Genomic DNA, 277,229 nt, shown 5'->3' on the forward strand with positions numbered 1-277,229 from the left:
GCCTCCCGTTGCTTGCAGTTACTCAAACTAGGACTAAAGTGCGACTACAGTACACAAGTATACAGGAATAAAGCCTCTGGATCACCTGAATCGCCCATAAATTTTCTCAGCGGGAATATTATGGCAGCCGTGGAACCCAGCAACGCTGGCCGAAGAAACAGTGGCACGGTCGAGCGGTGCGTCTGCAGCGATTCAGATCTCGGAGACAGTAGCGAAGGGTTCAAACTTAGCGGAACGCAGGAGCTTCTACTCCAGCCCCGAGCGGAAACGCTGGAGCGTTTGCGGCCACAGCAAAGGCCACCGCTGAAGGTGTTGGGGAGCCTCCGCTACCCTCCTCCCACCGACATCGTTTACGAATACGCCACAACCTACGTGTACGATGACTTCATCCCCACGGCGCTCGACGACGGTGAGCCGCAGAAAGCAGCTCCGCCACAGAAACTGGCCCAGGAGCCGTCCTATCAGCAGTCTCAGCCAGTGTTTCAGCGGAGCCTAGGCTCGATGTCGCGCCCAGAGGCCACAAGGTACGAGCCGCGCGCAGCCACAGCGGGACCCTTTGCTTTCGAGCACAAGGCACGGCGTCTCAAGGCAAGAAACGGAGCGCGAATCACTTCGGGCCCTCGGAGAAGGTTTGCACGAGACCTGCGGGCCGTACAGGAGCCGGCAATGTGGTGCCCATGCAGCAGCACTCGAAGGCCACCTTGCACGAAGACGCGGAAGAAGTGCGTCAAGAAGAAGCACGCGTGTCGCAAGAAGGCGAACAGCAAGAAACCTTGTCCCAAGAAGATTCAAGAACCAAATGTGCTAGCTTACCCTGTGGAGGTTTGATCGGCATTTATTATTATTGTTCGCGAAGGTATATCGCACTTGTATCGCACTCGAACCAGCTCGCTAATTCAAGTGTCGCTGAAATCGTAGCGTCAGTGCTCATTTTACCGCCTCAGTGTCCCTGCAAATCACAATTCATTGTCATTGCTTTGACTGCGGAAGAAATAACGCGCGTATTTCTTTTTTTTTTGTTTTTCTTTAGTGCTACAGCGCGTTGAGAAACCTCGAGTCGTATTTTGCGTGTTCAGTATTTGCTTCATTTTCTATCAAGAGAAACAAGCTCAAGAGAAACAAGCGATTGGCCGGCATTTTTTTTTTTTTCACAACGTATGTGGACATCCTTTCAGATTCGTCAACGAGAGCTACAGTAACGCCACCGATTAAAAAAAACCCGTACTGCACCGCGGCAGTTCTCTGTAGCTTACATGCGCGATACACTATTAGCGTGTCACTGTCGATGAATTTCACATGCTTTACGTGAAAACATCAATTACCGCCTCTATACCAGCAATTATATATATGCAGGGTGTCCCAGGTAACTTTAGCCAGCACACGCGATTACGACGCGACCAAACGTTCCTCACCATTGCCTGGAGTTAGACTATTTTTTGTGTTCTGAAACATTGTTTACTTAGATCTTTAATTAACTAACTTTTGAAAGAACGAAGATAGATGAAAAATTTCAATGAGAAAGTTGTAGATCGGTTAACAAAACGTCCGATTAGACAGCTTTGAACTTTATATCTCTTAGGTTTAGTGTTTTTCTGCTAATTACAAATACCCGCTAAATACAAAAATACCACGTGACAAACCCGATCGTGCGCCAGTGCGCACAATGATTCTAGTGCTCTCTAACGTTCCGCGTACTAACGACCATAGGTAGCATTTGACCCATTGTGCTGTCTCGGCAGGGCTGCAACGATGGCGGTGGCTTCACGATGAACACGTTTCGCTATCGGCCACAAAAACGACAACCGCTGTGACTGCTTATCACTGTCATGAACCGGTGCGAAGGAGGCGTGTCGTTCTTACGCGGAACGTAAAAACCAAACCAGTTGGATACTTTTTTGCGCATCACGAAAGTTATAAAATATATTTAACACTCAAAGAATATTTGCGGTTACAAAGGTCTTTCGTCGCCGTGACGCGCGCTTCGCCATTGCAAGCTTGGGTTTCAGAGAGAACATTGGAAAAGTAAACACGCAAGCGATATAAATAAAACGGACAAGAATATATATGTAGTGGCAAAAGTAAGGTGATACTGCCGTGAAGGGCCGTGTGTGGGGCAGTGGATTCATGGTCTTTTTTTTTTTCCTTTATCGAAAGATCGATTTAATAGATGTACACGAGACACTGAACCAATTTATAAAAGTGTTTTTTTTTTCTTTAGCTTGGTGGTGCGCAGGTCACCACCGCGTTGTGCATATGAGATGCTAATAGCAATTATCCATCTGTTGTTGAGCCGGAGCTTGGTTAATGCCTCCTCGCAAACAGCAAGCGAGTCAGATATATATGTGTCACTTTCAAATGTGGTTAAAATGTTGACCTTCTCTGAAGCGATCATAGAGAAATATCAACTGTGAAAAAAGCGTTGGAAAAAGAAATCTGTACACCGTGCAGACATGTCAATGTGCATTATAAATGCGTAAATCCCCCGAAACAAATATATCTTTTAGAAATTGCGTGATGCAGCGTAACTCTAGTATGTATGCTGCGGAGAATGCAGCTCAACGAGGCAGTTGCGAAATTGCGGGCCAGCCGTACAGGGAAAGTCAGCGAAGGCGATACGTTTGCTTGCGGAGCCATCGGCTACCATGCACACAAAGGAACCACCAAACGCGCGATAGAGAAGCCCCCTGCGAAAGTGCGTGACTCACTCGTTACAGGCGTTCGAGCATCTGCCAGTGCAAGTCCCAGACATATCAGCGAGCCCATGTGTAGAGGATGTTGTCACTCGCATTCAGTGAGGACAGGCGTAGCATAGTGGTGTTCTCATGTGAGAATCCAGAGGAATGAGCCACCAGACACACTGACGAAAGAAGTGCATCACTCCACCGTCACCTAAAACTATTAGAGGTTCACATTGCGGCGAACCGGGCTGCGTGACAGGTGCACCTCCAGAAGGGAGCAGTCTCTTCTACTGCATTTACGCATCACCTGCATTATGCACCTGCATTACGCATTCTGGCCTGCGGCCATTGTCATCGGCTTTGCAGAGCCCCGTCCCTTGCGTGCACTGCTTGCGGGCCGGACGGAAACTATTGAGCGCTTGTGTCTACTGCGCACAAGTGCATTGGAAAGCTGGTGCGCTTCAGATAAAATCAATGCACATCCGTTTTATATTCACACTTGAGGGATAGGAGACTAGAGGAGGAAAGTAGCGAATGCACTGGGATAGCAAAAGCGAGAACGCAGAGGCACAAACAAGTGGTAGAAGTGGAGGGAGTAACGAGCAGCTGTTGGAGAGAGGGAAGGAGAGTTGCGCATGCGTAGTGTAAGAACAGACGCCGACGCTGCGGGACATAGACCCCTGCAAGAGATGCTGCACATGTAAAAAAGGCGACCATTTTAGCCGCGTGGGGCCAGCATGTGCTAGTCGTGGAACGAGATGCCATAGGGGAGGACGCTCTTCATTCCCTAAATTCATGGCACCCAGGCAAGGCCGTGGGCAGAAATTTTTCAACGATGGGGCGTGCAGCAGTCTTTAATGCGTATGTTCATGCGTGTTTTTATTTACAGTCAATATCCCATTTTGCAGACAACCTTTAGAAATCGTGAAATTGTACGAACAAATGGGTTCACGCATGTTTATACTGCTTAGGCGATTAAATTGCCACAGCTACGTCCAAAACAAATTTAATGTATGCCAGTATATGCTTACCAAGCATTTGATGAGTGCCCAAGTTCCCACGAATATACATTCGGTACCTGCCGCGAATTCCGCTTAACTTTGCGTTTCGTGATGAGCGCCGCCATTACCATAAAAAAGCAGGAAAGATTACGGCCATCAACCGCGCGTTTGAAAATGATGACGCGCAACACAAAGGCAATGGTGGAAGAAAGGTGTGTGGGTCGTGTGACGATGCCACGAAGGCGCCCAAATTTTCAAGCATGTCCAAAAACATTATGAACCATCTTCCCGAAGGGAACCATGATGGGATGCGAAGCAGCAGCGTTGTGCACGCAGTTTACCCGGCTGAAATGGGCGTTGACGCGGGTGCTGGAAGAACGGTTTGAAGCGAATCTCAATTTAGCCTTTACTCGAGTAAATGTTCCTTTAAAACGGAAAGACACGAGAGGAGGAATGCATTTCGTTTAAGTTTTATCGCAGATAAATGAGCCGAAAAAGTGTTTTTGCTCGACGTGCGGCTGAGTGTTGCGGGTGGTGGAGAGGGTGAAGCGAGACAGCAAGCGGGCGGAGAGGGAAAACGACCTACGTGTGTTGAAAGGAGCCTGCAGCTGCTCCAAGTGAGGGAGAGGGTGACGTCAATGCGCAGCTAGGACTTGACCTATTTGGCATCGTTCTAACAACTGCGGCGGAGAAACGTGGTGCAGCGCGTTGGCACGGAGACACGGACAGACAGCGTTACACAGAGTAGTCAAAGAGCTGCTTTGCATCTAAAAATCAGTAGCTGACTGTACCTATACAAACACTAAATCCGGTCTGTATAATCTGTATTTACATATACAAGCAGAATCTGACCAGGAAAAACGGCAAGTCATCGGAAATACATGTAGACTGCTTGTGCTCTGCATGCGATGTGTGGTGATTATGCATTCCTTTTCGAAACTATAAACGGGCACATAGCACTCTTTTGCCAGTTGCACTGTCTGCAAAAAGTGTCACGGTGGCTGTCACCCAGTTTACAAGCTGTATAACGGGGAAAAAAAAAGGTACAAAATAGTGTTTTTTTTGTGCATGGTGCCAAAGAAACATGCAACGTCATAAACAAAAGTATTGTGATCCAATGGCGCAAATAAGATGACAGCACTTTCCACGACATGATACTGCTGTGTCATGCCTTCATACTTGCACACAATACAGTACCATATAGGTACAAGCCCTTGTATCCATACAGGCAGGGGCATAGCCAGGGGGTGGCACACGAGGCGCATTACCCCTTCCTGCATTTTTTTCCGGCATGGCATAGAAATGAAAAAAATGACCATTTTAACAAGGTGCCCCCCCCCCCAAAAAAAAAAAAAATTCTGGATACGCACATGCATAAAGCTCAAGTGCAGCTGTGTACATATCATTTGCAAACCGCTGCTCAAAATACAGCAAACAGTTAAGCTAAGTGGAACAGCAGAGGCATTTAGAGCTACCTCGTGCCTTACTAAAAAGACGCTACTGTAAGCATGCCCTGTCTTTGTTGGTACACAGCCTGCAACATCATTGAAATAAAAGAAGTAAATGTTTTGCTGAAGTGATTTATTAGAAACATCTCCCCATTATCATCATCAAAAACTTCCTTTCTCATAATCTGCAAATAACAGCGAACATAGGACACAGAAACAAAGGTGGAAGGTTCGAACAAGTACATCAGCAAACAAACACATTTATTTTCTGTGTTGCAACACAGAAAAAGCTATGTATATTTTATGTTCACATATTTATATATCTTTATGTATAATATGTATATAGTACCACTCACACACAATTTAAGCATAACATCTACGTACATGATACACAAGAAAAAAAAAATTAACCACCACTCTGAAACATGTCATTCCTCAGCAGGCATATGCACATACACATACGTGCAATATTTACAAAGTTCTCACACTCAAAAAGAACAGCCTTTGTACAATGCAAGAAAAAAATGCAATGTAGATACTATCAACACACATGTGCACAGATGATTCGTAATCACTTGAAAAAACTTTGCTGCTTATCAATAGCAGGCAGGAAGCATATCCCTTCGAGATGGTTGTGTTCCCACAACTATGTTACTCAGCCAAAGAAGAAACAATCATAATGAGCCTCTCACACACTCCTCGCACAAATGTTGCTCAGTGACTCCCCCCAAAAACAGTAGAGAGAAATATAAAGCAATCTGAGCAATTGTGCTTCGCTCTGTACTATCAAGGTCCCATGATCAACACAGCCTTACTCTGATTCCTGTGTGGTCTCTGCTGAGTAGAAGGCAGCCTAGGCTCTGTGAATGATGTCCCTTTCTGTGTTGAAACAATGTTTCTTGGCACTTTCTGCAACAAACAGTTGCTTGAGACACACCCTTACATCTAAGTGCCTAAACGAATAGCGGCAGTGCCCCATCAAAACAGTGTTAACTACGTATTTGCCAAGAAGCACTATATAAAAAAAGTTGGTACTTCAGCCAAGTAGTGCTGCCCTCTGCTCAGTGGAGTCAAGGCAGCAGTCAGATTCTAGCTGTGCATAACAGAGGGCGAGAAGCAGAGATGTGACCAGATACTTTACAGACCAGCAGCACCTCCAAACTACAAAGCAAAGTCTTTGAGGCTACTCCCTTTAAATGCCTTTTCGTGGTTGGCAGAATGGTCATTGTAGCGCCACTTTAGAAACATCGCAGCTTTTAAGGACAATATAACATTACTGCAGAGCTGCAATTAGTTATAATTCTGTGCATGCGATAGAATATGACAGAAGCTCGTGCTCTGCACATGTGGAAAGTATGATTAGTTCAAACAGGTGCCAATTGAATCGGCTTTATGCTCCTGTACTCAAAGATACTTCCAACCACATCTCTAATCTCACTGCTGCGTGTGCTCTGCTCCAAATATGGCAAGATGAATTGTGACTTCATCATACCTGAGCTGCCCAGACATTCAGTAGATACTACAGCCATGTAAATTGCACACTTCAGTGGGCTTTTGTCAGAAGCCCAGAACACTAGATACAGACACTGCAAGGTCAGATGGTCAGATGAAGTCACATTCCAGTCCTATTGCAGCAGAGTAGAACTATGAGCCCTGACAGGCATATTTATCTGTACAAGTTTCAGGGAACTGAGACCATGACGTGAACTACACAACATTCTATCAGTTATGAGTCATCACTGGACTGGAGACATCATACAAAGGTGTTTTTGTTCGTGGTTTGTAAGTGCATAAAAATTCTGTACAACACAAGGCTTTGAAATGCTTTCAAGGCAAATTTTCTACACTCCGAACACCCACAAGAATTCAGTAGTGTTTGTTATATACCGCATTTACCCAATTCCAACCTTTTTCTGGAAAAATAAACCTCGAGCTCACATGCATGTTAGATTCTGGTACAGATATTTAAACTTCACCATAGCTGTACTTTTGTTTTTGGGTCATGTGAGCCAGGTGCATTATGCAATTGAGGGCACGTTGGAAATGGGTAAATACAGTATATCCAAAGTTTGAAAACTCAAGAAGAATTAAAGAGAGTTAGGGCATACAAAAGTATGTCAAAACTTTCAATGAAGCATGTCAATGAAGCATAACTAGAAATGTATATTTCAGATAAGCTGTGACAAAAGCTTCCCAGAACATGGCAAATGTCACGAAAACATAGACTTGCTGTTACAATCATTGGCAGCACATGCTATTCCACACGCTGCACGAACAAGCATCAATTATCTAACGGCACCAAGCTCTCCTGGAAGCTGACAACACTTTCACCATACGTATGCATTCAATCCCAAAACACTGTACGTTAAAAGGAAGAAAGGGAGAATTACATTAAAACATCTAAAAGGACACTTGCGGCTTCACATGTGTGAGGTGTGTTTCATTGTATGTGCGCGTTTCCACGAGAGAAAATGCACACCAGTCTCCCGTAGATGGCTTACATACATGGTCCATATCACACTGCTAGGACCTCCTCTGCGCTGCTTTTGAAAGCGTCCCACAGAGAGGTGCTCTAAAGTGGCAGAGATTACAGACTGAAGAGCCTCACACAAGACTCCCTTAATGTATGCTGACTAGCTTGTCTGAGCTCTGCTTAGTATACCTATTTTTTTACTTCACTGCTGCTGCTGTTGCTGTGTGGTTACTCAGTTTTGCCTGCAGCTGTGCCCATTGCAAAATGTGCTCAATGACTGTCTCACCAAAGCCACCATGAAAAGTGTGCTTAGGGACCAGCCAATTTTCAAGAATCATTCAAAGGAGCACCGAAAATTTGCACAAACTAATTTTAACTATTAGGGTGGTAAGATGCAGAATCAAAACATTGCTTTAACTAATTTTTTTTTTGAACAAAAATATGATACCCACAGGGAAAATTAAGGTTAAACTTTCCTGCCTTGTATTTCCAGCCTAATGATTTTATGCTTATATGTATTTCGGTATTTTTTTTAACACACCAGGCTCTAGGATACCTCCCAACAGTGGCTATATTGAGACCTTGGGTAATTTTACAATGTGATTGAGTTAACCTTTACAAAAATAACTGGCTAGTTCTAAGCAGGCACTCAAACTTACTGACATTATCGTTAGTTGGAGCAGAAACTTTCAGGCACTGTTGCAACCCATCATTCATTAGTCTGACTTCTAAAGCCTCTACTCTCAACAAGACTGATGTTTTTGGTATTACAAACATAATTTATCAATCAAGTTTAACTTCTCATTAATGTCACCCAAGCTTGGAAAGCACTAACTATTCAGCAAGGCAGTGACAAAAAAAAAATAAAACAACAGACATCAGCTGTTACGTTGTGTACGATCAAAATGACAAAAAAATGTTACCATGTCATTTGATTTTCATTGCTGCTTGAATAAATTTGAAAGCGACCACAGCACAGCACATTACAATAAAACAAGAACACAACCGTGTCTCAAAAATAAGACCAAGGGTGCCACAGATGTACGCTAGCAGCAGAAGCACACCGTGGCTTTCTTTAGTTTTGACATGTGATGAGCCATGAAAAGGTTAAAAATTGAATTTATCACATAACTCGAGCAACAATAAATGACAGTAAAAAAGCATTACACAAGCAAACATTCACATTTTTTTCTTTACTACTTCCCAAATCTGCCAAAATTATTCATTCCCACCAAGCATAGAGACAAAAACAAAGCAGCACTATAAGCACATAAAATCTTGTATATAAAACAATAAATTATGTAAACTGCAAGTTGGAAATACTTGTAAAGCTATTTTTCCAAGCATTCAACATGAGCTAGGTTGCAGATGTAGGGCATAAATTACTAAATCATAAATATTAGCAATTCAAAACCATCAACTACTAGTACTGTTGGGAAAGCTTTACTAGTCGTAAAGGGTAGCTTGAGCCTGAAGCATTTAATCTTTACACTCACTGCGAACAACTCTACCGGAGCTCATGTTTGGGCAGTGGACGTAGTCTTAGCAACCATCTTCAATGTGAGTGTTCGTAAACTGCACCTTTTTTCCCCCCAGCATTTCACAAGCAATGATAATGGGAAGCACGCACCATAACAAAACCAAAATAACACTTTGACAAGCGCAGAGGTAATGCTGATTGAAACACCTACACAATCAAAAGGAAATGACTGCTACTACTAGTGTGAATTCCAAAGAGCCTTTAGGCAAAACTGTGCTGGCATATGTCAGGCCTAGCTCTCTGAAACAGGGGGGACCTTTATGACCAGTCTACACACCTTGCCAGTTGCATGTACACTCGTACCTCGATATAACGAATCCGTATATAACGAAATATTGGTTATAACGAAGTAAATGAGAAATAGTCACGCATTAGATTTAGTGTTAGGAACAAACATTTATAACAAATTTTTGGATATAACAAACTTATTATCATGTATGATGCAAGTTTGTTATAATGAGGCGCGAGTGTAAATGATGACAGTCAAGCTAAAAAAGCAGAGTACTATGTGCCGACCACAAGCTCAGCTACAACGTATAATATACAAAGCCGAAGTTTGCGTACTGAAAAAACAAACCAGACGTTTCACCGATTACTAATAGCAACAAGGCCCTTACACTTTCTTGTTCTATGGCCATAAAAGATGTGACATAATACTACAAGAGTAAATCTAGAAAGAACATGAGCCAGTTGGTTTCTCAGCTGAGATGCATACAAAAGTTGATCTTGAGCTCCCATATCTTGCGCGTGCTACCCTCGGCCCATTTTTCCAGCAATTTCGCTAAGGTAAAACAGCAAACAATACCAGAGGGTAAGTGTTCACTTGTTTTGACATTCAGTGATGCTATATCCCACCAATAAAACGGGTTTGCTCGTCTCCTCCAGTCAGCATGTCTTAACTTGTGCAATGTTATATTAACCACATAAATTAAACACCCAACCATTAAAAAAATGTTTGAAATATAGTAGAAAAAATACAGCAACTAGAGGTAGAAGGCCATGTAACATATACAGAGGACCGAATATAACCTCATCTTGAAGGCCTTTAGGAAAGACATTCAACGAAGGCCTTCAAGAATCTTCCCATGGGCTGATGAGACCAAAGGGGTGCAGTACACTGCTGATAATTTGGCAGGCCTCGGCTAATTCAGCTATTTTTTTTTTTTCATGCAGCACAGTATATGCTGATATCAGTCAGTCAGTGCACTGTCCTGCTGGTTGTGTCGACTGTCCCATTCATGCTGTTTCATCATAATGCAGTTTAGTGTTTCCGGTCTTTAATGTTTCACTTGAACCACCAGAAAAAAGATGCTGACTGAATTCTATGCTGCTAACAGAAAATTATTCTCTCTCAAACAACTAGCAGCAAGAAACAAATATTACTCTATAAAAAAAAAAGCATCTATTTCATTTATCGCTGCCACCTTTGAGAAGGACAGGATGCCTAGAAATCAGAGCGTTCTGGGCAAGTCTATTGCACTTAGGCAAGCAGCAGCATTGCACAATGTTAAACTATCAAGGCATCTAGATATAGTTTTTTTCCTATATCCTGAGAAGTAATTTGACATACGACTATTTTGAGTTGGCACTGGGTCGAGCCATTTTGTAAGGTTTATGAGGTTGTATTGTCAGGAAATAAGCACTTACTGGCACTCGTTGCCGAGGCATACGCATCTTTGAATGTGGGAAACATGAGGGCGGGAAACTAACACCCAAGCCTTAATAAAAAGAAATAAAAACAAACGCTGGGACTATTAAGTAAATACATCACCGAAATTGGTTATACACTCGATAACTGCATGTGTTGTATACATTCCAAAAAGGCCCATTTACTTAACGTCCAGCCCCCTGCCCCCCTGTGCCTTGGAATTCTTCAGAAAACTTCAGCAAAATACCAGGCAGGAATGCTCTTTTCCAAGTACCCATAATACTTTCGATGCAATGCAGCGTCACCAACACATCCCCTTGGCATACTTAATAATTGCTGCTATCTTCTACATTTACACTTGATAACATAGAAAGTAGTGCATATCGCAACTCAGGCTAAAGTTTTCCCTTGATAAATCTTTACCTGCCTCATTCAATAAATATCAATATTCTGTAATATTGTATTCACAAAAAAAATTTTGCATGCCCTTATGTAAGATTAATATAATTTAAATTGACATATTTCAACACACAGATCCATTCAGATGTACACAGAATGCATTAGATGAAACTCGGGCATCGAGACTCAGCTGAACGAAAAACTTTTTTTGTAGATTTTAAATCTATATTTTACTTATTTATTGGATTCAAAAGTTTGGTATTAGCACTAATAACTTAAAAACCTATGCATTAGTGCCTCATTAACCACAAAAAAAAACCAATTTCCTCAAAGTTTTCTTTTAAACCTTTAACAACCAACAAGCAAGCACGCTGAAACATTAGCATACAACTTACGAAGGCGCCTGGTAGCACGAAGAATTAATGATGGAATGTCAAGATAACTCAAACTTAGTAAACAAGAAAAATTGCTAAAGAAGCTATCATTGGACAATACAGCACCGAAGCTTATACTAACTTTGTACGAAGTCCAAAACCACTATCTCTTTAACGTTAAGAAAGAAAGGTGATCAGTATTAATGAAATGCATCATCATAAATTATGTCTTAGAAAAAACGGTCCCTGCAGTTTTTTTCTTCTTTCAAGCAAATACTTGAAACGAGACAAACTCAGTCATTATCCACATAATTTGCTGCTGAGTATTCAACCGACTGCCTATTTCTGTAACTGAAAACCGCATAGACAAAATGAAAAGAAATGTGCCAAATTTAGACTAGCCACTGATTAATAGGCATTTCACTAGCAAGCAGAATAGCATCACTAGCCAAGGGTCATGTTTTTTTTTTTTTTTCACTTGTACTCCTTTTAGCAATTTTTCATTTTAGACTAAAAAGCACGCCTAAGTAAACAGTTATGCAAGTAGGCGAAAAGGCAGTGTTGCAGGGCATTTCGACGAGCGTTCTACTCCGATAAACTCCATTTATGCTAAAATGTTAAAGAAAATAAACATGCATTATTGAAACTGGTGATACACTGTTGGTGTCATTTCTCGTAGCTCACAGCAATGTATATTTGTGAAACAAAAAAAAGTCCAGCTGATAATTACGTTTGGCAAAGAAAATACTGTGGAAAAGGCATCCAGACTCATTTGTAAGTCATCGAGAAATAAAAGGCATTTCTATAGACCACATAAAATGCTCTTCTACCTTTGTATGAGTTAAAATCACTATGTGCATTGCACTCCAACGTAGTAGGCAGTGATAACTGGCATTTGTTCGTTGACTGGCTGTTAAAAGAGGCCGTAAAAAAGAAAGCGCTGGCCGTAAACACATCTCAATGACGCAATGGCTAGTGGCCTTAAACAATTGAGGAAGTTGGAATTTGATGCCCTATGAAAACAATCTACCTTTTCCAGTCGATGTCTTAGCAAAATAGAAGAAAGCATGTTGCTAAACACAACTAGTGAACACTGTTACATACTGTCTAAAGGTGCAGTTGCTTAAGCGAATGTGCGAAGCTCGCTTTTAGCTCTTCATGCTTCTAATTGCAGATGCTGCAACTGTTAACGTGCGGTGCAATGAGAGATTAAAATTAAATAATTTATCCCGAGAATGCTTCGAAATATGTTCACTCAGTTGTACAAGGCGACATTTCCCTGCTAAATATCCAGGCTACCGCTACTTGCCTTGGACAACAGCTTTGGCATAGGATATTGTGCTGGCACTACCACCAGAAGTTGGGAAACAACCTCTACAACCGATTACCCTTCCTTTGGGATCGAATAATTCAATGGCACTTTGATCCCAGAACCCGATGTCCACTTACACTCGTCCACAGCCAAATTCGAGACAAAAAAACAAGCAGTGCTAGGTCTGCCACACCGAGTGCAAATAGATCAATGGTTTTGAGCCCGCCCTTTCCGACATCCACCAACTTCACAGAGAATCGTGCTATGCCAATCTTGAACTGTCTTTCCCAATAACAATATCCAGCAATGCGCAATTTCGAGCTATGTTTTCCCTCTGCAGTGTTCAGAAGGACCACAATGTCGTTGCTGGCACTGCTATTACTTGACCACAACACCAAATATGTGCTTCTAAACTGCAACTATCCTCTCAGTGACACAGTAAAAGAAGTGGCATTGCGCTGAAAGCACCCACAGTGGGCAAACCAAAGGCCCTGCAGTCTAGAGCTTGGTTTTTTCACTCCACAATGTGGAAGCAACAGCAGCACTTGCAGTGGTGTTGGCGATGGGGCGAGGCACAGCCAGCCACACTGGCACACTGTCTTTTGGCAGGTAGGAAGGCATCAGCAGGCAGGCAGGCCCTTCCATCTCCTATGCGGTCAGCGGTGTCTCCGCCGGTGGTGTCAAAGGTGTCGCTTGCCGGCTGGTCGCAGCTCAACCGCCTCAGGTGGAACAGCTCCCCGTGACCCCTGATGGTGTCGAGAGGAACCGGAAGATGATGCTACACCGTGCGTAGCGGGGACACGGCTGTTGTAGTGGCCTCTGCCATGGCCGTAGCCGTGGGACGGGCCTGCCGGAGGCGCGCTCGGTCGTGGACCACCAGGATACGGGGGTGGTGGACCGCCAGGCAGAGCGGAAGGGTCGGGCACTCGTCGCTGCGAGAGTTGCATTGCAGCAGAATTAGGCAATGCAATCTACAGCTGTTCTCACATACCAGTTGTGCTTAAAGCAAAAGGGCCACACACTTTACCAAGTGCAGTTAGCCATGTGAAAGAATATATATGATATGCACATTCATTGTGCTGGTTCATTTCACTAAGAAAAGCAATTCAAGGGGCCCTCCAACACTTTTGAAGCACCAATATTTTATATGTGGTTTGCATACGACCGATAGATAGGATGATTTTAGCAGAGGTCTAAGCACCAATATGAAATTATTTTATATTTTAATCCCGCAATGATGTCACTAGATCACTGCCAACTGCATCAGCACATAGTGGCACTCCCCAAAACTGTTGCAGGTGGAAATAGCGACGAATAGTGCAAGCCCTTGATTGGATAAATGTCCCATTACAAGCGATCGTGGCAAGGTGTCAGCACATATTACTACTATAATTACTCAAATCTAATGCACACCTTTTTTCCGATTAAGCGAGTTCATAAATTGCATACGCGTTAGAATCGAGTACGAAAAAAATGAATACAGTCATTCTATTGCCATCGGCATTTCCAAAATGGCCGCCCCCTACGTGCGTCGGCATGACGCGTCGGCCATTTCTGCCTATGTGTTTCCCATGTGCAGCACTTCGTACGTGTGCTGAGGAGTTCGTCATCTTGTAGTGCATTAGCATCGACGGCATGGATAGGCAGACTCCAAAAACTCGACGAGTGCACCACGATGCCGCTTTTATAAGAAAAGTCGTCGCGTGTGCAGAAACGGACGGAAATCGGGCCGCATCACGGTCGTTCGGAGTTCCCAAAACGTGCGTGCGGGACTGGCGGAAACAAAAGCAGAAGATTGTCGACAGCGAAGCTTCACACAAAGGCTTCAGTGGACCACAGCAGGGTCAGTTTCCGCAAATTGAAGAGCTGCTTGCCGAGTATGTTGCTTGAGCAGCGAGCGGCACAGCGACCCGTGACGACAGAACTGCTCAAGTGCGGACTATGCAGTTAGCCTTAGAAAAAGGGCTAATGCCGAGCCAGTTTAAAGCGAGCAGGTGCTGGCTAACTAACTTTATGAAGAGGAAAGGCTTTTCTCTTTGAAGGCGAACGGGCATATGCGAAAAGTTTCCGGAGGAGTACGATGAAAAGCTTCACAGTTTTCAGAGGTTCGTCCTAAACTTGCGGCACAACAACGGCTACCTGCTTGGGCAAATCGGGAATGCCGATCAGACGTTTCTTCGACATGCCTGGCACCACAACCGTCGAGAAGAAGGGGGCGAAGCAAGTTCACGTGCTGACATCGGGCCACGGTAAAACTAGAGTGACGGCAATGCTCAGTTACACGTCAGAGGGGCACAAGCTTCCCCGTACCTGATATTTAAACGGAAGACGCTCCCGAAAGAAGTCGTTTTCCTGAGTGGTGTGATCATGCGGGCCAACGAGAAAAATGGGTGCGCGTTGCAATCGATGTCTTAGTTTTTTTTTTTTGTCGTGGAAGCCGTGTGCGCGTTACAATCGAGGGCGCGGTAGAATCGAGTAAATACGGTATTGTGTTTTTTTTTCTTTGCTGTGCTTTTTCACTAAACCCCGAACAGACACCGTTGCAACAACAACAAAAAAAAATCCCTACGACTACAAAGCACGCCAGAGACGCCTGCTACCATTTCACCTCCTGATTTTTTGCTTGCACAGTCGTATATCCATACAAAAGACTTCTCTCACTTCTCTTTTCTTGCCTCTATGTGTTTGCGAGCTGCCTTTTTCTGCATGCGAGGTAGGTTAATGATTGTTGCTGAGGTGGCGCAAGTTCAACTGGTGCCCCTACACCCTTGTAGTTCATCGGCTAGCCCACCGAACAACTCACGAAGGGCAACAGTACACCACCCCGGAAATACCCTTCTCGGAATGAAAGGAGGAAGCGAAATGCAATGTGGCTGTCAGGTTTCAGGTGCCACGTTTGTTACCATGGGAACACTTACAATACGTTGGAAAAGACAAGCAACAATGGTGTGGAGCTTTCTCTACATGGGAGCTTCCAGTTTATTTCATTGCGGGAGCTCTTCGACATCACCGGGCAGAGTCAGGGGCGAGTGAAATGTGGCACGAAAATCAAATTGAGGGAAGGCATAGTTTCTTTCTTTTGTTTTTCAGCATTTGTGTGTGTTGAATGCCCTGAAAAGAAAAAACTTCAGACTGCGTGCCGCTATTACCGCCATTCTTGCTGCACTAATCTGTCCATGCTTCAGTCTATGCGAGTAATAAATGGGGGGTTGAACAGCGTTGGAGGACCCCTTTCAGATTCATTAAGCAGAAAGCCTCATAGCAGAATATTCATTTGTTTCTCTCCGGTTACTCAGTCCCGTGGCCCTACTCCCATTCACATGTCTGAATTTTCCTGACTGCTTGCAGCCATCCTGTTATTCCTGTAAACAATTGGTTACCAATTATTCCATCAGAAAGTTTGCTCAACCTCCACTTCTTAAAGGTAAACCCACCACACATGCATGCCCCACGAATTGATATTTCATCACTCACTAAGCTGACATCTGGGAAACAGTGGACAGACCTTTCTGCGGAAGGTGTCACCAGGCCTGCGCAACGTGTCACTGATGCGCAATGCAGGAGCCTTTCGTGGGTTGCTGCTGGGCGTATGCACGGCACAGCAGCGGATGAACACTGCCATCACCACTATAAGTGCCACCAGCATCAGCAGGACAGCCCACCAGTTAAGCTGTATGACAAATGAAAATAAACAAAGCTCAGTGAAATACAGGTGATGGCATTGAGAATCCATAAAAACTTATCTGTAGCATCGTTAGAGGTTTTAAAGTAGCAGTGCAAGAAAACGAAGAACACGCAGAGATAAACGAGCACTGGCTGTGTTTGCCCGTCGTTTTTTTCTTTTTTTTCACTGTTATTCTACAATCATGAACAACCAACAAGCCTGATTCACAGCCACTGTGAAGCGTTAAAGGCCTTGTTTTTTTTACAAAATTAAATATCGCCAATGCGAGATCAGTTAGAGCCCTATTCAATGATGTCGATACAACACTGATAATCATTGAGCAGCACACCTTTAAAGAAATTGCGCCAGCATTCTTACTCAAGAGCAAAAGGTAAATTGCACCTCCATATTCATTGATTGCAGTAAGCAAAAAAATTGGGCAGATGTTACCGTATATACTCGTGTAAGGGCCGCACTTTTTTTTCGAAAATTTTGCTAGGTGCGGCCCTTACACGAATCAGGCCGATTTAGTACAGGCAGTACAGGCCAAAGGTCTGTACTGTTTATGCAACAGTAGCAGAGTGCAAGAGTCACAAATGACATGCCAGAAATGTTTTTATTCGGATTCCATTTCGCTGTCCTCGTTCTCGGAGGAGCTCGCCTCGGCGTCCGCGTCTTCACAGAGACGGTCATCTTCGGTGCCGTTCATGGAGTTCGAAATTCCCGTTACCTTGAAGCTTTTAGCAACTACTTCTACTGACATGGCACGCCACGCATTCAAAATCCATTCACACACCTGTTGGAGCGACGCCCGCTTCAGCCGTCCTGTAGGGGTCTTCTCGTGGACGCCTCCAGCCATCCATTCAGAGTAACATCGGCGAAATTCCACTTTGAATGGTCTGTTGACGCATACGTCGAGCGGCTGCAGCACACTCGTCAGGCCACCGGGAATGACGGCCAAGTCCGTACGAGTTGCGGCAACTCGGTTCTTGACGCGGTCGGTCAAGTGGCCCCTAAAGCTGTCCAAAACAAGGAGGGCTTTCCGTTGTAACAGCCCTCCAGGTCTGTTTGCCCAGACGGTCTTAATCCAGTCAACGACCAGTTCCTCGGACATCCAGCCCTTCTCTTGCGCACGTACGACGATTCCCTGAGGGAACTTCTCTTTTGGGAGAGTCTTCCTTTTAAATACGACGTACGGCGGAAGCCTCCTGCCGTCTGCCGTGATGCACAACATCACAGTGCACCTTTGGCGTTCTGCACCAGTCGTGCGCACAGACACACTTTTCGCACCTTTTAAATCCACTGTGGTGCTTTCCGGTGCATCGAACCACACAGGTGTCTGGTCCGCATTCCCAATTTGGGACAGGTCGTATTCATGCTCCCTCCTGAGAGCATTCACGAAGCGATGAAACTTAATGACGTGGTCTTCGTACTCGCGCGGCAGTTTTTGGCAAATCGTCGTTCGGCGCCGAATAGAAAGCTGGTTACGGTTCATAAACCGCGTAGCCCAGCCCCGACTTGCCTTGAATTGTGCCGGGGGTATTTCCATGTGGCGAGCGATGCTGAGGGCTTTGACGCGTATCATGTCAGTCGATACGGCGTAGCCGTCCCTTCGTGTGTCGACGACGTAGTTGACGAGCTCGCTTTCGAGTTGCGGGTACTTGCACTTTTTCCCGCGAAACGCCTTTCGGCTCCTGTTAGTAGCGGCGAGGGCATCTTTCTGATTCATCCAGTAACGCACGCGCTTCTCATCGACGTCGTACTTTCGTCCAGCTTCCCGCTTCCCGTGCTCCTCGGCATAGTCAATCACTTGCAGCTTAAATGCTGCAGTGAATGATCTCAGATGCCGGCCCATCGTCCGTCACGTGCGCTGGCTTCTGCAGGGTTCACTACAACCAACAAAGTGACACCGACGACACCGATCTGAAGTCGCGCTGCCAACGTATCGACACGATGCTAGGAACGATGCCAACAAAGAGGCCGCACAAGGCAAATATGGCGGCGCGCTGTCAACAGCGTGGTCGGCGCGTCGGCGGAAGTAGAATAAAAGCGGAAAAGCGTGCAGCGCCATCTGGCTGTAAATGAACTAACTACACTTTTCTGGCGGGACATTTTGAACTTTTGTTTTTTTTTTTTTTTCGAAATATCCGCTTTCAAAGTTGGGGTGCGGCCCTTACACGAGGGCGGCCCTTACACGAGTATATACGGTATTGTCTTTCAAGAGAACTGTGGAAAAGTCAATGGCATTCATCACCAGCACACAGCATAGGCCAAACATATTTTAGTAGACATTTGTACACTCTGGGCAAAAAGTGAAATTTTAGTTTCAAAGCGAATAGTGATTTTGGCTGAATAACTTCGAATCGAATTTGAAAAGTGTATTTATCACGTATTTATATAAAGAAACGGGGGCATATTTGTCATGACCAAACTAACCTGCACAATATTTTTGAAAATTCAAACAAGACCTGTGCAAATTCCATTTTTTTTTTTTTGCATCAAAGAAAGCCAAAACAACTTTGAATGGTAATAAAATTTCACTTTCCATAAAATGCAAGTGATAGCCTGTAAAATATGTTACATTTTAAAATTTGCGATACTTAGAGCATATAGGTCGGTGTAACAAGCATTCCAATTGAAAAAAATTATTGAAGCGGTGCGGTGCTTCACGGCAGTGCGGATTTCTCCCAATCACAAGTGTTTTCACGGCTCAGCACCACTTCACAACAGCGAAGCCACTTTTACAAAAGAATGTGCAGCACTGTCACAGCGAAAGCTCAAGAAGCGGCCTTTACCCACTAGTATGCCGTAAACAATCATAATTTTTGTGTAGTAGGCTGGCATTCGCTATGCCAGCAGTTCTCAAATCGGGCTCCGCGAAGCCATTTTGTATGATCCGCGAAACCCTCATCCACATTTTTCTTTAAGCGTGACTGTGCCATGTATTGATGAACTGTCCAAAATGAAGTGATGTGGCACGTTTGTTTGATGTTGTTGGTAGCAATAAAAGGCACTTGTTTCACGCTCCAATTGTATTAATTTACCTACGTATCCCTTCCCCCCTCCGCTGCAAGGGTTCCCCCATCACTTCCACCAGTGCACAAGGAGTCCCCCCGACACATCCATGCCTGAGAACCACTGCACTATGCTATCATTCGTCCTTCTTTGGAGAAGCGCTACACATTTGCTAGGAATATTGTGCAATATTTTTATGCAGTGGCTGCCTACAATGAAGAATTATGCCTGAAGTGGGTATGTGTCACAGTTAATAGGTGAACAATAACAAGCTTCTGTAATGAATTGGATCATTAGATGACCCACCCTTTACGCAATTCGCATTGTGTGGTGCCTGGTTGTTCCTTTTTAAAACGCTTTTTTACTCATATTAGCACAATTCCTTTCCCGACATCAAGTCTGTCTAAGGCCAGTTTTGAAAGTAGTTTCAATCACCGACATGGCTCAGTGGTAGAATATTGTGTTGGCAAGCAGTGGACCCGGGTTTGATTGATGTGTGGCGCTTTATGGTGCAAGGGCCAATTGATGGCCAAAGAGCGCCATTTCAATGAGTAGAGATGTGGCTGTATAGAGGCCTTAAAATTCCTCGCGATAATGTGGGTAAAAACATAAGTATTAAAATTATGACAGTGGCGTGATATGCATAGTAAAAAAGAGTGACAAAGGTTTTGATAATAAAAACGTGTAAAAATATTTTGCACTATCACAAGTGCCTCATCGGCACCCTTGTGTACAAAGGCTGCGAGGCAAGTGCTTTTAAATGTAGTCACTGCAGCAGCAATCTCTATTAAGAGGTCGCGCTACGCATTGCCTGGGTATATGACATGATAAAAGCGAACATCTCTTAAAAAAGCTAGCACCGATTTATGAGTGAACAGTGGTTCCCTACCGATAAACATTGCAGGGTGTAAAGGTATATGTTGTCGGTAGGGTAATGAAAAGTGTTGTTTTCTTGGAGTGTCTAGTTGTTTGCACTGGATTAAAATGTGAAGAACTGTTAGTGCTTCACCACATCTGTCACACAATGGTGGATCGCCACCGGACAAAAGATGTGAGTGTGTCGTGTATGTGTGTCCTATCCTGAGCCTCGTTAGTGTTACCTCTGTGTGACGCGATTTTGATACTGGAGGCCAATGTCCAAGGTGTGGCTCAATAACGTGTAGTTTGTTTTGTGTGTCTATCCCACTTGCTCTGCCAGTAGACCCTGAGCTTTCGTTTGAGAAACGGCTTAAGATCAAGGGCTGGGATTGATAAGGATGTAGTGGCAGTGCTTTCGTGGACGGATGCAGCAAGCTGATCCGCCATCACATTGCCTTGGATGTCACGGTGCCCTGGCACTCAGTACACTACAACATGTTGTTTGAGTGTGTAGAGTATGCATAAAGTGGAGTAAAGTGAGACGAGGACAGGGTTTTTTTGTTTTTGTTTTTAGATTGTGCAGAGCCATTACCACACTGAGGAAGTCCGTATATATTACTGCTTTTTGTATTTGTAGTTGTTTGATGTGTTTAGCAGCCACAAGTATCGCGTAAGCTTTCGCTGTGAAGATACTTGTGCCTGGATGTAGAGGGCCAGCATCCGAAAAGGATGGGCCGACAGCAGCGTAGAACACAGAGGAGTTAGACTTAGAAGCATCTTTAAAGAACTCAGGACGTGTGTATTTGTGTTGAAGTTCCAGGAAGTATGTTCGGATATGGGCAATAGGCGCATGTTTTTTAACTTCTAGGAAAGACACATTGCAGTCTATAGTCTGCCACTGCCAGGCGGGTATGCTACAGGAGCCATTAAACTGTGTTCAAGTGACACTCCAGTTTCTTCAGCTAGACCCTTCAGGCGAACTGAGAAGGGCTGCCTCATCGAAGGCCTGTTTTGAAACAGAATGGAGCTCGACAAATCAGGGTCGCTTCTTTTCTGCTTTCACCTTAAGAGAATATACAAAGGACATGTAAGTTCTTTGTAGATGAAGCGACCATTCATTTGACTCAACGTAAAGGCTTTCTACAAGGCTGGTGCGAAAAGCACCAGTAGAAAGGCGGATGCCCAAATGGTGCACGAGATCCAGCATCTTCAAAGCACTTTGAGTTGCAGACTGATAAACAACAGCCCCATAATCTAAGCGGGTGGGAATGAGGCTTCTATACATGTTCATGAGACATTAATTGTCATTACCCCACGTAGTACGTGACAACACTTTTAGAACATTCATGGCTTTTAAACATTTTGTTTTTAAATACTTGATGTGCGGTACGAAGGTCAACTTGTTGTCCAAGATTAAACCTAAGCATTTATGCTCGGCTTTGACAGACAGACGTTGCCCGTTCAGTCGAATGTCAGGTTCCGAGTGCATGCCTCTCTTTTGAGAGAACAAGACACACGTGCTTTTTTGTGGGTTAAGTCGAAATCCGTTTTCATCTGCCCAATTGGAGACCTTGTTTAAACCCAGCTGAACCTGCCGCTCACATATTGCCAAGTTGCATGAGTTGAAGCCAAGCTGAACGTCGTCGACATATGTACAATAGAACATATTGCGGGGGATGGACAGGTGCAAGGAATTCATTTTTATGATAAAAAGTGTACAACTAAGTACACCACCTTGCGGTACTCTCCTCTCCTGGACAAATGCTTGGGAGAGAACACTGCCTACACGGACACTGAATGTTCGATTGGACAAGTAACTCTCGATTATGGAAAACATTCTATTGCGCACACCCAGGTGAGACAAGTCTCTTAATATGCCAAAACACCATGCTGTGTCGTAAGCCTTCTCGATATCGAGAAACACAGAGAGAAAGTATTGTTTGAGGGCGAAAGCGTCTCGGATCTGTGCCTCGATACGCACCAGATGGTCGGTGATAGATCTACCCTCTCGAAATCCACACTGGAATCGGTTGAGCAGACTGTGCGTTTCAAGGAGATGTAAAAGTCGGCGATTTATGATCTTTTCAAAAAGTTTACAAAGGCAGCTTGTAAGTGCAATGGGCCTATAACTAGAAACTGAGGAAGGGTCCTTGCCTCTTTTAAAATGGGAATAATTATAGCCTCTTTCCAGGAAGCAGGGATGACGCCAGAAAACCAGATAGCATTGTATAGGGAGAGGTAATATTTTTCGAGTTTCAAGCGGCAAGTTTTTCAACAATTCATACACGACACAATCGTAGACTGGGGCAGAATTACTGCAGGAGTTTAGTGACGTTTGTAGCTCAGCTAAGTTAAAGGTTAGTTGTATGCCTCGTAGTTTGTACACTTGTGTTCTAGTTTCTGCTTTTCTATCCTTGCTTTATATCTTTGAAAAGCTTGAGTATAGTGTGATGAGCTAGACACCTGCTCGTAGTGTGCACCAAGGAAGTTCACCTGATCTTCCAGGCTGTCACCCTGTGTGTTTACGAGTGGGAGTGAGTGTACTTGTCTTCCTGCTACCCTACAAACCATGTTCCAGACTTTAGACTCTTTTGTATATGAATTGATCCCTGATAAGAATTTGTGCCAGCTTTCTCTTCTGGCCTGCCTGCGCGTTCTTTTGCCTTGAGATTTTATTTTCTTAATGCTGTCAAGATTTTCGGCTGTCGGTGATATCCGAAACAGCCTCCATGTCTTGTTCTGCTCCTTTTGCGCATTACGACACTCGGTGTTCCACCATGGAATGCGTCGCTTGCCAGGCAGTCCAGATGTTTGCGGGATGCACTTGGCTGCTGCGTCAATAAGGAAAGCTGTGAAGTACTCCACAGCTTCATCTATGCTTAACCCACATATGTCTGTCCAACTTAAATGAGTAGTGTTATGAAACTGTTCCCAGTCGGCTTTGTATGTCAGCCATTTGGGAACTTGTGAAGGACATTGGTATGATGTTGGTGCATTCAGAATGACAGGAAAATGGTCACTTCCGTAGGGATGATTTATAATTTCCCATTGAGTAGGGGGTAGAAGTGAAGGAGATGCAATACTGAGGTCTATGGAAGAGTAAGTTTTGTTTGCAAGGTTATAATATGTTGCCTCTTTCCATTTCAACAGACAAGCACCTGATGAAGAGGAACTGTTCGATGAGACGACCTCGTGCATCACATCGACAGTCACCCCATAAACCGCTGTGCACATTCAGGTCCCCTAGAACCAGATAAGGTTTTGGTAACTCATCTATTAAAGACTGGAAATCATGTTTTTCCATGCGGTGTTGCGGCGGTATGTATAGAGAGCAGATGGTGACGAGCTTATTCAATAGAACTGCTCGAACAGCCACTGCCTCTAGGGATGTTAGTAGTGGTACATGCCTACATGCTACTCCTCGATCAACAATAATGGCTACACCACTAGATGACGCCACAGCATCATCTCTGTCATTTCGAAAGACAACATATTGACGCAAAAAATTTGTATTCTTGGATTTTAGGTGTGTTTCCTGTACACACAGCCCTTTTGGAGAATGTTTGTGTAGACGTTCTTGGACATCGTCGAGGTTTTGAAGTAGTCCTCTGACGTTCCATTGTATAATTTGTGTCTCCATTATGGGAGTAAATAAGTGCTGTGTGTACGAAATGAGTGTGGCTGGTGTCTAAAGAGAAAAGCGACTTATCTTACAAAGCCTTTAGAAGGCCCTGTAATTACCGTTTTGTCTTTTTTAGATCGGTCGAGGGAACTCCGCCGCTCCTTTGGCGCAGTCTGCGCCGGTACAGTTGATGTGTCCATCGCTTCAGGAGAGACGACAGACGATGTTTTCGTTGTAGGCTTCGTCGTGACAGACGGAGCCTTCGACCCCACTGGGCTCGAGGTCGAGGGGACCTCTTTTGTTTGTGTGGTGCCCTGGCTGTTACCAAGGTTCACAGGGGCCTTTGGTGGGGCTGTATTCAAGGAGGGTGGGACAGCCGAGGCTGCTCCCACCATGGGGGCTAGTGGCGTTTGCCTCGGCACGCTGGGCGTGGTCCAAGGCATTGCCGAAAACCGAAGTGGTGCTGACCCCCCTCGCACACTTCGGTATACGATCTGTTTCCAGCAAAATGCGGGAAAACGCGCTGCCGCGCTTCACGGAACCTTATGTTCAATTTAAACTTTGTAATTATAATTTCTTTTTCCCTTTTCCAGGCCACGCATGACCTGGAATATGCAGGATGGTCACCCTCACAGTTTGCGCAGTGGACTTGTAGCTGACAGTCATCGTCAGCGGTATGACCTTTGGTGCCGCATTTCGCGCAGTTAAGCTGTCCTCGGCAGCTCTGGGAGCCGTGCCCGAACCTCTGACACTTAAAGCAGCGCCGCAAGTTGGGTATGTATGGTCTGACTGGCAGTTTAAGATATCCTGTTGCTATTTCAGTGGGGAGAGTGCTAGATGCGAAAGTGAGTATGATGTGTTTCGTTGGGGTTTCTTTATTTTCTCTTGTTATTTTGATACGCTGCACCTGAATGACATTTTCTTCTTTCCAGCCTGTTAGAAGCTCATCATCAGAGAGGTCCATCAGGTCTCCATCTGATACAACACCCTTCACGGTGTTCATGGTTCGATGCGGTGTGATTGTGATAGGCTGATCCCCAAATTATGTAAGTTTATGCAGTCTCTCGTACTGTGCGTGGTCTTTTATTTCGAGTAGCAGGTCACCACTGGCGGTCTTTGTGGCTTTGTAGCCTGCGCCTAGCATTTCTATAAGACATCTGGACACAAGGAAAGGTGAAATGCTTCCAGCTTTCTTTTCTGTACTTTCACAGTGGATGATGTGGTATTTCGGGAAGTTATCTTTCTCGTTTGGAAGAAATTCGAAAATTGCATCGATGCGCCACCTCTTGGAGGGGCGATTGGTTGTAAGAGGGCTAGAAGTTCCCATAAATTTGGTAGCTTATTCGGCGGCCATGCCAGCCACCCACCACCAAGCCCAACAAGGGGACGCTGCGAGACACGAAGGAGATGCAAGCGCCAGCCGTACATGGCCGCTATAACCTAATATATCTACCCAAGGTTGGATATCTACACCATGTTAACCCTTGCCGCCGAGAATTGTGGAAGTAAAAAGAAGTGAGGAGAGGACAGGAAAGATCAAAAGTAGTAGAAAAGACGAAGATGGAGAGAGAGAAGGAAACAGGAAGAGGTGACTGCCGATTTTCCCTGGGTGGGTCAGCCCAGGGGTGCCGTCTACGTGAAGCCGGGGCCAAAGGGCCTCTTTAAGGGGGGCCTTAAAGGTCCAACCACCCAGCGTCAGCTCAACCCCCAAGATCCCCTTTTCCCCGGACACGGCAAAGCCACGCACGGCTAGGCATGGGAGGAAGTCAAAACTCCCTTGTTAGCTCGGGTCCGTGGTGTCGCCACACCAAACGCCTGTTTGCGCAGGCGCCCCTGCGGGAAGTGGACCCGAGTTTGAATCCCACTATGTCACGACACGTGTTTAATGTATTTATCAGTTTTTTTTCTTATTTCATGTGATAGTGGTAGCAGACACCAGCGTCGGACAACGCCCCGGTAATGGGCTCTTTGTCAAAAAATATTTTCTCCGTGTTCTTAGTCAAAACAACGGAATAAAGTTTATTTCTCAACAACACATAGGAAACCAGCTACCTGATGCTAATAAAATTAAGAACGTTATAAACAAAACAGTTACAGACAACACATCTTGCTTCACTTGTGTAGGCTAAGCACCCATGGGGTATTTCACTCTGGAAGCTTCAAGGCAGTGTGGAAAATTTCAAAACGCTACGCGAAGTGGCTTCACTGGCGGGTACTCGCACTGTTCACATCCAAGCTGTCTTCGTCATAATCAGAGGAGCTACTTATTCACCGACATTGTTGTCTTCACTTCCAGACACAAGAAAGATAAATATCTGTACATGAATCATCATCACCCGAAGAAGATGACGAGAACAAATAGCTTGTTTTTGGTGTTCATGGGCCAGCTATGCATGGGTCGCCGCCGCCACCACACGCTGTGTTTCCATACAAATACCGCGCTCTTGCTGCAGGTGAGTACTAAATCCTAACGCTGCCCTCTCGTGGATGACACCCAATGTAACCCATAAATGCGCGCTTTTCCACCTGAACGCTAGAGGAGAGCACCGACTCCGCTAGGACAAGTGCTACGCGTCCAAAGCAGTTTGGTGACAGTTTGGGCAGGGCAAGCACTGCTCGTCCAAAGCAGTTAAGGGGTTAATTGCATTTCGGGCAACACTGATGAGTCAATGTAAAACAAATCAGCAGTAAGATAACGATTAAGCAACACTGATGAGTCAATGTAAAACCAATCAGCAATAAGATAACGTTTCCTGGGATTTAATGTCCCAAGACCACAATATCTCTATGAGGAATGCCATAGTGAAAGGCTCCACAAATTTTGGGCTCTGTGACATGCACTCAAGTCTAAGTACACAGGCCTTGAGCAATTAACCTCCATCGCAATGTGGCCATGACGGCCGGAATTCAATCTTGGGACCTTTGGGCCAGCGTGAGCGCACCACAACCACTAGAATGTTGTGAAGGGCAATCACCAACAGTGAGAGGCCACAACAGTTACAGAAGGCAGGACTGACCGTGACCCATTGCTTGACAGTATGCAGTGACTGCTTGTCAAAGAGGAGTCGCTTGAGCCGTGCCAGTGGACCCTCAGCATCTACATTGCGGCATTTCTGGAAGACGTCGCAATAACCATGGAAGTTGTTGCATGGGGAACCGGGCCGCAGCTTGATGCCCCGGATCTCCTTCATGCGCTCAATCTCGTATGTGCTCTTGCAGGACTCTGGCTTGTCTGTGGACAATAAGCGTGGTAAAACATAAACATACTATAACAATGCAAGCACTGTAAAAAAAAAAAGCTGTTTTCATTTCCTAACAAGCTAATGCTCGAAACAGCAAGAACAATCACTTAAACATTGTTTGCATTGCAAGTCTTTTGTGATTGGGCATATTGAATGTTCATAGGGCAGCTGTATATTAAAGAGACCAGGAACCAATTTTTACAGTACTCATTTACTTTAGAGCGATGGAAAGCTTACCATTTAGAGTGTCTAATCTAAAATGGCAAGTGAGAAATGCTGTGAAATATCTATAATCGAAATTTGTTATCTGTGGCAATTATAATGTCAAATACAAACAACACATACTGCAAACAGCACAAGAATGGCTCGTGCTTCTGCGTGGCGGTTCTCTGCAGATGTGAGGACCCTGCATGCATGCCCCGTGGTTTGACTTATTTCATTAGTTGCTGCCAAGGCAGTGCCGCTTCTCAGTGAGCAACTTTTTTTAGCTCATTAGGCACAGAATAGGACGGAGATGAATAATAATAAGCGTACCCTAATTTTGAGCGCAAAATGTAGTGTGCACGAAACCATCACACTATGCACAGCAAAGTTAGAAAAGTTAATGACTCCATAATCCAGATTTGAGACTCTACGAGGCTGCGCGACGTACGTTCCTCGTAACTTTCAAATGCAACTTACAGATGGAAATCCTACACGGATCACAAAAATGATGCTCGAACCTGTTAATTCCCAGTCTTTTATTTCCTTCAAGATCATTTCCTACATTTTGGCCAGTTCTTGATACCTTCAAATCTTTTTCATTCTTTATTTGTTGATTCTTGTTGCTAATAGAAAGTATAGTAGGCATTTCATACAGACTTCACTTTCTTATAGAGTACAAACATTGGGTATGGGTGTGGTAAACGTTGGAAACTTCAGATAGACTGTTTAACATTACAATAAATCACAACATACTTTCACTATTTAAAATGTTCAAACACCACAAAGCTTCATCAAAAGTACTGAAATGAGTGCAAAGCACAACGAGCTTATGAAAACCAGAATTCGTCAGAGACTCGACGGCTCTTAAAGGGCTCCTGAACCACCCAGAGGTAGAAATTTAGTTGTGGTGTGGCAGTTCTTCACAAGTTTACAACAAACACGTAGTCATGAGAATTTTTGAAGGTGGTGCCATAACAGCAGAGTTACATGTGTTTGAATGATGATCAAAACGTTCCGATCACTCATTTCACTTTTTTCTTTTGCTACCCTCTTTTTCCAAAGCTGCTTTTCCTCCTCGCTAAGTTCTCTCTTGGGAGCCTCCTCTCAATCAGGCAATGCCCTTTTAATCTCAAATGACCCAAGTCATCATCAAGACGCTTCTCAAAACAGCATACACTTTCAGTCGCCGCGACTAGGTCAACTCTGTGTTCTCGGATAATTTCTGCTCTTGCTGTGTTGCCGTGCCAGCCCATGCTCCTACGATTCATGCCTGATGATAACGGTGTCATAACGGCGTGAACCTATGATTCATGCTATTATAAACCTTGAGTTACACACGTTTTCGAAGGACCACCAACATGACTGACCCGTACGGCAACACGCCATGCTAGAGCCCCTCCGGTCGAGCGTGGACAGCTGCTTGCAAGCTAACCGGAAGTCATAGGTACTTGTTCGACAAATTGCAGCATCGACTGTCAAAAGCATCGCAGATGCAACATGTTGATGCTACACACATCGGAAGCCAGAAAGGTTCACAAAGGGGAAGAGATTTTTTTTCTTGGAACTTGTGGCATACCCAAAGCTCTAGCACTACCACGTGTGGCATTGTTGATCACGACATCATTCTGAACACCACGAGCATGTTTACTTGAAATGTTTTTAAATATATCAGAGTTGGTGTGGGACCCTCTCACAACAGAAAAAACTTGAAAAGAACAGTACATCACATGACCACATACTGACCTTTCTCCTGGCAGGCCACCTCGCACATCTTGTCGGGCGATGGATTGGTATCGGCAGTGAGAGAGCACTCGTCCATGCCATACTTCTCACAGATGGAGCCACTGCACTCCCCGTTCCAGCACACCTGGGTGCCATTGTTGCACTCTGTCTTGTTGCGCTTGTGGACTGGGTTGGGACAGCTAGCCTGCTTACCAGTGCTAGGCATCAAGGTCAAGGCTTCAATGTGCCACTCTGCAATCTAACTCAACTCTACAGCAGGTTGCTTGCATTCAGCCGCCTTTTTACAAGCTAGTTCCATATCATTACAGCATTTAAGCGATTGTAAATTGAGGTAGGTCGACCCACCTTAAAATCGTGCAGGGGAAAAAAAGCACGATCGCATTTCGTGAAGGAAATTTATTATGATAATTACGATGAAAAAACAAATTCTGGTGTGCAAAGATGGCTTCATGGCAGTGCTTCAAAGCTATGCAAAAAACAGCTGAACCCTTCGTAAGAAGCACTCATATAGAAGACATTTAGGTATGAGACACCTGTGGGCCAACAGTAAAATCGTGGTTAATAAGAAAAGAAGATGCAGTACCCTTGTCATTAAAACACACTGTGGTGTCTGCTTGAAGGGGCAGACTGGTCTTTGGGACCAAAAAGTGACAAAAAAATTCATTTTTTAAAATTGACATATTTAGTTTCTGCAAGCATTTTTCTATCTGTCTGCAAATTTTCACACACCAGGAAGTGGTAATTCTTTTGTAATGTCATTCTAACTGTCCAGATTCTTGGTGCTATTAACATGCAGAACCTGCAAAAAAATCGGCAACCGACTTTGAGGCTTCCTTAGAGTTTGCCAGCACCTGTGTCGGAAGCTCTGCTACGAATTTATGAGCACCTTTATCAGGATTGCAAAACATGAGCACCATGATTCTTGCTTTTTGAAGAAGCTGTGTTTTCAGTTTTTTCCATTTTTTTCAAAAAAGTTAATTTACGACTGTTCAATTTTGAGGCCTCAATACCTCTGCAGCTAGGGCAGGTACAACAACAATTCTTTTCGCAATGTAAACCTGCATGTGTATAGAGTGCAAGTATGGGAGCAGAATTTAGAGCACAAGCCTTTTTAATTAATTACTCCTCAAAATTTTAAACAATCCCAACTGCTTTTGAAAATGGATAGTTTATTTTGCTGTAAAATAACCAAGAAAGGCCTAAAAACAAAAAACTTTTGCATACTTTCAATCTATAGTCATTAGACTATGTTGGCATGTCTTAAATATCACCTTTAATTAAGCACTTTTTTTTCTATGGCAGTATTAAACAATAGGGGGTGAACTTAAGTTATCTCAGGAACAAGACAAGTTACAGGAAATCTAATTTAAATATTTGAAATCGGCAGAAAAAAACTACATACTCCTGTGAAGTTTGATCAAGATCACAGAAGAAATAAACAAAAAAATGTCTAAGACTAGTCTGCCCCCTTAGGTTAAATGCCCCAACGACTTGGCCATAAGTTGTACAGCTTAGCTCTGCTGAGCCTAATCTTGCACATGTGCGCAAGTATACAAGAGAGTGAATAAGAGGATGGTGCTTCGTTGAATTAAACCACAATGCACAGTATTGAAAAAGTCTCCACATCCGCAGGCTTACTTTCTCCATCAAATTTCATTCCTCTTTACCCAGTCAGTTCTACAGTCCAATCAAGCATAGCAATTAATTTTGCCTATGCTTTCTCGGCCTCCATAGTTTCTTCAGACGTGTGTATTGAATAGGTAGTAATGGTGGCATACGAGTGCACACATGTTTCCAGAATAACAGCAAGCTGCCATTCAAGACTTCAAAGCACCAGCACCATCCTCCTTTGTTGGCAGATTTCCTTATCTTAACCTTGCTCCCTTATGACTGCTTGGACCACATGAACACACCCTCGCATACCGTTACACCTATACTGATTTAATTACCAGCTAGGTCCTACCTGTTAAGTAAACCGTATTGTCTATGCAAAGATTTATAAGGCACTAGCCAAATTCTTTGAGCACGACACCAGATTTAGAGCTTACATACAACGCACTTTATGGGCCACTGTTTGTAGCATGCGTAGTACTCAGCACTGGGTGAAAGGCAGGTAGCGTTCGAGATGAAAGGATATTCGCAATATGACAGTTCCGTGCAATCAGACTCCAGCTTGCACAGCTTCTCCTTGCTCTCGTAATCACACTTGTTGGTGCAGCAAGGACCTTGGCTGGGACTGCACACAGGCAAGAAACAATTCCAATTACATTGCACATGCCGAAGGCTGCAACAGTTACACATCCTGAATTTCGGAAAACACTGAGGTACACTAAAAATAGCAAAATTATTTCAGCTTAATAAGTGAAATATAACTTAATAATCAAAAAGAGTGACGACAATCCATAAAGACAGAACAAAACAGGTTCAAATATGAACATAAAGAACACACATGTGGTACACATGAAGGTGACTAACATATTGAAGCCATTTTAACAGTACACATGAAGTTCAAGTCTTCGGTAATGAATGAGCGAATTGAGTGAATTAATTATTACTATTGTATAAGATATGTGCAGTTAAACATTGTTACAGGAAGATGGGTTATAACGAAATAATCAATATAACAAGCAAAGCGCGATTCCCCTTGAAAGTCCCCATAGAAACCAATGTATTCAAGATTTCGTTTTAACAAGGTAAAGTTTGCCAGTCATGAAATATAACGAACAAATCTTGTTAGGAAATAAAATTCTAAGCTGACGTCACGACAGTGCAAAACGTGAATTTGAGATGGTGCCTAACACGACAACTGCAGCAGTTCAAAACTCCCGCCACGCATCCTCCAGCAACGCGCACAAAGCTGAGGCACGCCAAGCACATGCTGTTTCTGGAGGAGAGGGTGTTGCACGGGCATTGAGCGTGCGCCGCTTGGCTACCGCCGACAGCCGAAGACTCCACAACTCCGCGAACGTCTCGCCCTTTTCGCTTCTTTATTTTGTGTCTTCTTTATATTGTTCCTCTTCCCTACTTCACGGCGCTGCATTGCGCTCCCTAACAGGCTGCAGTGAAGAGCACCCTTTCCACTCTAGTGTGTCTCTCTCTCTTTCTCTCTCTCTGCGCCCGCGAGCCCACTCGCAACTTCCACACTTCCCCTCAGTAAGCATGGCTGCGGTACGCCTGCCAGCAACCACTGCAGGTGTTGTCACGAAATCGTTGGAAGAGCGGTCTGCAGTGAATCACAATCTGTTGACGAAACAGAGGCTACGAAGCGGGTGAAGGATAACATCGCGCGGTTGCTGGAAAAATACAACGCAGAGGACATCTTTAACACGGACGAAACTGCTCTCTTTTTCAAGATGTTGCCGCACAAGACTTCAGCCCTCATAGGTGAGCCGTGCCATGTCAGCAAACAAAGTAAGCTGCGGATCACCAAGCTACTTTGTGCCAACATGACTGGTTCTAAGAAGCTGCCAATTTTCATAAATCGCAAAAGTACATCCCTTCGCTGCTTTAAGGGGAAAAAGCAGCTCAAAGTCAAGAACATGGCCAATGGCAAAGCCTGGTTTCGCAAAATGGCTTTTGGAATGGGACGAGAAGCTGGCAAAGGCGAACCGCAAGGTGTGCTTTGTTTTATATAACTGCACCACCCACCACGCTTCTGCTGCGCTTCATAGCAGCATTGAGCTGCTGATCCTCCCTGCCAACTGAACAGCAAAAATGCAGCTGTTTGATCAAAGAGTGATTATGTCGATGAAGGCAAGTTACTGGAAGCTCACTTCGGCGCTCACGAGGTCGGAGAAGATGGCTTGAATATTGTGGCCGCAGCTGAGCGAGCAATCATTCGCATTAGAAAGATGCACCAGCATCTGATTGCGGACTTCTTTGCAGCTAAGTCTGTTTGAAGTGCAATTAAATAAGTGCATGACTTTTCCTTTTCATTTGCAGAATGCAGTTATTTTGTTGTGTACCACTGAGAGGCGACATGCTATTTTGCCCGTTATTTGTTTTGGGTAAGTACAGCGCATATTATTTGCAGTAAATTCCCCCTGTGGCTATAAAGAAATATTGGTTATAACGAGCGAATCGTGGCGGCCCTCAAATTTTATTATAACGAGGTTTAACTGTAGTTCATCAAATCACAAACAAATAATAAGTATTTACATTCCATGTAAGGGGTTGATCTCCAACTATGGACCGAGCTATGCTACAATTACAGCACACTCTCAAGTAAAAGGAAATCTGTTTAATGGAACTGCTGCTTAAATGGAACAAATGCTTCTGACAAGATTGGTTTCGTTCCTGCATTGTGCACCTCTGTTTATACCTCAGTAAACGGAACTCTTGTTAAATGGAACACATTTTACTGGTCCCTTCCGGTTCCGTTTAATGAGAGTCTGCTGTAACGTTATAAGAACTTCCGAATTTCGATTTCACAGAAAAATTCACGGCCAAAACACCCCAAATGAGCACTTGCACAGCAGCTTGAGTGGTTTTACATCTTGTTACTGGACTTTTGATAACAAGAACAATGGCTATAACTGCTGCACTAACAGACATTTTTACCTGAACGCAAAAAATTTCTGCCGATTAGAAATGCCTTTCCACAGCACATTTCTTCCAACTAAGACATTAGGCCAACACTTGCAGCCGTTTCAAAGACGTTTCAAATTGTGCGTATTTTTTATTGTGTTCCTTTGTATCCTGCCGTGACATGTTTTCCCATAAGCTTTCTCCCTTTATCAATATTTAACATATCAGAATAATTATCTGTACTCTTTTCTTGAAATGTCTAGGAAATGCCTGAAAGTATCAGAAAAAGAAAATAAACGAGATGGTGCTCCACAGGAAATTATTATAATGAGAAATTTTTAGAGTGTTAGAAGTGTACGATCTACAATGGAATCCCAATTTTACGACTTTCTCAGGACTGCACAAAACCGTCATAAAATGCGGACATCGTAAAATCCATACATGAAAATTTACGTCCACAAAAAAAATAACGTTTGGTTCGAGGATTAGCGAAAAACTTTTAACGCAAACTACCAACTAACTCTACAGGGCTCTAAAACAAAGCGAGTACGAACACTGCTGCGCAGGTATTAATTATGATTCATTGAAACGAACATTGAGTGCGTCGCGATCCACTCGCGCAATTCCCAACAGCCGTAGCGAGACCTGACACACACTTAAAAAAAATCCGTAAGCTTCTTCTTAACTTTCTTTGAGCTCATCTGCAAAAGCTTCCCCTCAAGCTTGGAAATGTCCGAAAAGCACGTCCTCCGTGGCGTCGCCTGTACACACGTAGCTCCTGATGCCATTTATGTGCCGTAGAATATCGGCAAATGACGTAGGAACGGCAGAATCTGCCGCAGCAACGTCGTCCTCGTTCGACGTCTCTGTAGCGTCGCCACTGAGTTCTTCCGCGACTGCTTCGTCCAGCGACAGTTCACCGCCGGTAGCAACATTGTTGCCAGCCTCCATGAACTTAGCGAACGTTGTAGCCGGGTTTAAATGCTCGAAGTTGTCGTCGTCGATGGCGCTTGAATCCTCATCCATCGAGGATGCGGAGTTCCTAGCAGTAGAGGCAGCCTCTCGCACAAAGCCACAATGCTTAAGTGAGTTAGCAACTGTGATTTGTGACACTGCGCTCCACGAACTGGCGATCATGTGCATAACGTCAAGCAAGGAAATCTTTTCCTCCTTGCAGCCCTCAATTGCCGCTAGCCGATGCTGCACAAGCCCCTTTCTGTAGCCCTGCTTCACGCACTTGATGATTCTGGCATCCAGCGGCTGCAGATGGCTTGTGCAGTTTGGCGGGAGAACCACAACCTTGATGTTTCGCAGGCAGGTCGTGTCGGGTGGGTGGCATGGTGCGTTATCCACAAAGAGAAGATTTTTTCTTGCCTTCGCACCCATTTTGTTGTCCAACTGCTGTAGAAACTTGGTGAATATAGCGGATGTCATCCACGCCTTTTTGTTGAAATTGTACCTGCAAGGCAGCGTCCACAAATTCCTGAAGCACCCTGGCTTGCCGAATTTCCCTATTACGAGCACCGGCAGCTTTTCAGAACCGTCCTCGTTGACACAGAACAGGGCCATCAAGCACTCTTTACTGCACTTCCTTCCGTGACAACTGTCACCCTTTAAAGTAAGGGTCTGCTCGGGTTGCATGTGGTAAAATATGCCACTTTCATCCCCGTTAAAAAAATCGCAAGGCTTGTATTCTGCAATCAAGTCCGGCAGTGACCCTTTCCACTCCTGCACTGCGGAAACGTCTACGGAGGAGCTTTCTCCACAGGAGCGGATGAAGACGATATTGTTGCGCTTTTTAAAGCGATCCAGCTACCCGTTTGATGCTTTGAAATTGTTGATGCCCAGGCGCAATGCCACAAGGTCGGCTTCTCTCCGAGGATGGCGCCGTCAATATTGATGGCAGAGCTCCGCGCTTGAAGCAGCCATTTCACCAGCACTTTCTCCAAATTTTCGTGTTCACCTTCTTTCGCTTTCTTTCGCTTCAGTCTGAACTTGATTGCATTCTGAAGAATCGAAGCCTTGTTAGCCAAAATTGTCTTCAATGAAGACTCCGCCAACTTTAGCTCCTAGGCAATATTTGCTCTTGTGGCTCCATGCCGCTACTCGACTTCGATAATTTTCAGCTTTTCGCCGAGCGATAAAGCTCTGCGCTTTCGTGACATCTCACGTAGCCGTGTGATAGGATCGCAGACAACACGTGCACTCCAGGAAAAAAGAGTGAAAAGAGGGCCCCGGCACCCTAGCTGACACTTCTGAGGTATTAAACTGACCCCTTTCGAAAGCTAGGAGCAGAAGAAAAGATCACATTTCAGAGGCATGTCATTGGACTCTTGTGAAGCGCTTTATGATTGGCTTTCGTGGTGAAGCCGCCGTATTACATCGCACATACCATGTGGCTGGCGGTCTGCGCCAACACCCTCTCGGCGCCCGACGCCGTCGTTCGTATGTGTTCCTTGGTGTCGCGCACGGAGGAGGAAGGAAGGCGCTACAAGTAGTCGTCGGCGCCGTCGGGCCGGCACCTCCTCCTTCTTCAGTCTCCGCTGCCTCTCGAAGTGCGTTGTGTGTCCAATGGTTTTGTGTTCGAGAAAGCGCGTGCATCTTCGATAGCGGGTACGCCATATTGTACGCGGAGGTAACGTGCTTGAGAAGACGCTCATGGAGCTGCGTCAGCGGGTTGTGGATGCACAACTGTGAGTTCAGACAGTTATGCGCATTGTTGTACAAGCTCCGGTAACGGGAGCGATGCATTCATTTATCAAGGGTGATTAATGATGGCAGACGGCAGCTGCGCTACTGAAGGTACGAGGCATTGTTTTGAGATGCCCTTTCGTGCAAGTCCTAATAATGAAGCATTAAATCAGATTACATTACATTACATCCTGATGCCCCCCTCCCTAAACTAAAATACAGTTAAACCTCGTTATAACGAGACGGGCTATAACGAAATAATGGATATAACGAGCAAATCCTAATTCCCCTTGAAAGTCCCCATACAAACCAATGTATTCAAAACCTCATTTTAACGAGGCAAAATTTGCCTGTTATGGGATATAACGAACAAGTTTTGTTAGGAAGTAAAATTTTGAGCCGATGTCACGACAGTGCACAACGCGAATTTGAGACGGCGCGCAACACGAGAACTGTATTTAGCAGTTCAAAACTCCCGCCACGCGCCCTCCAGCAACGCGCGCAAAGCAGACGGCAGGCGCTGTTTCCGGAGGAGAGCTCGATGCACGTACGCCGCTTGGCTACCACCGACAGCGGAGCGCTCCGCGAATGTCTCGCCCTTTTCTTTTCTTTTGTGTCTTCTTTATATTCTCCCTCTCCCCTTTCTCATGGCGCTGAGGCGCGCTTCCTAATCTTACATACCCTCTTCCCCTTGAGTAACCGGTTCCTAGAGGGCAGCGCAAAAGAGCGCCCCTTCCTCTTCACAGTCACTTTCTCTGCAAGTGTTGTCGCTCGCCGACGTGAGCCGCGTTGCTTTTGCGTGCGTGTTTCTTCTCTTTTTCGACCGCTTCCGCCTTTTCTTTTATCGTGCTGCGCTCGTGATTCCAGCAACATGAATGCGCCAGGCGGGAAGCGAAAGCGCATAACTCTAGACCAGAAGGCGGCTATGATAAGAGCCGTCGAATCGGGGACCAAGAAAGGCAACGTGGCAAGAGACTTTGGCGTATCGACGAGCACACTGTCAACCATCTTGAGCAAGCAGGAGTCCATCATCGACGCCGTTGCACGTGGCATGAAAGGAAGCGCTAAGAGGATGAGGGCACCTGCCTTTGAAGCGGTCGAAAGGGCCGTTTTTAAATGGTTCTTGGACACGTGGGCCGTGAATCTGCCGGTGAGCGGCGCCTTGCTGCAAGGAAAAGCGAGGGACTTCGCCTGCATCATGGGCTATGACAACTTCGTAGCAAGTTCGGGTTGGCTCCAACGCTTCAAGGAACGCCACGTCATTGTCGGGAGAGCGGTCTGCGGCGAATCGCAATCTGTCGACGAAGCAGAGGCTACCAAGTGGGCGAAAGAAAACATCGTGCGGCTGCCAGAAAAATACAGCGCGGAGGATATTTTTAACGCGGACGAAACCGCTCTCTTTTTTCAAGATGTTGCCGCACAAGACGTTAGCCCTCAAAGACGAGCCGTGCCATGGCGGCAAACAAAGTAAGCTGCGGATCACTGCGCTACTTTGTGCAAACATGACCGGCTCTGAGAAGCTGCCATTTTTCGTAATTGGCAAAAGTGCATCCCCTCGCTGCTTTAAGGGGAAGAGGCAGCTCCCAGTCAAGTACGTAGCCAATCGCAAAGCCTGGATGACCAGGGAGATTTTTTCAAAATGGCTTTGCGAATGGGATGAGAAGCTGGCAAAGGCGAACCGCAAGGTGTGCCTTGTTTTAGATAACTGCACCGCCCACCATACCGCTGCCGTGCTTCAAAACATCGAGCTGCTGTTCCTTCCTGCCAACTGCACAGCAAAAATACAGCCGCTTGACCAAGGTGTGATTATGTCGCTGAAGGCAGGTTACCGCAAGCGTGTGATAGACAAGCTCCTGCTCAACATGAGGATGAAGCGAGACACCGATGTTGACTTGTACGCTGCGCTCGAAATGCTTCAGGCGGCGTGGATGAGTGTGACGGTGACCACGATCGCAAACTGCTTTCGACACGCCTCATTTGCCGCCGCACCAGACGCCAGCGATAAGCCATCAGACGAGCCCACTGTGCCGGACGGTTTGGCCACATCAAACGAAGTCGCTGCATCATGGACGGCACTTCGTGACGCCGGTGTCGTGCCTGACAGCGAGTCGTTTTGCAACTATGTGAGTGCGGACTCTGAAGTGGTGGCAACGGAGCAGCTCCTGGATGACGATATTGTCACGGCTAAAGGCCGGGCAAGAAGACAGAGGACGACGAAGTGATGAGCGTGGACAGCACCCACGATTCCTCTGAGAAAGAAGAAGTCGAAGTGGCTGCTCTTTTGTTCTGTTGATACAGACCTCGTTTTTCTGGTCGCACCGTCGTCCTGTACTCTGTTATTTTCACCTAGCGACATTGGTGGAGGTGCTGGACTTCTCCAACTGATGCTTGGGACACCTCCGCGCCCTAGCACATCGAATCCACCACCGCAATCCGTTCCTGCAGTGGATACTCCTGTCCACCGCTACAGTCGCCGACAGCGAGGCCTTAGTCCCGAGGTGATCCCGCTCGAACTTCTCCAGCAACACACCGTACCGGGAGAAATGGCTACCGGAGGGCCTTCACAGCTTACTGTCGATCAGCCTCTAATTCCTGAGACCTTCTACGGTGAGGTTTATCAAGACGTCGAGGACTGGTTAGCCCAGTATGAGCGAGTCGCCAAAGCCAACCGCTGGCCAACTGAACAAAAGCTATCGCGCGTCTACTTTGCTTTGGCAGACAGCGCTCGTACGTGGTACGAGAACCGCGAGTCAACGCTGTCTTCGTGGGAAGAATTTCGGCAGCAAATTCTCGGGACATTCGCAAACACCGACCGCTGTGATTCTGCTTTGCAGCTCATCGAGGCACGCACACAGAAACCAAATGAGAGCGTCGCCATGTTTGCGGAAGACATGACCCGCCTATTTCAGCGGGCCGACCCCGAGATGCGTGAAGGTAAAAAACTCAGACATTTGATGAGAGGCGTCAAGGAAGAGCTGTTTGCCGGTCTCCTACGCAACCCACCAACAAGCGTAGCCGAATTTGTCAAAGAGGCTACAACAATCGAGCGAGCACTGCAGCAACGGCGCCGATACCATGACCAACCAATCAAAACATCCTCCAGTCTCTCTCCTTTGAGTGCCGGCAGTGAGTGTTCTCTGCGCGAACTCATTCGTGAGGTCATTCGGGAGGAGATCCGAAACCTCCTTGTGACTCCGCAAGAAAATACCATGGCTTGCGTTGCAGAAGTTGTGCGGCAAGAACTCCGCCAGGCATTTTCGTTGCCCGAATCGCCCTCAGACCAGCGGTCTGTGAGCTACGCATCAGCTGTCCGTCGACACACTCCAGTGTCCTACAACTCGTCACCACTGGCTTATCGTGACGTGAGCCAAGGGCTTTACAACAAGCCGTGGGCCCCAGCTCCCAATCCGCCGCAGCCGTATCCACAGTCCAACGTGCCTATGCAAACGGCGCCGCCAATGTACACTCCGCCGACATCTGCATCTTGGTCGCAAGGTATGCCCACCAGTCGACCATTCATCCGTAAGACGGACTTGTGGCGCACCGTCGACCGTCGACCACTTTGCTTTCATTGCGGAGAAGCCGGCCATATTTTCCGCCATTGCCCGTACCGTGACCGTAGACATCAAAACTTTCTACAAACCTCCCCTCGTGCCTATTTCGATAACCGCCGTGACAGCAGTGCAGGCCCGCAAGCACAGCAACCCGAAGTGCCGTATCGTCGACCCCGCTCTCCTTGATTTGAATGATATGTGGGGTTTAACGTCCCAAAACCACTATATGATTATGAGAGACGCCGTAGTGGAGGGCTCCGGAAATTTCGACCACCTGGGGTTCTTTAACGTGCACCCAAATCTGAGCACACGGGCCTACAACATTTCCGCCTCCATCGGAAATGCAGCCGCCGCAGCCGGGATTCGAACCCGCGCCTTGCGGGTCAGCAGCCGAGTACCTTAGCCACTAGACCACCGCGGCGGGGCCCCCGCTCTCCTTCACCTGCACCGAACTCGCCGCCGCAGCGCAGGTACTCCGAGGTGGTCCGGGGCAGATCTCCTAGCCCTCGTCGGGGAAACTAACAGCTGCGAACTTTGGGGGGAAGGTTGCCGCCCGTCGAGATGCTAACACACCCCCAACATCTTCTCTACGACGTGATATGACGAATGATACCACGGATCGTACGACGCACGATACCAAGGACGATACGACGTCACCGACATCAACGGAAATCGTAAGCGCCAATCTAGACATTTGTATAGACGGACGCCCAATAACAGCACTGGTAGATACTGGTGCGGACTTCTCTATTATCAGCCGTAAACTCGCCGACTGCCTAAAGAAAGTAAGAACAATATGGACGGGACCAAACATTAGAACCGCAGGGGGTCAATTGGTGACGCCGACAGGCAAATGTACAGCTCGAATTAATATCGGCAGTTCAGATTTCGTCGCTACTTTCGTAATTTTACCGGAGTGCTGCAAAGACCTGATCTTGGGCATGGACTTCTTGCGGGAATACGGTGCCATTATCAACATTCCTGAGAGATCGGTTACCTTTTGGACGGCCCCAGATCAAGTTTCGGATGTGCCCTGTACAGACCAGCGACGTCAGCCTTTGCGTGTCTTCGAAGACGACGTGACCATCCCACCGCGGTCGAGTGCACTCGTGGCTGTGACATGTGACACGTCGAGCGATTCTGAAAACATCGCCGAGCAAATTCCAACACTGCTATTCAGCCATGGTTTATCTATCGCAAGAGGCGTCGTAAGCATAAAATGCGGACACACGCACGTCCTCATTACGAACTTCAGCTCTGAACGCCGACATCTAACGAGGGGCATGGCAGTCGCGTACGTGGAAGAGCTCGCCGAGATGACAGACTGCCTAACTCTTGAAAAAGATAATTCAACTGATCTCACCCCTGCACCTCTATCTGTTGATATTGGCCCAAGTTTGCTGCCGGCGCAGAAGCAAAGTATCATGCAGCTTATTAACAAGTTTGAAGATTGTTTCTCTTCGATTTCCAGGGTCCGTCAAACGCCGCTGACGAAACATCGAATTATAACGGACGACATGACCAGACCCATCAGGCAAAACCCGTACCGGGTAGCTCCGCGAGAACGTGAAGCCATCGAAAAGCAGGTGCGACAGATGCTTGAAGACGACGTTATTCAGCCGTCGAAAAGCCCTTGGGCTTCGCCGGTTGTATTAGTGAAGAAAAAAGACGGCACCTTACGTTTCTGCGTGGATTACCGCAAGCTGAGTCAGGTGACAAAAAAAGACGTCTACCCACTTCCACGTATCGACGATTCACTCGATCGACTACGGCACGCGCGTTATTTCTCGTCGATGGATCTAAGGAGTGGGTATTGGCAGATAGAAGTCGATGAAAGAGACCGGGAGAAAACAGCTTTCGTGACACCTGATGGCCTTTTTGAATTTAAGGTACTTCCATTTGGCTTGTGCTCAGCACCGGCAACGTTTCAGCGGCTAATGGACACCGTACTATCAGGCCTCAAGTGGCAGACGTGCTTAGTGTATTTAGATGACATCATCATATTTTCTGCCACATTCGACGAACACGTCAGGCGACTGCACTCAGTATTTCAAGCTATCCGTTCTGCCGGACTAACACTTAAGCCGGAAAAATGCCATTTCGGCTTCGAAGAGCTTCTGTTCCTGGGGCATCTTGTCAGCAGTGAAGGTGTGCGGCCTGACCCTGAAAAAATAGCTGCCGTTACGAATTTTCCAGCGCCAACTGACAAAAAGGCCGTCAGACGGTTTTTAGGACTGTGTGCTTACTACCGACGCTTCATTGAGAACTTCTCGCGCATTGCCTCGCCGTTGACTCGCCTTACCAGAGAAGACGTCGCATTCGTATGGAATGAAGAGCAGCAAAAATCATTCGACGAGCTGCGGCAACGCCTTCAGAAGCCACCAGTCCTCGCACACTTTGATGATGACGCACCGACAACAGTGCACACCGACGCTAGCAATGTCGGCTTAGGAGCTGTACTCGTGCAGTGGCAGGATGGCGCCGAACGAGTAATTGCTTACGCGAGCAGAACTCTTTCACGTGCGGAAGAAAATTATTCCACTACGGAAAAAGAGTGCCTTGCGGTGGTGTGGGCGGTTATAAAATTCCGCCCATACCTGTATGGTCGTCCTTTTAATGTTGTCAGCGACCATCACTCCCTCTGCTGGCTGACGAATTTAAGAGACCCTTTAGGACGGTTGGCGCGCTGGAGCCTGAAGCTTCAAGAATTTGACATGACGGTGGTCTACAGATCGGGGAAGCGACATTCAGACGCTGATTGCCTTTCTCGTGCGCCATACGAACCTGCGACGGCAGATGACGACGATACAGCCTTTGTCGGAGTTGTAAACACGGCAACGGTCGCACAGCTGCAACGAGACGACCCCGAACTAGAACCCATAATACGTTTTTTAGAGGGTCGCACTTCAGCTGTACCTAGACTGTTTGCGAGAGGGCTTTCGTCATTTTGCTTGCGCAACGACGTCCTGTATAAGATGAACTTCACGCCACACGGAAACGACTACTTACTCGTCGTCCCAACATCTATCTCTAAGGAGCGAAGTATTACAGGCATGCCACGATGAACCAACATCCGGCCACCTGGGTTACACGTGTACGTTGTGCAGAGTGAGGCAGAAATACTACTGGCCACGACTGACGGCAACCGTTCAACACTATGTTCGGACGTGCCTTGATTGCCAGCGCAGAAAAGTTCCACCCGTCAAACCAGCAGGCCTCCTCCATCCTATTGACGTGCCTGCTACTCCATTCGCTCAAGTCGGAATGGATCTTTTGGGCCCATTTCCAACCTCATCAGCAGGTCGCAGATGGATTATAGTAGCCACCGACTACCTCACTCGTTACGCCGAAACCAAGGCTTTGGAGAGGGGCACGGCAAGTGAAGCAGCCCGATTTTTCGTAGAGAATGTGGTGCTGAGGCATGGTGCTCCATCAGTGGTAATAACTGACAGGGGAACTGCATTCACAGCCGAACTATTACAGACAGTTTTAAGACTTAGTGGCACAACCCACCGGCGAACAACGGCGTATCATCCGCAAGCGAATGGTCTTACGGAACGTCTCAACAAGACACTAGCGGATATGCTCTGCATGTACGTCGATGTGGAGCATAAAAACTGGGATGAGATCTTGCCGTATGTCACGTTCGCCTATAACACGGCTTATCAAGAAACAACAAGAACAACGCCATTCCGCCTTCTTCATGGTCGTGAAGTCACCACTATGCTGGATGCTATGCTGCCGCACGAGTGCGAAGACGCTGAAACGGATGCTGATTATATCACTCAGCTGGCCGAAGAAGCCCGACAACTTGCACGCCTACGTATTAGTCGCCAGCAGGACTACGATTCAAGACGGTACAACCTTCGTCACCGACCAGTCTCCTACGAGCCAGGAGAGAAAGTTTGGATATGGACACCTATTTGGCGCCGTGGCCTCTCAGAAAAACTGTTAAGACGGTACTTCGGTCCCTATAAAGTTCTGCGACGTCTCAGTGACATTAATTATGAGGTTGTTCCTGATACTGCGCACTCTTCAAGGCGTCGAAGGTATGCTCCAGAAGTTGTGCACGTGGTACGCATGAAGCCTTATTTCGCGGAATGAACTCATGCGTTTCCAACGAGTACAAACCACTTTGATTATAAAGCATCAGGACGATGCTTTCTTGAATGGGAGGCTAATGTCACGGCTAAAGGCCGGGCAAGAAGACAGAGGACGACGAAGTGATGAGCGTGGACAGCACCCACGATTCCTCTGAGAAAGAAGAAGTCGAAGTGGCTGCTCTTTTGTTCTGTTGATACAGACCTCGTTTTTCTGGTCGCACCGTCGTCCTGTACTCTGTTATTTTCACCTAGCGACAATATTGTGCGCGCTGTCAGTGATCGTAATGAAACCAGTGACGATGACTCTGTCGACGAACAGGAAACAAACGTGCCGACGGCGTCGGAGGCATTAGACGCGGTGGACGTACTGCGCCGCTACTTCGGCGCTCACGAGGGCGGCGAAGATGGCTTGAACATTGCGGCCGCAGCTGAGAGAGCCATCGTTTGCATCAGGAAGATGCATCAACGTCCAATTACGGACTTGTTTGCAGCTAAGTCTGTCTGAAATGCAAGCTGTGTATTTTGAAGTGCATTAAAACAGGTGCATGACTTTTTTCCTTTTCATTCGGGAATGCGGTTATTTTGCTGCATACCACCGTGCGGCAGGATGCTATTTCGCCCGCTATTTTTTTGGGGTAAGTACAGTGCATAATATTTGCGGTAAATGCCCGCTACGGCTATAACGAAATATTGGTTATAACGAGCAAACAGCGGCGGCCCTCCAATTTCGTTATAACGAGGTTTAACTGTACTACTAAGGGCTGCAGCGCGAGCACGAAGGTGCTAGAAGAAATAGACGAAAGGCGAGGCAAAGAAAATACTACACAGGTTAGCCTTCCCTAGACAAAATCCTTCAGACGCCATTGCGTGACGAAAGCAGAAGAGAGATCGTTGTTTAGAAAGGGTAAAAGGAATGGGGAAAACCACAACCGCGCCCCTTTACGCAGCTTTCACAGCTACTAATAGGGTGAAAGGAAGACGCCGGAACGGCAGGTGAAAGTCAAAATGCACTGTTTTTCCGAGCGCTCGGCATGCGAAGGGTTGCTCCTGCTGGTGCGGCAAAAGACACCCGCGGCATTTCCCTTTTGTTCCCCATTTGGTCATCTCGCTTTGCGTGAAACGCGGGTTCGGCGTAAAATGACGTCAGATAATTGAGGTTTTTAATGCATTGCGTCTAAGGGGATTTCGCCGGAACGGGACAAATCTGTCGTAAAATGCGGGTCGTCGTGAAACCGGGAGACATAAAACCGGGATTCCACTGTATAATGCAATGACAACTGTTAATACACTCAGTGTATGCTTAAGGTATAAATGTCCCGAAGTTAAGTGACTGGATATAGTGTTCACTATAATCGGGAGCACCATGGGAAGCACCGTAAACAGACAGGTGACATTCATTAAATGGTGAAAGTGCTAAGTACTGGCCCACATGTTTAGCATAAATGGGGTCATGCATTAAGGGCCCCCTTTCGTATGTGGCACACAGTACCTGCAGATGGCTCTGGGCTTTCGAGTGCAGCCTTTGCCCTGGTGCTCACGAGGGTAGCAGCAGTCCTCCATGCACTCCTGCTCCTCGTAGCCACAGTCGCACTCCTCGTCCCCTTCCACAATTTTATTGCCACAGAACGGGCCCTCGTCCTCTGCAGGTGGAGAAGAAAGTCAGCGAATGTGCAACGGTCCACTTCATTATCTCATTGGCTGGCCCAAAAGTAATGGTATTGTCACATTGTCACAACTGTTAAGAAAGCACAGCAACTTGAGGAACAAGCTAAGTGGCGACTGGGACAGTAAATTTGGTCAAAATTATTGATTTCTGGGTTATTTCTTTTTCGCAATGCTCATATATTCTTTAACCTCGTGGTGAAACATTAGAACGAGCTACGCAGTAGTAATTAAGAAAATAGCACTTTGTCAGTGTGTTGTCATCCAAAACTGCGAAAAAATTGGTCTTCAGAAGGAGCCGCCGCGCCGCAAATCGCGCGGCTCTCGCTCGACAAAGCGCCACCATATTTGTATCATTGTGAAGAGGAGATATTGGAGTTGAAGACTGCCGCAGGGCCGTATTCCTCCAACAAAAGATAAAACCAGAAAAAGCAAGCAAAAAAAAGCGAAAGTGGCATGACGATTGGTTGAAATAGTCACAGGGGGGTTCATGGCACACTGCTATTGGTTGTCGAAGATTTTAACGGCTTTTGCACATTTGTGCAGGAGGGAGCCACTCCTGGTTGCTGCACATTTTGTTCATTCCTGTGTTGATCGCCACAACTACATGAGTGTTCAGCGATGATCCCCAAAGGCGCGAAGTACTGAAAGGTCCACGCAAACAAGATACGGCGAACGCCATAGAATAAAAGAAAAAAACTGGACAGGGAAGCAAAGGTCGCTGACCTCGCCGACCAGAAAAAGCCGACACACGTGGGAGATAGGGACAGCTCCCCGCGTGCGACTGTGACAGTGCATCCGTATGCGCAGATTACGACCTGACCCCGTGCAGTGCTGAAGACACGTGCTGCATTATTGATGCGACCAGCGCTTGCCCCCATGTAGTGTCGACAACTCCACGTGCGATGTTGAGTCTGTGTGCAGTGCTGATGAGTCCGCTTATCAAGGTCACGGGTCCACGTGTGGTGTTGACGCGTCCACAAGCAATGGTGACCATGCTTCTGCGAGCAAAGACAACCTGGCATCGGCAACCGTAGACCTCTGCGCGTCAAGTATTCAGCAGCGGATTTCGGCTCCAACTCTCACTGATGAAGAAAGAGATGGTACGACGAGAAGAAACGCGAGCGTAAGCTTTGAATGCATTGTCTGCTACCACGGCCACAAAAAGGAAATTTGAACTTCTAAATGACGGCAAAAGTGACGATGATATTGCTTCCGAGGCATCATTTTTTGTAGAACACAAAGTGATGATGAATAAGCTGCTGCCCAGATTTTGCTGCCACCAGTGTGGAAGGACCCCAGTACATTTTGAAACTGGACTTTCTTTTGGGTTCATAACTAAAGTGGAAGTGCTATGCATACCTGTGAAGTTCAAAGATTCCAAATCAGACATGACCGAAATTAAGGACATGTCTGGCTTCCCAAACTAATCTTTGGCACCGTCAAGTTCCCCATAGAGTCAATGTAATAAAAAGTACGAAATTTTGGACAGTTTTAGCTTTCGCCATCTAATTTTTTGGACATTTTACCACCAGCCGCAGACTCAAAGTCACCATCTACGCTGCTATTTTGGTGGTTTTGGTACCCTTGAATTCATTGCGCCACAGTTGCCGTACAGTTGAAACCGCAAATGACACATTCTAGTGCACTCCAATCCACTGCCAGCCGTAGCTAAGTCAAACCTTTGGCCACAGCCGCATCGTGCTGTGCCTGTGGCCTGGGCTGCGACACGCTGTGCAACTATGGTCTGCCGTCGCCATGCTTGCAGACTCGTGGAAGGCGGTTGTGCAACAGACCCGTCGGAACTGTTTTCCCCACGCGAGCTTCACACTACACGCCGAGACGGTCGTTTCACGTAGAGTGGAGAGCGTGTGCGACGAACTTCCACCCACAGACATTACATGCCTTCGACGATCTGCATGCTGCCGTTGTTTCGATTCCACCCGGGATAACCTTTGTGGATTTCGCCAAGTTGACGAAGACCCCGAGCTATGTGCGAAATTGACCGATGACAAAATCATTCGTCAAGTTATGGAGGATTCTGACGACTCCGACACTGTGATCGAAGAGGCAGCACTTACACAACCAACGAGCTCAGAGTTGATGCAAGCAGTGAGACTGTCATCGGTGTACAGCAACAGCATGACGTTAGCTGAAATTGAGGCAGACACCATCACGGGCAAGTGGAACGTTGTGCCAACGAAAATAAGCTACTATGAAACAACCTGGATATGCACACAATCAAGGCATACCCAGAAGCAATCTTGAAGCCAGCAAAACTAGATGACATAAACTACCACGACAATAAATATTCCATTCTAAGAAGGCATACTGTCTCATCCTCTCCACATTTCTAATTGTGAAATTAGGGAAACACAAGTTCTTATTATTCACTCGTGAATATTCCTATGGCATTCAAATGAAATAAAGAAGGTAATCTTTTCTTTCGATTGAAATCTGAAAGTTGCTATAAGATGCGGGGTCGGCGTAAAATTGTGTCGTATAGCCAAGGTTTTTAATGCATTATTTCTGAGGGAACCTTTCTAAGACCAAGCTAGTTCATCATAAAAGAGGGTCGTTGCAAAACCGGGAAACAAATAATCGAGATTGTACTGTATGGTCACGATACTGGTTAAACCATCTACATGTTAGGAAGTAAAGTACCCAAATCACTGGGAATAGACACCAATTTCGCACACGCTCTTGTGGTCCCTATACTTTTGCTCACGGGTGTACATGTACATAAAGGAAGCTCACCTTGGAAGCAGTTCTCCTTCTGCTCTCCGCGCAAGATTGCCGACAGCACGGCGGAGATATTTCGTATACTGCATGGTGAGAAGCGCTGGTTGTTGGGCTGGTGGCCTTGGGTCGCACTAGCATACATGATGTAGTTGCCCAATGTTCCCCCTGGAACACACTCTGGCGGGTAGTCGTGCTGCAGTGCAAAAAGGCAAGACGGTCGTGGGTTAACAAGCAACCGTTCTCCAACATAATGGAGCAGAAGTGAACAGAGCCAACCTTTGTGCTTAACTGCATCCAACTGTTCACTTCATGTTACAGCACCACTGTTATTCGTGACAACTGCATCAAATGCAATATGCAAAGCTAGAAGGGGGAGGTGACAGTTCAATAGCTTCAAACCAGCCCCCCTCCTCCACCACACAATTTTTTTTTTACTTTTTGTATGTATACAGGGTTTTTTTACTAAAACCAAATACTTATAAAACCATAACTATTCAGTTATAGTAACTATAACTGAATCAAAGAGACATACAGTTTGCTGTTATGTGGCACTTATTTGGGTATTATTTATAATGTACTTAATTAGTTGGTCAGCTAAAATCAATTCTACAAAAATTTTAGAGCCAATTATGTTTTGTTATGCAGTAAAGGGCATTTAAAACAATTAACAATTTTTTGTGGTAACATACATGCTGCATAAAAATTTTTTCACCGTCTCGAAAAGAGCTCGCGAAATTTGAAATAAAACCATGTGACTGTGCATGAGCACTACTGTTTCATTATTATGTACTTAATTAGTTGATCAGCTAAAATCAATTCTACAAAAATTTTGGAGCCAATTATGTTTTGTTATGCAGTAAAGGGCATTTAAAACAACTAACAATTTTTTGTGGTAACATACATGCTGCATAAAAATTTTTTCACCGTCTCAAAAAGAGCTCGCGAAATTTGAAATAAAATTATGTGACTGTGCATGTGCACTACTGTACTGCAGCATTCTCAACTAGAGCTGTTTATCGCTGCCACCGCCAGTTTTGCTCTCACAGCTCTGCACCACAGAAGTCCCAAGAGTGCTCACGACGCCGAAGCTGCCACACAATAATGGCAGTGTGCCACTGTTTGTATTTTCTTTTAATTCGAATGCGCAATTTGAACATAAAATGATAAAATAAATAATTTAATCTTGAAGTTGCTCTGCCTTTCTCTCCTCCACAAGTCTCATAAACATTGCTTGACCTCAACAAAGTGACATCCTCCAGCATTAAAGGGCAATGTCCAACTCCCTGGGTGCTATAATTCTTGAACCTGCTACAGTATGCATAGATAAAAAAAATAGATAAATATAAATATTAGCAAGGTGAAGGTGCAGCAGGGCGCCTAGATGGGACAAAGGATTACAAATAAGCACACATACACAGCGCTGTGTATGTGTGCTTATTTGTAATCCTTCGTCCCGTTTAAAATGCCGACACATTGGAAAGCCAATGCCAAGCACTGTGACAGTTTGTTTTGCCATGGTCCAGGCACCAGTTGCCTAGCTCAAAGCATGTTTGAAAAACGAGTGCCATTGTGTGGACTGAAGACGACAGAAAGAAACAAGGAGGAGCACTAACTTCCAACTGAGTTTATAGAGCACCAACGAAAATCTATATATGCCAAAAGCACAAAGAACAACAGTTGAAAGTTAGTGCTCGTCCACGTTTTCCCCGTGTTCTCATCTTCAGTTCGCACTATAGCACTCGTCATGGCATACCAACTAGCCCAAGCTCCTACCCTTCTATGCTTGAAAGCACTTATCAGCACAATGCTATAGCCACTAAACAGTCAAGACAGGTGTTGAAAAGCAAGCCTATTTTTGAATGTTGCTAATTAAAACAAGGTTTATTACTTTAAAAATTGCAAAACACTTACAGGTGAGCCAAAGTTGTGGCCTATCTCATGGGCAAAGGTGATCTCGGATACCTTCAGTGGGATCTTGGCATTGTGATTGAGGAATGTTATGATGCCAGTGTTGAGACTGCGCTTGACATTCTCAGACTTTCCGTTGATGTTCTCAGAGTATGTCTTGTACTTCTCACAGATGCCACCAGACGCACCTGCCAACAGAGCAAAAGTGATGCGTATTAACTAAATCAACACAAAGGGTTCCAACGCTAACTCTCACGTTAGTCTTGAAGAAGTGGTAATAGTGAGACTATTTCATTTTAACGCAGAAAGGTGTTGCTGGGCCCCTTTAACGTAAATATCAGAGCAAGTGCACAGACATTACAATGCTGGTCTCTATTTTAAACAATAAGTCTTTTTTTTTTTTTTTAGAGTTTCACAAGTTCCCAGGGAACCTGCTCCATTACATTGGTCATACAAGTCGGCCTTTGCATGTTTAGCAAAACCTCATTCAGCAGTTTTTTCTTCATCGGTTCCACTTTGCAACAAAGTTCGCCTCTGTCCCTAAAAATCAAGTTGCATGCATAAAAGTGCTAGAACTGTGAAGTCTTAGATGCATTTGAGAATGAGTGAATGAACACGTCAGCGAGTCTTACCATTAACCGATGCCACCCAGGCCAGACCCAAGGTGCCATGTTGGAAATCCCTGAAGGTCCACACATAGGCCAGGCAGAAGTCATCATGGTTGGATAGAGAGTTGAGGTTCAGAAAGTTGGACGCATCCAGGTTGCCCGCACAGAACGGATTTGACCGACGATGTCTATCATCGTAGCAAGCTGAGCTGTCATTGATCTGCAATAAATGGTCCACATAAACACAGAGAGTCCATTGTGGCTAACAAGCTGTCATGAATAAGTGATAAACCTCGAGAATGTGCAATAATACAGCTTTACAAACACCAAACCTTAAGCAACTGAATAAAAAAAGTGGCACAAGCTAGCCATAAAGGGCAATTAATTCTCCCATGCCCAGGTTTGCGAGCTTGCTAGCCTTGGGAATCTAGAGTGATGTGGAACCCCTAGCTTTTCTCTTTAAAATGATGCACTTTTACCATAAAAAAAAGGAAAGAAAGGAATATTTATGCCATCAGTTGAGGATGGGAAACAGCTCAAGAAATAAGCATCTACACAGAAGAAACAATCGATCGGGCGCAATCAGCAGAGTCACTGTTTCCTCGCTGGCCAACACGGAAATGGTGAATCACTGTGCCCAGTGGCGCAGAAAAGAGCCTGGTTGCTACTATTCATGGGTGGATGCCTTCATGAGTCGGTGATAGGAACACTGTGGTCTTGCGTGTGCTAAAAGTGGAACGATGTTGTTCGTAAGCCCACTTATCACAGTACCACTTAACGTTTTTTTCAAGCATTTGAATCGTGATGTATAAAAGTTGAAATTACTGTACGCTTTCATTGCCCTACAAAAGGAGCCGAACAGTCATGGTAATTGCGACGTCACCTTGAGGTTGAGACCGTTGACTTGGTAGTTCGCGATATTGTACAGCAATATCTGTGACTGTAGTGGTTTCCATTGGCTTTGCATGGCTTACAGTGAAAAGAAATTGAAAGATTGCAAACACGCTTGTACCGATTTCCTAGCACATGTTTGCCAGAGATAATTATAAAAACACATATTCATTACAGATGCTATTTAAACATGATAATGGGTTTCAGCTATACCAGATATATTGTATACCGTAATTACTTGAATCAAACGCGCACCTTTTTTCCGGTTAAGCGAGTTCATAAATCGCATGCGAGTTAGAATCGAGTACGAAAAAAAAAATGAATACGGTCATTCTATTGCCATCGGCATTCCGAAATGGCCGCCCCCTACGTGCGTCGGCATGGCGCGTCGGCCATTTCTGCCTATGTGTTTCCCATGTGCGGCACTTCGTACGTGTGCTGAGGAGTTCGTCATCTTGGTGCGCATTAGCATCGACGGCATGGAAGGGCCGACTCCAAAAACTCGACGAGTACACCACCGTGTCGCTTTTAAAAGAAAAGTCATCGCGTGTGCCGAAACGGACGTAAAGCGGGCTGCATCGCGGTCGTTTGGAGTTCCGAAACGTGCGTGCGGGACTGGCGGAAACAAAAGCAGAAGATTGTCGACAGCAAAGCTTCACGCAAAGGCTTCAGTGGACCACAGCAAGGTCGGTTTCCGCAAATTAAAGAGCTGCTCAGCGAGTATGTGCTTGGGCAGCGAGCGGCACGGCGGCCCGCGACGACAGAACTGCTCCAAGTGCGGGCTATGCAGTTAGCCTTAGAATAGAAAAAGGGCTAATGCGGAGCCAGTTTAAAGCGAGCAGGTGCTGGCTAACTAACCTTATGAAGAGGAAAAGCTTTTTCCTTCGAAGGCGACCAGGCATATGCGAAAAGTTTTGCGGAGGAGTACGATGAAAAGCTTCACAGTTTTCAGAGGTTCGTCCTAAACTTGCGGCACAACAACGGCCACCTGCTTGGGCAAATCGGGAATGCTGATCAGACGCCTCTTTACTTCGACATGCCTGGCACCACAACTGTCGAGAAAAAGGGGGCGAAGCAAGTTCGCGTGCTGACATCGGTCCACGGTAAAACTAGTGACGGCAATGCTCTGTTACACGTCAGATGGGGACAAGCTTCGCCGTACCTCATATTTAAATGGAAGACGCTCTTGAAAGGAGTCGTTTTTTCGAGTGGTGTGGTCGTGCGGGCCAGCGAGAAAAATTGGTGCGCGTTGCAATCGATGTCTTACGTTGTTTTTGTTTTTTTTTCGTCGTGGAAATCGGGTGCGCGTTACAATCGAGGGCGCGGTAGAATCGAGTAAATCCGGTAGGTTCAGCTTTTTTGTATATTACGGAAAAAATAGTGGGTATGAAAACAACAACAAATAGAAGCATGGCCATCAGTGATGCTACTAGCAATATTTTGAGACGCTTTGTTGAAGAACAATCCATGAAAACATTTATGTTTTCTGCATGTATGCTATCTGGAACAACACAAAGCGAAAAGAAGTGCATGTTAATAGAAACTTAGCTGGGCAGTATGTTGTATGTTTGCTATTCATTCAGTTTTTGCCCTCAATCAATTAGCCAGACGCAAACAGTTCGATGAGCTGGCTTCTGGCCAAGTGCTTAGGCGAAAACAGTTTGAAAATAGAGCAAAGATTGTATGTAGACAGGATTCCATTCTTAATGCCTTACACTGGCACATAAGTTGAATATGACTCATTAGAGCTATAATAGTTCATTCCTTTATTTGAAGGGGAGCTTTGGCATTCTTTTAACTACACTACATTTATGTTTTCAAATGGTTTTGGCAGCGCCATATCAGGTAGGTCAGTTCTATTGCTTACAAACTCATCCACAATTTTAAGTAATAAAAAAAAACAGCGTGCCAAAACCTAAAAAACAAACAGGCTACGGCTTCAAGTAACGTCTACATTGACCATAATGTAACCACAGAGCACAGAGTGCTGATGCCCGAAACTAGGAAGCTGCAATGCAATCTGACAATACATCAAGCTGTTCGAGCTTTTTCAAAGTTGTTGGCAGTGTTATCACTCACAATTTTAGCTCTGAATCATCACTGTTCACTTTTGACTGCCTGCTTGGTGAGGTAGTGATATAGACTTCATCACAAATGCAGGGTGGCCAGCATTCAAAGGATTCATGAAGTCGCTATTTATTTGAAAAATTGATTTTCATAAAAATTAAATGACTTGCAGTAAGTTTAGTTTGGCACAGATTATTGGAGTACCAAAAAAAATTTAATTGAGATCAGTGGACACCAACAAATAAGAGATGCCCTTTTAAGCTGAGCCACAAGATGGTGCCAGCAACGTGGCTTCACACACTTGTCTCTCCTGTGACCAAACATACGCACTTTGTCATCAAAAACTCCCTGGGTGCCTGCCAGAAGCCTTTTGGGATGTTGCTAATATGCTTGGCCTCCCAAAAATACACTGCCAAGGCTGTGACATCAGCCTTTGTACTCCTGTGCAACAGTTTAGGAAGGAGGTAACACTTTTCTCTGTTGCAAAGGTCTGTACCAATAATTGAGAACTCTTTACAATTCAAACCTATTTAACACATACCCGTATCCTTTGCACGGCAAACTTGATATCCCGAATTCCATTGAAGTTGGTGCTCCGATAGATGCGGCTGGCAGCATCGACGTGTTGGGCTATGAGAGAGGAGATCTCCTCACGCGCCTTGACAGGGTCCCTGCCCGTGCTTGTGATGTGGTCCCAGAGGAAGGTGTCTGTCTGCACGAACAGGTTGCAGACGCGCCTCTTTGGCAGGTAGCTGGTCCCTCCAGTGCCCAAATGCAAACCGCCTGCTGACCGCAGGTACTTAGCTTGAGGTGCCTCCGAAAAATGGTGGTGCCCCTCCTCGCTTGGAGAGCGCACGGCACGCCTTGGCTTGCTCCAGCCACTCTCCTGTAATAAGGTCACAAGGCCAGTCACTCTGAATGTTTTCGAGGTACAGTTGAACCCCTTTATATAAGACATGCTCCAAGCAGCAATTCTTCTCTTTTATATGTCTCTTATAAACAGAGTACCACGCATGCATTTTTTCTTATCAGCCTGTACTTTACTGTAAGCATTCTGATGTCTCATACCCATTTGTCTCTTATATCAGTGTCTCTTATAAGGGGTTTGACTGTACTAGCTGCAAATATATCAGCAACGCTTTTACAGCATGTACTTGAACACATGTACATACACACAGCACATTCGAATGCTGTTAGCAAACAACACGTATGTGCAGCTGTTCCTGCTCGCAAAGTGTGCAAGCTGCAAAGAGGAGGGCATGATAAATTCAACAACATGGTACTCTTTTGCGGGTGTCATTATTTTGTCTTACCAACGTCTTTTCTATTTTGACCTCCCATGATAGCTTTTCGTTCAAAAATGAAGTGCTCAAGAAATGAACTGGGCAGTTTCACATGAATAATGAAGCACTTAAAGCAAGGATCAGCCTCTCGTGCGAAGACCTGCAGTCTATGCTAAGCATACTACACAGAAGTGCCATATTACATTCTCAACCAATAGTAATAAAATGTGGCACAAACAAGAGGCAAGAGTCCGCTGCGGTGCATCAGTGGCTACGGCACTCTGCCGCTGAACCAAAGGTCGCGGGTTCGATCCCAGCTGCAGTGGTCGCATTTCGGTGGAAACCAGTGTGCTGTGCGATGTCAGCGCATATTAAATAAAGAACACCAGATGGCCAAAATTTTCGAAGTCCTCCACTACGGCGTCTCTCATTATCATATCATGGTTTTGGGACGTAAAACCCCTGATATTGTTAGTATTATAAGCAAGAGGCAAGAAAATTATGTGGCATTCAAGTAGAAACTGACCTCAAAACAAGATACCTGAACATTGTGGGCGAGCACGTGCACCCAGCTACCCTTTCCCTTTTACGGCAGCGCGGCAGGCTAGTTGCGGGGACATGACTGCCCCTTCGAGACACAAGTCAATAAAGCCTCTTGCGAAGTGACTGAACACCCCCGCGTCCGGCACTCGGGATCCCCCTTTCCCTGCGCATGGAGCAGGCTTCCCCTCTTTCAGCGAGGGAACGTATGCTCGTCAGTGAGGGGAAACCGGGATGGTGAAGAAAACCGGGATGGTGTCAGATGCTCTCTCTGACACCGACCAAGGAAAAAGGTCGAACCCGGAACCCCCTGCGGGACAGGGACGACAACGACCAAGGTGTAAGTGTCTACCCTTGTTTTCTGTAGTGTCTCTATGTGACATTTACGCGTTATTACTGACGTATAGCAATAAAGTGTTGTTGTTTACCTAGCCTGTTGCCTTATTCGCCCGAAACCGTGAAGCTGCAATGAGACAAGCTACGGATAGGGGACGTTAATCGTGCACGGTACGACTGTGTGCGGCTGGAACATTAGTTATACCCTTTTGCGTCAGCCGTACATAGGATGGAATCCTTACAACATCGAACTAATTTTTTTGTACAAAGCCCAACACACGCCAGTACACTATATTTACACATCTCATTGTAAAATGCCACAGTTAATGTATGGAGCAAATAAATGTGACTACTTGCGCCCAGTCAGCATACCGTGGTACCTTTCACAAAGTAGCTGCCCAAGGTCATGAAAATTGTTATGAAACACCGATATTATTCCATTGACATGACTTCCTGTCATCAAGACTAAACATTTGCTCTGTAAATTAAAACAGGGTATTGTAATTGAAGGCTGGGTTGAAAACAGAGCCCAACGTTTTATATCTCAGGATGTTGCATCTATGCCTAACTGTTGATTGAGGTGGATCAGGCAACTCACAGCCGTATCTGGCACAGCACTGTTGGCAACTCTGTCCATCCATTGCCGCACGTCCTCCGTGATGCCACAGCCAGGCTGAGCAGTTTCATTCTCGTGGTCTGGAAGCTCGACATCACTGGCAGCATACATGATAGAGTGGTATGGACGTTCATCGGAAAAGTATTTGTTGGCCCGCTCAGCGTAATAGTGACCCTTTGTTGTCTCGATGCGCCCTTCAAACACACCATCGTGCAGAGCCCCAAATACATGACTCGTTGGCTCCCCTGAAAGAAGAGCAAAGCTAGTTAAACAAAGTGATAAAGGATTTTGCAAGGTACCGGAATATTCAACAAGCTGGTACGCAGGCCCAGAATAGGCTGAGCATGCTACGAGAATGCTTGCACTCACCTACTAAATGCCCAGAGTAAATGTGTGACAGGTCTACGTCCAGCGGCCTCCTGTCATGTGCCTCTATCACAAGGTCATTGCTGAATACTGATGCATCGCGTTTTAGCCTTAAATGAAAATGTCTGCAAAAATAAGAAGTGCCCACCATGTTAATCAACAAGCAGTACAGCTCCGCAGGTGTAAAGTGCAACAGACTATAAGTACTAACAAGCATCGCTCAAGCTTTCTTGAACTACATGCTAATTAATGGGGCAACTCTGAACATGAAGAGGCATAGCAACCATCAACAAGCCCAACCCATCAATTTTTTTTTTTTTGAAGAATTGCTTACCTTCTGCACATGCCTACTTATGCTGTAAATATACAATGCAACGCCTGAACATCAATCCTAGCTAAGCAGTATAGTTGTGCTTCTAAGCAAGGTCTGAGCACAAAATGATTTGGATGGTTGCTGTGGAAGAATGATATGCAAATACTTCGGTTCTCTAAAAATGTGAATTTCACAAATAGCTCAACATTTCTTTTTATATGGACACAACAGGCACCAACAGCATGCACAACATATGTTGCATAGATTCTATTCAGTGCAAGTGCCCAACGACCGAGCAACGTGGATTACGTCAGTATGTTGCACTGAATGTATACAGTCGTTGCAATGGCTCTTGAAGACCCTTTCTTAAATCAATTGATAATGTATGAAGCAGTTAGATCAGAGCAAGTAGACTGCAATGTGGTGGTCAATAACTAAAACACTGAATGCATGCAAGTACACATTTCATTTTCACATATATATATATATATCATCTTAAAGGCACCCCTTAAAGAGAAGGTTATATCCTCTTTATGCATGAAGAATGATGCACTTTCTACAAATGAGTAACATCCACATACAATAATGGCATTCAATACAAATACAACATTCTAAGAAAGAAAATGAAATAGTGTTTCTATATGCAAGTTTCAGTAGTTAGTAGTGCTAATTATGTTGTTTATTACTTCATTATTCTGCCAGTCAATCAGGTTCTATTTTAACATACAAAGAACACCATACGCCCCAAATGCGTATGCACTATGTTATTGGTTTCACTTCGAACGGGCAGTCTAACATCGTACTGCCTTCACCAAAGTGATCAGCAGCAATCGTATGCAGCACACTGAGACTAACTCGAGACATACTGACCATGCAGATGTTTCCCTTCCGTCTGATAACCAATGTGGTATACTGAGCTCTTTTGGCCAGATGTTTACACAGCAAGCACAAACAAGCTGTTTACACAAATGCAGCCACCGGTACTTAAGGAGTTTTAATTGGTGCATACACATATAGTGAAAAATATATATATATTGTAGACATTCATGAAATGGTGTCTGTTCAATAGCTACCTGCAAAATACTATTAGTGGGCTTCCAAAAAAAATAGTGAAAGGGGAAGATGGAAGCTTGCGATGAAAAATTCGTAAACAGGCATTTCGAATTAGTGTGATCCGTAATTATTGCTACGCATGATCTTTTAGCAAAGAATCCCTACTGATGTAAAGTGCTGCCAACAGGTATATTAGGAAAACAGCATACAGAGGATACAGGGCTTCCCAAGCTGGTCGTACCTGTTATGTGCATAAAACTTGAGGTGAAGTGCTGCGTCTTGGTCTTGTGGAGACCTCTTGATGCGCATGTGTCGCTCATGGATATCATCATGATTGTACATCAAAGGCTCATAGTGTCGTACAAACCTATTAAGTCTCCTTGCTGCAAAGAGAACACGAACATTATGTCGGCTTTCATTATAAGGCAATGAGCCTGTAGCAAAGCTAAGCTGGCAAAATGAAAACTGGAATATAAACAACACACTGCCTTCAGTAAAGTACGTCTTCCTGCTGTGAAGAGAACAGAAAGGTTATGACATCCATGTTTAATATTTCAGGACAATGCCAGTCTGCCAGTATTACCTTTATTTTGTATTTAGTTTGATGACCTGAAAACTCTGTTCTACTACAAACTGTTGCTTGTCTAAGAAAATTTAATATGGTTCCTCAAACAATATTTAATAGCACATAGTAAGAACTGTTATAGACCTGCTTTACATTTTATCAATATCAATGTGAAAGCCTTCCTTATGCATGGACGAGTTTGTTGGAGCTGGCTTTTAAGGATATGATAACTGACTGTTAGTGTTCAGGTTCATACAGTCTCTACAGTAAGAATAAATTCTGCGTTATGCCAGCACTGATTGAAACAGCTAGGTATGTCTGGACATTCTATAGACGTTCTGACAGGTGTTATAAGTATTCAAGAACTGGCATTGCAACAAGACAGCGAAAAGAAAGGCACATTCACGACCTTCAATAGACCTCACCTGATGTGTAACAAATGTCCTGTGAACATCATCTTCTCTGCCTTGTTTTCACTTGTGAAATGTATTTATTGTATGGCAACTTTACGTGCAAGCAACTGCCCCGTTCAAGGTCCCGGAGAACCAAAACTTGTGCATTAGCAAAGGCTTTATATAATGGGCTCAGAACACAAACAATTCTGAAGGCCAAGTATAACAACACGTGAAGTAGGTATTAGCCAGGCTGATACATGCTTTCTGTAGGCTATTGAAACATGTTCGAGGAGGGCTCAGAAGATACAGTAAAGAGCACATTACACTCTGCGATATTTGTACATACTCTTTGCAATAATTTCCACAAGTGTGGCAGGCATTTTATTTCAAGGGACGAGAGTTGAGACTTATACATGTACACTGGTGTGTATATTTCTGTCTTTCTATTGTACTACATGCAAACTAAAAATTGAGGAAAGAGAATTATTTTCCCCGACCCACCCACAGCTGTGCCACCTATGATTCCTTATATGTATATACCCACACCTCTAAGCCTAGTTTAATAATTCCAAAAACCTCAAAAAGCAATTGTTTGCACTGGAGGCTGATCTAATGCAAAAGAACTTTACTAGTCACCGCTTTTTAAAATTAAATCCATGTAATGGTATACACGTGTGGCTGGTCGTTCCAGCAGTGCGAGAGAAACGGAGGAGAACCAGTCTGTTTGCGAGCAAGAGCAATTAAAAATACATGAGCGCAACGCGAGCACCACCTGTGAACGGAACCCGTTCTGCGGTCAACCAGGACGACCCGTTCGTTGGGGCACCCAAACCTCGGCGGAAGCTGGCTCGCCAAAAGGGTCCGTGCGCCCAACTAGTTCACACAGCTGCTGTTCGCAGCGATGCACACCACCAACCGGCTCCGTTCGAAAAAACACCCTCTCTCAAAAATGATGCCTGTGGTAGCGGTCGCGTCAGCGGCACGACGACGGGAGGAGTGGCGGTTCACCTCAGGAAGTCGTCAACCGACCGCCTAGCCCCTCGCCCTCGCCATTGTTCGAGGCGCGATCGGGCAGACCGTGCCCACTACCGCCGAGCAACTATGCAACGACAAAAAGAGACAAAAAAAAAAAGGGAGCATGCCGCGCGCTTCGCGTCCCAACCTCGCTGTACGCCCACGCAAAAGTGGGATAGGATGCACGGATCACGTGCCTCGCCTCGCTCTGCGCCTGCCCCGACCAACGCGCGCGAGGAAATCGCCCGCACCTCAACGGACGCGCCGACGATGTCCTGCCCGGGAAATTTGCAGCCTTTGTTTACCAGCTCAGGCAAGACGTCAGTGAGACAAGACGCCCATCGACGAGGCGGCCGGTGAAACGGATGCACTGCGCTTTGCTATCTCGAAAAGATTGATTGATTCATTGATTGATTGATTGATTGATATATGTGGGGTTTAACGTCCCAGAACCGCCACATGATTATGAGAGCCGCCATATAGTGGAGGGCTCCGCAAATTTCGACAACCTGGGGGTTCTTTAACGTGCACCCAAATATGGGGGGCACACTGGCCTACAGCATTTTCGCCTCCATAGAAAATGCAACCGCCAGGATTCGATCCCGCTACCGGTGAGTCAGCAGCCCTTAGCCACTGAACCACCGCGGCTGGGCAATATCTCGAGGAGATTACACGCGATAATGAAATGAGAGGTAGGATATGAGAAGGTTTCCGGTTCTTCGGCCGGCTGTGCGACACGTTCCAAGAACGTGCGCTTAAAGCGTAGGGACAAAATCGCGGTGAACAAAATGAATGCTCGTGGACTATTCGGAACCACACAGTCGCATTGCACCATGGTTCAGGCGATATGAACATCGGTCACAAACGTTCACATTAAAGCAAGCCGATCCGAAAACGACCAGATAAAACATCTTTTTTACAAGATCTGAAAAAAAAAAAAACAAGTCGAGAAATGTCTTGGAGAGATCGCTAGGTGGTAATCGAGCCCGCGATAACAGTGGTTTTATTTCTCGTTCACCAGTTACTTTTACAACGGAGCTGGTGTTCGCATATACTATCATCATGAGTGGTTTCTACATTCCCCCGGGACGTTAAACCCCACAAATCAATCAATTAGATTCCTAGCGCGTGCGACCTCAATAATTGGGACGGCGCAGACTGGGGTATTTCTGCGGGGTATCACACGCCAAGCGGTGGGTGGCCACAGAACAGCGGGGAGACCGGTGATGTTGCACTGCGACTGTCAGCCGAGCAATCACAGCAGATAATTGCACGGTGACAATAAAGAGCCAGAAATGGGAGGATCGTTCACCTTTTGAGGATAAAAGCGCCCCCACCCCACCCCTCCTTATCGGACGTCACATTATCAGACCAGACATTCAGGATGTGTGCAAGCGTTGGTTGCTCACTTAACGAGCACTCCCCGATTTACGATCGCGCAGCTTTTTCTGGCGTAAAGAGGTGGGAAAGGGAGTCATGCATCGAATTTCAGAATAGATAATTTGCGTGCACAGTTGACTTACGACGCAGGCACAAAACGCTTCTGTACGCGCTACAGGGGCACCGAAAGATATCGATGGTTGGTTGGTATGTGGGGTTTAACGTCCCAAAACCGCCATATGATTATGAGAGGCACCGTAGTGGAGGGCTTTGGAAATTTTGACCACCTGGGGTTTTCCGACGTGCACCCAAGTCTGAGCACACGGGCCTACAACATTTCCGCCTCCATCGGAAATGCAGCCGCCGCAGCCGGGATTCGAACCCGCGACCTTGCGGGTCAGCAGCCGAGTACCTTAGCCACTAGACCACCGCGGCGGGGCTCCGAAAGATATCGAGCTGCATTTACTAAAGCATCCTCAAACAAACCATCGAAGGGAAAAGCCACTCTTGCCGAGATCGATTCGGCAATCACGAACAAGGGGGAAATGTGAAAACAGTGGTGATGACACCGTGCACCTTGAAGCTATCGTGCACCTTAGCCACGATAGAACAGATGACGCCCATTTAATTTAAACTCCAAAGCGTTGAGAAATTTCACTGTCGGCGTCGTTGGCTGTCAGCGAAAAATTTATCATGTCCTTGAGCGAAAAGATCGAGAAAGATGCAAATAAAAAGTACATGAGCAGGCGATGCACGCGAGACCGATTACGTTATCGCGTTCCGTATCACGCGACAGCGTAATCGGTCCCGCATAACATCGCGTGCTCATATATTTTATCCGTTTCAAGATGAGCTTTCTAAGGCAAAACTCAAGCGTCTTCAAAGTTTGTTTGTTTGCTTTGTAATTAAGTATGGCCTACACCATCACAATTTAACCAAAAGTGCTGCCAATTCCAAAAACTTGAGGCACACGGCCGTAAAACGACAAAATAATTCTAAATTTGTAACGTAACGCCAACGAAGTGACACAGTGTGTACGCGTGAAATTTCGAAAATGACGTAACACTTCATTAGTCGCAACCGCCTCAGTGTTTCCTCTTTAAAGTGTCTTCAAAAAGCGGATAAATTATAGCACCAAGCTCAGTCGAACTGCTCACTGTGTCGGGTATACAGTTCATTCTCCCCCTTTACATCGGAAAGTCAACAATTGGTACGATTGCACGAGTAAGCATGGAGTCAGGAAAACAAACTTCGTGCCACATCCTTGCCCACCACAGCTACCGATAAGCACCAAATGTGTGCCATTTGCGATAGCGTATCACTGTATTGTCCCGGCAACTAGTCATATATGGCGCCACGCTCGTCAAACACAATCACCGCTTTATTTTAAGCTGCAATGACCCGTGTCCCCCCCCCCCAAAAAAAAAGCGCTGAATTGCCTAACTCGCTCTCTGCCCAGCAAAGGCCATCTCACGGACGACTCGATCACTTTCCCAGTAATTAAGGGCAGCCGAAAAATAAAATAAAAATTGGCACGGCCTCCAGCATTAAAAGCCACACAACGCTTGAAAGAGCGAAGTTGGACGAAATCAGAAGACTAATCTGGTTTTTAATGGGTTCATTCAAGGACTTAGCTGGCGATGCAGGTTGGTTCTAGGTCGTTGATGGGCTTTTGCTAGATCGATTCTCAGTGCATTGATTTTTCGAATTAAACCACAAGTAAACACGATACGGACGTCCAAGCACGAGATACAGAATATCGCTCTGAAAGCAAACGTTCGCATATTTCAACGGGTTGCTTATTGTAGCTTTAGCTAGCCAGAACTTTGTTGTAGCTAGGTGGAAGTTCTTAGCTATATCGAGATTAAGCATTGACTGACTGATTTGTGGGGTTTACCGTCCCAAAACCAGCATATGATTATGCGAGATGACGTAGTGGAGGGCTCCGGAAATTTCGACCACCTGGGGTTCTTAAACGTGCACCCAAATCTGAGCACACGGGCCTACGATATTTCCACCTCTATAGGAAACACAGCCACCGCCGCCGGGATTCGATCCCGCGACTTGCGGGTCAGCAGCCGAGTACCTTAGCCACTAGATCACCACGGCGGGGCCGAGATTAAGCATGATGTGGCTAGGTTGGGCTTGGTTATATCGAGGTTAAACTTGCACAGTGTGTGTGTGTGGGGGGGGGGGGGGGGGGGGGGGCACGTACCGGTTTACGATGATAATTGTGTGACAGGCAGCACGATGACACATACCCATCTGCTTACATTAGCTTTCTTCATACTTAGTGGACCAGTGGTGAGTACTGGGACTTATCCGATTTATGCGGGCACATAGCCATTTGTAATCCCCGTTTTTTTTTTTTTTAATAAGGGGCGTACAAGGAACAACTAGCTAAACAATTCCGCTGTTACGAAGACTCGCGCGGGCCCCGACAGTTAATCCTCCCGCGTGCCACGTTGACAAATACGCCAGCAATAGCGAGTTGCGTTTACTCAATTCCATGCCAGTGTTGTTGCGGACAGACACGATATTGCGACACACAGAGCAACCAAATCAATTACAAATCAGAGCGCTCTACATTACGTACGTGAATCACGCGCACGCTGCAACCGTTTTTACACCACCCTTCAACAATCTTATCTCTTAATGTATTGCAAAACGAACCAGCCACGAAGGCATCATCTCCTAAACTTATATAGGCGCCATAGCTTGATAGCTATGCTATACAGCATAGGTCACACGGAATAAAGTACAGCGCCTTTGCTAAATGGTATTCGCATTATTTGCTCCCATATTGCGATTCATATTTTTTTTTGGTAAGCTGATGATACGGGACTCAGCCATCTCTTTCATGAGGTTCCCAAGCGGTCTCGCTATACGGATTGAAACATAACCGTGCAACAAAACCAATCTTTTTTTTCATAATCGGTGCAAACGGTGTTCAGAATGGCCGACCACTGGGTCAGTTGGTTCACTATCCACAGTCTTACACAGAAACTGCAGGGACTAGAGCAAGACACACACACACATGTGGTCTGGCTGTCGTAGCTCTGTCCTACGTGGTGGCGTAGCCAGGGGGTGACACAAGCCCGTGTGCCCCCCCCCCCCCGAAATGTTTTTAGTCATGCATAGACAGCGCAAAATGATAATTCATCTACCCGGCCTCCACTTTATATCAAGGTGGTGCCCCCTCCTCCCCCCAGAAAAATATTTCTGCACAGAACCCTGCCGTCCTGTCTGCGCAATTCAACACTGCGGCGTCCAGGTTTTAGTGATTCTGGAGATATGTATCGATACGTTTCTAGCTAGAATACTGACGTCAATCCCCCTTCACAAATGGCCCATACACGAAGCACAGGAAAGGCGTTTTTTCTATAGTGGCACCACAAAGTGACATTTTGTTCGAACGCTCCCCTAACCCACGCACGCTCCAACATCCCTTCACTGTCGCGTGGATTCAATCTCGCACGCTCCAACATCCTCCACTGTCCTGAACTCATTTCGTATCTGCAGTCCACTTAGAAGTGTGGCAGCTTGGGCTAGTTGATATGGCATGACGATAGTTATAGTGCGAGAACAAAACGACGACACAGAGACAAGAAGGACGTGTCTTTCGTGTCCTTCTTGTCTATGTGTCGTCGTTTTGTTCTCGCGCTATAACTATCGTCATGCAGTCCACTGGATGAGGTGAGCTTGAGGACGCAGTCAGTCATGTGAGCTCCTTCCGATCGCGATCTAAAAACGTCACGTGTTACTGGAGTGTTATACCAGTCGTACGTCACTTCCAATAGCGAGTACAGCGATTATGAAAGTCGAGATCACACCAAGTGACACCGACATTTGATCCTACGCACAGCCCTGCCGCGGCGATCTAGTGGCTAAGATACTCGGCTGCTGACCCGCAGGTCGCGGGATCGAATCCCGGCTGCATCTCCGATGGAGGCGGAAATGCTGTAGGCCCGTGTGCTCAGATTTGGGTGCACGTTAGAACCCCAGGTGGTCGAAATTTCCGGAGCCCTCCACTACGGCGTCTCTCATAATCATATGGTGGTTTTGGGACGCTAAACCCCACATCAATCATCCTACGCGGAATACATTACAGTGTCAAAATTACAGTGTCTGCCTGTATTTTGGCCATACATTCACACACTGCTGCCCCTTTCATAGGTGAACAAGCCAAATGGCCCAAATAACCTAACACACCCCACTTCGCAACTACTGTTAGATGCAAATAACAGTATCGCAGAAGTGTACTCACATTATTTTAATATGAAGCATACCATGAGAAAAGAAGTATTTATTTCGCGGGAACTGATTGATCAGTAGAAGCAAAAGTAAATACCAAAGCTTTTGTTTGTATTTCGCGCCAAACAACGATGACGGTCATTGTGACGCCACTGGCACCAAATGCATGGTTCGTGCTATTTAGAAGTTCTAAATATATGCTAGGTCACTCACTTTGAGGATATTTTGGAATGCAGTCTTCTGCCGATACAAGTTCATTGTCCTTCGTTCTTTTGTTGTTGGTAATTCACCAACACAACAAAAAAAGTTTGAGAAGACGACTCAACCCAGAGTGAAGACATCGTTCGCTAGCTTGAACTAGGCAACATTTACCGATCCTAACAGGCAAAATTAGCAATAATTTAGTAAAATCAGTTAGAGCTAACCACATGCGTGTAAGGTCATTGCCCCGGTCACTGAATACGCTCTCTTTAGCGCGTACTTCTAGACAGGCTGCAAACCACTTCACGTACTACCGACGTAATTATTGCTACACGCAACTGAGGCACAAGAACCACGTGCGAGCTTGCACTAGGCAACATTTCGCGATCCTAACAAGCAAAATTGGCAATAATTTAGTAAAATTAGTTAGAGCTAACCAGATGCGTGTAAGGTCATTGCCCCGGTCACTGAATACACTCTTTAGCGCGTACTTCTAGACAGGCTGCAAACCACTTCACGTACTACCGACGTAATTAATGCTACACGCAACTGAGGCCCAAGGACCACGTGCGAGAACCAAAAATGGAGGGAAAATATCCCCGTCCACACAGCACGAGGCTCGCTCAGCAGTTTCCCGGCCTTTCTACGTCTGCGAGTGCGCCGTCCATTTAAAAATAGTGTGGATCTGGCCGAGACGCTTGGAGCGTGTAATTGCCCACGTCCTAAAGAGACCAGTGTTCGCCCACTCGTCACCGCCTTTTCCGTGCGCTGTGTACAGACGGGCTCCGAGAAAATGGGATCCGCGCGCTGCGCATCAAAGCAGACGGCAGCCGCAAGGCAATCGCGTCAAACCGAGTTTCCGGTCCTCTCGCCAAGTTTCCACAGAATTGTGAGATCCGATCGAAACAAGCTGCTTGGAGTATTCTTCGTTTCCCCTCCTACGTTTAATCCCAAGATCCCTGACAGAACGATTAAGACCGTATGAAGCTGCGCGAGAAACTTTACGTCTCCTGGCCAGTCGCCCGCGGTGGATTGGGTTCCGCATCTTTATCAGACACACAAGTGCAGCCCCAAAGTGGCGCAAATTCAGTTTCGAATGTTATAAGAAAACGCGATTTATTAATGACGCTAGCACAATGTGTTTTCGAGATCGCATTTTAGGGTCCTCGTGAACAATCCCGACATTTTTTTTTTTCGGTAGTATTGCTAACATCCCAAATATTGTGAAAGCACGATGGGGGCACAAACGAAACCATTTGAGCTCTCACAGGCAGGGAAGCCGTAAAGGAGCATAGGGAAGAGACCGGCGTCTCAAGGACTGATCGATGCGAAGTAACGCGCTCTTGACTACCAAGCACTTTCACAAAGACGCGGCTTCCAACTTGTGAAAGTGCCAGAAAGCGACACGACTCTTGGCAAGGCGACAACTTCCTTGTTTATAAAACTTTCGATCCGACAGGAATGAGAAACGGAAGTGAAAGAAGGGCGAGTCAATTTTCTTAGGGAAACGACGCGGCGTTGATTTCCGAAGCCGCACTGCGAGTCCGATGAAGGGCTTCCAAAAAGTCCAGCTAATGTCATCCGCTGGTAATAATGCCCGCACAAACGACCCTAAATAGAGGTCGTGTGTTGGCCAATGTGGCCTTCGACACTACCGGTTACATTATGCGTCGAATATGACACCACTAAGAAATATTTACTTGTTTAATCCACGTCATTTAAATAAGCGCATCATATAGTAGTACGTGTGGAACATCGTCGGCTGTTTACAAACACAGGGTAACTGATTCGTTCTGAAGTTCGCTCAGTTCACTTAACGTGACGGAAACGTGTATGACTCACGCCTACGTGAACGTTACCTAGGCACAGAGGGGCGAGCACCGTCCGGAAAGCCAACGCAAGTCGCACTCTTGACAGCACCCCTGCGAACTCGCGATGCAAGGTATTGCGCTGGCCACTATCCCGAGCGTGCCGAATTGTCTACGGGGACTCGCTCTTTCGTTCCATTTGGGACGGGACAGAGATGAGCGCGGCTGCGTTTGATTAAGGCAAACAAACCGCGCATCACAATGCCAGCATGCTCCCGTAATTTCGGTGAATTTCCGGCGGTTGCTAAGCGAGCACAATGGACCGCCTTGCTCGCGAAAGCGCGCGCTAGCAAGGCCGCTGGAGTCATACGCAGAAACGCATCGATTCAATCTAGCATATTCAGCCGAAATGCCCCGTGTTGTGCACTCCCGAACAATTAGGAAAGGAGCTGATCAAGTACGCTACGTGTTATATATCGTTTTAAAATGGCCATCGGCAGTCGCGACTCGGATGTCGAATGGGAAGACGCTCTTGCTTTAAAGCTCAGCGTGAGAATGCCAGCATCGACAGCACAAGACGCCCCGACAAAAAGCTGTAGCATCGAAAAGCCTAAAAGGCGAGAAAGCGAATGAAGCGAAGGGCTTGGGGACACGGGCAGAGGAGCGTGAGAGCGTTCTAGCCCTGACTCGGATATCCGAAACAGACATTGTCCGAACTCCACTTACCGCAATCAGCTGTTGTTGCATATAGTGCTATAATAAAAAACAGCAGTTCAGAACGCATCCTACTGTCATCTGGTTCCGTGTGTTGCACTCCGGCCCCGACAACAGAGGAAGGCCGTGTCAAAACAACGCACACAGACACTGCACTCACGCTCAGACACAAAAGTGAACTGTGGTTTGATACTTTGTTGTTTTTTGTCAAGATTTCCGAAGTTGCCCCGCGCTGCGCATGCGTGCGCGCGCTGCAAAGTTTTAATGGAGTCGAGAGTAAATTTTTGACGTACCCTCAACGCCAGCGGCGCTGCAGTCGACGTGCGCTTGGAAAATGGCGATCGAGATCGAATCAGCGGAGTAAGTTTCTGATACATTCATCTGTTTTATCCATCGACGCTGTTGCGTGGAACGAAGAATGCCACGTTAATATTTGTTGCACTCAGTTGCATCTTTGCTGCTTGAAGGTTGAATAACCGTGCTTTCTCGACGTTATTCAATTTGAAATCTTCACTTCACGCGCGTTGTTGGCCAACTTTAGTGATGCGAACATTCACTGCATCGTGTTTTGTTGTAGTTATGAACTGTTACACATAACGTAGAATGTTACGTTAATAGTTGCTTCACGCACTGTTCATTTTCTTGCATCCAAAATGAAAAATCGTCTCTTTCTAACGCTTTCTAACTTCACATCAACAAAACGAAGAATGTTACGTTAATAGTTGCTTCACGCACTGTTCATTTTCTTGCATCCAAAATGAAAAATCGTCTCTTTCTAACGCTTTCTAACTTCACATCAACAAAACGCACGTAGCGAACACTTGTTCCTGTGATCTGAACATTCACATTGTGTTTAATCGCTCAGTTCAAATTTTACTACATTTCTGATCCGAGCTTTACAGCTCAGAAAGCTTGTTAGTGATTTTATTAGGCATTTGAACCGAGTGCTTAAGATGACTTCATCGAATTGAATTTGGTTGCAGCGTCGTTCGTCTCATACAGCAGTACCTGAAGGAGAGCAACCTCTTTCGGACCCTTCAAGTCTTACAGGTAACCGCCAGCTCACAAGCAGCGCCATTCTTATGTTACATAAGTGCTTCCTGCTAAGGAACATTGCACTGTGCCATGTTACAGGAAGAGACGTCCATATCCCTGAATACAGTAGACAGTGTCGACAGCTTTGTCCAAGATATCCACAGCGGTCACTGGGACACCGTTCTCAAGGTTGTCCAATCGCTAAAGTTGCCGGACAAGAAGCTCATCGATTTATATGAGCAGGTATGTCTTTATTTTATCTCATGCTTAACGTTGCGAGGAGGTCACACGGCGCCTTCAATTTGGCACGAAGTCTGCGTGCAGCGTAAATGTACCTAACTCATTTGAGCGCATTTTTTGTGTGCTTCTTGTCACATAATTTCCTGTAAGTGCCAATGGTCAATCTTTACTTACATTTCTGACATTGTATTAGACCAATAAGGTGTACAATGCGACCCGATCGTCATGCTTAATAAGCTGTTGGTTGCACACATGGAATGACATTTCTATTTTCTTGGTCATGTTATTTAATTGATTGATTGATTGACTGCCCCTCTTTTCTTGACACAACCCACCATGGGGAATCGGCCATGAAACGAGCGGTGCCTCGCTATATAAAAACATTTGTTCATAATTTAAAAATGTTAGACAATAGGTAATTATGAAATCATTTGCTAGATTATGTTCGATTTGTTAGAAAAAGAAAAAAAATATTTATTTATTTATTTATTCAGTTACCCTCAAGGCCCGAGGGCATTACAGAGAGGAGTGGGTACATACATACATGTACAGCATACAAAGCAAAATACAACAACAGAAAAATTGCAATCATCGCTTGCTACAGGGCTGAACTGAGGCTACGTACAAATAAATGCCTTTAATAAATGTGCTCGATTAACAAATAAAAAAGGATGACCAATTTTTTGTAAATATGTTTTATTTCGATGAAGTTGCAGCCATATCTTGTTATTCTTCTTTCTTTTTTCCTCCAGGTGGTGTTAGAACTGATCGAGCTGCGTGAACTTGGCGCAGCTCGATCTCTCTTGAGGCAGACGGATCCCATGATCAAGTTGAAACAAGAAGAGCCAGAAAGATACATTCACCTGGAAAACCAGCTGGCACGCTCCTATTTCGACCCGCAAGAGGTAAACATAATGTTTGCAGCTTGCATTCTGAGCAGCGAGTGTTGTTACATATGTGCTAGAGTAATGCAACCGTCCAAATTTTTGTGTGCTACAGGCTAGCAGGTTGCCCCATCTGTGTACATCATAAATTTACAACCATGGCTACATTACTGCTTGGTTGCACAAGATCAACTGGGGCATTTGGATGAGGTTGCTTTCACAAGTGTTGGTTACAGCTTGCAGAGCGTGTCCTGAGGTAACAGCTTTATCTTTTCTGCACATCATCACCGCTGCTCACAGGGTTGCATTTGAACGTGGAGGAGCCGCATCAGAGCGTGCATGAAAGACTTGTCTTTTAAAAAATGATAAGGATATAGGACCATGAGGCTTTACTTACAACAGCGATTGAAATGTGCTCAAGATGCCCAAGGGTTACATGGGATTCTGTTTATACATGTATTCACGTCACCACCTCACAAAGCGAAAGGAAAATAAGTAAGTGACGTATAGCATTCCACTGTGTTGTCAATCAGAAAACAGAAAAGAAACCACAATTCACCATAATAGAATGGTATGTTATTCAGGCTTTATCAGGAAAAAAAATGTGCACGTTTCGTTCGAGTAAATGTGGTGACTGATTGTCCAGGCGTACCCCAGCGGGAGCAGCAAAGAACGGCGGCGGACAGCGATAGCGCAGGCCCTGTCGGGAGAGGTGAGCGTGGTGCCCCCCTCACGTCTCCTGGCATTGCTTGGCCAGGCGCTAAAGTGGCAGCAACACCAGGGTCTTCTGCCTCCTGGGACAACCCTCGACTTGTTCCGTGGCAGAGCCGCCCACAGAGGAGGCCAGCAAGAGGAGGAGCGTTTCCCCACACAGCTGTCGCGCATGATGCGCTTTGGGCCCAAGGCACACGTCGAGTGTACCCGTTTCTCGCCCGATGGGCAGTTTCTGGTCACGGGCTCTGTGGACGGGTTCATAGAGGTCTGGAACTTCACCACAGGCAAAATCCGCCGGGATCTCAAGTACCAGGCACAGGTAGGAACGCCTGCAACAGTGACTGTGTTTTCTGCTCGGGACAAGTTGTGGGTTTGGTAGCCAGCTGCTTTGCATAATAATTGACTCTTACCAGCCTGTCGCTATCAGTGAGCCCTTGTGGTGGAACTGTGTAGAAACATATCTGTGAATAGAGGGCAATGGGTTCTTCAATGCTTTGGATAAGCTGCAAGGGTTTTCCAAAGGCAGGAAGCTTGAACACTCCTGCTTTGATGCACATTGAAGAAGCTGTGTGCATGGAGTACATTTGAGATTTTCATATGCACTCTTGATCAAGTATATTAAAGTACATACTTATATGTACACTTTATCTTTGCATTGCAAGTTTTTTTTTTTCTTTTTCATGATTGTGTGCAATAGTGCACTAGGTCTGTAAAAGGACCGTTATTTAGGTTGTAGATGTTGCATCCAGTTTTACCACTTGCCCTCAGTGTGTTGCAATACTGAAAGCAACAGTTTCATGCAAGGAAGAAGTTGCAAGATATGGAAAGCAAGTGACGCCACAAATCTTGCTTTAAGGGGGGGCGCGGCAAGTAAAGTGCCGATTTTGGTCAAAATATGCGATTTTCTGATTTATTTTTTTTCGTAATCTTCAGACCTTCAACTTCCTTGTTCTAAAATATTACAGCGAAACGTGCGCTACAAATACCGCAAATAGTGTTTTTGCCGAGGCTAGTCGCCGAAAAGTGCGAAAAAAAAGCCCCTGAAACGGTGTTGTTCACGCCACACAAACGCGCCAAGTTGTTGACCGTGGGCCGCCATTTTGGTAGCTTTGGAAAGAGGAGAAAGCCGGCTTCCCGATGGTCGCGGTCTCGTATTTCGCCGAGTGAAAATAAAAGCGCGAGGAGCAAGTAAAAAAAACGAAAACGAAGAACGGCAATTGGCTGCGCGGGTCACGTGGTAGCAGGCGCGACCTCTTACTGGTCAAAGCTGCGCCGCGCACCTTGGCAACCTTGGAAGCGCGAGCGCATCTGCGGCCGCCGTGTCGAGAATCATCTGGCGTGCGCTTCGTTTTTTGCCAGTTTGCTGTTTTTGTGATAGTTCGCGTGCTTTTTTTACCAAGCTTTGTTTACATCGGTGGTCTTTTCTGAGTGCTTGCTCATACTGCGGTGCTATGTTGCCGCAAAAAAAGTTCCGGAGCGTCCACAAGTACGGCAAGCGTCGGAAAGCTTGGAACAAAGGGCAGACGACTGCGGCTGCCGTCCCAGTCGCAGTTCCGGACGGAGCATGCTCTTCACGCGTCACGGAGCCTCTACTCAGACCCTTCGCTGATTGTTGTGAGGCCGAGAGTGTGGAAGGTGCCACATCGTCGTATGTCAGACCGCCGGATGCCGTCGACCGTGATGGACGCTCTCGCGAACCCGATTGCGGTGGCACCGCGTCGGCAGCCGTTGCAACTCCGGGCGTGCGCGCGTCGAACATTCTATCGCGAGTTTCGGCCCAGATTCCGAGCAGTGAAGAAATCGCGCAGCGGGCGCAGACAAGGCGGGATGTTTTGGATGCCGTAGCATCGAAGTCCGCTTCAAAGCGGAAGCTCGAGCTTCTGAACGAAGGCTGCGACGAAAATGACGGCGGTAAGGACTCCACATTTTTCATTGTAAATAAGAAGATGCTGAACGGTCTGCTTTCGTCAGTAAAGTGCAACAAGTGCAACGAAGGGTCGATACGCCTCGAGACTACGCACTGCCTTGGACTCGCGGCGAGGATGGAACTTTTTTGTGACAATTGTGGCATAGTGAACAGTGCGTGGTCGTCCCCGAGGTGCTCCGGGCAACAAAAAACGAACCCCTTTGAGGTAAACGTGCGTGCTTTGAGGGCTGTGCAGTCAGTTGGCAGAAAACAATCTGCCATAAATGACATTTTTTCTGCGATGGACATTTCGCATCGAGCACTGCACCACAAGTCCTACCAGAGACTGCAAAGGAAGTACAGCCACCCTGCCACCACATCAGCTGCCACCCGCATTGAAGCAGAAAGTGCACAGAAGGTGCATGACATTTACAAGGACCTAGGAGGAGTGCCAGGCAACATTGACGTCATTTACGACGGCACGTGGATGACGAGGGGGCACAGAAGTCATATTGGCGTGGGCTGTGTAATCGAGCTGTACACAGGCTTGGTCTTGGACCACTGTGTCCTGTCCAACTACTGCCAAGGCTGTGCGGTTGGCCCCAAGCCTGGTGAGGACAACTATGAGGAGTGGCTTGAGAAACACAAGCCACAGTGCCAAAAGAACACCGATGCTAATGCAGGCCAAATGGAAGTAGAAGCAGCTAGGATCATGTTTGAAAGATCGTTTATCAAGTACAAGCTTCGATACATCAATGTGCTCTGCGACGGTGACAGCCGTACGTACCTTGCCCTCACGCAAGACAAGGTGTATGGCTACATGGTAATTAAGAAACAGGAGTGTGTGAACCATGTGAAAAAAAGAATGGGCACTTCCTTGCGCAACCTTCTTGATGAGCACAAATCCAAAGGCCGAGGACTGAGCATGGGTGGCAAAGGCCGGCTGACGCAGGGCCTGATAAAGAAGTTGACGAATTATTATGGCTGGGCCATTAAGAGCCACCCCAACGATGTTCCTGGCATGGAGAGGGCCATCATGGCCACTTATTACCATGTAACATCCACAGACCAGGATCCACACCACGACCTGTGCCCAAGTGGGACTGACTCCTGGTGCCCGCACAATCAGGCATTGGCCAAGGGAGAGCCGCTGCCGCCTCACAAACATAAACTGCCCCCTCACGTGCGAGTGGCACTGCTGCCAATCTACAAGCGCCTCTCGAACAAAGAGCTCCTTGAAAGGTGTGCGCAGGGAAAAACCCAGAACGCTGTGGAGAGTATGAACAGCCTCATTTGGTCACTCCAGTCCAAGAGCCAGTTCGCCTCCCTTCGAAGTGTGGAAAGTGCAGTTGCAGATGCAGTCTGCCGTTTCAATGGTGGCTGCAAGAGTGCGCTGCAAGAGATCACTGCTCAACTGGGCTTCAATCCAGGAGACTGCTCTTTGCGGCGAGCAGCCGAAAAGGATGCCAAAAGGGTAAAGAGGGCTCAAAAGGCGCATTGTTCCACGACAAAGAAGCGCAAAACTGGGTTGCGCTCTACAGAGGCCAAGGCCACAGCATCTCAGGATTACTGCCCAGGAGAATTCTGAGTGTTTTAGGCATTTTGTGAACTTCCAAACAAGAGTGAACTTTCAAAGTCAGTTTTCTCAACTCTTGATTTTCGCCTATGTGCCTTTGCTAGAACATCTGTCATTTTCTAACAAAGACTGATAGAGTCGTTCCGTTTTTTGCACTAGGCTCAGGAAGCCTTTAGCAGTGCAATAAAGCTTTATCTCTCTTCTTACTCATCATTTAAAATTTTTAGAACACATTTTATAATTACTGCGATGTGTGCGCAAAACAACATCCATGTTTTGGAAATTTTATTTATGGTTACAAGAACTAGAAAAATCAACTAATAGCTTCTTTGCACAAGTTGATGCTTTGGGAACATAATAATATGAAAAAATAATTTAATTTAGCAATAATTATCTCTTTGAGTGTGAAGAGCATTAATTAGTATAATTATGCTTGTAACTCAAAAAGTACAAGAGGTATTTGAAAACGGTTTTCATATGTGGAATCCTCACAATCATCCACATACACATACCAAATTTCATCACAAACAGTACATTAATAAAAAATTTAGTTTTACTTGCCACGTCCCCCCTTAAGTCCTGTTAGGAGTGCATGCTGATATGTTTTTTATTGTTGTTCTTTCTTTTATTCTTTTCAGGACAACTTCATGATGATGGATGACGCGGTTATTTGCATTTGCTTCAGCAGGGATTCTGAAATGCTGGCATCTGGTGCACAGGATGGAAAAATAAAGGCAAGTCTGCTAATAGTGTCATGCTTGTGTGCTTACTCGCACCTATAGACTTGTCTTGTGGTGTGTAATACCATCACATAAGCATGTTGCACATACATGCACACTCTGGTTGGGGAGTAAAAACGTGTTAATTATTAGCATACTGCACTTGAACAATGTTTATCATTTTAACCTGCGTGACTTGAATTTGAGGCCCAAGCCATATTTAGCAACCACGTCATTCGCAGTTGAAATAATGCTCTAGAAGGTTTTTTATTATTATTTCTTTTCCTCGCTCTGTATTTTTATCCTCAAAGTGTATTATGCATTGTTATGTCTTTTTAACTTGGTCGTGACAACATGGAATGGATGGGCTGTAGGTTGGGATCATAAAAATTGTGGCGCAGCAGCTAGGAGAATGCAGCAAGAAACATTTCATTTGGTTTACCATGCTTTCTACTTCCTGTTAATACTTGAGGATGTCGGCAGAAGCTGATGCAGAAATTACAAATAGACTTGGCGCGGTCGACGTCCATGACTCTTGCTTTGAGGGAACTGATGAAATCATTTCAGTTACCTGGTGGCTTTAGTACAGCTGCATGTGTTGTCGTGCAGGTGTGGAAGATCCAGACAGGCCAGTGTCTGCGGCGGTTTGAGCGTGCCCACTCCAAGGGTGTCACGTGCCTCAGCTTCTCTCGGGACAGCAGTCAGCTTCTGAGTGCTTCTTTTGATCAAACCATCAGGTGAGCACAGCACGACGTGCTCATTAAAAAGCCTTCACATTGACAATCGCAGTGTAGAGCAAGGGTCAGCAACCTTCTGAGGCAAAGGGCCAACTTGCATGAAGCCGACATGGCGGGGGCTGCACGGGAGCATGCTGAGAGTGTGGGGGGGAGAAAGGCTTTGCTGACCAAGAGAAAAAAATTTTTGACTGGTTGACAATAATCGTCCATAATCAATAGGTATTGGTAGCTATCAATAGATAAAATAACAGCTGCCTATAATCAATACAATCATCATGAATAATCATCAATAGAATTATGAACAATCATCAGGGATTCTGACATCACTGTTCAGCCAAATGTAATGCTTCAGGTAGTAACAAACCTTTTACTCATAATATGCATGGCATTCGTATTAGCCAAAAAAAAAAAAGCAGTTGTCGTTCAAGCAGGAACGATCATGCACGACTAACTTTCACACATGGAGAGCAGGTGCGTCTTGCTGCGATAGACTGAGCTTACATTCTTGTTTGTGATGTTTTATCAATAAATAAGCTGATCAATCTTCAGGTTAGTTTTTGTGTTTGCATGCTCGCAGGATCCACGGCCTAAAGTCTGGGAAGCTGCTAAAGGAGTTCCGTGGCCACACCTCGTTTGTGAACGACGTCATCTTCACGCCCGAGAGCCACCACTTACTCAGTGCTAGCTCCGATGGCACGGTCAAACTGTGGAGTGTCAAGAGCACCGAGTGCCTGAGCACCTTCAAGTCTCTCGGTGCAGCCGGGGGCACGGCCAGCGGCATGGGCACTGACATCACTGTCAACTCAATCCACGCACTGCCCAAAAACCCCGAACATTTTGTTGTCTGCAACCGTTCAAACACAGTCTCCATCATGAACATGCAAGGACAGGCGAGTCCCTGTTGTACATTTGTCGGCATGCAAGTTGTGATAATGTATGGTTTCGCACTGTGGAGGCGTAAATAGGGTGCTGCAACAGCTTTGGGCTGGCATTTCTTCGGACATATATTTCAGATTTACCAGTTCAGCATAGTTGGCTAGTGTCTTCTGCTCCCCCCCCCCCCTTTTTTTTTTTTCCTACAGCTACAATGCAAACCACTCAAGAAAGGCTTAGATGTACAATGAGAATGACAGTGAGCCATGGGACTCGTTGATTTTTCTGTTCAGCTATTGGCAGTACGAATGAGTGATATTTTAGTCCAAATTAGCAGTTTCTTGTCAGTTCCTCCAGAATTGGGGACATCTGAAACGATCTCCTTGTGTGATCCTCAACCTGTCGTCTTTTTTACCAGTGCGCATTCAAACAAGTGTGATGACTCTCTAGACCATTACAAGTTTTCTGGCATACAGGACAGCACACTCAAATGCCGCAGCTCGGCCTTTAGGCATCTTATATCTGCACATTGGTTCTGTGCAGATTGTGCGCAGCTTCTCCAGCGGTAAAAGGGAAGGTGGCGACTTCGTCTGCTGCACACTGTCTCCAAGGGGAGAGTGGATTTACTGCGTGGGCGAGGACCACGTCTTGTACTGTTTCTCCACCGTCTCTGGCACGCTTGACCGGACGCTTACGGTGAGTAGACAGCCTGGTGTTCTTCACACTTTTAGGCAGTGACTGTGCAGGCCTTGCTAATGTTTTAGTGAATCTCTGAATTGTTGTGAGCATTTTTAAGCACTATGCTCTGCTGTTGATTCTTATTCTGGGGTAGGTACTGTTTTCTCATTGTGTTTTTACTAGGAGTGTTCGAAAAATTTTCCCCATAGTGTTTACCATTCAACTCTATTTACACTGGAATTCGACTATTCAAGGTATTTATACTTCTGGAAAATAAATATAGCACTTCCACGTGCCAAAAAATGAGATCACAGCACTTCTGTATGATGGGTGTAAACCTTCTCCTAATGAACTGCTGGCCTATCAAAAGGTTAATGGCCGTCGCCGCAGATTCACGCTATGTGACTGAGCAGCTAAATCGTTTCACACTGGCTAGAAAGAGTGCAGCGTAAAAGCAGCAGAAGTGCATATCGTACTTCAATGAACACAATGCACACTCGATTTTCAAGAGCTTTAAAAATAAATATGCATCTACACATAATGTTACAGGATTTTTTTGAGCTGTGGCGTGGACCCGTGGAATGATCCTGGGTTGACTATCGAAATGAATCCTCACAAAAAGTGAAATTTATTCCGCTGACAGTTACTTTCCTTCAGTGATGTAGTATTACTATCTTTAGGGTTACTTCTGGATACACCTTGAACATTTGCCTATCAACCTTTCGAGGGTCGAATTTGTCACCCAGTGCAGCCCACCTGAGTAGATTTTCTTTATTGCCGATTTAAATTTTTCAGGCAAATGATGTAATAACTTTTTTCACCATAAATAGCCAAAAAGTGCATTGTTACATACACATGGTTTATTCGCAATTAACAGCAAGATAAATTCTAGAAAAAGCTTATGCAACTGCGCGAAAAAAATAATGTGTTGGAATAGACGTCCGTGTAGTTCACACGTACAAAAATAAGTGCACGAACTGGAGTCAAGTGAAAACCCGGATGGAGAAAAGTCACCTTTGATCTAGTCAGCATCGTGTTTCCAAGCACGTTTTTGAGATGTTGCTCGCTCATCAATATCTGCATCATAACTTGTAACTAACTCTTCAAACGATAGGCTGACATCCAATAAATCGGATTTCGATCTGACGATTGAGTGGCAATTTGAAGGAATCGCCCCTATACTCACTTGCAGCAGACAAATCAGAGCACACTTTCATTGCACAAGCGGGCTGTGCAATATAAAACTGTATAGTTGCGTGCGCATACAGTAAGCAAGAACAAGTCATTAAGCTATAATAATTCATTATCGCCAACTAGACGGAAGCAGTTTTTACGAGTCTCCAAAACAAAAAATGCAACACCAGTGGCATTTGTTTGTTTCAGTCAGCGCCTGCATGGAAACGGGCGTAATGCCATTTCAGGAAGCAATAAACGAGAGAATAGTAAAACGGACACCCTTTGACCATCAGTTATTGTGGGCTCAAAAAGCAGAAATCGCCTGAAAAATGCTTCCACATGCCTAAACATGGCTGGATGTGTAAGCAATAGCCAGAGTGGTGCTGTAGTAAAGCATAAGAAAAAACTGGAGAGACATCAGCACAAGAAAAAGTTTCCTTGTATCCCCGCAAAGTGGCCGATATGCTAAACAAAAAAATCAAAAATGATGTAGTTTTTGAGCATACAAGCGATGACGTATATGTATGCCATTGACCATTTCGGAGTCATTTACGAAGGACATACATCGACGTGATGAACTCTGGTAGGGTTAAAGGCATGTTACCGTGAAACGCTCTGTCTACACAGAACTGCTCAAGAATGCCTGAAAGTTTTTTTATCGAGAGGTGGATACTTCATTTTTGGGCTGTAGAAACCTTTACTGGTCAACATGCAGCTGAAGATTTCTTTGCTAGCACCACTCATGGACACAGGTTTCGAGCATGCAAAATAAATGTGACATAGTTATCTTCAGCATGCGAAATAACTGTCCTTCGATAAGGACTTTCGATTTACATTTTACTGGGAACAAATTTGAAGCAAACAGACTCTAGTTAAGCATGAAATTAGCATTTGTGGACTACCTTTTGAATGTGCTTTGTCACCATTTGGCATGGCGATGTCGCTACGTCTGCAATAACTGGCGGTCCGGTGTTGCTAATGCTGCTGATGTGTTTTGGTTTCGTACTTTGATCAAAACGTGCTTTCAGCCTGAGATATAAAATTTGTATCACCCCAATACCGCAAAATATTGAGTTATTCTGGCTCGTGACAATACCACACATCACTTCACCAGCGTGACTATGCTAGCAGAACTGTTTCATGTTCATGCAGCAAACAGTGCCGTGCCACTATATCCATGAGTCACGGTGCAGAAGAAATGGTCATGTTTTTCAGTACATTTTAGTGCAGAAGCATTGCTTTGCCAAATTTGCAAAAGCGCGTTTCCCTTTCGCGTTTGCAAAAATGGTGTGTGAAAAACATGTGATCTCCCTCCACATGCAGCAACCAATCGCAACCGTGAAGTAGGAGAGTGAAATCTATGTAGGTAGTAGATGAAGAACTTGTGACTTCAGCTCATCAGTTGGGCCTCCACAGAAGTGGAAGGAGGAAGAGGGGGAGTTAAGGGGAGAGTGTCTTCTCCTCACGTGTTGAAGGGGCCCTGAAACACTTTTTCAAGTAACCATGGAATGAATTCACTGGAAGAGCTTATTACCTCACAAATTGAATGCCGCAAAAATTTTAAGAATCCGTGCAGTACAAGCGGACTTACAAAGATTTGTCACGAGCTGCAATTATATTCTTTCTTCTCTTGTGCCGACGAAAGCGCTGGAAGTTGAGCAGGGAGGGATGGCAGGGCCACAGAAAAACGTCATGCGCGCTTCGCAACCTTGAGCACTTTTTTTCTTCAAATGCGCTGCTTTTTCAGCATGATCGCGCGAGCGTAGACATGTAGTGACCTTTCGCGGCGATCTCTGTAACGAGCGAGCACACCATGTTCAAATCAGCCAATGGCTGATAGATGGGTCGTTGACGTGTGATTTTTGGGCATATAACGTGATTTGTCGAGAGAAGAGAAAGCATTTTTTAGCTGACTTTGATAATTTATTGTGAATTCGAGGCCGCGTGCTGTGTTATAATAATATTTGTCTTGCGAGTTTGCGGGAGCCTATACTACCGATCGGCACCGTTTTCTGACCATGCTCAAAAAAATCGCCCGCAGCTTCCCTCGGGGGAACACTGAGGAGGATGCGGAGCATATAATTGGTTAACGGGGTGTTAAAGTGCGACTTACTTGGGTCGATGGCTAAATTGGTTAACGTGGTTGTGAAATGGGGTGTTAAATTGCGACTTACTTGGGTCGATGGCTAAATTGGTTAACGTGGTTGTAGGAGGGGGTGTTAAATGAGTGAACACGTACACACGTATGCGAAAGGGCGGCGCTGGTCGAAGGGACGTCGATCATTGTGTTTGTGGATTCGTTGGAATTCATTTCACCGCGACCTTGGACGTCGACGCGCCGTACAAACCAACCGACGAGCGGCAACTGAGCGAGCGAGCGCCGACCTTGAGTATATATACAGCACGACGGCGCATGCACTGTCAGCTGTTGAATGTTCTCGAAGCGCGACGCCACATGCGCGTCCACTGGAGAATCAGGAGAATTGTAGATGTCGAACGCGGTGTGTAGAGGAAGAAGGGTGCACAGATGGTGGAGGAGTGAAGCGCGCGCGGTGTGTAGAGGAGGAAGGGATGCACAGATGGTGGAAGAGTGGGCGACGGCGCGACGGCGCATGCGCGCGCGTCTGCTGTCGAATGTTCGAGAAGCGGTGTGGACGGCGCGGACGGCGCACTACAAGGCGCGAGTATAAGATGCTCCGCATCTAAAAGTGTTGCAGGGCCCCTTAAAGTGTCATGGCCACTGCTTTAGTTGTACAAAATCATGTGAAAGACACGATTCATCTCCTGCAATATTCATTGTTTACATGACAACTAGGGAACATCATTTAGCAGTGCCCCTACAGCGCTTCGCCAAATTAGCCATTAGAAACACTTTATTATTCCCGTTTCTTGTAAATATTCTTGGGTATTCTCTGCAATTGCACTTAAAATCATTCTAAAAAATATTTTATTCAAACTTTAATATTCAAGTTCACTTCGCACCCGAAATTTTGATATTCACGCAGCTCTAGTTTTTACAGGTGCCGTCATTCGATGTTGGAAAGTGCTGCATTACAGTGAACTAGAACACTGCATGAGCTGACTGAAGTGTGTCATGCCTCATCAGCGCTTAGGATGCAAGACTAGATACATTTGTTTCGATTTTTCAAGGTGAAAGGTGCGGGGTTGACACATAAGAGACAAATACAAGGTGCATATACAAGCACACTTATTGCATAAATGTGTTAGAGGTCATGTCTTCTATGTGTGGGTCATCTTGTTTCCTTTCACTTCAGATCATTATTGTATGTCACGGAGCATTGAACCCAACCAGCAAACAGTAGCTCTAGCTTTGTATAGTGGGAAGTGACTGCCTGGTCAGACACCAGACTTGCCTCAAGTGTGTGTGTGGCAGAATTTGGCGAACTGAACTGGATTTCAGCGCGTCATATGAGAAGTTTGGAAGTGTACACACATTGCATGCATTGTTTCAATAAGTCATTGCTTCAGCAAGTTGTGCAGGTGTTCACTGTCAGCTTGAGCTTCTACAGCCAGACAGGAGGTGTGGCATTTTGATTTAATAAAAGTGCACCCTATTTACCTTTGTTCTAAAATTTCTTGTCAACGCCACAGCATAAGATAGCTCTTATCTTCATACAGCAATACTGGCTATAGAAAGAAGGATAAGTAGCTCTAAAGGCAAGCACATTGTCATGTTATTGCTTAAAGGGGCACTAAAAAGAAACAATGACTTGGTTTAGATTTGAGAACTCTAATGCCATATGTTTCACTATCATAGATTCATTATTAGTGGAGAAAATTAAGGCTGAAGTTTTATTTTTAACTTTCGCACCAAAAGTTTCTGGTGCGACATCATCATTTTGAAAATGCATTTTCATATTTTCGTGACATTGGCTTGATGAAATCTTCTGAAACTTCGTATGCTAGGTCTATGGCATCCACAGATGACAACGTACGGGGGGTGGGGGGTCAAAAGTTTCTAGGCCACGCTGCCATATAAATACATGGAATAGTAGCCGGTAAACGTCTGACCAGCCCCGTACTTCATTTTTATTGATTAGAAGTTTATGTAGTACCCAGTACACGCCTTCAAAATCTATGAAATCATTGTGTTTGGCGCGGGAATCTCAAGGTGCCATCTCCACTTATAGTTACCTTTTGCAAGATTTTTGGCTTACCTAGTGTCGTATTTTTCAGATTTTGAAATTGTACTTTAATAATACGTGAAAAAGCATTTTGCTCATTAATGACCTTAAGATAAACTGTGCTCAACTGTGAGCAAGTCATTTAGATTGTAGCATACATGTGGGACAAATATGTACGATGCCCTGCAACACAATGTTAATGAATGACTGCAAAGAAGCTAGGCTATCTCATTATCATTGCCCATTACCTCATTTCTGCTTAGTTGCTGCTTCAGCATCTTTAATTTCTTGTTTTTACTTTCAGGTTCACGAAAAAGATGTCATTGGTGTCTGTCATCATCCTCACCAGAACCTCATTGCTACATACAGTGAAGATGGCCTTCTCAAGTTATGGAAACCATAAAACGGCATTGTAAATAAATACTACGCAGTGTAAAAGTAAAAAGACATGTTTGTTTTGCGTAATGCTCTGCTCGTTAAATAGAACCAAACATTTGACATTTTGTCTCAAAGGTAGGCACTGTTGCATTCTCGAAATGTCACATTTTCCCATTTCAAAACAACTGCTTAGGATGCCCAAGGGAGGGCATGTTTATTTAATAATTGAAAAGTTAGTACGTATAGATGTCATATGCTCTCGCTGTTCAGTAAAGAACTGCTTTGTTTCTGAAACAACCATAGTGCCCCTGCAGCAACGATTTGGAAGAGTCACTGCTCGCAAATATGTTGGTTTCTGCAGATGGCAGCAGCTGTTTTGCAGCAGCATGCAAACGAAACATGTACTGTAGGCAACTTCAAATAGTAAATTATCAAACTGAAGAGCAAATATAATTTGACCCATATTTGAAACCTAGAATATTTGAAGGCCCCTAGTCAGCAGCGGCATTCCTTTTTGTGTTTAATCTACTTTGTTACCAATGCATGCGACAATGAAATTCACTCACCGCAGTTCAAAATTGCAAAATATACTTTGTTCTTAAATGTGAAACAACCTTAAACATTTGCATGCATGCGACAACAATAAAAATATAACTTTTTCACAGACCAAATGATTTCACTGGGCAGGCACAACATTCTTCCCCTGTGGTGGATGGTCAGTAAATGTCGTCTGTGCAGCTCGTTTCTTCACTGAAAGTTTTAACAAAAACATTCAGCATGCGTTAAGTGATATTGGAGGATCATTGTAATTTCAATACATCTCTTCAACAATTTGGAAATCTCTGAAGTGGTAACAGGCTTAGGATTTTCACTAAGCAGACGTCACTTTGACTCGGCCACAGTTTCACAGTTAGATAACGCTCTTAAAGGGTAACAATAAAAATGGGATTCGTAAATGCATTCATTAAGCCAACTAGACATGTTAATTAATGTAACATCATTATTTTCAAGTATTTCACATGAATAGGCCGAGTAGCATCATATGCTTCATCCAATTTAACAGAGCAATGAATTGGGCTACGTGATATTAGTTCACCGTCTTAGATAGTACAGCACGTATGAACTGGAACAGAGAGGACATATGCTTGAAAGGAAAACTCAGATTGGCATGAAGTGCGAATCTGAGTCACTGTTGATATGTGTTGTACATAGAACAATGTGAATAAGCAAACAGCATGCAATACTTTTAAATTATGCTCCGGAATAAGAAAAGAAACCAACCGCTCCATCGGCTCTGAGCTCATTTACTGTTTCATCATAGTGAGCATCAAAAAACAACAGTGTGACCAATCGGTTTCTTGTGATAACTTACACACAAATGCATTAATTTGTGCATTTCAAAACAATCATTCTGACATTGGTTATTGGCTCATTGCACTAATATCTAGTGTGTTAATAGGACTATTTCAATAAAAGACTAAAGCAAGATTTAACGAAGGCGCACTTTTTTTTTTCATTAAATGACTGTCTGAACCATAGCGAAACTAGCATTATGGTAGCCCTAATAATTTTAAATATTCTCATTACTGTAGAAGTAAACACACACATTAATAAACAATTGCAAAGCCAAAATAACAAAATTGCCAGGCTAATTTGTTACTGCACCTGCTTTATTGCTTTTGTTCATGTAAGAATTGAAATACTGTTCTTAGAAGCTAAAAACTAGCTAACAATAATACCTATCTCGTTCGCACTCTTTAGTAAAATACCAGCACGTTAACTACACAAATTTTTTTTCTGCATCTGTGTTAAATAGGGGGCTATAAACTTAAAAAACTAGCATTGTGGAATATTAAACTAATTTCATGTACTGTTGAATTAGCTCAACAGATTAAATGCAGATGTTCAACCTGTTCTATGCTGACGTCCATGTGATAAATGCACCTTTTAATTAATAATATGCAAACTATGGCAGCTTCATGTTGTATGGTGTTTAATTTGCAGTGTTCGTCTATATCTTTGAAAGAGTTTTGGATATCGAGGATGCTGACTATTTATGACATCATAATACAATCCCTCTCTTAAAAGAGCTTTACAAACTTTCTTCCACGTAATCCTTGAATGGATTCATTAAAGGAGTTCATTGCCTCATGAGTCGTCGGCCACAAAATTTTCTTATAATCCACTAAATACAACTGTAGTCGCTGCACCTGCAAGCTCACTAAAGCTACACATGAGAGGGGGAATGGCAAGAAGATGCTTCCCTTTGTAAAAGCACTTCACGACCTTGAGCTTTTCTTCTTCTTTGAAAGTGAGGCTCACTGTCATTGTGATGGCAAACGTGCATGCGGGCAAAATAGAGGCATGCTGCAGTATATGCAGCAGCTGTACGGCTCGCGATGTTCATATCAGCCCGTTGACTTCAGGTTTATGGCATTATTTATTGAAAGAAGCGGGAGCAATGTTTAGAGGACTTTGAGAATTAAGTGTAAATTCCAGGCCGTGTGCGGCATTGTAATGTTCAGCTATGTTCTTAGGAGCCTCGACTATCAATGAGCAGTTTTACGACCATACTGGAAAGGTGTTGCAGGATTTCTAAAATATTGGCAATGAATGTGGCAGCCACACACTGAAAATCTCTAATGTCATCATACTTGTTTAATGCTACACAATTTCTACAATTTCTATACCATGGCATTAGAATAATGTAATTGATGCTAGGTACTTTTTATACCAACTTTAGCATTTAAAAAGAGAGTGCAGACTTTTACAGTTGTCGGCTTAATTTTTAATTTTTATTGCACACAAGTGATGTTGCAGACCTTCCGCAATTTAATATGTGTCTCTACTCAATGCATACTAAAACTTCATAAATCCATCTCTGAGAGCCCCAATGGAACACCTTAACCTATGTGTGGCATGTGCCATACCGTTAACCCACCTTCTCATTGCATGTAACTTTTTCGTTACGAAGAACTTCTTGCCAGTGCAAGTTTTGGGGATCTTGAGCCTTTCTTAAGTACCTGGGCACATATTCAAGTCCGTGGTCTCCCTTGGACGAATAGTTGGCTATGTAAGGCCTTTGCAACAGCTCTTCTCGGTAGTCCTTCAAGAAGTAAATCCACGCCCTGAGTCTTTTCTTGGTCTTTTCGTCATTTGATTTGCTTGTAAGTTCGATATCTTCTTCAGTGCGAAGGTAGTACTTGGGATGAGACTCAAAGTCATCCAACATTGACAGCATTTTGTCGTCGACGCTGTAGAGCTCCCCCGATATAGTCTAGTAAGGAAACAGAACAAAACTGTTGAGTTTTGTGGCACGTTTTCGGCAGTGTACATTGACAGCATAGTGAGAGCAGACAAGTAAAAAAAAAAAGTTGTTTTAACATTAAAATGAGGGCAGTGTGGATCAATTGTCATATGTGTGATCACATAATCATTGAGAGAGGTTGACCAGGTCTGCTTAATTACTGCACAGTTCATGTAAACTAATAGGGTATTATAATAATAGAACAAGAACCAAACAGAGGAGAACGTAGTTAATAATGGCAGGTGTACATGAAGAACTATGTTAGAAGCATTTCTGTAGTTGTGCATATTAGGCTAACAATGGTGACACCACTGTGAGCTCTTCAACTGTGCTTCTCATCTAATAAATCACAAGAGAAACATGCTTAAATACTGCACAGTTCATGTAAACTAATAGGATATTATAATAATAGAACAAGGACCAAACAGAGGAGAACGTAGTTAATAATGGCAGGTGTACACGAAGAACTATGTTAGAAGCATTTCTGTAGTTGTGCATATTAGGCTAACAATGGTGACACCACTGTGAGCTCTTCAACTGTGCTTCTCATCTAATAAATCACAAGAGAAACATAACTTTAGCTACTATAAAAGTGTAAAAAAAATCTGCACTACTTTATAGGCCAAAACAGTCTGCAAGTGTAATTGTGAATGAGAGTGTCAAATTCATGGTATTGGCAAAAAATATACATTTATCCATGCACATGTGTTTAACCTTCAATTGCCTCAGTGGACCACAGTGATCAGACAGGCCCAAGTAAACTGTAGCCCTTGATGTCTGTTTGTACAGACTGCTACAAAAGAGAAATATTGGCATTGTAGTTTTTCTACTGCTATTACTCATAACAGTAACAGAGTGTGGTCACACATGTAATTAATTAAGGATTTCTTATTTCATCTTAGTAGGAAGCGCAGCCACTATTACACACAAGACACAACACAAGCGCTTAACTTCAACTAAAGGTTTATTGCAAATGTCAGAGTTTATAAAGGGGTGAAAAAGAGAAAAATAATAATAAAAGGCAGACCAACAAAAAGCACATGTGCCAGTCCCGTACATTACTTATCCGTTATTATCTATCACCCCATCCAAAAAAGGTTCTTTCTGCGTGAGCGAGATAGAGGGTGCACTAACACTCAAAATCATCACGTGTCTTTTCCGCAGCTTCTACTATGATTTTGAGTGTGTTAGTGCACCCTCTATATCGCTCAGCTGGAAAGAACTTTGTTTTTCGGATGGGGTGATAGATAATAACGGATAAGTAATGTACGGGACTGGCACGTGTGCTTTTTGTTGGTCTGCCTTTTATTATTATTTTTCTCTTTTTCACCCCCTTTATAAACTCTGAGGTTTGCAATAAACGTTTAGTTGAAGTTAAGTGTAATAGTGGCCGTGCTTCCTACCAAGATGGATTCATACCAACTGGTCCGGTACAATTGTTTTTTGAGTTGCATATTTCAGCTGTGTGCTAAGTATATCTTTTATCTCCTGTGTAAAAGAACTGCACTGAAGTAAATCTCAAGGTTTATTGCTTTCAGCATTGCCAAAGTTGACAGTAATATGCTGACATAAACCCATCTCAACTTGAGAATATAACTGAGATTGCAGAGTTATATTTGCAATTTAGTTTATTTAAATATTATTTAAATTTTGTGTATGTGTATATGTTAAGTATTACCCGATATGAGCTACTGACCTATCATCGCCAACCTGACCTACCTCCACAACAGAGAAAGGCCTTTTCAAACAATCTATAATATAGACCAAATAATCTGAACCTGTATTCGTGAACCAAACTAGTAAATAGACCAACTTAACACAGTTCCTTTGTATCATCAGGCAATTGTTACACATGACTTCTCCAATGCATTAGCTTCTCGTGCACAATACACGAGCTACCTCAATTGTGTTTGCTGAAACATATACACGCCAAAAAATAAAAACTAAAGAATGGCACTAATTAACTGAGAACTGGATACACCTTATGAAATCAACTGGCGATGATATTAAATGGTTGAGCTTACAGTAAATAAAAGTGCACTATGTGTTTTCTTACTCTATATTCAAATCAAATTTTCTCCTTATGTACTAGTGCGGTCAACGTACGGGGGTAGTCTTTATTTGTGTTTTACCTATTTTTGAGTTAATGCGGTACCGTATTGTAGTGTACTGCTGTGGCCTACGTTTTATTTGTGCTATAATGGGCGCAGTTGTACCATAATGGGCGCAGTGTACCTTAAAACAACTGTGTGGGCTAATTTCATTTTGGGGGGCTGTTAAGTCTATGAACATGCATTAAAACAATAATGATAAAAAGGTGTTTTTGTGAGCGTCATCATCGTCAACATACGGCATCGTGTGCGATATTGACCCGTAAAAATATAATCAGAAAGGAGAAAATTCGTAAATCATTTGACCAACTTCAATCTAGCTGTGCCGATTGAAGTGCTGTGTAATGTAAGCATTGAATTGTGCTCTGCCCTACTCCACGAATAGACAGCACAGGCAAAACAGCAGCATTTTTCTATGTTGCAACTTCATGGGGAGCATGAACAAGCAAGGGCTTTGGAGGCACAGAAGCTAAGTTGCAAAAGCTACACAGTTCTGCATTACTATGCTGCCTTTTATTTGTCTTTGAATTGAAGTTCACTAACGAGTAGCAAATGAAGAATAAATGCTGCTGACAACACCTGATTTGCAAGATGCAGCATTGGGACCAAGGTGTATGCACACTAATCCCCCACAGCCACAGTAAACAACCCAAGCTGCCATAAATTTCACACGTTGAAAAAAAGTAAAGCTTCATTAGCATTCAGTGTTTTAGTCTCAAACTTTGTACCACTACTGGTCGGTATGACCAGTGAAAAAATTGTTACTTCACACACCAAAGTGGTATATTAAAGGTCGAATTGCAACTTGTGAACTAACTCTATGAATTGAAAACTTTCTATGCACTTCTCTACAGCATGTCTATGGTGAATTGGAGCAAGATCGGAGACAGGTACACAAACTTCTGCGCACTAATTTAGAGAATGCAACTTGATGCACCTGCAATATAGTCAGTGCAGAATTGGAGCGTGATGGCAATGTACGTAATTTAAAGGAACAAATCATTGCAGCACTCCAGTGCTAGCATGCATCTAGTGTCTCGAGCTAGTCTTGCGATCCACATTTGCAGCGGCACAGTTAGTAGTAAGACGTCAAAACGCAAACAGGTATACCTAGTGGCTAAAAGTGATTTAAAGTTTAAAAGCACAAATAATTTCACTGTTGCTTATTCGGTATTCAGCGATGTCATGACTAGCGTAGAGAAGCAGTAACACATACTGGTCCTGCTAAATTAGAATTATATCCACTCTCAGGGGCGGTGGATGGTGAGATATAATAAGGCATTGTAAATATAACAAATTTGGTTTAGACAAAAGGAGGATCTGTAGTCACTGTTGGTGTGCCTACCAGGCACCACACATACTAATTTTATTACAGTGCCTTGACACTACATACAAAAATTGCTATCCATTCGAAGACTGTGAGAGGCCTGCTTGCTTCCATCGTGCTCTGTAACATTACGCCCCTGAGTGCAGACATTCTGTACCTAATTAACCGTGTTTAACCCAGTTACATATGAAAGCTTACATACACAGACATTTGCTTATACTGAAAAGTTTCCTATGCACTATTCACTGCCTAAATAAACAATCACACAAATTTACATGACGAAAACAACACAAACAGTGCCAGTTGAACAAAATGAAGGCAGATACATGACAGTTTCTGCCAGCACATATTCTCTTACATGTGGCTTCATAATGCCAGCAAGAGTCAAAACTGGCAATTAGCTTGAGTATGCTGGCAAACAGGCACACATTTACTTAGCGCTGTGCCACTGAATGCTAAACCTGCGAACCAACAGCAGATACACTGAGCCATGGCTTGTCTGGGGGAGCAGGTTACACAGCAATAATGCTGTGTGACAGCTTTGCAAGCTAGCTTCAAGCAAACATGGCCTGCAATGTGACAAGGTCGAGCAACTTGTCTACGGTTTCAACAAAACAGCACGCCTTGCAAGTAAAGTGCAGCGGAATGTTTCAAAACTATTAACCTTGCTGCCGCGCAATGTGCACCTCTGCCGATCTGACAATGAACCTACTTCCCCTGAATTACACAACACCTGGGCACACCAAAATGGCTGCACATCATGATGCACTCTAACCACATGACCATGACCCTCGTGCACTGATCCATGCCCAAGAGATGACTAGAGCGTCATGTGGTGGCCTTCTTTAGACTTACCTGCTTTCGTGCTGAATCATCCATCAGCTAGTGCCAAACAACCCAATGATGAATTACTCAGTGTATGGAGATTCAAATAGGAATACACTTTGTTTGCATCGTTACTCAGTTTTAATTACGCACCTAAGCAAACAACCCTTTAAATTTTGTGACTTTGTGCTCAGCGTTTTAAGCAAACTGCTGCTACTGATGCTGTTGCAAATTAAGCTTTACCCCAGTCACTAAAATGAGTGAACTCATTTATGCTCAGTAATGATAGCACTCAAATCCAAGCTGTCAACCATAAATGCTAAAGTATACCTCAAAACACAGATTTTTTTCATCCTAGTGACCATGAAGCTTTTCGCACAATGTTTCCTGGTATGTTAGGCAATTGCGTCACATGATAAAACGCTAGTTAAGGACATGGCTAGGTGTGTAGAACAGTGTTAGATAAAAGCTGCTGGCCATATACAAAAGTTTTCCGGAAAAGGCCTAACAAAGGTAACAAAACAGTGCAAGTTGAGCCTCTTGTTCTGAAGCTCATTCTCCTAAAATTACAGTGTTGGCAACCACAACTAGGCTATCTTGGTGCTAAGATATGCCACCACAACCACTACCAGTAGTATGCCGCATATCACAAGGTGGCACTTACAACAGATATCATCACTACATGTGCACCCTATTGGCCGTGAAATGCTTAAAGACCGACAGACCACCCGCAGCCAGAAACACAAGAAAAGAGTAGCAAAATGCATGAGCGACCACAATGTCTGGAAAATTGATCTCCGCTTAGGCTAAAGGACACTTCTGGCCGTTGCACAATCCTGGTGTACTCCTTCAAAACCCATGCAAACAAATTACAAGTGGGTGGAAACAAGCGCAATTTGGTAGTTTTGACAGCTGTGGAAAGTGACCTGCACTGCTGTGGCAGCACTCAGGTTACCAGCACTCAACATTTGCATAGTGGAAGCAGGGCTGGACAGCACACGCATATCAGGCAGTCTGCAAGCTATGGCCAGACATAACGTGCTGATGCATGGGGTACTCCTTGGCAGTGACAAAGAAACCAAGGGCAGTTTCGTAGGTAGTCAATGATTCAGAAAAGTGGAAGCTGCGAGATATTTGCAACTGAGGCATGCAAGGACAGAAGAGATCCATATCATGACAGCAGGGGCTCTTCATGCCCGTACAGAAGATAAAACTCACAACAGAAGAGTTCCCGTATATGCACGCAACACAACATAACATTATTGAAAATACTAGTACTCAAGAGAAAGCTGCTCCAGCTAGTTGTGTGTAAACTGTGCCTGAATATACTCACGCAAAGTCTACAGTAGAGTGTGAACCACTAATAAAACCAAGTGTCACATCGAATAAAAGAGTTCCTCGCTGGCTCTTCTGAAGAGAACATGTGTACATGTGGCCATAGTTCACAGCGTGTCCATCTGCTCCAGGCTAGGGTCCCAGGATGCATGGTGGCTCGCAGTGGCATGGTCGCCTGCACCATACAGATGACTAGATGGGTTTGCAGCGCGGCCACTTGCCTCCCAGGCACGGCCTGCCCACGGGCATGGCACATCGCCCAGCGAACCACCACCGCAGGCAGCCAGTGGTGGCCGGGGTGGTGTGGGCCGCCAAGGCCGTGCCCAACGGGGCCGCCGCTGCAAGGGCTTGCTCTGGCTCCAGAGCGTCAGTGGAAGCACCTCGGGAGGGGCTGGTGGCAGCCGTCGGTCACTGCCGAAGAGCTCGTCACGGTGTCCACTGCCCATTAGCGTCGTGGTGGCGGCGACGGATGCCACGGGAGCCGCCGGCAGTGTCACCAGGCCGTCCGAAGCACGGCGGCCTTCGCGGAAGTCGCCCGCTGATCGATGTGGCCCTTCAGTGCCACAACACGGTTCGAGGCAAGCTGGCAAGGGAGGTGCGCCTGGAGGGGCATCGGATAGGCTTAACATCTGAGTAAGGCTGCATAGTGGTGGGCTGTCCCTGTGCTCAGGTCGAGGTGGGGTGCCCGGTGGGTCTAGGTCTTCCTCAACACCTTCGTCTATGGAGCCTGTGGCTGGTGGTGCTGCGGCGTGCCAGCCCTTGAGCAGTGCCGTGGCTGGTACACGGCACGTAGCGAGGTTGCCGTCCGTCGTCTGGCAGAAGGCATGCCCGCGCACGCTGTCAATGGTCGGGTGAGCAGCCAGTGCTGCCTGCATGTGCAACACAGCAGCCGCAGGCTCGTGGCGTAGCGTCTGCTCGGCCACCGTGCTGGGTCGTCGGCTAGCGTCGGCAGCAGCTGTGGCAGCGCCTGCAAGCCGTCGTGCCCTCTCCAAGAGCAAGAAGTAGATGGCCGAGTGGTGGTCAAAACGCTCCTGCACTAGCGACTGCATACACACATGCCCACTCTGTATGAACACTATTGCCAGAAAATGCATTCTGAAATGAGCGAATCAAGTGAGCATCGCTTCCTATGCTATGCCATCATCATAAGTTACAATTATCTTTCCTCCCAACTGTACTAATATTGATTGTACGTGATGAAGCATAACACATTGTCAGATAATATCAAGAAAATGTAAAACAATGTCAGCTGAAACATCACAACTCGCATGCTTAGGTGTGCAAGCTAATACTATTAATGAATGCCATGCACCAATGTCAAGCCTCATAAGGCAGCATGTTGACAGCGTCACAAGTGAACAAGTATGTTGCCTTGCCACACCCTGCAATTAATAAATACATGAATGATTGTGGTTGTATCATTTCAAGGCTTCCGATTGCTGCTGTCAAAACAGTGAAAGAAGAAGGATATATAAAGTGAGTGAGTAAGGAATATACAGGAGCAAGATGTTTCTGCACACAATGCAGCCACCTAACCTGTTGAGTGCGGGCTGGATCGATACCAAGACTCTGCATGAGGCGAAGGACTCCATCATCGAGGATGCCTCGACGAGCAGCCTCACGATCGGAAGGAGCTGCAGGTGTGGCTGGGGTGTGCATGCCTGCTGGCTGTAGCCACCGGTGTCGCTTCACCTGCTCTACTGTCATCCGTCGAGTTGGGTCCAGCACCAGCATCTTGCGGATTAGATGCTCACATTCTGCACCAGGAATTCAAAATAGTCCACATCACTGATGGAAAATGTCGGAGGTACCTACGACACATTTGGAAAGCATTAGGTGCAGTTTGTTGACACGGTGGCTGTGATAAGGCTGAGCCATGTGTAATAGGTTGAAAGCATCCACTCCTTACAGAATTCCCATTCTCTGACACCTGGTTGTTGTTTTATTCTTCTACTATGCCACATTACACATGTTAAGGTCCTTCCTTTCTGACGTGGAGCCCATATAGTCATTTTACAAAGGAGTTTCAAGCACAAGAATGGCTTTGTAGGAGAATACTAAGCTGCCACGGAGAGGGCCCAGATTTGATCCCTGTTCTATCCTAGAAGTTTTCTCTCATTACACATTCCTTCTTACTTTACAAGATACACCAATGATCGCAGACAACCCCAGTGCCAAAAACGACCGTCGATATGATCTGATAACTTTTCTAACAAAATATTAATTAATGCTTGCCACCCATGAATTCCCTTCTGCATACTGAATGGACCGTTGGTGAGTAGTGAGATCTGCCCAATCTTTATGGCCCGCATTTTTTTGCTCACAGATGCCTTTTTCATTTTTAATAGACCAGTGGTAGATAATTAAAGCTTGTTCACATACGTGTTAGTTTTAATACACATAGGTCACATGATTTTGAATTTTGCCTAGCCATAATACAGTGGACTCTCTTTAAATGGAACCTGAAGGGGCCTGGAAAATATGTTTTGTTTAACAATGGTTCTGTTTACTGAGAGATGAAGAGGGGTTCAAAATACAAGTATGAAACCAATCATATCACAGGCAGTTGTTCCATATAATCCCATTTACTGAGAGTCTACTGCATACGCTTTACCTGGCGTAAAGTGAGGCAGGTTGAAGGGACACTGAAAAGCAGAACGCTATTTAGCATATTGGTAAAGCACTATTTCACAACCCCAAAAACACCAATCTTACTGCAACACGGCACTTGGTAAGCAAGAAAACGCACGAAACAAACGTGCGGGTGAAGGCGGCCGCCTTGAGATTCTCGCACCAAAAACTGAGACGTCATCAAATTTGAATTGAAGCACATTGTAATCTGTGGGTGCCATAGACTTAGCCTACGAAGTCTCAGAAGATTTCATAGAGCCAATGTCGCGAAAATACGAAAAATACATTGTGGAATTTTTAACGTCATGCGCGGAAATTACAGCGCGAAATCAAAAAATGAAACTTCAACCTTGATTTTCTTTGCTAATAATGAACTTATGACAGCGAAACTTATGATACTACAGTTGTCAGAGTGCAGTTTATCATTCTAAAACAACTGATTGTTCAACTTTAGTGACCCTTTAATGATGTTTGCTAATTGCAAAAGTATCACTCACCGGTAGACATAAAGAAAGGTATGCGGAAGCGCCCGGAGAGCACGCGACTGCGCAGCACCTGCAGACTGCTACCATCGAAGGGGAGTGCCCCGCACACCAGCACGTACAACACCACACCCAGGCTCTGCACAACATCACAAGCAATTAGACACAAATGTCCTCTTATCTGCGTCTTTTATGTGCTTTTTCTGCTGCAGCACTTACTCGAATGATTTCACAGGTTGACAGGCTTTTTTAGCACAAAAAAAAAAGTAGTACTATGTTAATTGTATTAGAGTGCTCTGGATAAATTGCAACCAAGGGCAATTTTGAAATCTACATTTAGAACAATGAGCATGTGCATTTCTTCCTTACTAAGATGCTGCCAAAATGCCTGTGAATGAACGGTTCCTGAAGATTCATAATCAGTAGGAAGACCAATGCTACTCAGCCACCACAGATAACAGAAAAGTAAATAACAATGATAACAATAATATATAGTAAGAAGAAATAAAAGAAGAAATAAAAAGTAACAAGAAAGAAGAAATAAGAAGAAATAAAAAGTACTTTTTTTTTTCATCAAGAAGATGAGGGAGCCTGGTAGAAAAGCTGACAAGCAGCTTGCCCTCCAAACGTACACTTGGGCACATTTACAACACTGTGCTAAACATAACGAACAGTAAAAACAGTCATCATGAGCCGTCAGAACTTTACGCTGTAATGATTAAGCTCAGGAAACAGCTGATTAATCGAAGGGATATGTTCTTCGGTGTCAAGGCTAATCTGGGACTTGAAATCCTTCCTGGTGGACAAGCTGCAAAGCTGGACTTTGTGAATGTCTATGATAGGGCCCTTGCATACTTCGAAAAGTGGTTTGACTTTGAAAACTCCCCGTCTCTCGCCCAATTGGATCTGCGCAAAGGTGCACCCACTTTATTGATGGTAATTAATGCGGGCAACCTTTTTGGCATTGACTTTCAAGAGGAAGGGGATGAACTCTACTCAGAGCATTGTCTTTTGAAGGATGCTCTGCCTGGACTTGTAAAATGTGATGAGAAATCAATCTCGATGTGGCTGAAGTGTTTAGAAGAGGTAAAGTGACCCTTCTTGCAGAACGTAATGGAGCATGTCTACTCCATTCCCTGCAGCAATGCATTTGTGTAACGCGTCTTCAGTGTGATGGGAAACTTATGGAAGGATGAAAGAAACCAGCTAAGCGTCCCAATGGTTAAAGCGGAACTTTGTGTGCGGTATAATTTGATGTACAGCTGTGAAGAATTTATAAAGATGGCGAGAGAAAATGAGATGCTCATCTGCCACTAAGTTGAATTCCAAGTACATATTCTAGTTCCGCGGATAGGAGAAGGCGAGCACATAGGATTTCTCTATTTCTTTTTATGCGTTGTGAGTGTACTGCACATTATTTCATGAGTAGGTATACATGCATTGTATACTTTCTAAAGGAGCACTCAACAGCTCAGAAAAGATGATGAGAACATTGAAATTCTACTTGGAAGACACGACTATTCCGATAAACAGACTTCATTACACACGTTTTTGAACAGTTGGCCGTATTTTAGTTTGCGCGTGAAGGCTGTACGCCAGCGCGAGCACCGTGGATGAAAGATGCAGGTGTTCGTTACCTTCCTTTCTCTACCTCTCCTTTATATCCTACTCACTCTCCCCCACAAAGACGCTGAGATGTTACGCCTTCTTTAGGGGCTTTATCCCACCTGGGAACATTGTTTGCTGCAGGTGCCGCTCGTAGTGGTTTTAGGAATTGTAGTGGGGGCTGAGCAGACGGAATGGCATTGTTGGCTCACCTGTTCCAGGCATGGCCGTTCGAGGAAGTTGAAGGCACGCTAGTTCAAGGTGCAGCGGTTTGTGAAAAACGCATTATATTCATCATTTTCTGCAAGTTTCTGTCTGAAAGAAGGTTGTGTCTACGGATTTCAGTACCCAATTTTTTTAGTTGGGCTGAAAACTTGGGCGGCAAATATTTTGTTCAGTATATGTAATAATTTAACGCTTGTTTTGAGTGCAAAAGTTGTAAGACTCATGCTATTTGTGCGCTTGCCACCAGAGACTAATTGATTCGCTCAAGGCTGTGTTTGTATGTACGTCGACATATTATGATGATGTTGAAGGCGGGTACAATAAATGTTGAAGATTTAACATGGACTGTTTATTTTCCACACAACCTCAACTTCGTGACCCCCCACTGACGGGCCGTTTTTTCTTTTTTTTTTTCTGGGAAAGGTGCCAACCCTAATAATATAAAGTTAAGGACATAACATAGTGTGTCAAAACGGGCATTAGAACATGAGTCAAGGTGAATTGCAAACCTAATAAAACAAAGACAAATGTCAAATTTTGAAGAAAAAGTACAGTAAACTTGTGATAATTCAAACTCTGATAATTCATACTTTCAGTTAATTCAAACAAAATTAAATTTTTTTGTTGGCCTTCTATTCTTTCAATGTATTTAAAAGCCTCTTAATTCAAACTCCATCATTTCATTAATTCATGCTTCTTGCAGTTCCATACCAGAAAATATCTGCTGCTTTCCTAATACTATTTAAAAATTTACATGCTTATATAATCCTAACAGTCTAAAAATGAAAAATAAGCACCTCAGACCTTCAAGGAAGAAGGCTTTGCTTGTAAACAAATGTTTGAAACAAGGCACATGCATGGTGAATCGTTACACTTCTCAACTAAAATAGAGAGCTTTGTGCTGAAGCCACATACCTATATCAACGAAGCAGTTGGCAAATGGTGATTGCTTTAAAAGGTATGATCAGCAGTAAATGGCCAATAAACTTATGGACCTTACTCCTCTGCTTTCGGTTCATGGCATGCAGTTAGGGTTTAAAAACACTTGAAAAATTTTTAAATGTGATAAAATCAATGCCTATTCATAATGTGTGGTGTCCTCTCACCCAGAGTCATAGCATCTATGTGACAACTTCTGATAATTCAAACTTCTTGATAACTCAAACAAAAATCATAGGTCCCTTCCAGTTTGAATTAATGATTGATATGTGGGGTGTAACGTCCCAAAACCACCATATGATTATAGAGACGCCGTAGTGGAGGGCTCTGGAAATTTCCAGTTTGAATTAACGAGAGTCAACTGTACGCAGTTGTTTTGTGGACGATCTATCCGGTGCAATGTTGTTGCTACAACACAAGTTTAATAACTCCAGAAGCTTGTGTCTGAATGTGTAATCACTAACACAAAATTAGTTGATCAGGGCAAACATTACTGATGCATTCTGGGCATCAAAGTTCTCCACACTTTTTACCATTCCAGCATTCAACAAACACAGTATAAAATTCATTCCTTAATAGTATTTAAAAAGGCAATATTATTGCAACATTGCACAGCGTACTAATATACCCGTAAATACTACATTCAACAAAGACAAAAAAAAAGTACCGCGATGCTACCACTGCCAAAATATGAGAGATGGCCTGTATCAGCAGTCATAAAAACACCCATCCCAAATAGCTGGTCAAAAATTCTGGCTTGCTCTTTTATTGCTCATAGCACACTCATAAGCATTAAACAACTGGCTCAATGAGCAGCTTGAAGACGTCATGAACACTACCATCTACTCTGCATTCCTGTCAAGCTAAGGCAGCAAAAATAAAGCAGAGAAATGTTCAAGCCACCGCAACATGAACAAGCTCGAAGTTTGCTTAGAAACATTGTACAAATGAAGAGTCCTCACCCAGACATCAACCTCGGGACCAATGTATCGTTTCCCCTCAAAGACCTCGGGAGCTGCGTATGGTGGGCTGCCACACCACGTTGTAAGGTAGCCCGTCGGTGAGTAGAAGTTGCTGAAGCCGAAATCTGCGCAGAGACATGCATTGAAGGGCCAGTCAACAGGCTCCCACCTTCTTCTTTTTTTTTTTACACCCCCCAAGAAAAGCTCGGCAGTTCGTAGAGTAGACCATGGCGATCACATTTTCTGATTACAGCGGTGCGCGCGCGCCGGGCAGAGCCTCCATTTTGAAAAACAATACCCACGCTCCTTTCCTACACCTGACCAACCCTCCTTTCATGTGCAGTGACACAATGTCGCTGATCGGCGACTTGACGTAGCACGGAGCTCGTCAATTCGTCGAAACCAGCCACGACAGTGGGTTACACCTTTCCCTCCCTGTAAGGAAGAAGAATCGCGAGGCCGCGCCAAAATTTGAAACCAGCTGAAACTGATGTTCTAACCCCTGTACCTTTCTCAATATAGCACGCATTCTCAAAATTCTTGTGGCAGCATGTTCACAAAGCAAAAGTGCATATATTTCTTTTTATAACAATTTTTGAACCTCAGGGTTGTTTACTGGCCCTTTAAGTGTCATGACTGTAGAGTGCTTGGCGACTGAAATGTGACAGTTGGCCTGCATGGTGGCCGGCACTTTTTTGCCCTACAGATAAATGCTGGGGTTTCTCTCAGGATCAAGTGCCGTCATAGTGTGGATCGATCGATCGATTTGTGGGGTTTAACGTCCCAAAACCACCATATGATTATGAGAGACGCCGTAGTGGAGGGCTCCGGAAATTTCGACCACCTGGGGTTCTTTAACGTGCGCCCAAATCTGAGCACACGGGCCTACGACATTTCTGCCTCCATCGGAAATGCAGCCGTCATAGTGTGGAACCAAGGCTATCCATATCATGAGATACTGTAACGATCTAGCCCGGTATCACTGGCATTCATTGCCACCGAAAAAAGCACCGCCTTCCTGCCTTGGGGGTTAATTATCATGTTTTTATTGCTCGGCACTGCACCTGCACACTTTACACAGTAGTGAGAATGTCAGGAGGGATAACTTCAATTTTCAGTATTAAAGACCTCTACTTTTGCAAGTATTTTGCGAAACGTCTACTCGTACATTAAATGCACATTTTCGCACGGCTGCCGATTTGTCTGCATCAAAGTGCTCATCACAGTGGGCAACAGTCACTATGCCACCTACGGCTTCGCTTCACAGCCCACCCCAGTGGCCGCACTAGAACACAGGTGCTCTTGCAACCGTTATGTGCATCACAGATGCCAGAAATGAATATAGGTCTGAATTTAAAAACTTGAATTTATTAAGCTTAACATCTCACACATCCCGTATATCCCGCTTTCAAGATGTTCAGCGCATCCCAGCCCTCCCCCCCCCCCCCCTCCCTGGCCTAAAAAATGTGTAAGCTATCCGAAACTATTCTTTACAGTGTAAAACATTGCCGCTGTTTGCCTATTGTCTGCAGTGCTCATATGAAATATGACATGAGTGCTTAGAGCATACTCCAACAGAGCAAGGAGACAGAAGTTTGGCCATTGCCATGTCTTACCGGCTAGCTTGACATTCATGTGGGAGTCGAGCAAAAGGTTTTCCGCCTGCAAAAAGATGCAACCTTTAAGCACAAGAACGCCACACTGTAAATGAATGAGTTACTTCTTTCAAATAAGGTGCACTTGGCTTAAAATATGTGCAGGTTCAAGTAGCACTTCTTTTGCTCTCCTACAAAAGTTTTCTGGACATAGAAACAATGCCAAAGCTGTGTACCATTGAGCTGCAATACTAATGGAATGCAGGTGCGAAATATGGCACAGGGTTGCGAGCGCTTGATTACTGGATTCTCGCATCGGTGTGCTAGCTGCAACAACATTCACTGCTTTTTTTATTTTGCTTCAGTGACTCACATCCTTTAAAAAGTTTTGCAGGTGAGAGTACACAGTGAGTAACATGCTGGCAGTGCCTATCTGATCACTCTTGAAGGAGTGCTACATTTTCAAACATGACGAGCGATTTCCAAACTAACGTCCACCAATTCCAAATATAGTTCCTTCCACTGGCAGATCTTATTTCCACTGGCAATTTCCACTGGCAGATCATAATTTCACTAGAGAGGCATCTTTTCCCGACTTGAACTGGCCACCATCTGACTGCAGACTAAAACACCTCCATCACTTTTTTTTTTTAATTGCGACCAAGACTTGCCTTCAAGGCATAACATTTTTGTTGAATGTGTGCTATTAGGCCGGTGTTGTGTATGAAGTGAAGTAGTGTCTTGCGGAATCTGTTTTCATGTATCCAGTGGTTGTAACTGGCTGTGTCGCTGTAGCGAAGGCCGGCTTGAGCGAGGTGACGGGAGCGTTCTAGCTGCAACCCTTTGCATCTCTATAAAAGGTGGTATGTATCTGCTTGCATCGCTGGAGTGGGAAAACACGGACACGTATCGCCAACTCGTAAATGTGACGTGTTCCATGACGATATAACAGCCGGTGTAAGAGCCACCCCTTCCCGAAGCCTCCTGAGCACTACTTCCTCCACTCTAGTAAGGTGAGGGGGGAGAGAGCAGACACACGGTGGAATGAGAGCACGTGTAACCTGCCGGAGAACATTTTAAGTGTATGAAGTAAGTTTAGGGGCTGAGGTGGAAGGGGAATGGCTGGAAGGTCTATGTCTGGAGGGCAGTGCGCCTGCTGGTCAGCAGCAATGTTGTGTGGGTTCGCAGCATGGCCTTGAATCCAATGTACTTTTACGCAAGTAGATGTATTTTTATTATGGTTCAGATTTTGAATCGCCTCGCAGATCTCCATCACCTTGTGTACTTTCTTGAGCTCCTTAACAGCTCCTAAGGAATCAGTGTATACGTCAATCTGCTTAATTGTGGGCAGATTAGAGGTAGCATCCTGGATTGCGTCGTGGATGGCTTGAAATTCTATCACAAGAAGAGTGGATTCCGTAGTTACAAAACGCTGGTGGCCCCTGACAAAATTATGCGTAGTACTCAGGAATGATGTCCTTCCGCCGTCTTGTAGGATAGCAGCATCTGTATATAGTTTGCAGGTATTAGCGCATGGGGCCTCGATGATGGAGTGTTCGTCATTTGTAGATGATGTATCGAAGCAACGTAACTGTTGTTTTGTTAGATGTGATGGTGGTGAATTCCCAGGGAGGCATAGACTCGGGCTGGTTGTCAATGAGAGAGCCACGCTGAAAGTGAGCATGCAACACAGCAACTGGCGCAAGTTGCCTTTTGATTTCACGAGCTTTTTCTCTTCGCAAAATCAGCGCTGCAATTGTGTTAAGCTGGGCGTGCTCCTGTAAAGTTGGTATGGCAGTGATGCAAGGTAACGCTGTTATTGTGCGCATAGCATCACAGTTAATAGTCTCCAACTGTGCCAAAGTTAACTGTTGAAATTGCACCTGGTATAAAATTCTTGGCTGCAGAACTGTGCGGATGAGCTGTTGAGCTACATGTGTACGAGCTCCAGCTGCTTTCGATGCAATGCGGCAAATCAGATTAAGTGTTTTTGTGGAACTCTGTCTGACTTTGCGAAGCCAGTGCACTCCACTGCCGGACTGGTGAATATCAAGACCTAGTATGCGGACCTCCGAAGCCTCAGGAATGGTCACTGCACCTAGTGTAAATGTAAAGGGGCACTGCTTGATTTTTCTGCGTCCTGCTTTGTTAGCTACCTGAACATAGCTTGATTTTTGGGCGGACATATCTAACCCTGCGTTCCGAGTGTAGCTCTGGAGAACATCAAGGGCTTTCTGAAGCTGTTGTGCTTGTCTTGAAATGTCTTTATGCACAAACCATAAAGTTACATCATCAGCGTATATCAGAAATCTCACATCTGGAATTCGGTGTAGTTGCCATGCTAGAGGTATTAGAGCAATGTTGAACAGGAGAGGAGTCAAAACGGATCCTTGCGGGGCACCTCTGTTGGACATGAAGCAACCTTTAGGCTTTCCATCTACTCTTATCGCAAATGTGCGGTTGTGAAGAAAAGAGTAAATAAATCTTACTACCCGCAGTAGAAATCCGAGCTCGATGAGGTTGGATAAAATGACATCACAGTTTATGTTGTCGTAAGCTTTCGTTACATCCGTAGCTATTACAGTGCGTACTGAGTGGCTGTGTGGAGAAACTTGTAAAATGTCATCTGACAAGATAGAAAGACTGTCTTCAGTTCCCAAATGAGAACGGAACCCGATTTGAGCCGGATGGAACTTCTTGTGTCGTTTAAGCCACCAGGAAACACGTGTGGCCAGCACCTTTCGGCAACCTTGCAGACACATCACTTTTCTTCCCTCGTAAAAGTAGCCAGTTACTCTAGTGCATGAAGTTACAATACACTTTTGCCCAGTTCCTTAGTGAACACAAGGAAATCGAGCAGCAGAACACATTTACTTCCATACCAGCCATATTATTGTACTTATCTTTACTGCTACACAAAATCAGCACATTTTTTTGGATATCATGAAGTCACAATGACGTTAAAAGTGCCCCATCCAGACATTAGCAGTATCAAGTTTAAATATTTACAGATATTTTCACACATACATGCATGTTAAATGTGATCCTTGCTTGCATGAAAAATGCATGTTGTAGTGATTTCACAACTCTGAAACCATAGGTGTGACCAGTCGACAGGCTCCGAAGGCGCTGGAAAAGCTCTCGCTTTTTTCTTGCGCGTGATCAATCTCCTTATACGCGCAGTGACGTCGACTCAGTGATCGGCGACGTGATGCAGCACGCAGCTCGTCGATTGGTCTCAACAAACAGTAATGAAGTCAACGTCGCCGATCGCCAAGTTGACGTCACTGCGCATATGAGGTTGATCACGTGCAAGAAAAATGTGAGAGCTTTTCCAGCGCATTTTGGAGCCTGTTCACAGGCCCTTTAAAACATACCCTTTTCATACCACAGGGCCCTGTGTGGCACTTTTTCTATGGCTGCACTCCACACAGATGCAAAACCTTTAGCAACATTTTATAAAAAAAAAGCAAGAATTTCTCGAACGTACTAATTCTGGCACAAAGCTTACAACATGAAAAAGAAATAAGGGGTGGGCACTCTTTTGCTTTTTTCATGTTTTTAGCTTAGCGCTGGAATTCATATGCTCAGCAAACTCAGGCACCAACTCTTCAAAGAACATGTTCTTCTGAGCAAGAGTTAACTCCCATTCAGGCATTCCAGACTAATAGCAGAATAATATGAAACACTGATGTTTTCGATTTGAAACCCACCTTAAGATCCCGGTGGACGATGTGCTGGCTGTGGCAATACTCAACTGCCAACAAAACCTGCCAAAATTTTCGCCGTGCCATCGGTTCTGGCATACGACCATGCCGCGAGATGAACTCTGCGTAGAACATCAACAGCAACTCTGGTCTACCCTACATGAAAAATTATCAACATCATGCAAACACAAGCACAGAGCCTTCCCCTTCTTTCTCGCAATAACGTAATTGACGTTCAGCATTTCTTGCCTCCCAATTATTAAACGACTGAAGGTGATAACTGTGACTGTTTTTTAAAGAGCGAAACATAACATGCAATCACTTGCATATTGAACTCAAAGCCAGTCTATGCGAGTATGAGGCCTTAAAAAAGCTTACCAAACACCTCGCCTTGGCTGGCATACTCCGATACCAGATAGAGCATGTTTTTGGTCTCCATCACCTGAAAAACGCCACATTTGTCTGCTATAGATTCATGACATTAACCAGCAAGTTTTTTGCGAGGATCCAGAAAACCACTCCAAAACTGGTAACCTACAAAAGAGCTAGTATAGGGGCAAGTTGAAACGTGGGGGGAAAACAAAGGCAGCGTTGCAAAGTTCACAAAGACAGCAGAAAGGAACAACACCAATGAAGCACATCTTACATGCGACTGAATGAAACAAAACAAATAAATGAAGTGGTCGAAGAGGAGCAGCCCTGTGGGCAAAACACTCATGTGCAAACATGAATGCAAACAATGCTAAAAACACATGCATTAATGCCTCAAAAATTCAGAAAATTCCACATTAGAATCCAAAATGAAATGTGCAGAGACATGGGCCACATGTACTGAAATAAAGTCACGTCATTGAGTGCCCCAGGCAGGTGGAAGTTTGGGTGTTCAACTACTGCCCCTCCCCTCATTCGAAGTTGTTCAATTTTGCATGTGGATATATACAAACACATGGGCAAACACATGCATGATCATGTGTAAAGGATAGTTGAACCCCACCCTGTGGGTGCACTACCATTGGCCAAACATGTTGAGGGAGATTTTATTCTTGTGCCACCTTTAGTCAAGAAAACGAGCTATTAAATGGCTTCAACACAATTAAGCACAAAAGTTTTGGATGATGGACAAGATAGACATGAATGTGTGCTATATTTAGTCGTTAATCCAGAAGTTCTACAATTATTATACTAATTGAGAATTATCCAGCTTGAACCTATAATTTTTTCAAAAATGGCATTACTGTAAATTTTAGATAGCACAGAACTGCAATTAGTGCCTTAGTGATGAAATAGACAGTGCGTTAGCATATGCGGCTTACATTTCACAGATGATCCTGCAACCATAGGACTTTCCCAACATTTTTTGAAAGCACTTATGCTAACTCTCACTGCAATAATTCACACAATGACCTGAGGAATGCAGTGACACTAGGGACCGCAGCAATGGCGGTGTTTCTTTTTTTTTTTTAACTCCCAAGTGATGCGTTGATTTAGTACCTTACGCAAACATGTCCATGGAGATGTTTGGGTTTTGGCATGGAGTTTCGAAATGTGGTACAAAAAAAAAGTTAGGGCAGCTTGCATCAAGTGGTGCAAGGCTGATTCACAGCAGAGCTGAGGGGAACCAGACTAGTCTTGATTTGGCTAGGCTTTCACTTTTTCACCTGTATCTTTCCCACCCCTAGCTATATTATACTATAATGGCTGCGCTTGCTCTCTTCTTTATCTTTTTTTTTCGTGAGCCTGTGTCTTCCTATATGTTTCTCTCCATGTCTGTTTGTTTCTGTGTCTTTCTATCTTTTTCAACCTATTTATCTCTTGTTTTCTTTTGTCTTTCTTTCAATGTCTTTGCTTTTCTTTCTCACTCTCTGTAGATGATCCTTTGCCTTTCATATTTTTTAGCCTATCTTCCGTCTCTGTTTTTCTCTCTCTTTCACTGTGTGAAACACACAAACCTTGGCCATAACAGCGCTGCCGTACAACTACTACAGAGCATATGTGCACATTCTAGCTTCTCCTGTTAACCATCTCTAACAAGTGCTTGGGCAGTGATTGAGTGCTGGCAAGTTCGTGATGATAATTTTCTATCTACGACACGCAGCAAATTTCATCCACGCCAGCTTTGCTGTAAAACTTCAAGCTATGCACTGTTATAACACTGACATTGCATTCCTTCAATCAAAATTCAATGATTGAGTTATGTACCATGAAACATGCAAGTGTCACAAGAGATACATATGCCCTTGTCTCTGCCGCTGTGCTTGTCCCCATCGGCATGTTGTCCTTGGTTTCTTCCGTGCAGTATACCTAGATTATGGAACCGCCGAATGGCCCGATTGCCCACATAGGCACCTGGCAATACAGTTTGCTTGTACACGTCGCGTGGCCTAGTAGTGGCGATGAGAACCCACGAGGCGGCCCTTCGTGGCATTTCACCGTTGTGCCCATTGCGAACAGGCAGAACAAGATAGCAGCGCGTCGTTTTTCAATGGATTTACCGCAGCCTGTTGACAACTCCGTTGTCAGAGGTGAAAAAAAAAGAACAAATGCAAATACCACAACAAAGAAGGGGATGTCGACTTCATAATGTATCGCTTCCTATCGAGACCCTGGGAAGCAACTCGGCGACACAAGTGGATCGTCGCTGTTCGGCGTGTAAAGTAAGTTTCGCCCTTGGGAATTTTTTTTAAACGACATCCGAAAAAAAACAATAACGGGAAGCATTCGTGCAACGCACGGTAACGTTACAAGTGCTCACAAGCCTGTGTTTAAAACACGCACAGTGGTTGTCACACATGAAACCTAGCTTCGTAAGAGCTTTGGCGCACGGCCCATTTTCCCACGCATTGATTTGTCAACGTACCTTGCCGCTCCTTTGTGCACCAGGACAATGACTATACTGCTGGAACAGGCTCATTAATGCAGAGGTTTTCTTGCGCTTAGTACGACAGAAATAAGGCTGGAGTGCACCGCGTAACACGTGGAGTATTCGCAAAATACCGCTTCTCTCGCGCACACGCTTTGTTTTCCTGTTATTGTCAGCTGATTGCTCCATCACTCGTTGTGTATTCGGATATTTGCGTTTCGCTCGTGCACACTTGCACATGTTTTGTTTTCGCGTTATTAAGTGTCAGCTGATAGCTCTCAATTCAATGTTTCAGTGCCGATGACCTCTAATCTTGGAAGCCTAACGAGAATACCAAGATATGCTCGAGGCATTTTGACAACGGCGCAAGAGCACCATCCAGAATCATCCTGGTTACCTTCCGACAATATTTCCTCCCGTATACAAGAGGTGGTCGACAGCTTCTGCTCAACAGCTTTCGAGTAATAAAACTACAAGTGACAGCTGATCGAGGAACGTATATGGTCGTATTTGTGCGCTTAGATGGAATTCAACGTCATAAGCATGCTTGCTTTGCTGTGACAAGCACTTTGCTGCGATGTCGGTGTTCACTTCTTTAACACTATACACATGATCGTTGTCGTACAGTGCGCATCCCTTTTCGAGCGTCGGTGGTCGAAAATGGGCATCGATGTTTTCAATCGCCTTAAAACTGCAATGCAAAACCACTGACATGCCTCAAACAGCACGATAAACTCACGCCATGAACGGTAGAAATGGCTCATTGGCCACCTCGATGCTTCACGGAATCGACACCGTGGCGCTGATGGCTGGGCCGATGGCTGCGCCACCTAACCACTGTCGGTTGCCTATTGAAAAGCCCTTAGTTGTGCAATACAAGGACAGTTTACACGCGGTCACTTTTTCTTTTAGTGCACTCTTAATATGATCATGATGTTTTCAATTACCTTATTGGTACGCTGTGATAGTGAGCAGACTGGTACCAGCAATGGGCAATACTTAAGAAATTAAATTGTGCACCACTGTGCAATTTGTGAACATTTTTGCCAGCTTTTCCTTATGTAAGAGCTTTTGGCGAGAAGCACAGCCAAGCAAAAATTGCTGTTATATAAGGTTACTTCATAATTATACGTTATTCATAATAGTAAATCATAAGTTATTTCAAAGTTTGAGTGCCACAGGAAGTTATAAACACCACTACATTCGAAAAGTGTACCAGGCCCCGTAAGACATTTCGGAATTGAACAGCTGCTACCTGTAATTTTTTCTTAGAAAGGACGCAAGGAAAGTGAAAAAAAAAATTAATGGATAGCAGCGAAACTGAAACATTCCTTTTGAAATAGCGTCGGTGCGTGAGTGTGAATGAGTACATGTGTATTAATGTCATAAAGCTAGATGCAATAATGAAAAAAAAAGGAATATCGTGGAACTAGGTGAATGAATGAAATCACAAGATAATATGCCACATAGGGCAGTCCCAGATATCGAAAAAAAAAAGAGAAAAAGTTGTCAATCAAACTGACCTGATACAGCTTCACGATGTGAGGGTGGCTGAGCATCTTCATGATGCGCACCTCACGGAACACCTTTTCTAGGCTGGCTGCGTCCAATTGCGTCTTGTCAATAATCTTGATGGCGACCTGCAGGCATAAAATACGTAATTAATCCCTACATGTGTAGCACCACCCCTACGTTTTTTTGAGACCAGTGAGGTTCGAGATTACCTGTTTTCTCAGAAATTATAAGATAATAAAATTGAGAAACAGTTGCAGTCAAATCGGCCCTGAGGATGAAACTAATTACGCAGACCACGTAAAGAAAGCGTCGAACGCAAGAACGAGGTCAAATTACCACTAATAGCAAATTCACCATTGCAGAGACAAAAGAAAAAATACGGCCGAGATAAAAAAATAGCACGCTACACTGCGCGTTACCTAATACCTTTTTTTTTTTCACCTCTTTCCCCAGCAGTGATTTTTGTGCACTACTCTAGGGAAACTATGCCGGTTCACTGCTTAAGTGAGTTACTGTACCCTCTGTACTCAATGTTTAATTAACAACACAAGAGCGAGCAGTTGAAAATTTCTGATCAAGTTATAGCCAGCACAGTGCAGGCGCAGAAGCTGGCGATGCTTTTGCCGCGTTCCACACGGACAAATTGTTCCCCTATCGCCCCGAAATCGATCATCAAAGCTACAACGGTACTCCAAAACGTGCCAACGTAGGCTCGGCGACTGAAAATGATGTAATACCAGGCATAATATGAATCGCAGTGCCGCCGAAGGCGGCTCCAGAGACGATCGCGCGGAGCACGCGCGGAAATGTGGCCGATGCTCGCGCACTAATCACAACCATTAGCTAGGGTTTTGTATTGGTATCCGTAGGTGATCGCCAAAAAAAGGTCGCAGACGCAGGAAGGGCTTCCAGGCCCATTAGCGCGGAGGTTTCACAACCACTAAGGCCGGCGCTAACCTCGGTCTTGGTGATGCGGTGCCTGGCCAACTTGACGACGGCGAAGTTCCCCTTGCCTATGGTGCGCTCGATGTCGTAGAATCCCACCCGGATAGGGCCTTTAAGCTTGACTGCCATGCCCATGGCTAGTGGGGGCACGGAGCGCCCCACGAGGGCCCCAGCAGTGCACGCCTGCTGCTTTCCAGCATGCAGCACCGGCCGTACGGGTCCAAGAGCCGACAACCAAACGGCAGCGTCCCGGAAGCGCGTCAAACACCGCCTCTGTGACGCACTTCTCTTACGCACGAACCTTTGGACGCTACATTTGGGCAGAGAACGGTGAATGCGCGGCCATGTTTGTTCAAAGCGTGTTTTCTTGTTTCGGTATCGGATGCCAGGAATTCAGTGATGTACACGTTCCTCTAAAACAGTAACGAAAGCTCGTTTCTTGCCAATCTTGGAACAGATTCCCGTTACAAGTTCCATTAATGCGTAGGTAACCCGTTACAGTTACATTTCGAGAATTGGAACGTGTCGTTACATTAGAGACCAACCCCGGCAATTTTTGAGGTCAATGGATCTCAATGAAATTTACTGGGTACGTTCATTTGCACATTTTTACCATTCATGCCAAATCGCAAGCTTGAGAGTTTTGCGGATTCTTTGCAAAGGAATTTTATAGCCCGCCTCCAAACGCTCACCTGGCTTGCCTGAATGGACCTTTCCAGAAATTGGCGCGCGCCACCTACGGCGGCTCTAAAGCGTTATGGGAAGCCGGAGCGCCAGCACAGTGTCGTCTGCTCGCGGAAGTGATGGCTCACCTTGTTTTCCGCAGCGTGTGGGCGTACGAACGCATGGTTGCGGGAATATCGTGCATAATAACCACGTTTCAATCAGCACTCAGAGAAGACGCACAGCTAGAGCAACACGGAGCCAGCGAACAGTAAGTATAAGAATAGAAGCTTGAGCGACACTTTTGTACCTTTCACTTTCAACCCTTTTTCAACGACACAATGATACTCTTGCTTCGCCGCTTGTTGTGAACGTTTCTGCCAGGGCTATGTACGCATGCATGCACACAACACGCGAACGAGGAGCAAGTGACACGTGCATGTGCATGGGGCAGATGTCGTCCAGAGACCATTCAGCAGTTCGTTTCAAGTGCTGTGCAATCTATAATTCTGGCAGTGTCTATTAGTAACTGCAGTCAAAATATTTGTCACGTCTACCGATTGATGTTATAGAGATAAATCTGGAAAAAAATTCAATCTACGAGGGGCTATCGCAATTTTTATACCTCACCTCACTAGAAGCGCATGTAAAAGATGGCAATGCGCAGAAAGCAACGTCTGTTGAGCTTGTTGGTCTGTGTGCCTGCCCAGCAATCACGCATGTTGATGTTTTGAGGCACAGCTCCTTTGCTAAGGCCATCCGCTTCCTTTTTCAGGCCCCGTTCACCTTTCATAGAATGTCCGCGATAGCAAGGACATCGCTTTCGTGGAAGGCACGTGTAAACACAATACGACCCTGCCTCGAGCACCACAGCACATGCTGGCGCATTGAAGAAAAAGAGAGATAGGGAGCATTCATGTAGGCTCCCTAAAGACAGAGCAACGTCAGCGTCATCTGTAATCTAAACGCAAAGATACACAGAGGCCTCCAAGATTCGCGCACACAATCTCTGGCGCTACAGCGCGCTGGTGGTGGTCTATTTTGACGAATTGGCCGCACAGCGCGCATGTCAGTGCGTGGTTGCTTTGTCTTCCCGACTCTTCGGCAACAGCGCACCCTGCAGGCTAATGGGGCGTGGCCGGAACAACAGAAAAACTTCGTATCACACCGAAATTGCGTATGACTATCGCCTAGGTTATACTGTGATTAAAATTCTGGTGTTATGGATTAGGACCACTTTGGAGAAAGAAGCAGATTTTTGCACAGTGTTTACGCGTTGAGATGGCAGCATAAGGGTATGCGAGCCACCTTATGCTGTTTCTTATTCTCGGGACAACTGACAACAAAGGTACGTCCCCGAATGCGCCACATATCATCAACTCATAGACAAAGTCGATGATGGGCATATCGAAATCGCTCCGCACCTAATCAGCTACTGGGGCTAAATCATAAATGATCCGCCAGACCATGGTGCCCCCCCCCCCCCTTGCTGCGCCACCATGTATCCCGCACGCTGGAAGGACCATTCGAAGGAGGAGTGGTTGCACTGGTACAACAATAGTTGCCGAGTGCAAGCCTAGGTAAAGCAGTGGGGGAATCATGTGCTTCTAGTAATGTTGCATATAATGCATGCACTTCAGTTGGTACTGAAAAAAAAATCGAATAACACGATATTTGATTAGAGATTTCAATAAAAGCCCGTTATATGGGCTTATATGCATTGCGTATAGCAACTTTTGAGACAGCGTATTTTAGTGCTTGTAACTGAAGAAAATCTGGTTCTTTTAGCAGTGCAGGTAGGCTGTGATCGTAATAAATTTCAATTCATTTGTCGATGAAAGTATAACGGTTGATGTGATATGTCTGATTGGATCGAATTTGAATGATAAAGAAAACTTGCTATAACCCTCTCCTTCCCCCTCATTTTCTTTGAATTATGCAGCGCCTTAGCATAAAAATGCGCCACCTAAACTGTCGATAACTAAAAACATATAATTGTTGTGATCGAACGGGTAATGGTGTTGCGTACAGCAAAGACCCAATTTGTTGACTTCCTAGTCCACAATATGTGGCTTTCGTGTTTGATGTGCATTTAAAAGTGATGACCGCAAACGCGCACCTTCTCGCTACACGACACAATGGACGCCAAATCTGAATGTAAATGCATTCGGTGCACTAGTTTGGGACGCGCGTATATTTTTTTTTATTTATCAGATACTGCCGGCTGCCTTTTGGGAGCCACGGCAGGAGTGGGTACATCACATTGCATCGTTTCAGTCGACAGCCGAAATAAAAAAAAGAAAGAAAAAACAGAACAACTGCACATATGTCTGATGATAACAACACATGCAGCCGAATGTGAACTCAAGACGCGAACATAAAATACAAGTCCAACAGCATTTGCAATAATACACTGAGGTATGACACAGGAGCAATAACACATACAGGATCGAGTGATTGAACACCCGAAAGACGCATATAACATTTCAGAACATGAGTGAAACGGCCAACGAACCAAATAAGCATGTGAACCGAAGGACATAGAAGGATAATGAAATGCAAATAATGAACTTGCTTACTGGATTTTGGCAGGACTACATCCACTATAGTACATCATGTGGCAGTAGACCGAGCACTGCAAAAAAATAAAATAAATAACAGCCATGCAAGGGGGAGTTAAGAGATCATTAACAAGTGGAGACTTGCCGAGTTTAAGATCAACAGTCACGCAAGGAAAGAGGCCATAGGATTTCAGTGACGTACGAGAAAGCATACACTTAAGAATTAGGTTTATTCACGCAACAACACTCGGAAGGCATCTTTTAACCATATGGTGTCGTAGCGCAAATTCGACGGGGACGAAGAGGACAAGAAAACACGACACTCGCTACGGATAACGCTTCGAATAATGCTTCGAATAACGCTTCGAATAACGCGTTTTCACACTCGTCGTTTGGCCTATAGATGGCGCTGACTGTCACTCCTACTTCTAAATTCACATATAAACCCAAAAAAGTAGATGGAGCGAAGGCCGCTGTGATAGCTCAGTGGTTAGAGCATCAAACGCGTTATTCGAAGGTCGTAGGTTCGATTCCTGCTCACGGCTGGTTAGTTTTTCATCCACTTTTTTTCTTCTTTCTTCTTATTTACATTCCATTGGTTCTAATAACTTCCCCTGTACATTCCTTGGCATTACTGTCTGTTAGATCTCATATATATATATATATATATATATATATATATATATATATATATATGATATATATATATATATATATATATATATATATATATATATATATATATATAAAGGAAAGAAGTGTATATTTAATTAAGGGCTTGTTTTTCCGTGTTTTACACAATAATAATGAGATCTAACAGACAATAATGCCAAGGAAAGTATAGGGGAAGATGTTTGACCTAATTGTAATGTAAATATGAAGAAAAGTGGGTGAAAAGATAACTTGCCGTGAGCAGGATCCGAACCTGCTACCTTCGAATGACGCGTTCGATGCTCTGCCACTGAGCTACCACGACAGCTATCCCCCCAGCCACTTTATAGGGTTTATATGAGAATTAAACGTGGGACTATAGTCAGCGCCACCAGTAGCCATGGCGGCGAGTGTGGCACACTCTTTTAAAGCCGAGGCTGTTTGGCATCACGTAGCACGTGAACTTGTTACGAGTGGGCAGCTGACCAATAGTTCCTCGTATCCTTAAGGCACTAAGTCTGCCAGTACGAGACCCTCGTTAATGAATTAAGGAAAGAAGTGTATGCCTAAGGGCTCGTTTTTCTGTGTTTTACACAATAATAATGAGATCTAACAGACAATAATGCCAAGGGAAGTATAGGGGAAGATGTTAGACCAAATTGTAATGTAAATATGAAGAAAAGTGGGTGAAAAGATAACTTGGGATCCTGCCCACGGCAAGTGTTATCTTTTTGCAAGTTATCTTCCTTGGCATTATTGTCTGTTAGATCTCACTATATATATATATATATATATATATATATATATATATATATATATATATATATATATATATATATATATATATATATATATATATATATATATATATATATATATATATATATATATATATATATATATATATATATATATACAAACACAAACGCAGCACTCCGTGCGCTTTGGTGATGAACCGAGTTGTCCGACACTCAGGTCTAAGATAAGGAAGAAAATTAATTGTCCACATCTTTTACTTTGAGAAAGTGCACTTGTGACGGCCTTTGTGGCTTCGGAGACCATGTGCCAGATAGCAACAGGCAAATGGCTGTCAGCACTTTGCAGCTGATGGTGGTGGCTCGCTTGCTTGCTGTAGTGCGTGAGACGCCTCAACGGCGATGTATACGTTCGAAGATGCCGTTGACAAATTTGTTCATGATCAGCGTCGCTTTGCTCGGCACGCCGGTATAAGGGTGCACCTGCTTGTAAATGTAGACGAAGCTCCCTTTCATCCTGCGCTTCTTTTATCTTCTTTTTGGTAGCACTCACGGTTTTCTGAGCCGGCCTACTTCATAGCTTTATTACTCGGCTGGCGTATCATCTAGATTGTCGCAGCTACGAAAGACACTTTCAACAAGTGTTGCGCTTGTGCCGAAAAAATTGCAATGTCTGCCTTTTAAAGGAATCGCAGTATCCACGCGTCACGTATTATTCAATGGTAACCCAGTTAAAATGTTTCTCCAAAATCGGGCTGCCTTCTATTGATGGAATACAAAACACTAGCATAAGTTTTAAAACTAAAGTGAATAAGTGCCACACACTTCAGCACATTTATTTTTTGTTAAGCCAACAAATATTAGTATAATCTTTTTAGTTTCATTTTTATAGCCCTGTATATGTATACTATTTAAGCTTGTGCGAATATTCGAGTGATTCGAATATTTGAACAAATAGTAGAGTATTTGATCTAATTCAAATTATTAAAATTTTGAGGTATTTGCAATGAACGAATAAGTGTATACAGTCGAACTCCTTTATAAGAGACACTCATATAAGAGACAAATAGGTATGAGAGGCACCAGTGTGCCTACAGCAAAATATGGGATAAGAAAATGCACACGAGGTATCCTGCTTATAAGATACATCTCATATAAGGGACAAGAATTGCTGCCCAAGGCAAGCTTCTTATAAAGGTGTTCTTAACTGATATTCTGCATGTAACGCCTTGTAACGCTTGTTTCACTGTAGTGTATAAACGCTAAGATGTGAAAGCACTTCTTCAAAGAAAACTCGCTCTGCCGTGAAGCCCTACTTCAAATTTAATGTGGCCCTGCAACACATTTTGAGCATTCCCAGAAAACACTGCCGATTGTTATTCGAGGCTACTGAGAACACGCGGGCCAAATATTACATCGCAGCGCGTGGCCTGCAAGCCGCAATAATTTCTCACTCAGCTAAAAATGGCAGCATATCCACGGGGTGAATGACGGAGAGTGGGGTGAAGCATCCGTCCGTCTATTCGTTCTCGCTTCCGTCCGTCCATGCATCCGTCTGTGTGACCGTCCTTGCGTCCATCCATCCGCCCGTGCGTGCGTGCGTCTGTTCGTGCGTCCGCAAGTCCATCCGTGCGTCAATCCCTGCGTTCGTCCATGCATCCGCTCCTGCGTCCGTCCATTCGTCCATGCATCTGTTTGTGTGTCCGTTCGTCCATCTAGTCAATACTTCAAGTACCACCATCTCGCATCTTTTCATCATATATTCCGCGTATGAAAGCTACGCCATCCAGCGGACATTCCAAGGACTGAACGAGAGGAGGCACACGCACACTTTATTACGGCTTGCGCTTCGTGTCTACTTCCCACCTTTAACCACCTCGAGTTCATGGTATATACTAGTTCACTGTATTCATGCACTGCGGCCCAACGCTCGCTAGACCTTTCTAAAACCAAGGAGGTTACACCCAGCGAGTATAACGTAGCAACCCTTTCTTGTCAGATAGTGCTCAACGTACATGCCAATGGCTGCTAATGGGGAATGAGAGACAGGAGAATTCGATTTTTAGTTAACGCGCACGCTGCGAATTTTTTTATTGTTCAACAACACACAGGAGAAATCTCCCATCGGCAGCACCTTGCAGATCAAAGCGTAAGACATGTTACGCACTACGGCGAGAGAAGAACGGGTGCCGCTTTAAAGAGTTTCGCCCCTAAAATTGCTCTCTCCTCTGAACAATTGATGCCATAAGCTCAAAAATCCCGTAATCACAGCCATTGTATCAGCCATTGGCTGACTAGAGCATGGCGCGGTCGGTCGTTACTAAAGCCGCTGCGGGAGCCCTGGACTTGCCCAAGCATATACGTGCGTGATTGCACTGAAAAGCCACGTATATATTTGAAGGAAAAGATAGAAAAAAGTGCTCAAGGTCACGAGGTCCACGTGACGTATTTTCTTTCCCCGTGCTATCTCTCCCTGCTTAGCTTCTAGTGCTTTCGCCCGGACGAGAAGAGAGCATGCGATAAGTTTTTGCAACTCGGCTCGTGCTGGATGGATTCAAAACCTTTTGCGGCATTGAATTTATGAGGCAATAAGCTCCTTCATTGAATTCATTCTATGGCTACATGGGAAAATGTTACAGGGCCCCTTTAAAGGAACATATTATGCTCAAATCGATTCAAATTTTTAAAGCGTAAAGTTTTTATGCAGGCTTATATGCTTCAAGTATAATAATTTATTTAATTTTGCGTAGTTTACAGGTTATATCACCTGCGTCCTACCTAAAGTCAAATACTGCTACTACTCAAAGTTGTTTCTACTTCCTTTAGAAGAAAACAAAAAAAATGGCGTTTGCATAGAGGCTGTATCTCAGTTAAAAATATTGCGCAGGTTAGTTAGATCATAATAAGCATGCCCATTTTTATGTCATATAATATTCGAATTCGGTTCTAAATTGTTCGACCAAAATCGCTATTCGCTTCGAACATAAAATTCACTATTCGCGCAAGCTGTATACTTTTCTATCAGAATTCACGTTTTTTTTTTTTCGAGTGTCGTGAACAAATCAAATAATTGGGACTAATTTTGTTGTCTAGTATTCGCTTTGGAGCGATCTGATTCCCCTGGAGCAGTCAGCGCGGAGGTAGTGCGGCTGTTTTTTTTGTAACTGTTTTTTTTACAGCGAAAGTTGTTACGAGATCACAACTCGGGTCACACACAGTTGGATGTTGCCCGCCACCGCTGCCGCCATTGTCCGTAACCACATCGCGCGAAATTAGAAAACAAAAAATCCTAGCACCAATGACACAGTGGTGCTTGAACCCGGGTCCGCTGGGTGCCAGCCCAGTATTCTATCACTGATCTACACCGGTGCTTGTGACTTGTTGTCAAACTAGCCTTTTTTTCATGGTATTTAATAAAGTACTTGCGCAATAAAGACAAAATCAAGCGAACAAAAGTACAATCAAATCGCCAAAGTAAGCGCTCAAGCGTTACTCATAGACACTAAATGGCTAACACAGCGTGAGTTCCTCACATGAAGAGTTCTTCACATCGTGTTATACAAACAAAAAAGGGGTGAGGTCAAACAGTTCTCTAAGACGGAGTACCAGTCCGGTCTAAAGTCTATAGTTCGTCGTAAATGTTCTAAAAAACTTTTGTCAAACTTGCCTTAAGTATGCTTGATGTGGGGAAAGCAATTGCGTTAATACGACTTATAAAGCGCTTTACAACAGCGAAAGAACAACCAGTCGTCACACAATGCGATTATATAGCGTAATGAGTGGGCCGTCCAATGCTGCAGCCCATTACAAAAGCTTGTTCTTGTTCCCCCTATTAACTGTGGCGCATACCCATTTCAGCCATAATTTCTCATAGTCGTCAGCCACTGCAGGGACAATTGGCACAAAATATCTAGCAAGTGCTTATAGCGGATACCACTCTCCTCAGAAAAATGACAAAAAAAAGTTCCCTTTTAGAGGGGCCCTGCAACACCTGTCTTAGTTATGATGGAGCATAGTCTCGTTATTCACCATCACGCTTCACGGATCACATGCCGCAATTGTTTTTTTTTACAATCATATACACCAAGTGCTCTTTTCTGTGCTGTATATACTGTCGAGCGCACTAAAAGAGATACACACATGGTGATGATGATGATGAACCTTCAGCTTTGCTGGCACTCGCCCACAAAGGGGGATCGGCCAAGAACCGGGCGGCAGGATCATCAAGTGTGCTAATTCAGGCATTCAGGTAGTCTCGTAGCCGTAAATCTCTTTGTCAGTGCGCATCACGAGCTTCAATCTTTTCTTGTCTTTCTTGTAACGCGTGGCATACATTGATCGCGATTGCACGCGGCGACAGCCACAATAGGCAGCCCACGACGCTTAAATCAAAGCTCGCGACGTTTAAATCGAAGGCGGACCACTAGAATTCGTGGACCTTTTTTTTTTTTACGGAGAGAAGTATTTCCATCTTTCGTGGCTGTTGCACGAGAGTACAAAAGCCGACGTCACAGCCGTGGCAGTGCATTTTTTAGGGGGTCACGCGCACTAACAACAGCCCAGAGAGGACTATATAGCCTTGACGGAAAAGGTGTATATAAATTGTGCGCATATTCGACTTTCATGTTCTCGGTAGCCTCTATACTACTGATCAGAAGTAGCATATCATCATCATCATCATCATCATCATCATCATCATCACCAGCAGCAGCAGCAGCAGCAGCAGCAGCAGCAGCAGCAGCAGCAGCAGCAGCAGCAGCAGCAGCAGCCTGACTACGTCCACTGCAGGACAAAGGCCTCTCCCACGTTCCGCCAGCTAACCCGGTCCTGTGCTTGCTGCTGCCAATGTGTACCTGCAAACTTCTTAATCTCATCTGCCCACCTAACCTTCTGTCTCCCCCTAACCCGCTTCCCTTCTCTGGGAATCCAGTTAGTTACCCTTAATGACCAGCGGTTATCCTGTCTACGCGCTATACATGCCCGGCCCATGTCCATTTCCTCATCTTGATTTCAGCTATGATATCCTTAACTCCCGCTTGTTCCCTGATCCACTCTGCTCTCTTCTTGCCTCTTAAGGTTAAACCTACCTTTTTTTTTTTCATTGCTCGCTGCGTCGTCTTCAATTTAAGATGAACCCTCTTTGTAAGTCTCCAGGTTTCTGCTCCGTAACTAAGTACCGGCAAGATACAGCTGTTATATACCTTCCCTTTGAAAGATAGTGGCAATCTACTTGTCATAATTTGAGAGTGCTTGCCAAATGTGATCCGCCCCATTCTTATTCGTCTAGTTACTTCAATCTCGTGGTTAGGCTCTGCGCTTATTACCTGCCCTATAGGTAGACATAGTCTTTTACAACTTCAAGTGCACTATTACCTATCTCGAAGCGCTGCTCCTTTCCGAGGTTGTTGTACATTACTTTCGATTTCTGCAGATTAATTTTAAGACCTACCTTTTTGCTCTTCTTGTCTAACTCCGTAATCATGAGTTGCGATTCGTCCCCTGAGTTACTCAGCAATGCAATGTCATCGGTGAAGCGCAGGTTTACTATAAGGTACTCTCCCGACGTTACTAGATCAACGTTACTAGAGTGCAGGATCTAGTAACGTTGGTACTCTCCATTAACTCTTATCCCTAACTGTTCCCATTCTAGGCTTCTGAAAACCCCCTGTAAGCACGCGGTAAATAGCATTCAGGGAGGTTGTATCCCCCTGCCTTACACCCTTCTTGATTGGTATTCTGTTGCTCTCTTCATGAAGCACTATGCCAGCAGTTGATCCCCTGTAGATTTCTTTCAGGATGTTTACATATATATAGTTCATCGACGCCCTGCTTCCGCAGTGTCTGCATGACGGCTGATATTTATACTGAGCATATACCAAGCAGCCTATGACCATGATCAAAAACTGTTCCAGGGCCCCTTAAACGCGAAACATTGCTTAAGGTGGTGCTCCCACTCCGCATTGCAGTCATTGTTTGCTGACACACTATAGCCTACTGCACCTACCGCATTGATATGAACTGTATTGCACTCGAAAGCTTATGTTCTCTATACTTTATAATGACGGCTAGTATTGTCGCCTAGTCTCAAGGAGTATTGCACAGCAATGAAAACAGTGTGAGCAAAATCGAGTGTGTACTGGCAGCGCGTCAGAACAGTTCAACCTAACCAAATTAAATTCGCTGAGCCTTTTAATGGAGCGTTGTGCAAGGTTTCTGCGCAGAGATATTGCCAGTAAAGAATGCAATCAGAAAGGGATGCAGGCTCCAATAAAAAATGGGCAAAACAAGGTAAACTTATGAGTGGATCCCTTCTCATCTTTTTGGTGTAGAACAATATTGAATGGATTATCAGGCTTGCAATGTCTCAATGTATCCGCGAAGTTGTTTTGTGTTCTGACTAATAGTTAATTATTTATATACGTAAATTTGAAAATTTGTGGCAACACTTCTTCAGGCGAAGGGACAAAACTATTCAATCTGAAACTCTGAAATCTTAAACATTCAAGCAGAAAGCCTATCGCTGGGTTTTTACGAAGACAAAATTGTCGGAAGTTAAATTAGAATGAGCTATATGAACTGTTGTCCTAAAGATTGTCCTAAAAATGGCAGCTCGCGCACCTCTTTCTTTAGCGACCAGTGCCACATGCCATGAATTTCAAGGTCGCATTGCTCCTCCCTTCGCGAAATAGGGCATCGCCTCGATGCTCAAAAAAGAAAAAAAGGTGTAAGGAAGAAAAGATAGAAATCGAGCTGCTTGTACAAAACAAAAGTACGAAAATGAGAGAATGTCCCACACGCTCAGTCGATGAATGATGATCGAGGCAATGGCATTGTCGCGGGTTCAAATCCCGGCTGCGGCGGCTGCATTTCCGATGGAGGCGGAAATGTTGTATAGGCCCGTGTGCTCAGATTTGGGTGCACGTTAGAGAACCCTAGGTGGTCGAAATCTCCGGAGCCCTCCACTACGGCGTCTCTCATAATCATATGGTGGTTTTGGGACGTTAAACCCCACATATAAATCAATCATCGAGGCAATGACATTAACACAAATAAAAGAAAAAGAACTGAACAATATGGCGAAATCGTGGACGCCCATTATAAGGCTTCATGCGCACGACATGAACTGTGTGGAACAGCTATGTCGTTTCCTTTGTGTCCGTGTTGGCGATACACTACGTATAGGTTACGTCACTCGCGCGGCCTAGCGCTTTATATGTGAACCGAAGTAGAAACTAAGCGATCTCTCGGAGGCTGCGGTGACGAACAGGCGTCCAGATCCAAAGTTTTGTCTCCGGAATTATATATGGCGCATCTCTGTGGTGCATGCGTGCTGTCGTGACGTGCAACTGCTTGCTGTTGCAGAGTGATGTGCATGCAGTCGCGCGAGCGGGCAAGCTTCCTCGGCACGCTCTGCAAATTAATCAGCGTCAGATGTCAGCTGATCAGCGCGTTCAGACAGTCAGATGTCAGCTCATCAGTGTCTTCAGACAACTTCGAGGGCGTATAGAAGGCGAAACGGCGTGAACCGCGTTCTCTTAAACGACGGTATATATACGCGAATTACCAACTATAGCCCACTTTTCCATCCTATTGCAATGTATACGCGAACGTCACATGGCAGGATGCGATCCCTGTTTTATTTTCTATACGTCGATGTATACGTACAGTGTCGTCCACTCATGGTATACGAATTATACACGGCACCGTCATTCCTTGGTATACCACAACCACAGCAAAGTTGCTGATTCCACTGTGCAGAAAGAAATCCAGCGGTATATCCTGTGAGGAAGTATACCATACCAGAGGGAAACCCTCTGTCCCGGAGACAAACAATAACGAAATTCGGGTTCGATTGAGGATCGAACCCGGGTTGTTTGCGATGTAAGACGCTTACCACACAGCCACACACCTGCCTGGAAATAGGGTACAAATGACTTCCTCTGTTTGGAAATGCACTGAAAGTTATAACTCGTATCCTACAAACGCACGCGTCCTGTATACATTCTTCGAAATAAAGCATGTAATATCGCAGTAATAACGGGTGGTAAAAGCGCACATTATCATCAGGTGTCAGACCAGGCGATTATAACGACGTTACGGTTTAAAGCCGGCCACCCACAACGAAAGGCACACACGTTACTATACGCCTATTCCCTTATGGGCCTCGTATTGGGTGAATAACAAGTTCGAAAAGATTTGAAGCGCATATTTCTCCTTGGTTTAAAGCATGGTACAGAATGCAGCCATATGCGAAAGCTTCCCTGACACAAGCCACTTTCAACATTATCGATTGCATTGTAGTAACCCACAACTTAAACTTCTCGAGTAACATCCTACCATAAAAAGTATATATGGGTTAAGCAGACATTAGGAAATTATTTTCACTGCGTTTCCAAGCAGACGCGTGGATGTGTGAGAGCACTTGCCTGCCCCAAATAACCCCCGTTCGATCCTCACTCGGGCCTGGAATGTTTTCATTCTGTGCATCTTGCTCCATTTTTCGGTCATGCTCAAGACGATGATTTTTCTCTCTTTACCAACGACGAAATTTCAGCGATACGAGCTCTTTAACGATATATATCGTGTCAAAACAAAAAAAAATATTGTGGTTATGCCATGCGTGCACGTATGTAAGTAACCTTCCTGTTGATCATGCATGCCTTTAGCTATAAGGTGGCTGGGCATTCTGTGCTCGACAATTTGAAGATTGTTCGCAAGAATGGAGTTGACGTAGGGCGCGTAGCTCCCTGCAAGGTTGCTAAGCTTTCCTCCATGGTTAAAATCACGGGAAAGGAAAAGTGAATTATAAAAAGTGTAACATAAAGAGAGGTTTATTTACAGGTTGTAAAACAAATAAAGCGCATATACAGTTAAATTGGCTCATCAAATAAGACAGTGCACGGGTCAGACGTTTGACACGTGCATTATCCTCCGAACACTATGGACATCGCACATGTATACGTCTAGCGGAACATTTGGCGCCTGCCAACCTGTATGCAGCTTCCATCGAACTGGAACTTCGATGCCGTGGGAAAAAAGAAAAGTGCACTCTCGAGTCCCATTCAACCCATTGTCTGCGGGTGACTTTTGCCCCTTTAGGTCGAATCATTGCGCCCGCTGATTTCCAGTGGACCCCGACGTCTTGAAGACGCATTTGGGGGACAGCCTGTGGTTAGGGGGTCCAGGAACGTGCCCCGGGTGGCCAGGCCTCTGCTTTCTCTTCTTCGGCGGGAGGGAGTCGACTTTTGCGGCCGGTCGCACCGCTGGGCGGTCACCACCGCTGCGGTTCTTACCGCCGCCACCACAAGCAGAGGGCGCTCTTTCCCATGGACGGTCTCCGTGGGCGGGCGTCCCCTGTTGAGCGAGCACCCAGGGCTCCAGCGGGTGCCAAAGGTGTCACAATAGCGCGGGCGCCGAAAAGGCAGATGTTACCTGTGAGGTCTCTGTGAGGCATCCCTTATTCCCCATTGTGGGAGCTTCTTCCTATTCACCGTCGGACCGCTCCAGTCCGAACTGAGGGAGACACGACGAGCGCGGAATTTATCGCGGGCCGACACAAACGCACGAACACCCAGGTGGTCCAATCGCGCGCGTGTGATGTTCTGCGCTGCGCTAAAAGCGTTCAGCACCGATGGAAGCTTCGAACCGCAGCAAGTCACGTCGATGTGAGAGAATTACTTCGGCATCACTGTAACAGTTCGCGCCTATGCGTGTGTGCTGCTAAATACTCTTTGTTCGCGGGAGGCACCTTCAAACGATTGATTTTACCCCGAACTTTTAACGGTTGGGAATGAGCTCTGCACTCGCCGAGATGCAACAGAAACTTACATTCCCGCAATGCAAAACGCATCGACATGCATTGCGCATTGTATACGCACTGCTGAACTGAACAGGCCCTGTAGCTTCCGCAACACTGCACCATTTTCGAAGTGACAAAACAACTAGGGGGCGCTTCCGCGACAGCGCCGCCCTTTGAATTTTCCGACATCTATACCCCGCGGGGTTTGTGGACCAAAGCCACGCTCGATGATTCGCCCTGGCCTCGCAGCAGGGGTTGCGTTAATGGCGTTAAGTACGGCTGCCAAACTGAGGCGAAGGGAGATGCCTCTCTCATACAAGCGCCGCTGCTTATACAGCGCGTTCTCAAATGTTCGTGTCGCGCTGCCGCTCCTCCACAGAGCATGCACCATCTGTCGCCCCGCCAGGCATGCACCGTCTTTTGGCGGTTTTCAATGGTGGCCCCTCGTTTTCCCCAACTCAGAGGCGCACAAGAGACGTGACAATTAGGCCGTGTGTCATGTCGGGGACAGTGGCAGGCCAATGTGATGCATCGGCGATAATCGCCTATATATAGACGTATATATACCATGAGACGGTGGCATACTGTGTGCATGCAACGTAACCGAAATGTTATGCGGGCGCTTATATCTATCACGTGCTATTCCTCTTCTATACAATATTTTTATTACTATAGCGGCATCAGACGAAGCAGCGTCAGGCTATATATCTCTTACGGGGATGCGATGACGTATAGTTTAAAAGGGAACAGGACGTCTACACACACCAACAACGGTCTTGCGCTGAGGCAACATTTCTAAATAAGTTGCTTATCGACTTGCAGTGGCAAGTATATGACGTGTTGTACGGGGGAAGCAGGAGGACAAACAACATAAAACTCTCACCTTGGCGCTGTATTCGCAGCAACATGAATGTGTACAAGCCTAAGCCAACAACATCCAACACGACAAAATGTGCATAGGCGTATATAGCGCAGCCCACTCTTTCTCCCCAGCCATTGGTGGAGTCCAAAAGACAACATGCTTTGCAATGGATGAAAGAGTGAAAACGATGTTACGAAATGCTCCTCACAATGACGCGGCTTTTACCTTCATTTACAGTGGTAATTATTATAAATTAGCATTTATGCAACATCAGGTGCCTTCTGCAGTCATTATCCTCAAAATCCTGTGTGGAAATTACCCTTCATCTTGAAGAAACCTCCGACAGAGTAGCAGTATGTGGTATAATTTACATTCCCCTCTTGGTTAAAGAGGGGGGCGGGCTACTTGCCCCCCACTATTATGCATACGCCTATGCATATGTGCATATATATCATGTGATTGAGATTTATTTATTTATTTATTTATTTATTTATTTATTTAGAAAACTTTCTATTTACACAACTTTCGACACTTCACGTTCTCGGACTCCTGATTCAATAGGACGGGGCCGGGAAGCGGAGTTCAAAAAGGTTAAAAAAAAACAGTGCAACATCAAGTCACCTGATCAAAACATTAACGAGCAGAGATGAGTATCAAAGCAGAACACTGCACGAAAATGATGCAATCGCTAGTCACACACGTGGACACAAAGAGCAGTCAACGGATCAAAATAAACAATCTCAGCATAAAAACTCGCGAGATAGCCATGGGCCTGTCACTTTCCATATCCATGGAAAAAATATGCTCAAAATGTGAGCGCCCAACACATGGGAAGAACTCCTGGTAGCGTACGTGGTTGGACCTCGGGGCAGAAGCACAAGGAGCCTATATAGTCAAAATTTCTTTCCCCCCCCCTCCCTCCCCCGGTGCATACCACTATATCGATGTACACAGCGCATGCCCTGGCGATGCAATTAAGTACATATATGCTCCACAAGTGACGGAATGTTAATTTTTGCGGTATGTATATAGCAATCCACGAACAGCTGCAGAGGTATTGAAAATTTTATGAGAACATATTTTGGTGGTCTAAACGAGAGAAATACATATACCGTAAAGAGAGATGAACTTTATGAAAAGGCAGAGAATTTAGCCGGCATATGTAGATCTTTGACTTTCTGTATACTCTGCGCGGAGAAGGGGATTGGGGACTGAAAGACAGGAGAGAGAAAAATAATAATAAATGCCAAAACGGAAAGGAAAAAAATTTAAGTATACAAAAAGTTTTTTAGTCTCTTGGGCGGGCACGTGTGCTGACAGAGTGACTTATTACGAGTTTGCAAGGTGCCACTGCACTTTGTCGAGCTGACCGATATTGTCTAAATATGTGAATAAAAGTTTCATCGCATGTCTCAGTTGCGTGAAGCATGCAGGAAAAAGGGCACTATAGACACAGTTTGTTGATAAAGTACTTCGAGTTAGCACATATATGCAATGTTCATATAGAGCTCATCGGCATACACGCTCGGCACTCAGACAAAATATGTTCTGTATACGTATACAGTTTCGATGTAGCCGCAGTTATTGCAGTATTGGGATGCGTCCAGCAAAGAGGTCCTCTTTGAGCGAAGAAACGAGGTATAATTTCATTATCGACAGCTGATCGGCCTTGGCGGAACCCGTTAATTTCTCGGGAAAATTTTGTCGTGGCTTTCTAGGAACCACGTCAGTATAGTTTGTGAACTATCCGCTCCATATAAGCTTGCCAACGCAACTCAGCAGGTCGACGGGCCAGACAAAGGCGTATATAGATTATTGCCTGCTTATACCCGCAGCTTTCAAAATGGGCACTATATTTTAGCAAGCTTTCATTCCGCAAGAACTTCGCTAGACAGCGATGAAGAATTATAATATTTTAGAGTCATATATGCGGGAGGCGTGGCGTTACTTTGCAATGGCTTCATGGCTTATTTCGTCGTGGCCGAGTGATGTGTGACTGTTTGATTCACTGATGTCAGTGTTCAGTTCTTCAATTGTGAAAGCCAAGCCCAATGCTGGCGCTGCCTCTAGTGAGTTGTGAGATTGATTACGTGCGGAAGGGTTTCAAGGCACTGAAGTAGATGATAATAGTCCTTCTGACTGCTCTTTGAGGGATTCGCATTCGTGAGGGGAAAGTGCGGCAAAATGGGGAAGCTGCTGGAGGAGTCAATTGTAACCGGTCTTAACGCAGTTGAATGTTTAAAACAAGACGTCACAAAATCAGGCAGTCACACAAAAGCGAACTGTACATATTACTAATAACATCGTTACATCATCAGCTGTGGCTCTGGTCGTTCAACATCGGTTGAGGTGCACGGTGGTGCACGTGAATCGCCTTCGCTGTATACATGCACATTCAGAGGCTCATGGAATCGGGGCGGAATTTTTGTGAATTCTATATAAGAGCATAACTGTGTGAGGCTATACACAGGCTGCGTCTGCGTGCGTGCGGAAACCACCGTGTGTCACACAAAGCCCACTCATCACCACTGGTCCACTCATCACCACTCATCACCACTCATCACAGCCCACTCATCACCACTGGTCCACCAAAAATGAAGAAGGAAATTAACACACGGGCGGAAAACGCGAATGAACTTAGGCTCACGAAACGACAACCGCATGCTTCAGGAAAAAAAAAAAGGCGCACTTACGCTACTGAAACGGAAAACTTTCAAAGAGCATGCGATACATTGAAGATACTTTCTGGACAGACATTTCGGGTGTAGATGCAGGTTGCGTTATTTTTATTGTTAGCGTTGAACGTCCAAGAACTGCGATATCATTATGAGAGGCGCCGTATGTGGAGAGCTCCGGAATTTCGACCACATGGGGTTCTTTAACGTGCAACTATATACACGGTTCCCTAGCATTTTCCTCTTCTTCGCAAACGCCGACGCCGCGACTTGCGGGACTGCAGATCGCGTAATCGGCTCCGAAATTCGTGCAAACTCTGAAGAGACAATTAAACGTCTTCGGTTGCTGTGGATGCCATCGTTCGATGACTCCCAGCGGGTTTCTGACTACACCTTAGGCAGATTACTTAAAAGGCTTTAATGCAAATATATAGAAAACTCATTCCTGACCTGCTTGGGCAAAGCCGAACGGGTCTCGAGGCATCGTGCAGCGCGTGCATGAATGCCGCAACATGCTTCTTCGCCGGGAGTTGCAACAAAGTCTGTGTCCTGTGCGAAAGTTTCGCTGGCATTTCACATACTCGGGGTGTAATGGCTTCCTTACGTTTTTGTTATCGAAAGATAAAAGTACGTTGCACCTACAAACTCGCAAGTTTCTTTCTTCTATAGGTTATTGTGGTTTTCAACATCTTATGGACCTATCAAAGCATCTGCTTAACTTCTTTGAAGATATCAAGTTGTTCACAATTTATTTTTTTCTGAGCACGATAAATTGTAGTCACTACCACTCCGTAAAAAGAAATACTCGCATGGTACCTCACTCATTCGTCAGCGATGACTCAGTTGCGCAAGCCACTTTCATTTTCTAGCGCTCGATGTATTCATCTTCCCCCGTGCACCGTCGTGTGCAATCTTTCTGCTCCTATATATACGCCTTTGTATACTGCCTCCAAGATCAAAGGCATTGCTCCGCACTCGCTTTTGCATTGCCTTGGTGATCAGTCCACCACCTTTGTCAAAGCGATGACGTCATGCGATGACGTCACTCACTCGCTTTTGCATTGCCTTCGTGATCAGCCCACTACAAAGCGGCAATGTCGTGTGATGACGGCACATCACTTTCTTTTGCATTGCCTTCGTGATCAGCCCACCACTTTTGTCAAAGCGACGATGTCGTGTGTGACGTCATAGTGACGCCAAAATTTTGGCTGCGGCCCACGTCATACAAACGGAGCTTTGTATAAGGATAATTTTGGCTGCGACGTCATAATGACGTCGTATACGGTGAAGTCGTCACGCGATGACGATTTTTTTTTCCCTCGCGTTGACACGACTCCGAGGAACAACGGTCAGCGACATCAGTCAATTTTCGCGTTTTGCGAAGCAGATGAGTGTTTTCATTATCAAAAATAAAACAAAAGCGTCGGGTAGGCATACTATACCACAACACATAAGACAAACCTGACGTATGTTATGAATATGTTCTCTGCCTCAGTAATGTTCATAAAAGAGCATCAAATCGCGTTTAACGTAGCTTAACGTTTAAGCAAGACAATTTACGAAACTTAGACGAACACGATTTATCATAAAATGACTGTCTTTTGCTTGTTCCACGTGGCGTCTTCGCTGCGATACAAGACGCTTTGCAGTGAAGACTACAATGTAAACTACGGGAAAAGGTGCATGGACGCGGCTTAGCTGCGATGCAAGACGCGTTGCAGTGAAGACTACAATGTTAACTATAAGGTGCATGGACGCGGCTTAGCTGCGCTCTTTGAGGGGATTCTCCTTTAATCCCCTCACCCCTTCCCCCAGTGCAGGGTAGCAAACCGAACGTGCGTCTGGTTGACCTCCCTGCCTTTCATTTCTTCCCTTCCTCCTCCTCCTTCTTGGTGGTACTTCTGACTGTCATCTTCGAGTTCAAATCGTGCTCGAAAACTCACACCTTGACTTTTGTTCTTTGCATCGTTCGTAATTTTTTTTTCGCTCACCGACAACTCTGACACGGAACTTCTGGAACGTGATTCCCTTTTCCCCTTATTTTTCAACGCCAACGGCTTATAATGCTCTCGTTCACTCACGCAATCATGCAGACCTTAAATTGCACGGGAAAACACTCCATGCACCAACACTTGAAGCGGTGTCCGGCTCCTCCTTGTCTGGAGATCAGCAACACATGTACATATGCACATCCCGCAAACTCATACATACTGTCACGACGTCAAAGCAGAGGTCTTGCCGCAGAGATTGGGACAGCAGAAGCAGGTCGGTCTTGTCTTGTCTTGTCGCCTAGGAGATCTTGGCTCATACCCACATGGTCGTTGTTGTTGTTGTTGTTGTTTCCCTGTGCAAATGGCTCATACCCAAAGAAGGTGATTGGCCGATTATAAGGTGAATTTGCCCTAAACTTTCAGCATTGCGTCATTCCTACAAATGTTTTGTAACTTAATTTTGATTTGAAATACCGATGTCAAGTTTGCAGAAAAAAAAGAAGAAAAATAGTGAGAGAGTAATTTAGCAAGAAAATCGTTTGATGGTCGGTCTCTTTAATCGAACGCGCAAGCGAGTTCTTCTTCTTCGTCCATTTCGTATAGTCCTTCGTGGCACATGCACAACTGTCATCGTCTTTCTTGGGCAAGCACGTGACATTTGCCTCCCTCCAAAAGAAGCATCGTCCCGATGCGCAACTTAGGTGCTCTACCAGGCGTATGAAGTGGTTCCGCCAACACGGTAACCGGGAGCTATATAATTAACTCGATAAATACGGTTTCTTACGGACGACGCGCACAACTTCGGGTAAATGCTTTTGGCGCTTATAGAACTACAGTGAGTGTCGGGAACAACTTCGTAGTTCACGTCGTTCAAGCGTCCCATGACGCTGTATGGGCCAAAGTACCGTCTTAGCAGTTTTTCAGACAGTCCACGTCGACGTATCGGAATCCAGACCCAGACCTTGTCGCCTGGTGCGTAGCTAATAAACTTGTGTCAGAGGTCGTACCATTGAGCATCTTGATGCTGTTGATGGCAGATGCGCACGCGCGCAAGCTGTCTGGCTTCCTCGGCGCGCTCAGTAAATTCTTCGCTGTCTACATGGACATCGACACACGCAGAACCCACGCAGGCTACCTTTTGAAATTATCTGCATGTAATAAAACTAACAAGCGAATTAATACAGTTGTCTAGTTTTATTAGATTTCCCTAGATGATTACACAGTATGTTGTAGGAGATGTTACAAAATAATAAAAATGGGTCGCGAAGGGGCACGTAGGGCCGGTATTATAAATATGACTCATAACAGATAGGTTAATCGAGTGCACACAGCTCATGCATTTCATACGTGCACTGTATACCATATATATAAATACATCAACTATATCCCGACATGCATGTTTGTCTATAGTGGTTATGTGCTCGGCTGCTGAACAGCAGGTCACGAGATCGAATCCCGGCCGCGGCGACTGCATTTTCGGTGGAGGCGAAAATGCTTGAGGTGGCCGAGTATACCTAAATGTATATACATTGGTGCACTTAAAAAAACCCACGTGTACTAGAAATTTTCAGAGCCCTCTATTACAGCGTCTTTCATAATCGTGTTGGGGTTGTGGACCCCTTAAATTATTATTATTATTATTATTATTATTATTATTATTATTATTATTATTATTATTATTATTATTATTATTATTATTATTATTATTATTATTATTATTATTATTATTATTATTATTATTATTTACTAGAACATAGTCACTTCAAATACCATTTGAACTTTACATAATCGACCCCGTCCATGCGCTTTGATCGTACTCGAGCACCACAGCAGAAGACTTATAGGCGACCATATATTGCAGTCACCCCAGTTGCTGCAATGTAATTATTTTCTCAAGCTGGAAGAAGTTCATGATGACACAATTCAATCTTATTATTTATTTATTTGTTTGTTTATTTGTTTATTTGTTTATTTATTTATTTATTGCTGATGATATCATTATCAAGACCCTGAAAGAACAATAAGAAGATATCTCGGCGCGAACACGATTCACGGCCTATCCCTGGGTTGCGGCAAGATGTTGAGGAACCAACAAACCACAAATTCAATATCGTACACATGGAGTGTTGCGCCAAGCGACGACGACAGAATAAAGCACACAACAGCTCCGCCCCCCTATAAGTGCTCCGCACTTAATATCCATGGTTTCTTGAGTCGAGATTCAAATAGCGGGAATTCCGAAATGCGGCACTTCTTTGCAGCTAGCATACGTGCTCCACAACTGACGTGTATATAAACGGTTCCCGCAGCCATGCATGAACATGAGCCCAAGCACGGCTGCATGTTAGCCCATTAAGACATGATCATGCATGAGGTCGCCATGCTCAGATGCAGCCATATAAGCGTGGCTGAATGTGAGCCCGTGCATATATACATGCAGCCGTGCATGGGATCAGATGCATATCCAAGCAGCTCCCAGAGTGCCTGTTGTATGAAAGTGAAGTTATAAGTAAATCATGTTACGTCGACAATACGTTGTACACCCCTTTTTTTTTTTCAAAACAGTTCGCTCCATTTTCGTTTTCCTAATCAATCTTATAGAACAGTACGTGTTATCGTTCCCGCTTAAGAAGAAAAAAAAGGACTTTAGAATGAATGGGTCAATAAACATTCGCCTATAAACCTTAAATGTTTTTCATGTATACTTCTTTTTGCCCTCTGAGTATCGCATGCACAAATAACAAGTGCAAGTTTCTGTTGCTTTTTTTTATTTCCACATCATGCATGAGTGAAACATCTTCCGTTTTTTGTTTTTGTTTTTTTGTGCAACGTTTGAGCCTAGCAAACAGCCTATAGAAACAGCATGGATAGCCCGCAGTTTGATCAGTTTGTCTCGAAAAAACACTTGCCATTTCGTGGTTTCAAAAAAAAAAATCACTATTTGGGAGGCTGACATTATATATGGGAGGGAAAAAATCCTGAAATTTTAGCTTAGTGAATCCTTCTATACTAAAGAAAAAAGAAAATTAGGGAGATTGGCGAAGTTTTTTTTTTTTACCAAGAAAAAAAAACTGTGACATATATGGGCGAGTTCGCCTTCTCTATACGCATATATACCTGTTTTGAATTTTGAAATATCGCTTCTGAACGGCAGTTGCATTTTGTTAACATTGCCCCTCTTCTACTTCCCCCCATTCAAAATAAACTTATTTTGTGTATATAAAGAATGGTTGCCGTTCTCGCTTGTTTGTGTCTGACTATTCTGAGCTTGTTCATGTAACCAAACAGTCGCAATGAATCTAAGCCACCTATTGCACGCTCATCTAACCACATGGGACATAAATTCGTTTGAAAATGCGATAACTAGGCACATGTATACCCCAGATAGCGCGCCTTGTACCCCCTTTCCATTCCTTTCATGGAAGTTGGAAGCCTATGGAAGTTGGATTGATGCGTATAACTTATGCACAAACAGATGGCGAAGACCTGCGGCATACGTATGTCAATCTACGTATGGGATGAAACATGTGGGCCTTTTATGCTCAGGGAAGCACGAACAGGCAGGCAGAACTGGCGCACATCTTCCACTGGAAACGCTTGTTTCGAATGCATCACGTTATATAGGAACATTTGCCGAGAAACAAAGGGGTGGGGAAAGAGTGGTCACGTTCTCGCCGAAACGAGAAAATAAACACCTCTGGTTCTCCGCAAACCAGTGCCGCGTTAGGGTCTGAACATGACGGACGAGCTGTGGTTATGGCAAGATTTCTGCTCCGCACAGAAGGGTGGGTGTGCACATCGCCAAGAGGGGACAACGCCAAGAGGGGCCCCCTTTATTCACGGGTGACGCAACGAGGTGGCGTTGTGCTCTCGGAGCAACGCTTGTGCGGCTCTGAAATGAAAGCAGCCGCTTCTTCGCGCATTGCCTCGTGGCGCCAAAGTGAGCGAGGAATGTCGAGCCTGTGTCAACGGCGTGATCAATCCGCAAGGTCTCTATTATTATCTCCGCCAGGGTCCCGACGATCGGAGCGTGTTGCACTGGGACGCCTCGAGGGGGGAACCGCGAATCACGGAGCGACGGAAAGGGCGCCTCTCTCGCCGCCATACCCACCCGCAAGTGGGCGGAGCCACCCACCCGAGGGGGCGAGGCTTCCGGTGCGGTGGGCGGGTTCATTAGTATTGTGGTTCTGCCGCGGGAAAAAAAAATCAAGATAGCGCCTTCGGAGCAGCAGCGATGGCGTGCTTGGGAAACAATTTGCGCAGAGAAAAGGAGAGGTGGAGAGAGGGCGCGCTAGAACAGGTAAGCCAGAGGGAAAAAAAAAGGAAAAAGAGAGAGAGAAACAGACGTGTGTTTGGAGGGCGGGGCATCGAGTGGTGGGCGTGACCGAGGGCGGTCGCGGCATGCGTAGCCGGCTTGCCGGGCACAGTGGCGGCCGAGCGCGGCTGCTGTACGTGCAGCGGCGTGTCTGGATGCGCGCGCCCATGGCGCTGGACTTGGAGAAGCAGCGGGCGCCGAGCCCCGGCCGCCCGGGCTCGCCGGCTTCCTCCGAGCGAAGGCTAAAGGTGACTGCGGACGGGGCGCCCCAGCAGCAACCGGCCGCCCAGCCGGCACCGGCATCAACGCCGCCTCTCAAGTTCTCCATCGAGCGGATCCTGTCGTCCGAGTTTGGGCCGACCGGCGGCCGCACTGTTACAACCACCGCCGCCGTTGCCAAGGGATCGCCGCAACCTCGCAAGGAAGACCGCACCATCAGTGAGCGTGCCACGACACCTCCGCAGCCGAACCAACAGGGTCTGCTGTGGCCCGCATGGGTCTACTGCACGCGATACTCGGACCGACCGTCTTCAGGTGAGCGGACGTTCTGAACTTTGCGGGGACGGGATACGCGTGAAGGCGCCGTTTTCCGGCAAAGTGCTGGACGCACATGGCGGAGAACACACGATTGTCAGCTTCTCGTCAGCTATTAAATTAGCTACAAGTCGTCTTCAGCAGACGGAGGTTACGTCTTCTTCGCCTGTGAGGAAGTGAAACTCGCCTGCACACCGTTTGCAGAGTGCGATATGATTTGGAAGACGCAGTAGTACATAATTCAGGTATGCGGTATCCATGGCAAATAGTGCAGGAGTGCACATTTCCATGGACGTGAGAGGACGAGACAGTGACATGTCCCATTTGTTCTAATTCGGAAGGTGTGACGCGGAATTGGAAGGTGCTATATATGTAATGAACACAGCTTACTGACCTCCACCTCCTCTGTAAACTGCGGGAAGTTCAAACCACTTAAACGATTACAAGCTTGGTGAGCGCCATGGCCTATATGGTCTGTGGCACATGTTTACATACGCGGGACCTGAACATGGGTGCTTGCTATTTGAACGAAACCAAAACAGTGGTGAAAATTTTTTCAGAATGTCAAATCGTAATAACATAGACAACGAAATTTCTCAAGTGTACTCTATGTTAAGTATAGCTTCACAACTAACAGGTCCATATATGAGGGCGGTTTTTCTTGCAGCTTGTGCATCAGAATTCCGTGAACCTGAACACAACCCGTAACAGACGTGCATTATACGCATTTGTTCTCTGTTGGATGCACTATAATATTTCGGCTATTTCTCAACAGAAGGCGTCGAAAGAGCAAAATCAATATATGGAATTATAAGCATCACAGAACACCAATATCAACGGTGAATCCATACACCGTCCACGCTTGCAGCTGTTGAAGTTCGAAACCTTGTATAACCTCTCAGGATGCCCAAGTCGACGTATCTAAAGCGTCTTATATATCGCAAACCAGTTTTGTCACACTGACGACATTCTCCGGATAAATAACCTGATGCCTTGATGCGTGCGTAACAACAGCAGAGAGCTTTCAAAGGCATTCGCTTATATATATATATATATATATATATATAGCTTGCACCACTCCGCAAGGGTATACACGCTATACCATGCAAGGACTGTTATGACCCTCAAGTGAGGGTTGACAGTATTATTAAATAAAAAAAATAAAGGCACACTTTTCGTGCGGACGAAAATGTTCCGTCGTCGGCGAAAATCCGACTAGACAGAAATTCCTGCCTTCCACGGAGCTTCGCGATAAAAACGTGCACGGCACCGACCACAACTGCTGGGAAAGAGTCTGGTCGGGACCACTCTCGCTAGCAATTTCCCTGAGCGGGCTTATCTTATCGCACGTACATGCAAGTCAGCCAGTTTGCCGCGGTAATCAGGCTTAAACGTGCTCCCGAGAAGATTGAGCTTGCATGGTCTGACCCAGCCACTGCAGGAAAGTATACTCTTCGCGGAACAAACCATCAACACGTGTCTCTAAAGCGTTGTGAATCGGACAGTGCGTCGTAAACTACCGCGATACACTGCAGCATACAGAAAAGAGAACAAACGACAGCGCTGACTTGAAATAATTTATTAGAATAATTTTCTTACACATCTATAGAAACAGGGTCAGCGACTTCATTGCCAAAAAGCACATGCAGGCTATACCACCACCTTGGAAGAATTGATCACGACAAGAATTGTGACTATTTATTGGATAACATTATAGACGCCGAAGAAACACATTGATCCCCTATATAACCTCCGATTCACTCCAGCTTCTCACGTAAGTTTGTCCTTATATGTGCTTACTATATATGTCCGCTATATGGAAGATTGGCTTACACAACCTTGACATTATGTAGGTACGCGTCCTGGTCCTTCAAGTGGGCTGTTCGTTTCATAATGCTACACCAACAAGCCGAAATTTTCAATATTGTAATTTACACATCGTGTCTGCGCCGATCTATTTGGTGTGTGCAAGCGCTTAGCACACCGCACATCAAGACAACACCTTCGACGAAGTGGATAAGTGGATGGTGCACTGCAAGTTCAGCTGTACTGATGTGTAAACGGTATAGTCAATTGTTTCAGTTTGTCACAATGAGGATTGTGCAATCATGAGGACCGCGAGAGTCAAATAAGGCTTTTCTTGACATCGAGTTGAGAAGACCACGTAAAATAGCAAATAAATAACGCCGTCTTGACTCACTGCACTCAATATCCACAATTTAAATTTTACAAACAACGCTTGCACCCTCTTGGCGAATTTCGTTTCAGATTGAGCACTGATCGATATCCTCATATAATTTTTTTTCGTTGTGTATAGAGCATATCACAAATCGCATGTGCGTTATAAGTGTACGACATCGCATTCCTGCAAGAAAATGCATCGCAAGCGCATGCGTATAGAGATTTTTCAAGAAAGCAAACGCAACCGACACAGCTGCAGCTGTTATTGTTTGGGGGAAAGATAGCTCGAATACAAAAGCACAACTTTTTCTATATATTTATTTATTTTTCAATGTATGGTGACGCACATTCGGACGCATATATAGCTCAAGACAACGTACTGTCGAAACGACAGCGGCCATAACATCACCTAAAAATTAAGGAAGATAAAAAATTATGCGAGGTATATAAGCAATATTAAGCGATTTATGACTTATGATGCTGCTTGTGATGCACGATTTATGACAGATGCTGCTCAGCGGCAACTGCATGGTTGCAATTTAGCCATGTTATTTAGGTACACAAAAGAGCTTGCAAGTACGCATTTGTGCTCAAATTTATGGAAGTTGGCAGTTAGATGATGCTATCAATTGATCCGGTGGTGATAGTTGATCTGATTGAAACTTGTTCCGTACACATGTACGATGTCACAGACGTATACGGCCAAGGGCTGGCACACAGGGCACGTTCAGCTGCCGAAATTTATCTCTGCAGTGCAGATATGTTGAAACAAACGAGGAAAAAATTCGTCAGCAAACATTCCCATGCATGTCATGGCACGACTGAGCGTCTACATAAATATATATCTGCTAGTTGTTTTTGCACTTGAACGATCAGCTGACAACCGCGCTTCTTGTTAGATGGCACATATGTACTGTGTATTATATGGCATATATAGCCTATATATGTATCGCTAACATGGCGCAGAGCTATATAGGGATAAGTTGGCAGATGTATGGGGTATCGAATATTTCGTCATACGTTAATGCGACATTACTAACTGCAAAAAAGAGTGAAATAATATAAGAAAAACTATAAACATACGACGTCACTAACGTGTAGTATACAAGCAAACATAAAGGAGATCAGCAATACCCCTAACGAATAATAACAAACAGGGCACGTATGCGTAATCGAAGTTCGTTTATATATATATAATACATGCACTACGATTTTATTGAAAAAACTCGTTACATTCCTCTGATAACTTATATATATATATATATATATATATATATATATATATATATATATATATATATAAGTCACCAGAAGAAGCGAACGAGCAAACGAAAAACGATGCTTTATTGACAACGTTACGGCCGGGGACCGGCCTTCGTCAGGGCACATATATATATATATATATATATATATATATATATATATATATATATATATATATATATATATATATATATATCCATGTTCGCGCTGTGTTGCAGCAGTCGTTCTCAACATGTATATTCAGAACGTACATAATGGTGCAAGGAGCAAGCTGCAGCGATACAAGGCGTGCACGCACTCATTCGTGCTTCACTCCAATTAATGGCCGTGAGAGTGCAAGTATATATACGACAAATTCAGCCGCGGCCATCATTGATACAATAACGTGTAGACATGTGTGTAGAGATTTGCTGCCCATCGTTATATCCCCGGCACAACTCATTTATCCTCCGCGACAAGCGCTATATAGCTATAAAGCGATGCTCAAACAGTATACATTTAATGAGGCAGCGTGTGTGTGTGTGTGTGTGTGCGTGTGTGTGTGCGTGTGTGTGCGTCCGTGCGTCCGTACGTGCGTAATCATAGCCGATGTGACGATGGTATACGTGCGTGTGTGAACGCGTTGATTGTATACACTGCATGCAGCGCTCGCCTTCATGTGTGTACACAAAGCGGCCTCTCTGATTTGCACACACTCGAAAAGAGTTTTTCCCGCGCGCCTTAAATCCATCTGCATGCCGGAGCTGACGTGCACAGCTATAGCTAGGCGACGGGGAAACGCAAACAGACTCGTCCTCCGGCGCGTATTTGACGACTGCCGTGTGAGTTAACACACACGGCCGAGCACCGGTTATGAATCGATTGAGTGGATTCGCCTACAGCAAACAGTGGCGCGGAGCGTTGCGTGCCAGCTTCTAAAGGGGCTGTAATTTCCCCCTTTTGCTTGCTTTTTATGGGCGCCTATAGAGAATGCACGTATAGAAACAAAGCGAGGCCGTTTTCTTATATAGCGAACAGACGTCGTGCATGCGTTCGACAGTTGTGTGCATCTGCTGCGCTCTTCGCGCGACAACAAATGAGCGAGCACGCGCATCAATATATGTATTTATATGAACACAACTGCAGTTATTATCGCTCATCAGTGATCGTAACGCGTAATTAAACGCTCTTCGCGGTGGCCCATTGTTTGCAGAGCTTGTTCTTTTGTTGCAGGAAGGATCGTGCACGCCAGAAATGCCGCGCTCGCATGCACGTAATTACAGTTGAAAAAAAAAGAAGTCTTATTACGATTTCTTTATTTAATTATCACATGTTGTGTTACATGCGTGTCGAAGTTATTTATTTCACTACTGGTAAATGGCCGCAAACGCTGCCCCTGCATATATATGTTGTGCGGGTTGGAATCAGAATAAAAAATAAAAAGCTGCTACAACATCATATGGTTATATATATATATATATATATATATATATATATATATATATATATATATATATATATATATATATATATATATATATATATATATATATATATATATATATATATATATATATATTGTTTACAGACAACGTCTATATATATATATATATATATATATATATATATATATATATATATATATATATATATATATATATATATATATATATATATATATATATATATATATAGACGTTGTCTGTAAACAATTCATCGCCAACGGACAAGTGGCTTGCCATTGTAATTGCATTGTCGAAGTCAGAAAGAGGACACTTTCAAGCATATGCATGCGCCTTATTTGACAACCAACTATGATACTGATGATCGTATAGAATTTAGCACTTATTCTCATATGCACATATCAATACGAAGCTGAAATAAGCATTTTGTCGTACTTACAAAGAAGTTGGTGTTGACCCGATCGACGAAAGTGTGGGAAACATTCAGATTCACTTGAAGTTTAGTGCAGCATCCAGCACCGAGTCGATATTGAACTTTTATCTCTCGCAAGCTTTAAAAAAATAACTGCCATTTCTAGATACGTATTGCGTGCTTAAACACCTGTTTTAAGACTGACGAGGAATAATAACATGTCTAGAAGTACATAAAGCAGTAAATACATTTACGGCAGTAATAACATTTACCTATATAGCTCAAACGAATTGAGTATAAGTACAAGAGAGTTGCAATTAATATTAGAAAGAAAGGATGTCTTCCTGTAAATAAAGTTATAAATTGTGAAATCACGAATATTTCATGCGACTTTATCCTGACATCAACAACAAACGCTCCACATGCATAAACGTAGAATGCATGCATGTATTAATGCATCGTCAACTTAAGGCACCAGAAATGTGGCAATGTTTCTTATCAGCGAGATCAACAAAAGTAATTTCGTATAAAGAAATCATCCGTATTTGCTCAAAAGCTTTATCACACAGAGGACAACACAATATTGATATAAACACACCTCCAATATACGTGTATCGCTGACATGAAATCTAAGTATAGACTTCATCGGGATATTGAATATGTATACATGCCTTTACTGTGTGACCACTGTGCACATAATGGCGAAATTGTCAGATACGGATAGTTCCAAATTTATTGCACGACGTACCACATTCCAACGTATATACAACATAAGGTACTAGAAGTTAGTTTGCTATTTCCTAATTCATTCTAAAAATATTCGCTATAAGGCGAAAACACATGTCGCGAATTACAAACGAAACAGCTGTATATGACCTATAGGCTATAGCATACATACGGTGTGATGGCATGATATTCTGTGTACATTTCAACAGCCCGAAAACTGTCATCAGGGAACGAGTATGTGCTACGGAAGTTGCTCAAACAGCACTAATCACTGCTCTACGGTGTTGTCTGTAATACGCCTGATGGGTGATACGACGAACACACACAGAGAGAGAGAGAGAGAGAGAGAAAGAGAGAGACGGAAGGGAAGCAGGAGCTTCGCACAACTGCATGCAAGCTGCTCGCATTTTTTTTTTGCATTAAGCTTCAACGAATAGTTATTCACCGCATGCAAAGGCTAATTGCTGCGACTTACCACCGAAAATCTCATCACACACGAAGCAGATTAAGTAGTTATCCACTCGCTGTATATCACATGTGACAGTGCACTCCTGATCACGGCAATTATCCGACCGTGTTCTACCCTGTATACGGATATTCTGCGCCAACTGCATATTTTGTCGGCAAGCACATGTCGTTTTTGTGATTTACAGTCTGCATATGCAACAGTGGTTGTGGTTAAGCACAGGAAGCAAGGGAGAATTAAGTGACGAAATGACAGAGCTCATATATATATATATATATATATATATATATATATATATATATATATATATATATATATATATATATATATATATATATATATATATATATATATATATATATATATATATATATATATATATATATATATATATATAACATTTATAATCATTTATATTACGATTGGGTCTAATAACTTCCCCTATATACATTCCTTGGCATTATTGTCTGTTAGATCTCATTAATATTGTGTCACACACGGAAAAACGAGCCCTTAGGTATACACTTTTTTTCCTTATTCCTTAACAAGAATTTTGTACTGCCAGACTTGGTGCCGTTACATTGTATGCGAGGGATTATATTGGTCAGCTGCCAGCTCGTAATAAGTTCACGTGCTACGTGACGCCAAACAGGCTAATAAAAGTGTGTGCCACACTCGCCACCATGGATACAGGTGGCGCTCACTGACTCTCCCACGTTTCAATTCACATATAAACCCCATTAAGTGGCTGGGGGGATAGCCGCCGTGGTAACTCGGTGGTAGAGCATCGAACGCGTTAATTGAAGGTCACTAGTTCGGTTCCTGCTCACGGCAAGTTATCTTTTCACCCACTTGTCTTTCTTTACATTTACATTTACATTAGAATTGGGTCTAATAACTTTCCCTATAAATTGCTTGGCATTTTTGTCTTGTTCGATCGCCCTTAGGTATACACTTTATATATATATATATATATATATATATATATATATATATATGAAGGTACATGCGCTTTCACCAAACGTCGGCACAATAAACAGTTGTTATGTGAAAGCGCATCTACTTTCATATTTATAACCTTGCGGCAACCGAAGTTATTCTTCTATATATATATATATATATATATATATATATATATATATATATATATATATATATATATATATATATATATATATATATATATATATATATATATATATATATGTGTGTGTGTGTGTGTGTGTGTGTGTGTGTGTGTGTGTGTTTCTTTCAGCATAACTCACACTCAATGTTTTCTATAAAAAGACATGACAGCGGTAAACGCACCCAAGGGCGCGCAAAGGCTGTTTCAGCAGTATTTTTCGGACCACGAGAACTGCACACGACTGCGCAACACATGTCATGCAGTCGCCCACGCCATCATGCTGAAACTAGTCGAGCGCTTCTTTTCTTGCGATTGGAGAAAACCCACGGATTTGACAAAGAGCGTATATCTACGCTCTTTGTCACTATATAGTCAATATATGTCACTATATACTCTATATAGTATACTCTATGGTGTATTCGCGACTCCTGCAATTCATACAGCAATATATAGGGAAGCTGCGTACAGAGGTCCAAACAGTGCCAGCGCCAGTCGTATATGGTAGGAGCAAGGTAGGAAGGTGCCACCCGTGAAGAAAAGAAAACGAACGGCCAAGCAGATTTCTTCTTTCCAGGTTAGGCACCAGTGTTAAATTGTTAACTCGAGCCTAATAAATGACCATTGTATCCAGTGACTACATGTCGCTGCGGTGCCCGAAGTATGTAAACGAATTTCGCAGAGACGCGGTGCGCCATGTGCATCACATACACGACGCGACCACTTCAAGAACGCCGCTCGCGTTCGCGGGACCACTGGTGCCGACTAAAATAAGATGCTCCGCGTCAACAATCCGCTCCTTTTCTACAAAGCAGCGCGAACTCCAATCACACTGCAGAAAACTCAATATTAGAGAGTTTTAGTACTGCGTACGCTGCGTACGTGGCGGCGTTGCGTACGTAAGGATGCCACGTTCTGCATAGTGCGCATGCGCAGACAGCGACTCGCACGTATCGCGTTACGTACGCAGCCGCTACGTTCGCACGCATGCGATCCGTGCGTGCGTACGTATGAGGTGATCGCGCCGCTCTCGAACAAGTTCGCGACAGCGCGAGACTTCGTTTTGCAAAATGGCGGCATCCAAGGCAAGCACCGACCGGCTCTGTGGCTTAAAATATGGTCACAATCTGGCTATAACACTTGGATTGGCTCACATTGGCTGTCAACAACACGTGCTTCGATTTTGATCTACCAGATGATGCAACACGCTTCACGCTCGTTACGTACGCGGGTACTACGGCGTACTAAAAGCCGATTAGTGGCAAACGACGCCACGTAACGCAAGGCGCTTGCGTGATGCATACGTAGCACCATTCCGCAGTACTAAAACTCTCTATTTTTGTTAGCGACAGCGGACGCGGCGACATCTGTGAATCCGCCACGCTGCAACTCCGCAGCGCCCTCTCGTGTTCATTTGAGTTGCGAATACGTCGAAATACGCCATGTTACACAGACGAGGCGATTGTATATGACCAATCGTTACACAACGTTGATACACGTGATCAGTGGACCTCTGTTTTCGATATTGTTTTCACTTGCACTTGGAGAACTGCAGCGCAGTTGACTGCAAGCGCCACGAGGGCAGTACAGGTTTCAATGGCTGCGGCATATATGTTGGTGAACTCACTTATCAATCAGTCAAATCACTCAGACTAAGATCGAGCCTCGAGTCTGACTCTGAGCGCGAGTACACGGGCGGATAATATTGTGGTGAGCTCGAGTCCGAGTCGGTCAGGCCGAAGAAGTTTTTGTGTGAGTCCGAGTGAGTCCGGTTTGAGAAAATTTTGGCAAGTCTGAGTGAGTCCCACATTGATTTTTTCGACCTATATGCGGTCTGTGAAGAGCCGTGTTTCTTAATTTTTGTAGCTCTGCACGCACTCCTGCTTCACTACAGCAACCGTTCACTCAGTTGCCCCTTGCACTTATACAATTCTAATGACTTTGGCACTCTTCAGATCTTCAGTGCCATGGGTTTCATTGTCCCGTGGATAACAATAACACACGTCTTTAAACGGCTATATGAAACCTTTAGCATACCTAACATCGAGATTAATAGCGTGTACGGTGAGTAAATGTATACAGTTAACAATATATTTGCACAGATTCTGACGATTTGCTGGGCAGAAACATCTGATACGAAAATAGCACGACGGAGTTGAGAAAATATACGCATTACGATTCTCTCGGCATCTTTTTAACCATTTACATGTACTATAGGTGGTGAGCAAGAAATTGGCGTTTATTTTTACCGCGGCACGCTCTTATACCCATTAAACGTGAAGGTGTTACCTATGTGACATGAAAACGCCCATTACACACCTGTAACGATGCAAAAAAAAATATTGCGCAGTTAACGCTGTTCGGAGGCCACAGAACGTCGAAACAAGCACTTCTATAGGCACATGTGCAAGCTTTACACAATTGACACGATAACATACATGCGCAGGTGCGCAGGAAACAATTTTCTTAGTCGTCAGAAAAACTGATGTCCTGTATAACGTGCTGCTCCTTAATTATTTTTCGGTCCAAATTAGGCACGCTTTTAACAGAAAATATTCTCATTTTGGAAGTTCGTCCAGGTGCATTTCCGATGGAGGCGGAAATGTTGTAGGCCCGTGTGCTCAGATTTGGGTGCACGTTAAAGAACCCCAGGTGGTCTAAATTTCCGGAGCCCTCCACTACGGCGTCTCTCATAATCATATAGTGGTTTTGGGACGTTAAACCCCACAAATCAATCAATCAAGTTCGTCCAGGTCACAGGTCACATTAATGAATTTAGAGGATGTCCGAAAATTGTGATTATATAGCTGATATAAATTGTTATCTTCCATAATATAGTCCTTTGATATATGTTTATGCTATAGCACACACACACACACACACACACACACACACACACATACACACACATATATATATATATATATATATATATATATATATATATATATATATATATAACTCATCCTTTGCCGAAGGGAGTATACCTCCCGAAAATGTCTGGAAATAAATATATGTATCATTGTTGACGACGCTTTCGTTGTGTTATAACACATATATGTATATATATATATTGCCCACATCCATATTCTCAGTTGCCAGCTATATAGATCCTTTAAGAACTACATATAGCCCATTGCAGAACATAGAACTACGGCTGTTGGGACACAAAGAAAAGGGCGTGACAATGATACAAGTTTTTAAGTATATCCTTGCGGATTATTTTTTTGCGTTATTTGGGCTGGGAAATATAATCGAGTCTCCTAACAGCCATAACAGTCTTCTTCACTTCGGTTAACGCCAATATAAGCAGAGTGTTCGTGGCGTTCTATGCCAGCTGGAGCGCGCTCAGATATATCCATCCGGTCCGATTGCGCAATTTTTCTCTTTCTCACCCGTTTTTTTTTTCTTCGCTCATGTCATGCATCAGCACACGTATAACTCATAGAAATAGGGCCACATTCTCGATTCTCCCATTTCGCGCTTGAATGGTTCGATCGAGCAAGCTTGAATAAGAATGCTTCGCCTATAAATACCTCGACTATAAGTCACTGCGTATTCCAGGTTATATATATGGTTATACTGTCACAAGTGTAGTTATTATGCCTTTCATTTCACGCGTGTGTGTGTAGTTGTGTCGTTGTATATCTGAAGCCTAATGATTTTCGTGAATAGCCAAAATAAACAGGCCGCGATAGCGACGCTGTGAAAAAATTGCATAAACTTTTTTTTTTTGCTTTTTTCCTGCGTTTAACGAAAACTTTCTTTACTCGAATGGACCAAGCCGTCTGTCGCTTCCGTGTACATGTGGTTGTCCATGCTGACACAGTAAAGTTGAATATTAGACATGAAAGCTGCAGATATATGCACAGCAACACATTGCGTTGTAGATAAATATGTATATAAACACGCAGAACACTTGTTCTGCCCTTAGCTAATAAGTTTTCGATATATTGCTTTCTGGTTTCAACCACCACAAAGGCCAGTATGACGTTGCGACTTGAATATCGGATATGTTCGTTGGAATCATCTCATTTGTAGCGTCACTGGGGCATTACAGAAGGAGAGGGAATATACAAAGCAGTTTGAACGAGCCATAGAAGTTCCACAATAAAGAACGTATTGCAACACACACACAGGCTTCAAGCGCTGTACCGATATGACGCGATGAATTAGGTTCGGTTAGGTTATATATACAGCGAAACAGTGATAAACCGAAATATGTATACAAGCTTTGCAATGCCAGCAGAAAAAAAAAATAAAGGAAAGAAATGGCAAAAATCGCTGCCCTTGCACCCCATGACCACTGAACCATGGGAATGGCGGCTTATCACTGGGTTTATCGGGCTTGAGCGTCCATTTGGTTTGTGAATTAAGGCGGACGACCAACGAACATGTGTGGCATGCGACACAGAGGCGACACTGAATTTTCACGAAAGGTCCTTTTGAATGCACCGTATACGCTCCTTCAAACTTTTCCATTTCACCACAGCGTGAGTTGTTTGTTTTTGGCTCTGTATGCGTCGTCTTTTCTGGCTTGCTGCATACGCTTGGTGTTTCGTGAGCGATCGATTGATTGATGTGTGAGGTTCAACGTCCCAAAACCACCATATGATTATGAGAGACGCCGCCGTTATGAGAGGGCTCCGGAAATTCAGACCACCTGGGGTTCTTTAACGTGCACCCAAATCTGAGCACACGGGCCTACAACATTTCCGCCTCCATCGGAAATGCAGCCGCCGGGATTCGATCCCGCGACCTGCGGGTCAGCAGCCGAGTACCTTAGAGACCACCGTGATGGGGCCGTGAGCGATCTAGAGGTGCCATTCGAGCAGCCCGCGTATCCTTGCCACATTCTCCGTTTTGCGACACCTACCAGTGCTGAGCAGCGGGGTCTGTCCAGTTTTGAGGCCCGTACATTTTCGACCGGGCACAAACAACTGGTTCCTTTTCAGTGGAGCAGTGACGGTGGCGCTTGTCCAATTTTCGTAGCACGTATACCTGCGCGATAATAATGGTTTTCTGCCTTCGGACATCCGATATGAAGCTAGCGTCGGGTATACTTTTGTATACCCTGGACGTCAGCGGGGTGATGCAAAAGGGGCCTACGCACTAGCTCTTGCCCTCTCCCAACGTGATGCAGTGTGGGTTCGCACCCCCAAGAAAAAAAAAAATCCTGCTGATGTCCATTGCTGTATTGTAACCGGGAGGTGTCTATGGGAACAAATACACGCGACATCGCCTCCGTTTGCAATATATACAGCACACCCTACCACGGCACGTGACCGGGAGATTTCTCTGCTCATCTCACACACTATTAATCGTTTAATTGACACCGCCCGACTTTATACGCCACGAAAAGCCTGTCGCGGGGGGAAAAATACCTTAGACGCGCAGTTCCGGACGTGGCTTATCGCGATGTATACGTTCGAGCCGAAGGCGTCTAATCTCCCTCTGTCGCACCTCCTCACATTAACAGGGGACCCCTCCCAGAGCAAATTTTCACTTGCGCCTTTGCCATATATACACCGCATGCATGGGCTTCTGCTTCTCACGATCATCGGTCCATCGCTCCCCAGCGGCGAATTAATAACGGCTGCGTGCGCTATATAGCCCCGCTTTGTTCATGCGCACTGGCTGGCACCAGCGGGCTCCGAACAACACACGCTGCGCGACAGCGATTACACAGCCCACTTTCGCAGTCACCCCCCACAGGCGGCGCGACCAGAGGGGTGATGGGGAGCTATATGGGATGCCATATATGGGCGCCCCCACCGAAACGACACAGGAGCACCCTATGGCTCCCGAAGAGGGGAAGGGGGGGGGGGCGTGAGAGCTAGACCACCTCTCGGCGTGCGCACCCCCTTTAAGACGATGTTGTCGTTCTGCGGTCCCCGCCGCGGCGCGGCGCAGTCGGCGGTGGGTGACTTCCCTTTTTGTGTCCGCTCGCGCATTGACTGCTGCAGCGGGAGGCGCACGCACACAACAGCCGCGGCGCCGTTTTAGCGGCCACTTGTGGTTAACGCCGCGGGACACAGCATGCCATCCCTCCTATTTTTCCTCCGAAATCCCGGGCAGTCGAGCTGAAGCAGCAAAAAGAGCGGAAGCACGCGGGAACACGGGGCGCCCGGAATCGGCTAATCTCGCCTCCTGGGAAGTGTCCGAGCCGCTTAGTGGTCACGTCCCGCAACAAGCCGCGCTAACGGCCTGTTTACGACCGACGAAGGGGGGGATATAAACAGCCGCCACTTGTATACGAAGGCTGCTGGCGTTGTCAACAGTTCCTGAGCTCGGGGAGTCTGCTTTTTCTATAGCTGGGACACTCTTGATGCAGAGACGAGATGCGCACTTGAAATTGCCTTACAGCAGCGCAGAGGCCACTTCGCTTGCGCCTACATCCCGTTTTGGCATGCCGCGTAACAAAATTTGATAAGTGGATGCGTATGAAACAGTCAAAACAACCCCCTTGTTCTGCCTGATATTAACCACCAGTTTTACGCGAGTCTTTCCATGAAGTAAATGGGTGCCATTACGGACGAATCGATTGCACGAATGTCGTCGCATGATTCACATAAAAACAGTGCCAAAAACTGAAAACAACAAAAGTATATATACGGCATGAGTCATATATAGACTGAACAATACCTGATGTTGTGGTATACTGCAGGGCGGTATACGCTTTAGAAGCATCGTTATTTCGCGAGGGATGAGCTCAAACACGTTATGACGTCATACGTGACGTTTCTACACGGTTCACGTGACCCCGACTTGTCGAGACGTAAATAGACTCTCGCGTTTACACGCGTCACTTTTGCTTCCTATCGGCATATACATATATACGATATGCATTACTGTAATCATCCATGACTGGTTTTTTTGTTTCTATATCGTACTTCTTGTGTTACTATTAAGTCTTCTCGATGTTGCGATTACTCACGAGAACGCAAGATAGTTACGTCGTGTATGGGGCATATCAGTTTGTAGTCATACAAAAAAAACACATTTAAATATCAAGAGCTCGCGCTCACAGCTTGCTCTTTTGATAACGTTTCAGTCCTGATTGATTGGTATGTGCGGTTTAACGTCCCAAAACCACCATATGATTATGAGAGACGCCGTAGTGGAGGGCTCCGGAAATTTTGACCACCTGGGGTTCTTTAACGTGCGCCCAAATCATAACGTTTCAATCCTGGCTATACGAACGTTCAAATGCCACTTTCGTACGCAGGGGGAGCCGTGCGTGGGATCAGCCATGCGTGTCTTGCAAGACGAAAGCAAACGCGCTCCTTTCTACCATCTTGTTCAGCGGGGTTATACTTAGAATACCAGACTTTTCAGTGGGTCGTCGCAAGGCTGAAAACATGAGCGGCTCCATTGAAGTGCAAAGCATCACGACGTTTTTTAGCTCTCCGTAATTGTAACAACCACAGATAAAGCCCCTATAACGTGTCTCGTAAAAATTTAAGTCCTGCGAAGAACAGCGTTGTTATTCCGTTCTCTGACAATCCCTCTGATGATATATATCCCACATACAGCCTACAGGACAGCCCCCAAACACAGGCTAACTATGCACCAAGTATGCCTCTCCCAATTCCATTATCTCTTGCTTTTTTTCTCGCGAATCAGCGAAAGCCTTTGCCGTTTTACAGTGACGAACGAGACCTCCATGGAGCATCATTGAATATGTCGCTTCGCTTGGCTGGTGCCGCGACTATATGCAACAGCAGCTGAAAGCCCTCACCGGTATATATCTATGTTACGCGGCTACATATAGCACGCAATTGCACTGCACTGCGCTTTTCCATAAGCTACCATATATCTGGCTCTGTATCGACAGTATAGGCTTTTAGATTGGGTTCCTCGAGATCAGCGTATAAGCCGTCGATGGAATATATACTTTTGGAAACATTTTAGCGTCGTTTATTGTCGCGACTCGACTTGATTTGTTTTGATCTACCAATTTTGTATTCTGCTTCTCAACGTACCTGCATGCATGGCAGACCAACTAAGGATATTAAATTTTTAAAGCTGCGTGTACGTTGCCTAGCCATTGCTATATAGAGACGAGCGTTGTCAAACAGATAACCGGCCGTTTGATCACATATAAAATTGAAAGCTAAAGCTATAGTTCCAGCAGGACTTATATTCAGAACAGTATGGTCTGTATACTTTTGAATTACGTACAGCGCCTTTTTTTAATAAAAATACGATATCATTCAACCACTGAGATATCAAATCAGACGTTGGAAAATGTTACAATTGTATTTGCACACAACATCTCTTTCTTTGTTCGTCTTTTCTTTTTTCGCAAGTAAATGTAGCTCTGGTAGCTTCAACTTTATCAAAGAATAATTCAAGGCTAACAACGTAAAAAAAGGGAAAAAAGGAACAAAAAAGAAGCGAAGAAAGGGTAAGGAGAACGGTACGCAGAACGAGTCTGAAGGCTTGAGAATTAAGTCATGCACTACAAAGAGAATAAATATTGCCTAAAGAAAAGGATCTCGATAGGTAGCAAAATTTGAAATTATTTATTGCACCGTGCTTGTACGTATTGGTTAGACGTTTCTTGAATTTGATGGCGCCATAGAAATTGCAAGATGTGTCTCGTGTTACCAAGCTGTATACACTATATACTTCCATGGTGCTCGTGTGAAACCGAGAGTATTTGAGATACCGGGGATTCTAAATTGGACAGCCGAAGCAAGACAAAAACCGGGAGCCAGTTTTCTTTTTTTTTTCTCGCGAGTACTTAATTGAAACGTTCGCCACATGCGAACTGCGGGTGATAATTCTCTCGGCGCCCTAATTTACGACACTCCGCTGCAGCTTCTGAGATAAGCAGGCTATAGAGGTAAGTCCCGGCCGACACGCCATGGGTGTTCCTCCAATGGCGGGCCGCCGTTATCGCGACGCCTCCGCACGTATTAAGCAACCTCGTCCATTATCGCCTGCACGGGTCGACTTCTACGAAAAAGAGATCTCTGACATTATGTAACTCTCACACGCACATCGCTTTTATTTCGTGCGTCCCGCGCGGTAATAAAAAGCGAGGATGTGCGTGTTTTTATCGGAATTTCATTGGAGATTACGTCGTGGGCTTTCTCTCTCTCTCTCCCTATCTCTCTCTCTCTCTTTCTTTCTTTTGCCCCGCCGCGGTGGTCTAGTGGCTAAGGTACTCGGCTGCTGACCCGCAGGGCGCGGGTTCGAATCCCGGCTGCGGCGGCTGCATTTCCGATGGAGGCGGAAATGTTGTAGGCCCGTGTGCTCAGATTTGGGTGCACGTTAAAGAACCCCAGGTGGTCTAAATTTCCGGAGCCCTCCACTACGGCGTCTCTCATAATCAAAGAGTGGTTTTGGGACGTTAAACCCCACATATCAATCAATCTCTTTCTTTCTTTTTTTTCTTTTTTTTCTCTGTAAGAAGGCGCTGCTTTAAAAGGAATAACTTTCGGAATTCGTGCCAAGCGAAGCCATAGAATCCGAACAACCATGCTCAAAATGCATTTTTGAGGCTCGTGAGCGAATGTATAGCAGTGAGAATATAATTACGAACGAATTAAATCTGGGAGAAAAAGAACGTTATGCGGCGTTCTCAGAGCGATTTACTATACGAATACCACGTCCTGCAGGTATTGTGTGAAATTGAAACAAATATGAGGATAAACAAAACAACAGCTCAAGCATGCCCATCATTATCAGCAGTTTATACATACAGTGCCGAGAACCATACTGGCGACATCCTGTGTTGGTATTCTCACCGTCGAACACTTCTCTTTGGTGTTTGCAATGAGTCTCCTGACTGATGACACGGATGTGCTTTGATATATGGCCGTGTGAAAAGCGGCTGTATTACGCTGACCATGGCTTCGCTTCTCTGTAAGCTCAAGGCTGTAAACCCAAGGATCGCCTGCTAACTTTATGCACTATTATATACTGATCACACCAGAAAGAAAGAAAAAAAAAGTTAAGGCAGCTTTGTACACTGTGGAAACCACAGCGGATGTTATTCAAAGGCCCTATACGCGGCGTCTCATCACACGACGACCGTATACCGTAAGTGAACACACTATATACTGCGTCCGGTTTCATTCGTTTTGTGTTCCGCGACTTCAAACGACTCTGTTGAATATTTCAGCAGGCGTGCGAAGAGGCCAGCCGGGACTGTGTCCGCGTCGATCTTCGAAGCCGCTACGTAAGCTTCAAGCGAGCGTGCGCTAACGGGATTTCCCCACGCCCCCCATGCGGCGCCACATTCGCAACTCTGTAACAGAAGGGTGTATACGAAGGCCGATGTCGAGGGAGTATATGGTGCTGCGTGACACTTATAGGACGCGTCGACTTACTGACGTAATAGTTGGCGAGAAGGCGTGCGCGTATAATCACGAGGCTTATGAACGGCACAGGTGATATTCGGATAACAGAATGTGTACACTCTTTCGGGATGTCTGTCAGCGGCCCACTGAAAAACATGCCCGCTTTCAGAAGGCAGATAATGAGATTATGGTTGAAGGTAAAAAACCAAAAAAAAACAGGAGAGATTGCGCCGACCAAATTAAAAAATGTTTAAAAACACACAAAAAGACGTTAAATAGACACACTGCACAAGAATGAGATTATCGTAACACATGTATGGGATTCAAATAGATAAGGGTGTTTTCGAAACACGTCACAGGTTGGATATTGATCTGCGTGATTACACTTACGCCGTATTTTTGTCTGTGTGAGTAGCTAGTACTGACGTCATAGTGATCACCGTTTGGCACTGTCACGTCGAATAACTGCCCCCGCAATAATCGTGGAAGCATGCATGTGGCGTGAGACAAAACTTGATAGACTATAGTAATCAACGTGAAAAAATGTCGCAGTGGCGACTGTCTCGTATTGGTATACCGTGGGAATTTGTTCGTCTGACGTCACGAGCAAACCACATAAAAAATTTATAACAAAATTTTCTTTCGTGCTTTAGTAACTTAGAAAAGCTAATCCCGCTAAGTCGGCAGTTTATTCGTTTCTGGCTTCACCTTGGTACCTGAGATTTCTCAGAACGACTTCGGCCGAACATGTGGCCTGTGCGTGTTTGATGCCTGGATATGTGTGTGTGTGTGTGTGTGTGCGCGTGTGCGTACGTGCGTGCGTGCGTGCGTGTGTGTGTGTGTGTGTGTGTGTGTATGTGCGTGCGTGCGCGCTCGCACTCGAATCAATTTTTAGAAAAGTCGTACCAACTACCCCAACAACACGTTCTTTTACAAACGCCCCGCCGCGCTGGTCTAGTGGCTAAGGTACTCGGCTACAGACCCGCAGGTCGCGGGTTCAAATCCCGGCTGCGGCGGCTGCATTGCCGATGGAGGCGGAAACGTTGTATAGGCCCGTGCGTCCTCAGATTTGGGTGCACGTTAAAGAACCCCAGGTGGTCGAAATTTCCGGAGTCTTCCACTACGGCGTCTCTCATAATCATATGGTGGTTTTGGGACGTTAAACCCCACATATCAATCAACGTTCTTTTACAATGTCAACGAAAAGTTATGACACAGTGATACACACAGCACTGATAGCGGCGTACAGAGCGTCGGCCGTCGATCAACTGACAAGCGGTGAAGCACGTTGGCATTTGTACACGCGTGCCGTCGAATATTCTAGCGTTATCGCTAGCAGCCACCAATAGATTTCAGAATAATCTGTAATGTTCGCGAAGTGGGCGTAATCTTAACAAAACGATCTACATACAGCTTCTCGAACACTGCAGGAGCGGTTTGCGCTGAAAATTACTGACAATGTAACAGGAACGTGGCATATATGTACACATATAGTTGGGCTTCATGGCACAGATGATTTATTTATTTTATTTATCTATTGAATACTGCAGACCAAGAACTGGTCCAAGCAGGACAGGTACAAGAGGCAGGATATAAACAAAAACACATGTGAAAAAAATAAGAATATATCACGAGAAATGGAATCGAAACACCGACTAATAGAACACATAAAAGATAACATGGCAAAAATGTTACATTTTATGGATACATAACATAAAATTAACAGTGCGTAGATTAGCTCTAAGCAACAGAAAATTGGCTAAGATCAGTTAGACAGTTCCACTCTGATACAGTACGCGGAAAAAAGGATTGATTGATTGATTGATTGATTGATTGATATGTGGGGTTTAATAACGTCCCAAAACAAAATATTATTGTGAGAGACGCCGTATAGTGGAGGCATCCGGAAATTTTGACCCCCTGGGGTTCTTCAACCTGCTGCCAAACCTGAGCGCACGGACCTACAGCATTTTCACCGCCACCGAAAATGCAGCCGCCGCAGCCGGGATACGATCCGGCTGCTTACGGGTCAGCAGCTCCGCACCTTAGCCACTAGACCACCGCGGCGGGGTCATGCTAGAGACGATCTTGTTATTTTATTTTCATTTTATTTATTCACAAATACCTTACAAACCTCACAGGAGCAATACAAGGGTCGCCCTACAATGTCGCCCTACCCCGCCTTAAATTCGGATGAAGGGGAGTGTTTTGCACCGGACAATTAATAAAAAATAGGTGTTTTTAATGGCTTCAATAAGTCTTCCCCACCTCACCGAAAAAAACCAATCGCGCAGTTTATTTGTACCTGCAGGCAGAATACTGGGCTGCTTTTCGTATATGAGAGGTGGTGCAACGAGTGTCAGTCGTAACTCACATTTCTTCCCAGATGGAGAAAAGGGGGAGAGAGGTCGTGATTTGACAGATGAAGGAAGAAGTGTTAGTCGCGGCCAAGACTTCTTTCCACTGATTACACATTATTTTAACCCTTACGGAAACTCTCGCGTACTTCAGATACGTGAAATAAAACCTTAAACACTATGCTTGTATGCAGAGAGCGTGCGGGGGCGCGCTCTGTAGAATTTCCGTGCAGAATTTTTTATATATTTCTTTCACTACGAATCTTTTACTTCACAGACGATGATGATACATGCACGTAAACCTCCTCCTTATGAGATTATTTGCTGATTAACGCTGTACAAAAAATGTGGGGAGCCCCGCCGTGGTGGTCTAGTGGCTAAGGTACTCGGCTGCTGACCCGCAGGTCGCGGGTTCGAATCCCGGCTGCGGCGGCTGCATTTCCGATAGAGGCGGAAATGTTGTAGGCCCGTGTGCTCAGATTTGGGTGCACGTTAAAGAACCCCAGGTGGTCGAAATTTCCGGAGCCTTCCACTACGGCGTCTCTCATAACCATATGGTGGTTTTGGGACGTTAAACCGCACATATCAATCAATCAAAAAATGTGGGGAGGGGGAGGAGAGCGAATGAAACGACTTACGATTGGCCAGTTTAAAATTTGCATTTCAGGCTTAGTATACGAGCATTCGTGTTGTGAAGTGAATAAAAAGAAACGGAAAAGAAAAGCGCCTTGTATGCGGACAACGAGAGCGTGAAATAGAAATGTCAGCAGCCCGCGGACGTCCCCGAAATCCTGGAAGGCGCTCGCGTCTTCAATCGGGTTCTGCGCGATAGTCCAGCGCTCCTCGCGTTCAACGGGGCGTAAGAAGAGGCGACCGCTGCGGGTTGTCCCACTGTCGCTGCTCTTCGATGCACGTTCGAACAAAAGGGGGGGGGGGGGAGAAGAAAACCTGCCACTCCCAATCAAGCGGACGCTGCTTCTCGCACGGTAAACGCGCGTCTCTTGAGGACGCGCCGCGGTGGACCGCTCGCGGCTTGTGTAGCCGGCGCTGGGCACAGGTGTCGTGGCTTCGTCGGCGGCTGTCGTCGCCGTCCTTTGTGCGTCGCCTGACGGCCGGACCACCCGGGAGGCCCGCAGGGCGATGCGGGCCAGATACGCTCGGGGAAAGGAGGCATGCGAGAACCGGTGTGCTCACCCCGGACGATTCGCTCGCGCAGGTACAAGCACGCCGACGGCTCCTGGTAAAAAAAAAAAAGGAACGTTGCTGCCGCCACTTATACTCGCGCGCGCGCTCGTCAGCAGCAGCAGCAGTGTCGTTGTTGTTGTTGTTGTTGTTTTCCTATTGTTGCATGCCCACTGGACTCGATCGAAGAGAAGCCACCCTACTTCATCGCTTATGGCTAGGAGTGGCATTTACAAAATCTTACTCCTTTGTCATAGGAATGGCCGACAACGCTCTCTGCGATGCCTGTAATTGCGAAGAGACGCTACACCACATCCTGTGTGACTGTCCATTGTATGAAATCCAGAGACAGTCACTGGCGTCTGCTTTTGCGTGCATCGACAACAGCCAAATGTCTGTGCACACTATTCTGTCAAGTGCCCGAGAGAAGACATTGCAACAGAAGGCGACAAAAGCTCTGTAGAAATTCCTACGCGACACCGACTTGAACAAGCGACTGCAGTGTAACAGCAATGTCACACACCGGGAAAGACAAGGCTGGACTATGAGTGTGCGCGCATGTGCTGCCGAATGTGCTGTTTCTATCTTCCCTCTCTGCTCTCTTTCATCTCCCCCATCCCTCTCCCATGCGCAGGGTAGCAAACCGGCTGCCTATAGGCTGGTTAACCTCCCTGCCTTTCTTTTCCCTCTATTTTCCTTCCTTCCTTCCTATTGTTAGTGGCGCATACCCACTGTGGGGGATTGGCCAAGAATCGAGTGGCTTCAACATTAACTGTTCATATTTGGAATGATGGAGGTTCAACGGAAAGATTACCGATAGCCTAGGAAAGTGTGGTGCTAAATGTAATGCATACAAATATTTACAGAAACGAATTTATTCTCGGAATAGAGCAATAATCAGATTTTATACGTGTATAATTAAGTGAACCTGTTAGGATAATGAAACTGGTTAATTAGTCAACCTATTAGTTCGTGTCTGTCTTAAAACACGTTCACGCGCGACGGAACGCGGCGTCTGCAATCCGATCGAGCAGCGAGCCACGCTCGATGCAACACGTCGCGCGCGGCAACACTGCGACCGTTTCATCCTATACGACGTGCGAAGCAAAGCATCGGCCCAGATTCGCTTTTTTTCTGTGCCCCTACGCGTGTGCGCGAGTTGATCCGACGTCTGTAACGCGCGAGAAATTACGCACCGAACTGTCACTCGAGTGAAAAGTGAAAAAAAGAGGGAGACAGTGTTCTCACGATCGACGGAAACATTCGTTGAACTTGATTTGATTGATTGATTTGTGGGGTTTAACGTCCCAAAACCACTATATGATTATGAGAGACGCCGTAGTGGAGGGCTCCGGAAAGTTTCGACCACCTGGGGTTCTTTAACTTGCACCCAAATCTGAGCACACGGGCCTACAACATTTCCGCCTCCATCGGAAATGCAGTCGCCGCAGACGGGATTTGAACCCGCGACCTGCGGGTCAGCAGCCGAGTACCTTAGCCACTAGACCACCGCGGCGGGGCTGGTTGAACTTGGACTCTCCAAGTTGTGGTATTAGCTAGTTGTATCTTTCTTTCTAATTTTTTTCTCACGTTCGGTCTACGTTAAGTGCATCCCGTATAGACTAACCACCATTCGTTGGTTCCACCGCCAGTTCAAACGGCGAATATGTGAGTAATTATTTATCACCTCATTCACATGCTCACTGATGAAATGATATAGTATATCTTCAGAACAAAGTGTAGTATCATAAAGACAGAGGCAAATGAAAATAAAAATAAACCATAAACATTAACCCCAGAAGCAGACATGCATAATATGCAAGATAAATATATAAGTCATTCGATAAGCGCTAACCAAAAAAGTTCTGTCCCTTTGTACGCGTAGAATCACAAGGTGTTCTTGAAAATCACCCGATGGAATTATCCAGATATATGTTGCGCAATAGTTTCCCGAGTACATTCCGGTGTAGATTTATCCAGTCCATAAAAATGTCAACAATTTTCTCAGACAAAAGAAGGAAATGAACAGACTTTGTTTATTCTTGCTGATGACAGTTTTAAAGCGAATTGATTAACGTTCGTATTAAAACATTTTACGGCTCCATGTACAACAATGAACCTCAATCGCAGTATAGTCGACCACCTGTTACGAGAACGAGCACGCTATGTGAATAGGTTAACACTTATTCGATTTCATTTATTTGCACTCACTTTTCTTCCGATCAACATCTCGACGTCATGATGACACTTTCCTCCAACATTCTTGTTAAGATATTCCACGAGAGAAGTGTATACTGATGCGTGTTTTGTTCTGTTATTTATTTCCAGATGCATAAAAATGTACGCTTTCAGAAACTGTATACGGGGTACATTTTTCTTTGCCGGCAAAGAACAAGAATCTCTCACCCCCCCCCCCCCCCTCCTAAAAAACAAAAAAAAACAAAAGAAAACTGAAGACCATGCTTGCGCGAATAATTAATTTTATTCGAAACGAGGTCGTGAAAGATACGGATTTAAGCAGTGAATTATAGATACTCATGGCGAACACGTATGCTTACTCTAAACGGAGATATAGCCAAGAAACCTCATTGCTGGGTATAGGGTTTGTGTGTAGTGAATATATAGTAGGCAATGCATCAACCAGTTAACACTGGTTACCCCATTATTCCTCGCTCTTTGGCCGCGCCTGCAGTATAGCAGGCATGATCATGTATGCGTGGCGCCGTCCCGTAATGAAAGGCGGTGGCGTAGTTTACTAGTTACGGCGGTTAAGTTATAGTGATTATATACACACCGTTTGTCGGGACTTGTCGTGCGCGCAAGTTTTATACACGCAGAAGAAGATAATGTACCATAATGTGTTGTATATTTACCTGTTAGTTTGTGCCTCCTGTATTGTTGCTTTTTTTTTGGTCATATCCTCATACTGTACCACCCCCACTCCTGCCTGGGCTATTCTTAGCCTGCAGTATTTTCTAAATAAATAAATAAAACGCGTTCGCGCGAGCAAAATGACCAATCCTGAGGCGCCGCCACTGGCCATATAGAGTTTCTCAATATACACTATAGAGGGAACTCTGGCGCTAGTGTCTATGGGAGCTGCAACACGCGGCGCTTGGGAGCATGGGAATGATGGGTAGTACACACATTTGTCTTATTTTCGTACTTCTGGCCTGCTTCTGCAGTTCCGTGTGTGTCCGTGTGGCTTGAAGCTGTTTTTTTTTTCATGAAAACATATATTAGCGAATGTTCACCGTTTGCGCTTCACAACCTTGTTATTTTAGGCTTACCATTTCGAATCAAGTCACTAAGTTGAAAAGGGTTTTTTTTTTCTTTCAAAACAGATCTGAAACACAGCAATACACGAAGCCGCAAGTACGATTCGCCGCCCGCAATTACGAAGACTAGGCAAATGTGGGTACTACCCATCATTCCCATGGTCGCTGAACGATCGCAGCGCCAGAGTCCCCTGTAGATAAATTCGGGAAACTCTATGCCGCTGGCAGGCACATCATCGAGGCCGTTCTGTCGCTAGGTGGCGACGCCCCTGCAGGAGCCATACGTGGTGGGCGCTGGTTGAACACCGCGCACTCATCGGGCGATGAGGCGGATACCGGTGGGTGGTGTAAACATAAGCTGCCGCAACACGCGTCGGCAATTTGCCGAGCTCTCGGTGTTCTCGCGGTGCCCCTCCGGTGTTTCGCGCCCCTGCGTTCCTTAATTGGAGAACACGAAATGGCCACGGACAATGCTTTCAAGGAAATTACGCTCCGCGAATGCCGGAATAAGAGAGAGAGAGAGAGAAGAGAGAGAGAAAGAATTCATGGCGAGCGAAGGCGGGGTCTTAGTACTATAAACCTTATGGATGGCTTGCTATATGGTTTTTTTATTATTATTGAAATAAAAAATAAACGAAGACGTTTTTGTCACCGTTACTTGGCGACGGCTGCCCCTTTCCACCTAATCGTTACAAATAAAAATATGAAAAAAACAATAGCATGTATACATATATATGGTCCTACATGGGTGAGAGCCAAAGTTCTCCTATATGGGCAGAACAAACGCGTAGACGACACGCTCACTGTTAACTTTTGTACGCTCAGTATTCGTCACAAATCTTCGTTTCTTCGAAGAACTGTTGCAGCACCTTCGCTCCTTTGCCGTTTGTTTTGAATGACCATGGACCTAGTAGTTTATTCAACCCGAATGATCGCTCAGGATCTAACCTATGCAGTTCTTGTTCTAGTCACCTTCGGTGTGTGTCATGTTTCGGACAGTCGACCAAGACTATGGGGTTGGGTTGGAAGGGGGGGGGGGGGCGTTTGCGATATAACATTAACGTTATCAGAACATTGCATGAAGGTTGTTTTGTTATTGACGCGCAGAAATGTTGTTGCAATGTCACGTCGTTATCGCATTCAACAAGTTTCACAGTTGATGGTAATCTAATTCGCCATCGCGGAGCTGCAGTGCTCTAAGCTTCGTCCATGAAGTCCCGGAGAAGCTGTCTAAACGGTGCAGCGACACGGAGGTCATGTACGACTTCATGAGCGGTGTGTTACCTATATTTTATCGGTAGCACAAGATAAGTTTTGCTACAGATATCGCGATATAACTTGGTGACTAATAAATGTCACGTATATGACTTGACGACAATGATAAAGAAGGCGTTTGGAGCAGTAACTTATAGCCAGCAATTTTTTTTTTTCGAGAGGAGGGGAGGGGCACCTTTTTGATTTTGGGAGGGGTACCTCCTTGAAATGGTCCTCTTTTGCTCTATCTGCCACGGCGAAAAAAAAAAAAACTTTCGAGAGAGGGTGGGTGCACGGGTTTAGTGTGCATGCGATACCCTGGCTACGCCACTGCATGGTTAAGGGTATGTTTGACTGCACTGACTTTATCGACTGTTAGCTTGCATACGTAAGCCAAATAGGTAGAAAAGAAGAAAAGCTTATCAGTGTCACAAAGCTGATAGAAAATTTCCACTGTCCTAAAAAAAAAAAACAACTTGGCGCACAAGGTGTAACTATTTCTAAGGCGTGCACGCAATTCCACCCGACTGGGGATAATGGAGTTCATAAGAATTGCACCCTATATCAGTGAGAATATCAGCTGCCATTATCCTTTCTCTAATAACGAAGGGGGAAGGCGACCCACGGACACCGAGGACATGGTAAATTGCGGACGCGTGCTACGCTAGCTTATGATATCCCGCTGTGGCATTGGTATTTCTTTATTTCTTTGTGCTCTATCTTCCACCCTCATTTTGCTGATTTTCCCCTTCAAGCACTTCTCATTCACTATCTCTGTAGACTGTAAAGCATATATATATATATATATGATTTAAAAAAGAAATTCTGCTGATCCGGTGCAAACATAATTAGGAATAAAGGAGCACACTTACGAAAATTTGATAATTGTTTACTCTACGTTTCGGCCGTGGCACGGGCTTCGTCAGGATTAACAGGTTTCTGTTAATCCTGACGAAGGCCGTGCCACGGCCGAAACGTAGAGTAAACAATTATCAAATTTTCGTAAGTGTGCTTCTTTATTCTTAAGTATATATATATATATATATATATATATATATATATATATATATATATATATATATATATATATATATATATATATATACGTGCGTGTGTGTGTGTGTGTGTGTGTGTGTGTGTGTGTGAGCGCACGCGCGTCACACACACACACCTTCACCGTTATCTGTATACTCATTCGTGCGCTTCTCCGATTGGTCGCTTGCTCGTATACAACGACATCATACGCGACCGAAGTGTGAATCCGGCGAGATTGGGCCTCGGCCCACGGTCCTCCACGTAACCGTGGGCAACGCGGGTACGCCGTCGATCGATTCTCCGGGAGCGATTATATGGGCCCGTCCTCCGCTGTTGAGAGGCGCGCGCACGTGAGCAGCTGCAGCCTTCTCCCATTGGTCCGTCCCGTGACAGGCTATTTTAGTGCTGTATATTTGCCGTATGGTTCCTACCACACACCTCGCTTGTATATATATGCGTTGATCTTCCACGCCACGGAGAGAGGAGGCTGTGGAGGATCGAGAAAGACGCAGGTGAACGAAAAAAAAGAAGGCTGTGAGGACAAAAAAAAAAGTAGAATTAGGGAAACACAGCGTATGCGACGGGAAAGCCGTGAACACGCACTTCTATGATCTCTTTCCACTGAAGCTACCTTCCCACTTAGAGGGACAGATTTGCCTCTTCAAACACTTCTCATTTGCTATAGACCGTGATATATACCTGACAATCACAAAAAAAAACAAAGCCAGTTATCAGAGTCGACTTCCTGTTTTGCGTACAGTAAAGATATACTGAAATATTCTGGTAAAATTTGATCTGCGTCGCAAAAAAGAAAAAAAAGAAAAGGAAGAATCGGATGCGTGTCTTTTTAGATATTTCATACCTTAGAATGCATGCAGTTCATGTGGTTCTTTAGGTCCCGTGAAGCCACACACCTAGCCGTGCACGTGATATAGTGCATTCAGAATGTTTCAGATGGGCAGCTGCTGTATAGAACAAAAAGCCCATTGTGAAAACGCGTCTTTATTTTTTCTAGATGCTTCGTTTTCACCTATATTTCATTCAGTTACGGCAGAGTTCCACTGAGGCCGATGCTAGACGGCTCTGGATACATGTCTCCGAATCCTGTAGGCACGACGGGCAAGTTCACCGTCAATGAAACTGATTGCGAATTTCAAATGCACGCATATCGTACGAGTGTACTCACCCGAAAGTATAGTATATAGGGGGAGAAAAACGAACCTTTATTGCTCTTCGGTATATTGATTTGCGCGTACGTCCGCGCTTGCATATCGGTCAGCGACAAAACTCTGTGGGACGACGCGTCTTCGTTCGTGGCGGCGACTTCGGGGAGGTCTCTCGACCGGTCTAGTTAAGCACCTACGCGGCGGCGCCTTATGTATGTGCGCCGCGTCGGTAACAGCCGAAAAAGACGCGGTCAACGGCGACACCAACCCTTGCGAGAAGTCGGTGACAGTTACGAACGCATCAAGCGAGAGCTGATTAATTATCAGTCGGCGTGCGTCGTGCGGTGCATACGTAAAATGCGAAGGACGACGAAGCTCTCATCGGATTGAGCGACAATGCGGAATGCGACGTCTGCTGCGCCAAAGAAGACATGGACCATGTGATATGCCATTGCCCTCGATTTGCCTCTGAAAGACAGAAGCTTTCGGACGCATTGCGACAATTGGACGATCGGCCACTCTCTGTGCCGATGCTACTGGAACACCGTCCTCGCCTTTCGTCGGCTCAGAAAGTAGTCAGAGCTGTCTTGTGCTTTTTGAGGACTACAGGCCTACGTGACAACCTTTAACTTTTGTGTAGTGCCACCGCTGGATACGCGCCAGCCGATTGACTGACAATCCTTTTTTTTCTCTACCTCTTTCTCTTCTCTTTCCCCTCTCTCTCATCTTTATGCCCACTTCCCATTCCCCCAGCGTAGGGTAGCAAACCGGGCATGTGCCTGGTTAACCTCCCTGCCTTCTCTCTTGTTGTTCATCCCCCCCCCCCCCCCCGACGAAGCTGCAGCCGTGTAAACGTTGATTTCGGTTCCCTGCAGGGCTCGCAAATGTTGAATGCCTTCACGTTGGCTGCGAACAGTGGCGCAACAAAAAAAAGGAGAGGAAGAAAAAGAGGGAGAGAACGAGAGCAAATGTAAGCGTCTTGTTCCACTTACCGCACACGACGAGAATGTTACGACTTCTCTGTAACAACGAAGGATTGCGCCTTTGCGGTTGTGTTCTGTCAATGTGGCCGCCGCACTCATTCGCTTCGATGCAAGACAGTTAGAGCCCCTTCACCACGCCCTTCCTATCCAATTTTTTCTCCACCCTCTAACCTGCTCCAATGGCCGTAAGCAGTGTTCCCGCAAGGGCTGTAGAAGATAGCGCAATGTTAAAACACGAGCTATCTGAATACGTGTTTAAATGGGAACCCGAACAGTATATATGCATACTACCGTATATAATCTTCACGTGGCCCATATTTTTGGAACGCGGAAAAAAATAGTCTGCGCTACCTTGGAAGTGTTTTCCTTTTTTTTTAATCTTCATTGTCTTTTACGGTGCTGAAAAAAAAAAACAAGGGGTGGCGCTGGATCCGATGTTTCAACAAATGGACTATCCTTTTTCAAGGCTGCAACAGCCAATGGCGTTGTGTATGACGATGTGCACGTTTTAAAAACACCATCCCGCATTATTCCTTTCTTTTTTTTTCTCCGGCAAGCAGTGTTATGCGTAGTTTGAAGTCTATACAACCAGAGTCTTTCTTATACGAAGCCCAATGCACTTGTGATTTACGCTATAAAGGAGTAAGCTAAGGACCCTGTACTCGGTGACAACCTAAATATTTCGATATATCCACGCAAGAGAGGAGCCACAGAGTAACCGGGATTGTGTTTGGTATGGTTATACACACACACACACACACACACACACACACACACACACACACACACACACACACACACACACACACACACACACACACACACACACACACAAATATATACAAGGTTTGTAGTGTCGTGACGTGGAATGGCGGGGGTCAAACCTCAGTGTGTTCACTGGACTGACTGGACTGTTAATAAAAATGTACTCTCTGTCTCGTCGCTTGAGGGAGCTGATGTAATCAGGCTTCTGCAACTATAGCACATAAATTATGTACTTTGAACAACACGTATAACGGTGAACGTACCGTCTGCAGCGTGGCTCTTAAACTTGCGGTCATTCGTCGAATAGTCTTAAGCTTATTACGTGGACTTCAAAAAGCAACAGGAAGTTATACAACGGGACTGAGACAAGGGATGAAGAACACGCGCCCCACACGAGCGCTGAAAAAGCGTATACGTTCTCCGTCAGTTTTCCTTTGGAAGAATGTGGCGACCCTCAACACAATCTTGTTGAAAACGATGCGATCGCGTCCTGCATATAAACGCGATACATTTAGGCGCAGACTGCATACATCAGGCAGCATCACGTAAACACGACAGGGCGACCTTTGAAGTGCGCGTAACAAAGGGCGCAATCATGGTAAATAGCGGGGCAAGGATTCGGCCGTCCGCTTAGAGCGCAAAGCGATAGCACCAGTTCGAGGCATTAAAAAACAAAAATGTCTTCGCCTCACCCAACCCTGAATTTGCACAAGCCTCTGGAACCAGCGTTGACCGGCGTTACGTCAAACCTTTAGAGCGTATCTAAGGTGAAAAAAATACACAAAAATAAAGGCACAGAACTCATGGCTCACAGCAGGAGTAGCAGAGAAAACACAAGGTTAAAAAAAAGTATAGAGAGGGTGCTAAAGGTGGGGAGGGTTGGGAAAAAGGGGCGCTCACCGGAGCGAATAAATTTCCGCGCAAGGAGCGTCCATGTGTGAAGGTTCGCGCGTTCCTCGCCTTGCGTCATGTGCAAACAGAGGCCGGTGCGCTTTTCCCTCTTTTCCAGCGGAGAAAAGAACAGAGCCGGCCACCTTGTCGACAGCAGCAGCAGCACAGAGCGCGCACAAAAAAACTCGCGCTGCTGCTGCTGCTGCTTTGGGTGCAAGAACAGGGGCGCCAAAGAATGCGACAATTTCGGGGCCGGCGCGCGCGAGTTGAGTCAAAACGAATTCCGCTTCGCCCGGAATGCCATTTTTTTCTCTTTCCCTATCCTCTTTTCCCCATCTCGCATCCCGGTGAGTCCTAGCTCTCCCCCAAAGGTACAGCACCGTGGCTCGATGAACTGCGTCGCACGGTGCTGAATCATGGCACCGTGTCCCGAGCTTGGCGCCAGAGGGCGACCCCTGGTCACGGGAGCCAGCGTCGGCCCGCTGAGACAATGGCGTCCCCTGCAGCTGATAAAGCATTCACGCATTCCCTGCCAGCCGTTTCATGCGGAGTCAAGAGGGCTCACCCCCCGCTGCGAACACACGTGCATGGATGCATGGTTGCATTCACTGCTTAATTCATCCAGCGGCCGAGCTGTGAAAGCCATAGTTTCCACATAGGTGAACACGCGGATGAATGCCGGAACTCACTGCTCAACTTGTGCGCACTTCTCGATCACGTCGCCTCTGGCGGTCAGTAGTGGCCTTCATTTGTTGCCATACTGGCCCGTGCATGCAAAAAGGCGATATATACCACGCGAGGTCGTTCAACTATAGGCGAACAACACATAGGCTTTATGTCAACTGGCTGGAACATTCGTTTACTGTGACACACATTCTCACGCTCTTCTCTCGTGCTAAGTGTCAAGGTGACGCGCATGCGTATTTGGTCCACTGCTGCGATAATACGGGGTTCCTAGAGATTCTTCCGTGTTTCTGCGCTTCCAGCATCCCACGAACTCTTCCATGCAGTGCGTTCGTTATTTAATCAAAGCATACACGCTCGGATTATCCCCATTAAAACATGGAAGTATCAGCTTTGCAAACTTCTGTACGCCATGTACAATCTAGACAGCACGCAGCTTTGATTTCCACGAATCAATGACACTCGAAAAATCAATCAATTAGTGTGTTTATTTTTTTCTTAAAACTGATACAATGACAAAAAATGGGGAAACGGCAAAAAAGACTTCGTGCCACAAAATTTTGATGTTTTGTTTTTTTTTCTTTACAGAACTGATGCGCTCGTATTTAAGTGACCTACATAGGCATGATTGATGCATATATATGCGTACGTTAAAGCGTGCACAGCCATTTTTTCGATATACATATTTTTCGGTTTTCAGTCATGGCTCAACGTTCATCACAATGCACGACTTGCTGATCGCATATAGCGCATTACAAGTAAGCAGTGCTATTAAAATGACCTTAACTTATAGGCAACGCTGCTCTCAGTTATCAGTTTGTTATACATCACACTATATATCGTATTAACGCTGCGTAAAAGTGTTTCTTTCTCTGTATTTATTTGGTATTCACACACTGCTTTGTATACAGTTGTCAGCGCCTTCATTGATCATGCAGCTCCTTCTTTCGCCTCTCTCTCTCATCTATATAGTAGGCTCTTTCACATTACACCAGCTTATGGTAGCAATCAGGGCATGCGCCGGGATAATCTCTTCTCTCTTGTTTTACAGCGAAAGCTGTTATGAGATCACAACTCAGGTCATGCGCCGCCGTGGTTATCCGTCACCGCCGGCCCCGCCAGTGTGGTTATAACCACACCGCACGAAATTAGAAAAAAATAAACGCAAGGTCTGCACGGAAAGCACAGCACAGTCACAGCGAAAGCCGGAAGAGGGGCCTTTCAGAGCCTTTTCGAAACACTCATTGGGTAACTACTACAAGTACACACTTGCTTGATACCCACTAGGGCATTAATAATAAGCTTTTGGGTAGAAGGCCGGCATTCGCTATGCTATTTTTCGTTATTCTTCTGAAAAGCGTGGTATCCGCTAAACACTTGCAAGGAATCTTGTGCCTATTGTTCATGCAGTGGCTGACGATGACGAGGAATTACGCCTGAAGTGGGTATGCGCCAAAGTTAATATGTGAACAAAAACAGTGCGTGCCAGCCCAGTGTTCCACCAGTGAGCTACACCGGTGCTTGTGAGTTGTTGTCAAACTTGCCTTAGGCAGGCTTGATTTCGGGAAATCAATCGCGTTAATACGGCTTATAAAGCGTTTTACAACAGCGAAAGAACAGCCAGCCGTCTCACAATGCGAATAGCGTAACGAGTGGGCCGTCCATGCAATGCTCCAAATTATCACAAAAGCTTGTTCTTGTTCCCCTATTGTGATGGCGCATATACCCACTTCAGGCATCATTCCTCGTCGTCGTCAGCCACTGCATGAACAATTGGCACAAGATTCCTTGCAAGTGTTTAGCGGATACCACACTTTTCAGAAGAATAACGTAAAATAGCGTTGCGAATGCTGGCCTACTACCCAAAAAAATATTAATATTGCCGTAGTGGGTATTAAGCAAGGGTGCTTGCAGTATATAGTTACCCAATGAGTGCTTAGAAATGGGTCTTTTGGAGCTTCCGTTTCTGGTTTCTCTTATGGGACAGTATGCGCGGCCGTCCGGGACTATATTGATGAAACTAATAGGTTGACTAATTAACCAGTTTCGTTATTCTAACATGGCCACATAATTATATACTTATGAAATCAGATTATTGCTCTATTTTAAGAATAAATTCGTTTATGTAAATATTTGTATGCATTACATTAAGCCCCACACTTGCCTAGGCTATCGGTAATCTTTCTGTTATACCTCCATCATTCCAAATCTGAACAGTAAATTTTAAAGCCACTCGATTCTTGGCCAATCCCCCACAGTGGGTATGCGCCACTAACAATAGGAGAACAACAACAACAACAACAACTCTGAAGGGCCGCTCTCCTATAGCTTTGGCTGTGACTGTGCTGCGCCACGCTTCCACGCAGGCCTACTTCTTTAATCCATTATATAGTGTATATGTTGCCGAAAAACCTCTGACAGGGAGCATACATGTCTGCAAACGCCATGAATGTGAGCTTTGGGAATGTTCGTTTGCAGTGACAAATGACACTCTCCTATGTATATTTGAACAGATGATTCCGATGAACGACATAGCCAATCTTATTGTCGCCTTCCGTATACCGAAGGTGAGGTCACATGCGTTTACTGTGGAACTATATTTCAGAGAGTTACTGAGCGTCGGCTGCTGTTAAACCTTCATTCAGTGACAGTGAGTTGTGAAAAAAAAAAAACAATCTGGACATGTACTGTTTTCTAATGGTGAATGAAAGAATACGCACCTCGTCCAGGATATATGCAACAGCTGTCTCACTTTATTCGAAAGCATTTACGTGACACAAGGAAAACGAGAAACATGTCCCCTTCTTAAATAAGGCTGCTCAGCTTGCGTGATGTTATGATTCGCTTTATTCAGAAAAACATCACAGACGCAGTAAAACAATGAGGAATATGATGTTTAAGACGTACAAATTCAAAGAACGAATCACAAACCGAACGTTCTATAATTTTGTCGTGGACATTTCACTCGCTCTTCACATGAACGTTATTTTTTTTTTTAGCGAATGCTGTAATGAGATCAAAACTCGGATCACACGTGGCACCGTAGCTGTCCGCCACCGCCGCCAGTGTCCGTAATGACTTACGCGAACTAAGAAAAAAAAAACTAGAGCACCAAAGGCACAGTGGGGCTTGAACCCAGGTCCGCTGCGTGCCAGCCCAGTATTCCACCACTGTGCCCCACGCCAGTGCTTGAGGATTTGTTTGCAAACTTCCCGTAGACAAGCTTGATGTCGGCAAAGGAATTGCGTTAATATGAGTAATAAAGCGTTTTACACCAGCAAAAGAACAGCGAGGCGTCACGCAATGCAAATAGCGCAACAAGTGGGTCGTCCAATGCTCTAACCCATTACAAAAGCTTGTTTTTGATCGCCCATTAACTTTGGCGCATACCCACCTCAGTCATAATTCCTCATCGTCGTCACCCTCTGCGTGAACTATTGGAACGAAATTTCTTACAAGTGTTTGGGAAATACATGACGAAAAAAATAGCATAGCAAATGCTGCTTTACTATCGAGAGATTATTATTATTATTAATGCCTTGCAAGTGTGCTCCCAGTACTTACCCTATGAGTGTTCAGAAAAGACTCTCTCTCTCTCTCTCTCTCTCTCTCTATATATATATATATATATATATATATATATATATATATATTGTTTTTTAAGTTCAAGGTCGGTTTACCGCATACATAAATAGTCATGAAGCAACCAAACTGGATCGGCATGTATACGCAACATAAGTGCAGCGTCTCATAACGGCATTGCGCGCACCCATATCCGTCGCTCCACCTAGCCGCCCGTAATTCCGCACAAACCGCGTTTGAATTAAAACTGCTTAATCTCTACAGACTACGGGTGCTATATGCGTGGTCCTGAAAGGCGCAGCTAATCGCGCCTGAGCCGAGGTTCTTCTCCCGCCGGGCGCTTCGAGTCGCTCCTTTCATAAAGAGCGCGGCGACGCTTTATTAAATTCTTCGCTGTCAGCCCGAACCAGGCGGGGACAAGCTCGGCAATCTGGACGATCGATGCGGGCCGCTCAATGGGGAGAGTCGCCGGCTCGCGCCCTCTCTCGGTGCGAGGAGCAAACAAAAAAAAAGTAAGAAGAGAAACACTCACGCAGGATCACGCCGTGTCCCGTCGTCGCCCCACCTGCGACGAACATCGGCTGCCTCCGAGACGCGCGCGGGCCACCCACCCACGCGACGGAGGCCGAACATCGCCAATTAACTGATTGGCTTCGGACGGCTTGTCAGGTCTCCCCGCGCTATAGGCGAGCCTGCTGCAGTGCCTGCAGGTTCACCGGTCTGGCGCCGTCTCTTTCACACTCGCTCATAACCGAGATGAACTTCGTACGGTGGCAGAAAAAAAAGAAAGAGGTCGATGAGGGTGGAGTACTGCATCGCCACTTCGTTGTTTCCTCTCACAAAGAAAAAAAAAAGAAATAGAGAAAGGAAAGGACCAAACTAAAGGTTGTGAGCGCTCATCGCGTTTTTTTTTTTTTTCATCTGCATGACTGCTTCTTTTGCGAGAGCCTCAAATAACAAATGAAAATGCAAGTACCACCAGAGCTGTTTCATGCGTGGGTGCGTAATCTGAAACTCCAGGTGCCATAAAATTGATCAAAGGTGGCGTTCACTAACACAAACTTATGCCGTTCAACCACGATGAATCAATAAAAAATGCACTTTCTATTCTTTTTGATTTACTTATGGGGACGTACTGGACAGTCTTTTTTTTTCGTATTTAGATAGGTTTTTCCTGTCGATGATACTTATAGGAAAACGTAGAGGCAGACGGAAAGAAAAAAAAAGGGGGGGGGGGATACGCACGTCACACGTTCCACATGCGACTTCTTTGTCGAACATTCCCACGCATAACCTGTAATTTACGGTGACTCAACACTGACCACTGCTATATGTTGCGCGATATACACGTTCGCCAAATCCAGCAGAACACTCAAGGTTGCCTTAATTAGGTTGCGAGAAAGATTAATTCCGCCATAATCTCTCTCGCTCTCTAATCTCATCCGTCCGCGGTGCACACATATACATCCGCGGCGCACTGTCAGTCAGGAATTTCCCTTTTCAGTTCCACGCGGGAGCCCGAAAACAGAACGAAGACGCTTTTCCAAACACTCGTCCGAAAGCACCGTGAGGACGTTTGCATAACGAGCGAACGCTGACGAGCTTGAAGCGGCGATAAGAGTTGACTGAGACATCTAGCGAGAGATTCAAATTACCCACACAGATAAAGGGAAGAAAAGCACGTAGGCGCGGGTTCCCGCGCAGTCAACAGGTCTGGACGCACTTGGGAGGACCAGCACAACACAGTGTATACACCGAGAGGCAGCTCTCCACTTCGCCGCGGTCATGTTTGCACGCACGGAGTCTACGGAGCACCTCGACGCGACCGCTGTTGTCCGGCGACGTCTCTGCGCAGCGACTTCGGGCGCGTTCGCCACTCTCGTGTTTGGACGACGCAAACAGCGCTGCATGCGGCGAGCTTCCCGACGGGGGGCAGCTGGTCCCCGCACAGGTTGGACCAACAAGTGCGCGCTCGATCTGCCCAAGGGGCACTCGGTCCGTCGATTGAGACGTCTGGCCTACCGCAGCGCTCGGACCACCGGGGCCGCCCATCGACGGCCGTGGTTGACGCCTGTCGTCTTCTCTCTGTTATACGGTTGCGTCGTAAAATGTCGAAAGAGAGACTATAATAGTATAAACTAATCCCCTTCCAGTGTGACAGCCGACTCTCCGGCACTCCGATTTCGAGCAGAAGTTGCGATTCGCAATGCAACGTTTTTTTTTTTTTTCATTGGGACGCACGCTGCACATCACACGCACACACAGGCACACGTATACACCGAAAAAAATTTGGAACAGAAACTGCCCTAATGAAAGGACGGAAGCTGAAACTGGTCATTTGATTAACTCTTTTCTTCCTCAATATTGGAATGTTCAATGTCCATTAGGGAAGTCGTGTGACAGTAAAGTTACATAGTCAAGGCGTCAGTTGCAAAAGCGGAGGAGAGGGGACCTGCTCTTGAACACTTCACTTAAGCCATAGCCACACTTGCGCATTACAACGAGCCAGCGCGTGGCGTGTAGACTCGACGTAGCATCGCGTTCCTATGGAGGGGAAGAGAACGCCGTGGGAGAGGGTACGCCGTGTACTCATAGTGCGTTCGTGTGGTAAGGGCTTTTAAACTTGTCAAGGCACTGCGCCGTGTCGCCTGTAGGCAGACAGAAATTAGGTGCCTTCTTCCTTTTCCTCATGAACCACTAACAACAACAAACTTGTGCACTCACCCACTCCGCCTCTATACCACGTTCTGAACATGCATGCAAGTGTAATGCATAGGCAATATGTAAATAATGGCTATCCAGGATGAAAGGGTCATGCATGAGTATCTTCCATGCAACTCTAATTTCTAGAAAGCTTCCGTATATGGCAGGGAAGGGGAGAGGGGGGCTGTCAGTGAGGCGGCAACTGAGCAAAGTGCTGCAAAACGATACATGCGTTCAAGAAAAGATCTGCCTACCAAGGTTTAAAAGGTACTGCACGCGTATGATTGCTTCAGAGCATGCATGTATACAGCAGGCGCCTGCGCTTGAAGTCGAGTACGTTAATATTATTACGTGAGAGAAAATACCGACGATATAACGCAATATAGACGTGGGAGCTTATAGACGCGACATAGACATGGGAACAGGCGCGAAGAGAAAGATGATAAGAGACCTTCAGGTCACGTTTCTCTATCGTTATACTCCATACCGTTGGTTAAAAAGCTCTTAATTATGTGTGCACGTATATGTGTCGCCGAGCCCCGTGTTATATAGTTTTGTCCTAGCGGCCTCCGTGGTTTGAGCACCGGGGCAGTGGTGGGCCGGGGAGCTGACTGGCAAGTGCTGCCAGCCAGCTGGTTGCCACGGCAACAGCCTGCAAGGCTGGTCGCTGCACTAATGGCCGCAATTAGCGTCCACGCGTGTCGACGCTGCGCGCCCGGCCTGCAGCGCCGTCAGCGGCCGTCCGGAAAACGAGCGCTGGGCTCTGCGCCTCATTGTGCTCGGTCCGTGCCATGGAGCGGCGCGTTTTAGGTGTGGCCCGCCGCTGCTGTGTTCACGCCCGCTTGAACCCAGGGCGAGGGTTGCCCTGTCGGGGCTCCATTTAAGCAACGTCGCTTGCGGACGAGTGAATTTATATTGTCGGGGAGGGTTGTGACAAACCGACGATCGCCCAAACTCACTTGGCGCCCTATAAGGAGCCATTTCGCTAATAGTGAGAGTGATTACGAAATTTGTAGTTTTATAAACTGGGCCAACTTCTTTTTTTTTTTTGCATTTCAGCTCTATAATTCGCTGTTCCTATAGCAACCACGATTATGCCGGCAAGAGTTTCTGATTGACGGCCGTCCCCGATAACTTAGGCCTTGATTTCGCTAAGACAGTGCGAGATAATATTTTACTATAACATATATAGGTGTGCGCTGCAGGTTCCCCTTCAGTGGTGAGGGAAAAAAAATTTCACCACAGTGCTCCATCCCCTCTCAGTTAATTATAGGGAAGAGTGCAAGGAGGGCGCAATCACAAGAGAGTGTAATTGGTTACAAGTAATTGATTACTACTTGTAACGCCTTATGTACAACTCTATAGAGTTAATTTGCTGCATGACCTTTACTTGTGCTGCTGCTTCTCAAGGATGGGGAGCAGAGAATTTGATTGCAAAACAACCATATTCATGTGTACATACGGTATTTATACAATGAGGTAATTAATTATTTACGTTAGGACTGTAAAGTTAACTGCAGATCTCGTGAGGAACTGGTGGCTAAGCTTTAATCCGTCGATTGTTCCTCTTTCAGATCTTTACACAGCAGAACACGACACCTCGAGAGGGCGGGGCCTAATTGAAGCGATCTGGGCTGTCCACTGCAGTGCGCGCAACTATGCATGGACAAAGCGTGCTAGAGAGAGAGAGAGATAGAGAGAGAGGAGAGAGAGAGAGGAGAGAGAGTGATGAATATAACGACCACGAATAGTGCACATGAAATGGCCACACCACACGCAAACACACGCGACCACCACGCCACCCAGTTTTCGTGTCGTTACACTACAAGAGAGTAAAAAAACAAAAATGCCGACACATCTGTGGGCCCCCATCAACAATTCTTCCCGTGGTAATGCGCGGCTATTGTGTTTCTTTGTGGGTTTCCGCAATGGTCCTTGTCTGGCGCGGCCTAAGCCGGCAATTGTCAACGCTATCGTTATCGCGACTTCTGCCCCGATCCTTCGGGTATAACAAGTGGAACGCCTTGTGCGCAGAGGCGGCGACACGGGCGCAGCATGCAGGCCTCGCGTTAAACTGCTTTTAGTTACCTTAGTCTAGTCTTATTTTTTTGTGTGGTTAACATTGTTTTCTTCGGGTTAAGAGCCTCACTATTGATGTCTACATTTTCCCAATTACTTGCTATTTGTCTAGTCTGTGCTATGCATGACTTGGTCTCCACACATCATGAAATCCATAGGGGAAGTGTTTACGTTTATAAGAGGGAAAAGAAGAGAAAAGTTAGCCTCGCAACTGTCAGCATTAGGGTGCGACACCTCAGCAGTAGCTCACAAGGGATGGGGATGAGGAGGGATTAAAGGATAGGAATAAAGGTGTAGAGAGAGAGAAAGAGAGATGAGGTAAGCCAGCGAGCGAGGTCATATCGAGGGGATAGGAGAGGTAGGAAAGATGGAAACACGGTCACAGGAGTCCGAGGAAGGGGCACCACATGCGAGAGCTCTTTTCGGCGTCAGGAGATGGCGTATAGGGTAAGTTCAGTAGGTCATAGCTACACTGTCGTCGGAGATCGGCGTTAGGAGATGACGTAGGGCCAGTCCCGTCGGCCAGAGCTACGCTGACGTCGGAGATCGCGAGGGCACAACCGGTCGGCACGGAATCCAGCGAGCGAGTCAAATCCGTAGCATTTTGCTTGCGTAAGGGGCTTTTCGTTTCCACTTCTTATGTAGAATATTTTTCGCAAGACGGTGTTTACTACACGGAATCAATTGCCTCCTGAAAACTGCACTAAAATCTTTACAGTATCGTTCATAAGTCCGTACCATATATTACCACTTGCTTATTCTTCTTTCGGTAATGCTGTATATAGCGTACCAGTGTAGCTAATGCTTCATTGGGTGCATCGTCTGGCTTGGACATCCCCCTTCGATGGCACCCGATTCGTAAGCTTTGAAGATACCGCATGAGTGCGTTAATTGCCATGGAGCCAGGCGTGTCCTGGTGTCCAGACCATACGTGCCCTGTATCACAAACTGAGATGTCAATCCTCCTGGGAGACTGCGCTGACCAGGTCAGAGCCACCGGAGCAGCGATGGCTGATTCAGCGGGCACGTGGTGCGGCGCGAACCAATGGGGTCCTGCAGGACTCCACCCGACGACGAAGATCCTTTAGACCTGCATGAATAAATGTTTTTTTCTCTCTCTCTCTATCCTTTCGCTTTTCCTTCATAAGTTCACACTGACGTCTCGCATGACTATATATGTTGCGGTTATAAGTGTGTACACAGAATGCGTACGTAGAGCATTTGTCAATTATGTGTACAAAAGCCGTTGTTCACGCCAACCTTGGGCCTGTCCTCTTTCACATAGTCTGTCATACACAGAGCGACACACACAAGCTAACCCGAAGTGACCGCGTCAATTATTGCGGCCACATCACGCCCGACTTTGCGAACGCACTATTACGTATAAACAGCTCGGCCGCAGCTATGCATGCAATATAATGCACGGAACTAGAAGCGAAAGTTGGTCTAGCATGGTTCATGCTTGGGATGTAAAACCAGCGCAGCGCGAAAATTGAAACAAGGACTGAAGAAGGGACTACGGGGCGCTGAGCTCGCAACTAAAATTTATTGGAAGGCACACGCGCATATATAAAGCAACCGATCTCGTCACGTAGCACATCAAGCAAGGATGTTCCAAGTCCAACGCGGTTGCAATCGTTCCTTGCGCACCATCTTTGAGAGCGTCGTATTTAGATTAACTACCCTGATGACACCATAGTTTCGTTTCATACGTTCACAGGCCAGTCCTATACGTAATCGCACCGAGGCAGAGACAGGCCTTAACGTTCTGACGCGGCGCCGTTTTCGGGTGCCGGCCAGCCGCGCTTCACCGCTTAGGCCACGGATAGAGCGCACGCCCAACGGGCTGAACAACGCCCCAGCTGCTCTTTTCTGCTCGGGAACCGGAACAATGGCGGCATTCCTGGCACGGCCCGATCCCGAGCCAGATTAATTACACCCGGCGCCGAGCACTGGAATGCCTCCCCTCTTACACTCTGCTTCCAACTACTCCCCAGACGCTGTTTGCTGTGGCGCTATACTCCGGGGGAAGCGGCATCTTCCTCTGCGATTCTGCTCCTTGGGGGATGCGCAGGGGAAAAAAAGGAAAGCTTGAACAAGGAGTGCCGCGCTAAGCCAAGACAATCACGCTTGGAATTCCAGTGGCAGGCAATGGGAGAGCGTGCACGTTATTACTGGGAATTCGGGCGGTAGCGCCTGTTTTCGCGCCAAGATCCGGCTTACGCGTCGGAAGTTTCGCCGAGAAGGCGGGACTTTACTTTATCGCCCCCACAGCACGCATGTAACGCACAGTTTCATTTGCATACCGATTAATCGGGCCTGGATACCCGCTATAGACAGTGCTTCTGTGTATGGAATGTCAAGCAGGCGACTCGCGTTGTGATTAACTTGGAAGTATTGCTCGTCATCGGGTTCTTTTTTTTTCGCATACGAGAAATGGGGACTTCAGATCTACATGTGTCCACATCGTTCAGGAGATTCGATGCTGAAGCTGCTGCCCTTAAAGCATGCGACGCCAATTGTGGAAACTGACTACACCGAGAGAAATAAGACTGCATGCTCACAACAGCCAAAAGACGGAGGAAACTGGCGTGATACAGGAGCAAAAAAGTAGAAAGAAGTGCTTTAGAATGTCTAAAAAATTTTTGAATTGCCCGCGTTTCCCGCTGTTCATAGTAAGGTGACTTATGTTCGGGTAGAGAATGATGCTGCACTGGATGTAATAAATTAGTGAAGAATATGCTAACAATTACATTTATCATCCTCGAAGGTGAGACTACTTGTTAATACATCGCGATCTTATATTTAATACTGTACGTGCATTGTCGCATGATGTTGTCTGGTTTCAAGGGGCCATAGTGCTAATCAATCCTCTGTCTCCTACAGAATTTTGTGTTCGCATCATGTCCAGTTCTTGAGCCGCTTTATAACACGCGTATACAGTGCACAGAAATTTAAGAAAAACGTACGATAAAGATAAGGTTGCTTTGCGAATACGCGCCTAAACTATTTAAATTCAAAAACAAATTGTGTTTAGAGAGCGCACGAACATCACAAAATATGTCTACTTCACTGAGGAAAAAAAAAAGTGCGAATATAAGGTAACGTATACAGGAAAATCTTACAGTAATGTACCACATGTCACATACATGCACACAATGCAATGCAGCTATATATATATATGGGAAGATATTAGACCGACTTGTAATGTAACAAAGAAGAAAAGTGGGTGAAACGATAACTTGCCGTGGGCAGGATCCGAACCTGCAACCTTCGAATGACGCGTTCGATGCTCTACCACTTGAGCTACCACGACAGCGATCCCCCCAGCCACTTTATTGGGTTTACATGTGAACTTAACGTGGGAGTGTCAGTCAGCGCCACCAGTCTAATATCTTCCCCCCTATACTTTCCTTGGCGTTATTGTCTGTTACATCTCAGTAATATTGTGTAAAACACGGAAAAAACGAGCCCTTAAGTATACACTTCTTTCCTTAATATATATATATATATATATATATATATATATATATATATATATATATATATATATATATATATATATACTGTGCTGAAATAAAAATACGGGGAAACGTCATACATTCGCAATGGTGCTTTTAGTACGCTTAAATTATATGAACCGTAGAGTGAAATAATGCTCACGAGTGTTTTCTTAATTGTTTTTCTAGAGCACCAAGACTCTAGCGCATCGGCCCAGGCGCGACACCGTCCGTTGGCGATGACGTCGACAACAGCCCATAGCAACGCGCACTCAGCGATCGCAGCGCCGCCAACGCAACCGCGAGCGTAGTAGCTTAATTGCACCTCGCGCGAACGCCATTGTCCAGCGGCACTCCTGCTTGATGGATAACAAATGGGACACACTTTTTACGCGGAATGTTGCTGCGTGCGCGTGTACACGCGGGGCGATAATTATCCGCCGGGGCTTCCCCGATGGCGCGGCGCCGGAATGTGCGAATAATTAATCCCGGATTCAAGTGGCGGGCCGCGCAATTACAGCGCGGGGGCGTCGGCACGCTGTATATAGGCCGCCGCGCGCGTCTCTGCGTTTTCCCCCGTTGGCGACACTACTCTCGGGCGGGCTCTTCGGCTTCCCCGTAGTGCACACACTTGTGAGGACGCCGAGGAGTTCCTGACTCTAACGCAAGCTGGTGCTTAACCGCATCGGTGGAGGCGTGGTTGTGGTATGCGCGTGTGCAAGCCGCTATGAGGTAGAGTAGAGCCCTTTACCGCCATCGTGCGCCTCTTGCAATAAAAAGCGTCCTTCTAATAGCGAGCTTCGGCAGAAAGGGTGTTCACCATGAGAATGCTCCGCTTGGATGGCAGTCGCGTAGATGCGGACGCATTTGTGTGGCCCATACAAAAAGAATCGAATGAATTCGTTAAGTTCAAGAGAAGAGATTACACGAGCATGAAACATAATTAATCACTAATATATTCTACGTGTCTCGGCGCAATTAGTACCGTTCAGCGTTATTGCTACCCACATTGAGTGCTTAGGCAACATTTTCGGTGACTCGAAAGAGTGTAAACACAGGTATAAGCCCTTAAACGAATCTGTTTTTGATTGATTGATTTGAGAGGTTTAAGGTACGTCCCAAAACCGCCATATATGATTATGAGAGACGCCGTATAGTGGAGGACTCCGGAAATTTCGACTACCTGGGTTTTTTTTTAACATGCACCCAAATCATGCTGAGCTCACGGGCCTACAGCATTTTCGCCTCCATCGAAAATGCAGCCGCCACAGCCAGGATTAGATCCCGCGACTTGCGGGTCAGCAGCCGAGTACGTACCTTAGCCACCATAGACCACCACGGCGGGGCATACGAATCTGTTTTTAAAAGCTTCACAAGTATAGGTGGAAGTCATAAAAATGCGGAATCCGCGTAAAACTGACCTTGCAGACGTATAAGTGTTAAATGGTCACGGGATATTTGCAGCAAATGCTCAGGCGATACTTTATGACGATGAAGGCTATAGAATTTCGTCGATGCGGAATAACGAGAATCGCCACAATTAGATGGAGCACTGTTCGCTTGAACACAGGTTGTTCGTTATACGCAACTGTGTCCGACAATGAAACTCTTTCAGAAGCGATGGGAGAAACGGGGCGAGCGAGAATTCAGTCTGACGGTCGTTTTGTTGGCGTATTTTCGTGCACGCACACGATACATTAACGAGTTCGTTTCACGCATCTCCTTTGTTATTCCTATTGTAGCGTGTCTCTAATAATAATAATAATAATAATAATAATAATAATAATAATAATAATAATAATAATAATAATAATAATAATAATAATAATAATAATAATAATAATAATAAATGTTTTACGTCCGAAAACCACGGTATGCTTATGAGAGACGCCGTATAGTGGAGGGCTCCGGAAATTTTTAAACATCTGGTGTTCTTTAACGTGAACTGACATCGCAGAGCATGCGCACCTCAATCATTTCGCCTCCACCAAAATGCAACCACCGCCACCAGGATCCGAACCCGCGACCTTCAGGTCACTAAGAGAGCGCCGTAGCAACTGATCCAAGGCAGCGGAGTGTAGCACGTTTGGGACGCACCAAGTGACTGCACCGAAGATTTCATTTATTTATTTCATTTCATTTATTGCATCCTTAAAGGCCCGAGGGCATTACATAAGGGGGGGGGGGCAAAAAATACGCTGTGAGTGTGTATAATTCAAGTTGAACAAATTATTATAAACAGTATAGTTCTAATATGGTAGTTTGGTCAAAAATGACAACCAAAATGAATCAAATAACACACAAAAGAAACGCTTTGGCTGGGAATTAGAGTACAACAACTAGGCACAAGCAAATTATACATATAGTACGTTGGTAGAATATATTTACAGCCACGGGTTAATGGGTGGAATCTAAGTGGGATTCCAATTTTGCGCGGAATGATGTGCGGTCAGGTGTGGCAACAATGGTGTCGGGAAGGCGATTCCAGAGTGTTATTGCTTGGGGGAAAAAAGGAGTCGTTCATTGCGGATGTACGGCCGTTGATTCGTGCAATGGGGTTTGAATGGTTAACGCGGGAAGAAGTTCTGTTTGGGGGCTGTAAAAGTTCGTGTCTTGATCGGGGTCGGAAAAAGAAACTGTGGAGGAGGCATAGGCGCGAGATGAGGGGGATGAGGCGAGATATCTGACTAAAGCTTTCCGGCCAGCCGAACTGCATTGCCATTTAATCTCGAAGTGGTTAGCGTGGTAAACGCCCCTCGGCTGATATGTTCCCGCCACATTTTACACCTGAACCGACGACCATCGGTGATCCGAGTGGTGTGCTTCGTACGGCATCGCGCGACTTGAACGGGCGCATGCGGTGCCGTGGCGAAGGTGACTCACAGGGGGGGGGGGGGGGCGTGGAGGAGGAGGAGGAGGCGCGCCGCAGAACACGCTACATCCGCGGCTGCGAGGGCAGCATTCCAGGAGCGGACGATGCCGCCTCATTTCCATTTCACGCTGCAAAGGCGGCGGCCCGACCGATTCGGAGACCAGGGCCGCTTGCAGTGATAGCGCCACTGCGCTGCAGGCCGCAGCAGCTGATGATGATGACTGTTGGCCGCGCAGGGATCAGCTGCTGCATGTTGGTCCATTTCTTTCTTGTAAGTAAGAAAGAAGGAAAGAAAGAAAGAAAGAAAGAAAGAAAGAAAGAAAGAAAGAAAGAAAGAAAGAAAGAAAGAAAGAAAGAAAGATACCTGGACGTACCCTTGCCTACTCGAGCTCTCTGTATTCTCGTTCGTAGAACTTGTCGCGTCGTAATTTTTTTTCCCCCCTCTGAAGTCTTCATCGCGTGACTTCTTTATTTTGGTTCCCCATTATAGGGGCGTGAAAGGATGTTCACGCAGTGAAGAATCGTCACTGTCAAAGTTCACAAGTCCGGACTTATCTCGAAAAACAAAGACACGAGCCCGAAAGACACCCGATTAACAACCGGAAAGCCGAAAGACCCGCAAGGAGCTCAATTTCGAGCCCCCCGGGCTCCGATAAGGCCGTGTTACGATTCTGTATACGGTCCGTTACTTATTCTCGTTTTCTTTTGTTTTATTAGTTTTCCCTCTTCTTATCTATAAGGAGCCGATCGCGCATCGATAACAGAGGAGAGGCGAAGTGCGAGCCAACGACGTCCGCGAGCATGAAAGGAAGAATGGAGAGGAGGAAAAAAAATGATACGCCGGTAAGAAAACGAAGGTAACCATAACATTATCGACCTCCAGGAGTATAGGAGGCCTCGCGCATCGTCATGCCCGCTATAGTCCCAAACATCGGCGCTGTTTGTGCCGCCCTGCGAAGGGGGATCGCCCGTGTCTGAATGACGCTATCGCATTGTGTCAGATTGAGAATGTCGAGAACGCCACGTGTGTACGCCGTTGCGATGTAAGGCAGCCTCGTTTTGAAGAAGAAAGCGATCTTAGGAAGCATGGGGCGTCTCTCTTGGAACGGCGAGAGAGCGCCGAAATTTTTGTCGCGCTCGTGGGACCGCGTGGTACGTAAGTCAATCGCAAAGTTCTGATACTGACGCGAGTTGCAAACAAGTGGTCAGCCCATTGATTATGTCGCTGTACGTTCAAGCAGTTTATATTTTCCTTTGCTGCGGCCAAAATAATGATATATTTAGACGTTTTGACACCACAAGACTGCACTGCTTGTTGTGTGTATATATATATATATATATATATATATATATATATATATATATATATATATATATATATATATATATATATATATATATATATATATATATATATATATATATATATATATAGAGAGAGAGAGAGAGAGAGAGAGAGAGAGAGAGAGAGAATTGACGAAGGGAGGGAGAGGGTGAGGTGCAAACAGCGTGCTATATCACGCGGCCTTCCGTGTGTACGATTACGAGATCTATAGTACGTTGCACACGCATTGAAGCCGAGAATACCACGGAAAGGGATTCGAACCCCCGACTTCTCCCGGCGTCTGAAACGCCGTCTATAGTCATCTCAGAGACGTGCGCTATTAATTGAACAACCTAGCGAACACCGGGGCAGGCTGGTCGCGCCCTCGTGGGGCGATCGCGTCTCGGCCGGCGGGTGCCATACATCACGCTGACAGAGCATCGCGCCTGGCCGCGGTGATACGGAGTGCCGCGGGCCACGCGCCATTAATTCGGCGCGCCTTATCGGCGCACAGCCGGGCTCTTCTCCTCCGTGCTGTACCACTCAGTCGGAGCGCGCTGGCTGGCAAGGGCGAACACGCTGTGGATTTCTCTCGGCAAACCGACTGCTCTGCTCTTGCAGCTGCCCAGCCCGCCTTTGTTGCACATTACATGGCAGCCACTGCCCGGACTAACCGTCTCTTTAAAACCGTTGCTCTCGGCAGGAAGCTATAGGTCTCGCATCGGTTAATCACCAACCCAGAGAGTGGCAAAAAGGGAGAGGTGCCACGCTGATACAACGCTGTGGAATCCTCGGCGCTCTATATGTATACCATAATGGAAGCTCCATAATAAAAATATATGGGAGTTGTAGATATATCAAGTTGTAAAAGACTATGTCTACTTAGGGCAGGTAATAACCGCGGAGCCGAACCACGAGATTGAAGTAACTAGAAGAATAAGAATGGGGTGGAGCACATTTGGCAGGCACTCTCAAATTATGACAGGTAGACTGCCACTATCCCTCAAGAGGAAGGTATATAACAGCTGTATCTTGCCGGTACTTAGCTACGGAGCAGAAACCTGGAGACTCACAGAGAGGGTTCAGCTTAAATTGAGGACGACGCAGCGAGCAATGGAAAGAAAAATGGTAGGTGTAACCTTAAGAGACAAAAAGAGAGCAGAGTGGATTAGGGAACAAACGGGGGTTAAGGATATCATAGCTGAAATCAAGAAGAAGAAATGGACATGGGCCGGGCATGTGGCGCGTAGACAGGATAACCGCTGGTCGTTAAGGGTAACTAACTGGATTCCCAGAGAAGGCAAGCGGGTTAGGAGGAGACAGAAGGTTAGGTGGGCAGATGAGATTAAGAAGTTTGCGGGTATAAATTGGCAGCAGCAAGCACAGGACCGGGTTAACTGGCGGAACATGGGAGAGGCCTTTGTCCTGCAGTGGACGTATACAGGCTGATGATGATGATGATGATGATGATGATGATGATGATGATTAATAAAAATATGGGAGGCACGTAATGGGAGGTGAGGTTCATACAGCAGAAACGCGCAAATGAAATTCGTGGCACGACTAAACACAGCTCAAAGCGTACACGTGTAGAGGCGTGTATATTTAACCTGCAGGTGTTCTATAGCGCTGTCCAAACAATATCAAAACCATGCACCGATCAGTTGCGGTGTACTACAGCGGCTACGGTGTTTCGACTGCTGGCCCGTAGTTGAATCCCAGTTGCGTGGCAACGAAAGATGCCCGGGTGCTTATACATTCAGGCGAACTCCAGGTGATCGAAACTTCTTGAGCCCTTCACCATGGCGCTTTTCATAATCACCATAGTTTTGCCTAACAATTATCATAGGTACTGTAATATTGAAGCCATGTGGAAGCAGGTTGGCTGTTCTGTTTTCCTTTAATCTATTATGAAGATTGGACAAGAAGTAAATGGTGGGATGGCTATAAAAAGCAAATATTGCAAGAAAAATTCCGAGATGGGTAGATTCTATATGCATGTGGCAGTCTCGAGGGAGGGTTTAGCGTATACAGTTGCCAATTTTCGTAAATAGTAATCGAAAATCCGTAGCTTTTCGGGTTCGTGGATGATCTTTCACATCTCTCGCTGTTCAGATTGTCCACCGAGCCTCCCATTTGCTTCGCTTACGGTCTTACATCACAATCTGTGAAATATGCCCCAATCACAACAGATATCACCCACGTATCACAGTCACCGAGACCTACGTCACTCGGCTGCCCCAACTTTTAGCTCCTCTAAAGGAGATGAAGATGAAACCAGTATAGCGCACTATTTTTATTTATTTTCCCGGTGTTTCACACATTTTCGTTTCATCTGCTTCCTCTCTTGGCCTATCTGTCTTCCTCACACCTATGAGTAAGTCACACAAGAGGAAGGGGCGCAAAGTCTGACGCATGCATTGAAATAGTTCTTAAGAGGAGGTTGTGATGAGTCTTGGTCCCTCCTGATGGACAACCCTCCAGATGGCATTTATAGCGGCCATCGAGGATTGCCGTTCAGATTAGACTTCCATAAAGTCACGCGCAAGCTATTTATAGGCCAGAACAAGCATATATTAATGTATCAGCCGCACTATGTCCGACTTCTTTACATTAATATTTGCGCTTGGACATTCTGTGCAGTGGCCAGGAGATTGCACACCGGGTCCGTGGCCCCCCTCCCCTGAATTTTTTTTCGTCAAACAAGCAGAGCGAGAAATGACCATTTCAAGGAACTGCCTCCCCCGAAAGAAATTCTGCCCCTGATGATATGTCCCTCTACAAAGGGAGCTCCTGTTATGAGTGCCGCGGTTCCATCGGACGCGTATTAATTGCGTGCGTGTTCGAAAAAAGCTCGCACAGGAAGGGGTTGAAGAAGGGCGAGCACGCAGCAGCCGCTGTCGGTGTCTCGAAAAGGAGACGGCGGCATGTCTCCGAATGCACGCAGGCGCTGCCGCTAGCGCTAACGAGGCGTCGGCCGCCGAACCGGCCCGGCAGCCTGGGTGGTCCCGGCGACGAACAAAGCGGGCGCGATGGCTTCATCCTGAAGGAGGCAAGGGTTCCCTCGCTCACTGCGCATGCGCGCCGCGTTTTTCTTCTCTCTCGAGCTGCTGCTGCAGTGTCCGCAATGAAATATCGCCGGTTCCTTATCGCGCGCGGATTAGCGATCCCAAACATCTGCCGCCTCGGAGGCAAAGTTTTACCGGACTGCGGGAATCAGCAGCCTCGTGGGTTGATCGGCCGCCGCATGCCAATGTTTAGACACACGAAAGACGGGTATACACTTGTGCCGCCGCCTCCCACTATTCTTCTGTTTTCTTCTTATTTCGTACTGCTGCTATCGCATCACTAAGCGAAACCAGCTATTATTGCCCAATCTGTTACCTCAACAGAAATCGACGACTTGCGTGAAGAACATCAAAACCTCGGGACGGTGAGTCCCGATAGAATATTTAACGGCATTCCTTCTGTTCTCCCAAATTAATACGTAACCAGCCGTGAACACAACTGAAAAATGATCATATATATATATATATATATATATATATATATATATATATATATATATATATATATATATATATATATATATGAGAAAAAAGTGTATACCTAAGGGCTAGTGTTTCCGTGTTTTGACACAATAATAATGAGATCTAACAGAACAGACAATAATGTCAAGGAATGTACAGGGGAAGTTATAAAAGTGGCTGACAAAATAACTTGCCGTGAGCAGGCTACAGATGGCGCTGACTAACACTCCCACGTTTAAATTCACATATAAACCCAATAAAGTAGCTGGGGGGATAGCCGCCTTGATACCTCAGCGGTTAGAGCATCGAACGCGTTATTCGAAGGTCGTAGGTTCCTTCTCACGGCAAGTTATTTTTTCACCCACTTTTCTCTCTTTTTATTTACATTACATTACTTCTAATCACTTCCCCTATACATTCTTTGATTGATTGATTGATTTGTGGGGTTTAACGTCTGAAAACCACTATTTGATTATGAGAGACGCCGTAGTGATACATTCTTTGGCATTATCGTCTGTTAGATCTCATTATATATATATAAAGGGAAAGAAGTGTATACCTAAGGGCTCGTTTTTCCGTGTTTTCACACAATATTAATGAGATCTAACCGACAGTAATGCCAAGGAATGTACAGGGGAAGTTATTAGAACCAATTGAATGTAAATAAGAAGAAAGAAAAGTGGATGAAAAAATAACTAGCCGTGAGCAGGAATCGAACCTACGACCTTCGAATAACGCGTTCGATGCTCTAACCACTGAGCTACCACAGCGGCCTTCCCTCCATCCACTTTTTTGGGTTTATATGTGAATTTAGAAGTAGGAGTGACAGTCAGCGCTATATATATATATATATATATATATATATATATATATATATATATATATATATATATATATATATATATATATATATATATATATATATATAAATAGATAGATAGATAGATAGATAGATAGATAGATAGATAGATAGATAGATAGATAGATAGATAGATATACATATGTGTGTGTGTGTGTGTGTGTGTGTGTGTGTGTGTGTGTGTGTGTGTGTGTGTGTGTGTGTGACAGCCACCAAGATGAGTTGATGGGGCGGCAACTGCAAGTCTCGTGTTTTGATGAAAGGAAGCAAGTGAGCCATCACAGACTACGTGGATGGGTGAGGGAAGGAGAGGAGAAGGGAGAAGGGCTGCAGAAGAGAAGAAGGGGGGACGTATGCGACCGAGAATGCCGTGTCTCGGCAATGCTGGCCACGTGACAGTCGTCTTTCCGAAACGCGACTCCAGTTTGCAGGAAGACGAAAGCAGCTCGTTGCTTTTTGCTGGCAGCGGAACGGCGAAAGGAATGCCCCGCTCGTTGAACCCGGATGCCTACGCAGTGCGTCTCGGCCGTGCGCGCCACCTGCCGCTAAGAGGAGACAACGCGGAAGCTGTCGTTCAAACCGCTCTGACTTTCAACAAGGTCGCGGGTTCGTTCCCTGCGGCGGCGCGTCGGTGGTGGCGAACTGTTCAAACGCTGGCACACTCGTTATATAAACGGACACGTTACAAGGTGCGAAGATCGATTCGGAGCTCTTGAACACCATTCTCTATAAAACACCAGGAATCAATCAATTAATGTCATTTTGCAGCATAACAATAATTGTTGGTTTTAACGTCCTAAAAACACCACACGATTATGAAAGAAGCCGAAGTTCCGGGCTTCGGTAATCTCGACCATCTGGGCTTCTTTAACGTGCACCTAAATCTAAGCACACGGGCCTGCAGCATTTTCGCCTCCACCGAAAACGTGGCCGCCGTGGCGAAAAGCAGATCCCGCGAACTGCGAGTCAGCAGCCGAGTGCATGCATGCCTTAGCCACCAGTCAACCGCGGCGGGTCATTTTGCGGCAGGCGGCAGCAAAACTAATACTTTGACGACATCAGAATGACGTTTGTGCCGGACAGAAAGTTGTTTGTATGCCTTTCATGTCGTGCGCCTTGGTGAGAACATGCGCGTTTGGTAACAGTAAAGAGGTGATTGGTGTCTACCTATACCTACCACGTCAGGCCACCTGCCTCTTTCTGTGAATTTCATGTATACGGGTGCAAGGGGCAGAGATCACTCGTCCACTTCCCCTGATATAGCTGTGAAAATGTAATCTTTAATCCCCCAGCATCAACATAATCAGTTCATAATCCCATGTATTGCATGTAACACAAGTCAGAACATTGGTCTGAATTAGTGTCGGGTTGCACATTTCCCAAAGTCATCTGCCCCAGTAGGGCCCATGACTCGATGTCCATGCATAACTTGCTTTAGTTATTATTTTCGTGCTACTACTCCAGGATATAGATATTTCCCATACACTAAGAAGCCTATAGTTTATATATAGGATGACCTGTCCTCATAACGTGTGCAGGTAAACTATGGTGTACGCAAATGGTATATACCTCTCCGCTTAGAATTAGGTTAATTTCCATGAGTTGCGAGCTCAGACACTTTTCTAAGACGTCAATTCGTGTTATATTCTGTGAATATTTCATTCTAACTAAAATAGACGAAATGGGTTGAATCTCGACATAATGACGTATTTCACCACAGTTTACTGTATATATTAAGGTCTCTCAGCAGCGACCACGCTTTTTTTGAAGAACTGCATAAGAACGTGTCCCGTGGTGTTGCACTTAAAATGCAAACAGAATTGCTCACCTAGTTGAGGGCCCGTGCCACAGAGGACGCCAGCCGTATACATACTTATCAGCGCTATTGACGGAGCAGGCTAAGTATATACATGAAAAGCATGTATTCAGGCCATTCAGGCGCGAGTGCAGTGGCCGTATCGCATAGACATGAAAGTTTTAAAGGCAAGACGCGTATAAATGCTAAGTGAAAAAAAAAACTGCAGCGAAAATTAGTACACATATATACTTCGAGAACAAATATTGATTGATCTATGCGGTTAAACGTCCCAAAACCACCACATGATTATGAGAGACGCCGCAATGGAGGGCTCCGGAAATTTAGACCACCTGGGGTTCTTTAACGGCAAGAAAAAAAAAATAAGTATATACACATAAGGGGGGAGGGGACTCCTTCAACGACACCATTTACACGGCAACGTTTAAAAAAACCGTCTCATTGATTCGTACGCTCATCTCAGCGAAATAACTATCACACAGAAAGCATGCAATGAGCCAAAGGTGTGTCTCAGTCACGTCGAAAAAAAAAAAGCGCCCCGCGGGAAGTCACTCGCTTCCTCGTTCATTACAGCGAAGTCAGAATGGTCAGCCTGGTATAGTCTAACGTAACCAGTCAATAAACCAAGAGTCACCGGTTTAACCGTGGTAGGAAGGCGGGAGTAAAGCGGCAAGAAAAGAGGTATTACACGCACCTGGCGAGGCGATATGCAGTTCCCGGCTGCAGGATCGAATCTCGCGTCACCGACGCACCGCCCACACGGTGCTGCAGGAGAGCGTTTCCTTCGACGGGATCCTCGCCCGTTTCTCGCGCCTCGCTCGCCAGGCAATCGAGCTTAACGACGCGCGTCGGCGGATATAGCGCGCTGGCCGGCCCAATCTCGACGACAAGAAATGCGGTGCAGCGCGCTCCGAAGGCTCAACACAAGTGTGCCCGGTCTTGCTATCATTGCGCGCAAAGCAGCGCAGAATTGCGATGACTATAGCGCGTTATTGGCGAACTTCTTCGATCGTTATAAGGCACGTGTATGATTCTTTGTTTCAATTATTGCAGCGGCTATAAAGATGCATCTAATTAAGGAGCACGTACATAACTTACACAAACACGCCTTCTAGAACGGTATGTTTCACAAACTAATTTTGGGGGCGTGGTGCGGTGACGAGACCAAAATAATTAGTACCTGCAGGTAATATTGCTTTCAAAAATGTGTGGTAAACTCGACCAGTTGGTATGCGCTGATTGCAGTTACAGCGCAATAAAGAATAAAAATGAAAGAGCATCATCTTATCGGAACGGCTATCCCGAATGGTATACGCGTTTAAAAAAGAAATTTAACTTGAGCCATTTGGCGGTTGCATTATTAGCAGATGTGACCACAAAACCGCGCGGGACACAGGAATAGACGACACGGAAAAATGTTCTATTCAATGATCCTATCGTGGCGAAAACGAAGCACACATCGAAAATCAACGTTGTCAAAAAAATCCAAAAGTACTTGTTTTGGGGTGAGTCGGTGCTTACTTGGTGCAGATGACTGAGGCGCGAAAACATTTCGTGAAACGAGGAGAGACCTGCAGATGTTCTTCTGTTCTGCTCTCCCCGCTTCACGAAATGTTTTTGCGCCTCAGCCATCTACTTCAAAAACTCTCCTTTCTTAATATTTATTTGGTTAGTCAGTATTTCAGTTCTTTGAATTTTTTCTAAGTATTTTTTTTCATCGTCGGGCTGTGTCCGATGAACATTGTCCTATACATGCCATATAACATGCCACATGCCTTATACATGCCATATAACATGCCATATAACATGCCACATTGCCCTATACATGCCATATATATATATACATGCCACATGCCCTATACATGCCATATAACACGCCACATGGCCCTATACATGCCATATATACAAGCCACATTGCCCTATACATGCCATATAAGCAAAGAACACGCAATGTCGGGCGATATTTGAAACTTCGCCACAACGCTCGCTAATAACAATTTCAGGGGTTTTACGCTCCGAAACCGCGATATGACTATGATATGACAACGAGTGGTACAAATGGGCATCTGTCATTTCTCCTCCATCAAAATGCGACAGCCGCGACCGGGATCGAATCCGTGACCCTTGGGTCCACAGCCGAGCATATACCGTAACCGTGACACGACCACGGCGCACCCACAACGCTCGCCACATAAAAGATCTCGTTAATGGAAAATGTAGAGGCTCGCAGAAGTTGCGCTGGTGCGAACTCTGCACGGCTACAACTTCCTCCGAATGTAATAGAGCCGCGGGCGGCGCAGAAGCGATAAGCGTGTACACACACCTCTTGTTTGAAATAAGCCCAGTTCGGTGGCGCTGGGTATTCCGCTCCGTTGATTGGCTGGCACCGGCTTCTGCGTGCATCCGCGCCACTGCACGATTTTAACGAGATCGAGTAAAGAGATCGTATAACGGGGACAGAGGGAGGCTGTGGCCGCGACGAGTATTCGCCGCGCATTCCCTCGTTCTTACAACCTCGGGAGGCTTTAGGGTGGAGGAGGAGGAGGAGGATGAAAAAAAAAGAGACCTCGAACTGACCAAAGTGTCGATGGGGCCTTTAATGTCCTCGAAAGCCGCGCATGAATTGCGGCCAACAGGGGCAGCCTCAGCCGACCAAAGCCGGACCGCAAGGACTAAACAGCTCGTGGAACGATCAAACGCGGCCGTGGAATGCTATTTATTTATTTATTTATTTATTTATTTATTTTTACTGCCAATTCTAATGGGTACTGTTTCAGAAGTGAATTCAAACAAGATGAATATTGGATACACTATAACATGCCCTCCATTATTACGGGTATATATACTTACCAAACACACATGCACGCACGCACGTGTACGGATTCGATATAGACGACGACATTATACTGACGCAGAAACAGATATATTTGTCTTTCTTTTATAATCACACTATTATATATATTATCGTATTGCCATAATTAGTGTAATTAGTGTCATAATCATTTCAGGTTCACAAAACTTCGAAATTATATAAAGTTAGCATATAGTTTGCATATATATGTATGTGAAGAATGGACATGTAAATAAATAGTGAGACATTCGCACATGCCATGTAGGAGACGCAAGTGCCTAATATCATCAATAAATTAAATTTATAAACAAGGATACTGCTCTCGGCACCGGCTACTGGCGAATGAATGAATGAATGGACTTTATTTAAAGTCCGGCAGTTTTACCGGTCGAGGTGGGGGAAGAGGGGATTCACCTCTGTTCCTTCCCACTGTCCGTCGATTATGATGGTGGTGCCTCAGTCCTTGGACCCAACATGTTTTTTTACACACTGTAAGTTTATTCGCACCGTTGTATACAATAGAGTTAATAAAAAGCGCAGGAACTGTTGTTAATACTAGGAGAAATTATGAATACGTTGTTGCGAGTATTGCGAGCACAAGTTCTCTTTGGTGTGTCATTTTCACCAAGACATGCGTCTGAAGCAGGCAACGTGACTGTTTCTAGAGTGAAATCGCGGTGAAAAAATTCGTGTATGAAGCGTTATATTTTCGAAAGACGTTTGAAACAACCTCCCACATACTAACACATATACCAGAGTTCTACTTTTTGAGCTTTATGACCTTAAAAGGCGGATATTATATTCACGAGAATGTAAATAAATAATTATTAACCGACTGCTTATTCAAATCATCGAATGAACAACATAACAATTAACTAGATTTCGCTTACTAGCCCGAAACAGTAATTGAAAATGTCCCAATTTACGAATTAAGATACATCCTATCTTCAATTAAGATTTGGGGCCAACCTAATAACATGTCAGAGCATTTCGTTGAAGAATAGGCACAAAAAAAAGCAATCTCGCAGGAAAGTTCGATTGACAGTAAAGCAGCGCCTGGAGCTCTGTGTTTTCTGGTAGTTTTTACGAAGAACTCGCAGGGGCCCCTTACGCATTTACTTGGGACGACTCGAAGACAGTATCCTATTTTCCTTCCCAGTCGATATATTGATTCTCTCTCTCCCATCCCCATTTTTCGGAAACCTTTATGCACCTCTCATGCTTTTGCAATGCTGCCATGATCGGTCTCGCCTTTCATTCAGCGACGATATCATAGAATGACGTCACCACGTGAAGCCGTGACATCACAAAATTTGGTGATGTGTGACGTAATCGCCTGGCGGATGTTTTTTTTGTGTTTTTTTGCCTCACTCAATTGTGTCGACCAGAAACCAAGGACGGTCAATTTTCGGACATCGCCTGATGATTTGTTTTTCTTTTTTTTTTGCCTCGTGTAATGCCGAAACCACCAACGGCCCATTTCCGCGCTTGTTGAGGCATATGAGGGTTTCGCCTTAATAACAACGTCCGGGTGGTTGCACATATACTCTATTCATTCACATGCCGTGCATGCACCACCGCGTGCTCACGACTTATCAATTTCCGATGCGATAAAGAGCGCGAGCCATAGATCATCATCCCTTATCGGGGTGCGCGAATCTTTTGCGGGAAAGAGCTCCTCTTATTGGCTGACTCGATGGACCCGCCTACACCGCAACCATTCCGCTCTATGCGAGCCGTTCCTCCGAGTGCTCCAGCCGTCTGCGCAGACCAGACGCCCTAAGCGAGCTCTTTGGCACCAACACAAAGAAGCTCGAAGCACCCGCCCAGAGGGGGAAAAAGAACAAAGAAATCGAAGCCGTCGTCTCCACGAAGAAGCTCGCGGGATCGATAGATGGCGGTGGCTGCAGCAGCGTGTAGCGACGAACAAGACACGGCGCCGGCGGGAAGAGATAAGAGGAGAACCCTTCGATCTGCCAAAGCGCTATCTCCACCGACGTGTACGTATATACTCCCCTGAAGAGTGTACACGCCATCTGCTGGCATTATTAGGACTGTAATGCCCGGCACTGAGTGCGTTTCGCGGAATCAAGCGTTCTGGCCATTCCCACCATACGCGCCGTTGTATATCATATACGGTCGATTCAATTCTATGCTCGTCTTCCTGTCAGTTCATGTACGAGAAAGAGAAAAATCCTTCGCTGCCGGAAGACGACGATATTTATCAAAATCCAGACGCATAGCCGTGCTGCTGGTTGATCCGTACGCCATACAATAGGCATCTGCAAGCTGCTCTATGCATGCATATACGCGAATCTATGTTATAGAATATCTCTCAATTTCTGTCACACCGGCTAATCACTGAAAGTTCTATTCTCAGGGAACACTTTCACCTTTATAAAATCGAAGATAACAAGACTTACTCCGGATATTGTGTCACATTTCGAGAAACACATATAAATGGTATGTTTTGCAAAAATCACCCACGACAAAGGTATATATATATATATATATATATATATATATATATATATATATATATATATATATATATATATATATATATATATATATATATATATTTATTTATTTATTTATTTATTTAAAATATATAAATATTTAAAATGTCCGAACCGCTAATATTATTTCGCTTAAATTTACATACGGCTGGTATAAAAGGGCTCGAGGCGCAGCCTATACATGTGCTCACGCGAGCGCGCGCGCTGTATCGATCAGCGGTTCGCGTGATCAAACAATCGCCGAGGCGTCTCGGCCCGGAGTAAACTGGCGTGCCGCGCGCCGCCTACGGGCGCATGATTCACTTAACAGGGGGCGCGCACATTACGGCGCATGCGTCTCCGAGACCCACGTAAACGCGCGCGCGCGAATCACCGCGCTATAACGACGTCCTCTTCACCGACGCACTATAATACCTTCTAGCCTCTATAGACGCGCTCTCTTTCTCGCGGTATTCGAGGCGTCGTGGATGCATGCATGGAGCGCCGGGTGCGCTGCGTGACACCACGAAACCACGCTATGCTATCACGCCAGGACGGCTTCGTTACCACACGTGTGTTTTTTAGGAGAGCTCAGTGCGTCGAAATGGGCTCTTTAGGGGAAATTCGACGCTTGCAAGCGCGGTCGAGATAGCGAGCGTGCACGCTGTAGGAAATGGAATTTAGGTGCAACTTGTCGCAATCAACGAGCTTGTCGCGTTTCTTTTTTCTCGACTCTCCCTCTCTCTCTCTCTCTCTCTCTCTGTGTGTGTGTACATGTGTGTGTGTGTGTGTGTGTTCATTTTTTATGTTGATATTTTAACAAGCACGTCTCGCTTTCGTATGCCATCCGCCATCTTCAGAATGGCTGAAAAGCAATTGATTGATTGATATGTGGGGTTTAACGTCCCAAAACCACCATATGATTATGAGAGACGCCGTAGTGGAGGGCTCCGCAAATTTCGACCACCTGGGGTTCTTTAACGCGCACCCAAATCTGAGCACACGGGCCTGCAACGTTTCCGCCTCCATCGAAAATGCAGCCGCCGCAGCCGGGATTCGATCCCGCGACCTGCGGGTCAGCAGCCGAGTATTATAGCCACTAGACCACCACGGCGCGGCATGGCTGAAAAGTAGAAGAGAAAAGAAAAAAAGAAGTGAATCTTCTAATGCTTACATAATCTCTCTAATGTTTACACAACACTGACAGAGTAGTATTTATTTAGTTTAAAGCTTTCTGGACTTTCTGAAGACCCCCGCAAGCAGTGTTGCCGTTAAATTCTGCTTCAGTCACTCTATATTTCACTTCTTTCTTGTCGCTTAATTCATGCATTGTTAATACTATCAAAGGTATCAGTGGATCGAATATGTACGTGCGTAGTGAAGATAATTGTTGCAATGAACAGGACCGAGCTACCGTTGCGTAATAGACGAGGAAATGTGAAGTTCTCAGACTGCGCACAGACACTTTTTTCAAAGTGTCCAATATGCAGTGTCCGAACGCGCTGCAGTGGTTCAAATAGCTGACCAAGTTCCACCGCGATCGCGCTAAATGTGACACCTTGCCTCTATTCACTGCTTCTGGATTTACACACTGAAAGTTTTCATATCCAATTGCTTTATGCTCCCATGCACTTTTCTGTCCTGCTCTTCACATTATAACTGCAGCCGAACTCATCCATGCCTTTCATAGCCTTATCTTCTCCCTGTGACCGTTAACCATAACATGTAGTATTCGTTCAAAACATTAGGGCTGTCGCAAGCAACTGACACCTATAGATGTTGCACGAGTGCTCTTGGTAGACTTACACGAGTACATTTTGGTATAACTGGCAGTGCATGGCGTAGTCAGAGGGTGACATACCCAGCACGTGCCCCCCCCCCCCCTTCTCCCCGAACTATTTTCTTTCTTTTTCATTACATACACAGCCCAGAATGACACTTGACCCCACTTGCCTGCCATGCCCCAAATCAGAAGTAGGAGGTGCTCCCCTCACCCTTCCCCCGAGACAATTTCTGCCTAAAGCTCTGATAACTGGCATATATGCTGATGGGCTTCGCCAAGCGAAAAGGTAAAGATGCGACCCATAAAAGAACAACAGTGAGAAAGAGAGAGGAAAAGAGAGGGGGAGGAGAGAGAGGAAGAAATGGAGAGAATCTTTCTGTATCCGTGTCTCGCAGCTCACTGAATCCCTTGGTTCCACAATGTTGCCGTAAGAGCACACCACATTATGACAAATTAATTGCGCACCTCTAATCGTCAACGGTGATTTTGAGCTGTGAGAGCGGGGCGTGAGCCGTTTCACGTAGCGTTAAATATGTTAATTACACCGGGCTGCTGGGACAGAGAAAAAATGTTCTGCGAAAGAAAAATTAAGTTTAATGCCTCAATTTCGGAGGCCAGCGACTCGCAGGCGGAGTAGCCCTTGTCGGAGAAACAAAGGTGATTTCGAGGACGAAAACAAAATGCGGGAAAAGGCGGGAAACAGGTGTCGTCTTGCGCGGCGGCAAATTTCACTTCCGGCGGGAAACACACTCGACCTCGTCGATTACGTCATTACCGCGAGGCGCATGCATTCAACGTGCTTATACCTCTTGGCGGCGCTGCGGTCGTTGGCGATGCAAGAACAGCAATCATGGCGGGGCCAAATTAAGCCGACACGGAGCGGGACAAGGCGCTAAGAAGTCCGGTGGCCGAGTGTGCGGGTTGGGGGGCGTATACGTCCATTGACGGAGTGGCGCGCGTAATCCGAGGTGGTGGCCGGTGGTGCCCTCGCGCGGGAAGGAAGTGCGCGCTTAATTGAGAGCGGCCAGCTCGTCTCTGCACTTTCTTCGCTCTAGAACAGTGCAGCACTGTCGAAGCGGCGTCCTCACGGCGCTGATGCAGCCTTCATAATGGCGCCAAAAGACCTCTTCATGTGGAGCACTACGTCGCATGTCTATGCATCGATGCCGAGATGAGCAAACAATGCACTTTTTGCATTACTTTCCTCTCCCAATTGTAACGCTATAAAAAAAAAGAAACAACCAGGTGAAGGGTTCTTCGGTGGAGCAGCCGGATGTTGGTCGATGGTGAAGCCAGGGTTGACACGATGGACACCAACGCCTCAGTGATCTCGAGTGCTCGATTCTTAATTAATAGGAGATTGCAACTCACCGCTATACCCGCAGACCGGTCAATCATTACAAGAGAAAGCCTTCGTGAAAACGCGCCGGGGCTTTGGTAATCTGGGCACCCTTCTGATTATCGTACAGGCCATTACAGCGTCCGCGGCGCTGCACCGATTTAGCGGGATACTGGGCGCTCGCGCGTGCATTGCCCATCGCATCTTCGGCGGTGGCCGCGGCAAGTGCATGCAGCAGCCGGCGGGAGCGCTGGCGCGGAAACCGGCCTCGGCGGCGGCGACCTGGGTGGTCCGGCCGCCAGTGCCGACGTGTCCCGGCGAAGGCCGTAAAAAGAGACAGCTATTTATCGTGGCCGCTTGGTTGTAATGCCGGCCTCCGGAATTGGAACGAGATTTCCGCCGCGGGAGGCGTGCGGGGACATCGCTGAGCCGCGTGCATCGCCGAGGTCCGCGACCACGACGAAACGTCGCAGTCCGCCTTCCCTCTCCCTCTTTCGGGGACGCTGTGTAAACTCCGCTGATGAGACGGAACAAAAGCCGCGGAACGAGAAGAGTGATTCTGGACAAAAGACGATGGAACTCTCGTCGGAACAGTCACGACACACACAAGGGACACGGAACGCAATGCCCCAACAGGAGATGTGTGCACTCTTCACTCTATACGCTTTCTGTATACACGGCCATGGCGGACTTGTTTATGTTTACCGCGCGATAAGAGCTACTGTAGATTGGTCTATAACTATCGTTATATCTACAGAGAGACAAGAAGGAAATGAGCGCTCTTTGTCGTCGTTGTGTTCTCGCGCTGTAGCTATCGTCATGTCATACCAACTAGTCCAAACTGCCACACTTGTAGATTGGTGCCATGTTTTCTCCGGGCATTTTTTTTTTCCAGCCAGCGTGTATATACAAGGAGTTGAAGTACCAGAAAGTGAATTTTCATCGAATAAGCAAAATACACATGTGAAGCTTTTGTGTGGCCACTTGTCTACAGTTATAACACTTTCATCGGGACATACTTTCATGAGAAGGAAGGCAATGCACGTGCTTCCTTAAATTACGTGTCAAGCAGCAGTACAGTGCTAGAACTAAAGTAGCCGGGCAATGTAAGTGAGCGAGATATTACTCATGACAGAAGGCGTTCTACATGATGAGCCTCTTGGCTCGATGCTATAGCGTACGTCTAACGTGCACAAGGATTAAAATGCACATGATGTGCGAGGCGGGAATATACGCACGAAGCTATAGGTAGTAAAATAATGACTCCATTACTGCGTGCAGCTTGATGATCTTGTGAGCGTCTTCATCCAATGAAAGCTTGAAATGAAAGCTTAGTACACTTTCCTTTACATCAAGCAATATACAATGTACTGAGATCGATATATGAGCTATGGCAGCGTCTTCTTTTGAATACGATGCCCAGGCATATATATTACTACATATATTTTTACGTTAGTATAATATTGGCACCAAAATCAATACTCACGCTCGAAAACTCGCTTATTTGGTGCAGGCCTAACTCCTCCTGTCTATGCTTTTTCCCGTTCATATTAGCACAATAATTATATGACGTAAGTGCTTAAAGAGTTCAAACAGCGCAGCTGGTACGCTAAAATCCGTAGCTTTTAATACAATGTTTCTAACTGATATATATACGAGCACCAGTTGAAGTGTGCCTGAAAAGTGCGTACTTGATTTGGAGAATTCAGCTACATTTCGACTCATACGAATGTTCCCCAAGCTTCAAGTCTGGCCTACAACGCACCTGGTAAAACTCGGCTTTGGGTATATATGTTAGATTGTTTGCACCTCGCCTTAGAAGGAAGCGTACTGTGGGTTTCTTATATAGCACACTCTGAATTCTTCTATTGTATGTTGATGTTATTTTTTATTAATCGGTGTACTTCAAGCCATCATTAAGACGTGAAGGTAAGCAGTCTTTGCCAATATCCTTGAATGGATATCTGTCAAAGTGTTTATAGTTTGATCAATAAATGAGTCAATCAATCAATGTTGTCAAGCTGCACGGCGGAACCAATAAGAGGAGCTAGAAGCGAGCGCCTTCAGCAAACCGTCGTGCTGACCATCCTGTATCCGTCCCATGCGCTGCTTCGCATCTCTAATCCTGCAAATAAATCGCTACTTTGATTAAAATACAATTAAACGGTGATTCGATGTCCGCATTTTGGTCAGAGCAAGCCAGATCAGTTTGCGTTGCTCAGTATATAGAAGCTTCACAGGCGAGGATATATGTCTGTATACATGTGTCTCTGACGCTATCTATGTATGGACGGAACCAGTCCTCGAATGACGCCACCTCCCTTATAGACCGGCAGTTGTCCCAGAATGCGTTCACTTCCTCTGCATTCCCACACGAGGTGCGGTGAACAGTCGGGGTTATACTTGCATGCGGCATTAACGCGTGTACACATGCGCAGCACGCGTCTTTGCATTGCAGTATACGGCGCTCCTTGCATTCCGATATGCTCGGGCCGTTTGCTTAGCGACCCGCAAATCATGGTGGGTCCATATACGTCGGCTGTTCCGTACACCGCGGCCTTTCCGGCTTTATGAGGCCATAAAGTTCAGGTAGCCCAGCCGAGCCCCATCCGCAAGGGCGACCAATGCTCGAGATTCGCGCCTGGGAATCTGCCCCCCTTCCTCGGGCCTCGCTTCCACGAGCTTTCTGGGACTTCTGTTTTGACTTTCATGAGCTCGAATATATATAGTAGCCGGGCTGTACTTGCGGCTCTTATCGGAGATGCACGCAGTCGAACCTGTCGCTCGGCGTTTTAGTGTTGCCGATAACCGCGCGAACGCGACGCTTTTCAATGTGCGACAGCAATGGGAATTCTATACGCTTCAATCGTCGCCATCGTCCTTCTCGGTCGCCGTATATGCGTTGCCGCGGAGGCTCTTAGCCGGGAAATTGAGCCGGCAAGCCCGGGCGACCTTCGAGCACCGACGACAAGACCCCCGTCACCAGGACTGGGGGAGGTTATCGGGTCGAAGAATCGAGCAAACTGCACTTTCGTGCGGCAACCGAATTCGCACTGCAAATACATACAGAGAAAGACACACGCTGCCGCGTTGGATGAAGGCCGTTCACACTATACCGAGTGCCGCTGTGCGCGGCCCGTGTATAAGTGTGCGGCCTCTCATGCTGCCAGGGAATGGCGAGATTGAGTTGTCGGCCCTCGTATTTAATGGATACGGTGGCCGAATAACCGCCGCCTACGAGATATAGAACAGTTGCGGTTGCGAAACTTGTATAGAAGCTTGTTTACTAAGTAACCCAGAAGCGAAACCCTTACCAAGTATTGCGCAATGAATAGATTTTAAGCCAATACGCTTCGCAAATAAGTAACAAGTATGAGTAGCTGACAATCGACAATTCACACGCACAGATATATATATATATATATATATATATATATATATATATATATATATATATATATATATATATATATATATATATATATATATATAATCAGCAACATGCACTTGGTCGCGTCGTCATTGCGTGTGTCGGTATATTTTTATTTTTAAACTCTGGCTAAAGATAGCTGGAGCACCCGCTATACAAAAGTTAGTTGTAGAGCAAGCCATATACCTATACATCAAGCGAATAGAATGGAAATGACTCCTGTCAAACGTACCCTTGGATATAGTGGTGCTAGATGTTATTGTGACGGCGCAGAGTTTTATACTATCGAGGCACCCCCATTATAGACATGATCATCATTTAAAAGCTTACGTCATTATTAACCTCTAAATGTCTGATAGGAAATTATAGTCAATATATTTGCATTTACCCTGAACCGACCAACCCAATGATTTATAATGGCTACGTTCGCTGCACTCTGGCAACATTACCTTTCAATTTCAGTGTGAGTTCATGGTTGCTCGACGGACCTCTTATTATAATCACAGCAATATATCGCCTTATACATCATGCATGTACGAAATTTTTCCTCCGAACGTTATTGTTCTTCATACGAATTTCTTGAGGATCGGATAAACACTAACTGCTCATGTCGCGGTATATATAGTTTTCAGTTAACACATTTGCGGCTTTTTTCAGTCCGTGTATATCTCGTCTCAGTATACCATCGATGAAACAAACAACCGCAATCCATAGCTTATGTACCGACACATCAGCAGTCCTCGGTGGCGTAAATTATAGCACATATTGGAACAGGAATGCCAAAAAACAAACAAAAACAAAAATACCGACATCCCCAGAAGGTGACAGCGTTCGCTCACCGATGGCTTGTTGCCAAGTGTCGCGTTTTATAGCTTTAGTTGATGGCTGCAATCTGTCGACACAAGGACGGCTATGGAAGAAGGCCTGCTAGTATACGTGCGCGTGTCTCAGTGGTTTTGAAAGCGCTGTCAACTAGGTGTGCGGGTGCTAAAGCACATACGAGGCAACTTGTTCACCTTTTTGAGAACTTCAGTGAGCAAGCCGGAGCGTTGAGTGCTTGTCCCATGTTATATCACGAAGGGAACACACATTTTGTCAATTTGTTGCATGTGTACGTTGCAAGCTATACCCATAACATTCTCTGTATAACGTGCATTGCACAATTGCTTATGTTCATGTCGTTCCTTTGTAACAGGGACAATGAAGAGTAGCGATAACTATAGACATATAACATCTTCAAAGTTCAAAGAAAAGTGAACCAGGAATATAACGGCAACCGTTTCCTCGAATTTCACTTCAAAGTCACGCATCATCCGGGGTGAATAATTGTAGTGATTGTCTTACATGTGCCTGGACCTTTCCGAACTACTTCGTTTACCAACTGAACACGCCAAACGGGCGTAATAAGGTATACGCGCCACAAATATCACATTTCCCACAGACAGCTATACTGTGTAACAGAAATTATATGTTCAGATAAATACATATATATCGTATACACAAGAAGGTGTGCAAAAATTATAGAGCCTATGATGGACTTTCCTGGGGAACTCCGCGCAAACACATCGAGAGAATAAATACACAGACATTATGCCAGCACTCATCAAGCCAGAGCTCTGAAGTCCCTGTTGATTGAAGAAGAAGGCTAAGGATTGTTGAGGCCTGGACATTTGAAAGGAGCATTAGTTATTTTTTTCTGCACTTGCTCGGTTGATACACCAGTTAATTTCGCACACGATGCAACATTTGTTCATTGCAACAGCAATTGTGTGACACAGCCGCTGAGCTGCCCTATATACTATCCGCGACGCAAGCCCGCGGTTTGGAAATGTCGAAGGCCTTCAGAGAGAGACAGTGCGTTGAATCTCAAGGACCACCAAGCACCTCCAAGTGGACGCACCGTTACATCCGCTGCATCGGTATCAAATCGGCGTTCGCCGTGAGTCATCAAATACGGACCTTGAAAAACGAGGCACGCGGTACGAAAATCAGCGTGTCATTAGTAACTTTAATTTTAGAAAATCAGATAAAAGTCAGGGTTTCAACCTGAGTAGAACCCATCAGTTCCGCGTGGCAGTCAAGTGTTCCACCACAGAGCCGTGCTGAAAACCACTCTAGAAAAAGACTCTAAATGCAGTCTCCTTGTTGGGCAATAATAATAATAATAATAATAATAATAATAATAATAATAATAATAATAATAATAATAATAATAATAATAATAATAATAATAATAATAATAATAATAATAATAATAATAATAATAATAATATGTGGGGTTTTACGTCCCAAAACCACGGTTATGAAGGACACCTTATATGTAAAGGAGGGCTCTGGAAATTTCGGCCATTTGTCACATGGTTCTCTGACACTTACCCTCCATTCAAAGGCGACCTCCTCGGCCGGAATCGAACCAGCGACCTTCGGGCCAGCAGCCGAGAACCACCGCTCCACCGCGGCGGCAACTGAGAGCGTATACTCTCACCCCTCCTGATCCATGAGAATAGCGTTAACGGCTGGGTGGCTCAAAGCTATAAACCGCCCCATTACAGAGCAGCGAGCAGTAATCCAACCAAGTCATAATCAGCCATATATCTTCAACAAGATTTGCACCTACGCTCGTGGTCTCCCAAGCTTAGATGATGGTGATGATGATTGTAGTACAGCGGTGGCTTTCGCCTTCGAGTCATCTTGTAGGCAAGTATATATGCATAGCTTCCTTTGTACATAACAAACATAGGAGGTTTTTTGTTTGTCTTTTTTACGTACCGATAGCTCATATATTTATCAACTGCCATGTTTTAGTTTTCGTACAAGTGATATCCCGGCATAATTAATTTGCAGTGACACGTTTTAAGTGTAATGTTCACAGGCATTTTTGTTTTTATTTTGAGGTAATCGAAGTGGAAAAAAAAGTATTTTAAAAGAGTTGATTGTTGGGCGTGTTGGTGTTTTGACATGAAAACCAACGCGAGTAGCGCAACTAAAAGCCCCGCCGCGGTGATCCAGTGGCTAAGGTGCCCGGCTGCAGCGGCTGCATTTCCGATGCAGGCGGAAATGCTGTAGGCCCGTGTGCTCAGATTTGGGTGCACGTTAAAGAACCCCAGGTGGTCAAAATTTCCGGAGCCCTCCACTACGGCGTCTCTCATAATCATAATACGGTGGTTCTGGGACGTTAAACCCCACATATCAAATCGAGTTGCGCAACTAAACGTCACACACGAGAAAGCACAGACAGAACAGGCGCGTCTGTCTTCGTCTGTTTGTGTGAAAAAAATTATATTTTACACGAAGTAACAACAATCTCGCGCGTCGTATACCGGCGTCAAATGAAACCCGAACAGCGGCAGGCCTTCGCGATTGTATAGTGCGTGCCGTCTATTTATCACCATAAACTGGCGCGCGAATCCAGTTCTGCAGCACTGCGCATACATGCGTGCCTGTCCATGGTGATAAGTGGACGGCACGCACTATATACCATCGCTAAGGCTTGCCACTGTTCATGTCTCATTTGACGCTGATGGTACATGCTCATGCTGAAAGAAGTGCATCGTCACGCGTGCACAATTGATCTAAAATTACCCAAGTTTTCAAACAAAAGGTTATGCCGTAAACAGCAAATGTTACATGCCATTACGCGTCGGGGATCAACAAAGTAATTATCTGCGGAGAAAATCTTTTTTTAGAATATTTTGCGCTAAGGCTGCTATGGCAAGCTTCCGAATTGAAATTAAGCTATAATTCAAATAATTCAGGTGGCAGCCTTAACTGAAGTGCAGGTGCACAGCCTGCTGACAGTAGTTATTTTAATTTTCAGAAAAAAAACATCGGTGTAAGTGTGGAATGAATGCAGGTGCATGCAGTGTCAAATTTTGTTCTGACAGCCGTTGTACAACTGATATACAACCCGTACTTTAACGGTACGCTCGTAAACAGGCTTCACAAAATTTGTTTGTTATTTAACACAAAAGCGTCCGTAATTAATATACGGTTTTACATGTCCGTTTTACAAAAAACAACCGTTTTTACGATACAAAAAACAATTTATTCCTAGTCAACATAAAAGCATCCGTAATTTATACAATGGCTTTAGCAGACTATTCATAAACAAAAAAAACTTTTCATAGATACGGAGAAGTGTTTAGTCCCACATTGTCGGCATGTTCTGCCGTTGAGTTGGGTTATTATTGTTAAATGTTTATGTCATGTACCAAGCGAAAGCATGAAACATCATCGCATCCAACGCGCGCGTATCAGACGTCACACTGAACTAAAGATAGCGCAAGCAAATGCCTACAACACAACACTATGATCAGGTGTTGGTATACCCCTCACGAAAACGAATTTTCTATCAACTACACAGCTTTCGTATCCTAAAAGTCGGCATTTTCTGGCCACTTTCTCAAACAAGTGGTCGTTTCATATATGAAAACTTACGCGGCATATGCTTAAATGAAGCGTGGCTGACTTCGTTTTATGACCGTTATCTCATTTTTTATTGAAATGAAAAATAGATAAAGGAATTTTCGGCATTTTTTATTTTTTTAACTTTTTGATTTTCAAACACTGCCAATCTCTCAAAGCGATCATTACAAGGGTGGAAGCATAGTCATTTGTGATAAACACACGAATAATGCGACCAGAATAGTCTCAATTTGAAAAGAGAAATTTGCATATCCATGCAAAAAATTTCTTGGTGACGGCTAAGCCTCTACACTCGTTTGTTAGGATAGAGATAGAAATTAAGAATAAGCACGCAATGACTTTCTCTTTGCACATATACGTATTCATAGCATATAAGTACATTCAATCTGGCGAAAGACATAAGTTCAGGGAGGATAGAAGCTTGTATAGAGATGAAAAATTGTTGAACACGGGGTGTAGCTGGAGCCAGCGTTTCAACGAGCCATCTTGTCTTCAAGGACAGCGAATGAATGAAGAACAGGACAAGCGGTATTGTCTTCTTTAAAGGAAACAAAGAAACGAAGACCACGGGAAAGCGGACAAGCAGCAGCAGTCTTGTCTTTTTGAAAGACAAAAGAACGAAGTTCACGGGACCAGCAGTGTCCAGTCATCGTTCATCTGTTGTCCTTGATTACGACAAAACTGGACAAGAAATGAACAACAAGTTTTTTGTTGTTATTGGGGAAGACAAGAGCGCTGGTGCTTGTCCAGTGGTTTTCGTTCCTATATATGTTGTCCTTGAAAGAGACAAGACCACTGGGACTTGTGCCGTGGTATTCATTTTTTCGTTGTCCTTCAAAAAGACAAGACCACTCGTCGGAACGCTGGTTCCAAACGCACCGTTTGTTCAATAAGTTTTCATCTCTACATTTAGTCAGGGTAGTTTAAAGACAGGCGGACGCTTGAAGGCATGGAAAGCTTTTTGAACAGAGAATGACGCCGTAGCCAGCGTTTCGAAAAGTGAACTTAATGGTTGTCAACGCTGCTGTGAAGAAGATAAGTCTCCTTGTCAAAACGTTAGCACAAGCGATATATATATATATATATATATATATATATATATATATATATATATATATATATATATATATATATATATATATATATATATATATATATATATATATATATATATATATATATATATATATATATATATATATATATATATATATATATATAGCAATTATGTCATGAAATGTTGATGATAGCACAGGATGCGGGGTCAGAAGCGAATGTGCATGCGTCATAGTGTTGCGTGTGAGCTTGAGCCAATTGTGCTGAGACGTGCCGTTCCTCTGTTCTAGTGGTCCGTACAGAGGCCTCCACGTCCAACCAGAAAGGTATGAGGACTACAATTGGCACATGCATCTGCGCGAACATGAACAGCTGAGCGGGCAAAAAATCAGTACAAATGTAATGTAAATAATAACAAAGAAAGGTGGGCAAAAAAATAACCAGCCGTGAGCAGTAATCGAAACTACGACCTTCGAATAACGCGTTCGATTCGAAGGTCGTAGGGTTCGATTCCTGCTCACGGCTGGTTATTTTTCACCCACTTTTCTCTCTTATAATTTACATTACAATTGTTCTAATAACTTCCCCTATACATTCCTTGGCATTATTGTCTGTTAGATCTCACTATTATTGTGTCAAAACACGGAAAAACGAGCCCTTAGGTATACACCTCTTACCCTCATATATATAGATATATATATACCAGATTCTTTGAACGTCATTCACGCTGGACCCGACGTATTGTAGGGTATGAACTGTATAGTGTATGAACAGTTGTCACATTACTCTGACGAAGGCTGGTCCACCAGCTGAAAAAGTTTAGTAAAGACGCTTCCACGAAAGTTTCGTCGTCTCTTTCTTGCCTACACACACACACACACACACACACACACACACACACACACACACACACACACACACATATATATATATATATATATATATATATATATATATATATATATATATATATATATATATATATATATATATATATATATATATAATAAGGGAAAGAAGTGTATACCTAAGGGCTCGTTTTTCCGTGTTTTAACACAATATTATTGAGATATAACAGACAGTAATGCCAAGGAATGTACAGGAGAAGTTATTAAAACCAATGGAATGTAAATAAGAAGAAAGAAAAGTGGATGAAAAAATTACCAACTGTGAGCAGGAATCGAACCTACGACCTTCGAAGAAGTGTATACCCTTAGGTATACACTTCTTTCCCTTTTATATATATATATATATATATATATATATATATATATATATATATAGCCACCGAGGTGTTTTCGAGCTGACCACGGCGGCACGCGGTGTGCAGCACACTCACAAAACGAGGCTGATGGAGCCACCCGTCACGAAGTGGATCATCACGCGCGTATGAGGTCACACAGCCGAGAAACAGCATGCGATGCGTGCACATCGTCGAGGCCGCAGAGGTGTCGGCTTGCAGCGTGTTAGAATTTATAACGCGCACAGCTTTTCATCGCACCGACGGGCTGACAGGTTCGGCTTATACACTCTGCAGTTCGTGGAGGGTGCATGTTCGGAGGACCGGGAAGCCCGCGCAGTGTTTTACCGAGACCGCAGGGCAAGCTGTCGTCGGCTGTAATCAACTTTTGAATCCGCAAGGATGTTCGCCATCATCGTGTAACACGATGACGTGGCGCCGTTGCTGTGGTTGAAGGTGTCCGCGTGTATAGAAACGCAATTTTGTGCCTCTGAACTTCTGTGTCAAGATGCAAGTATAAAGGGCTCACCATAAGCATTGCATGCAGAACTAGACAGTGAGAGAGCGTGTGTTGTGTGTGTTGTGTGTGTGTGTGTGTGTGTGTGTGTGTGTGTGTGTGTGTGTGTGTGTGTGTGTGTGTGTGTGTGTGTGTGGTGATGAACAGTCCATGTGTTAACATAAATGAGTCGTATAGTAATGTTTGAGTGACGCGTACGACCATGCCGCACTATCGCAAAAAACACAAGTATACATGTTTTAAAACAAAACATAACTTATAACCAATACTATATATAGTCAGAAAAAGCAAAGAAACACTTATTTCGAGCATTCTGCACGCAAAGCAGCAAGATATGAATGGGATTAGTATAATATGTGGACGTTATGAGCAGTTCGGTAGTTCGTCCGCTTTTAAGCGTCAACACTGGAGGCAACACCACCAAACTATATATAAGCTTGCGCTTTAATGTGCGTGCTCTGTTTTTATAGCACGCGTATACCTCTAAAACCTTGATTTGTCGTAATTGTTATGTATAGATAGCTTAAAACAATGGACCCCAATTACGACACGTAACTATACACGCTATCGCTCAGTTCTTAGCGCTGCTACATTAGCGCCGCCTATTATCTATAGCTCCGTGCAAACGCGTCCAACATTTATTGATTATTCTTTTTTCATTAAATTATGGTTACACCTCAAGTTTCTGCTGCAATATGTGAACGAGGGAATTGTGTACACAGATGAACAGGCAGACATATTTTTTCATGGCTTCGCTACCACGTTGTTAATTGACCCGATTACCTCTGTGAACTGGTGTGGATGACTGATATACAGACCACGAATTTATACTCGGACGCGCCGCGCTGCGAGTCCCGGAGGCAGGTGTATTCTATATAGCTTATCCACGTTTACTATAGACCTTATTAGAATTTCATGCAGACGAAAAATGAGCAGGAGAAAAAATCGCTTTCTTTTTTTTTATCGTGTATTCTTCTCTATGCTTAAAAAAAGAAGCATCGCTGTGGTATTTTAAGCAGGCCTGTAATTCCTGTCGAAAAGACAGTATACGGACACTATGAACACACCTACCAAATATGTATTACAGCTGAGCTGTCTGTTATTCCAGGTCTCTAAGTTTGCTAAAGATGTCTTTGTTGCGCGAAAAGAGAGAGAGATAAAGATGCAAGGAAAGGCAGGGAGGTTAACCAGACGCACATCCGGTTTGCTACCCTGCACTGGGGAAGGGATAAAGGGGAGAAAAGAGGTTGCAGAAAGATGAGAAGGTACACACAATCACGAGCACACTCGGGGAGCACACACAGTCTACAGGCGGTCGCTCAGGTTTGCTGACTTTAGGTAAAGTAGCAGTGCTTTAGTTGCTTTCTGCGCAACTGAGGCAGATGCCCAAGGACCGAGTATCTTCTGCACACAAAATGGTCCGGGGTCAAGTCGATTCAAAACCATCCGGAGCTGGCATCGCTGTGTGTCGTAGCAAGCGCAGCTGCACAGGACGTGTTCGATGGTCTCTTCTTCTCCGCAGTAGTCGCATGTAGGAGTGTCTGCCATACCAATGCGAAAGGAGTACACCTTTGTAAATGCGCGAAAAGAAAACCGCGCAGAGCATCTGCCACGGTTTTTAATTCGAAATACCACTTCATTTCGACTGCAGTGTCGCTTCGGCCAATAATCCTTCCTTTTTGTGTCAGACTGAGAGCTCACGAAGACGTGCTTGGACATAAGCCTCGACAAGGACGGATGATGTGCCGAATGCTCGCTAACAGGAATGGACGATCGCCTTTTGGGCTTCGCGTCGTAAGACGATTTTGCGCTTGGGTGAAGCGGAGAAAGAAAAAAAAGTAGAAAAAAAAGTTGAAAGATGGACATTGAGAAACTCGGTGTGCAGTCTCCGCCACCACCATAGGAGGCATTTCCCGTGGAGCGCCTACAAATCGTTTCATCAAGAGTTGAAATGGCTTTTCAGTGTGTGTGGAATGTATACTTCTAATGTCGGCGGTATATAAGGGTGAGCCATAAATGTCCTGCAGTGTTTTTTTGCTCGGTTTATATACCATCCCGTTATATATGCGAAGAATCTTGCGCGTCCCTGCTATATGGTATACCTGCATGTGAGTCCATGCACACCGAAGTATATAACAGAAACGCGCCTCAGTATAGGCGCGTTTCTGTTATATACGCTATAGGTATGTATAAAGACCTGTCAGCCGCATATTTTGCACTCAAGAAATATCGAATTCATATACGCTAAACAGATACAGCGAAATTACAACAGCACTACTGCGTGTTTATGAAGCACCATGTAATTATCTTTTACACACCACGTGTTTCTTCATACGGCTCATTTTTGCTTTCATGTTGGCATTGCTTATGTTCGTATGTCGTAACCCGCCCTCCCATTTCTTTCTTTGCTCTTTTTACTCTATATACACACGCGCTATATGTGAGCGTGGTGTCAAAAACTACTGTTTCATTTATTATGAACAATTTATTGAGTGTTACGCTTCAAAACGTAACACCGCGCTGTTTTAGAGACCTGATTTCTACATAGTTTCACGAGGAAGCTATTGCTGGCAATAGATGTGCACATGTATACAAAGCACGAGCAGATATCTTTCTTTTTTTTTGGGGGGGGGGGGAGAGGGCATAGATATATGTATGCGCGAGTGTTGTATATAAATGCACAAATTATGTAATTAAAATTAATTGGGAGGACATTAGCTTGCATTGAAGCACTGCATGGGCACAAGAGCGCAAGTGTTGGTTCGTAGGTTTATATATTCGCAGTGTTTTGTTATTGTAAGCTCTACGTACGACAACTGTTTCGTATGAGAGCAGGGGAGAAGCCAACGCCACATTATAGGCAACATCCTCGCTTTAAGTGCAATTTTCCCTTAATTATTTCTAAAAATTCCCATAATAGAGTAACCTTGAGCGCACAGAGAACATCCCGTTTCACAGGGGCATGTGTCGCACACAATCGAAGCAATAAAAATAAGCATATATAATACTAACGCCCGAAGAAAGAACCTCCAAAATGACGCAATGCCTTTCACCGAACTAAATGTATGACGTTTAGAAGAGCTGGCGACAATACAAGTTGTCGGTGAGTATATGCCGTTTAATTTAATGTTTGCCTAGCACTGCACATGGTTAAAACTGGTTTACAATTTGGAGATGCTTTTTTCACGCAAAATGTTCAACAATAAAAAAAGCTCTGAAGTATAAAAAAAAAAAGGTCTCGCCATGTACAAGCCGTAGGCGAACATATATGCGCAGCGCTGCCTATAGTGTCAAAGCCATAAGCCACGGTCCCACGAGCATATCTATAATACCTCTATTCTTATCCCGGATAATGTGCGAAAGGAGCGGTTATAAATACCACGCCGAAAGCTCATTTTCGTGGCTACACCTGTGCTATGCGCTCTGGGCGAGCGTGCCAGGAAGGTTGCAATCGCGAGGCATGTGTCACGAATTGAGACATCTTTCTGCGAAGCCGTGACAACCACTGCACGGCGACGAATTCCGGCAGGAGGTGATTCTTTACGGCGATAACGAGCGCCGAATGACGTCAGCCTCACTTTCGGGGGGAAAAAGCTGCACGGTCCTTATCTCCGCTTTGGAACGCTCTGGAAGCGAGCGACCGCCAAACCACGCCGCGTCACTTACTTTTAAATGAGCCATTCGCGACGACTTCCTAAAGCCGCGGCGTATCGGGCCAACCGCCGAGATGCCGAATTTGGAGAAGTCGTTACCTGTTGAATCAGCTGAGATGGAGGAGGACGTGAAAGAAAGGAAGAAAGGCGTACCGCGGGGAAGGAGACGGTGTGTAGCTTCACTAGGCAAACAGCCGATGTGTCGCCTAAATACACGGCACAGGCGGCAACCTAAAGAAGAACCTCTTCAGGAAGCCCCGTGAAATGGCCGACGCTTCGGCCGAGGCAATTTTTTTCCTCCTCGTTTCGGGCGATATTTACGAGAGCAGCTGAAAAGCACTGCAGAGGAGGAGAGAGGTGCCCGCAGTTCGGAAGTCCTGTCAAAAAAAAAAAACTCTGCATAGCACCTGAGCGGGGACGTGCCCCCTGTCAGCGCGCCGAACCGGCTTCTCGCACTCCATTGGCCACGGTCGTTTGGTAGGCGTAGCCGAAATGAGACTCCGCCTTCCCGTCGTTGATGTGGAGAGGGGGTGTCGGTGGACGACACCCCAAGGTGGCGAGCGCCGACAGCTGGCGCCTACGCTTCCCTCTCCCGTCTTCGTCTGGTCGTATAAGCGGGAAATAAAAGTGTGCGAAGAGCCGTATTTGTAATTCCATCGGCCTCACACATCGCAGCTCTCGCCGGATTGAATTTGACTACGCCTTGTTTGCAGGGGCGCTTCAAAAGAGGGTTAAGCGTGTTATTGCTTCGCGGTGTCAGGAGGGCCCGCATTCTGAAAGACTATAGAGGAAAGAGCAGCTGCTAGGAGTTTGAGCGCTTCGCTATAGACTGAGAAAATGACACTGCGATGGAATGAAAGCGTAGACATGCAAAAGCGACCGATCTTTGGAACATTGGTTATTCGTTATTACTGTCCACACACACACACAATGTTCCAAAGACACACACACACGCGCGCGCGCGCGCGCGTGTGTGTGTGTGTGGACAGTAATAACGAATAACCAATGTTCCAAAGACACACACACACACGCGTATGTGTGTGTGTGTGTGTGTATTTAAGCAGTATTTATTCAATGTTAATAATGGACCTAATGACAAATTGGTTATTACTCGTTGTTTCTGCATTATGAGTGCATATAAGGCCTCGCTTCCTATAGGTAACCCAAAGACGGCAACATATATACCGATTCCTATTTTCTCTCTGTATACCTCATGACGATAACATGTTCAAAGAACAGAATATACCACTCAACATCGACGCTGGCTGTTTTCCTTCAGTTTCCTCTTTTCGTGCGCGGTGTATTAACGAGTATATGTAAGTATACATTCGAAACCGCTCTAACACCTATCCGTTCGAATGCTGCCATTGGTCATGTCATGAACGATGTCGGAAAATTTGTAACTTTCGTATAAGCTTCACTCAAGAAGGAGGAGGAGGAGGAAAAGAAAAACGGAAGGACATGCAGGGAGGTTAGCCAGCTCCCAGACCGGCTAAATACCCTGTGCTGGGGGTGCGGGGTAAGGGCAGTAAAAGGTGACAGAAAATTGATGTCACCCATGCACGCACTCCCAAAAAGAAAAGAAGAGGAATGTCTACCATGCTCCCTGTATAGCCCGCTGGCCTGCGTATATAAAAGAGTATACATATACATAGAACTGCTGGCGTTCCGTCTGGCATGAAAAATGAGCACCGGCTCATCTGGCTCACAGTTTCATTAAAATTTTAATATACAACGTTTGACTTGGTCAATTATGCCATTGCAACGTTGCTATAAACATCCCCCCCCTCCCCCCTGATGCTCTCAATCGAGTAACATGTACACACAGAGGCTGCGTTTATATGTATCTCAGTTCGAAGAAAGGTGTATAATGTCGCTTACTTCGCGTCTATTATAAAATGTAGGCTGCATACATTGATGCTCGCTCGATTTATTTATTATTATTATTGTTGCATATATAGATGCAGCTTCACTTCGAACACACATGCCATTACCCCACATGTACGTTCTTGTATCTGCAGTTGCCACAAGGCATGCAGAACGGAAGAGGTAAATAAGTGCGTATTTCTATCTGTTGTTGGATGATTTACTTTCTGTAGATGGGGATTGATGCCTTGTCGTTAGCGTTCACTTGTTTGGTGGCCCCTCTAAACGTCTTCTACCCTCTTTCGTGTAGTGTATACACGTCTCCCTTTTATATGACCACTGCGAAGTTTGCAGCACGGCGAATTCGGGGTAGCGCGCTATGTGGTCCATGGAGAAGTCGCATGCATGAGATATAAATTAAGCCCTATTATTCACAAGACCGACAAGCACTGATGTTATTCACTCTCACACGCAACTAATAAATGTTTAAAAAGGCAGCCAGAGTTGAATTTCGTACTGCACGAGACATTCTCCAAAGAACAAATGCGTTTTTATTGTTTTTGTTTTGTTTTATCTTCGCTGGAGCTTGCTCTTTATAACGTGCTTCCTCAATAAAAACAAGCCAGCATTGTTGTTAACGTGTTCACATGTGAACCCCATAAGGGTGCTTCCCTGCAAACACGCAAGCTTGTTACTAATTATGCATACATTGTATAGGTAAGGTTGAATTTGTTCAGGAGCGAATAATTCAGTTTTTTTTTTTTCGTCCTCAGAGTTATTTGAATAAAAGTCACTCAAAGGCCATTCCCCGCTATTTCTGTTTGAGTTCAGCAAACGTTCTGTACCGACTCAGTCGAGTAAGCAGCGCGGATACCGAAAACAATTTGCATACTTTATCACCAGCCAACGACTGTAGTAAATGCTGGACAGCTATTTGCTCCGCAATTAGTTTTTTCACAAAGCCAAGCGTGTACGGACACCATACATGCACGAGCGAATAAAATTATATACGGGACTAGCAACTGGGTCCCACTCTAATATCCCGGACGGATGCGTGTTTAAGAGAACACGGTCACGTTAAAGCACAGAACTCGCGCAATAACGATGTCGTTTTGCAATATCGCAGAGTCTTCTTTAAATTGACTCTGTTATTACATTGTGTGACCAGCGCCGTATGCGGTCTTTAACCTCCCCACGTTATTTATGTTTGTTTGACAGGCAAATAACAGGAAACTCATTATAAACGGTGGGTTGGGGAAAGGGTTGGCGTAATGTGTTTTGAACGTTCACTGTAACATTCGTTTAAGAACGAAGGAAGTGAGAACGGTGAAGAAAGTTCCCACAAGCTGCCTGTGCACTGACCTAAAGTTGGCTTTACCGCAAGTTCATGACCTGAATGCTTTGCGGTAAAGCTGCATTAGCAGCAAGAACGAAGTTCTAACGCGCGAGCGGCTTTTTTATTATTTTTCTTTTATATATGGTATCGTGATCTCTTTTTCTTCTTTTTTTCTTTTTTGCAAGCGGTCGATTTGCGGCGTGTGGCCGCAGATCAGCGTCATCTAATGAACCGATTGCTTCGCCCGAAGCAATCGCAACACCGAAGCGCTTGTGACAGATTCGGGTAAGGCGGTTATTGAAGAGGAACGAGAAAGTCGTGTTCAGTAGACTTCCACTTCATACCCTTCGCATTTGTTGCCACTATTGAGAACATTGCAGCATCAACATCGTGAATAACGTGGCGGCTGCTAGTTCTCCCCCCCCCTAACATTCTATTGAGTTTTGGTTGTCGATTCCTTAATACACGCACACATGCAAAGACATGGACATAGATAACGTATGACTGAACCCGGCTTCCGAAAAATATTTCTGGCTACGCTGCTGGCGGCAGCAATGAACTGTAGGGCATTGAGGTAATGCAGTGAAACCAAGCAATAAGTGCCAAGGGACCAGCATAAATGCACAGTACTACGAACGAACGCCAACATAACGCGGCTTCAACCCGCATAAATGCCGTGTTCTCGCCGGTAATTGTCGCGGCCACCGGAACCACACGTCATCCCTCGAACACGCTTCCCGGCGAGTACGAAGAAAGGAAGTGACGTTTACGCGCGGGGCGTCGACTATTTACGACGCGTCTCTCCGAGCGGTAAACACTCCGACGCCGTCGGAGCTCGCGCTGGCTCTCCGGTCGGCACCGTCGCGCCTCCCGACGCGAGCGGTGGGAGACGTAACCGCTCGATCGGAGCAGACAAACTGGCGAGGGGAGGGGGAGAGTGGGGGTCCACCCGTGGGAAAGACGCCGCGGGGAGCCGCGCTTATCGCCGCGAGCCCAGGATTTGGGGAAAACGAGCCGATAATGGGCAACAGCCGCCAGCCACCCTGGACTGCGCGCATCACGCGTCGCCGATTCGATGACGCGCGGGGTGCGCCGTAGGGCGACGGTTCGGAACACGTCCGCCGCAGGCGCGCGTGTGCTGTGGGGGCGCTTTTGTGATTTCTTGGGGAGGAGGGGGGGAGGGCATGATGGTAGCCCGCTGATGTTCTTGGTTGAGTATACAGTTGGTTGGAGACGTTACCACAGGGTGAGGCCAACGCCTATTAATCGCATGAAATGTAACATAAAGAATGTCAATTACAGAAGACAGCGCGCTATACACGCCGCGAAAATCCTGTGTTCCTGGGCCCTCGTATAGCGTGTATTTCGTAATGAGATAGTGCGATATAGAATAAGTGAGATGGGCTGACAAAATGTTGCGCCAAGTGTAATCACGCCCATATGCAATGTTGCACGCGGTATGACGGTCTTTATATTTGAACACCGTTAGTGGAGCTTATACTTGCACGCTTCGGCAGTCGTCATTAAACGTGTTTATTTCCTCGCAACATGTTTTCGGCACTATACTGACTATTATTTTATCACTACTTCTTCGAAATGGTTTGGTTTAGCCTGCAGCTTGGTTTTCAGAATACGCGCTCAAGAGCATGTATGCATTCATTTCATTTCTTGAATGAATACTCTGCCCACTGCCGACAGCTCGTATTTTCGTCAGCTTGGCTTCGGGACACTTAATAAATATCGTTGAGCCCCTTTTGAATGTTGATATATGACCTTCTCGAGAACTTGGTCGTACTTATTCACTACTTCTCAAACTTGCGCTCTCTGCGGGGCACTTTATCACTTAATATGAAAGCCGAGGCACAAAGCTTGTGCAGTTTGTGGGAGTGATAGCAATGACCAGAGCGCGTGAGTATTGTGTTATACAGTGTGCGCTGGATTATGTATACGCGTATAAAACGATCTCTACAAAGCATAAAAATGTTACATCTTGCTGGTATACCAATCCCTCTCATGTACTCGCCCATTCGGAATGATGGCAGATCAGGTTCCTTCACTTTAATGTTGCTCATGCTATAGTTGTCGATGTGTCGATAACAACGTCTGACGTATACGTGTCTCTTGCTGTGTGCGCAGGTCCCCGGTCCCGTCGCATGAAGAAGCGCGAGAAGAAGGAAGAAAAGCGGCCACGGACCGCCTTCACGGCCGACCAGCTGGCGCGCCTGAAGCAGGAGTTCCAGGAGAACCGCTACCTGACCGAGAAGCGCCGCCAGGACCTGGCGCGCGAGCTGCGCCTCAACGAGTCGCAGATCAAGATCTGGTTCCAGAACAAGCGAGCCAAGATCAAGAAGGCCTCGGGACAGCGGAACCCGCTCGCCCTCCAGCTCATGGCGCAAGGCCTGTACAACCACTCGACCTCGTCGCAGCAGGGCGGCACCGGCGACGACGACTCCTCCTCGTGACACTGAGTCCGCGTCGCCGCCGCTGGGACCAAGGGTCGCCCACGACGACGGTCGCCGCGTTTCGGTCGTGCTCGTGGCAACTGGTGCGGGGTGCAAGCGCATACTTTAAGCTGTGTGCGCGATTTAGTGCAATAGTCAAGTACACACTGAAGAGTCCGCCTTGAAGCTTTGTGCGATCTTTCCCCCTAAGGCAGTACGCCTATAAAAGTCCGAAAACGGGCAGAATAGAATTTCAAGGATGGTTGCCTGGTCAAATTATACTTATCGCCCCAAATATATGATTCAGTTGGTCTTCTGTATTAATAGTTGTCAATATGCCGGAAAACAGGGCAGTGGCGTAAACGCTCAGGTGCGAGCCCTGAATTTTAAATTAGAATTACTATAAAAATTTACGAGTACAAACGGCCGAATGCACGTGGTTTGATAATGTATATATCCTTCCTGTTGAATGTGTCCACACATTTCCAGGAGCCCCAACCAGGCGTTACAAATCGTTACAAATCTCGCTTGTCATTAACCCTGGCTTTTTCCAAGCAAGAACACCCGTGGCTCACATAAAAGCGTGGTAAAATTCAGGCACAATTATGTCTTGCGGATAGAAAACAGTCGTTCGCGGAGTATATACACGCACCAGATGCAAAAGCACGGCCGAAGCGCGTCAGCCCGTAATTTGAGCTCAACGCGAGCTCGCGAAATCCCGATGAACGGCGTCAAAATCTTCAGCGCCTGCGGAGAATGCTCTCAACAGCGCTCTGCAGTTATACGTCGCTCGACGCCTTCGATGTGAAAGCCAAATGGATGGATATACGGCTTTGCTGAAGCGCTCTGCGTGCGCCTTGAGGAATTTTGCACCAACGTGTATAGTTCGCCGCGGTTAGAAGATCACTTGTACGCAGAAGTATATGCGCACTAACACGACAGAGTTGTACTTGCAATGGCTTTATAAGCTCTTCCACTGTGGCCTGCAGCGAAACATAGCTTCCACCATTACTGTCTTGCAAGAGAAGATTACAGATCGCACCCCGCCAGATTCACAACTGCACTCCAGACAAATCCTTCCGGCCGTGATAACCTCTGGCGGTGCGGTCCACCAGCGCAAGTCCATCGTCCAGCTGAATGCACAAGACAACGCAGAAAAAATGGAACTTTGTTGTGTTCAAGACAAATCCTTTCGGCCGTCATAACCTCTGGTGGTGCGGTCCACCAGCGCAAGTCCATGGTCCAGCTGAATGCACAAGATAACGCAGAAAAATGGGACTTGGTTGTGTTCAAGACCTCGCTGGTCGCAAGGATGCCCGGACATCGGATTTTCGTCGATCCCCGAACGCAACATCGGTCGTGTTTCTTGGCTGTCCTCCTGGCGCTGACGCACGCCGTGCAAGAGACCAAATGCACTGGAAGGACGACGTGCACTTTTGCTGGTCGTCACCCCTGCTTCTCGCCTCTCGCTAGCTACGTGCAGTCCTCGATTGCTGGACGTTCGGGAAAAAAACTGGTGACCCCTCTCCCCACAGTGCGGCCCCCCAAGAACGGCGACGGACAGTGGTGCGCGTTGACCTATGAACTCCTTGTCGCTGCAGCGCATGTATGTGTGCGCGTGTGTTGACATAGTCACCTGTACAGATACTCAAAAAAGAAAAGACTCGTTCGTGCAAAAGATGATCGCCGTCCGTTTGGCGGTCTCTCGCTCTCCTTTTCTGTCTTTTCTGTACATAGGTGCCTCTTGCTGTCTTTTCTCTTCACCGTTGTTCGCGGTCCTCGCACTGGCGGCAAGGACATTCTCTTATATCTCACGAACGCTATAGGAGAAATACACATCCTACACTTCTCAATGGCCTGTTGTGTGTCCCTGAGTCCAATCTACACGTGATGGTTGTTGCGCTGACCACAAGGCAGCGCAACACGATATAAACTACATTCTACACTGCAGTAAACATCCGAGACAGAGAAACATTCAAAAAGGGAAGATGATGGATAAAAACAAACGGAAGAAAATTTTTGACCGTCGTATTCCACGTGAAACTGCGACAAGCTCTGTAAGAATCGAAGGTGAACGTTGGGCGGAAGTATAATTTGCTGGGATATAAACTGGAGAAATGCGAAAACTCCGACCAAAATACATTGCGGAAAAAAAACTACTGTGTAAAGGATGTCTGTATATGACGTATTTAAGCGAATTTCAGTTCACCTGCACAAGCTTCAAGGCTTCAGATTGCTATGCAGTGGCATGGAAATGAAGAATATAAGAAATACAAATAGAACAAATCACAAAATCACAGATATTTTTTAGAGTGGTTAAAGGAACAATTGCATTCGTTTGAAACATCATTAGCGTAATCAGAAATAAGTTGCGGGAAAAAAATCAAGAAAAATAACAACTTTTATTGGACCTAAAAGCAAAGAATGCAAAGAGGTAGCGGACATTGATTATTATGTAGAAATACGTATATCTCACAATGCGAAATGTCGAGTGCCGTCTGATCTTATCATAATTAAATATTAAAATTCAACAACCACATCTGTTAAATACATTTTAAAGAATCCAAATAAGAACTAGAGAAAAAAGGGCTTTCATGACAATAAGCGTAACCAAAAACGTTTCTTGAAATCGCAATATTTGAAGATATTTAATTACTATAAAGCAACACATATGGCGTACAATGCAAAATGTAGGCATGCCTATCCCGTGATTTAACAATACGCACAAGCATTGGCCCGAAAAACAATTTGTTACCTGCCACTATAAAAGTCCGACTTCCTGTCGGCGACACAGAAGGGTGCAGCGAACCAGAACGTTTGTGTTTTGCACTAATATGCAAAAAACAGCAACATAAGAAAGCACGCTTGACAGCGACGAACAAAGGAAAAAAAACAAAGGCTTGTAGACCGTTTGATAAATCGTGCTAATGGAAGTGTAGCGTGATTTTATATAAGGCGGTCATGCACTGGCGACCGCATTGTCCCATCAAGTATACAACTTTCCTGTCAGAGAATTCAAAGACGAAATTTCGTCTCGTCCGTGTCCTCAGAGTTTCTCCGGTAACATGCATCGCCAAGGAAAGTTAGGCACACAGGCAGTCTTCACTGATGTTAAAATCGCTCAAGCATACAAACCAAAACCGGAGTACTCCAGCCAGGGGGTTGCGCACACCAAACCTGTGCCGCCGTCCCCCCCCCCCCCCCCATTTTTTCACACTTGCATAGAGAGCAAAAAAAAACTACCATTTCAAGGGGGTGCCCTCGCCGAAATCAAAAAGATGCCCCTCCCCCGCCCCTTGAAAAAAATAAGTTCTGGCTACGCGCCTGACTGCAGCATGCCTTATAGAAGTGTGGCAGCTTGGACTACTTGGTATGGCACGACGATTATTATGCCGTTCGAGACTAAACCCAACACATTCCCATACTGAAACTGACGTTCATCATAGATTGATATAAATAAAGAACTTGAAGGTTATCTTTTTTTCCCCTTATTTAGGGCTCGAACATGACACCTGACAGTTCGCAAGCTAACAACACATAATCTCATCATAAGCTGAGCATTTTTATTTTAGAGTTCTACGATTAATTTTGCAGCCTTTCAAATATTTCATAGCAGTCTTCGGGAACATAACTAAATTTGGCGTGACCGTCTGTATCACTAGACCCTCTTGCGTGAAATTGGGCCATAAGAGCATCAAAACTGATAATTGTGCTTTTGCTTCAATCTTGAACAACATACACAGCACCAAAAATAAGGCCCGACATGGAAGCGTTCAAGATTCACGCTGTAAAAACAATTTGTGGGCTTTCAAAAAAATACGAAAGACAAAGATGCCAGCCTCACAGCTAAAATCTGTCTATCGCCTGGTCTATTTTGAGGTAGAGTGTGCGAGTCGCGGACATTGCGTAAATATGTGAAAAAAAGAAAACTAGGTTCCTTTAAGCTAATGTGTGTTTTTATAATCTGGGGGGGGGGCAGCATATATGAGATTAATTCTCTCGTTATCTTAGAACGAAAGGCTCTTCGAGGTTTTATGAGGGTTTCTTAATTTACTGCAAACAGTGTGTTATATCAAAAAACCCGACTTCCCACTCTCACTTGAAGATTCCGCATGCTTACCATTAATTCATATTTAAAAATTTACTCTTCTTCACTTCGACGTTTACAGTTTGTATTCATTTCTGAACCGAGAACATTTTTAATGAGCCTAGGCCTCAAATGTTGTTTGTTAAAGAGCAGCTAGAACCTTCAAACGTTAACATACGCAGTATGGTTTCAAATGACTCATTGGCAAAAACCAAAATTGAAGTTGCTGATATATATTCTCTTCTAATGCCAAGCTTGTACATAACAGATATCTAAAAGGTTTAGACTACTTCAATTGGGAGTTGTCAATGTTATTGCTACGAATGCAGTGATGTGTGAAGAGAAAGCGGGAGTAGGCATCTTCTCATAGACATTGTCTTGGTCATTCTCAGTACGTCTCCCGGATTACACTCCTATATTTGAAGCAGAGCTTTTAGTAATTATTTTGACCCTTAGAAAAGTTTCAATCAATGATTCGACAGTTGTTATTGTTACTGATTCGCTTTCCGTATGTAGATTCATAACCTCAGCTTCTTCATTTGAGTATTGCCCTTAGAATGCCTTCGCTTATCCCAAACACTTACGTATGCAATGCGGTTGGTGTGGGTGCCAGGTCACCGAGGCATATTTATAAATGACACTCCTGACACTCCTTCGCGGTGGTCCCTATAGATTGTCTATTGTACCTCATACAAGCCAGTTTTGTCACTGAATCTTTATTTCGTAAATAGTCTTTAGTTCATCATTCCATAAAAATTAGATTACCATGTTCAAGAATACGGCCATCTTTCTTTTGCTTTGAATAATAATTGTTGCCCCTCTCGCAAATTCGAAGCGTGCATCCCAAAAATTTGAGGCCGGATTCCACATCTCAATTTCTATTTGTGTAGGTCTGGTCAGTTACCATCTCCTCTTTGCTTTTGCTATCAAGAGCCAGAAAACATCGATCATTGTTTATTTACTTGCCGACGTTTCACAAGCCACAGGAAGAAACATTTAGAAATTATATTCAGAAAATTAAACATTACCCTTAATTCTAAAAAGAGCCTTTCCCATGTGGCTTCTTTCCTGGGCCACAGCAACACGAGCGTCAGCGTATCTCAGACACAAGAAGGTTTGCTTCCTTATTTTTTTCTTTCTTAATTCATAAAATTCTTGTTATTTGGAATGACCGTCCAGGTGCTAGAAGCCTTGTCAGGTGACTCATAATGTCACCTTTCATATCCTGCACCACGGCAGTCATGTATTGCCGAATAAATAAATAAATTCATTCATTTCTCTTATTAATTATTTACCTACTTTATTCGTAAGTCACCTAATGATTATCCACTTCTATGTTCCCTAGATAACGGAATAAATATTTTTGTGCGAAAATTTGAAATTCCTTTTTCCTCATTACAATAACCACCAGTTTAACGGCCCACCCCCCGCCCCCCTCCACAGTGGATATACGTGCCAAATCAAGCAAGCACGCAAGCAAGGTGAGGTCGAAGGGCTTCCGTAATTCCATGGACTGCCGAATGAACAATTATCTTGGTCACAAAATATATGAATTCCTGAACGCTACTTCAAATCATGTAAAAAAAACTAAAACGTTGTTTATCACGTCATGCATATTTTTGAAATAAATATACTTTCTTAGTGCGCAGGGAATATTTCAGAAAGAAGACAGACAAGACAGAGCGCACTTTCAGAAATATATATGGCAGAGATATATAGGACAGTGCACTCTGTCCTATCTGTCTTCTTTCTGAAACGTTCCCTGCGCAGCTAGAAAGTATATTTCTTTCAAAAATGCAACACCAACCTGCCCAAGAAGACACTCTTTTTGCGGTATATGTCAAGCATATGTTTGTTAAAAGAAGCGAAAGCTAATTCTAGCCAAGGAACAACGAAGAGATGCACAGAGAAGCATCTACATCAGTTTAAAGAATTTGAATCAAAACAATCTGAGGATCTCTTATACTATAGCGCCAAGAATACTCAAAAGTGATAGAATGAGTGTCGATGTATCAGAAACTGAAAAGTCCTGCCTGAACCCTAAGATGATTTAGGCTTGCCGTGCCCCATTTTTGAGCTTGTCCGGCCTCCCCTGGCTTTGCATATTCCCGCAAACGCCGTTTTATTCAGTATAACGTGAACGCCGTAAACATGAAAGTATATTGCACTGCCTGTCCGGATATGTGATAATTCTTACTTCATTTTTCTTAAGCTGGTTTATTTTTCAGAATCACATTCGCATGAGACGCATAAGTTTCACTGCGATTCAATTTACTTAAGGTATCACAAAGAGTCACCAGCAACTCAACGAAACTTTGCAAGAATCGTACATCTCTTTCACGTCAACTTGCTTTTTTTTTTTTAAGCTAAAACCTTTCATGCCTCATCAAACACGAAAATTTACCGTCGGGGACGACAACACCAGAGATGCAAGAATAATCGTCGCGTGAAGGTGTCACCACATGACTGACGTATGTATACACTCCGGTCATGTGCTAACATGTTGTCCCAATCTTCAAAGGAAGGAAGTTGTACAATATTTCTGCTGGACGGAATGAAACCAATGCCACAGGACCATCCGCCTCGGTGCATCAGTGGCTATAGGGTACCTGGCTGCTGATCCGAAGGTCGTGGGTTCGATTCCGGTCGCGGCAGTCGCATTTCGAGGGGGGGCAAAATTGCTAGAGTCTCGTGTACTGTGCGAGGTTAGCACACGTTAAATAACACCAGATGATCAACATTCCCGGAGTCCTCGACTACGGCGTTTCTCATAATCGTATACCATGGACGTTAAACATCACATTAAAAAAATATATATCGTGTCACAGGAATGCATACAGTCTGACTTATCGAACGCGCTTCACGACGCGGGCATTGAAGTGATGACACGGACGCAGTACATGCATAATACACTGCACGTTACCAAAGACGTGTTGTGGTGTGTTTTATGCATTGGTGCGAAGGCATAACTGCATTAACGTCGACACTCACACCGATGTGCATTCCAGCAGTTCTTCTCTTCTCTGGCGTTATTTATTGCAGGGCCCAAATAAGTCTGGTGGGCAACAGGTCAGTGACAATAAAGTTGACGATAGTCCCTTCGAATATAAAAAAAGATCAAGACCAGCTAGGCGCCAATCAGCTGCGCCATGTCTCTAACCTATCACCGTTATAGTGCACAAGTTATAAGCACAGCCTTTTTCAACCATGTAGGTAGCGTTGCCACGCAAATGCTAGATAGAAAACGAGCGCGAATCTACGCTCAAATGCACCAGGAGTTTCTAGGCTACACGAGGTGACGTCGTCACTTCGAAGTTTTTTGTTCGCATTGGACAGATTACGGTTGGTTGATAGCTCCACTGTTTTAAAAAGAGTTATTTACGAGTTGCCACATATCATTGGTGTATGTCTTAGGCCAGTGGTTTTCAAATATTGTTCCACGGACCCTACAATGTCCACAAAGTCATTTTGGTGAGTCCGGGAAACCCACCCACCAAAAGAAAAATAACTGTGTTTTTCCCCCAGGTACACATTATCTGATGACAAATGCCCCTTGGTATGTTTCATAGCATAGCATTTTTGCAGTGCGGCAGAGCTGACTTACGCTTCCCCTTTTTCATGAGGTAGCTGTAAAGCCTTTGTTGCAGTTTTCTATGACATATCCACGCAAGCATACTTTTTCTAAGCTTGCATATTTGAAGAGTTAACGTAGCTGCAAGCAAGTTGAATGCAACTGCAGACCGTGCAACTTATTGCCAAGCTGTTAGGATTGAATTGGCCTGGTACTTCAGTTTCACCATTCTTTGCCAAAGAGAAATAAAAGGCATCTATTGTACACTGCAAGTTGTGTTAATCTATGAACCCATCCCCCTTGCTCTGACTGCAAGGGGTTCCCCGAACATCCATGGCTGACAATGGCGTAGTCAGGCAGTAGCACACAGACCCCTCCCCCCCCCCCCCCCGAAAAAAAAATCATTCTACCTACGCCCCTGATGGCTGCGAACCGCCGTCTTTGGCTTTTCTAACTGAATAGGAGACGAGAATAAGACACTTTATTATTGTAGAATGCCATATCGAACGAATCACTTTTTTTCTCACCCTGCACGCCAACGGTGCCTTTCATTATGACTATTAATTTTATGACTGCTAACTCGAACATGACTTGACTACGATGTAAACGAGGCTGTGGCATACGGGCACGCGTACGTCAGTGAAACTTCAGCCGTATGACACAGTTATGAGTTTATGTTAATTACACTTTTACGTCACAACAGCTCTTCACTGCAATCCACTTGGAATTTAATGCATCCACAAAGAAAAAGAGATGTTCCCTAAGGGCACTTTATGGTCATTTTTCTCGCTAAGCAGTCGTGAACACGGGCTACGCATAGCAACTGCTTAAGCAAAAAAATATTCACATCGTATGTATATATATATATATATATATATATATATATATATATATATATCCACCACTATACATGTACTTCAACCGCATTACCATTTAAAAGAACCTGAACAACAATATCATATATATTCTTAGCACTTTTTTCCGCACGATTGTTTCCTCAACTGACATTCAGTTCTAACGCACTTTTTACACGAACGAATGCGATGTTTGCGCTGTCGAGTGCCGTTTGCAGAGGGGTACAACCATTTCCATACGGACTCGGAGATTTATACACCCACGTGGTCTATCGCGGTATCTCGATGCAAGCGTTTCCGGCGTCCGATAACAATGACACACCACATTGCATATAAGAGCATGAATGATAAAAAAAAAATACACGGCCTACGCAATCCCTTGCGGTGTCTTCTTCACTTCCTCAGACGTATTTTTCCTCACTCATGAATCGAGAACATTGTAGGTATGACTTTGACCACGTCACCGATAATACGAATAGCCAATAGGAGGCCTATACTCTTGGAGAGAGAGACAGACACGCACACAGGAGCACGATCAGTGAATATATAGTGGTGATCACGCGAAGGCCAATCTTGAGCAATGCCTTTTGTCGTGTGATTATAGGCTTGGTATATAGGAGACATGACTTCTATAGAGGTCATGTCTCTGATGCCACACATTAATGCTTAGCGAAACTCGTTCACTCGGCGCTGCGTGCACTGTGCGACTTTCATTTGGTGTGCTTGCGTGATACTTCATGGTTTAAATTTGTCTTGTGTGCACTGCTAATGCTCTTGTATACATTCGCACCTTTATGCCGATTGTGAGCTACTTCCCGCATAGCTAAAATTTTTCAACAGCTCTGGGATGCAGCCCTTTGCAGGTCATGATCATTTGTTTTATACCCGTTCATCGAAGCAAGGCGAATGCGAAAATTGAATTCTTTATATACGAGCGTGAACTGTAATTATAGGAAACCGCCCGCGTGCCTTGAAGAATGCTTGGCAATGTACCAATCAATTAACGCCAATAATAGCACTGCTCAATACTGCGATAATACCGCGAGAAACCTTCAAGATTTTAGTGACGTGGCGAAAAATACTGGACGTCCAAGAAGTGGGATGCGCCAAAATTTAAGTTTGTATAGGTGTAAATGCCACACAAACGTAAACGATCACTTGAAAATCAATGAGTCGACAAAACGTGCGAATATACATTTGTAGAGTTGACATATTAAAATGTAATTTTATAAACATTCCTCGGTGTACCGCACATTCGAAACAAGAGTACCAATACATCCACGCGAAAGATGACTCATCAAACACGGAGAAGGTACCATCGGCTTCAGCGTCAACCCGAGTGATACGAAAAATCACCATGGGATGATGTTACAATATGACGTCATTACGACGTTACAGACTGGAAAAAATTTTGTGACGTCATTATGAAGTCTATAAAGGACATCACGTGACACGACGCTTCATGGTTACACGGCATCATCGTTTGGTCATTGCTGTGCCGACTCCGGGATCCCGTACGGCATAGAGGAGGAGGAGGAAGCAACAAAAGGGAGAAGGCAGGGAGGTTAACCAGAAAGACATCCGGTTGGCTACCCTACACTGGGGGATTAGGGAAAGGGACAAGAAAGACGAGAAAGAGGGAAGAGAGAGAAAAGAAAAAAGGGTGAGGGAGAGACTGACAGTAATTTCACTGCAGCGTGTAGAACTCTACCACATGTCAGAGGCGTTCGCACAAGCCTAGTTTCCTATAAGCGTAAATATATAGAGGGAACTCTTACGCTAGTGTCTGTGGGAGCTGCAGCGCACGGCGCTTCAGTGAGCATGGAAATGATATAGGTAGTATACACAAATTCGTCTAATCTTCCTTCTTTCGAATCCGTTTGGCTTCGCGTGGCGTGGAGCCACTTTGTGACAAGACGACGATCGGCATATATTCAGCAGTTGCATTTCACCACCTGAACATTCTAGGCTCACCAGTTTAAAGCGGCTCACGAAGCTCACAACGGTTCGTTCTTTTATTCGAAGCACAATGATTAGTCAAAACACAATGATTGACAAAGCCACGAGCGCCTTTGAAACTCGCAAGCACGAAGACTATTTGCAGACGATAGTTATATAGCGCGAAAACAAGTAACGACACAGAGACAAGAAGGACACGAAAGACACGAGCGCTCGTGTCTTTCGTGTCCTTCTTGTCTCTGTGTCGTCGTTTTGTTTCCGCGCTATAACTATCGTCATGCCATACCAACTAGCCAAAGCTGCCACACTATAGACAGATTTGATCGCATTGACGAACCCTACCAAGGAGGTTATATAACCTCTTTGGGCTGTACGATCGCAGCGCCAGAGTACCCTCTATAGTTAATTTTTAAAAACTCTATGCCGTGAGCACGACCTCCGAGATGGCGGACATGCGGCGTCGCACGCCCGTCATCCCGGAGGCCATGGCATGAGGTTAGAAACGCTTTCGAAGGCGGGTTCATCAATGCAATTGAATGAGAAGAAAAAGACGATGGCTTTTACCTTCCAGCCTTCTTAGGCGAGTGCATAATAGACCCTGTGGGCTCTTTATGCGTCATATTCCTATACGTGATATTCGAAGACAATGCAGTGTGCCGAGTTTGTGGAATATATTCATGACAGTGTCGGGAGAAACTGATGTTGACGTGTCCTTCAGCATCCCCGGTGTTTTATACTTCACATGTAACAATTAATGCGCATATCCAATCTTTGTTGCGTGATGTGCGTTTTTTTTTCTGTTGACGCTGAACACAGTATCTGGCCGTCACTGCATGCACTTCAAATATCAACATCCTGCCACGTCCTTCTGGGTTCTTCATGCATTAAAGAAGCACGTTGCTTGGTGGTCTGGTGAAAAAATACAATTTTTATTGAAATAAAAAAAATGAATGAATGAGTTCTTGTCACCATTTCTTAATAACGGCTATTCCCCTTCCATCGTGTATGGGGTAGAAAAAAATAAAAAACACAAAAAAATACATATACATAGTCCTGCATTCGGTTAAGTTCAAAAGTTTTCATACGAACAAAGCACTCGGATGGGTTGCGCTGGACATTTTCACATCTCATTATTCATCACAAATATTAGCGTGTTGGAAAAAGAAGTCTAAGCACATTCATTGCTTTGCAATTTATCTGAGATGGCTATGGGCCTATACTACCTTTGTCAATGAGAATGTTCAATCCGAGTACTGCGAGTGGAGTTCCTGTTCCAGTCGCCATGTATGTGTGACGTGATTGGGACAGTCAAGCAGCAGATGACGCACATCTCCGTCATCGCGGCCACACGAGCATGTTGGCGATAACGCATGCAGAGTCCAGAACAAGAAATGCATTTAAAATGTAAGCATTTCCGAGTGTTAGACGTTGCATGAAGTATACGTTGATACGTTGTGGAAGCTGAGGGCCGTATTGGCACTCAAGATGCAGGGTCAACAGCGAATAAGATCGACTGCTTTGTGCGGTCTGGTAACCAGGAGGACTAATGTAATTCGGGCTTCCCTCTTCGTAATGTGTGGTGCACATCGCAGTATGGTACAAAAACGAGATGGGTTTGTGATAACGATCAGCAGCTTTTGCCAACTAACTCGTCTACCATTCAACTTCGCTTGATTCCGCAGTGACTCGAAACACACTGGAATACCACGTGATGTCGTTACTTTGTATAGCTTATGAGATCAGTTCTAAAATAGCATATATACTATATACGCATATATATTTTTTCCTGAAAATGCATTTTCTATAAATACAAGGTTGAGCCACCAGGGAATCCGTGATTACGAGCCACTTTTCTTGTCGTCGTTCCCTGTTTAATAAATGAACAATAGCATAATGGCTACAAGTTCCCATGTTGTCGAAGAGGAAAAATGCCTCAGCTTGCACCCATATTCTTAATGTAACTCACGAAGGATAAAAAAAATTCGACAGATCGCACGTACCTGGGAATCGACGTTATGCGAAGCATGCGGAGGGAAGGTGACCGTGTTGCATTTTTGTTTAGCGACACGTCATGAAATGACGCTAAATATATGCACAAATGTCGCACGCACAGACACATGTTGAACAGTTGCAGATATTTATATAACCACATGTTAGCACTTGCGCAACAGTGCCAGCTGGAACATACGTATTAGATATACCAGAAGCTGATACGAGGCTCTGATGCCCGCGAAGATGCTGTCCCTGGACAATGCTACATAAATCAACTTCAGCACGTGACAACTAACCACAAATGAAGTTTACCCGACTTGACTGCTATGTCATGTGTAATGTTTATAAAATGCAGCACTGCAACCACTATTGACGTTTCACGAAGATTAGCACCTATTTGAAAAGTAGTTCTGAGACATGGCGTTGCTCTGTGGTAAAATGCTTGATTGCCACGTAGAGTGCTTGGATTCGATTCCAGCTAGGACCCTGACATTTATTATTTGCATTCATCGAGTCGACGCTACTGATGTTGGGTATTTCTGAACGCTAATGCATTAAAATTGCCCGTGTGAGTGTTATCGTCCTTCCTGGGTAGATAAGTGCCAATCACCTGTGGCACATACTCGCATACCAGTGGCACATACCCGTACATGCCACTGTCTGGCGGGAAGTGTTTGACGACGTACGCGACGAGATTGTGACGTTATTCATGTCTTGACCAGCGCATCATATTCTTCAAACCATCTTACCCTCCCATGCTAATTTTGGTTCACGCCAAGTTAAGGGGGTGACCACGAGAGCACCCAAACGTAAGCGGGTAGACAGACAGACAGACAGACAGACAGACAGACAGACAGACAGACAGACAGACAGACAGACAGACAGACAGACAGACAGACAGACAGACAGACAGACAGACAGACAGACAGATAGATAGATAGATAGATAGATAGATAGATAGATAGATAGATAGATAGATAGATAGATAGATAGATAGATAGATAGACAGATAGATAGATAGATAGATAGATAGATAGATAGATAGATAGATAGATAGATAGATAGATAGATAGATAGATAGATAGATAGATAGATAGATAGATAGATAGATAGATAGATAGATAGATAGATAGATAGATAGATAGATAGATAGATAGATAGATAGATAGATACGCTCAAAGTCGCCGAAGTTCGCTAAGAAATGCTTCGCATTTAAAATTGATGTCGCAGTCACTTTGGTGACGCAGCCAGCAGTGTACACGTGCGTGTATTGATAGCAGGCGGTGTTAGGTCAACACCAGTGCGACAACGCCTGGTAAGTCATGTTTACACGTAGCCCCATTAACCAAGACGAGTAGTTTCCGCATGGTTGCCAATGTGTCAACGCATTTGGAAGCTGTGAAATGCACCGTTGGTACACGTGCTATATTTGCTTTCTGGGACGGTTCTCAATTGGCAATATGAGTGACTGTGAAGGATGCTGCGCGACTATAGGCAAAAAAATATGCCAACAGGTCTCTACATTTCGAAACACATTAAAGGCTGGGGGTTTTTCGTGCGTATATATCGTCTGGGAACTTCATGGTGTTTGTATAAACCAAAAGCATACACGCATGACTTCGTGCTTGCAGCAACTGAAGTCGGTGTACAGACGTCTGAGCTATTCTCTGCAGAACTGCGGCACTCAGTCGGCAATCTTCTGTCGGATAAGAGCGCAATGAACGTGGAGTAGTTGCGTCGATGTTCTGCCCAGTTTTCTTCCCGCTGCACATTTATAATGCTGTTGACTTGGTTTTAGAGGTCGATTCTATGTTGACTCATCTGAGTTGGCGTTCTAAAGTAAGACCGAAGAAGTGATTGCTTACGAGTGATTTCAATTTTCTGGTAATATTTATGTTTTAACGTCCCAAAACCACGATGTGATTATAAGAGACGCCGCATAGTGGAGAGCTCCGAAAATTTTGACCATCCGGTGTTCTTTGACGTGAACAGACATCGCACAGTCCACGGGTCATGGGAAGCAGAGCGAATGACTTTCACCTGTGTCTTATCCAATCTTATATTTCCTATATCTTTTATTCCCAAATCCTGCATATGCCTACCTGTCGAGGTGCCAACCCGTTGAGGTGTCCTCGTAAGGAGAGACAGTCTTCTGATATAGCCACTTATATATACCATTCAGCCTCCATAGAAATGCAACTGCCGCGGCCGGGATCGGACTTATACGGCCTTTGGATCAGCAGCCGAGCATCACAGCCACTGTTCCTCTGAAGCGGACTTCAATTCTCTCTTCATCCACAAAAAAAAAAAAAAAGTTTCAAGTTACGATGCGGCCGCCGGTCTTGACTCCGACTGTCCCAATGTGGGAGCGGCCAGTTGCACGTTGAGTCATGCACCTCAGGACTGACAATAAAGTTGCGCATCCATCCATCTATTCACTTTCTTTCTCGTGAATGGCAGAACTATAGAGACTATAGGCTTTAGAATTCGTCACCAATCACTCGCTCCTTAGAGGGGTACTGACACGAAAATTTTCATTTCTTCTTTTCTTACGTTAAATGAAGGGCCAAGCCCTCGGGAGCCTAAAAAAGGTATTGCGATGCGTGAATGCACACTGAAAAAGTAATTACAGTATGTTTTTTTAAAAGCTCGTTTTGGTTCCTTGTACCCTGACATCACAGCACAGTATGAGCTTCCCACGTGCTCGAGCAAGATACAGTGCCTTTTCCATGACCGCACCACCCGGTGGCTCCATTGGTGACGCACAAACGGCCATTTTGAATGTTTTTGTGACGCACAAGTGGCCATCTCGAAAGTTTCGGTATCTGACGTCACCACAACTAGCCAGAGTGCAGCGTGAAGCCACAAAAATTAGCGCTGTAATCTGGCGTCAAGTTAGGGATGATGTCTGTGGGTGCGCCACGGAAAAAAATTACCTGAATGTCAGCACAAAATATTTTATCAGCATTTGCTAAGCGTCACACTAGCTCAGGGTCGTCTCTACAAGGGAGATCTGTATGACAGACCAGCCTTCAAAAAGTTGTCAGTACCCTTTCAAGGTAATTGCTTATTGTATTTAATCCTTGCTAAAGCCGATGCTTGATGACTTTGAGATATGTGTGAGACGTCCATATACATGTGCCATCTGCATACATTGAATATTTTCCACGCAGGCGCCACATCTGGAAAACTTTTCATTACCACGTTGAAAAGAAGCGAACTTCGAACGCTTTCTTGTGGAACAACTCTGCTCTTTTTGAACAGATCGCTTTTGCCATTACAGAAATGTAGATTCTCCCTATCGCACAGGGAATTGGCGATCCATTTAAGAATACGGGCATGCATGTATCCAAAGTGAGATAAGCCCATATAGCACAGTTAGGTGACTGACAAAGTAAATGGTTTTTTATATCTATGAACACTCTGGCACAGCTATCTATGTTCCCACAGTTCGTCTCATGTTTTACAAATGTGACCAGTTCAAAGACGCAGCCGATCGATACTGCATCCTCGTCGTCTGAAGCCGGCCGTGTGTCCTGGAAGAATTCTATTAGCTTCAATACACCACTCTATAGCTTTATGCCACTGATTTCTACAAGGACCTTATATTACAGCTAGGGATGCTTACTGGCCGCGAAGTGAGTTAAGGAATAGCGTCGATTTACCGGGCTTCTGAGCAACTTCTAAGCATTGTGTTTCATCGCCATCTTCCTATACTACGGAAGGGTATAAAAGCTGCTAACTACCCATTGCCGAAAACAAAAAAAAGAAGAAGAAATCAGCCTCCGTAATAAACACAACCCGAAAACGGGGCGTTAAGCGGTCACGGACACGCGTTATACATCCCGCGAACACAAACACAAAGAAAGGTGCTCGATTCCACCTAGCTTCCATCGCCTCCGGCCTCGGTGGTCCCGCTGTGTCTTCCAGGAGTTCACGCCAAGACTCTCTCAGGTGCTAATCAACGTGATAGCGTCTTGGGATATGCCCCCCCCCCCCCCTTTTCTCTCGCAAATGCGCGCATCTCTTAAACCACTGCAGCGACGTCTCTTTCATCGCGCGCGCGCCTTGGCGAGGCCAGCTGAAGAGGTATTCGGCGTGCCTGGCAACCCTCGAGGCCTCCCATGTAGCGCCGCGCACATTGGGCTGCCAGCGCCATCATCAGCGGAGGGGCGCTTTCACCTGGCCTCCCCGCGTGCTCCGGTGGTGCCCACCCAGGGAGAGCAGCGATGGGCGCGCGTGATTACCGGGGCACCCAGCACTCTGTAATTACGCCGGTGCTGCTGCTGCCAGCCTGCACAGGCCGGCCCCCCGAGCACGCCGCGCTGAGGGGCCGGCCCACCGCCTATTCCTTGCCGGCATGACCAGCTGGCTTGGTGTGTGTGTTTGGAAGTGGAGGGAAGGTGATGCTGCCCACTCCTCCGTGGTCGACGATGAAACGGGAAGAAGGAACAAAGAAGGTGGCAGAGGGAGAGGCCTCTATACATACGACGGCCCGTCATACATGGAGGGGCCAGGAATTGGGAAACACTCTCGCGCTACCGATGCCGTCCAGGGAGGGAGGGAGAGCCGCACGCCCAGCCGCGCAGAGAATCGCCCGCTGGACCAACGAATTAAAAAGAGAAAGACGTCATCATCTCGCGTTGTGTGTTGGGGTGCTTCCTTCTCACTCGTTCTATCTGCCCGGGGCGAAGGGACGAAACAGAGCATCGGCACAGTCATTCATTGACATTTTAATATTTGAGCAAGTCGCCCGTAGACCTCAGGGTTCACGAGGTGCGCCCACGTACTTCGCTCCGCTGATTACAGCAACAAAGCGCCCCTCGAAGCGGCCCTCCGAAGAAACAATCAGCGAGAGGCAACAGCTGCTGCCACAGAAATAACTGCGGGTGGGGCGAGGACGGATGAGGCGGCGCGCACACCTTTTTATGGATTTTAATCTTCGTGGTGGGGAACCTTTTTATTTTGAGCATGTATTAGTAAAACAGCAACGAATATTTTTCTGTGTCATAATGCGTTACGGGACTTCAACAAGTATACGTGCAATTCACTATACAATTATGTGACGCGGCAGCAGCGCTGCTTCTTGCGACATCTTTGCACTCAGCCGGAGAAACATCGGCTGCCCCGGATGAAGACTTTGTTCATGAGTGTGTGTGTGTGCGCGTGTGCGTGTGCGCGTGTGCGTGTGTGTGTGTGTGTGTTAGTCAGTTGTACAAATGCTGCTTCTTATTGGCTATGCTGCGAATTTGAAATTCTGAGAACGATGTTTCGAAATGGAGAAGGGACTGTCATTATGATGAGGCTCATTGAAGTATGGCGCATACATCTAAAAATGATCAACGCAGAAGGGGAAAAACGCATTATGAGCAGCGTGTGAGTATTTTTGACGCGTTATTCGTATATGAAAGATTATTCGAAAAACGAAAGATTATGCTGCATGAGGTATAATAATCTTTCGTTTTTTTTTTTGCCGTTTCAGAACGTTGTAAATCCCGGTCCAAAACACGCTTCTGCGTCTTTATGTCCTCATTACATCATAACAAAGGCAAATACTACTGAAGTACTTGGGCTGTACGTCCTAACCATTGTGTATGAGCCTCTGTGAAGATAGTAGATGGATAGCTGCCAACTGACGCACTCTGCCATCACAATGAGACAGCCTTCTTGCTTCAGAGGGGACAAAATGGCTAAGTGCATTCTGTTCTCTAACAAAGACAACTAGGTGCACTTATCTACACGTTGGCTTCAGCGACATTCCCTGTTCAGAAATTTTGCATGAGGTGACAAAAGTGTATAGGTTGTACTTTTTTTTTCAGCTTTTCTATAACGTCTGTATGCCTCGTAAGCGAACAAACATTACTGCCAACACACATCACGCTATGTATATAATGCGGCAGCTAATCCTTATGTTAGTCTTTGTGTGAGCAAGCGCTGACGATGGTTAGGCTGAAAGAGCCGCACAGTATGCACAGACTCTTGGCCCACCCGATCATGATTCTATAACATCAGTTTGTCAGATCACCCAGTATGCTTCATACTATCCACGTAAGTGCAAGAGCGAATCAACCCCAGATGAGGGCAGACTAACGATGTCACTACATCTATAAGTATGATTTCTGGGGTTTAACGTCCCAAAACCACCATATGATTATGAGAGAAGCCGTAGTGGAAGGCTCCGGAAATTTCGACCACCTGGGGTTCTTTAACGTGCGCCCAAATCTGAGCACACGGGCCTACAACATTTCCGCCTCCATTCGGAAATGCAGCCGCCGCAGCTGGGATTTGAACCCGCGACCTGCGGGTCAGCAGCCGAGTACCTTAGCCACTAGACCACCGCGGCGGGGCACATCTATAAGTAAAACAAGTGCGAGCTTCAGTACAACTTGAGTACCTGCTCACGGCAAGTTATCTTTTCATATATATATATATATATATATATATATATATATATATATATATATATATATATATATATATATATATATATATATATATATATATATATATATATATATATATGTGTGTGTGTGTGTGTGTGTGTGTGTGTGTGTGTGTGTGTGTGTGTGTGTGTGTGTGTGTGTGTGTGTGTGTGTGTATAGTTGTTATACCAGCACTTGTCCTGTTTCCTTCTCTTGTCTGTCTCATTCTGGGCGCTGCCCAGAATAAAGAACTCTGCGAGTTTTGCAGCTGTATATCGTGCTAAAATCTGCAGTGTCAGTGGCGAAAAAAAAAAAACTCGTGAGAATTCCAGAATGCTAGCCTCACAAAATGGCGTCGCTCATGGCGCTCGGCGAGTCCCTCGCGCAGCATGTCACGTTGACGCCGTAGATCTTCGCACAGCAGACGGTTTGTGTAAGCGCGATAAAGGATCGGCTTCGTCGCTGTCACGACGCGTTCAACGGCCAAGACGGCACGGATTTCGGCTCGATCCGGGCGCGTGTTGGCCTCATAGCGTGCAACCCGTAGTGTGGGAGCCCCCGGTCGGGACCACCCGCGCGAAGATGCGTGCGAGGCTGCAGCCCATTAGCAGCGTCGGACCGCATCAATCACGCACGCTTTTCCGGTCGTCTAGCTCGTGCAGACCCGCAGACAGACGCGTCCGGACGATGAAGACGCGTGGTGGAGACACCCGCGCCGCCTTTCGGCGCACTCCGGGGCCTAATGGCTGCGTGAAGAACTACAGCAATGACCGGCGCGCGAGAAAGAAACAAGTAGATCCGCGATGATAGCGATCGTGTTTCATGTCGCATATCTCGGAAACGTATGCAAGGCACGGCCGCTTAATGAAGCTGTCGTTGCGTAGTTAGCGCGATGTTATAGACAGTCTCCCCGAAAGTGAAAAAAAAAATTCTCGCGCTCGTTATCACTGCCAAAGGCGCGTGCGTATGAGCGGCCTCACGGTTGCATCTCCTGCATGCTTGGGTGAGCCTCCGACGGACGAAAACGAAACGCACACTTATGCAGTGTTGATGTTATCATACCGACCAAACACCTGATAAAAAGCATCTGTAAAGACTAAATCGACGGGACCCGTCCAATTATCGTCGAAAAGACGAAGTTTGTCTTAAGAGAAGTCACCAACTGAAATCAAAATCTGCTCGTGTGAAGTCCAATTCCTCATATAAAAAAAACGAACGAAACAGCAATAAACGTGAGCGGAAGAGCTCAGAAAGGCGCACGTTAGGCAAGGCGCAAATTTCTGCTTCGCACGTTTTGTTATAGGCTGATGCGTTTTATTAAGGTGAAGGTTACATACATATCAAAAAGGTAAAGTGACCGTCGCCGTCCATGGTTGCAACATGAACCGTGTCCAGTATTGGATGACGTCATACAAGCCTAAATTTGAGTACTTTCCGAGGGGAGTAAATCGAGGTGTGTAGACGTGAAGTCATTGTGACGCACGAGGACATAATCACACCACATCGTTCCTGTGGGCCGATCCCGGAGGCAGTGTGGCATCACGTGACGCGCAGAGAGCTCCCTATATAGGCAGAGGAGTGCATCGATGAGGAATAACAACAAATATTTTGCGGGGTCATTCTTTAGGGCAATGCATAAGGAACCCTGTATATTTTTTTATTTCTTATTGCTGCTCACCGACGTTGAAAATGTGTTTGTGTCGGCTCATGTTTTCCACTTGCATTAAGGCGAAAGCCTTACGCCTCATTAAACATTCTGAAAGTTGACCGTTTGGTGTCAGCGGATCAAGAGGTAAGGTCGGCAAGTTGGTTTACACGCATTTTAAAGTCTTATTAAGTACGCTAATAAACACGAACGAAGACGAGTGAAAGAACGCACACAGACTCACAATTGTTGCAAGTCTGCACGCATACTAACGCCTTTGAAATGAATGCCTTAGGAGGACAATCTTAGCGGTATACCACAAATCACCGTAAACATTTGAAATAACAAACGCCGGTACTATATGCATGGAGATATAGAGAGCATATAGAAACAGGTCTACTTGTGTGTTTATTGTGACTGAACACTTTTCACGGGGTGCACACTAAACCACACACTCGTTGCGCAATCAGCATTGTTTGATGAGTAATTGTTACTTAACTCTTCCGCAACGCTATAACACAAAGCCTAACACGATCCCTTAACGGACAGGACGCCAGTATAAGGTCTTTACTCGACAGCAGCGCATATGTCCGGGTTCAGATCTCATTAGACCCAATGTATTTTTGTTTATTAAAGACGATGGTCTTTCTTGGGGACCTTCGACGGAAAAATTTTGGTCTGTCTGTCTGTCTGTCTGTCTGTCTGTCTGTCTGTCTGTCTGTCTGTCTGTCTGTCTGTCTGTCTGTCTGTCTGTCTGTCTGTCTGTCTGTCTGTCTGTCCGCCCTTAACGATACCTCAAACGGCCGACCCCATCCGCAGCACCCACCAGTATTGCTCAAGATTCAGCGTTCATACTTGTGCGATTGTCAATTAAAAAGCAATCATTGCGCATATCTGAGGTACCATAACAACACGTCGATGTTTTGCATGTGTGCCTTTATATAGAGAAGGCACACACAAGTAATTCTAAGGGCCGTAGCGTTACGCCGCGCTGACAGTGCAACGCGGTGCTCAAAAAGGCAAGTGTTACCAACACTTTAATGAAACGACACGGTGGTGGCACCTACCCATCGCTTTGCGTTGCATACACCTTATCGCCTCCGCAAATGGCACGCATCTTTCTCCGCAGGCGCGCATGCCCTCCTTTGTTTTCAAAGATAACTGGCAGATGGCGCTCGCGCCTAACGTGCTTCAATGCGCTCGTTCGCCTCCGCTGCACGCTCGAAGCACTCTAACGCAGCGCCTCCAGAATACCTTTCACCGATTTTTTTGCGCAGAACATCAAATAAATGTTTTGTTCACTCTCTCCAGACGCAAGACTATGGTCTTTCGGCGGCATTTGTAATGTACCATGCAGATCCGGGGCCAATTTTTTTTTTATGCCTGTCGGTTACGCCACCGATGGCGACGCCGCTCAAAGCACAACGGGCGTCTAAGAATTGTGCCGCTAAAGAGAAAAAACACAACGACGGTGCTCAAGCATTTGGCTTAGCTGTTTGTTCTCGCGGAAACTCCAGACACATTAGTGTTTGTGCGTGTGTGTGGGCGCACACATCTGAGTGGCGGCATCTATGATCGCGTATTTACGCTAAATGTGTGGCTCTCGTCGACCGATGGGAGCGTGCATCCTGACGCAAGCGGTGCATAATCATATCGCTGGCCCCAATCCATCTTTCGCAGTAACATTATAGGCGGAGCCAGTGCATCTGTGTATCGTTAATTGTCCACCACTGCCATACATGCAGAAGCATAAAAAGCAGCAGCGTTTTTCCGAACAAATATGAAATCACTGACATCGCACCGATATATATATATATCATCTTTTTCTTTACAATGTGTTGTCGAGAGCGTGATTACGTACGTTTTCTGTATTTATACGTGGACAGCGTATATATCATAACAAATGAAAGTGTATACTGTTTGCAAATTATTGATGTTTCACCAATAAGTTGTTAACTAGTGACATTATGACACATTTCAAAGTCACATGCAGAAATTAAGCTGCGTCCTGGCGGAAGAACTTCTGAGACTAAATATACAAAGCTTTAACGTATTGATCCCTGAAATCACGAAAAATGCACAAATTTGCCACATTGTTTATTCCTCGGGCTGCGCATAACAAAATGACGAAGTAAAATAAAAAAATAATCGAGTCGCTCAAAAATGTTATGAAAAATGTTATGTTAGCCTATGAAAGTGAATGACCACTGACCAACCTATAAGCTGTCCAACACACGGACTTATTTATTTTATGCACACATTTATTCCGATTTATAAACCACAAGTTATTTCCATATTTTGAATATATATACGAAAAAAAGCTGGAAAGTTCCTGGATTTTTCACCTTTCACTCGGAATCGAAGCCTAACCATAAAAAGACATGACACCAACTAGCCCCTATACTCTGCTCTTCTACACGAATCAGCACGCTTCTATACGCTATCTTGTGATGTACAAGGGGTCGGGGCTACCCAAGCTGTTCTAACAGCATTTACCTGCCCTCCTTGAAACATGGTCCTGATGCGGAATAAAATTTCAATTCTAATTCAATTTCGAAGCTTGATACATTGTTAGGTAATTTTGAAAGTGCGAGTTATTGTTTCTTAAGGAAAAGACTACGAAGTACATCATTACTGAAATTACAGACTTGTTGGAGGATTAATGTGCTCCTTATTGCATACTCACAAGCTTGCCCTCTCGTTACAAGACAACGCGTTCGACCATTGAATATGCAGCGCAAAGGGACCACTCAAAAACCTCAGGAGACCCGGTAACAAGCTGTATGCTGTGTACGAGCCAATACTTGGATGTGAGAAGATGCGCCAGAAAGAGAGCTCAATTCCTGGAAATCTACCTGCAACGTGTTGCTTTCATGGTCGCCAGAATCTTCCACATGCACGAGCTTTCAGCAAAGTGGGTGCCAAATAGTTTGAACAATGAACTATCAGCATTCGCACACGTACACAGTTGTGGCTGCCAAAGTGAAGACCCCGGGTTTCCGATTCACCAACCATCACTTCTATTTTCTTGACGTGGCCCCTTCCTCTTATCGCGTTTTTGCTTATTCAAAAAAAAAAAACTTGCAGGGGCATCATTCTCTCATTGTTTACGCCAAACATGGCACGAAAACCTGGTTTCATGAACGAACGCATGCTTTTTTTTAATTATAAAAAAAAACTTTAATACTCATGCCGGAAGGACATCTGCTTCAGGAGGGAAAACATTGAATAACTGTACTATTTCAAAGCTGTGACTATATAACATTTTTTGTGCGAAGTCCAGGACGTTTCAAAACCCACTAGTACAAACACACAACCATGCACGAACAATAAAGTAAGATTGTCACCCACCTCACTCTTTCCGAAGAAAATTTCTGGTGTACGCCTCAGCCCCAAACAGTATAGCAAAATATTATTTTATTCGGCGTGTCTATGTTTCTCCGACTTATTATGTATAGCGCAAGACTACAGCACCTTGTCGTCTTCTCCAAGTCTGTAGCGCTGCTTCGAGCAAAAAGGTCGAAGTAGTAGCCCTGTGTATAGTTGCATCAATTTGCACCAGCTATACGACGCGTTCGTGTGTATATACATATAAAATAAAAGCATGCATGCATGGTGTACGTCAAAAGACTGATTCAGCCTCGTTGCAGCTTAAAGAAAACAAGGGCACACCGTGGACCACCTAATTGTAACAAAACACGCAGCTGTAGATGCCAAGCATGCATAACACTCTGATACGTTTTGCTTCATATTTCTCCAATAATAATACGTTTCGCGGCAATGACGATCTGCTCTGGCAAACGCTGCATCTATACGCTCGACAACCCGAAACGATGATGATTGATAGATACACGCCAAAGTTCTATTATTGGCTGCGTACAGACGAAGAGGAATGCCGTATATTGCATGTCTAACGACTGAAGCAATGACCGCATAATATGAGCTTTTTTATGTTTGTTTTTTTTCTTTAGTAGGCGCCATGAGTAGCCGACTGCTTTTTCGACAGATCAGGACTTGAGCCTGCGAAGCGGGTCCCAAATAATGCTCGATAAATAATGCCCTTTTCACCAATCACGCCTGTTTGTTTTCTCGCCTTCCGTGTTCCCGACCATGCACTGTGTGCACGACGAAATGTTTTCAAAAATGTCCTCAAACCAACACGCCTAAATTTACATACTTTTCACTAAACTTATTATGTATAACACATACGCACACCTCATTGAAGTATCATACTTTACTTATAGCCTCAATGGACAATGGAGAAATTACTTAAAGATAGCCATCTTGAAAAATACAGCTATAAGCAAAGGCATTGTCAGAATAAGGCACAGACACCTTCCTGTAATGCGTTCGCACTTACTCAACTGCAGTAAGAACCCAGCCACGCACTCTAAAAACAAAGTAGTGGTAGTTGCTGTCTTTGAAGCATGGTAAATTTTTTCCGCAACGTTGTACTAACTTCAAGTATATATAGATAACTACCAAATTATTTTCATGACACTTGCTACTTACTGTTTCTACGTATACATGGAAGTAATCACCCATGACTTTACTTCCATGACCATCACTAACTTGGTGCGATTACTGCCACTAGTGAACTAGTGCGTATGCAAAAATGCTTTTTGGAGGACTTCATATAAATGTATACATAGAGGCATATATGACACACATGCATACACGTACATATGGGATCAAGGCTATTTTGGCATACAACAGCAAGTTTAAGAGTTATTGGCCCTACTTTTGAATATGTCACATGCTGTACCAGAGAGCAGCAATGAACTGTCTCATGTGTACGTGTTGCATGACGAAGCACAAAAGTCAGCGTTGTCTGAACATAAAGAAAATTATAGTACGCCTAAATTTTCCATGAAGTTGTCACAATTCTAGCCTTATACGGCCAGTCGAGGTATAGTATGACGTTTGCATAACCGTCGCGTAATCAAGTATTAACCTTTATGAACCAGTATTCCCAAACGCTCCTCGACTCGAATGTCATCCTTCACTTGACAGAGTTGAGCACTGCGCCGCTCCTCGGCTGTAAATGGCCCGGCGTTTGAAGAATAGCTGCAGATTATTGCTCACATGCAGTGACTTCATGCAGATGGCACCCCCATTGACTTCCTCAAGTCAAGGTGAAGCTTTGAGTGAATGGGCGTTATAGAATACGGCATTTCAACCCTGTATTTAGAACCACTCCCCGACTCGAACTTGACTTGCCACCGCCATTAATACATCGCCTTATAGAAACGAGTTTCTGCTGCGTTCAAGGCGGTAGCAAGTGAAGTTCTAGTCAAGGAGCAGTAATACCAACGTTTACGTATACATCCGATATATTTTGTCGTAAGGCGTTATCGACAAGCAGTAAGGTTGGCATGAGAGTAGTAAATGCTGTATACTTACAGACAATTTAGCATCTTTTCTAGAAGTGCACGATTGAAAACATGACGTATAACACGCTTATCACCACGTGAGGCGCTCTCAACCCTCTAACCGCCTTGCTGCATATACATTTCTTTCATGTTTGGCGCTGTGTTTAATAATACTAATATTAATTCTTGAAGTTTAGCGTCCTCGAACCACCCTATGATTATGAGAGACGCCGTATTGGAGGTCTCCAGAAATTTCGCCCACCCGGGGCTCTTTAACGTGCACCTAAATCTATAGCACACGGGCCTCAAGCATTCCCACACCCATCGAAAATGCGGCTGTCGATTCAATTCCGCGACCTGTGGATAGGCAGCCGAGTGCCACGTAGACCACCATGACAGGTGGCGCTCTGTTTATCACGTAACCTAACGCGCAGATTCACAGAAGGACGGACGACGGCACGCATCAAGCCATCATCATTTGCCATTCATCATCGTATACACTTCTCTTTGGATCTATATATACGCGGCATATGCATATGGTAGATGGGGCGTGGTAGGGTTTGACCGCACTTTAAGCTTTATCTCAGGACAGCAGAGAAAATCCGCCTGAACTTCCGATGAAATAGTAAAAAATTTGCTTTATTTCGAAAGAGCTGGAGAAATGTATATAGAAAAGTGGACAACACCACCCTCACAAACACATCACCTTGGCTATAGACAAAGGTGAAAGGTGCATGACGTTCAAGGTGTGAATATGTAATTCTAGAACAGCTTTCACTAGAACATTAACGAGCCGTGGTTCCCTGAATATGGCATTAAATCCCACTTCACCAGTTAATTTATTTGGCAAATCTTTCGAACTTTTCCGAATATCCGATGAACAAATCATGTGCATGAAGGAGATACGTTCTCTGTCAAAAGATTAATAGTAATGAAGAATTCCTCGAAGGGGTATCCCATGCATTCGCTTAAGACGTCTCGAATGTGAAATCATTTGTTGTTTTGCTTCTCAATCGATGTGTACCGATCCTCCCCGCTCTCCTGCCCTCCGAAAGCATTTCGCAACTAACGCAGCTTTGTACTGCCTCTAAGATAGGAGGCATGGCAATCTTTTTACGCCTCGCCAGCTTTTGCCTTTCCTCCGTGATCAGACCACCTTTGAAGAAGAGAATATGTCACGTGATGACGTCACAATGACGTCATGTTACGTCATGATGAAGTCACAAATATTGGCAATCTGCGACTTCACAATGACACCATCCCGTGATGATGGTTTTTTTTTTTCTCACTAGTTAAAACCGACGCCACGGAAGGACCATCTACACCGAAGGTCAATTTTCGCGTTTGACTAGGAGTCTCAGGCTTTCGCCTTATATACAGAGGAAGGCGTCAAATTAGGCTCATTTATAAACCACATGAGCGACAGGTAAGTCAGATTGACGTCAGGCCCGTGAATGCGCCCCATTGAGCAGGTGTCACTCCATCAAAACGGAAGTGCAATCACCCATCTATAGTCAACGGTGACGCTGTGATTTAAGGTATGCCTGTACAGACGCATATATGTAACGACTTATGCTCAAAGAAAGATGTGTGTCCATTTTTTGTTTACACTCTACTCCTCCACCCTGACATTTCGTTTATCCGCAGAATATGGCAGTATATAGTTTGTTTTGTTGTTGGAGTATTAATAAAAATATCTGGGGGTTTAACGTCTCAATACCGCAATATGATCATGAGGAATGTCGTAGTGGAGGACTCAGAAAATTCCGACCACATGGAATTCTTTAATGTGTTTTGTTGGCACGAAAAAAAGTAATACTTTCGAGCAGATTTTCAATTTCATTGTGGTATTGTCTTGCGCAGATCTACTCTACGAAAAAAAAGAAGAAAGAAGAAGAAAAAGGAAAGGTAGAAAGAAAGTAAAATAAGACAAACAAGAGGTAACTTTATTTTGGATTATCCGAAGACCATAATGAAATGTATCGCATCGGCATCGCTTTCTTTGTACCAGACAATGTACTTCTTTTATTTCGCACATCCGTATGCATGAAACATAACGAAGAACTATAAGCGAAAGAGAATGAATGTATTATCCGGAGCTTCTTATTTATTTATTATGCCCTGCAACCGTTCACAGTGATCTCTAAGTGGGTGTGAGCCACGGAGATTTATTCGAAGGCGTTCGCCAACGGCAGCCGTTAGATTTGCAGATTGCCAGAGCTGATCACACTTGGTTTCGTGGCAGAGCGCACGAAAGATACTGCCTGCCTGCATGGCTCATGCATCCCCAAAACAGCGGCAATGTTGCATGGTGCACAAACAAGTTCTCGCATGCATGATAGCCGTTATAACTTATAGCTCGCCCTTAATTCACTTAGGCAATTTGCCCGAGCCTATTTGCTCGACACGCTTATACATTCGCTCGGAGTGGCCGTTAATTGCTCCTCTCTTCAGCTGCCAGCCACGTTTGTTTCGCATGGTCAACGTGGTATAGTAATAAGAAAGTGACTTTGCGTGCTGAAGGCTCTCGCATCGAGGCTGGCATAGCAGACGTATATAGAGTTCACTTAATGAACAAGAACAGACAACATGGTTTCCACGATTTGCCGAAAGCGCTCACTTAACACGTCGCCCTTCATGACCTCAGCCTGCTGAGTCACATTATTTGCTTTAATGAGAAAAAAAAACGGTATTCTGAGCTGACGTGGGTCCCTAACTTCGAAGGTTGTACGCCATGCAATATGACGTCCAATTCGCTATCAAAAGGAGAACGCTTCATGACAGCCATTTGTGTACTTTCATACAATATTCAGAATTATTGTTTGTAAAAAAAAAAACGCCAGTATTTCTATATGACGTTGCGCCATGTCCGTAGGTCGGCCGAAAAGGTGCAGTTCACTCAGATTCTCTGAGGAAATGTATTTTGCGCTTTGGGCCCATTTGGACCCAAACTTTTCCACAACGAGACTTAGTTGTCTTTTAATAAAGTGTACTCCTTGTATGTAAAAATTTATCATTATATTTATCTTCATGTTAATGTGTTTACATAATCCTGTATTTATTTGTTGTTCAACTATATTTCCGCCCTCCCCTCTATAATGTACAAATGTGGCCTGAGGGTGTCACAAATAAATAAATAAATAAATAAATAAATAAATAAATAAATAAATAAATAAATAAATAAATAAATAAATAAGGCTCAGACTCACTGAAATTTCACCCAAGGCTCGCCTTTACTCAAACTCTCGAAAATATTACTCACTCAGACTCAGACCTATGTGGCCGATTGTATAGTCTGTGTTAGTCCGAGTCAGTATATACTATTGTGCGAGTTTGCCGACCGACCACGACACGTTTAATGCTTCCTGCCACGATAGTTGTTTGTTTACCATGGTGTTCGTAGAATCTAAATGACACTCTCTTTTATCCTGAGGTGAATTTACGTGCGTCAGTAGATACGACAATAAGAACCCACAATCACGTTTTCCGAGGAACTTATGGCAACATAATGCAGTAAAGAGCGAAACGCGGGTTTTGAGACGGACAAACACGTCGATGTGCTCACTCGTGGGGTAAAATTCATCTATCAAGCGAAAAATAATAAATTTATGGCGAAGAAAGGCAAGATTTGATTGATTGATTGATTTGTGGGGTTTAACGTCCCAAAACCACCATTTGATTATGAGAGACGCCGTAGTGGAGGGCTCCGGAAATTTTGACCACCTGGGGTTCTTTAACGTGCACCCAAATCTGAGCACACGGGCCTACAACATTTCTGCCTCCATCGGAAATGCAGCCGCCGCAGCCGGGATTTGATTCCGCGACCTGCGGGTCAGCAGCCGAGTACCTTAGCCACTAGACCACCGCGGTGGGGCGAAGAAAGGCAAGAGGCTGGACGATCTTACCCTGGGTATTTCATGGAGGCTATATAGTTTTATACTTCATCCCATATAGATCTGAGTGCGATAGGTTAAAATGTGTTTTAGCCTCAATTATACGACGAAGTAGCAGCTATATATATATTAAATGGCACTATTTTGAAAAGGATAAGCGGAAGCGAAGATGTGACAGCCCGAATTTTGTACCCCCCGCATTTTTTAGTGTGCTGGCTGCAAGACAAAAAGAAGAAGAAACGAGTACTTTATGGACAACCCCCTGACAAATCACATATAGGTGAGAAAAATTGATATCGGGACGACACAATCGGTGTCTGTATTTATTTTGTGACGACAATTAAGCGTGCTTGAGGCCCAAATAAGTCTCATTTACTTTCCTACATCCCTCCACAATGTACTTCATCTTTAACAGATCTTATGAGCACTTATTTCTCTTTCTCAAATAAATCTACAAAACAAATCGACTGCAGGTGTTAAAATACATAAATTGATAAAGAAACCCACAAGCTCTTTTCCTGATTTGACTCCGAGCAGTCATCCCAAGAACTGCATGTCATTGTTACAGTGACGCCAGAAATCTTAGCTCATTTATGAGCAAGGATTGGAGATATTTATGAGTAACCATGTATCTCATAAATATGCACACACCATCCCTCTCTCTTTCTTTCTCTCCCTATTTTTTGAAGAAGCGATGGTCAAAATATGTTTGTCTATTTTGCTTGTTTACCTAAAGTTCTTGATTTTTCGTAGGGCACCAAAATGACCGAAACAAAATAAGCTTATCGCATCTGGTTCAGTCGCTGACATCAGTCGTAATATCAATTAAATATAAATGAAATATACATGAAATAAAACATTCATTGAATACGAATGGTTGTACGTGACATGCACACGAAATTGCCATGATTGGTTTAGCGGTGACATTCACAAAGTATAACTCATGTTTCGCGAATCGTAAATATCGCACACGGTGAGCGTTAATAACGGTCACTGTTCGAGCAATAAAATCTAAACTTGGATGCACAACAAAGCACTGAAGCAATAAGAGCACGTACCATTAAAGTCGTGTTGGAATGAGGTTTCAAGGACGAGAGACAATTTGGAAATCGCGAAGTGCAGCGTGGCTGTTTGTACAGAGTTAGTATACCATGATGTCGAGATGGTACAGCGGTATGAAAGTTAAATTAGAAGCAAGTGTGGAATAGAAATTGAAAAGTGAGAGAAAGGCAAATTTATTTATATCTAAAAAATATGCCGATACGAAAAAGCCCGAGCAATAATCGACGAAGTGCTCTGGGGTCCGCGATATAGGACGTCGTACAAAAGGACAAAATGAATGAAATAAAAACATCCCAGCACACACACATTATATATATATATATATATATATATATATATATATATATATATATATATATATATATATATAGAGAGAGAGAGAGAGAGAGAGAGAGAGACAGAAAATCGGGTGAAAAGATAACTTGCCGTGGGCAGAAACGGAACCTGCGACCCCCGAATAACGCAGCTATTCCCGAGCAATAAACAACGAAAGCATATGCTAAGTAACGGCGAAGGGAACGAGTCGGTGACGACCCCGAAGCGAAGGAAGGCGTACGCCAAAGGCGACGTGCCTGAAGATCCATGAGATATGCGTATACGTTTGGTCTTAGCGCGAGTTTCTGTTCCTGAAGTTTAGACATCCGTGTAATTTATGTGAGTGCCTGTGGTTCAATTCAAACCTTCCCTATCTCTCCTATCCCCTCGATATGTCGTCGCTCGCTGGCTTACCTCATCTCTCTTTCTCCCTCTCTCTCTACACCTTTATTACTATCCTTGTAATCCCTCCTCACCCCCATCCCTTGTGAGCTACTGCTGAGGTGTCGCACCCTGATGCAGACAGTTGCGAGGCTCACTTTTCTCTTCTTTTCCCTCTTATACATAAACACTCCCCCCGACCCCCCCCCACCCCCTGATGTTCGACTCACAACGAGGGACCCACGGGAGACGACCCGCGGTATCGTCGACCGCGGACCTCCGCAGGAGACGTCCATCACGATCGCCGCCCCAACGACAGAGAGATGCGGCGCAGTGCTAGCGCGAATTTATCATCATCATTATAGTTAGCGTGGTATAGCATCAGCAGTACTGCGCGGCAGCGAGTATAGGTAGCCGCACTGAAAACATTGGGGAAACCGGCGTTGGGGCGGCGCGATCGTGATTGACGTCTCCTGGCGAGTTCCGCGGTCGACGACACCACGGGTCGTTTCCCGTGAGTCCTTCGTGGTGAGTGGAACATCGGTGACGCCACCTGCGCGTTACCTTGTGTCTCTTGTTATGCTGATTGAGTGCTTACTGAAATATTTTATATTGATGTTCTGGCGTGTCACTGGTGACGTAATTGATTCTTCTGACAATATTGTCTTTTGTGAAGGTAGTTGAATAAACAACACTCCTATTCAACAAGTTCCTTGTTTTAAATATTTAGGCGTCACTTTTGATGAACACTTACACTGGCATGAGCAAGTACAAAGTGTGTGCGCAAAGCTAGCCTATGGCTGCTATTCTCTAATAAAAGCTCGCCAATATTTTCCACAAGCTATACTCCGCACACTCTACTTTTCATTGTGTCATTGTCACATAGGTTACTGTCTGGAATCGTGGGGTGTGACGTACAACAGTTATCTAAAAACTCTTGAACGACTTCAAAAGCGTACACTGAAAATCATAAGCCAAGGTGAATCAGTAAGTAATATTTTCCAATCACAACGCATTCTCTCGGTTCCGATGTTGCGTGACTACAAAATTGCTGTTTCAGTAAATAACATAATTAATAGAAATTCACCTTTGCCTGCTGATCTTTTTTCAATTCCTAAACGCAATACGCGACATGCTTCGAATGGTAATTTCAATCTGCCCAAATGTTTTAATGTTTACGGAGAAAGACTGATACAGTTTAGTGGAACAAAAATATGGAACACGGTCGCCCTAGAGATTAAAACGGCACGTAATTTCAGCATGGCATGTAAATCATTTTTTCTGTGGAGTCAAGACATGTAAGCATGTGTGTGTGATTCGATTTTCATTGTATTTTTTTAATAAGTGCCTATGTATAGAAACTAGCTGCAAGCTAATAAGTATGCATATCTGCAAGAAAAAATGTATTACTGTGTTATCTGTATCACATGATTGTTTTTTTTATGTTGTTACCTCAAAGTTGACCTGTACACTTTTTTATGTTGCACATTGTATTGGACCGTCCACTAGCCACTTTAGGCTATCGGTCCAAATAATTCCTGTAATTGCATATATCTATTTATGAAAATAAAGCTTCATTGATTGATTGATTGAAAAAAAATAAATGTACACTATGTTGGTTTGCACGATGGCCTGTAGTCCGTGTGCCCCGATAACGGCAGCCTACACACACACACACACACACACACACACACACACACACACACACACACACACACACACACACACACACACACACACACACACACACACACACACACACACACACACACACACACCGAAAAGCATTATCAACAAACTCAATATCATCGTCGTCACCACGCACTCATGTCTCTTGTATAGCGGAGAAGATTAGATGTCACAGCAAAGCTGTGACATCTGTCCGTCACAATGTCACAGCGAAGCTGTGACATCTGTCCGCTGCGATGGAGCAGCGGTTGAGGTGCTCGGCTGCTGACTCGAAGATCACAGATTTGATCTCGGCCATGGCGGTCGCATTTCCATGGAGACTAAATTTTAGAGGCCGATGTGCTGTGCGATGTATACAGGTTGGCCCACGTAGCTTTAGCCAGAGTTTAAAAATATGCCGGGACACGTTATTAAGACGCGACCAAATGCATGTTGCTCAGCATTGCCTGCAGTTAGACTATTTTTTGTGTTCTCAATTATTGTTTAATTATATCTGTTTGATTAACTAACTTTAAAAAGAACGAGGATGGATAAAAAAATCTCAATGAGTAAGTTGTTGATCGGTTTGCAAAACGTCCAAGTAGATAGTTCTGAACTTTATATCTCTTGAGTATTAGTGTTTTTCTGCTAATTACAAATGCCCGCGAAATACACAAAAAGTACCACGTGACGAACCCGCTCGCGCGTCAGTGCATGCGCACGATGATTCTAGTGCTCCCTAACGTTCCGCGTATACGAACGACGCGTTTCCCTCGCACCGGTTCATGACAGTGATAAGCAGTCAAAGCGGTTATCGTTTTTGTGGCCCATAGCAAATCGCGTTCATCGTAAAGCCATTACCATCGTTGCGGCCCTGCCGAGACAGCACAATGGGTCAAATGCTATTATGGTCGTTCGTACGCGGAACGTTAGGGAGCACTAAAATCATTGTGCGCCCTGGCGCACGAGCAGGTTTGTCACGTGTTACTTTTTGTATTTCGTGGACATTCGTGATTAGCAGAAAAACACTAATACCCAACAGAGATATAGTTCAAAACTGTCTAATCGGACGTTTTGCAAACAGATCTACAACTTTCTCATTGAAATGTTTTTATCTATCATCGTTTCCTGAAAAGTTAGTTAATTAAACATATCTAATTAAACAAAATTTTAGAACTCAAAAAATAGTCAACCTCCAGGCAACGGTGAGCAACATGGGTTGGGTCACGTCGTAATTACGTGTTCCGGCATATTTCGAAACTCTGGCCAAAGTTACGCGGGACACCCTGTATATGTGCACGTTAAAGAACGCCACATGGTCGAAATTTCCAGAGCTCTCCGGCACAGCGTGTCTCATAATCATATCGTGGTTTTGAGATGGATATCCCCACATACCCACTCGCGTCAGTATCGGTGCATGAAGGGGAAATTGCGTGGCGACTGGAATTGCATCTGCGTTGTACGGTGGCGCTTTTGCGGTACGACACCCAAGTCACATCAGCCGTGCGATCAACAGAAGTAGGCGAAAAAGCCCACCGTGCTTTTTCGCCTACTATGAACAAGCGCGAGAAGGCGTCGACAGCAACATCGCGTTTAGATACAGCGACAGCAGGACTGTGAAAAAGCAGTTCCTCACACAGTTCCTCGCACGCCCTTATCTTTCGCTAATATACCAGCCCGTACAACACGTAGTACAGACGCTTTGAACCTTGTACCCTTCAGGTCTCGTTTGGAATGTTTCAAATTCTCTTTTTTTTTTTCCGCGTGTGGTGGAAGTTTGGAACAAGCTTGATGGTGCATTGCGTAGACTGAACACTGTAGAGTTCGGGAAAAATTTTATGTGTTAGTCACATAGATTTGTGCGCACTATTGTTTGTTTCTGTGCTTTTGTTGATTTTTCTGTACCCGCTCCTGCAATGTCCCAGGCATGGGACAGCAGTACTTGTAAATAATAATAGAGTGGAGAGGCGTCAAGTGAAACGCGAATACAGTTCGCTGGTAATGTGCCCCCGTATTAAGGTCGCGTAACCATGGATGGATGGATGAAAGAACTTTATTATTGTCCAATAAGGCGTGGCTCCGTGATTCTTTTTTTTGGTTCCATGTTTTATCGCGGACTCCGCAACTACACCGCATTTGTTCCTCAAAAAGGAGAACCTGTATAAATGCAATTCATCTGAGCTGCAGGCATACAGGCATATGTACGTCTAACGTCGCGTGAGAACAGCAGGAGGTCGTATACTTTTAAGTGTACTATAGGTCCGCGTCATATTCGCCGAGTCGACGGAGGCGCTGAAAAGGAGCACTCACTCGAAGGTGGCCTGCAGTGGGCACGGCCGCTCGCGTGCTGAAACTGGCCGGTGCTGGCCACGGCAGAGGAGCCGGTCAGCGGCTCTTCTTCTTCTTCTTGGCACGCGTGTGCACATAGCCCTAACGAGATGCGCCGAGCCGAGAAGCCAAGCAATTATGCGCCTTCTCCGGAGGGGTCGGCCCGCAGTCGGCGGCGATGACAAGCGCGATGCAGCCACCTCTCGTTATTCGCCCGCTCGCCTCATGCACGCCGCGATCTAACCGTCGTGGACCACCAATATGGACTCCATGCCTTCTCCGCTGGACGGTACATGCTTATATGCAGAGGCTACGAAATGAGTATTGATAGCTCGTGTGCAGCCTCTATCGTCGACTGCAGACCAAGCAATCCATATATACACACACGAAGATATAGGTCGTTGTTAAGGTGCTGATAGGTGATACTGCAGTATACACACATGTGCGGCCTCTTAACCCGCGCCTCTGTAGATTGGCGGCTACTGTGCACAGCAGTGCGAATCACTTATCGCTCAATGCGCTAACCGTTCAATGCAGTCGAGATATAGAACTGCTCCCTCAGAAGGGGCGTTGCCGGAACTCCCCGTAGACGTGGCCACCACGCGTGAATCAAAACCTGCCGCCTGCTCGGAGCCGCTATCGCGCCGGGCGTCTCCCGTCACGGTCCAAGTCAAACATATCATCAACGGCACACTTATTTATACTCGTACTCAGCTTCCCCCTCTTGATCATCTTCGGAGCTAAACCCAATTACGTGCACATGAGTCAAAGCTATCAAGTTAAGAGGCAGCGGTCATCCGGAGCAAGCTGTATAGGCAACAGCAGCATATGTGTATGCAGAGGTAAAAAAAACATACATGAATTTATTTTGCAATACTACATCGTCTATTTGTGTATAAGGAGTACGAGTAAATTAGCCACCTGCTTAACCAATGATATTCACCACCTGCGCTCGTCAGCAAAGAAAGAAAGAAAGAAAGAAAGAAAGAAAGAAAGAAAGAAAGAAAGAAAGAAAGAAAGAAAGAAAGAAAGAAAGAAAGAAAGAAAGAAAGAAAGAAAGAAAGAAAGAAAGAAAGAAAGAAAGAAAGAAAGAAAGAAAGAAAGACGTGCATGTAGACGGCGTCAGCAAAGGTGCCGTTAATTCAGACCACCTGGCGTACTTTTTTGAAGCTCGCTCTCAAACCTGCGAAAATCATTAAAGCAAGCTGACTGAAAGTTCCGCTGCTATCACACATATATCCATTTGAACATCACATAAATAAGTGGCAAGGTTCAAGAACTTGATTCAGGTAAAATTTTCATAAAATTAAAATATACCTCAGCGTCAAGGCTGTGTTGGCGGTTTGCCGAAGTCAACGTGATGAGACGGCTGAATTAACATAAGATCGGTGAAAGATGCAGCAAGCTGAAACAATTATTTAATATTTGTCTTCAAGAAATAAGCCACCTGAGCTTTCATGCATATACTAAAGGTTGAGGAGTATATATGGTAATTAAAAAATTACAGAGAAAATTTACATGCAAACGGTGATTGCTTTTACAAAACACGCGTTAATCTTGCTAGAAAAATGAATTTAAGTAAACGATTTACAAGACTCAATATGACAGTCTATCACTTCTTAATCAATAAGAAATAAATTTAAAGGCATGGATGAAACAGCTTGCTGGCGTTTTCCAAACTGCAGAAGAAAAATAAAAGGGGAGGGGGGCACCTTACCGTATACATATCTTCAATATTTCCCCGGGGTCATGACGTGATTGAACGGAGTGGACTCAATGTTGAGATGAAACAGTTTATTCGGCCGAACTTGTGGCCAGAAACTGAAGGTCACACTACAGCAACACACGGGCACTGATATATAGTGGCGAACAGAACGTCGGCCGTCGATCAACTGACAAGCGCTGAAGCGCGTTGGTATTTATATACATGCCATCGAATATTCCAGCCTTATCACTGGGCGTCGCGCAAGCCATGAAATGATCTCAAGTGTTCGCGTCTTGCGCGCAATCTTAACAGAACGATCTACAATGATTGTAAACCTTCTCGAACAGCGAGGCGTACAGTTTGCGCTGAGCCTTCCCGACAGACTTTGTGGGTGAAAACCGAATGGAACAAAAGTGAAAAGAACAAACTATCGTGGCATTGCCCCATTCCCCCCCCCCTCCACCCAAAAAAAAAACATAATCCCGATGCTTAAAACAGGATACGGGAGAACGATGCATGTAACAAAAAATAACAATGAAGAAAGAAAGTGCAATAAATAAGTATCAAGAAAGCACAATAATAGAGAAAGGACAAATAATACAGTCATTAGGTTTGCTAACGCGAATGAAACGGCTTAAGGCGCACGACATGGACGACTTCAGGTCGTGCACGGTGCCGTCGAGAGTTCGTGATGAAGTCGGGGACAACCTCGTATATAGTCGAGTGCACCGAGACGTCGGTCCGAAGTATATACCGTCGAAGTATATACTCTGTATCGTCCGAAGTATACACCGTCGAAGTATATACCCTGTACGGTCCGAAGTACATACCGTCGAAGTATATACCCTGTATGGTCCGAAGTATATACCGTCGAAGTATATACCCTGTACGGTCCGAAGTATATACCGTCGCACAAGTTTATCACTCAGTTCACGTCGACCATAAATTTAGGCCTATTCTCTTAATGCTAAGCTTTTATTAATACGGAACAAGAATAGCAAGACGTCAGAATATACTGGCACTGAACAGTGGCACCTATATGTATAAATGTCGCAAACACAGACCAGAATTGCAGATGTTTATATAACCAATTGTTTGCATTCGCGGAACGATGCCAAGAGGAACATGAGTATTAGCAACACCAGATGCGATAAGCGATATGAAGCGCTGGTGCTCGCGAGGAAGGTAGCCCCGGACACTGCTACAAATAATTTTTCCTTTACGATTTGATTGTCTTCATTGGCTGTTGGCATGATAGGCGCATATAAAGTGTACGAGAGCGCACGCACAGAAGTCAAGTGAGCCCTCCGGGGCACCATTACTTTAATTATTTATTTCTATAGCTGTATAACATGAATAAATGTAGTATACACGCCTATATATACTCTATTCACCACAGCAAGCAGCGCTTACAACCAGGCTAAAGTGAGATGTCGAACGCATACACACCGAAACCAGACCAAATGCATGGTCGGAGAAACTTTCCACGGAACATAAACTATAGAGAAGCAGTGAAAAGAGCGAGGAATCTACTCCAAGGTCACACATATCTGCAGCCTAAAAATATAGTAATGTCGTTGGATAGTCCGGCGGAAGTCTCTTTCCCACCTTTGATCGCCTAGCCAACCTGGTCAACGAGCATTATGATCGTGACGTTCCACGCCGGTCAATGGAGCAAACGTGGAGCCTTATGCATGATCAGAGTATAGTCACGTGCACGGCGGGCAACCATGCTGCAGGCCCAAGGGAAATATTGAGAGGACCAAAGCACGATGCGCCGATTTCGCCGTTCTCGGTCGAGAGAAGCATCAATGACGTCACGGTTTTCTATTCGCATAAAATACAATGCATACGTCTGTGCCCTCACTGACGCGTATAATGTGTTTCAAGGCAAAAAAGAGTGTAGGCCCAAGCGTTACGGATGAATGACATATGCAAATGGGATGAATGACTTTGCGCAAGTCTGCAATTAAAGAACTAACTTTTTAAAGAGGCTCACTTATTCGTTAGATACAACGAAGTGAATCGAACAGATAGTCGGGCCACCAAAAACACATATTGAGTAAATTAATTGTTCCGTTTAACTGTAGCGTAGTAATTGTGCCATCAATTGAAATGAGTTAGAAGGTTCGGATATGCGGAAAGGACGATTGATCGTCCACTTCAAGTAAACTCATTTCAATTTACGTCACAAATGCTACAGCACATTTTACTACAATTTACATCATGTATGCGTTACCTGGCCTAAGCGTCTCTTCGATAGGTTGTATACAGCGCAAAACTGCAATGCTCTGCGTATAGCGCAAAATGGTAACCCTGAGAATTCCGAAGCTTTCTTTTCTTTCGTGTGTGTTTGTTTTTAGATATGAAATAGATTTCAAGCGGCGTGAACTAAACAATCACAAGTCTGTGGAACGCACGTGTGAACTCAATAGGCTGTTCATATAGACACGTGGCTTTAGTATTTTTCTATGCTAAAGTATTTCTCACACACTAATTACAAGGGAACGTGAAAAAAATCCTTTCAGTATTGTGGTCTTGTTTCATGGCGTATGCGAATCCCCACAACTTCTTTGGCGAGTCATCATACATTATATGGCCGAATAAATATAGAGCAGTGCATCTGTGCAACATTATGCACTGGTATTTTCAAATTCCTAAAGAATGACATACATGCTTCTAACATAGTGCATCGATCGTAAATAATTTTCGATATATCCCACCCCATATAATGTTTTACTTACGCCCAACCTTGCCAAATATTTCTTCGTTTCGCCTTGCATGTACGTTCCTTTAACCTTAAATTACCCGTTTTGCTAGGAGCGCATCGTAGGTTCTGGTACTAAAGCCATGCCTGTCATGACATATCGTTTGGATGACGGCAGTAGACAAAAAATAGCACAATTTGAGATGAAACTTCTTCTAGCCTTACAAGCAATTTTTTTTTATTTGTTGACACGAATTTGAGTATCACTTCGGCTTATCTCTAGTTATCTGATGTTAGATTGATGCAAAGTTAGCAAACTGTCACAGCGTTTCGCAGCAACACAGTCATTTAGCGTATAAAATGCTTTTCGATAACGCACTCTAGCCTATCAGAACTGATTTACTGATATTTGCACAAGCACAAAAATAGTCCCACCACGATGGTCTATTTGCTAAGGTACTCGGCTGCTGACCTACAGGTCGGGGGATTGAATCCCGGTGGCGGCGGCTGCATTTCTGTTGTAGGCCCGTGTACTCAGATTTGGGTGCACGTTAAGGAACCCCAGGTGGTCAAAATTTCCGGAGCCCTCCACTACGGCGTCTCTCATAATCATATGGTGGTTTTGGGACGTTAAACCCCACAAATCAATCAATCAAACACAAAAATAACCAGAAACCTTAAAAAAAAAAGCCGTCGAGTCCCTCGTATACCGTAAGCTCGGGAGACGTATGCATGGCGCACGCACATTCACTAAATATTAAATACGAAATGTCAAAGGCTCAATCAAGAGTGCGATTGCTCACCGTTTTCTCGACCATACATTTATCGAGAAAGCGTCGCTTTCAGGCTCTTGAATGCCTGAGTGAAGGGTGCCAAGGAACAACGACCCCGTTTCGCTCAACTGATTCGCATGGACAAACATGCACACCGCTGTAAATCTCTCAGTACCTCTCTCCTTCATTGCTCACCCGAGACTCGCAGTGTTTCATAGCACCCATGTCTATACTGGTTAGCCTGAGGAGAAGATGCGTGCACCAATTGGATGGCTGCGTGTTAATCCGAACTATGAGGGACATGCGCTATGCACGCGGTGCATGCACGAGCAAAGGGTGTGCTACCTCGGCGATGAAAAAAAAAACAGAACACCTTCGAAAAGGGGGGGTCCTTTCTTTAGAGGCCGACAGCGGTAAGGGTGGCCAACGCAAACACAAGCCCCACCGCGAGCACGCTACCGGTGTTGTCGGGACGGAATCTGGCTCAGCCCCGATGAGGGCGCGTCTCGGCGGCCGATGTCCGCCGCTCGCCAACCGGACACGACAACAACGCCATAGCAGCGCGGTTGCGTGAAGACGCCACGAGCGTGCCGGAGGAGGAGGAGAGCACAACAGCGCCCAAGAGAAGCGCGTGGTGCTAAATTACGGACGCAGGGTGGCTGCTGCCGATGTTTCGGGTTCGCCCCCCCTCCTGCACCCTGGAGGACGGTGAATAGAAGGAGGAGAGCGGCAGCAGAAACAGCGCGTCGCTTATTACACGTGAAGGCAGAGCGAGGGGCGCGAGAGAGGCGCCTATCAGTGGCGGGACACCCACGTCGAACAAAGGGGCGCCGTGCTCGGGGCATCTGGCTAGTCATCGCCGGGCGCCTCGGCAAATGGATCGGCCGCCGACCCCCATTGGCCGGCCGGCGGTGGGTCACGTGACTGCCGTCCTGGGTGGCCGACAGCACCCCCCCTCACCTCCTTCCCGGAACCGGACGGGGGCGCCCCCGGCGGGACGTCTCAATGGGTGCTGCCCCCCCTTCCACCTAGCACGAGAGGCACCCCGAGCCCAACGCGGCGCAGGCAAATAGGCCTCGTTTATCCACAGCGCAGCGGGCACTGCAGGCCGCATCCCCACTCCCCCCCAAACCCGCACCCCAACCCCGTATTAAATGTCCACCGGTGGACGGACTCGGACCTTCGAGCACCTTGGTTTGCCGCTGCTGCACAAACAAGACTGCGCCCTGAGAGAATAACTCTTCCTGAATGCCAGCGCGGCCCCGTCACCCGCGTTCACCCATGGGTCGCTGCAGATTGGGTGGCTCACTCGCGGGCGCAATTCTTCCAGTTTCAGCGCAACCAAAAAACCATTGGTGATCGGCGCAAGCGTCGTTCTTGGGGATGCAAATTTCCGCTTGCCACTGGGCACGCGCGAAATAACCCACGTGACCCTCATCCCAAGATTGGTCATGAGGTTTGCCTCTGCAGCGCGCGCATGATCTGTCGTAATCTGCGCCTCCGTTGGTTAATCTCAAACGTCTGTACGGTACGCCTTGATGTCTCTGCGGTCGGTCTCGACGCGCGTGAAATTAGGCAGCACTCGCAATACATAATGCAACGAGTTCACGTTTCGTGACCGCCTCAGCAAGCTTAATCGGTCTTGACGAGCACTTGGGGACAACAAAAACGCACAATAAGTCATCGTCACCCGGGGGCAGCGAAAAGATTTCTTCACACGTAATTTGTCATCATTAATAGCAAGGCCATGAATGCACACAAAGCGTGCATTCATGGCCTTGCAAGGCAATTGGCAAGGATGAAGTTCTTGTTTTTATGGTCAAAAAATAAATTAAACATAAACACAACAAAATACTTAACGCCACGCCGCGGAAGAAACCTGAGAAATGTAAATGATTACACATACGAAGTGCCACAACAGCGTATCAATGTATATGCGAATTCATTTTTTCCAAAAACAATTCGTCAGTGGAATGCTTTGCCATTACCACTGGTTCATTGTGATTCATTAGAAGAATTTGAGGAAGGGCTCAAAGATATTTTTCTCTGAGCATGGTCTACTATGTTAATTTATTACAATTTATTTGTATGCTTACTACGACTGCACTGTTTTTCCTTCAGCCTCAAAGCCGGTGTTTCCTATGTATGTCAAGTAACAATTCCAAGTTCAAGTGTTGCTGTTTGAATTGCTATATGATTTGAATGTATTGATGTTCGACATTCTTAGTATGTCCCACCCCTGTAACAGCCGAAAGGCTAACAGTATTTGGAAAATAAATAAATAAATAAAGTAAGCGCTTATCCAAAATTAAAAGCTGACGCCAACTTGAACCTCTCACTTTTGTTCACTGTGTGTCCCTGTGAGTTTTGTTGTTTGATGTCGAACAACGGGTTCTCTGCCGGAAATTTCAGGATCTGTCTTCGCATATACATTCTTACAAAAGTCTTGAGCATCGTGTTTTGAGATTACCTGTGATAACAATTAAAATAGACGACCGTGGCGATAGTCACTATAACGTATGCCTTCCTCACCTTTGTTAATTATTAACTGCATTGAACAAAGCACTCGCGATGAGCCTGCACGTTGTCACACACCCAAAGCAGTGCCCTTTAGAGCGTCAAAAGTCGTTACCTAATGCAGTAAGTGCATTTTTTTCTTATAACGCCACGTAGATATACCTAACCACAACGTAATAAGCATAGCTAATTAAAATCGAAATAATAATCGAACCGATCCAGGTAGCCTTTAAAAAAAATCATCACACTTTGCGAATACATTGTAAACGTCGTTAGCTATATCATAGGAAATACAGAATAAGGAAAACAGATGTTAACGAATACAAACAAAAGAAGGCATTTCAGCGAATCAGGATTGTGTGTTCATAAAAATTATATGCACATATTTTCACTTATGTATAGTTGCTAATGCCGTGGAGGTCCATCATGATTGTAAAGACTGCTAATCTCACAACACGATGCTCAAGACTTTTGTAAGATCTTTGCGAAGACGGATCCTGATATTTCCGGCAAAGGACATCAAATAACAAAACTTACAGGGTCTCATACACATTCGCCTAAGACGACTTGATGCCGAAAGTCACCTTCTTTTTCTTCTCGGTCGATATGCTGATAACACTCCATCGAAAGCTTATCGGCACCTACACGTAGTTTTGCACTGCCCCCATGATCGGAGACAATGCAAGCTTTCTGCACCTCACCTGCTTTTACTTGCCTCCGTGATCGGGTCCCCTCTGACCGTTGACGCCATGTGACGACGTCATCATGTGACGTTACGAATTTTGCCTAATTTTGGCGTAATGATGACGTCATACAGTGACCACGTCTATGATTTTCTGCATCCCTCGTGTTGTCGACGCCGACAGTCAACTTTCGTGTTAATACACTTAAAAATGTACCAACGCGTTATCGCATAATAAGTGGCGCACAATAGCGGATAAGTCTCAATTACTCTTAAAAAAATGTCTACACAATGGTCACTTCGGCATCTTCACGCGAAATAAACACCGAATGAAAAGAAGAGGATATGAGGACGACCGGAGAGAGAGGGAGAGAGAGAGAGAGAGAGAGAGCGTGGTGCATGTAGAGGAGACGCAGCGGAGCGTGGCTATCTCGTGCTTTCGCTCAAGTTTACACGCAACAGATAACCTCATTAAATTCCCCCTTTCCCCGCGCAAGTTGGCGACTGCATAAGCGCCCCGAATTTCTCGCTCCTCTAAGCATGCAGCCTCGACGCGTGTGACCCGTATAGCAAATCTAACGCGCTGGTGTTTTAGACACGCCAAGACAACGATCGTGCTGCCTTAAACTTGTGCGTTGGGATGTATTAAAGCGAAATCCTTTTGTGTCTCCCGCTAACGTGACCTTGAAGGAGAAGCCAGCGTGAGCAAAATGAAGCAAAAGAAATCAGGTGACTACGCGAGCTGCGCGTTTACTTCGTCTTTGCGGCATGACTAAAGGCATTTTTCTTTCTTTTTTTTTCTCTCGCCAAGCCGGTGACTTTTCAATTCTGCGCACAGCTTGTAACATGCATGGATGCCGTTCATCAGTGGCGTAGCTAGAGGGCGTGGGGGGAGGGGATTGATTGATATGTGGGGGTTTAACGTCCCAAAACCACCATATGATTATGAGAGACACCTTATAGTGGAGGGCTCCGGAAATTTAGACCACCTGGGGTTTTTTAACGTGCACCCAAATCTGATCACACGGGCCTACTACATTTCCGCCTCCATCGGAAACGCAGCCGTCACAGCTGGGATTCGACCCCACGACGTTAGCGCACTAGACCACCGCGGTGGGGCTTGGAGGGAGGGGATGCAAGATTCGAATCCTCCCGATATTGTTAAATTTTGTATCTGTATTTGTGCACGCACGCATACAAACAAACGCATGAACACGCATAAAGTACAGCTGAGCATTCCCCCTTCCCATTTAAAAAAAAATCATCGAAATTTTTTTTGATAGGTTGTGGGAAGGAGGCTTTGCAGCCCTTTATGTATGTTCCCGCATGTATTTTTTATGCGCGTGTACGTGATACGCATACACATTATACATATACGCAGGCACTGTAAATAAACACATGAGAAAAAAATTCGGGGTTTAAGGGGTATGAAGGGTCTGAGCCTCACCACTCCATCTCCGTCCCCTTCGCCATGCCTATTATACCCATCTATTTTGTTATTGTGGAATATTAAATAGCCCGATAAATCCCTCGTCACTATATTTTGTTTGAAAATACGTTAGAGGCTTATAGGCGGGCTCAAAATAATTTTCACACAGACAACGTGAAATAGAATAAGGGGCTCAGATTAAGGAATTAATCTTAAGATTCAAGAATTAGATTAAAGAATTAATTAAGGTTCAGATTAAGGAACTAATTAGATTGACAGAACGGCTGTCATCTCAACGCGGAAGTGGTTTCGTTCATTACTGGTTGGTATAGTGTCCTTTTTGTTCTGTTTCATTGACGCCTTCCGATGCTTGCCATATCTTGAAGGTTATACAAACAGAAATATCCCGTCTACTGCAAGCTGGCCTTGGCTGCGGTGACACGACCAGTTGGCATCAATGGACACCATGCACTATATAGATACATAACAAGTTCCACAAGTCACTGCTTCACTTCATACGCAACATTGGTCTTATTATAGCACGCGTCTACTATTTACCCACAAAGTACTATGCCTTTACGTGAAAGTCTATATATCACAATAAAAAATGCGTTAAAGTTACGTACATAAAAACAATCTGGGTTCCCGTGACCCAAATGTTGTTTCATGGGCATACGCCACTGACGTAGCCACGAATGGTGGAGGATTATACCTACTTCTCCCACACCCTCCCTAATTATGTTCAATTTATCAAGTACATGTACACAGGAACTCGCGTTCATAAAACATGGTCGATCTGCCCACCTATACACACACACAAAAAAAATTCCGCCATATCCACGAAGTGAATGATGATGAGTGGGCGAAGCTCCGGAGGTAAACCTGGTAAACCATGAATCCTCTGTACATTTTGCCCACTCGATTTTATTACATCGCTCCCCCTAGCGTACGTCGCCGCACTAAATCGAACGATTGCCTTCGACCAATGACACGCGCCATATGTGACATCATTCCTATTTTATAAGATCTCGCGTCTTTCATCAACTACAAGTACCGCTTTCTAGTTTATAACATCTTGCATCTTTTCATCATCAGCTACAAGTACCACCATCTAGTAAACACTACAAGAACTAAACGAGAGGTGGCTACATACAGGAGACGGTACCGCCATCTAGTGAACACTGCAAGAACTAAACTAGAGGTGGCTACATACAGGGGACGGTACCGCCATCTAGTGAACACTGCAAGAACTAAACTAGAGGTGGCTACATACAGGCTACAGGGGACGCACAGCCCACGCCCTAAGGAGCTTCGCCCCTAAAAAAAAAATTCTGGCTACACTGCTGGTATATGCAACTTGCTTCATGCAGGGCTCCTAATGTATTAAATCTAATAGGGAACTCGATTATTTGTCCTCTTCCCTACACAAAGCATTTCGTGTGTTATCATACTTCTTTTACACAGCAGCGCTCGATAGAAAAACGCCTGCGACCTCCGTTATCGACCTCCAAGTACCACGCCTCACGAAACGCTTTTACCTGAGTTCTCGTTCTTTCGCCTCATTCAGGCGTTGTGAGCGAGCGTGCGAGGGCCACAACGTTATGCAATGCCGAGAACAATGTAACGTCGTCATGCACGATACGATAAGGCGTGTCTACGCAACACTGTTGAATAGACAGAACGTGCCCGCTTTTTTACAAACTGTACAACGCCATTAGCTCGGACTTTATCACCGAACAGCAAATCACCATATAACAGTTGGGAAAAAGAGCGATTTGCTCCACATATTGCCACTTCGCCTCGGTGGTGTACAAAGGCTGTATACGGTGCTCGGCTGCTGATTTGAAAGCTCCGTATTCGATCCCGACTTCAGCGATCGCATATCGATGAAGGCGAAATGCATTAAGTCCGTGTATTGTGCTATGTCAGTGAACGTTAGAGAACATCAGATAGTCGTAATATACGACACCTTGCTCGAACTCCTCGACATCACCTAGCCTCTCTACCAGTGGTCCGACCATGCACATCTTACAGCAAAACAGTGACCGCACATGGTGAGTCGATCCCAACTTCATTCTCTCCTGCCGCTAGACCTGTGACTCTGCCATGGTGCCTCGCTCAACCAATGATTAATATTCACATACCTGGCGTCCAGAAAAAGGCCAATTTGCCATCACCGGCTCTTAAACAGCTCACACTACTTCTCTTGTAATAGAAATACCATGACTACACAAATATATACACTGACGGATCGGTTCAGCCGGACAGCTCTACAGGAGCAGTTGTGATACCAAGGTTGGCCACGACAATTAAATTCAAGACATCTCACGCAACAACATCAACGGCAGCAGAATGGGCAGCACTTCGTGCCTCGTTGCAATTTGTAGTTGATCAACCTACACGCAAGTCGACTATTTTCTGCGACTCGAAGGCGGCACTGCAGTCTCTACTATCAGCCTTACGCCGTGGACCACACGAGCTGCTGGTACTAGAGATAGCAGAGGTTATACACCACCTGACTGAGAAAGGGCACCAAATTACATTTCAGTGGTTTCCCAGTCACTGCGGAATCATCGGCAATGAACGGGCCGATCAAGCTGCCCGCTCAGCCCACACAGAAGATCATAAACTACGACTACCGTGCACTTTCTAGGACAGATGCTGCACGAAAGCTCCGCAGGCTTGCTCGCCAGCAAACCACATCACAATGGAATCAGCCACACTTCAAGCATGCCCGACTGTACTCGCTTGACCCTACGCTAAGTCTTCAAGTCCCGTCGAGGCATTGCCGAGCAGACCAGACCCTGTTATGTAGACTGTGGTTGGGCGTTGCGTTTACCAACGCCTACGCTTTCCGCATTGGGATGGCCGACACCGCAGCCTGTGGCCACTGTGGCAAAGAGTAAACAATCCAACATATTCTTTGTGACTGCCTAGCGTATAGTAAACAACGACTATGCCTTCGCAAGGAACTCAACAAATTAGATGATCAACCTCTGTCGGAGCAGGGAATTCTGCAGTATCGACAGGATGCGACTTCACAGAAGAGGGCCCTCAAAGCGCTACTACACTTTTTGCGATCGACCGGCCTTACTGAACGATTGTAGCTAGGACGCCCTTCCTGTGTGTGTTTTCGTTTTCTTATGAGTGCGCGTTCGTTTTTTTTTTCTCTATCTACCCCCTTTTTCTTGCCCCTACTTCCCCGCCCCCAGCGCTGGGTAGCAAACCAGATGCCAATATCTGGTTAACCTCCCGGCCTTTCCTTTCTTTCTCTCTCTCTCTCTCTCTCTCAGATAGTCGTAACTTCCGGAATCCTCCACTATAGGCGAGTATCATCATCATATCATAGCTTCGGTAAGTAAAACCTCAGACAACAACAACAACAACAACAACAGCAATAATAATAATAATAATAATAATAATAATAATAATAATAATAATAATAATAATAATAATAATAATAATAATAATAATAATAATAATACTGTTGTTGTTGTTGTTGTTGTTGTTGTTGTTGTTGTTGTTGTTGTTGTTGTTGCTGTTGTTGTTGTTGTTGTTGTTGAGTGGCAAATCCCTAAAGCAAGCTTTGCCCTTACACGCCTCTTATTGCAAAGAAGCCGACGTGACGGTGACGTTCATAAACGTGCAGACATCTAAAACTTTCTAACATTCAGTGCTAATAAGCTGTTCATCGTAAAACACAAGAACGTAATATATATGTATCCTAGCGTACATTTCACACAGAAAAGGAAAAAGTGGCCCAAAAATTAGTTCACCATCATTTGAAGACCAAAAAACAAAGAAGAAAGTGGGACGCTCCGCAAGACATTTGTGTAATGCAGAAATATTAACTTTACACCGAAGACAGGACATCTTTATCGACGATTTTTTGGCTGTTCTGTATACCTCTACTTCTCATAACAAACCAAATGTTTATAATGACAGAACATTCAGTATAAGTGCTGGATAAATGTATGAAAAACGAGTCACGCGATCGGTGTCATCTATGTATACGGCGATTGTAAACATCATTAAAAAAAGAGAGGCTGCTTCTTGTAAGTGGGTTTTGGGCGGTTTATGATTCTATGGCTGTGTTCCAATACTGACCGTAGACGGCTAAATAGACAGCTAAATGGACGGCGGCCGTCTTAAGTCCTATTACAATTCTCACGTAGCTGGCAAAATAGACAGCTCCGAGAAGACCGCATTGTAGACGAATACGATGCAGGCTACTTTGCTGTCTAAACAAGATGGCGGCTCATCGAATCGCTCAGATAGATCGTATATCGCCGGAATGGTCGTCTGCACACAAGATGGCGCTTTCGCACACGCTCAATGTGAGTAACGTTTATTTGTTTTTTGATTTCAACACGAAATAAGCCAGAAAGTACAACTGTTACGTTTGTTTATTTTAGCTTTTCCTTCTCGAAGTGAGGTGGCGCATTGTCGCGTAAAAGCAGTCTAAATGTGTTCTATTTCTCGGACAGCATGGGCTCGATGCTGTCTTCTAAGCAGTCTTCGTAGACTGTCTACGTGCTGTCTAAGAATTGGAACACAGCCTATAGTTCCTACGTGAAAGATGCATGTTACAGCAATATTTGTGCCGACGGCTTCGCAGAAAAACCTTGCTGAAGAAAGCTCTGATGCCCTGGCAATACCGGCAGTGAGTGCATATACACTCCACAAGTGTCTTCAGCGCACTACGGCAGCCCTTCCAGCAGTTTAAAAGCCATATCCCCGAGGGCAAGTCATCCCATACAGCAGCCTTTCTTTCTGTCTCTATTACTTTTCTTCTTCGATAAGACCTCTTAACAACAACAACAACAACCAAGAAAAGCACGGAAGGGCCAACGTGCCGAGGACGCGCTAACGAGCTGAAGGAGCGCGCGCGTATACGTCCAGCCCCATCATCTCCCATCTTTCTTGCTGCGCGCTGGTTTCGTGCGGCGGCCGGGGCGGAGGCCAAGAAAAGAAGCGTTGGAAATTGATGGAGCCGCGCGCTGTCTCGCTAATTAGCCGCTCCACGCAGACCGACCTGGGATCCGGGCCCTTTTCGGCAGCCCAGAGGAACACGTGCGCCCAAATCGCGCATGTTCGCAGCCGCGCCGCCACCTCGGAGAGGGTCGCACATGCTGCTTTTCCGGGCCGAGGCGCGTGATTCTTTTCTTGACTCGCTCTCCTCTCCCTTTGGGACCCGTGGTTCTTGATGAATCACGTGTTGATTGTCACGCGATGAGCACATACACACGTACAGTGTGCATACCTACAGCGTCGTTAATTCGAGAACGACATGCCGTGTCGTTCAACGGTGCGAATTCCGCGTGCGTTTCTCGCAGAGCTGAAAGAGCGGGGCAAACAGGCGGGGACCGCTGATTAGTCGACCGACGTATACGCAGCCGGTTTCACGCGACATCGTTTGTTGCCTCAAGGTCCGTGTACGTGCATGTGTCCTTTGGGTAACGCTGTGAGGCCCAAGCGGGTATCATTAATTAGCAGCGGAGCTGCCTGTGACAGCTCGGTATATGCGTTCTTCAATTTGTTTTTGCCTGATTTATCGATTCTTATCTCCTTGGACGCAAATATGCACCTGGTTTTGCGGGTGTCACAGGCTTTGCTGGGACAAATATTAATGTTTTTTTTCGGTAGCGGCGGTCTACACCACTCAAACGCTGTCACTTTTCACTTTGTCGGCATTACTATATACACTGCCGCTCGTAGCTCCTATTATTTGTACAAAGTCAGCTGGCGCGTATGCGGTGACAGCGTGAAATGTCGTTACCTCTTTAATGGACTCGCCCGCTGTTGGGAAATTGTTTTGACTTGGGAGAAGCTCGCGCCTGTTGTATACTTCACTTTCTCTCAACGCGCATTGACATTTTTATTCGCATGCATGCGTAGTAATTACGGCATGCGATAGATTCTTGAGATTCGCTAAATTAAAATCAATCTTCACATCCTCTGGATGACGGCACGCTACAAGCATTTATATACGGTATACCGAAGTTCGAAATAATATTCAAGAACACCCCCCTCCCCCCTTCTGAAAATATTCAAAAGCAGAAAACGCGTCATTCGCAAGTATACATATTTAGTCTTACGCAGGAGAGTCAGTCACAGATCACGTTTCCGAAGACCTACATACATACGTAGTTGTGTATAAACGGTTAAATGCTATACATTTACACGACTCGCTTTCCTGGTGTGATTACAGATATTGTGAGCGCGAAAGAAAATGAAAAGTCATTCGTTTTCTTTAGCGCTCCTTGCCAATAATTTACTTCTTTTTGCCCACCCGTACACTATTTTTTACACTATTTTTTGCCCACCCGTACACAAAAAGAAAAAAAAAGGTTCTCCATCAATGATCACGATAACTGCCTAATGACAATTTTGGACGCATATTCGTGTTAGGGCAATGTGAATTGTGTTTGAAATTTTGGCCCTCCACAGAAGTATAGCAATGTGACATTCGTTACATAATCCCACAGAAACTGCCAGTGTTCTAGGGCAACTTACTCCACTCGGTGCTTTGCAGGCGTCCCGAAAAACGTCGACAGACCCGTCATACGACAAGCGAAGGCCGCCGCAGGTGAACATGCTGCAGCCCTGCATGCGCGTGAGCCCTGGCCGAGGGGCCAGCGTGTGTGATGGAGGAACAAATCTTAGGTGAGAGACCGGTGGCTTGTGATATAGACAAACTTCGCGTGGCTCTCTTTTGTTCTTGTTCGCTATCTCGGTTACGCCAGTACACCAGCCAACAACGACGGCCATCAACGCGAAAACGAGCAAAACTTGAAGGCCCAAAAGGCCGTGGTTCAACGGACCTGGGCGGCGTTGCTAGCCAATGAAGCTCCGGAATAAGGGTTCCACCTGTTACGGTGAACGACGGCCCCAACTCAATCACCTCTCCTTTATGTAACCATTTATTAATTATGAAATGTTCTACCCACCACCGATTAAGAGCTGCGCTCTGGAAAGGAATCCCTTGACTGCTTTTTCTGAGTTCTGACTTGCCACGTAAATGACACTCTTTAAAGAGGCTCGTGAACTCTCTTTGGAGATCAGTATACTGTTGTCGAGAAGTCATGCATGGCACGTGTACAAGAAAGTTATTGAGCCTCTCTTAAAGAGATTCGCATATTTGGCAAGTCAGGACTCTACGAAAAAATAGCACATCCTCCATTTTTTTCTCTTAGATTAACATAACACACAGCAGAAGTTTTACCTGCATGCACACTTACGAAAAGAACCTCAGTACGTCACTGAACAAAATTTTAAAAAGAGAACATTGGAAAAATAAGCATGTCATCTCGGCTATTAAGCATATAGCGTGAGGGCAACTTTTTCGTTTGAAGATGCATATGCAAAGATCAACTATACCGAATATTCAAGAAAACCATGGTAGTGCTTCAATATATATATATATATATATATATATATATATATATATATATCGCGACCTGCAAATAATATATTTAGAGACGATAGTTTATAGTTTTCGGCGGAAAACAACGAGGCCCTTTCTTTCTTCGACTACGAGTTGCCCTGCTGACTTGACTTTGTCGCAAGTGTACGTGTGCATAAACAAGAATTGTCATTTCCGTGTCTTTCTTTATGTAGTTCTTTAGGAGACAAAAGCATGTTGTCTTCTATTCGAAAATTTGTGCATTATTCCTACTCGGGGCCAGCTCACACATCTCCGAGTTGCCCCGAGACGTAAAAGCGAAACCGCACATCCTGTGCATCCTGTGAAGAACAACACTTCAGAAATTTCGCACGACATGCTGCCTCGTGCGTCAACTCGTGCAGCCATACGCCTCACAGGCGAGTGGCAAGCGTGGCTCAGAAGAAGCACGCTGTCGTGCTGCAATATAATAGTGCGTACGTGTGCATACGTCATCAACCGGCGCACAAGTGCGTGCCTGTGTTGGCGCTTGTCCTTGGTGCGAGCTTGCTCTCTCGTCACCCGTCTTGCGTTATACAAGCTGTCAGTACAGCAGCGCTACGCGTGCATACAAGCGGCCAGCTCTCGCCTTTTGACGCGTCGTGCTGCCCTAAACGAAGCTCCGTTGACACGCTTGTCGGGTTGCATGACGCGGACGGAGCGCGACAAAATATCACGCTGAAATCGCATCGCCTGCTGCCTCATAATAACGCGCAGTAACGTGCTTCAATTGTTCGGGTTTAACCATAGAGTTTTTCAAAATTAACTAGAGGGCACTCTGGCGCTGCGATCGTTCAGCGACCATGGGAATGATGGGTAGTACACACATTTGCCTAGTCCTCGTACTTGCTGGCGGCGAATCGTACTTGCGGCTTCGTTCATTGCTCTGTTTCAGTTGTGTTTTGAAAAAAAGATTCAACCTTTTTGAACTTTGTGACCCATTTTGGAAATTCACCACCCTATTAAAAAAATATAGAGTGGGGAAGCGCAATTGCTGAACATTTCCTAATTTTTGTTCGTGAGAAAACAGCTTCAAGCCACACGAACACACACGGAGCCAGAAGCAGGTCAGAAGTACGAAAATTAGACAAATGTGTGTACTACCCATCATTCCCATGCTCGCTGAAGCGCTGTGCATTGCAGCTCCCATGGACACTAGCGCCAGAGTTCCCTCTATAGTGTATATTGGGAAAGTCTATAGTTTTAACGTCCCAAAACCACCATGGATGGATGGATGGATGAATTGATATGGATGCACCCTTTAGATCGGGCGAGGGCTAACGCTACCAAGCCGTAGTACTTCGTGAACCAAAACTAGATTTTTTTTCCTTTAAATAGTGAGGTTGAGGACTCGTACTTTGCAGTGAAGGGTTTAATTTCCACTCGTGCCTTGACTTTAGCCACCAATCAGATAACCTCCTTCTAGTTAATTCTACCCGCTTAAAGTCTATATTGCCCTCCCTGTCCCTAAACACCAGTGCTTTGAAAAAACTCTGTGCCATCATCCTGAACTATAGGGTGAAGCCCTTTACAAAACATTATCAAGTGTTCGGGAGTTTCCTCCTCCTCTCCACACGCACTGCATACCGTGTCTATATGATTATGAGAGACACCGTAGTGGAGACCGGGCTCCGGAAATTTCGACCACATGGGGTTCTTTAGCGTGCACCTAAATCTAAGCACGTGGGTTTCAAGCATTTTCGCCTTCATCGAAAATGCGGCCGCCACGGCCGGCATTCGATTCCGCGACGTGCGGGTCAGGAGCCGAGTGTTTTAGCCACTTGGCGGGCAGCAACGTGCTTTAAACAGCAGCCGTGTCAACAAAACAAGCATGAGCTCCGCATATTGATGGTTAATGGTTGCAGTGTATTCTGTACAACAAATGCTTGTTGGTGTGTCTATGCTTTTGCTGCAGTGTGGCACCACCTAGTCAGGCGTTTATTCAGCCTGTCCCCCAAGGCAAAGTGTAACAATTTCACCTTGAATAAAAAATCAAATGAAATGAATTGCACCAGAGTTGCGATCTATCCGTCGATACAATTACCAAAGTGCACGCATATGGTGAAAATTTTAAATTTGCAGCTCACGTAGAATTTTTTTTGCAAGGAATCCGGCTTGGTAAACATAATTTTGGTATAATGTACAGTGCCAGGAGCTTCAGGTGACGCTTCAGGTGACAGCAAAGGAGCAAAATTCGCAACACGAACACACTCGACAAGGATACATTAACCAACAATGCGCCTGCGAATACTGCGTACCCGATATCAAATCACAAAATGACCGGCTTAAAAATGACGGAAAGAAAAGAAAGCTACACTAACTTCCTCCACAAACTCCGTCACATCAAAATGAACGAGTCGCACCAGAACACAAATAATTGTCAACGGCGCGCGATTCTACAACATTTTTAGATTGCTTTCTAAAAAAAATCTTTCTGAAATTATATTGGGATTTTTGACCTTCAGTGGAAAAGACAAGGGACACACTTAAAATATACAGACACAAAACATATATACCCTGTTATTCCTGTCTGTAAGTAACTATTGATTAGATATACGAGATAAAGTGTTAGCTTAAACGCGCACTCACTGTTGAACCTTCGAGACATGTAGTGTGCAGCGCTTTCTAGAATGTAAATTATGCAAGTGAATAAACTAACTTCACATGAGCTACAGAGCACTCGTTTACCTCACCGCTGCATCGAAGCATGCGGAAATGTTTTAATATAGTTCTAATAACGACGGGCAACCATGGTAAGCAACATGCTGTCTTTTCGACATACATGCAATTATACTATATACCTGTATAATTACAAGCAGCGAAGTAAGAAAAAAAATGTTTTCGTAATAGACACTTTGTGAGACTCTCAAAGATCACACAAAATCGAGCGCGTCGAACCAGCTAATGCTTTACCAACAAGACCGAGTTCACACTATTTCGAACCAGATAATTACAGTATACCAGGACATTGCAATATTTTTTACGACAATCTATAGCGATCGCACCTGCGGACGCACCTGCGGACGCACCTACGAATACAATCAATATTTCGCTTTCGTGAAATAAAATTCGTTTGCCCCTAAGACGGCTATTCTGTTGCATCAGAAAAACCAGCTCGTTCGATAAACAATCTATATAGATTAGGAGCTACTTTTTATAGACCCATGTACAAAACTATCGATTCCGACAACTCCGACTGAAAACATGATATTCGAAACATATAGTTCATGGTCGGCAGCTTGGTACATCATTTACGTGACACTCCCTCCACAGCTATAGGATTATACGTAAGTACGTTTCCCTATATGAGATTAAGAAGTTTGCGGGTATATATTAAGCATGCAGCAAGCATAGGACCGAGTTAACTGGCGGAACATGGGAGAGGCCTTTGTCCTGCAGTGGACGTAGTCAGGCTGATGATGATGATGATGACGTTTCTCTATAGCATTCTTGCGGCCACCCAGAGGAAGATGCATGTGCTTCGTCTACTCTCTCGAGTGCGTTAAATATGATACAGCACAAATAGCATGGCGAGCGAATCTGTTGCTTATAGAGAAATCCATTCACCCTTGAAGGAAATACTTGGTTGACGGAAAACAGCGTTGGCATTCAGAAAACAGCGCATGTTTCTCTGAAAAAATTTTTGCGGGAGTAAACATTTTATGAAAATATTAATCTTCACTTTATCTCGAAAGCCAGATAATTGAAATAAATGTTGCGTCTTCAAAATTGCGCTACGTCGTGATTCTGTACATTATGTTGCATGTGACTACTTTTCTCCGTTGTTTCGCTGTGTACTACCCGTACAAATATTTTACCCTGTGTGCAGACCATGTGTACTCATTTGACTTACATACCCGAGCTCATGCTCTGATAATTGTGACTCACGTGCAGCGAAAATGTAACTGCACTTTTGATGCCTCGAAGTATGAAGTACTTTATGCCATTTTTCTCTTTTCCATTGTATTTTATGCTTCGTTCACTAAGAGAGAAGCAGTATAGCCTATGACGCCCTACAGGCACCAACAGCTAATTTGCGGGCTGCGGAAATTAGACGTCTTCTTCTTCTTCTAACCACCCCCATAACATGAATTAAAAAAAAGGGGAGGGGCAGCTGATTTGAGCAAGCGCAATACACCTCCCTCCACTAAATTTACGGAAAGTATACCAGCAGTCCTGGCCAGCCCCTCAAGTTGCCTCTAACCCATTGGCAAAGCACACAGGTGATGAGTGACTATACGAGCGGTGCCGAGGCGTATGTCCCGAGTGTTGTGAAATCGGTGTATTGCGCTATGCCATGTTCAGAGTAAAATAAGTTGCAGCCTCCTGTTCTGCATGACTCCCGCCTTTTCAGTATATACCGACAGGACCTAGTATAATATCCGTCACGATCAAACTGCAAAGAGAGAATAGGAAGTCCAAATCGCAGAAAATTAAAGCTGCGCTCCACTGAGAGCACACAATCTGCCAAAATATCTAAACATATATTTTACGAGCATTGAAGAGTGCCGAGCAGGCGACATGTGACCACGCGTAACTTCGGCTGCGTGAAAAACCAACGTGCACAAATTTGAATCACACCTATATAGCTAAGCCGCTTCACTCTCCGTACATTTTGAGCTATTACGAGAAGTACCAAGACTGCACCCACCGACGGCTCCGTCCTGCCAAACAGCTCAACTGCGGCGGTCGTTATTCCAACGCACGCCACAACCATCAAATTCAGGACAGCTCATGCAACCACAACAACGGCAGCAGAGCTTGCAGCGCTTCGCGCTGCGCTGCGTTTCATTAACGACCAAAGCACGCAACGGTGGACGATTTTTTGCGACTGCACGGCGGCACTGCAGTCACTTCTGTCAAATCTACGCCGTGGTCCACACGAGCAGTTGGTATTTGAAACAGCAGAAATGCTACACCACATAACAGAGAAAGGGCACCACGTTATATTTCAGTGGTTGCCAAGCCACTGTGGAATTATCGGTAACGAACGAGCTGATCAAGCAGCCCGTTCAGCCCATACAGAAAACAACGACCAGTCAATACCTCTCTCAAGAACGGACGCTGCTAGGAGGCTCCGAATGCTTGCTCGCCAACGCTCCATGGCTCTTTGGAATGAGCCTCTCTTTACGCATGCAAGATTACGATCCCTTGATCCAACGTTAAGCATGCAGCTTCCAACAAAAATTCGACGAGGCGACGCTACTGCTCTGTGCAGACTATGGTTGGGAGTCGCGTTTACCCGTGCGTACGCGTTCCGCATAGGTATGGCCGACACCGCCGACTGTGCACACTGCGGAGATGAAAAAACAATTCGACATATCCTGTGTGACTGCCCGAAATACAACCTGGAAAGACAACACCTTTCTAATAAACTAAACAGGTTAGATGACCAGCCGCTGTCAGAAGAACGGATACTGCGCCATCGTCATGACTCATCGTCACAGAAGAAAGCCGTGCAAGCGCTACTGGGCTTCTTACGAACTACTGGCCTGTCGGAACGCCTCTGAGTGGACTGATTTTGTGTGTGCGTGTGTGTCGGTGTTTTTTCTCTTATTTATTTTTTTAACTCTCCCTTTCTCTTTCAACCCCCTATTCCCCAACCCCAGTGTAGGGTAGCATACCGGATACTAGCATCTGGTTAACCTCCCTGCCTTCCTCTTTTCTCGTTTCTCTCTTGAGCTATTCACACTGTATTTCTGGGCCTACACGTCCACTGCAGTATTCCTAAGCCACGTATAGACGTTACAACGCGATAGCGCGTGGGGTGTGCCTCCTCTCCCTCTATAGGGAGACGGCACAGCGCCGGGTTCATGCGCCACGCGCTGACGCATTGTAACGCGTACGTGTGGTTATAGGGCTTTAGCATTACATATAAGTGGTTATAGGAAAAGAGGAGAAAAGTGCCGACCCGTAACTGTCTCTCCTTACGAGGACACCTCAACAGGTCGGCACAGGAATGGGGAATGAAAGATATAGGAAAAATAAGACTGGAGAAGAGAGAAAGGAAAGGGCAGTGAGGGCAAAGAGAATAGCCGTGCTTTCTTTGCAGCGCTGATTCAGCAGACATTCCCTCCAATACTCGTCTCTCCCTCTATTTTTTTCCCCCCTTTGTGGCTATCGCTGTGGCGTGCACGATGGCCAAGGTGAAGAAGTGCGCCGCTGGTGGTCGTTTCCCGGTTCCTTGCCTCGTCTCTTTCCTGCATTCCGCTCACCTCGGCCGTAATTAAATTTGGCGCCACTCTGCAACACAGCCTTTGTTTTGTTGTTGTTGTTGGGGGGGGGGGGGGCGCACGTTTGAGGTGTTTGCTCCAAGCCATAAACGGCGCCCTCTCCGATGCTATATATCAACTAGGGCACATCGCAGCCGTTGTAGTCGTTGGCTGCTGCTGCAGCCGCTTGCGTTGGATACCCCCGATGGCGCTTCTTGGTTGTGGCACGCGTCACGCCTCTCATGCGTTGTTGCGTGACGACGCGAGATGTTCTAATTGTTTCCAGACCACTCGACCCTTTCGTGCCGTTCGTGCTGCAGCGCTGCTTTGCACTCCCAGCGAATTCGCGTAGCGAGAGCAGCAAGAAACGAGCGCCCTCCGTGAGAATCGCACAGAAGGACGCCGTGCTTTCTCGTTCGCATCTTTCTCCGCCTTCTCGGTTGGTTGCAATTGATTCGCGCCCACTCAATTACGCACTACACAGGTGTGCCGAGGAAAACCGCAACAGGCGGGACGAGCGTGAAGTACGCACATCATTGTCGAAGGAAGGGATGCGTTAGGAGATACCCATTGTCTTCTGCCAAACAACGGAATCAAATGGCGGAATTTCCAATGAGCCCCTATGTATGTCTATGCACGAACTGGTGCGTTATTCTGCATCATTCGAGTTGAGCTTGGTCAGAAATGCGTGGGCACCATCGATCTACTGCTAAGTGAACTCTCGCGAGGGAACTCTCCATTGCCATGTTATTCTTCGTTATTTGTTTCAGTCTACCTCATCTATTTTTTTTACTTGCTCATTTTCGTTTTTAACCACTTTTTTTCTTTCACTGCCGGACTTATAGAAACATAGTGTAGAGCCGAAACGACTTGCGCCTCAACCTCGTCTCAACAAGCTACACAGAGCAGAACAGAACAGAATAGAATGCCACAGTAAACA

General features: G+C 45.1%; 4 protein-coding genes across 6 annotated transcripts; 2 read left to right on the forward strand and 2 right to left on the reverse strand.

Annotated features, from left to right (window-relative positions):
* Positions 1-5,243: 5,243 nt before the first annotated feature.
* LOC119171781 (zinc-dependent metalloprotease kuz) lies at positions 5,244-69,012 on the reverse strand. The gene is made up of 14 exons (XM_037422618.2): positions 68,825-69,012; positions 58,723-58,864; positions 57,119-57,240; positions 56,732-56,994; positions 54,516-54,860; positions 51,041-51,236; positions 50,412-50,596; positions 48,516-48,693; positions 45,586-45,736; positions 31,359-31,457; positions 29,222-29,415; positions 27,050-27,264; positions 16,379-16,543; positions 5,244-13,805 (listed from the first exon to the last, which is right to left on the reverse strand). Exons 1-14 carry the CDS (start codon positions 68,880-68,882, stop codon positions 13,554-13,556), a joined length of 2,565 nt encoding a protein of 854 aa, XP_037278515.2. The 5' UTR covers positions 68,883-69,012; the 3' UTR covers positions 5,244-13,553.
* A 76-nt stretch (positions 69,013-69,088) lies between these two features.
* Positions 69,089-83,942, forward strand: LOC142761640 (WD40 repeat-containing protein SMU1-like). Of its 2 annotated transcripts, none has more exons than XM_075892388.1 (10): positions 69,089-69,172; positions 69,796-69,862; positions 69,947-70,090; positions 70,840-70,992; positions 71,618-72,004; positions 75,806-75,901; positions 76,496-76,623; positions 77,201-77,513; positions 78,040-78,192; positions 83,800-83,942. In XM_075892388.1, the coding sequence occupies exons 1-10, from the start codon at positions 69,147-69,149 to the stop codon at positions 83,896-83,898; spliced, it is 1,566 nt and encodes a 521-aa protein (XP_075748503.1). In that variant the 5' UTR covers positions 69,089-69,146; the 3' UTR covers positions 83,899-83,942. The 2 variants fall into 2 exon arrangements, with proteins under 2 accessions (XP_075748503.1, XP_075748504.1); XM_075892389.1 differs by lacking the exon at positions 69,089-69,172 and adding an exon at positions 69,200-69,279.
* Positions 83,943-87,011: 3,069 nt separating this feature from the next.
* Positions 87,012-110,478, reverse strand: LOC119171785 (serine/threonine-protein kinase SIK2). Of its 2 annotated transcripts, XR_012894846.1 has the most exons (10): positions 110,257-110,478; positions 109,308-109,424; positions 105,303-105,366; positions 104,931-105,046; positions 101,239-101,284; positions 99,623-99,747; positions 95,907-96,030; positions 94,315-94,535; positions 92,777-93,821; positions 87,012-87,150 (listed from the first exon to the last, which is right to left on the reverse strand). XR_012894846.1 is itself a non-coding variant. In XM_037422622.2 (9 exons), exons 1-9 carry the CDS (start codon positions 110,377-110,379, stop codon positions 92,886-92,888), a joined length of 1,872 nt encoding a protein of 623 aa, XP_037278519.2. In that variant the 5' UTR covers positions 110,380-110,478; the 3' UTR covers positions 90,618-92,885. The 2 variants fall into 2 exon arrangements, 1 of the variants encoding a protein (XP_037278519.2); XM_037422622.2 differs by lacking the exon at positions 87,012-87,150 and having other exon boundaries at positions 90,618-93,821.
* Positions 110,479-134,640: 24,162 nt separating this feature from the next.
* LOC119171786 (homeobox protein engrailed-1-B) lies at positions 134,641-219,124 on the forward strand. Its single transcript, XM_037422623.2, has 2 exons — positions 134,641-135,050; positions 216,967-219,124. The coding sequence occupies exons 1-2, from the start codon at positions 134,672-134,674 to the stop codon at positions 217,290-217,292; spliced, it is 705 nt and encodes a 234-aa protein (XP_037278520.2). The 5' UTR covers positions 134,641-134,671; the 3' UTR covers positions 217,293-219,124.
* Positions 219,125-277,229: the final 58,105 nt, after the last annotated feature.

The sequence above is a fragment of the Rhipicephalus microplus genome, chromosome 4, assembly GCF_043290135.1.
Source record: "Rhipicephalus microplus isolate Deutch F79 chromosome 4, USDA_Rmic, whole genome shotgun sequence".
Classification (NCBI taxonomy): Eukaryota; Metazoa; Arthropoda; class Arachnida; order Ixodida; family Ixodidae; genus Rhipicephalus; species Rhipicephalus microplus.

Coding starts and splice junctions, on each gene's coding strand:
- LOC119171781 (XM_037422618.2), bottom strand. CDS start 68,882: ATGCGTTCTGAACTGCTGTTTTTTATTATAGCACTATATGCAACAACA. Junction 54,861..56,731: donor GTGCTGTGCCAGATACGGCT/GTGAGTTGCCTG, acceptor ACCTTATTACAG/GAGAGTGGCTGGAGCAAGCC. Junction 13,806..16,378: donor GTGACACCTTCCGCAGAAAG/GTCTGTCCACTG, acceptor CAACTCTCGCAG/CGACGAGTGCCCGACCCTTC.
- LOC119171785 (XM_037422622.2), bottom strand. CDS start 110,379: ATGGGCATGGCAGTCAAGCTTAAAGGCCCTATCCGGGTGGGATTCTAC. Junction 109,425..110,256: donor ACCGCATCACCAAGACCGAG/GTTAGCGCCGGC, acceptor TTATGCCTGCAG/GTCGCCATCAAGATTATTGA. Junction 93,822..94,314: donor ATCCAGCCCGCACTCAACAG/GTTAGGTGGCTG, acceptor GTGTGTATGCAG/TCGCTAGTGCAGGAGCGTTT.
- LOC119171786 (XM_037422623.2), top strand. CDS start 134,672: ATGCGCGCGCCCATGGCGCTGGACTTGGAGAAGCAGCGGGCGCCGAGC. Junction 135,051..216,966: donor CTCGGACCGACCGTCTTCAG/GTGAGCGGACGT, acceptor CTGTGTGCGCAG/GTCCCCGGTCCCGTCGCATG.
- LOC142761640 (XM_075892388.1), top strand. CDS start 69,147: ATGGCGATCGAGATCGAATCAGCGGA. Junction 69,863..69,946: donor GGACCCTTCAAGTCTTACAG/GTAACCGCCAGC, acceptor GCCATGTTACAG/GAAGAGACGTCCATATCCCT. Junction 75,902..76,495: donor CACAGGATGGAAAAATAAAG/GCAAGTCTGCTA, acceptor GTTGTCGTGCAG/GTGTGGAAGATCCAGACAGG.